The following is a 278,447-nucleotide window of genomic DNA, read 5'->3' on the forward strand; positions in this document are numbered from 1 at the left end:
GTTCAACATCCTCTCCAAGGTTTCCTAGTCTGATGCAGGCTCCAGTCACTCCCTTTTCAAAGCCAGGCATTTTGCTTTCTCAAAAGCCTTCAGGTAGCAAAGTCTCTCTTTGACTCATGTTTAATCCCAGCATAAGTATGAGTGGCAATAAGATGCCAGTAAGGCCCAAGAGGAACCATCTGTTCTGTTACAAACACCCTAAAGAGTGCTTCTTTAATCCACTTATGGCACATCTTCATCAGGTTTATATATTTGTTTTCAAAGCAGGTTGTTTCCTGGCCCTGCAAAAGCCTCACTCAGCCCTGTTAGCCACCTAAACCCAGCTGAGAGAAGTTGTGAAGTTAATTATTACGGCTAATGGCTTCACACACACAACCTGGGTTGGGGCACTGCCTCGGCATATGCTTGACATCCTCACCAATAGGAGCCCCTTTTATCAATGTGTTATTCACATTTGCAACACATACTACAGCATATATGTATTTAATTACCTCACCTCACTAATGTATTCTAACTTGGTAAGTCTCTGATGTGCCCCAGCCTGTATCTTTCCCACATTATAGGGGATCTTTTATGCTACTTTCTTTCAATTCTTTATAGTATGTGCTCCAAATCCTTGCAGGGTTACCAGAAATCAGAGGGTAGGCATGACAGACTATAGTCCCCGCCTATTCTACTTGCCATTTTCCAGTCTAGATAAAACATCAGCAGTTTTCCTACTTTTCTTCTCCCAAGACATCATCCATCCCTCACATTATCTGACCCTGCTTTCTCACTATACCTGCCCCCAAACCCTCCAGCTGACTCTTCCTTAAGAAGTACTTCCATCCTCTCAGCAGCGACACTGTCAGCCCCAAGCCTTGTTTTCCTTCATTATTTAGTTTCTCACCAGTTGCTCCAAGATCCACCCTCTGGCAGCCTCCAGATTTCGCTAAAGAATTGCAACACCTCCTTAATTCCCCTCACAACAGAAACAGTAGGTGCTGTACCATTCCCTTCCCATACTGACATTTCATCTTCTTCCTGTCCTTGTACCCACTGCTGGGGACTTCAGCTTTCAGATTCTGGCCCAAGTCTGTTATCGCTGCATGCTACATTATGACTCCTGTTTACACAGTGATGAGTTAGACTTCAGATGATTAGTTGAGCAGACCTTTCTCTCCTTTGCTCTTAGTGAATACTGAACAGTGCCCAGAGGAGCTAGTGCCTTCCATATGTTCCTATCTTTGGCTGAGTTTCTTAAAGAAATTGTTATTTAAAGTATAAGACTACAACATTTCTTAGCCTCAAAAAGGAAGTCACTGTTCACCATGCAAGGGGAAAGCTCTATTTGAATCATTTTTCACTTCACAAGCAACAAATCACAATGTGTCCATAACATTAATTACAGCATTTAGTGCAGAATTAAATATATGTAAACAAAAGTAACTGTTATAATTATTGCTACTGTGGTGCAGTAGCAGTATATGTGATGTAGCACATATATGCAGTATATGCAGTAGCATATATATGCAGTGCAGTTATATTACTGATTGTGCCCTCTCAAATCATGATCGCCCTGACTTGCATTTCTGGTAACAGTTATGTTCTTAGATACCTTTTTTCCCCCTCCTCAGAGGGAAAAAGAACAAGTTTCTCCCTCACACATGGCATTTCATCACCTACCAACAACCTGACCAAACTATCGTGTTCTGACTTGCTAGTACAGATTTACTAATTTTGTTAGGTTTAGTTCTTCAGGAGACAAATAGAATAGATACAGCTAGAGGAAAAGAAGGATTTGTGGGTCATGGAGTGCCTTCTATTATGTAGTTATGGATTAAATTTCCTACCAATACCAGTATTTTCAAGTTTCTCGTAAACTGCAAACTGGGATGTGGTTTCACTTTGAGCACCCAAAAGGATTAATGTTTCTGAAAGAAGCATATTCCCTGAACCCTCTAGGCTGGGAACTTTGCAGGTATTTCACACCCACATAGGACAAGTAATTTCTAGTCCAATGTGGTTAAAGCTCCAGTTGTTGCTCTACAGCTATATTGGTACCTACACGTTGTCTAAATCACAAGGCAAGTATGCTCTGGAGAGTAAACCTTAGTCCCAGGAATGCCAATTGCCTAAACAAACAGTTACAGATCTACCTTTGCTAGCAAGCCACTTTCCGTCCAGTGGCAATTAGAGCACATGCAGAAGATAAGATGGTGGAAGAAGGATGGTTACTTACCTGGGTCTCATCCCAGTAAGGCACTGAGATGTATCTGAACACCCATCCAGTTATCAGCTGAGTAGTACTCTTAAGTTGCACTGGTGAGATCTGCCTTATAAATAGATTTGACATCTCTGTTGTGTTTTACTCTATGAGCTTTCTCCTCAGCATGGCTAAGTAGACTAGGAAATAGGACTGTAGCTAAGAAGTAAGGCTACAATCCAGCAAGTTATTAAAAAATTTACAAGAACTGATGACTGATAAGGTGTTGTAGAGAGTATGTTGAACCAGTATTACATTATGGTGCTGGAAGTACCAAAGGTTATCGTTTTCCAGATAAGATGCAAAATGCAGGTTCTGCTTGCTGTGACCATTGTTAGCCTTTCAAAAGCTAGGAGCTCTACTCTCAGTGAACAAGCAAAAATTCCTCATGTCATCCTTTTGCACTGTTTTGTAGAACTGTTTCATACTATCTTGTAGCTGCATTCTACACATTCTACTCTGAAAAGAAAAAAAAAAAAAAAAGATGAGTATGCTAAACTGAACTAAAGAGTGAGGATGTTGGTCTATAAGCAGCTTTTATCCCAAATGTGTTAGAATACAGTTATGACAGAACAAGTTTGTAGCACAGTAAGCTCCAGTGCTATATACATTTAAGACAGAAAATCCTGTGCCTGATACTTACTACGCAAATATATACTATCACTTCATAGACATATACTAGCACTATGTCACAAAGAGATATTATCATTTCATGACATAGTACATGTCTCTTATTAGGGTTGACTGCCTTATCAATATGGCTGTCCTTCTTCCTACATACACTATTTATGAACACACACTGTTCTGTTTATCTGAGCTAGTATAGATCTCCCTCAACACAACTCTTCATTGTGCAGCACAGACATTCCTATTCAACATGTCTGGCAAGAAGTTATACACAGTGCAAGTCCAACAGTACCACATTGGTTTCTAAGTTCACAAAACAATCTTGGCAGATGACATCTTCAAAGACATACATTTTCAAGTATGAAATATGGTGAGTATGGTCGTATTTAGAAACCAGCTCTATGCCTCTTGCATACCTAAAGTTCTCCCTAAAGTATAAAAGAAATTTGTTACAAATACTTCAGTGAACAAGGCCCTTTGTTGTTATCAATGAAAGTCATTCATTTGAGCTGCTAAGTGATTTTTCATTATGGCAAGACAAGCAACCATAGATTTAGCTATGACTGGAAGAGCAATAAAAATGCAAAGAGGGAGAAGTAATTTTTATAGGCTAATTTTTTTAAAAACAAAAAAGGGCCAGGGAACATTATATACCTCATCTAATTACCTACCAATTCAGCAGAAGCTGTAGCTTTGATTTCACTAATATACCAATGAGGTGAAAAATTACAAAATCTCTACTGAATGGAGGACAATTTCTCCGTTGGCACAGAGAACCATGCCTTTTAATACAACAACATTAATCACTATAGAATCATTTTTTTGCACTTGGGTCTGCTATTTGTAAAAGGAAATTTCAAACAAATCACACCATAACTTACTTCTAATGAACACTTACCTATTGCAAATCACTACCAACATTTTTACAACCAAAAGGGGATCTGTATTATCTTACTAACAGCTTATTAAAATGGTCACAAGCTTCCTGTAGACTATAAGTATAAAGAAAATTAGAGAGGAAGAGAGACACTAAAAGTTCTGTGATAAACTTTACAAGATGTAATTAATTTCAGTATATGAAAACCTGAGAAATAATTTCAAAATCTTCTCAACATGACACACATGTATGATTCTCTCAAAGATAAAAGAAACATTTTTTAAAAAGTTTTCATTACAATTAAGCCAGCTTAGTGCAATTCACTGCAAGGACAACAAATATACAAATCAGCGCTTGTCTTACAGAAACCACTTGGAAATTATTTACCTTTCCCTAGGCAGTATTTTGTTGTAGTATTTACTGAGAAACAAAAACTCCCATTAGCTTTCACCTGTGAATTGGAAAAGTGGATTTTAGTGTAGTTTCTGTATCCTTTAGGCCAATGACATCAAAGCCATTTGGTATTCTCTAACTAACTAAATATGCTTGACTCGTATCATCTCGTTTCATGTTTCTTCTAATTAGAATGGTTTTCTCACTCTTTAGCAGTAGGGGAATGCCACTTTGCACGTTTTCTTCTCAAGAACCAGCCTACCCAGAGATGACTGCTGCAGTCTCTCCAATTAACTAAGTCTAGATGGATATAAATAAATTTTCTTCTTGTCTTTGACTGGCTATACCACTACTTTTCTACATAATAAAATATCTGGTATAATAACTAAACGCTTTTATTGAACAGGATTACTAGTTATTATTATTTTCTTTTTAATAACTCAGGCATTGCCAAGACCAGCTCCACAAAACATGATTAATTTCAGCAACTTCGTAGGCTCAACTATATACTCTTAGCAAACAAAATCACAATGGGCTCCTCCTCAGCACTTGCTAAGATGGTAAAACAGTAATTTGGAATGGGATATATGTAGCTGCCATCAGGAGATATTGGCTGTGAATTATGAAGTAAAGCCATGATAAAAGACAGATAGCTGAACTGAGGTGATCAGAATTTGGAGTATCTGAGAAGCAGTATGTTTTTGATCTCAGGCAAGAACAATTCATAAATGTTATATTTTTCCATGTACGCAAGGTCTGGATTTTATTGCCAGATAATAGCATCTTATTCACTTTTAAACTAAACCACATTTATGCATATGTTGCTCCTAGTGTCATTAACAACAACTGTACATACTCAAAAGCTACAGAAAATAACAGACAGATTGTAATCAATCATTTTAAAAATAGGGCAATAAAGAATCAAGGAGAGTTTCTGATATTACCTTTTGGGATGTCATCAGTCTTCTCAAATGGTCTAAAGGATAGCTAACAAATATAGACAAAATGTTCATATTCTACTCCTAACTCTGTTTCTTGCCTTCTTCTGGATAGCTATTTCATGCTATTGACTTAATTTCCTTATCTGTAAGCTACACTATTTACACAGACCCCCTTTTAGGGGATCTAGATCTGAAATGATTACATGAGAACTAAACAGTTCAATCTGAAGTCAACACAATAACTTAATATGCACTGGATTTTATAGTCACAATCACAATAGAAATATTTTATATTCAAAACTCATAGAAGAATCCAGTTAAGCACAGGAAGAAGGGCAGTACATCATAGTGAGAGTGGGTTGTTTTTTCAACATTAAGTAAAAATAATGACATTTTTTTCCTAACACAAGCTAAGATTGCAAATTAAAAGACTGAGCAAGATAGCTAGTAATCAGTAGGAAATTAACAACTATCCATGGAGGTAGTCAAGATAAGAAAAACAGTACTGGATTGGAACTAAACAGGGTGAAATAGCTGAAAGGGTTTGCTCATCTGTGTAAGACTTTCAGATACGAAAGTCTTGTTTGTGGTCCAGAGAAAGAAAATAGGAATTAGAGGTTCAGAGTAAATGTTTTCCAAATTCTTTGACCTGGAATTTTTCTTACAAATCAATTCTACTTTATATTCTTTCCTTGCAAATGTCCTGTATAAAGAATTACTTCTTGGAGCATCTTCATCAGCACAGCACTCCTGATGTGGTTTTAGGTACATTCTCTTTATTTTCTGGTAGAAAACAGAGACACCCAAAAAAGCCCCCTCCCAAAATATGCTTACCCCCAAGTTTCCTTAATATCTAGAGGAAAGGGAAAGAGCAGGTCGAATACTGAGCACCATGGAGCCCGCCATGTCACTATTACAGATGCTATTACTCATCTGCATCAATGATTCTCCCTAAGTCTTTTGTTACATACAAACAAAGACTGCAAACGACACAGACACAAGGCAGAATAGCTTTTTGAGTGTGGTACAGACATCCAGGTCTCTCTTTGGATACTGTAGTTGCCTATACTTTGCTTTTTTGATTTAGTCTTCTATCTTGAAGAATGTAACAATCTTTACTTGAAGTTGTTTGTCCTTAGAGTCAGGAACTGTTATCTCTCTAAAGGAAATCAAAATTGGGTCCTATGAATCTTTCATAGTGCTTTCACCCAGAGCAGCAGTTAATAGCTACATTATGGAGAATTACATTATCTCCTAAATTCACGTGTTATCCATAAATTCAAACTACATCTTCCCCACAGTTCACTTCCTATGTCATTCAGTATCTCCTATTTTTACCCCAAACCTTAAATGCTGTAGCATTTAACTTTAAAATGGAAGAAGATGTAGAAATTTTGGAGGGTTTTTTTAAATAAGAAAAGTACTGTAATAAGTAAAAAAACCCACCCAAAACAAAAAAACAATATATTGGATACAAAACAAATGTAGTGGGGATTAAGCCCTAACAATACAATGCAACCTTATCTTTGACAGGTGCATTATATCTACTGCTAGCAGACTTACAGCTTTCTGTCTAGTTTCTATTTTAGCAACCTTTGTCATCTTGTCACACCTGTACATTTTCAATTGAACTGCAATATAGGGAAAGGAGTTTCTTCTCAAATCTTAGAGACATAACTCATGCATCAAGAAGTATTTTAAGAGCTGATAAGGCAGCTACAGCATTCCTGAAAACTTTGGGATATTATAGTAAAATAAAAGTCAAGAGCTACAATATGCATTTGGTGCATATGCATACACGATATGGTTTGCTGGCACCTACCAATCTTTACAGAGTAACTGCCTGCAGAAGGATAATCCAAGTTAGTGCCCTTTTCCATATGTATTTCTGATTTCTGAAATAAAACGTGCATTTCTAGAGACAATTGTTCTCTATCTTCTTTTTCTTTAGTCAAATTTCCATTGAGGAATTCTGAACAATTTGATCCTTTTGGAAATGGCCTCACAGCATCTGTGCTTTCTTGCACCTATCACATAGGCTGGAAGCTCAAATACCTGAAGCTGTTGCAACATACTCAAGGAATCAACTCCAGCTGACTAGCTCCCATAACTGTAGAGAGGAGAGTGGGACTGTGTCTTGTGTTATATGTTGTTGTTCTTACAATCAGATTTCTATCTAAACAGTTTTCACTTAACTTAAACTGTTTATGGAATGATTATTTTTTTAAGTTTCAAGGGATCTGGAAGATTTATTTAATTCTACTGCTTAGCATTATTGTCTAGTTAGAGGAAATGTGTTCAATCCATGTTTTAAATTTAGCAACGTTACACGTTCAGAGAAGTTAAAACTTGGCTCAACTCTGCCTCCATAAATGGCTTCATTAGAATTGCAAGGAGAAGAAAAAGAGTTTTCTCCACCTTCAAATTTACACAGATGAGATGCTACAGTACAAGACAAACCAACTTGCAAATATGCAAATCTGTTCACCTATTTACAGGTAAAACCACTGGTTTCTTAAAAGATAACAGATTGCAATACAGAAAATTAGCACACACAATTGATTCTTTATGCATATCAAATAGGAGATGTGTCCACTGCTATCATTAGCATAACTGAATATAATTTATACATGTTCAAGTCATCTTTAAACTATGTAGACCAGGTTTTGTAGCTTTTCTAACTAAGGCAGTGCAAAGCTTCAGGTAGGCTGCAAAACTTGATGGAGCAGCAAGGCCAATGCTTCAACATATAGAAAACCACAGTGAGTTCCAGACTACTGTTAGAATGGGGTTGATATTTAATTTAGCTGGTTATAGCTGAGACCAAATTTTTAGTTGGGTACTTTAAATCCTTATTCAGTAAAGAATTCATCAAAACATCAAAAGCAATAACCCTAAACTTTAATTGAAAAATTGAACTGGTACTTAATTTTTTCTGAAATCATAGACAGTAATTTTTTTTCACATTTTTAACAGGTTTCATCCTTAAACTATTTCACTTTTCCGCATACCCCTTCTTCAAGGGACCAGAAGAACTCTAGGGTTTATCCTTTGTCCACATTGTTGCTCTTTATATATTTTTGGCTCCAAAATCAATTTTTCTTCCTTCTTTAGTGTCTTTTATAGGCATGGGGGTTTTGTGGTTGTGGGTTTTTCCCCCCACTTCTTGCGAAATTTAACAAAGTGTGTCTTGGGTCCTGAACCACGTCATGAAAAAAAGAGGAAACTTTATGACAGTGATGTACTTACGACAGTAACCTATCTACGACAGTATTGCTAACACAGAATATCTTCCCAAGTGTATGTTAGATAATGTCTAACATTAGATGTCAGATAATTTGCCCTAAGGAAATAGCAAATACAAAAGCATGTAAGAGTCCTCTGAAATCACATTATACACAGAAGTTGAACAACTGCTGAAAAAAAGGCTGAAGAGATGACAGAATATAAGATGACCAGTGTTACAGATGACATTAACATGAAAAAGAATATGAAAATCTTTCCCTCAACTAATTTCCCAACTTTTAGGAAGTAACTTACTGCAGACTTAGCTGTCACAAAACAACAATTTTTGAGTGTTTGCTCATGCTTCTTCCTCCCTGGATGTTTCAGCAAAATCTAGGAAATCACTAGCAGTCCTAGAATTGGAATAGATTTATTTTGTATTACTGGACAAACATAATAGCAAAGATTATACAGACAAATCAGCTCATATAGAAATCAAAAAGCTTTCTTACCTACTAAATATTCCACTAGCAGAAAAAGCAATTTCATTTGTGACTAAAGCACTACCCTGAAAATCAGACTTTGTTCCATCTCTAGTCTGCTCTGTGTTCTAAAAGTAGGTTATTTCAATGACTTGTCTCAGTTTTCCCTCCTTTGGGAGATAACAAAAATCAAGTGTCCCTTGCAAATATTTGGATTTAAAGGTGAAAAGTACCATGCAGGCATATTATTATAATAATTTGATTAACCAGGAATGGTCAAATGATTTTAAAAAGTCAATGAACATTCATAGTATAATACATTCTTGTCAAACACAAGAATAGCATTTACAAACAGCTTATATCAAAGGAATCAATAAAAGAAAAAATTAAAGGAAAGAACATGGAGTGGGTAGACTCTTCGTCACAGAAACTTAGAAGGCATAAAGTGACTAATAATGCTTTTTCCAAATAGCAAATATCATAGACTACTATAATTACATTTTTACATTTATAACATTTATTTTAAAATAAGTATAATTTACAACTCCTGTGCAGTTTGCCTTAAAATTTTTATCAACCAGAAACGTAGAGAAGTTATTTTTTTCTAATGTAATTACAGATAAGATTCAAATACAAGATTAAAATAAATCCTTTACCTGATAGAAAATATATTTTAATAGTGAATTAAAACAGAAAAATTTGTGTCTTCCTACTGCCAGGAAATACATCAAGAAACAGTATCTTCTCTGAAGTTGTAAAACCTGCCTAAAAGTCAATGCAAAAAAGTAACTTACTAGAGAATAACAAAACTTCCTTCAAAGCTTAGTGGTGACTGAAATGGAATATATTTTTTTATTAATTTCCTTGCGCACATCTTAGAACACCAGAGTAGATGAATTTTTATTTCAGAAGAACTCATACATGTAAGCATGATTTTAGAAAGTTCACATGCAACGGATTGTGATAAGAGTTTGTATATTTTAGTATCACTTACTTTCACCCAACTGCACACAAGAAAATCATTCAAATTACAAAAAAGCTTACTGGAATGTTGATTTTAGCAAGTTTTTTCTAAATTCCACTTTGTAAAACTAACAATCAATCTTTAAAAATTTTAACCCCAAATACTGATTTTTAAAAGGGATATTTGTGGAACTTTAATATTAAACATTATTATTTTCATAAAACACAAAATGCTTGAGCATATTTAAAATACTCGATGCTTCTAACATATTATGGAGTTGATAAATTGCGATAAATTTAACACAGACTCCCTCTAATTAAAAAAGTGGTTCTCAAAAGAAATCAACAATTCCCTAGTGCACTTACAAAGAAAAAAAGATCAAAAGCAGTAACTGGTATGTTTCCTTCCAGTGTTAACTAGTAATTAAAAATTTTAGCTTCATTAGTACCTACTCTGAAATAGTTTTTTGGGGTTTTTTTTTTTTTTTTGGTGGGGAAGGGGATGTTACACAGACAAATCCTGCAACAAAAGTAATGAAAATTAACCAGCTTTGAAACTGCTTGCCTTCACCACAGTTAAAAAAGGATATGAGACTCCGTTATTTTCTTTTAAATAAGCATCTTCCTGGAAGACCTCAGCTTTCATTTGGTCTTGAGTTGCATGTAGTTGCATGTATTGTGTAATTCTACTGGCCAAGTAACATCCTTTCTCTATGACAGTTCAGGTAAGTCTGATAATTTTAAGTAGAAATAAAAATATTAGAATTGGTTCTTTGGCATAGTACAAAAGTCAACAGCTCCTACTATTTGGATTGACTGCAAATCCTAAAGAAGTATTTCCTGTATTTGGAACGAGGGGGACGGGATGGGACTTGTCACCATTTCCCAAGTAGATTGAATGAATGTCCCTTTATGGATTTCAAGTGTCTTCCATTTGTAATTTACTTGATGTCTTCAATGCTGATTCCATTTTCACTTGCATTATCACAGTTGAATATTTCCTGCATACAGGGTAATCATCAGTATAGCAGTAAACCCTGTTAGTAAACCCACATTCTGAATAAGGAAGAAGGTGAGATCCATTTTTCTTCCTGTCACTTTCTCTTGCAGCATATCATTCATCTCTGGGAACTGAAAAAAAAAAAAAGGGGGATATTTTTAGGTAAGTATTGCCATCTCGTGGTAGCATGCATAACTGAAGAGATTAAGAACTGAACCATATTGCTACTTTGGACTGAATATTGGAACTAACAGAGGGTGAAGGCAGTCACAGGAACAGGTTACCCTAATTACTCTGAAAAACCACTGCACCACAGATGGTAAAACAAAATGTTTTGTTCCTCCCTACTGTGATTTCACCTGGCTATCTCTCATGCAAATTTCCTCTAAAGACTGTATATTTTAGTGTTAGTTTAGAAACCTTCAGGCTCGGTGACTCAGAAGCTGTATCTTTCTTTGATCTTACAAGGCAAAACCAGCCATTGAAGGTAATGCAATTCTTGAAGAACAGACTAAGGTTAGTGGGAAGTGGCCAAACCTTCCCAGAAATCATTCCAGAGCTCTGTAATCCTCTTGCACAAGAGGCAAGACAACAAACCAGATCAGCTTCATGCCATACAGCAAGGCGCATCTGTGCACACACCTCAGTGTATACATTCTCTCATGCCCACAGCCTTACCACACCGTGATCTTACTTGGCAGGGGTTGGACTATGCCAATACTGGAGGAAGAAAGAACAGCAAAAAGAAAAGAAGGAAGGAATGACATTCTAGTTAATCCTACCTGCTTCTGGACAAGCAAACCAGAAGAGTGTGAAAATCGTAACAGAAACCGGAAAGCCAGTTCTCTGTACAGAGCACTTGAATACCCTATTTCAGACTTTTCAGGGGGAAGAAAAATTCAGATAGGTAACTGATACAATCCAATAACCTATAAAAAGAGAGAGAGATTCAGGGAGAGGGAAGACAGAGGGAGACAGAGAAACAGAGAGAACAGAACAACAGATATGAAGAAAAGAATGTTACCTACTTTGAATTTGAGACACTCTAAATTTATGCCATGAGTTTTACACATCATAGTTGAGTATACTGCTATTCATTATATAAGAGTGAAACTAAATGAGAAGCATTAGCAATTAAGGTACTGCAAACTTGTAAAATAAACTATTCCTATTGCTCATTTAACTCTAACATTATTACTTATTAAATCCTATGTTATTACCTAAACTATAATAGCATTTAATGAAATAGTCACTATATGACAGTTCTTAAATGCATATAGAACCAAACTGGGGTCTCAAATCTTTTCAAATTGAAGCCTCACTCTTCCAGTTCTACACTCAAATGGCTTCTTATGTGGCAGGTGTAAACACCTTTGCAGATACATCTGTTCTTGTAACACTGAATTAAACACAATAAAACTTAAAATTTTTGAAAGATTTCTCCCATTTTGAGATAAAAACATCATCATAAGAGTGAATTATGGAATACTGCTGACTGCCTGTGAATCCAGATTTTATTTCCCGACATCAAAATCTGATCTGGATCTTAGCACAATTTCTTTGGCTTATATCTTCTAGCATGCTTTAAAAAATAAAAGATAGTCTGTTTTGAACAGAATTCAGCAATTTTTTTAGTCTGAATCAAGAAACTGGGGCTGGCACTGTTTAATTCATAACCAGAATAGAATTTAAACTAGATTTTTCAACTAAACAACCCCAAAATTATCACTGTGGTTACACACCTTTCATTCAACTCAAACCTAAATATTTAGTTTAATTTTATTTACATTTTGGGTTGTTTTTTTTTTTTTACTTTTCTTTCAAAATATGGTTTAAATAGACAAATAAACCTTTTAAAAATAATAAGTTGAAATACTTTGCAACTTTAAAATGCTGAAACAAAGTATTTATACACTTTTTACTCTTTGATGAAACCAGCCCAAATTCATGAAAAGTTTGTCTCTCTCTAAAACTCCTTTTCAGCAATAATCTGATCACCCCTATTTGTGAAGTGAAAGGCTTTCATGTTTCATGCATAAGCATAACTATTTGTGCACCTCCATTAAGGGTATAATTGATGATTTAACATCTAATAATAAGTAGATGACACTTGCACAGAGGGACAAAATGCTAAATTCTACTGGAGACACTTAGTGCAGTCTTTTTTTTCTTGCAGAAAAAATAAATAACTGAAAATAAAATTATATCTCACCATATCTGCCAGAGAGATGTACAGGAACATTCCACCAGCTACAGCAAAGATGATGTTAGGAGCAAAGTTGTTGCCTACTAATATACCAAAAGCCATCCCAATGTAACAGGAACATGCAGACAGAAAGTTGAAAAACAGAGCCTGCCGAGTACTCATTCCTGCATTAAGCAGGATGACAAAATCCCCTAAAAGAAAAGGAACAAAACAACAACAACAACAAAATTTTAAAAAACCCACCACACCATCTTCACAAAATTATATTTGGATTATTTTCTGATTTCAAAGGAAGTCCGAAGAAAAGACATGATTTGTATACAAATTATAATCCCCTGCTGGTTTTCTTCATTCAAGTAAATGATGAGGATTTCCCTTCAGTACTAAGGTAACTGAAATATTCTAAAGCAAGTAGGTGATGCACAATTGAGCTAAGAGCACAGAACTACCTATAATGATTAAAAAAAAAATAAAATAATACAACAGTGTGTGCAGCATATATGAACAGGGCAATTAATACCTCTCTAATGTACATTCCCAGCTTCCACCCATCGGCACTTGGGAACTTCCTGTGCTAGATGTGTATTTTGGTGCTTGGGAAGTTTTTGATGAGTATTTTTTCCATTAGTTTGTCTAAACCTTCTTTCAATCTATGCCAACTATTGACCAGCACAACCTCCTACAACAGCGATTTCGAGTAACCAACATGTTGAATGAAGCTCCTTACCCAGTTCATGAGGAAACTCTTCACACAAGATGGCTATGGAGGTACTAAGCCCTTGAAGCAGAGACAAAGTGAAAGAAGCACCAATAGCCAAACCATCTATGAAATTATGTACGGCATCACTCAGTGTTACCATCCAAGCAATGGTGCCAATCTTTGACAGTGGACGCCCTTTAAGACACTTGCATAAGCTGCCTTGGGTGGCTTCTTCCTGGAAAAATAACACAATAACACAATTACATAAAACACTGAATAAAGAAACCAACAAATCATGGTTTGGTCTTTAAATGAATGCCAAGTATAAAATAAAGCACTACTGCACATGGAGACCAAATTGCTTCTTGGTCTAAGAAGCAAAAGGCACAGGTAGCAGCAGGAAATGTTTTCTGTTTCAACAAGTTAACATGCAGGGCCCAATCACCCTTCTGACTACAAAGCTTTATCTGAATGCCCTTCAGCTGAGACAGAAAGCAGTTCAGACCATAGTGGTCTAAATGTTGCTCTGGAGTCTCTGTCAGATTAAGAGAGTGCCAAGGCTTCTCACAGCATCCTCAGCCATCTCTTTCAAGCATGTACAGTCAGAAGGATCTGATCACAGTGACTGAGAGCATCTGTATTTCCTACCTAAAATACATCTGGATCAGTTACATACTGCCAGTTCGTTACGTTCTCAGAGGCACTTCACCACCACAGTAACAACCAGGTACATGTGAATATAAACACACATCCAGATACTCCATAAACTTTATTGCTAATTTTGGGCAATGAGTGTCAAGTCCAGGTATTCAAAGTAGTTTCTACAAAGTGCATGTTTAATAGAAACAGCAGTGAGTAATTCTGACTGTGCGAGTTGAGTTGAAGGCTCAGAGCATGAAAACAGCAGGCTAATATAAAACTGCAATGCACATAAACACCAATGATCTCAATAATTCCTCCCAGAAGTGAAAGTAATTTATACATGCAGTGCCACGAAATAATGAAAAACTTGGGGCAGCTGAAACTAACTGCCATTGTAGTTGGGAGCACAAACTAACCTCCCCTAAAAAATTCCTGATGATCCATTCTGATAAATTTCTGTACACCGATATACTGTAGTTACATAATATTTGCAAGTATTACAGTATTTCCCCCATAAAAAAGGATGTGCATTTAAGAATTCAAGGCATTAACTAGTGCTTACTTACTGGAATACATAAGCAGTAATATATACATCTGCGTGTCCATAGACATTATTTATACACCTCTCCTCTTGTAGGAGAAGGGTGTAGAAGAACATCTCTTCCTCCTTATGAACAGGTCACAGATTATTCCAAGAAATTTTTCTTAGTTATTAAAAAGAACATTGCAAATTGGTTTACTTTTGCCATATCAAATGCAAACACTACCAGGCAACTCAATTTCGAACTTCATGGAATATAACGATTAATAAATTCTTACAAAATCTTTAATGACAGAGGAGTAAGGTCTGTCTCATGATTTGCTCACCAGACTCTTATCTGACATACTACATCCTTGCAGGTAGGAGCTGCCTCGGCACAGGACAAAAGTTCAGGTCAGGGATTTCTAAGTCGGATGCCTAATGCACTACTTGGAACTCATAGCTAATAAAGCCTTGGTTGAGTAGTGCCACAACTGCCATAAAGCACACTTACAGCTCCTATTCAGTGCATAGAAAGTCCTGAAATTATACTTTTATGATGTGAAAATGAGCAATGGTATCCAAAATTTGGGATTTTCCCTGCCAACTCAAACACACAAATTTTAGACATGTACTACAAGTTTGCCTTCAGTTTTTGGAGGTTTTCCTCTCAACATTTCATCTAACACACAAGCAATGCCAATCATATTTTTAGGATGATTAATTTGCACCTGTACTAATTCTGTTTGAGATAGGATCACTTATGAGTAATAGCCCTCTCAATCCACAAAGGCAACTTGAACTTCACTTTAAGAAAGAAATATTACTAAGCAAGCTACATCAAATACATATATTAGGTAACTGGAAGTAAAAAGAAACATGAGTATGAGAAAATCCAAATACAATTAGCAAAGCTCTTCCAGCTATTCATCCAGCTCCCTGAGCTGGAGTTCTGTTCCTCTATGTTTTTTTCTGTTCCCTGGTGATGATCCTTCAAGCTGTCCAAGAACTGATGGAGGCATTGTTTTGTAGATCTTCCTGATTTCTGCCAAAAGCATATCTTTCTTGGGCATAATTCTAGCTTCACTAAGGAAAGGGAGTTTGAGACAATGCATGATTTTGATTTTGAATGATTAATTCATTTTTCTACTAAAAAAGAACACTGTTCTCTTGGAAACCACACACGCACACACACAATCCCAACACCAAGTATTTTCTGATAAAGCAACAATATTAATCTCAGGAGACTGTATTTTGAAAAGGTATATTAGCAACTTCTATTACACATTAGAAAGGTAGTGGTGGGTTTTGTTTTGTAAAAACTTTCTATTACCAAAAAATTCTCATATCAAATGCCAAGCATCTCCATAAATTAAACAGTTTTATAAAGAGTTTATTAAGATGGAAATTCCTAAAAGAGAAATGAAAACATTGATCAAATAATACAAATGTGCAAAAATGTCACTTGTACACACTTGTTTATGTTTGTTACCATCAAAGCACATTTGTTTTTATGTGGGAACCATGTGTGTGCCCACAGTTTTCTGAGGGTTGTAGGGGCATAACTGGCTGAGCCATAGAACTAAGTAAAGGACCCATTTTCTGGCACCAGTTGCACAGCTGAGAATTCCAATGACAGTCCAAAGCCTTGCATACGTAAGACAAACATAAAAATCTGATCTTAAGGGCTTTTTTTCTGAAATAAATACTTTACAAATATACATGCTGAACTTTCTATGCATGTATGAAGAAAAGGAATATTTAGTAAGAAGATGCTATTAAGAATTAGCTGTTGAACTGATGAAGAATGGAACTGACTCTAGAAATGTGCTGAGGTATGAGTTGTTTTATCTACGTACTATTTTTTTTTAAGTAATTGCAATTAATTTAGAAGAACAGTATTGATTTATTTCTAAAACTTTCTTGATCCAGTCTTTCAAAATGCAGAAACAACTGTAGTTTAAAAATTAGGAATCAGTTTCTGAGAGGCTTCTGTAATATATATAAGGCTATCTCCATTTACTGTGTAGCTTTGAAGAATCGTAATTCTTGCCTGTAATCTATTTTAGATAATGTCTTGACTTCTTCTGTAAATTATATAAAGTACAATGGCATTGCTTGCCTGGGTTTACATTCTGAACTTTACTAGATTGTGTGTCCGATAAAAGTAGACGAACAACTAATATATATTCTTAATGTTTAAGATAAGGCAGACTACTGACAAATTTATCCTAGAAATACATAGGATTTCAAGGAAAAACCAAACAATGTCTGTCTCTGCTGGACTGTTCCCACTTTGTCATGGTAGTTTAGCAGACATCACAGAAGAGACACCAGCTAAGGAGCTCTGTAATACCCAGCTGGACTACCAGGTCTGACTTTTATTCATTATTAGTGCAGTTCTGTATTATTTGTATCTCCACAGTTTATGGTAAACCAAAGACATCCTTGGTATTTTTGCTCTTCTGAACACAATTTTTTCTTTAAAAGTAATGGCCTCTCCTTTGTTCCCAAACTTAAGAAATTATACAGTGACTCTCTTATTTTATCCTATGATATCTCATCAGAGTGCAACTGGTATTTCTAATGCATCTCTGACTCCCTCAGACATGAACCAGACATGTCCTTTTGTGTCCTCTGGAAGTGTCTACAGGACCAAGAAGGAATCCTGACACTGCCTCCAGGGCATAAATAAAGGCCACCATAAAGTTTTGTTATACAACTCTAATGTTGTGCACTCAAGGATACAGACATTTCAGCAATTTGTCTCTGAAACAACTTTTCTTCAAAGTTACTGTTGACAAGCCATATAATTTTAATGCATAGTAAATACAAATTTTGGTAATCACAAAAGAGGTTTCCAAGGTTGCAATTACTGCTGCAAGTGAAATGCAAAAGTGACTAATTAAACATTTAGATTTACTCTGGCAGTCAGTCTGTTCTGGCATTAAAAGAAAGAATATGGCTGGATCCCCATGGCTGAAAACAGCTACCACACTTTGGCGCAATTGGACAAACTCCCTCCTTAAAGCCTATGTGACTGTGGTGGGTTGACCTCGGCTGGACACCAGGTGCTCACCAAGCTGCTCTATCACTCCCCTCCTCAGCAGGACAGTGGAGGGGGGAGAAAATAAGATGGAAAAAACCCATAACAGTCAAGATAAAGGCAGTTTAATAAAGCACAAGCAAAAGGCCACGCACGGAAGCAAATTAAAACAAAAGATTTTATTCTCTGCTTCCCATCAGCAGGCAATGTCTGGCCACTTCCCGGGAAGCAGGGCTTCAGTACGTGTAGCGGTTGCTCCAGGAGACAAATGTCACAAATAACGAATGCCTCCCATTTCCTCTCCCTTTCTCTTAGCTTTTATTGCTGAGCAGACATCATAGGGTATGGAATATCCCTTTGGTCAGTTTGGATCAGCTGTCCTGGCTGTGTCCCCTCCCAAGATCTTGCCTACCTCCAGCCTGCTGGTGAGGAGGGGAATGTTGGAGAGACAGCCTCGATGCTGTGCAAGCTCTGCTCAGCAGTAGCCAAAATACTGGTGTGTTATCAACACCCTGCTAGCTACCAATACAAAGCACAGCACTGAGGGCTGCTGTGGGGAAAATTAACTCCATCTCAGCCAGACCTGATACAATGATGATTTCTGGCTACACTGTGTTTGCCCTCTCTAGTAAGCTTTAGATTACAAGGACACATTAAAACTCCATGAGGTATGTTTTGGCTTATGCCAAATGGTTCCTTCATAAATACCAAATGCCTGTAAAGTTGAATGCATACCTACCCTCATGGCACTACCCTAGCTGCCCCAAAACCCCTCAGCCACCTTGGTCCTCCTGTGCCCCCTAATGACTCTGAAGGCTACCTGGCTCCTTTGAACTTGCCTGGAGCAGGAAAAGAGTAACAATGGCTTTTTTGTTGCTACCTCCAATATCAGCAGCAGGTTATCTGCCACTGGGATTTCCTTGCAGCCAGCCTTGGCTCCAGAGTGAATTTGACCCAGTTACTTTCAGGAGGTTTTAATACAACATATTCTCTTCCTGGCTTTGGAGAAATGGAGAGGAAGAAAGAATGGAAAGCATGAATTTTCTTAAAGAACAATAAGTAGAGGAGCAGAACCTTTGTGGAATTTTAAATTCTTAAAGTCAAGGCTGCATGGAAAAGGAGATGTATGAGTATTCCACGAAGGACCTTGGGGTGACCTACAATACTTTATGATCATGAGCACTGCATCTAAACTAATTGCTAGAAATAAATGCTATCTAGTTACATTTTATTATTATAATATATGGTATGATTTTGTTATGTTTATGTTATGTGTAATAATGGCATAGGTCCAGATAAAACTTCTGGTAAACAGGGCAGAAAAAGCAACACCCATATCACTGGAAATTACTGTCTTCTCAGAGAGAGGAGGGTTCTTTTGTTTGTTTTATAAATCTACGAAATACAGTTTAGGGACACTCATAATACCAATTCCCTCTTGGTGCCCATGCAATTTTAATTATTAAGCATGTTTTTCCTACTTTTTAAAATGCCCAGTATCCAGCACATTTCATGACACTTTTACAGTAAGGACAAGTACAATTTCAATAGTTTAAACTGTGTTCATTAAATGCCCTGTGAGCCTGCAGAGTCAATGCAGAACTCTCAGATTCTCTCCCAGCTGTTAGGGCCTGCCTCTGACTTCCTCTCCTGCTTGTCACTGTTCCCCAGAAACACCTTACTGGCTAAAGAATATGAGTGGTAAAACAGTACTATGAAAAAATCTGCCTTAGCCATCAGAGAATTGTTTCTATGTGTTTTTAATTTTTTTAAAATAAGGGACAATACTGCCTCTTCCTGTACAGGGAAAAGATTAAAGAACACCAACCAACTTTCTCTTCCTGCTTCCATTTTCTTCTTAGTCAAAAGGAAGTCTTATTTGTAGTATGAAAACAAACACAGAGAAAGATAAAGAACAAATATGAAAGAGAATCATACTTAAACCAGGAGGAATGGCTTCTGTCTCAACATACAACCTCCGTAATTCCCACAGTATCCAAATATACTGGACTAGCACAAGCAGTGCTCACAATATACTGCATGAAAGTTACTGTATTAGGTTTCCTCATTAATCATTGATTCAGAGGAATCAGATTCTCACACTTTTGGCTTTATGTAGTCAAGAAAACAATATGGATCAGGCAACACTAAAACACACTATCACTCTTTAAGCAAAACAATATCAAAATTAACTGAATTATCTGATTAAATATATATCTGTGTCCTACCCATCCTGACACTGATATCAATTAGCTCTTTTTGTTGGCTACGAATTGAATGCATCATTCAGCTTTTGTAAGCTTGCCCCAAAACCCTGCATTTTTTTCATAGGGCTCAAGCAAGTTATAAGCTATAAGTTTACAAAAACTTGACAAAAGTAATAAAAAATTCATATTAACTCTCTCCTCTGACATGCTTATGTAATTAGCAGGGAAAAAATAAATAAATAGATCCAATTTTCATACCTGTGCTGAGACCACACTGATGCTGTCAAAACCAAGATTTCCATTGCTCTCTATGACTGCTATATTTGCGTAACATGTTCCTCCATTGCTAGATGATAGTGGTTTGGGTGGGTTAGTCTTATCCTGAGAACGATTCTCTTCAGCATTTTCGGAGTCATTATGGCCAGTCTAGGTGACAAATAAATAAGTAGATAGCTAATTAAAACAAAAGCAAGCTAACAAACATAAGAAAAGAGTCCAAAAAAAAAAGGGGGGAGGGGTATCACATTCATGCTGCCTTGCTTTCAAGGCAAGTTTCAAGTAAATGTTTAAATGGGCAGCAGTAAACATTTAAAACATTTAACTGTTTCAATGAACTCCAAACATATCCAATTTCCTAACTGATCTCTTACTTTTAGTTATTCAGAATACATGTGGGGATTTTTCATTTTTGTACCTGTATATAGAACCTCAGAAGCCGAACATCTGACCATAAGTGATCAACATTTGCTAGTTATTCACGGCTGCTTGTCAAATAGAGCTCATTAGCCTTTGTCAACTGTGCCCAAAAATAAAGGGCAACAAATTCATTTTTTCTATTTTTTTATTGGTGCAATTATTACAAACAAGGGACAGTTGGTCTTCATAATGTTCAGTATCAACAACAGTTTTGGACGGAGGACCTTAAATGAGGGAAGAGTAGGAAGACAGGACAGTTTCCTTCGCAAGACATGAGCAGAGAGGACCAAAAATTTTGAGAGGCCCTTCTCTGAGACAAATTCGGCCTCGCTCATCTGAGTACACACAGAACAAGTACTCTGACACACGGGTAGAAAGCAAAGCCCTGTGCAATATGGGTAACTGCAGTGTCACTAAAGCTGGCCTGCATAGGGAAACACAGAGCTGAGGTTACTGAAGGCACGATTCAGGCATTGTTAGCACAGTTACACTTTACATGTGACTGAGAAGGTATGTACATCACATTGATTTCTCCTGCCCAAAGGGGAGCTCCATGGGTAGACTCCATTCTCGGCAGCTCTTACATATTTCCACTTTTTTTCTGATGCGTTTAGCCAGCACAGCAATGACTTGGCCGTTGGGAGCAACTAGAGCATATGCCAGTGACAGCAGACCACAGTCACATCTCGATTCTATTCCCAGCTCTGCTTGTAACTCTCTCAAAAAAGTGAAATTGCTTCCTCTATCCATGTGGATTTTAAACACATATATCAGAACACATGCTAAGGCTGAATCCCTTAGATAAAATGGAAAAAATCCCACCTTTTATTATACTATCAAGTATCTCTTAAAATATAACAGGTACTCTAAGGCAAAGCTCATTCAGTTATTAACACATTTCATTACCTGGTTATAGATCTTCAGTATCACTTTAAGAATCCTTTCCACAAAGAAGAGAATATAGAATCCACCAAATACAGCAACTGCTTTCTCAATATAGTTATCTACTTTGGGGTCAAACCCAAATGCCTAACAGTGAAGAAAAAAGCAATGCAAATTAGTCTGTAATCTTACCACATTTCCAGAAAAACAAACACGCACCTCGCACAGACAGATATTCCTCTAAAATATGGGCTGTCTCTCTACAGACCATGAGTTTGCATGAGGCTGAAATTATGAAAGATCTTGATCTTTTTAGATTTTTTTTAACTTGGATTAAATGTTAACATGTTTTAATTCAGCAGAACTTAACATCTGGAATGTAGTAAAGTGCAAGACGAGGAGGGTCTAACCTGTAGTCCATTAAAATTCACTAGGCTTTTATCCAATGCATTTCTCTTTCTGTCTAGAGGCAGAATAGCCCTTGGTCTTTCCCATGGCACAACTAGACATAGATCTTGATGGCTGTGCTCACCCAGCCAGAAAGATGGTAGCTAATGGCACTGAAGCCCACCCACAACTCTTTGGAGATTGCAACCCACACACAGAATCCCACTGCAGCATGCTTCTAAAATTAATACACTTTAGAAACTAGCACATAAATCAAATAATGATTCCCCTTGCTTACCTCTGGAATAAGCTGGAAAATTGCATTAGAAAAGAGAGTACCAATGGCCAAGCCCACAAAGTAGGTTAAAACCTTGGGGAAATATGACTTCTTTAAGAGGGGAGTTAAAATCAATCCCAGAAGTGATGCCAAGTTAATGATAGTCACAGCCAGGAACCCAAATCCCCAAACTGTGGATAAACAAGCAGAAATACAAAATATTTTAGTATAACACCCACTTCAGGCTGTTTGTGATTTTTCTAATATCTAAATTGGCATGGAATTGGCAAAAAGAGTGGTTCCCTGGTTGAAATTATACTTCACAATTATAAAAATCTTAAAATGCATAGATAGTTAAGATGCACACCTGCAGAAAGGAAATATCTGGAAACATTGTCTGGGGCTACCATATTAAAAATGGAAATTGTGCTAGTATAAGATCTGAGATAGCCTATCTGATGCTAGTATAAATCAGATCTCTCTACAGTCAGTGAAGATTAAAAATTAAGGCTTAGGCCAACAGTCAAAGTAGCTATAGCAGAAACGTAAGACAAAACTTCGTACTAGTCCCAGGGTTAGATCCCATTGTCATTTACTCCTAAGGAACTCCAAAATAGAAAGTCTGCTGTCTCGGCTATACTAGACCCAAAAATCCTTCCTGATAAAGGATGACTGCTTCAAATCATCCTGAGGTGGTAACTTTCTGTTCCTAACACTCCTCTTATTCCTCTAATTCAAAATAGATTTGCTGGCTGAAAACACTGCCCATGACTGCTTATCAAACAGAAGTGGCAGATAGCTGATTGTAGAGACAATTTTAATAGAAAAATGAAAGCATATAAAAAAGAGGTTCTACATTCAAAAAGATAGACATGTGATTTAGATACACAATGGGGAAAACCTTTCCTAAGAAGTGGCAAATGCACCAGGGTTCACCATAACTCAGCTTCCTTGACCATAAGCATAGTCTCAGATTTTTAGAGTTCAGACACTAGGACTTGTACAAAGCCATACCATAATTATTCTGGAGTCTGAATTATCAGAGTTGGGAGTGTGGGAAATTAGAACAAGTTTCAAAAATCACAATCAAAAAAGCCAGTACTAATTACTTTTTACAACAAAAGACAAAGGATAAATTTACAAATTGTCTGTGTAGACAAAAATTATAGGAGAGTGGAGCTTAAAACCAAGCACAAAAAAATAGGTTATTGCTAAATTATGAGAAAAGTTCTTACAGAACTATATGCTTCACTAACGAATGGTCTAACTTCCATGCTGGTATTCTTTGTTCAGAACACCAAAACATACTGGGACACTTAACTTGAAGTACATGTTATAAATGATACAACTGTCACCACTTTGTGTGCTTAATGCAATGGGAGATGTCTCATAACATACTAAAGGACCTCTGCTCACAAGTAGGGACATATTCTAATTCACTGATATGTAGTATCCCCTTTTGTCACAAAAAAAAAAAAAAAAAAAGGAAAAGGAAAAGCCTTTCTTCTTCCTGATTTTTCCAGAGATTAGGGGTGCCAGAAGATAGATGTGGTTTTACTTTTTAAATTCTGTCCCAGATCCGGATGGCTCAAATAACTTGGGATTTTACATATATATATATATATATTGTTTCTGACTTACCCAAAGTGGAAGAATAAGGAAGAATTAAAATATGCTATCAAATAACCTCAGACAATGAAAGAATAAATTAAGCATTATCCATCCTAGGCATGCCGCAGATCCTGCAATGAGCCTCAGTAGTACAGGGACTAGTTTAAACTAACAAAATTTTTAAAGAAATAAAGATCTTTCTTATACATTCTCCTGGGCCTTGTGGCCAGATTTTCTTTGACTTCAGAAAGACCTGAAGAGTAATTAGAAAAAAAAAAAAAAAAAAAAAGAAAAGAATTATCCCATAATTACACAATTATAGGAACTGGTACTTCAAGAAAAATACCACAAATTGGGGCGGGGGGGGGGCGGAAATAAAGTGATGAAAATCCAAGACAACCAATGTTGCCGAAGTTCCTGCATTATGGACTGTATTACACAATATCATGTATGCACTGCTGTCTTAAAATTGGTTTTAATCAATCGGACTCCATCCACACTAAGCTTTTCATGAGTCCATGCATCTCAGAAAGCTGGCTAGTCTGACTTTACATATCAGAGTGGAGCATTCTGCTTAGGACGCACACTCTCCCCTGAGACTGGTGGCGCAGTAAGCTTTTGCCAGCTACCGTTATTCTTTCTGTCTCTAGAACTGTGACCCCAACAAAGAGACAGCCAAGATACCCAAAGCCACAAGAGATCCAAAAAATAAAACAGCAAGAGTGCAAGTAAGATGCCCTTCTTAGAATGCCATTGCTCAGCATGGTTCCTTATGTGAAGTGGGGACGATGTCTCTGGGCCTTCCTGAGACAGGCTCAGGTTCTTCCTTGGCCTCTCATGGGATGAAGAGGAAATAAGGGTACGAATACCTTTTTGAAGAAGCCAAGCAGAGAGCACAGAACCTGCTCTCCTTGTACAGAAGGAATGCCACTGGGCATTTCCAGCTATTTCATGCAGCTCTATACACCTCCCTATTACCTTTCAGAGAAGCAAGAAAGGGAAGGTCATGAATGTTCCCCTAAGGTCAGCAAGGTCAGATATAAGATATATAAACCCCAAAGAAAAATGACATGCTATATGCTGCCTTTTAACTTTTACTCTACTTGGGCAGCACTTTTTTTTATTGCAAGTAGCTGCCCTGTAAAGATTATTGTACTTATTTCTTCTGCATATCTTGTCTGTTCGGATTTTGGAAGACAGAATATTGCTAAGTGCGTAGGAGTCCCTGAGCAGAAAATTCACATAAGCACAGCTGGAAACATACATACAGGATTTTCCTTCATGGGCAGGAACTGAAATCAGCTGGTCTCAATGGTGCCACAATACAGATTCATTTTGTGATGGGGTGGGGATGTGCATAAATCAACACCTGCATTTGGCACTGTGCCTTTCTGTGAATCTCCCTTCAAAACAGGTACCGCTATGTGTCACAGCCTGATACACTTGGGGTTTTAAGATACCCTAACCATGGGCCTTGCAGATTTCTTGCGCTGCAGCCAAGGGAGGGGCAGGAAGAATGCTGCCTTACTTATCTGGCTACTGGACATTGCTTCTGAGCTGGCAGGATAAAGAAAAACAAGAGGGATGGTCTAAATAGCTTCAGAGGTTAACTACGGGTCAAGCTTTCCACCTACAACCTTCTTAAATGGCCCCAAACAAAACAAAACAAAACAAAAACGAACAAACAAACAAAAAGACAGATCCTACCCTCCGGTGCAGATATTATAGACTTCTTGACAATACATGCCCCCATATGGTATAAGCAATCTAGAACAACCATGGTAAATTGATGCCATGGTTTCAGTGATTGATCAAATATAATTCTAATTATTCACTGACACAGTTAAGTTTTATGAAGGATCTATAATACTTAATAAATGTCATCACTTATATTAATCAGAATGTTATGAATAGTAATATTTCAAAAGTTATGAAAAACACTGCTGTATCTCTGCTCATAAATACTGCCATTAGGCACCTACTCATCCAACATCCTAACTTTTAACTTTAATTCAGCTGACTCCCTTAGAACAATAAATTTATTTGGAATACTGAGTCAAATAAATAGGCCATTACATATTTGATCCTTATCAGTGCAACAAGTGACTTCATTAACCAGCGGGATCTTCCCTGTCCTACATTTTTTATTGCACTTACAGTTCTGTGCACAATAAATACAGAAATAATAGTGAGAAAAATAGGAGGAAGGAAGATTAAGGCTGCTCAGCCATGTGGTGATGTTCCACGTGGAGGGAGCAGCACAGAAGATGACATGAAAGCAGGAGTCAGCTTGGAAAGAGTATGAGTATTTTTCCTCAGTAAAACGGTCACTAGCTCCCCCGATGTCAAGACTCCCACCTGCAAATAATTCCATTCGAATGCAGTTCCCTAATAATTTTACCTTGAGTTGCCTTGATACATGCACATCCCACTAAGTCTGATTTCTCACTGCAAATCACCTGCACAGACTTCCCTTCTGTACTCCCATCTTCTCTCCTATTAACCAGCTATTAGCGAAAGTCTTTATGCTTCAGGGCACAAACCATCATCCAAATAAAACAGATCAGAAAGACTGTTCCTTTAATGGGCAAATCATTCCATAACTACCTACTCGTTCTTTCACCTTTATCTAAAACATTTTGTATAGATCACTGTTAAGAGATAGGATATTTGTTTAGATAGTCCGCTGACCTGAAACAGCATTTTAATTTTATGTTCCCACTTTTCAACTACATGCTCCTGAACAAGACACTCCTCTTATGTATAGATAAGTGCTTACTATTCTCCTAAGAAAACCCCACTCCAGCCCCAGTATTAATGCAATTAATATTAACTAACCTTGTAAAGAATGTGGTTTAGATGTATCCACAAAGTTTTCCTGATGATCACATGGGTGAAAAATTAGCTGTTGCAAAACAGCAGGACATATTGAAGAGAAGCTTGAATTTGATACGTGACTGTTGTTCGGTATCCCATGCAAATTAAAAATTTCCTCACCAGTCAAGCACTGGAACAAAAAGAGATTTTGCCAACTTAATATATTAACACAAAGCCAAAAAGTAAGTCATACACTGAGAAACCCAAGAATTACAACTGTAATGCATTTTCAAGGAAGTGTACACAGTGTTTGTACACTGTGCATGAAAACACTGTGATTGCTTAATGCGAAGCACAAATGATTCGAAGTATTTTAAGTAAAATAAATCATAAATCAATGAAACATGTTTTAAATAGACATTTGCAAATCTTATGCTGTACGAAACAGAACAGTTAAACTTTACAATATATTTGGAAAAATAGCTTCAAAGTAATTAAAATTTCATGTAATTACAAAATAATTAAATTTAAGAGCAAACCAGATACAGTTAAAATCTCAGTGACAGAGTATGTCAGAAAATGATTGCCAATTCAGTGACTGCTTATTCATGTAAGTGACCGCTTCTACTTTACAACGTTTCTTATTTGTCTCCCCAAATTAGCTGTTTAAAAATAGTCTAAACATTAGCAGCACTCAACATGTTTCATTCATTTTATAGCAATAATTGTTAACAGCAAACATTGTTTTGTAAAACCATCCTGTAATCCAATGAGGTATGCTCTTACTTGGGATCTTCACTTTGATTTCAGCTCAGGACATAACAGTATCTAATGGCTCAAGGATAAATGTTTAGCAGTGCTAAACCAGGGCAGGGACAGGGCTGGTTGCTCTGTTTGTTATTTCCAACCAAAAGACAAATATCTTAAAATATATATCTGCAGAAAAATTGAGTATTTTTATATTAAATACTTTATATGACTGAAGTCTTCCATCTAACACTTTCCATTTATTTACATTCATTATTTCCTACAATGATCAATAAGGAAAGAGTGTTCTTTTTTGAGTGTAAACAAAAGCGATTTGGCTTATTGCTGTACAACAAACAGATATCGAGGTTAAGTCTCAAGACAAAAAAAAGTCAAATGTTTTCCTTCTATATGAGATACCAAGTTACAGCATGACCCTCCCTGTAGCAAATCTCAGTGTGGCTGCAGAAGTAGAACACTGGAAGCCTTAGCAAAATAAAAACAAATGGTCACTCCCTGCTCTTTTCAATTTTGCTAGCCTTTGATTCCACAGCACTTCTCCAATAATTCAAGATTATTCTTTATAAAGCAATTTCCTTCTAGAGATAAGCCAAAGCAACTGCAAGTCATTTACTTCAGCAGATCTGCTTACGCTTCTAATACTGTCCAAAAAGTGAAAGGCATGCACACATCATTTGAATGTGACTATTTCTGATTTAGTTTGGAGGAAGAGAACATGCAGGCCAATTCAAGTGACTCCAGCTAAATTACATCCAGGATGTTTCTGTCCTTCCTCTTTAACAACCCAGTCTAGCTTGAACCTAAACACAAGTATAAATTGTTTTAAGGCCATGAAACCTTGACAACTCAAATATATGCAAGCAATGTGCATATACTTTCAACTTGTTATGTCAATGCTAATGTCCAAGTGTCACATATAAAAGAAATATAGCTTGATAACAGAATTAATTTTTTTAAGCATGTTGCTCCATTTAATCTCAATGGAAGTAGTACACAGAGAAATTATCACTGAAGACACAGTCTTTAACAGCCCAACACATGAATCTCTGGAGCTTTCTAAACTATGTGCCTAATCATTTTACCGTTAACTCTGCATTACAGAATAATGTAAAATACATAGCTAATGTGTCCAGTGTGAAACAAAGAGAGGATAGTTGTGGTCTATAGGCATAGTTCCTATATGGTGTTTCTTGCATTAGTGGCTCGGAGAGCCATGTCTGCAAGTCTACAGTGAAAAGCCCTTAGAAAAACAAGCCAATAGGAGCTAAGAATTCATAACATAACTATCTCTAAGAGAAATCATCTTTAACTATCTCGTTCCTGGAAATATAATATGCATTAATAGTTATTTTAAAATACTAATATATTAGTATTAATACTAGTTCACAAAAATCCGAATTATGTTGTAGGTAGAAATTATTATGGAGATTATGGAGAGAAAATAAATCAGACACAGCATGAATTCATAAACTCGAGACTTGTAACTTTGGCTACATACAAACAAGTAAGTGAGAAATACCATCAGACAAGAGCTCTTTTATGTGAGGATAAGAAACAGCATTTTATTTAATTACTATTATTATTTTGATCAGGGACGATCCCAGAGGATAATGATTCCTATAAATGATTCATTGTTATAAGTCACCTCATCCTCTCAGTAAACTCCTACATACATCCAAGAGCTAAAAAGCCAGCTTGCGTGAGTTCACTGGCACAATTAAAGGATTAATTAAAAGATTAAATCTATTAGAAGCCTTGGATTGGAGTAACTCATGTTTGCGAAGTGCAAAACTCTGCATTTATCTTTGGAGGATAAATACATTAAGACAGACACGCTGCTGTAAAAATATAAGCTATTTATTTTGTAAGACAGATGGGTGATCTCAGCAGAAAGGAAGTTTAGCCTCATGGAACAGGGGGTTCAGAATGACGTCCTGGTTGACCAAGTCTACAGTCATGTCTGTCCCCTGCTATTCAGTAAGCCTTGTCACAGCAATTAGGTGAGGGGACTGGCTGTAATGTGACTGTCACCCAGTGTTTAATAAACAATTGCAAAAAAGATATGACGTAACCGATCACGTCCCTGAATGGTTAAAAAATAATTTTAAAAATGCTTTCATCAAAATTAGAGAGGACTTAAATCAGTAGAATTTACACAATTTCAAAGCATTCAGACTTCAAAAAAATTAAACCATCAACTGGGTTATTCAAATAGATGTTTACTTTTCTCCTGGTAAGGCTCTCCCAAAAATGATTGACCAATACGGGAATTTTTTTTTTAAGATGGTAAATGAAATAAAGTGATGCCCAACTACCTAGAATCTCTTTACACCAGTACCTTTATAAATGAAAAGCAGATGCCAGCTCACCACATCCTTTGAAGGAAAGGATGGGATAATTACTCAGACAACAATAATGCAGAGAGGACCTCTAACTGGAAAATTAACAAAAATTGCTACAGTACCAACCATCTTGTAAATGCTTCAGTTCCTTTTCTGATCTTCTGTCATGTTCTTATCTTTGCTCTACCTTTGTTTTATCTGTAGCATTCCACATGTGAAGTAGTAAGATACCCAACAGCAACCCGGAGTGCAGTTTCTAGATGTTTCCAGATTAAATACTAGCCTAGTCCACACCAGGGCTAAGCAGTGGGTCACACAGTACCAACAGCAAAGAAAGAATGCAGCGAGTATCTCTCTGACCAGCATTTGTTTTTGTTTTTTTAACTCAGCCTGAGTCTGGATAAGGCAAAAGAGAGACATATGACTATGTCTTCCTCAACTTACTTGTAACAAATTAAAGCCTCTAACACTGATGTGGTGACATTTTTTTGTCACTCAGCACAGGTAAGAACTGGATGCTAGGAGATGACCATGCCTTCAATAAGCAGCACTCCATGAGAAGGAGTCAAACCAGATGAAGCTGCTTGAATGTACTTGTGTGCTTTAGGGATTTCACACACACGCACCCCGACACGTTCGAGGCAGCTATTCATGCCAGGAGCTGTACTGTCCATGAATGCTGAAATTCACTGAAAACATTGTAGAAATAAGACCTTTGGAAGGTCTATTTATCTTCTCACTGGCCAGACATCATCAGATCATGGTTTTGGATCAAGACCATAAGCCACACTCTGTCAGGCCATTCCCCTTTCTTTGAAAAAACACAAGTTGTAACTAGTGAAACACTACCAAAAAAAAAACCACCCCCCCCAAAAAAAAAAAAAAAAAAAACCCAAAAAAACCCAAACAAAAAAAAAAAACCAAAAGCAAAGCAGATACTAGTCTGGTTCTAGTCTATCTGAAACACCAAAGTTACTGGGTTTTGACTCATCTTGAGGTGAAAATTAATTATATCTTCTTGTGAATATTAATAAAGATTTTAACTTTATTTTGTCCAAATGTTTTGTTTAAAAATAAAAATGCATTATATTAAGACACAGTATTCAGGCATAACATATAGACTGGCATAAATACAGATTTAGAAAAGTCAAAGAAGGAAACTGGAGCATGATTTTAGCACCTACTGATTCAAGTCAAAGCACAAACTAAAGGCGATGTTAGCAAGTTTTCTGCCCAATGCCGATTTATCTTCCACGTATTTTTTGACCAAAACTTTTGAGCATGTAATTTAATCCTCCAGCACGTACATGTACGTGCTTATTGTAGCATGATAGCCAATGACAGAAGATCAAGTATAGTTTCATGGTTTTACATCTTGCTAATAATGTAAAATACAGAGTGAGTAAACATGCCATCATCTATTATACTGTAATTGTTAATTTTATCTGTATTAGAAGGACTAAAATGTGTTAGAATTCCATAGTAAAATGTAAAGAAGCAGCAGTGACCAGTATTTGAGTTTGCTCAGTTAATACTTATTTCTCAGACAGGAAGTTTTAGCTTATATATTAAGGAAAGGTGATAACAGAAAAATTGAAGAACAAAGGAAATATAAACACAAAATAAAAAGAATTATAAAAGTGCACAATGAAAGAAAAAAGAGACCAAAAGCATAAGGAAATGGAGACAGTTCAATCAAAAATTCCAACATAGTACTAAAAAAAAGTTTTCTTTTTTGTGTTTTACAAAAAAAAAAAATAGCATTTTCATGGACGTCATAGGACAGAAGTTACCATAAATGCCTACATGAGTATACATTCAACACCATCATCAACAAATTAAATATTTTTTTCTTCTCAATTATCTTTTCAAGTCAACCTGGTATCAAAGGAAGACTGAAATCAAGCATCTATCTACTTCCAGCTTACACATCCAAACTATCTCAATCTTTAGAGAATGGATCAGCTTCTGGTGGATCTTCTCTTATGAGATTAATAGGCTTACCAAAATTGTTATGAACAAAACATTAAAACTAAACACTAATACTGGGATAAAACTAAGAGAAACTGTTCCTTCCTACTAGTTTTTGAAGTGCTGTATCACCTGTGCCTTACAGATCAGCTCTCCACTAAAAATTACTTCAGGCTTGGGTGAGAGACTCTCTGATAGAGCAGGGGTGTGTTATCTTGATTGGAAGAAAGGCCTGGGAGTCATCCTACTAGCTCTGGACACTTAAGTTAAGAACTGGAAGTCTAAGATAAACCTTGTTTCCTCCTATAGCCATGTATTTATGCAGCCTGAATGGATTCCGCCTGCCCAAGAAAGACCTGAATCACTCCCCAGAGGTATTTACTTTCCTCCATAGAAAATCAGTAGAGCTTAAGCCTCTGATGCCTTCCAACACACAAAGTTAGATTAGGCCATTTTATGTCTTCTGTCATAACCAGTAGATTCTCTAAATTATCAACTTGTAAGCACAAAGAGTCACAGTGTTTGAAAATGATCACGTATGATTTACTTGGTATGCATTTGCATACACCACCTGCCCAAAGTCATTGATATACTTAACATCTATTAGGGATCAAAAGCTAGGAGGTAAAATACACTTGCTTAAATGGTACTAGCTGATGGAGCAGCCGTAAGGCCAATTTTAAAAAAGAATACAAGCAACTCAGCAAAAGAGTATACACATTTCAGTATGGTATCCTAGATAGTATTCAAAATGAACACAACTAGAATAGACCTGTAAAAAAATTTGTTTTAGTTAAACCTTAAATGACTTATGAAGAACATGCATTTACAGTAATAAGAAAGAGCATTACTTTTTTTTTTTTCCTCTGTAGCCTGTGCCAAAGCCTGTGTACGAGGGCTACGTGCTTTTGCAGAGGGAAAACCTGGTGGACTGAAGAATCTACTCATTTCTATGTCCTTTTAAATAAAGCTCCTTTTCATAGCCATATTCAACACTGCAAACTTGTATTTAGCCTGTGTGGCTGGGAATGTTTATGTTTTTAACACACTGTGTTGGAACAGTGTTCAATTTGTGAGATTTGAAAGCAGTGACTCTAGCAAACACTGCCATGCTTAGATTGAATACTACATTGATTTTAGCGGCATTAAGTCCCAATTAAACTTTGGTAAGGGGAAATAAATCACGATTGCACTCTTTCTGAAACAAAGGGAGCTTATCCAAGGTTTGTCTCCTTCACAGAACAAGCAAAAGAGCTACTACTCCAAATGTAAAAAAAAAAATTCTCAAGGTCCCTAGAACCATGCCTCTTCTGTTTCTCAAGGAGTTGAGCCAAACCAGAGCAAACAGTCATCCCTGCTTTCTTTTCATTTTTGTGACTGACCTCACGTCCCTGATTCTTGAACATAAGGAAATCTCCACTAGCCTCAAGATTCCCCTTGAAGGAAACAAACTCACTCTAGGACACTAGAGAGATATGAAATTTCACAGACTTTAAAAGTAGCAATGAAGTCTGAATTTTGTATGGAGACACTAAACAGAATAAAATATTTTTGTGGTTCAAAGGTGCACTGGGGGAGGTTTAGACTGGACATGAAGAAGCATTTCCTTACTGAGAGGGTGGTCAGACACTGGAACAGGCTTCCTAGAGAGGAGGTCAGTGCCCCAAGCCTGTCAGTGTTTAAGAGGCATTTGGACAATACCCTTAGCAACATGCTTTAACTTTTGGCCAGCCCTGAATAGGTCAGGCAGTTGGACTAGATGATCTCTGTAGGTCCCTTCCAACTGAAATAGTCTATTCTATAAAAAGTAGTATTCCAATAATATTTAGTCAGTAAATAAAACAATTGTAAACAATTTTTAGTAGATGAATTGATGGGTGTACATTTTTGCACTCAACTTAGATGAAAGATGTGAAAATTTCTGAAGAAGTTTCTTTACACAAGTAGACGTGTCTACAATCAAGTTTGTACTATCACATGACAATTGTATTTTAACAAGTCCCAAAGATTTGCTTATATAACTCTCAGAGGGAAACACCAGCTGATTCTCATACACTTTTTGCTGTTGTCCTAATGCTATTTACCCAGGAAAAGTGCCAGTTTAACAGCTGAGCAATGAAGAGGTAGAGCAGCTCACTGATGGATGGCAGTTTCTCCCCTGCCACAAGCTGGTCTCACCAGCACACCAGTACCTTTTCCCAAAACCCCGGCCCAGCGCCCCAAAAGACCTTTGCTCCCTCCCTCCCCACTTCAACGTGAGGAAACACGACGCCGACGAGATTTAAGAAACTACGGAGCTGCCCACCCCATTCGGCGCCCTTGTTCCTGGACCTGCGTTTCCAGCCCAGCCCTCACCGTCGCCGCGGAGCCAAAGCGGCACCCGGACAAACCCGGCTTCCGCTGCCCCCGCGGTACCTGGTTGTGGTGCAGGTGGGTCAGCGGCAGCACGGCGCTCAGGGCCGGCGCGGCGCCCAGCTGGTGCAGCAGCGCGGAGACCTGTCCAGCCGAGAGGCTGTGGTTGGCCCCGAAGACGCGCAACACATCGTCGGCGAAGGTCACCGCGGTCGGGGCGCCCTGCGCCGCCGCTGCGCGTGTGAGCATCTCCAGCCCCGCGAGAAGCGGCAAGTGTTGCTGAGCGCGCAGCACGGCGCAACCCCTCCGAACTGCCCTCGCGCCGCCACCGCCTCTGCCCACGCGCCCGGGGCTCCGCGGGGCGGGAGCGGTGCCCGCCCAGCTCGGCCCCTCCCCGGGGCGTAATGGAGAGAAGGGGCGGGCGAGCAGCACCGTGGCGATGCCCCCACGCCTCCGCATGCGGCGGGCGCCGCTCCCCCGCGGCCAGCCCCCTGCCGCTGCGGGAGCCCCCCCCGGAAGCGGGGGAGGGCAGTCCCGCTTTTCGGTCCCCGCCGCGGTGTCGGGCTGCTTCCCGAGCGTCAGCCTAACCCCGCAGGGCCTCCCCGTAACCCTCTGTCACGACAGAAGGGTGGCACGGAGCTGTCCGGAGATGGCCCCACACGCGGGCAAAGGAGGAAGCTACAAAATTCCTCGCTGCTGCCAGCCCTGGCCCAGGGGCCACACAACCATCAGACGCGTCCATGGACGCAGTCTTTCCTGAACTGCCCCAAGAGCTGTTCCCACGTGTACGCCTGCTGAGCTCGGCCTGCCCGCCTTCCCCTACCTGCCATGCAGCACGTACCCTCTCCCCACGCCTGGCCCTAGAGGCAGATCCCGCGCCCACCTGCCGTGACCCACGATAGTCGATAGTCGAGGCCAAGGTCCAGGCCCAGGCCAGGTGCACAGGCACGTACGGCCCTGCCGTACACACCTCACCAACAGTATCTCCCCGGTCGAGGCACCTGGACCTTGGAATGACCCGTTCGGTTGGCAACCCGTTAGGCAACTCGCTGCTCTCAGGCCCCCTCCCTCACACAGGTTGAGAGACAGATTTGTGTCTACCTTTTTAGGAAGTTTTAACACACACAAAAAAGCATGTGATTTCACACATCATTTTTAACAAACACAAAATTGTGACTGGTCACAGGTATATTCTTGGGGGCTGTGACTCAGGTGGTTTAGATAAAAATCCCCATGTTCCAGGACAGCAGCCATGTAATAGTGGCTCCAGCTCAGGAGAGATTTGCACTATTAACAAGTTATTCTGTAACTGCCCATTACAAAATTTCTTATATAGCCCTGTAGTAGGCAGAGCTAGCATATTTTTTAAATGATGTAATTTTTAAACAGATTCTCATTTAGACCTCTGTGGAACTGTGCGGAATTACATGAGCTGAGACACTGTCCCCGATTCCAAATTTTCTAAAACCAGAATTTTGCACTGTGTTTGCCAAGTGGCCTGGGTAACAGCACTATGAAGGAGGCTTGGTTAAAGATACTTCACAAGCAGTGAAACTTGTTTGGATAAATTCTTCACAAACAACTTCCATACCACAATTGACAAAGCATCTAGCAGAAAAAAAGTGCCAGCAGCATAACCCGCTATACTGGGGGGCGGGGGGGGGAAGAACAAAACAAAAAAACTGCAGAGCACTACAATCATATAAATTCTACTATGGGAAAACCTAAATGTTACTCTTTCTGAATTAGAGCCTGAATAGCTAAGACACTTTCATGCTTCCCTCATGCTAAAGCAGCCCCAGCACAATTTAGTTGCAGGTTGTTCCAAATGACAGCCTCCATCTGTGCTGGTTATACCACCAGCCATGGCTTGACGATGCTGCACCATACCCACTTCTCCATTTACGTGTGTATTTTGGGTCTCTTCCTGAGAAAGCAACACAAGATTTCCTTTGCTGCTAAGGGAATCACAACATTCTTCTTTAGGCAGCAGCAATGTCAGTCAGTATGGCACCTCCTATACGTTCTTCTTCAGTGTGTTTACTTCTAAACACAGCTCTAGTAACAGTTGATTATTGAAGGTATTGTGAAATTTAAAGAAGTCTATTTTTGACAAGTGCCTTATGTCCAGGAGATAAATTGGAAACAACTGCAAACTGGTTAAAACAGGTAAATCAAAACAAGTTGCTGGTTGCATCAAAAAGATTTGTCAGTGCTCTGTTGTGCAGGGCCAAAGGGTTAATCTTAAAATTAATTATTTTAAGAGTTCCTTTTTAATCAGTAAAAGAAATATAAAGGATTATTTAAATTAGTGTAATTAAACAAACTTACATTTGCATTAGTTTTTAGGCCCATATTTGCATAATGCTAAAAAGTTCAAGGAATTCCTGAATAATTCCATTAAGAATTATTCTCTGTTGCCAATCCTCTGCAGAATGAAAATCCTGCTCTATTTCTGAGACACAGCCAAAATTTATCCTCAAGGAGCGATCATTCATACTGCTCTAGTTTAAAAGGAAAAAAAAAAGTTTTAAAACTGAGCATTACCGAAAGAGACTACAAGAGCTAGAAGGCCATACTAACAGTAGGTCACGTACCTTTCAAACTGTATATACAGCACGAAGTACTACTCCAGATTTTGTGTACATTCTTGTGATGTACAGACCCAATCACAAAGCCTGATCTTTGTTCATGTCAAGTCTGATAAAGCTTAGCCAAATACTAACAGAGCCAAATTCTCTTTCTCAAACTGAAAGAACAATCTGTTTGTACACTGTAAACCAAGTATGTCCCAACAGTACTTCATGGTCCTGATTCACTATTGTGTTGGTATTTTTTCCTGCTTCTCTTACACCCGTGCAATGTTACTGTCACATTTAAACCACCACAAGGTGCCAGCGCACCAGCTGGTGACTGGCAGTGGGCAAGATAACACATATTTAGCTTCTCGGATCTTCTAAAGGGCCAAATCATCTCTGAAGTGGGTTTTCTTAGGAAATTCAGTGAAGCTGTAGCTAATTACATCAAAGCTAGCATGACTTGTAATCATATGTGTTATTTATCTCAAAATCACAACCACCCTCTCTGTTTATTGTCATTCAAACCATTTGAAATAAATATTTGAAAACAGCAGTCAGATTATAATTCTGTCATTTGGCAGGTAAAATAGACACACCCATCCCTTGTATTAACATTTCTACCCTTTTCCTCTCAACTCTTCGTTGGATTAACTATTTAAAATAGGATTAAAAAGTGATATCCTGTAACTAAACGTCCTTGAATGAAATGACATATAGCAATGGGTATTTCTAGGGGAAGTATCTAGGTAGATATGTAAAAATATTGGACCGACACCTTTTTTTAAGTATTTTCCGTAATTCATTCTCTTCACTGTAGTAAGTGAATTCACAGCAGCTCTATTTGTTCATTTTTAACTTGGCCAGGCAGACTCAAACACTCACGGCCACTATATTTTAACTTCCAGAGTCTCATAGTCAAATAAATTACAGATTAGTAGCATGCTAAGATAGATACTCGGTTTTCATATCGCCAGCTCAGGAATCTTGCAGTTCTCCTCAATTCCATGCTCTTGCACATACTGAAAGGGAATTCAGGGATCAGAGCTCTAGGAACGCAGTCAAAGGGTACTGCAAAGACTGAAAACAATAGAAGCCAAATAAAAAAATATTGTTTGGCTTAAAAATCTTAAGATAAAAAAAAACCTCATCCATCTGCAGATCTTGACACATTTTTGAAAGCTTGTGTTCATAGAATGGCACTGGAAACATATCCTTATATATCATAGTAGAAAATTTTCTGAAATTACAGACTTAAAAGGAATCTTTCCTTTAAGGCACATTGGCCAAAATACCTCTTATTGGTACAGTAAAACATTCAAAGGCAAAAGATCTCAAGTTTTACGAAAGAGTTTGACTCTGTGATTTTAATAGTTTAACAGTGAATTACAAGTGCTAGGGGCATGATATGGACCTCAAAATATGAGAGGTATAATGGCATTGCTATAGTAAATCAATCCTAACTTGCTTCTTTTCTGAGGCTTTGCTATAGGAACCATTTTTATATTGTTTACTATCCTGAGAAGCTTGTCTCATGCAAAAGGTTAACATTATGCAATAGATTTCACCCAGCAAGAGGTATTACTTGTTCTACAACTCTCCACTAGCCAGTTCATTAGCTTTCTCTCTGTGAAACTGTAAAATAGCCTGTTTCTGATAAGAAATGTGATCCATTTGCTACTTAGGAGTAAATATTATTTAAGCAAGTATCTTTAAAAACAAAATCTCTAAAATAGAATAATCGGATTAAAATCTTCACTATCTACATTTTGAAGTACTAATATATTGAGATATTTAAGGATCTTCTACCACAAGAATAAGAGTTCTTTTTAATGGAGATAAGCAGATGAAATTATCTTCAGTTTATAGCTGTTCAATAGAAAACTGAGCTTAATAAAATTCCACTGACACTTTAGAAATATTATCTGTCCCCACCTAGTTAGTGAAAGGTCAAGACTACCTAGATCATATTTCTAGCATCAAAGCTTAAATTGTTTTGAATCTAAAGTTTTGGCCTAGAGGTGTCTCTAGTTTTCAGTTGGTAAACAGGCTTCTAATTTACAAATCCAGTAGCTTCTGGGCTACAGTATGAAGTGAGCTAGTGCCTGGAGAGCTGAGCCAGCCTATATAGCAGCTGTGGGTCATGACTCAAAGTACCCAAGACAGGTGTGCATAGAGATAGGAAGTAATAAACTTTCTTAAAAGAGAACAGTATCCACCGTGAAGACAAGTACTGCTCACGTTGTCACATTGCTCAAATAACCTTTACCAGAAGAGTCATCTTCTGGAAAACATACAGGTCTTTTTTTTTTTTTTTTTCTTCCAGAATTGCAAAAGTTTTTTAAAAAAGCAAAGAGACACTACACATTCTTATCAGTAAAGCTTCATTTTGTAAGAGGAGGGAAGTTCAGAAGTTTGGAGTCCTTTGTCAAGGTAGCCTTATTTTGAACTGTAGCATTATAAAAAAAGAATTTTTACATTTACAAATTCAAAGTGAAACATTTCAGCTCTTCTTCCCAAGTCTTGCAAACACACTTTGAAATTTAAATTTTCTATTGTTCAAAAATTACATCAAAACCAACCTTAAAGTCTCAAAATCACTGATGAAACAATTCATGTTTTGTAGGAACATGCCTAGTAGTGACCTCTTACCTGGTGATGACCTTTAAATCCATCAAAGGATCCCAGGGGAGGGTCAGTACTTGACTGAAAACTACAAGCCTGGATTATATTGACATATCTGCACTGAATTGTATGTATCTAAAGAACAAGGGTTACCGCAGAATAAAGGAGCAGCAGTCATATGTCAATATTAGTATGATTAGATAAGCAGAGTAGTGTCAGCAGGATGTCTGAGACACAACGTGCTGGCGTTGTATTTTACAGGCTGGATTCTGCAGGGATCAAAATGACCCCTGTGAGAGCGCAATGCTAAACCTGCTGCAGGAGTCATTTAGGTTTTTTCCTCATAACCCAACAGGGTGAAAAAGTAAGTAGAGTTTCCAGGGCAGACACCAGAAGAGCCTTACCAGCTGCCATTACAGGACCTAGGAAGAAAACAATTATTCTGGACATTTTCTGTATCAGTGGCCTTCAATACATCAGTCCCTCCCTTTGTTTCCTGGAAATACAGCTACTAAACATGCTTGAATAAGCAAATTCTTTCTGAAAACATGAAAACTCATCTCTGGGTTTGCAAATCGTGTCAATATGCTTAGCACACCTCCAAAATAGGTGCTGTACAGGCCCCAGGGATTGGCAAATGTGCATTGAACCCAGCATAATTTTTCAACAGAGGGGAGAAAAGGTGCTATAAGGTAGAAGACATCTTACTTCAGAGGAAAACCACAGTTGCAGCTAATGCTTTCCTAGTTTGGGATGCAGCGGGTTATCATGCAGACTTGGGCCCTTCAGTCACTTCTCTTCTACACGCTTACTTAACACCGAAATTTTAAAAGTTCCAATTAACAGACAGTACTCCTAGCCTGCATGAATTCTTAAGTACTGTTGCCATGTCAAGTTTTAATTCAGGATATACTCAAAACTGTGGTGCTTTATTAAAATAATATCCCCCAAATGACAAAGTTTTTAAATTTGAGACGTGGTTCTTAGTCAAATAGTCATTTGGGGGATATTATTTGAAAACAGAAAGCCTCTCAGTTTTAACTCCATCCTGGGTGCATTTTTGCATCTAACCGCAGTTATCTGTAAGTAACAAAGTGTGTTAACATGATTTCAAAGATATTTTGTATCATTCTGTTGCAAGACCAGCAGTATTATCACAAGGGAGCACCAGAGTTGCATGCAGTTCATGACAGCTTTGAACTCTTTGTGCTTTCATGAACTTGTTACAAATATTTATTGCCTAGGTCAATATTCAAACTCTGCCTGGCATGAAAACAGGTTTTGTTTTGTTGAAAAGTATTAGAAAACAGGTTTCCTAAAACTCTCACAACTCATAATTATGCTGTAGAATACAGTCACAGGATGCCTTTGAGGCTAGAACTAAACAGGATTGAATATTCATATTAATAATCAAAACATTCAGGTACAATGAAAGAGAAAAATGTGTGAACCCTTACACATAGGTATAACGGTTAGGTATGAGGCTGCCTACAGACGACCTTACCAAGTCTGGATTTCATACATGCCAATGTGAAGCTTCTAATACATACACAGAAGGGGCACACCAGATCGACCAAAGGTGGTTCCTATTTCATCTTGAGGTTATTCAAATCTGAAGCATTACATATATGAATTATTACAGACTTAGTTCACACAACAGTGGAATCCATTTCCATACTTATTTCACTAAATATGAGTGTGCATAAACACAAACAAGAGAGGTGTTTAGAATATTCTACTACTAAATAATTTATAGGAAAATCTTTAACATATGCAGCCAGAGGTACAAGGACACCCATAGGCTATTCACAGCACTTGAAAACCTAGTGTCTGAAGTATCTACTAAAGAAAGAAGAAAATAAGATTATTTTCAGTGTTACTGTAAATAGAATTTGCAAATTTTTTAGACGTTATCTTAGGAATCTGAAAGCTAATAGTAACTTACATACTTCAAGTATTTTCAGAATGCTTGTCCCTTAAAGGAAAATACACACAATTCAGTGAAACAGAGAGCTCTTACTGTTTTCGATGATCTGTACGTTTTTACAAAGGGCATAGATGCATCTGACTTCAGGGATATAACTGAGCTGATGCTTGTGTGCTAAAAGTCAGTGGAGTGGAATAAGCCCTGCCAAAGGGTAACGCTGACACTAGGTCTTCCTTCAGCAATTATAGCAGAAGCACCGCATAAATACCTGTTTCAGTTACATGTGTAAATCAATAAATAGATTCAACTTATGTAACAGTGCGTTCTAGAGCTCACTAGAATTTATTGGGGAAAACAGCCCCTCTGTGAGGGTTCCTCACATACAGAAGGAAACAATACTTCCAGTAGCAAGTAACTGTTCATCAATGTTCATTCACCCGTTTCTCCTTTCTCTCCCCAACAAACTTTCTAGTCAAGGAGAATACTTCAGCATCCACTCTTCCCACAGTGCCCTGTTTTCCAGGATATGTCACTCTATTGACAAAGCATGAGAATATATACAAAATTCATATTCCCTTGGCATTCTCACTTATCACTAGAGGAAAGTTGTGTATATGCACAGTGGCATTTCAGTATTATTTGACTAACCCATCTGTAACAGCCTTTGGCAGCATGAAGTGTAAGTTTGAATCTTCTCTCACTAGTACTCAAAGTGCCAAATGGAAAATTTATTTCTGACAAGCAAGTATTTAATGTCCATCTACCTAGATGGCAGTGGTGATTTTCAGATTTGAATGCTTACTGTGTAAGAGCTTCTAATGCCATTTGCAACTTCACTATGGCACACCTGTTTTAAGAGTTTTATTTAATGCTGGAGTTGGATGTTACAGAGTGTGTGTGTGTGTTTGGCGGGTTGTTTGATGGTTTGGGGTTTTTTTGGGGGGGGCGGGGGAAGGGAGAAGGAAAACCATTTGTAAGTGACAGCAGATTCTTTTCATGTTCAATTGGTTTTGCTTTAAAATCTTGTACCCTCATTTAGGCCTAACGCTATTAAGCCTAGCTTACTGAGGCAGGAGTACTGCCAGCTCTGCTGAGTAGTCTTTATACATAATGTGTACAGAAGGTCAAGGTTGAAGTCATGAATGTACCAGAACATTGATTTTAAAGGAGTCAGGAATTTACAGAACCAGAAAGGTTCTACGACTAAAAAGAAATATGCTTTAAAAAAGAGTCTTTGGAAGCTGTATGCTAACTTATTATCAGGTCAGAATACTGGAAAACCTCCACAGAACCATTGCCTGTGTTTATCAGAACTCCAACATGGAAATGAGTGACCCAAACTTTAAAAAGTAAAAAAAAAAAGTGAGGAAAAAAACCCCAAACAAGCAAAAAATACCACAACCTTCCAAAGTATTTACTATCAGATTTGGAATAGAAAGTGTTAAAATAGCTAAAGAATAACACAATACAAACATTTGGCAGAGAATACTTCCTGAACAGGTTACAGGTTAAAAAAAGAGGCTCAGGGATTTGCAGCTGTGGGTCACATGAAAAAATTCACAAAGAAATTAGACAACTAGGTCAATAGCATTAACTTAAAGAAGCTGGCTGCAGAAGTTTTCAATAATTTTATAGCTCAATTCACACATTGGTTTCTTATGATCCTAACCCTAAAATGCTGTAGAGGATTTATAGTCCATGTAGAGCAAGTATAGTCCATTAACACTTTTAAAAGTCTTTGAAGATTAAATACATTATGTTTAAGTCCTTTGAGTCAATTTATGCTCTTCTGATATAAATCAGAGTAGAATCTGTCTGGCAAAGCAGAACAGAGGACGAATTATAATCACAATTTACAAGTCAAAAATTAAGAGAGTCCCACAGTCGCTATTTGCTTGGCCTACAAAAGGTATCCTCTCAAGCAAGACCAGCAGGGACAAAAAACATAAGAGTTCTGGTCAGCTTGTTCTCTGTTTTTGTGAGTTTGTGAGGCAAATGTGTGGACACAGCATGTTTCCAAGCTCTAGGCTGCAGAAGCAGACAATAAAATTGCTATAGATGAGGAAATGGCCTCTCTATATCCACCTCTATAGCTTTCAAAGTATACAAACATGATCAGATTATGAAATTATTAAAAAATAATTAAAATAATTCTTATTTCTAGCACACGAACATGGGAAGAACTGAAAAACTTTGTGAGCAAATGCTAATAACTGTAAGAGAACCAATTAATTAAAACCCAAATGGCCTTAAGCAACTGCCCCAGAAATGGTTAATTTTGGGGGTGGGTATAGACCACCACACGATAGAAGTGCACAGCACAGCCAATGAGAAAGCTTCATAAGTAAACAATTCTCAGTCTACTGCTTGACACCACATAGTTGTTGAGATTCCTAACATAGCTGCTGGCAGTTAATTATGATTCTTTAGGAAAGAAAGATTCACCATCTAATCCCTGTAGGCAAACACAGTTTCAGTCCTCACTAAAGGGCAACTGAAGCAATAGTTAAATAGCAATAGGCACCTCAAATCTGACCTTCATCTGAGAATCTCAAGAACATTGAGTTTAACGAGCTAATCTTTCCAAAACCTGGGGGTGAAGGAAACACTACATTTGTTTTCACAGATTAGGAAATTTACAAATAGTGAAGTTCAATGATTTAAATGTAAACAAGTGCATGGAATCCACTTTTTAAACTCCTACTGCATACCACCCCCTCCTGCTCTATAGAGCAGGTCTTGTAAAAACACTATTTAACAAAGGCAAGGCTGTGTATAGGACTAAATTCCTAAACAAGAGAAGCAGAAGGGGTGAGCTCAAAATTTGAGAGGCATGTTAAGACTTTTTTTTTTTTTAAATAAATTCAAAAATCCTGTTATTTTAGGACATGCTGTAATTTTGTTGCTTGGGAACGAGGAAGCAAAGTTAAACATTGGTTCACAATAACCTGGGAGAAGCACTAGTATCTCCTATTTCTAGTAACACGTTACTTAACTGTGGTAAGAATGGCCCTCCCTAACTGTTCCAAACTTTTAGCTCATCTCTTTCGTAGGGAAAGCATTCATCACTAACACCTGTGAGATAAACAACAGGCAAAGGATTTCACGTGTGGCAAAGTTGCCACATCACTGAAATATCTGCCATCAGGTCAAGTGACAGCTGCCCAGAGGCCAGATGAGTTTTCTTCCACAGACCATCCAAAGCAGAGCATTAAAACATGATCTTTGGATTTCACAGCATAGAAGGAATAGAAAGAGGATCTGGAAAGCATCAAATGACTATCTGGGAGGCAGGGAAGGGGATGTTCAATCTGTAACTACATTGCAAGAGAAATTCAAAATTAAAAAATGGATCTCAAATGTGGTCCTGCATTTTAATTTTTTTCATGTTTTTGTCATTTCCAACATACTTATCACAGTAAGAAACATAATGATACCAAGTCCTGGCTTAACCACTCAGATGGTGTTTGAGAAATCTGAAACAATCTCACACAGACTGGGAACATCAGAAGCTGTCAGAAACGTAAGTGTTTAAGAGAGCAAAACCAGCCAACTTGTTTGTACAGTACCCATTACAGATAGCAGCTCAGGGCTAATAAGCTCAGCATCATGTACTACCTCATTCTGCTCAGTTGTATAGAGAAAATTATTAAGAACAGATTCATTTCTTTGTATTGGTGTATCTTCTAGTACTTTCATGTTCTAAATTTTTAGAGAATTCAAACAGTATTGCTAAAGTATCCCACAGTACATTATTAAAGACCCAAGAACACACACAAGTTTTGTATTGTAAAATTACCAATTTTGTGACATTTTAGGAACTTCCAAGGCCTGAATCCTTAAGGTGCCATACAACATCATACATGCTTCACTCTATAAGAGTATTTTATTAGCATTTTAGCATCCTAGTTTTTTTTCATTAAGTGTTTAAAATTTTTGTTGTGATGAAAAATAATGCTTTAATTATAGATCAGTTATTAAATGTACAACACATTCAAAATGGATTTGCTTATACCTATCCAGATGACTGAAAGTAATATAAATAAAATTCAGATAATTTAGTGATAAATATACATACCTTTGTTTACGGAGAAGAGATTCTGTCACAGCACCAGCTAATAAATATTGTGACTATGTACTTAAATATGTGCATCTTCATATTTCCATCTTCTCAGACACACTATTTTCCTTACCGTTTATAAAGCAAACCTTTCCCCTCTGTCCTTCACTTGACTTGGTAGTAATATGAGAGAGTTTGAAATTCGAACAAAACCTCCTTGTTCTGAGAGTACAAGGGGCGGAGGAAGATGCAGCTAGAGCAATAGGTTGTTCTTAGTGCCTTACACCACCCTCTTTGACAAAAGCCAAAGGACAGGACACTAAAGAGGCCATTCAAGGGCAGCTATTCATGGGTCACATGTCTCCAGCTCCTTCGCCATACTTTGTTATGGAGTTTTCTGGTGAGTGGACTGAAAGTTGAGTTATTTCATTGTTTTACTTTTTTTAAAATAAGATCAGATTTTTCCGAGACATTTTGATGGCTATTACAAATACAGGAAAGAGGTGTTAGCCTTATCATGGAAAAATGCAATGGTTAACACCTGATCTAATACTATTCACATGCAATGGTGACTTTAATGTTGCCAGGCAAAGGTTGTACATATACAGAACTTCTCTTTTGGTCTTTTTAATGAAGCAATAGGATTTGGCTCCTTGATTATGAAATATCTGGCAAGGATATGGTCCATTGGAAGCAGAAAGGGATTGATCATAATGCTAAATTGAAGAAGGAGAAAAATATTCATCTCCTGCTACAAGATTCAAGGAATAAATATTAACTGTGAAGTTATTCCCATATTCCAGTATGTGAAAACAACTGTCAACACTCAAGAAAGATTGTGTTAAACAACTGAAGCACTTCCAAATGATTTATCCAAAATAAACTTCCATCAGAAAACTACCATGCACACTTGCTCATCTTAGCTCTTAAAAATGAGCAATTACTCTGGTTTTAAATCATTTCACATTCTTGAATTGAAAGTTCAGATTTTACATTATTAAAAATAATTATTATTTAATATCACTAACCACTACAGTGTTTAACACAGGATAGACTAATGCTTTGCCTCACTAAAACCAAAGAAAAACTCCTCCCATCTTATGAACAGCCAGGATTTTGTAGCTTATCTTATAGGGAAAGGACTGGACAAGGATGGGGCACTTTCTCTCTCTCTCCTCTTTAATGTGTAAGAAGAAATAACATTGTTTAGAAAACAAAGCAACAGAGCTGCAGCATAAGGCCTGAATCAGTTTCATCATTTCTAGGAGATGCACAGAGACAGCAGACAGGCATGGATATGGCCAACAGAGCAGTTATAGATGGCTGTTAGAAGACAAAGGGACAGAGCGCAAAGTCAGGGACATCAACAAAAGATGTGATAAACAAGTGTGCTGCTGAGCAAGGAACTGGAATCAGCCTGAGAAAGTCAATGTGGTGTTACCTTAAATAGTGTTCTCACTTGCTCCCTAGCAAGTTGTACAAAGTCAAACACATTTCATGCACTAGTGGCTCATGACTATATTGCATTTTTTATTTTAATCTATACGACATTTATTTGCTTTTTTAGGGCATTACCTTTTAGTCCTGTCACAGCAAACCCACGATATCAGAGGATACATTGCACAGTTCCTGCCAAGAGGAGGAGATTCACAGCTGTCCTCTTGGCCTGCCCCCACCCTTGAATCCCAGCACCCTACTGATCAACAGCGAGGGTTGTGCCCATGCAGTTTGTTCTGCTCTGACAGGTGCTGGCATTTGGCAGCATTCCCAGCAAGCAGACAGCTGCAGAGATAGGAAGACTTGGCTGCCAGTCAGAAAGCCAAGCTCATGGAAAGCAAGGAAGGATCCAGAGGATGCAAAAGTGTTAAACTCCTGTGTTTTCACAATCCTGAAACAGCCAAAGGCTGCTCTAAACTATGCTGGCTGCCAGCAGTTGCAGGCACTTTTAAAGCTAGAACACCAACAAGAAAAAAAAAAATTGAAATTAAGCATAGCCAAATATTTACCAGAAAACCTAGAGGATGCCCCTTAGCTCTTTATCATCTTCCAGCTCATGACACACTAAATTGAGCTGCCCAAATTATGCTGTCTAGATTAGTTGCAGTTCCAGATTTGGCTTGAAGCAATACACCTACAGTCTTTCCTCTAAATGAAGTCTAGCCTCTCCATCCTGTAACATCAGACACAAGCCTTCCACTTTCTTCTGGAATTGCAAGGACTGTTTTGTTTCCATTGTTTAACAACTGTGACCCTACAGCTTTAGTGCTACACCAACAAGTAGGACTCCCTTGAAGCTGCTAGCAACACTAAAGACAATCTACTTGCAAGACTGAGCTTTCTTTCAATTCATCATGTTTAAATGCTGAGGATCGCATGTGTAAGCAGCACACAGAGTGGCAGGGAAAGTTATTTCTCCTTTTCCCTCCCTCTCCCTACTCATACATTTCCAGAATATCAGCATAACAACAGTCCTCAATTCGTGAGTTTGGGCTAAACAAGAAAAGATAATTATCAATTTAAATCACTTTGAACCTCAGCTTACTAAACTAATGTTCTTGATTACACATAGGCAGCAATGCTCAAAGTGTGATTACCATAATCAGGGAGAGAGGCCATGAGAAGTTATTTAACGTCTTCTCAGCCAACTTTATCTACTTTTAGCACATCACTGTCCCCTGGACTGACACTAATCCTGCTTATTTATCTTACACTAAACAAAGAGTTATATTATCAGGAGGAGACCTATGCATTCGGCCTACCAAACCATAGACAGATTCATTCTCCATAAAAATTTGTTTAAAATCCCATTTTAAAAAAATCATGCTGTCATCCTACCTAAAGTTGCAGTTTTGTCTGTTTGGGCAAGGCTTTGCCATAGAAAATGGGCATCATAGAAAAGCGGCACATTGCTGTCAGGAAAAGCACCGTATGCTTCTATGGTCAGAACCACACTAGATTATTTGCAGCTACTTGAATATTGCAAGAAGATTCATTAAAGCAGAAAGATTTTGTTCTTCTAAGACATACAGATTAACATGGATACTTTTACTCCAAAATTGTACATGCAGCTTGCACAAATGTAAAAGCTACATGGGGTTTAGGGCAGTCTAAACATTGGACTTGTTGACTACAACAACCTGAGATTCCATATTGTAGTCTAAGTTAGAGTCATAGAACTGCATATGGGACAGAACCGTAAAAGAAATCAGGGTACATATAGACAGATTGGTAGGATTTGTAATATTTGTCCTTAGCTAAGTAAAGTTACAACTTATAACAATCATGTAGGCCTTTTATCAATGCAGATAATTGATATATCTTCAAGTCAGAGTCTATCAAACACCAACAGACTCATTCATAAAATCTACTATTTCTTAGGGAAATAAATGAAGAAAGTCTGTCATTACAGTGAAAAGAGAAAGTACATCCTGGCAAAGCTGTTCTTTTTTGTAGTATAAACACCAAATGCTAGTTAATTTATTTATTTTTTTTAATACACTAAAAACAGTTATTCAACACTTGCTGGACAAAGAGCTGATACATCTCATTTACATTGGGGTTAGACATGGCACAGTTTCTAATCCACAGAAAGCTGTCCTTAATTAGAGAGCAACCATGCTGTAAAGTTAGATTAGAATCCAGGACTTGAAAGCCTCCAAATGTGAGTGGAGCATTGGTTTATTTTTAGCACAGTCTACGGGGCTGATTTTAACAAGTTAATCCCAACCCAGACTCTAAAAGCATGCACACAGCACACAACTAGCTACTCACACCAGTGTGTTAGTAAGAAAATCTGTACTTCTAAAATGCTTTGGGGAGGGACAGGCAGGGTAGACAAGACCTTTGCATTACCATTTTACCCCCATGTTAGACACAGTTAACAACGCACATGAATACTAGCATTAGAGGCACAGAGACAACTACATTTGTTAAGGAACTAAGGACCTAATGAAAGAATTCAGCTATGAACCCTGATCTGAGTTTCTGCCACATCAACTGTGTCTTTCAGTCACTTACTGGGAACACCCAGTACGTCAGCCCTTCACCAAGTACTTATTAAGGAGCCATTAATTACCATGTACCCAAGTGCTAGAGTATTTCAGTTCCCTCTGCTCTGATACTGGTATTGTTGTTCTTGATAAACCAGAATTGTAGCTAATCCTCTGGCTTTATGCCTGACTGTATATTTGGTTTTAGTGATATAATCTGACTGCACTGGATGTTTTATAAGAAACATGCTGTTAAAAGGACATTTTGAAACTTTTTTATTTGTTTGGACAACTGAAAACTTGGCTATCCCTGTTGTGGCCTTCTCTCTGCACAAACACAGCAACTCTGAGGGAGTATAAATTTTGACGCTATAAAGCAGGAATTTCGGGTTTGTTGTGAAGGTTTACTTGAGAAATTAGGCAGTGTTCTGTGCTTCCTCAAGTCCAGTTCCCCAGCACCCTTTTCTTCAGTCTACCTCCTTTCCCCTTCTAACTCCTCTTCCACATCCTTTTCCAACCCAAACGGGTCTTCTACTTCACACCATCACCATCTCCTCTCTTCTGCTGCTGATTCAGTCCTCCATCTCTAACAGTGTGGGCACTGAGACCAAACTGACAATCCAAGCCGACTCAATCTACAGCTTCTTAGGTGTCTTTAAGCTATGCTCCTAGTTCCACAAGCCAGTAAAGGTATGCTAGGACTTGTGCATGTGGGCTCCAAGCCATGACTGCCTCACCCGTGACACAATTATGTCTCAATCATTGGGAAATATTTTACAGCTTGCATAAACATAACAACTTTCAGACACATTTTATGAATGCCTATGTTTAGAAAGCATTCCTCCCAGGTTAAAGTAAATGAACCTGACATTTTGTTTCTGGATTTTCAAGTGGAGATACCTACTGTGATACACAGCTTTGCTTGCTTAAGAATTCAGCAGTTCATACTTATGTTCTCATCAGCAATTCTGTCACTGCAACTGCACTCAAACTGAACCCTGGTGAAAGTTCAGCTTCAGAGTGGTAGCATTCTGAGGTGGTAGAGTTTTCAGGGTTTTTTTTTAAATAATGCTAGATTTACACGCTATATACACTATCTTCAGGAAACAGTACTTTTCTGTATGTTATTTTGTTGGCAAAGCAGACAACTAACTACAAAACACAAAAAGCAGAAAAAACAGAAAGCAGACAGCAGGGACCAAATGAGTAAGTAGGGTTTCAGATCTTTCTTCTCTATATTGACAACAAGAGAGAGAAATACATACACTTCATACCTCAGCACTGTCTTCCTAGGTCAGGCTGTGCTCCTATTTTTATACCACGGGGTCACAATGGACTTGTCTGTAAACACAATAAAACTTTAGGTGCCCCCCTTGCCTATATAGATGTTGCAAACAATATTGTCCTTAACTACAGAATGGCTACTTAAAAATAAAAGTTATCAGATCAACTGCTAGATATCAGTAAAGACTTAAGGGGACGGACAGAAGGAACCAGTTCATTTGTGCAGTCAACAGAATGGCTGCAATTACTGGTAAGAGGCTTTCCAAACAATATCAATGCTTTACTTAAGAGTCTCCGTTACCAGAGAGCTTAGACACCCGGCTTCTCTTTATTACCACCTTTCTCCCTGCGTTCAAGGATTGAGCCTTAAATCATACTGCTAAAGCCATTGCCCTAGATTTAGAATACTGTATCCCAGTTTCTGATTTTCCTCTAGTCCTGCTATAAATGACCAGCTTTCCAATTTTATATTGCTTTTATATTTCCTGGGGAAGGAGAGAGATGCACATGCTTAAACTTAGAAAGCAGCATCACTGAAGTAGCAGCAAAAGGGAGAGAGGTCTTGACCTGTTTATCTCCTGTTCTGCTATCACCAATACTCTCCCTGAAGCCTTTTACTTCTTTACATTTCAGACACCTCTAACCTGATCTAGTTTTGGAAATGAGCAGCAAATTCAGTGATGAAGCCACCTAATGTCCTGTGAGGCACACAGCTGACTCCTCTTAACAGTTTGAACGCTAAACAACAAAGTCTTTCCTCGAGGAAATGGACTAACCCTTTTTATGTTCCCAGGTGGGAAATACAATCAAATAGTAATCAGATAGGGATGTTCAGATTGAGAATCTGTAAGTACTTAGAGTTTGTTGACTGACATACAAACACAAAAAATGTTTTCAGGACACAACCCTCAAGAACAGTGAACCCTCATAACCCAATCAATTGGCAGAGACAAGAACACATGAAGTCATGGGGAAGATTTTGTGTTGCTATATCATACTATTTTTACCTAGACATGTATTTGAATGACCAGTGTCTCTTCATTCCCTTTTACTTCCTGACTACTCTGAAAGGTACAAGTAGCACTAATTTATGCATGCTTGTGAGACTAATGGTTTGCCAAGGCAGATGTGAGAAAAACAGCTTCCTCCACTAGAACTCTTTGACCTGTTCACATATGATCTGTTCAACAATTAAAGTAGTTGCCTTGTCCAATAGTGGCCTTCAACAGGACATATGATCAAAGGTTTTCTGATGTGTGAATGGAGGCGACACTTACTGGCAAGAAAAGGTCTCTGTTGTTCACTGAGTTGTGTGACTACTTTGAACTTAAATAAAGATCATAAGTGGTTGCACAACATAAGTAACAAAAAAATGCAATCAGTTAATTTATAAGATTATTTTGATGTGCTTGTCATTTCAGCATAACAAAACATGCATTTTATAAGAACCCCTGAAAACTGGACTAGAAGAGCTTTGCACTTAACAGGCACAAGCAAACTTCTATTTAGCAATTTCTGAAGTTTCATCAATGTTTACAAACAGAAGTTGGAGCAAATCCAAGTCTATGCAATATATTTTGAAAATACCTTTGCTATCAGCAATGCTATTTCTGTTATTGGTTACTCATCACACCCTTTTCACCCCTCTGGGAATTTTTGCAATAATTCCAAGAGACAACATATCTTTACATTTTTTTACTATTTTTTTTTAATAGTGCCAGTGTTAATTTCTGCTTCTTAGGAAGCACTGTATAATTGAATCTAATGAATCATGGATATTTAATTTCTTCTTCTTTCTGTAAGTGAAATAGTTCAGTTTCCGTTCACAACATAGTTTTGAAGAAACTATTGTATCTAAAAGCATGGAAGGTCTTCAGCTACAAGCCAGTCTCCATGTTACCAAATTTTAAAAATTCTTCAAGCTTCCTATCTTTATAAACCAATTAAGCAGATGTATCTGCAGAGCACGTATATTTCAGTTCTTTAATTCAGTCATGTTACCAAAATAAAACCCACCAACCTTTGATGGTCATTACTGCAGTTCAGAATTTATTTGTTTGAGATTCTTGAATAGATATTGCAGAGAAAGTATTATCCAAGTAACTAAGTCATGCTGAAAATTCAGTATCAAGAGTGTTGATTGTCCTTAAAATTAGATCCAATGTTTTAAAAACAATGTTCAAGATTAATGTTTTAATTTTGGTAACATGATATGTTCCGAGATGCATTAGGTGTTAAACAGACCACTCAAAAGTATGCTTACCGCTACCTTATGTCAACCCTGTTCTTCAGGACACCTAGCATATATCCTCAAGTGCTTTTACTGAGTTGGGGATCTTAGGAAACTTCAAGAGAAAGAAAATTCCAGATACTTTCCGGAAGTAAGGAAAATACTTTAGATAATTATCTTTTCTGCTGAGGGAGTGCTTAGCTTATCTTTGTTTTACCACTGTTTCACTGGTTTAAAGTGCTGTACCTTCCTACATATCATAGTAGCATGCATCACACTTTTTTCCTTTTACCAACTATAAGAAATTAAATAATTCTGAAAGGTACTGTGCAACTGCAAAGGATGGTACAAACATAGCACATGCACTTCAGCACTGCCAACTGTGCTTGCTCTTTCTAATCAGCTTTCCATATGTAATAACCAATACAGTTATTAATCCACATCTTGCAGTGCTGTATGTGGCAAAATAGTTATATAACACAGTGGTACAAATAATTTGCAGCACACATAATGCTCTGAAAATATTTTTTGTAGAGCTAGGAGGCAGAAGTAGTACCTGTTGCCTTTTCTAACTGGCCTCTGCTGGCACCACCTCTGACTTCCTTTGACACTTGCCAGAGACTCTAACCATCTTTGCACTCTCTATGGGGGCCTACAGTTTTATTACTTTGTCATCAAATTTCATTCCAATTAGGGCTCAATTATAGTGCTTGAATGGTAGTTTTATATCAGGAAGCCTTCTAACTCAAGCAGCAGTAACAGTTTCTCCACATCACTCCAGAAGTTAGAGCTGCTAAAGAGCTGAGGCCATCATCCTTGGCCAAGGACTTGCTAAGGCATGTGAGATGTCCCACAGAGCAATTAGAGCTGCATTAAAACAATAGCAAGCATTTCCCTGACACAAACTTCCTATAAACTTTCATGTCAGCATGGAAGAAGTTTACTAAAATAATTAGGTTAGCTAAAGATAGCAAGGTAGTGTTTCTTACAGTCCTGTTGCTCTTAACGTGTTGGGTTTTTTCCACAGTTTTATGTTCAACACGGGTCTGGCTGCACCAGGCTTGAAATAAAAGAATAATTGAAGTCACAGTCTCACTGCAGTGGTATTAAATGTACAGTATATAAACAAGATAGGGAGCACTGATCAGCATATGGCTGCATCACAACGGTTCAGCTAGTCACTTCACCCCTAAAAATGCCCCATTTTCAACATCACTAATGATGCGTATTCTATTTTTTACTTTGTGACTGGATTTGTCTTACTTCAGAATATTGCTGTACGAGATTGTTCTCTGATAGTAATATGTAAAGCCCAGACAAGGATCCCATTTTACTAGAAGATGGGCAGAGCAAGGCAAATTCCTACCCCCAAAATCACATTTGAGTCATGGATAGTAGCTGCATCGCAATATAAAAATGGGACAAACACACAGAAATCCACTAAGATCAGCACACACTTGCTTAAGTCATCCCATACAGACTCCAGATTCTGGTCTTCTCAGTGTTTAGAAGGACTGGCAGCAGTCATGAGCCAGCACAGAGGGCTCTGACTGATAGGACAGCATGATGAAATAACTGCAGCAGTACCCTGCCCCAGCTCTTTATCTTGGCCCCAAACAGCCTACTGCTATGCAGAGTGGCAAGCTGCTCATAAAGTAGCAGCATGAGCTACTACAGTTTACAGATAGCCTGTGAAAATAAATTGGCACCAGTTCTGGTTTACTTTGTGTCAAACTCTAAATTCCAACAAGTCCTGTATTAGTCTATGATACCACAGGAACTGTTGCAATGCCATTTTTGAGTGTCAGAGACACAATCCTAAGAAATATGAGCACTTGCAACCATTCAGTTAGGATGCATTCAGATGACTTAAGATCAGAGAGAACCCCTATTCCCAAGCATTGTGCTAACAGTCTTTCGTCAAGAGATAACACCAGCAACAACTTAGTACCACTACTTCACTGTCCAGTATTCAGCTTGGAATTGTAACATTACTGAAGTGTTTTCAGATAACACATATGACACTGAAAACTTTGCAGAGAGTGAGTGAATGCCCCAAGTGTTTGGCTTTACCCCTACCCAGGAACTAAAATGAGATATAAGCTGATGTCCTGGTGTGATTGTCTACTTTCGGCATATGTTTGACTTGCTTAAATCACCCTCCCCAGATGAAAAGATTTAGTTTACCTGTCATATGTTTTCTGAACATACAAGAAAAATTCTCAGAAAGAAAAGCCTGTGGACTACCATGAGTGTCCTAAATGAAAGCAAGGTCCATTATGGAAGATCCCTATATCCAGTAAAATTTGGTCCAAAATTTCTAGAGTTTCTTAAAAAGTACAAAGGTCCTGTTCTATCAAACTTATAGTAATTATATTCTGCCATTTATCTCCTAAAACTGAACATGAAGAAAATCCAAGAACACCCCCAAGGTAAGCCTGCAGCCCTGCAATCGTTTAAGTATTCTAGCCATTTTTTTTTCATGAATTATTCATCAAGGATCATGCATTAGCCTGCTTGTCAGCATAAAACTTTGCCATAGAGAGAAGACTCTTGACCATTTCCCCAGTTGATCTAAGCCAATAGGACTAATCATGGTGAAGCTATAACAAGTTACACTGCTGTAGAATAAATTCAGGTTTTGAAGCACACCTGAAGAGGGGAAGTGTCTCATACTTTCTTTCCTAAGTAGTTCACCTGGGCTGAAGGAGTAAAATTGCATCCTCTTTATGATGTAGGTCTGGAGAGGGGATTAATGTATACTCTTCTGTTCTGTAAAAGGTTACTAGCCTGTAATATATTACAATACAGTAAAATTAGACACAATGGAGTCTAAGCATAAGAAGTTTGCTGTGTCAGTAACAGGGAAGCTGTCATAGGTGCGTTTCCAGGTACTTTATAGTACTACCTGAAACACATACCCCTCCCTTCCTTCCTTCCTAAGGGGTTCAGAGGAGGAGCAGCATGCCACATTCCGAAAGAGGAGCTCCAGCAGGCCAGGTTCAGAACTCGGCTCAGCAAAGCTCACTATGCACTTACTCTTGCTCACGGGTTTATGGCAAGGCTAAATTCTGAATCCAAGCAAAAATAGGCAGCTGATTTTCTTAAACTGCTTTCAATACCCTTTAGAGAAACAGCTAAGATCACAGTATCATTAAGATGAGCAGTTGTGTTGGGTTTGCGTGGCAGGGTTTTGGTAGCGGGGGGGCTACAGGGGTGGCTTCTGTGAGAAGCTGCTAGAAGCTCCCCCTGTGTCTGATAGAGCCAATGCCAGCCGGCTCTAAGACGGGCCCGCCGCTGGCCAAGGCCAAGCCAATCAGCGCCTCTGTGATAACATATTTAAGAAGTAGAAAAACACTTAGAGAGAGAGTTTTTGCAGCCGGAGAGAGGAGTGAGAAGATGTAAGAAACTCTGCAGACACCAAGGTCAGTGCAGATGGAGGGGGAGGAGGAGCTCCAGGCGCCGGAGCAGAGATCCCCCTGCAACCTGTGGTGAAGACCACGGTGAAGCAGGCTGTCCCCCTGCAGCCCATGGAGGAAGGATGAGGGGGTGTAGCGATTCCACCTGCAGCCCGTGGAGGACCCCATGCCGGAGCAGGTGGAGGCACCTGAAGGAGGCTGCAGCCCGTGGGAAGCCCACGCTGGAGCAAGTTCCTGGCCGGACCGGTGGACCTGTGAAGAGGGGAGCCCACGCCAGGGCAGGTTTGCTGGCAGGACTTGTGACCCCGTGGGGGACCCCACGCTGGAGCAGTTTGCTCCTGAAGGTCTGCACCCCGTGGGAGAGACTCACATTGGAGCAGTTCGTGAAGGTCTGCACCCCGTGAGAGGGACTCCATGCTGGAGCAGGGGAACGATTAAGAGGAGTCCTCCCCCTGAGGATGAAGAAGCGGCAGAAACACCGTGTGATGAACTGACCGTAACCCCCACTCCCCGTCCCCCTGTGCCGCTGAGGGGGGGAAGGTTGAAGCCGGGAGTGAAGTTGAGCCCAGGAAGATGGGAGGGGTGGGGGGAGGTGTTTTAAGAGTTGACCTTATTTCTCATTCCTCTACTCTGTTTTGCCTAGTAATAAATTAGATGAATTCCCTCTCTAAGTTCAGTCTGTTTTGCTCGTGACGATAATTAGTGAGTGATCTCTCCCTGTCCTTATCTCGACCCACAAGCATTTCGTTATGCCTTTTCTCCCCTGTTTGGTGAATGAGGGGAGTGAGAGAGCAGCTCTGGTGGGCACCTGGCCTTTAGCCAGGGTCAACCCACCACAGCAGTACATACTAGGATGCTTGTCCCCTTAAACCATGTAATCTGTGTAGACCAAACATTGGAATGACTCAATGATTTCCACTCAGTTGCTGAAAAACTAGAAGGCTCAGAGCATGTTTTCTTCTTACACATTTGAGGAAAAATAGCCTCCACAAGCTGGTACAATAGGCTGCTACTGCCTCACACATGCTAATTGGTGATTATTGAAAGGTTCCATTTCCAGCTGAGTCTCTGAAGCCTTTGTTTTCAAAAATAAAACAGTTCCTGAAGTAAAGAAACCACTAAATTGCTACAGAGTAATTACATGAGAGACCAAAGGAAGATACCTCTTACGATGAATTTCTCCAATCAGGTAAAAAAAAAATTAATACTAAAAATAATAAATTTAATACTGGTCAAAACTCTGGCTTGGTTACCTAATTACCAAAACTAACTGCTGAAGAATGCTATGGTGGATGTAAGCAGTTTCACATTAAATTAATCATGCGTTTCCCTAAGTCCTCAGTACATGCTTACTGAAATATTTAAGAAGTTTCAGAAAGTGGATTTAAGTAATGTACTTGGCTTCACTCACTCTCTAGTTAAGTAGATATTATATTTGAAACGTTTGCTAACATTTTGGATGTATGTTTTCTAGCTTTGTTTCTTTCCTTCCTGGACACCACATCAGAATGCTGAGCTTTTTTCCCTTTAGTGCATCTTTCTGATATCATACAAAGGACAGAAAGAACATGCCTTAAATTCACAAATGCATCTCATATGAAAGCAGAACTCAACCAGTAGAACAAATGTTTTTTAAGTTTGCATCCATTTACAGTTACAGTGTATGCCTAATGAAAAATATAAAATGCAGTGATATTAAAAGTCTATTTGACTCTTCTTCTGGAATGTTAAAATATGAAGCCATTAAATTTTATTTATTTGTCTATTTTTGCAGGAACTACTGCCACTCAAAGGACACCCCAATGATCTAAAGAGGAATATAATGTGGCATTGTCAGATACAGGTCTCAGTGATGCAGGGTCTATGTCATCGCTATACGCACCAGTCATACTCTCTGCCTTGCCACTATTCTCAGAAGCTTTCCATCACTGAAGATAACATAAAAAAGAGCAGTGTTTAAATGAATGTTTTTCCAACAAAATGATACTTAACTGAGATTTAAGCTTTCTGCAGGACCTGTTCTCTTCAACTTTTCACTCAGCAAAAAATAAAGTGTTACAATAAGGGCAAGACATCCCATCATGATTTTTTAGATAGAACTGTTGTAGTAAAATGACCTGACTTATTTACAATATGAAACACCAAAATCCAAACTCCTGAAATTATTTTCCTTTCATGCAGAGTCATAAGAATTCAAAAAGCATTCCCAATTTCATTGTCTTCCACAAATCATTTACCATTTGATAGAGACATGGGAGAACTCAAACACTTTAGACACCATCAAAAGATAAAACAGGTTTGCAGCAGGAACCCCTAGCTTTCTGGGAAAAGCATGTCAGTCTAGTTTCCACTCCTTGTCAGTGAAATAAATATGTTTCAAGCACAGAACAGAAAGCTCTTAACTCTTCTGTGGCTGGGTGTGGTTATTATCACTACTCCTCCAGATTGCTGTGAATTATCTTACTGTCCATTGAGAGTAGGACACTACCAGTCTCTTCACATATTGGTGAAAAACAGTCCTTAATGAAGAGCTTACACAAATAAAAGAGGCAAAACTGCAGCATGGGACAGAAACAGAATAGACTAGAACATTTCAGTTGGCAAGGATCTACAACGATCATCTAGTCCAACTGCCAGACCAATTCACGGCTGACCAAGTTAAAGCATGTTATTAAGGGCGTTATTGCCCAAATGCCTCTCAAACACTGACAGGCTTGGGGCATCGACCACCTCTCCAGGAAGCCTTTTCCAGTGTTTGACCACCCTCTCAATAAATACCATCCTTATTTCAGATTAAATAATTGGACACAAACAGCTTAAGGGACAAATCTCCAATGAAATTCAAGTGTCTAATACTCATTAAACTCTGACAGAAGCTATGTGTCTAAGCCCTCTTATTGGCCTTGCCTTGCATACTCCAGGTCACATAGACTGTTGCAGTGTTAGGAGCTGAGCTCACACAGTCCAAATCCTTCTGCAGCACATTAACCATACAGAATCATCCTTGTGTTTGTATATATAACCTTAACAATTATTTCATTACCATAAAAGAAGGATATAGGACATAGGTTGAATCCATTCCTGAAGCATCCCAAATTCCCAACTAATACTACATTTTCTAGTATAACTTCCTATCAAACCCAGAGCCATAAGATACCTCAGTGCCATAGATGCCCCACCTATCAATTGCTCATGACTAGAATTTGTTCCATCTACAGTCAGTCACAAACCTGCAGCATGTGTTCCTAGATGATGGCAACAGCAGCTGCTGCCAGGAGAGCGTATGCATTGTCCTGTCGGCTTATCGTTGATTTCCAGTTTGTATGGTCTGATGATGTGTAAAGCCTTCATTCTGCAAAGAACGCAGGTATACAAATAACCATTGTCCAAACCCAGTGACAAATTCAAACCTAAATGACTAATTAGGACCGTGTGAGTTGGATTTGATTGATTACTATTTTTAAATCCCCAAAAAGAAGGCTATAGTCTGTCAATAAACTTTTAAAACAGCTGAAGCTAGAGCTCCTACAATAAATAGAGCAATAGACCATACTTTCTATATATCGCCATCAAGTGGCATTAAACATACTATTACTGTAGCCTAAAGTCTGAAAAAAAACCCCCCATGCTGTTAAACACATGTTTAATAAAAAGGCTTTAGAAGAAGTTAAGTTTGGTGTCAAAGTACCAGTGAAACACAGGTCCAAGTGTCTGTGTTACTTCCAGAACGGAATGATACAAACACCCACTGAACACATCTTCACCACATTGGCCGGTTAAAGAGGATGGTGAGGGGGGAGAATAGGTCATGCAGCTGGTTTTCAGTATCTTCTTCTCCCTAAAAGTGAGTGACATTTTCTCAAAAGACCTGCTATTTCCTGACTTTTTGAGACCAAATCCTTTGAAAACTGTCTGACATCCACTAGAAAATAATGAGGCAGAGGGAGAAGAAAAAAACAAAACAAAACTCTTCTTTACTGGCAACAACAAGGCACTTGGGAATATAAAGATATATTCTCTGTCACTCTTTGCAGTTTTTATTTGCGTGATCTGTTAGAACTCTACTTCTGGTTCATCTCTTGTTTCAACTTTTGCTTCCCCAGTGTCAGGAAGACCAGACACAGCTACTGTAGAACTGACCACAACCCTTTTGCAAGCATTTTGGAACCCTCCCACTTTTTGGGATACAACTCACCTCTGCTCAGCTGGTGCAACAGCATTCATCTCTGTGGTATAAGCAGCAACTCTTTCCTCTTTAAATTTGGTGCCTATTAAAGTGGTTCGCTGCATAATGTGGTGAAAATAAAGTGAGGATTTTTTAGGGTGTCAATCTTTAGTATTTGCAAAAAAAATCAACTATCGCATAATGAAGGCTAGGCAAAAAGGAGGTGACTGAGCTCTCCTTCAGAAAGGCATTTCAGGATCCTTAGGTGAATCCTAAATGTACTTTAAATCATTTGCATTATATTCTAGTTTTCTCTGGGTGTATATTTAAGATCCACTTATTACTCTACTCCCGTATTTTTCCTGAAGCTGGCATTTTTGCAGCAAAACTGTAGGTGGCAGTAGCTCTACAGTTATTTTTCCTGGTTCCCTGTTGCAAACACTTTTAGCTGTTAAAAAAACAGGCAAAAAAAAATCTTTCTATTTTGTGAAGTGGTGGAAGGACAGTCAGAATCAAGAGAAAAAAAGAGGCATTTCCTCTCTGGTTGTTAGAATTCTCGGATGTAAAATTTTCTCATTTCCAAAGATTTTATTCCCACTCCCCAGGAATTACATCAGGCTCTAGGTGTAAGAGAGTAGAGTTAAGGCTCTTCAGGGCATACTGCTATATTCATCTTTCTCAGGGGAGGGAGATGTGTTGTAATTACTTCAGAACATAATTTATGGTTGGATTTTTAGTAGTTACATGGTCTTATTTTGATGTCTAGAAGCAATACTCTACAGTTTTCCTTTAAAAGTGTATCATTCTACTTTGGGCTTGTTTGGTTTTTTTTTAAATATTGGAGAAGTAGCAAGAGCTAAAATAGGCATTTAATAAAAAAAAATCACTTAAAACCATAAAGTTTAGTTTTATGGATTGTGATGCAATATTCAGGGTGAAGACAGAGAAACCCAGATTAGTGGTAAAACCTGGGTAGTATGTACTGGTGAGCACACTAGAAATAGCAGGGTTGATACTCTGCTGAGTTGACCAAGGTTTGACCTGGCTGCTACAGTGTTGGAGCTAGTAAGACCAAACTAAACTCAAATGAAATCCTAAGTTACTTAATTAGCTCAATACAGTTAAGGTGCAACCCAAATATCACAGGTGATTAAGAAGTAATATATTTTTGTACAAAGAACATTATGGTTGTGATATCAGAGACTCGGCAACAAGAATGTCAGGCTGTATCTCCTCATTTTATGTACCAACACCTGCACCTTATCCAAATACATCATGACTGCCTTTATCTACATGATACCATCTTTTATTCCTCCCCCCTCCACGTCACAGTTCACCAAATGAGCAGTGATAGCTTATTCTATTTTCCTTGCTCTACTTGCGTTCCCATACCTTGTCCAGTGAAATCTATTAGAATTCGGGCTGGAGGCAGTGTTCGTTTGCCCATGGCTCTTTTTCCCTACAACAAATAAAACCCCCAAATATTAACATTATTAGATATAACCTCACAATCACCTTTTGAGCTGGTCCTCCCCTGCCAAGCAGAGGATACGGTCAAGGCACAGCAAGGTTGAAAGTTGCAGCCTAGCTATATGTAGCTCTAATACTACAGCAGCAACCACTTCCCTCTCTCCCACACGTACAAACTATAGCCTTGACTAAATATTTGCTGTTGCTTTTTAAGTATCAGTTACGCTTAGTATCGATGTCTTTTATGAAGACATCATTGATTTATTATGCTAAGAATTGGAACTAATCTTGAGAGCAGGGTTTTAGGGACAGTTTTGCTGTTAAAACTAGTTTTACTTTAAAACACAAGGAAAAACAATGCAGCAAACAAAATAAACTGACCTTACCACAAATAAAACAACAGTTGCCAATGCTAGACACTTGTACGTGAAATGGTTTGCATCAAATTGTAATGAACCCACTGCTGCATTTCAGCACTGAAGTTAGCTCTCATACCTGTAAACAAGACTGCAGCATATGCCCTAAAGAAAGGAATCTCTGATTCTCTTTACCCTTAGAACCGATTTTATCTGTATGGATTGTTGCCTACTGTACACTGTGTTATACAGTGAATTATACAATGAATCCAGCTGGTGGATTGCAGATCTCAAACCTATTGTATTTCATGTTTTGTAAGTAATAACCAATATTACAGAGTAATTTTAGGTCTCTTAACAGTATTATGTTTGTTTGATAATAAATATCCATTTCATTTCAATGAAAAGAGGTGAACTTACTTGGAAGAGCTATAAAGGAACAACTCTGTGGCCTTCATCTTAAAGTAAGAGTCTCTCTGTATAAGCTTATGAAGGAAACACAATGGCACAACTCTGACTACACCCAATTTGTGGATGGTGGATCACCTCCTATTATAGCGTCCTGACCCAGAGCAAAGGAAAGATCAAAATCTGTTAGTTTCTGGCATATTGGTTTCTGTGGTGAGGAAGACTTGGGACAGGTCCTCAGTTGTAGCAATGGGAGAATCAGGATCCTTCGGCATGGTGTGGCATGTACTTGCTATAACCTCTCACACTTTACATGGCCACTTCCTGATGACTTTCAAACTTTCCTTCTGATGCAATTTTCTCAGCTGGATATTGAAGCTAGTTCTGCAAATCTGACTGGCACTGCATGCAGTATTAAGCACATTTCAGAAAATGATGTATGGAAGTTCTGCTTTCTGGTTTTCTGCATCACAGCCTAAATTTGACTGCAGAACCTCTGTGTGTCACTGCTACCCATTTTACCACAACAGTCAGTTCCTCTCTAGTGTTTCTCAAAAGCCTATCCATATAGCTGGAAAAAAGACGCCTTGCCTTTGCACCCTACAGATAACTCATAATATAGTCTTTTCCAGACTCTCAAAGTGAGTTATGTGTTTGTCCTGACAAGCAGACTATCACATGGTCTGCACCACATTGCTCCTGCTATCACCAAATATCCCATAGACTTGCTTAGTCTAATTGCTTTACTCATTTTCTAGGCTGAGGCTTTCACTGGACTTAAGCTTGCAGTACTATTTGTCAGTGCTTTACTTCTGGTGAATCCTGTTAGACACAGCCCAAAAAACACAGAGTACAATCTCTTCTAGGAGCCAAGCTCACAATTTAACATCCCCTCCACAGAACCTAGCCCTCAGAAGCTTAAATACACTCCTTTCCACAGAATCACAAAGTACATGAGCTCTTCAGAAACAGAAAGGCTTTGCAAAAGATTTCTCATCACACCACACTTTTTATCTGAAAAAAAGGCATTTACAGCTTTCAAGGGAAAAAGAAAAAAAAAAAGGAGCATAGCCACTAAAAACAAGCACCTTTACTCAGACTCACCCTGCTGTTAAGTCTCTGAAATTTCATATGTAGTGAAAAAAACCCAAGGTATTTTCTGTTACTACTGTCTTCCTGATAAACCATACACTGTAGCAGCTAGAGAACTAAATTTTCACCTCCTGTTAGGGCTCTTCAGGCTCTCTGTCATGTGACTCAAGTAGCCTCCTATCAGGTGATGAGATCTTCATCAGGTGACTTGAGTACCAATATGCCTTTACTGGTATCCCCAAGCATACTGTTTCTTCTCTGTGGTAATCTATTAAATGTTTAGAAACCTGTTCTTTTAAGAGTAATTTCCTTAGTTCTGTGACCTTCTGTTTGTACTACAATTCTTTGGCATTTAGTTTTGCTGTGGAAAACCTTCATGCAGTGGCAAGCAGAGTACTGTACCCAGTTGTCTGTGTAGGTTAGTATTTAATGCGATGGATTAGATGGAAATCCACTAAGGCTTTTTTTGTTTGTTCTGTGTCAAGTTTGTCTCCTTTATTGTGCTGCCAAGACAGACACTGATAAATATTGACTCCATTTACTCAGAATTTCCTCTGTATTTTTTTTCCTCCAGTCTTCATTAGACAAGTTTAGATTGATATAGGAAGTCTGACATACTGCCTAGGGTTCTTTTAGATCTATTTCAGCAAGTCTGGAGATTTCAAAGCTGCTGTTCACAGCTCAGGAGAAGTACTTGCCTAACAAATGTCTGACCTGTGAATATTACCAAACCTGGAAATTTTGGAGATTGTTCAAATTGTCAAGTGCCTTTTAAGCTGGATGTTTGAAAAGAGTATACATCTATTTCCTCTATGGACTTCAGGGCAGTACTAAGTTTTGGGTGGTCTCCATTATTTAGATGTGACTTTCCTGTATGCACCACTCATTTTATTTCCATTGTTTCTGTTCTTTAACGCATCTGTCAAACACTTCCATGCAAGCCAAAGTGGAAAAGATTTAGAACTCAAAATCAATGGGAACTTTCCTTTCTAGAAATGACCAGTGAGAATTTGGCAAAGTATTCTGTTGATTGCAGATTCTAGCTCAGGCCCTTACAGCAGTCTTGGCACAAAAGCACATGCAGGAGTTAAAAGGAGTTAGAACTTTTTTTTCATGATGATATGGCTTTGATATATGCATGGAAAAAGAGGCACTTTGCATAGCTATTAAGAGAACTTAATAACAAACATAATAAATCTAAATAGCTGTTTTTTCTGTTAAGGGGTAAGGTGACGAAACAGAAACACTTGTGGTTGGTTTTGGCCTCTGGATAAAGAGCTGTAACAGGTTTGGGCATGCACTGCATGTGATCAGGCTTCTCTACTGAAATCTTTGACCTGTTCTGTTAAAGACATGAATCACAGTCTGAGAAACACTGCTGGAATCCTCAGAAAACCACGAGGCCCCTGACAGTTTGAGATGACAGCATCCTCATTTGCAGTGCTACTTGATTATTTTCTGACAAGGAGTCACATGTATAATTCTCATTGGGGGGAAGAGAACATCAATGACTTCAGAAATATTTTTCTTCTAAAAGGGGTGAGGATGAGAAAATTTCTTCAATTTCAGTAACATCAAATAACTAATAAGTGCCTGACAGTTTCAGGTCACATTGGATGAAAGTTAGTGGGGGTGGACTTCTTATGTAGGTCACTGTGATAAAAGGCATCAAAAGTTTTATAGCTCAGTAGTCTGGTTTTTAGGTTTACCTTCCTGCTCAGCATTTCTGTCTCAACATGAGCTGTTCATAAGCAGAGCATCTTCTAGAGAATCACTAGCTCCATTTTCACTGAGCCAGTATTTTTCAGCTAGATATGCTGCTTATGTAACTTTGTCATGCAAAATATTCATATAATGGTTTAGGCTGGAAGGGACCTCAAAGATCATCTAGTTCCAACCCCCCTGCCATGGGCAGGGACACCCTCCACTAGACCAGGTTGCCCAAAGCCCCATCCAACCTGGCCTTCAACACTTCCACAACTTCTCTGGGCAACCTGTTCCAGTGCCTCACCACCCTCACAGTCAAGAATTTCTTCCTAATATCTAATCTAAATCTACCCTCATTCAGCTTAAAGCCATTGCCACATGTCCTATCACTCCATGCCATTGTAAACAGTCCCTCTCCAGCTTTCCTGTAGGCCTCCTTCAGGTACTGGAAGGCCATGATAAGGTGTCCCCAGAGCCTTCTCTTCTCCAGGCTGAACAACCCCAACTCTCTCAGCCTGTCTTCACAGGAGAGGTGATCCAGCCCTCTGATCATTTTCAAGGCCCTCTGCTGGACCTGCTCCAACAGGTTCATGTCTGTCTTACATTGGGAACCCCAGAGCTGAACACAGTACTCCAGGTGGGGTCTCACAAGAGCAGAGTACAGGGGAAGAATCACTTCCCTCAACCTGCTGGTCACACTTGTTCTGATGCGGCCCAGGACACAGTTGGGCCTCTGGGGTACAAGCACACATTGCCAGCTCATGTTGAGCTGCTCGTCCACCAACACACCCAAGTCCTTCTCCTCAGGGCTGCTCTCAATCAGTTCTCCACCCAGCCTGTATTTGTGCTTGGGATTGCACCAAGCCATGAGCAGGACCTTGCACTTGGCCTTGTTGAACTTCATGAGGTTTGCATGGGCCCACTTCTCAAGCCTGTCAAGGTCCTACTGGATGGCATCCCTTCTCTTCAGCACACTGCCTGCACCACATAACTTGGTGTCATTGGCAAACTTGCCAAGGGTGCACTCAATCCCCTGACCATGTTGCTGACAAAGATGTTAAACAGCGCTGGTCCTAATACTGACCTGAGGAACACCACTTGCCACTGGTCTCCACTTGGACATTGAGCCGTTGACCGTAACTCTGAATGCAACCATGCAGCCAATTCCTTATCCACCAAGTGGTCCATCCATCAAATCCATATCTCTCCAATTTAAAGACGAGGATGTACAGAACAGTGTCAAATGCTTTGCACGAGTCCAGGTATATGATATCAGTTGCTCGTCCCTTATCCACCAATGCTGTAACCCCATCACAGAAGGCCACTAAATTTGTCAGGCATGATTTGCCCTTAGTGAAGCCATGTTGGTTGTCATCAATCACCTCCTTACTTTCCATGTGCCTTAGCATTGTTTCCAGGAGGGTCTGCTCCATGGTCTTGCCAGGTGGCACAGAGGTGAGACTGACCGGCCTGTAGTTCCCCAGGTCTTCCTTTTTCCCTTTTCAAAAACAGGAGTTATGTTTTGCCTTTTCCAGTCAGTGGGAACTTCACTGGACTGCCACAACTTCTCAAATATGATGGATAGTGGATTAGCAACTTCATCCACCAGTTCTCTCAGGACCTGATGATCAGGTCCCATGGACTTGTGCACTTTCAGGTTCTTTAGATGGTCTCGAACCTACCCTACTCGAGTCATCCCACCACATCTCCATGATGCCAATAAGATCATGCGCATACCTGCAGGGCTATGTCTCTTAACTCCTCTTATTACCCATGCTACGTGCATTTGCATAGAGGCATTTAAGTTGGGCCCCCAACGAAGCTGACTTACTGGCTAGAGTAGCTGGTATTCCTTTGTGCTGCACTTCAGGTGCTCTCCTGTTGACCTGTGATCCTTCTCCAGGCTCTGGGCATCTATTGCTAGCACTGACATCAAACTGGTAGGACTGAGGTTCCTCTCCCCCTGCAGCTTTCATTTAAAACCCTCTTCACCAGCTTGGCAAGCCTATGACAAAAGATGCTCTTCCCCTTCTCTGACCAATGGAACCCATCAGCCCTCAGTAGACTAGGTTTCTCAAAGCAAGTCCCATGGACTAAGTAGCTAATCCCCTGGCTGTGGCACCAGTCCTGTAACCATTTGTTGATTTGCCAGATTCAACTGACCCTTTCAAACTCCTTCCCTTTGATTGGGAGCATTGAAAAAAAAAAAATACCTGTGCTGTGCACTTGATAAAGAGTGGAAGATGAGTCATACATACTTTGATTAAATCTGGCCCTGTCTCTTCCAGTTTCAAGTTTATTCAAGACTCTTTCAAGGTTTTAAAGCTGCTCTTCTAAAAGGCACAGCTTAATTAAACTATTGGCAGATCAAGAGACTGACTTGTGGCAGCTATTCAGTTTTAATGCTTCAGACCACAGGTGCTTTATACAACCAGGAAAATCACATTAGTGCATGTCAGTGAAAGACCAAAATAAGAATAAGTGGTTTGCTATCCAAGTCAGCAAACCCAGGATTTGGAGATTTGTTTCCTTGACATGCTGCTCATTTGTTTGCAAACTGGAAAATAATTTAAGGGTTACATACAATACTGAACAAGAGCTGGCCACCTTTGGTTACCTTTATTTTAGCTCTTCTCACTCTTTCTCCAGCCTTTAACATAAATGGTCACAGTTTCTCTTCTCTGAAGTTACACTGGAAGTCTACAAAGAGAACCCAGATTCTGAAACTTTTGCTCTAACCACAAGATTGTCTTTATATTATGAATGGGGATGATTATATTACTAGTACTAATAATCTATTGATGAGAACTTATTAAAAGATTATTTTCAGTTTATAACTTTAGCAAGATTTACTTGCCTTGTATGAAAGTTGCCACTTCAGGGCACCTGTATCAAGCTGAGTTGTTAGGATGGGCTGCTCTAGAGAAAAACTGCATGTCAAAGAGGGCTGCTCTAGAGAGAACTGCGTGCTTTCCACAGGGCCTCCATGAATTTCCTGAGAAAAGCTGGGAGGCTTGTAACAAACAAGCAGGTAACTGCTGGAAGAGATGGGATTATATCCTTAATCCTGACCAGGTGAGCCATAATGTCTCCTCTTCTGTGCTGGAGTCCTGTTTGATGCTAGTCACATCACAAACTCATTTTCTAGGTGCTTGACTTCGACACTGAAGTCTGATTGCAGAAGTACTAAAAACACATTGGCAACTGAAGTCAATGGGGGCAAATGTTTTGACAACAGCAAGTACTATACCATTGTGTCCAACTTTTCTAGTCGGGCAGGTCCTGTAGTATCATCCAATGACAGATGAGTTTCTTCTAATGGCACAACCACCTCCTCCAAGTATTTGCATGGGATGGAGCAAGACACAGTGGGCACCAGGGCCATATGAATCATCCAAGTGTGGCAGATACAGATCTTAAGTGATACCGTGGGCATATTCATCTATCTAGTGATAAGAACTGTTGGGGAAAATAAGATTCTCAGTGTTTCAGATTCATCTTAACAGTCATATTCTCAATCTTCATTTCTTTGGGCTTTCGTTCTGTATCCTTAGAATAGCATTTTTGTGACAAGAACATCATTCTAACCTATCTAGGCCACTGTCAGAATTCCAGCAGACTTATCTGGACCTATTCAGAAGCATTCATAAAGTCACCATGACACTCACCATTTTGCAGAGCAATATATAGCTTGCAAAGCAACATCTTACTTCAAGAAAATACTTGAACAGTTTTGCAGATGCTGCCCAGCCTTACTATTTACAACCATGAGCCCATTGTCAGAACACTTTCCAAGTCTGCAGGGAAGGCAGAGATCCTCCCTCAGCCGCCAGCCCTACACCCAGGTAGGTCAACAGGAGTTCGCTGTTGATCTAAATACAGGCAGAACTGAGTTCTCACCATGCTATCTAAGGGAGTGTCTTTGGGTGCAGCCAATTGTTGGCAGTACAATGCTTAAAGCTGGGAAGAGCTGTTGTAAATACACCCAAGGGCTTAAACAGTAGTCTCATTCTTATTTGGACAACAAGGTAAACAGCAACATTTGAAGACTTTGCAATTCCATTTCCCTACCCTCAGGTGAGAAAAGTCACATGCACTTTGAGGTCAGGTCTCAGCACTGCAGAGACCCTGAGCCCCTAGAAGTACATGTAACTGAAGTGTTACAGCACTGTGTGGGGATCCTTAGCCTTGAAAGCAAGGCAGGCCACATAAGCATGACAGTGTCCAAGACAATGACCTTGGGAACAGCAACAGAATTGCACAGTCATACTAGTTCTGGCTTTGGTGTGGGGATGTTTATTTATAGCTTAAAAGCCTCTGCACCACGCTCTTACACAGGGTAGAGAAAGAATAAAAGACTGTCCCATTACCACCCAGGCTTCAACTTCCAATCAGTAAATCAAGAGGGGAACTGAGAAAGAAACTAGAATAAGGAGAACACTGCTTCCTCCACTACTATCACTCATTGCTTTTCTTGTGTAGAGTAGAAAACAGACTGAGGTACCTCTTTTCCTGAAACTTTGCTCTGTCACAGGGCTCTTTTTCTTGTTATGGGATACTCCCTTGCCTGTTGCATCTCATCACAATCTTAGATACTACCTGTACTGTTTCCAATGTTGCAGTGTTAAGTACAGAATATGTTCCTACAAAAATGCTTCTCACAGCTCTGGAGCAAAGGTAGAGAACATGAGCTTTTATGAAACCAAATCCATAAGACAAACTGCCTTTCCTACACTGCCCTCCAAATATTCTTTTATAATCTTGTATTTTTAGAAGGTCTGATCCATTACACTAGTGATTTGTCTTAGCTGCCATCATTACAAAATTTTAAATAAAGTCCCATAAACCCACAGAATTTGCCTAAAGAGTATCACATCAATTTCAAAGATACCTTCTGGATGTTGATACTTTTAGGTTTTAAAGCATAAGTTGAAGTTTTTCATCAAAACCTGAGAAAAAACTAGCCATATATCCAGAAATTCTAGGACTGGAATTTTAAGGAGAATATCACAAATTATGGTAAAGGCTTAAAAATTGCAACAGAAACAGTTCAGGAAAACAGTACTTCTACCAGCAGTTGAGCAGAAGACTTAAATGACTCACTGTACGAGCTCAAACAGCAATAAGAGTGCCACTTTGTGCTTCCATAATGTTTTCCATTATATATTTAGATGTTGAAAGTTCTGTGGCAGAGGAAGTCTCTTCCCTATATATTTGTACAGTGCTCAGCTGTCTGGAACTTCTTTCCTCTACTGGGGCCTTAAAGAGCTGCTGCAGCATAAAATAACGGTAATACAAAGTCAAGTTAGCTAAATTCTGCTTTCTCTACAGAGTTAACATTGGTCCTATTCAGTACACCTGACCCAAAATGACCACATAAATTGAACTGAGCATATATTTAATGAAAATGACTATTAACAAAACAAAGTGACAAAGACAACAAGAATCAAGCAGCTGTTCTTGTTTACATTAGCTAACTGGGTGAAACATTGCTGAGGCTCTAAAGTTGCAGTCATGTAATGGGAAGAACTTATGTCTCTTGGGAAAACAATAGGGCCTCTGAACCAGGTTCTGATGGGTGAAATCAGATAAAAGTTAGAAGCACATATCATTTAGATATGCAAAAGACTATGAAGAGAAACAGAAACACTCATGTAAAAAATACTGAACATAGTGCAGTATTAATCATAACACAAGGGAGGGCAGGTGAAAAGAGAAGGGAGTGAATGCAGTGAACTGGTAAGAACTTGCTGTCACTGAACTCAAATGGCAAAACCCCATCCCTCTGCCTTCAGTGGCTGACCAAGGTGTTAGATAGCTGAGCGACAGAAGAGTGAATGACGCAATCTGTACTAGGTCCAGATTCTGAAAAACTGAGTAGAGATTATTAGATTTATTAAGAATTGTGCTTTCTGATAACTGTGACTATTTGCTGTAGCAATTTGCTTCTGGCTTTAAGGTGCATGTCTGTCACATTGGTTACACTGCTACATACCACTAATGGTCCTGTAAATAGTTTCTATAAACATAACCATTTATATTCTGAGAATACACATACATACTATTATACACTATTACACAGCTCAACCTCTGAACCTGGACTGGTAAGTAGGACCAGCCTAGGCAACACTTTCAGAGCAGCCTGTATCTTTTTCACAACCAGGAGAGCTAGTCAGCTAACAACTCAGAGTGCTCTGGGTAGCTCTCCATTGCTAGCAGCTACCTTGCAGCAAGTTCACACAGAATACGTAAACCACCATTTTCAGCATAACTGAGAGGTTTGCTGTGAAATGTTCCTTGGTATCTGCCAGTGTAAAAGAAAGGAAGGAGGTCTGGCATTACATAGTCGAACTGAGGGGAGGCTAGGCTAATTGTTCCAAATATTATACACATGAAATTGCCTTCTCTGCTTGATTCTTTCCATGTCTTCAAGTGATACCCTATCATAACTATAAGAGTGTTGAGCAGTCATACATGAAAACAAAGCAGATGATGTCAGAGCTAAAGTCATTATCATAACACCTAATATGAGTGTTTATGCCTAGATTTATTTTCCAAATTTATTGGCAGGCTTATTTTGTGGAAGAAGAGATAAGAGTAGACTCATAACTGTATCTATTAGCTATTAATGCAAGAAAACTATCAAGACTCTGGAAGAAAAAATATAGAAAAGGCGATCTGATAAACTCCCTTCCACCCATTCAGATCTTCTCCCCACTTGTAGCATAAGACCAAACTAACCAGTTAAATAATTTTACTACTATCTGTATCTCATGCACAACTCAGTTATCACACAGAAATACAGGCTCACCTGTACTCCTGTTCAGATTATCCTTAGTAATATCCTATTCAAGGTTTCATGATCACTTCTGTATTTTTTTTTATAATTCTTTAATCTTCCTTTTCTTGTTCCTCCTTCTAGCTCTCTCCAAAGGTGTATAATTAATAGAGAAAGGGGAACATCAGCCACATCTACAGCCTCACGGTTTAAGTCCACTAACTTTTTTTTTTCCCCCCAATAGCTATTCACTGCTGAAATCTTCTCCTGTTTCAGCTTTGGCACTTTTACCCAATCCACTAGAAATTTAGTCTTTTAGTGTAGTTACAGGTCTGAATCACTTGAGAGGCAATGTGAGATCGCATATCTGATTTGCGGTTCTGTAGGAAGCAAGTGAAAGGTATGTTTGGGAGGCAACCTGTGGGAAGACACCACACTTCTGAGTTTTGCAGGGTGTTCCTGCGTCCATCTAAGTGCTGATGAAATACATGATGAATTGAGGCCAGGCCATCATCCACCAGAAAAAGGTCATGACAAAGTATGTCTCATGGATGCTGCAATGTGGGGATTCAGCAGCATCACTGAACTTTAAACTGCTCTAGCTGCAGTTTACATTGCTTGGCTTTGCATACATACTACAGCTATTTAAAGATTTTTTTTATATACAGTTTCTATTGTCTGCTTCATTAGAGCTCAGTATATATTCTTTCTCAGAATAATGGCACCATCTTAGAAAATGAATTTTTTTTAAGCATATTGTCTTCTTACATTCCTGGTGCATTCAGGTTACAGGAGATAATGGCAACACCAACAGCAAGTGCTGGCTAAACAGCGATAGACCTCTACGAGGACTGGAGTGTAAGAAAATCACTGGCTACTATCCAAGGCAAATCAGTTTAAGTTAGAACTTTGAGATGATCAAGAAATAATGGATTAACCAGCAAGAGATCTGGATAGTATGGCTTAGCAGGCCAATGAAGACAGACAACTGAAAGCTTTAAAAGGAAATACCTCTCAGTAGCTATTTTAGACTTTCCTTCATCTCTTCCTGTTTTAGTATCAAAGCTACTAGGTCAAAGAGAATGAAAAGATCCTGTCCCGATTCCAATAAATACCTCAAAACCAAGGAAAAAATAAAGTAGGAAACTTTAGTGATTTTTTTCCAATTCAGGTATACCAATTAAAGAGTGATTATTTTTAAAATTACTGTCAGTCCTACATGTTTATCTGTTTTCAGACATCCCTAGAGAAACAAAGCTTAATTCTCAGAAATAACACTTTGCTCCTGCAGAGAAACAGTATTAATTACAGGATTAAAAAACACTAAAGCCAAAGATTTCTGACCCTGGAAAGGGACCTGTACTCCTAGAGCAAACCTAGCAGAGAACAGACACAGCTCCCAGACTGCATTTACATATCAGGAAACTTAAACATACACAACCTTACTAAGGTGAGACAGCCTAGGTAAGTGTACAGCTAGAAAGCCTTACCTCTAACACACCTTCCCAGCTATCAGAGACTGTAATACAACTAGAACCATCTTACAATGTCTCCCTCAGCCCAACTACATAAGCTTTTGCTCCTTTGCGTTCAGTTTTAATCACCTGCTCTTCATTTGTGAGCTGATATTGCCCAGGTACTGAAGTATCTTGATGGTAATAATGCAAATATGTGTTATCCAGGAAAGAGGCACCACTTTATCACTGCAAACCACTCACACCTGAGTCTATATTATCTACCTAATTTCCCTACTGGTTGGAAACAGGATTAGAGAAATAATGGCTCATTTGGCTTTTCAGGTGAGAATTCTGTGCCTTAAAGCAGTTCATTTACTCAGAGTGTCCTCTGAAGATAATTTTACCAAAGTGTGGGCTTACAGTCTTACACTACTGTGGGTTTCAATAGAAATAACATTTTTGTTATGGTGTTAAGTTATAAGAAAGACAAATTTATGTTTTATAATACAATTGAGAAGAGGATTTTATTTTTAAACCTAGATGTTTGTAGAAGCTGATTAGGATTTCACAGAGAAAACTAAGCCCAAATACTTGATAATGTGTCCTTTTAAAGTAAATCTACCAGGTAAGTCTCCTTAAGTTTTGGAAATTTTCCACCTTGTCTGATTTCCTGGTACTTGTTCATACAGGTTTTGCCCTACGAGCACACCTTTGACTAGCTGTGACATTGTACCTTTCCTTTCAAACAAATCTTATTTTGAAGCACTTCTTGTATTTTAAATCCATGTAAACTTCCTTCTTAAAGGCCTTTGAGGCCCCATTCTCTCCTCACTTGCTCTGCTTACATCAGTGTGCTTGCTTCCATGGAAAAGGTTACTCTTGGGTTGTGAATGTATAGAAAGTATCCCCATTTAATAATGAAAAACATGTTTTACTCAGAAATGCTGAGTCATTCTCAGGTCCCAATTTGGATTGGGAAGAGGATGGGGGAATGCAATTTTAGAACTGCATCACAGAGCATGAGTAGCAATCCAAATAAAGGAAATGACTGTCTCTTCATACATATGTATGTGTAACCTGTATGAGATTTCAGTTCTCTTATCAAGAGACAGAGAAAATCCTTTGCATTTCTAAACTCTCTTTTGCAGTTTCAGCACTAATTTTAAATGAGTACATCTCTGTTCCAACCCAGAGATGAGACATAAAGCATAACATCTGTATCTACTCCCTTTCCAGGAATGAACTCAGCTACCATCTGGATATACCGGAAGTGTTTGGCAACATAGTCTTCCTCTATGACATGACTGGTCTATCTACACAGTGTTAAATATAAGGTTGTAATACTTCTCTGGTAAAAATAGCCCTTTCTTCTTGTCCCAGTCAATAGGTGGCTTATGATTTGACCCTATTTCTTTTGAATCAATTTTTGCTTTAGATTACAGTTCTTTGCTTCAATTCAAGAAGCAATAGTTGCATAATTTCATTCACTTATAGGGTTTTTTAATCCTTCTTATAAATTATGATTTTTGTTAGTCTGATTCAACTCTGAGATAAATAAGTGAAGTTCCACCTCATAGGGCCTTAGCATAACAAAATCCCCCACAGATGCTTTTCAGGTGTCCTGCTGTCTTTCTGGGCTAATGCACATCAGGTGAGCCATGCTGGCTGCTGATTTGAGATGTCTTTCACCCTTAGCAAACCAGACATTTATGACTAGGCATAAAGATGTTTAAACTTAAATGTTTCTTGTAATATTTGTGCCCATTAAATGGGGCACTAGCTGACTTTTTTCAGCCTTGGTTAGACGTGTCTGGGAGACTTCATTACTGTACTACAAACTTGGATTTCAGTATTAAGACCACCAGTGTATTATTGATGGTTGGCACTATCTAACAGAAGTTAACCAACCTGGGAGTCTGCTCTGCCAGAAGCTGTATAAATCCACATAAAAATGGTGCTGTGTAGCCTGCACTTTCTGCTCAGTGCTGTTTTCAGACATCAGATGGTAGTCAATCAGTAAACCTCCTTTTACAAAGTGTCCATGAAAGGCAGCCAACAGCCAGGTGCTATGTAAGTGGGTTTAAATTCACTCTATGCATAGTCTCTCTTCCCTTCAAAACTTTTCAGGTGCCAACCAACAAGAAAACGTTGGCAGCCATCAGGTCGGCCCTGACCCCTCAGAAGTGTTAAGAACGTCGCTGTGGGCCGACCAACATGGACAACGACAGGATTATTCCTGTGGCGGTGGTAATTCCCCGGGGGTGAAAAGACTCGCGTATTCACGCGGCTTCCTTTGGGCGGGAGGGCCTGTCCCAGAGAAAGGGATGTCGTCGCCAGCGGGTGGGTGGCAGGCGCTTCCTTGGCTCCGCTTCTGTACTGCTTTCTTCGCCGCTGTTCTTTCCTCTCCCGCCCGGGCTGGGCTTCTCCGTGAGGGTTCAGCCGTGAGGTGGCGGGCGGCCGTTACCGCGCGCGGCGCTGAGGGGGGCCAACAGCTGGTGGTGCTCGGAGCTCTACAGGCGCCCCCCTCCCACCCCACAACGGCTGCTCGCGCCCAACGGCCGCCCGCTCCCTCTCTGCCCCACAACGGCTGCCCACTCCCGCCCCTCCCCTCCCCTCCCGCCCGGCCGTTTGCGCTGCGGGAGCGTCAGCGGGAATTTCCAGCCAGGAAGTGCGGCGGGCCGGGGGGCAGGGGCGGGCGGGGGCGGAGGCTACGCAGGCAGCGGCCGCGCAGGCCGGTGCCGCTCGGCTGCCCTCGCCAGCGGGCCCGCGGTGGGGCGGGCGAACGGAAGAGGGAAAGTCCGCGCGGAGCCAGGGCGCGGGCGGCGCCGGCGGCGTCACGCCGGGTACATGGCGCGGCGCTGAGGGACGCGCGACCGGGACCTGGCAGCGGCAGACGACAACGACGACGAGGAGGCGCCGCGAGCCCTGCCCAGCACCGGGTGAGCCCCAGGCGGCCCCTGAGCCGCCCTTCGCTGTCTTCTTTCTCCGCTGCCTTACCTCGGTGCCTGTTTGCTGCTGAAGGCGCTTACTCCGTCCTCCGCTGCTGCGGCCTGATCCGGGGCGGGAGCGGGCAGCTGCGCCCTGCTAGGGCTGGGCTGAGCGAGGGGCAAGCGCTGTGGAGTGTAGCGGCCCCCCCGGGGGGTGGGGGAGGTTTGTTGACGGAGAGAGTGGCCCACGCGTGGCGCCGGGCAGTCGCTCGCCTGTGACCTCGGCCCGGGCATGGACCTCCTGCTGAAGCGCTGGGAGCGGTTGCTGCGGGTTTTGCCAGCGCTCGCCGGGGCGGCTGCAGCGAGCGAGAAGGGAAGGCGGGCAACGGGCGACAGCGGCCGGCGCCGTGTGGCGGGACTCGGGGGGCTGCGGGTCGTGTCGGTGCCGGCCCTACCGGCGAGGGTAACGTGTGGAGGGCCGGGGAGGCGGCCAGCCCCTTCTTCCCGGTGCGGAGTTTCTGGAAACGGCGATTGCCACCTTGCTTTCATTTCTGTTGCGCGTTTGAGAAATTGCGCTTAGTGCACGCTGCCTCTGTGATTTGGTTTTTTTTTTTTTTTTTTTTTAAGCACGTAGTAGGCTTTTCCGTTTATGTATTACAGGGATCTTCCTAGTTAGGAAGGAGTGTCTGTAAAGGACTGTCAAAGTGGGGAAGAAAAATTGAAAGCCCAACTTCTGCTGAGCGTATAGTGGGTGCTTGTAGGCGGAGGAGGTGCTGCTTTTCACGCTTTTGGTTTCGAAGGTGACATACGTGCTTAACCTGAGACACAGGTTGGAGCGTCTGCTGTTGTGTAGTCGCCGGCTGACCTTGAAAAAACAGACGGTTACCGTGCTCACATAGGTTTGCTACTGGCAACTTGGTGTCCTGGTCTTGGGAAGGGCTTGCTAAGTGTCATGCACAGTATAAATAAAGGCTACTTTCAAAGTGAGGATTTTAAAGGCAATTTAGTAGTAAGTGAAGAAACTGAAAAGTTCTTCCTATGACAAGGAATATTATCAGACTACTTGTTCTGTTACATTTAACCTTAAAACCAAATATATTCAACTTTTCATCATCGCAGTTTTGTGGGTTTTTTTTTACCTATTGACGCTTTCTGCTTTGATGGTAACTTTGATAAAGAAGCACTGTTGACTTACGTGAATATAAAATGGAGTATTATTTCTGAAATGTGATACAGATGAGCTATGTGTTGTTTGGCCATTACCATAATGCAGTGTACTGCTCTGTAATTTCATTCAAATAAGTAAATACGAGTGCCTGTAAGCATTTGCAGAATAAGGCTTTGTAGGCAAGGGGTTGTAACAACTTCAACTTCCTGTTTTAAAATGCTCAAAATCTTTGCTAAAGAATAACATTTTAAAATAAATACAGATTATTTTTAATGGTTTTAAAGTGCCAATCATGTTTGACATTTTGTGCTTCAGAAGTCCTCTTTTCATTTATTCTGTTCACAGAGAAAATTAATACTAACTGGATGAATTCTCTCTCTCAACAGAGTTGAATATACAGCTCTTTGTGTTTATTGACATCCAGAGTCAATGTGCTGTGAAGTATCAGCTTTTGAAATAGTATTTCAATTAAAGCATTTTTGCTCTTTCAAAAGGGAATGTAGCTGCCCATTCTAGGAAAGCATTAACCAAGACGTCATTCTAAGATGTAATCCTGTCTGCAGTGTTTTGTAATCTACAGGGATGACTGCAGTTTAATTGAGAAAACGAAAGAGGAAAAAGCAGCCTGTAACTATCCAGAGGCAGATCCTCTGTTCCGTAAACTTCCTTGGCTCAAGAGTTTAACTGACATTTATGCTGAAATATTGTTGTAAGGATCTACCACAGAGTGTGGAGATTTCAAGGAAACTCAGTGCTAAAATATGTGCAAGATCAATTAAATAATTTAATCTGAAATATTAAACAGAAGGGCAAAAGCCTTTTTCCATCCTTTGTCCCTTTTTTAAAGAAAGAAGTGTCAATCAGTGGTAGAGTCATCAAAAAAATGAAATTATTTTTTCATGCAAGTCAATACACTTTGAGTAGAGTTAAGGTTGTAAACCTGAGAACAGCTTTGTATCACTTTGTGTCATGTTGTGTATTTTTTAAAAAGAATGTAGCAGATAAACTTCATACCTGTAGATGCTTAGTTCAGTCAGCACCTTGGTAATGTTTTTGTAGTACATATTTTGAAATCAGAAAAGTTTATTGGGGAAAAAAAAGTGTGCTGGGAGAGAGAACAAGGAAATCTTGGTAGAGGGTGACAAGGTGGAAAGCAGAGGGTGCTACTTCATTTATATGCACATTCTAAAATTTCCTACTTCATTTATTGAAAAAGGCAATTTAATTGTTTCTCTGTCACTATATATTTGACTTTTAAAATAATTTTTAATGAAAAAAATAAATTTACTTTTTTCATTGGGATGCCTTTATATGAATTCAGTAGTGGATACCTACGAATAAATATCCCTGATGCAAATGTGCTAACTAATAAATTTTTGAATTTTCAATACTCCTCCTTTTCATCATTGCTTTTTCCCAAAATCTTACCATACCACTGTCTCATGAATACATGCAAACTCCAGAAGTAAGTGCAGTTAGGAATTCATGTTACCATGCTTGGCTTTGAGTCTGGAAGGACAGGAACCAAGTTTGAACGCCTGTGAGTTTTACTATCAAAGATGCTCGATGCTGACTACAAAGTTCAAGTCTCCATCAATAGTTATATGCATACAAAGTAAATGTTGTTTTGAAGTTGCAAAGATACGGTGACAGACTATATATTTTTTTTTACTGACTTACAGTTGGCTTTCTGATGTAGCTAGTGATGAGAAAATTCTGCAATCTTCAGAGATTCTGGTTAATTACTCTGTTTTCATAGATTGCTTCAACATGTACTTGCCAAAGTCTTCTCACCTTTCGGTGGTATAAATGTTTGCCAACTCTAAATTCAGAAGTATTATTCTGAAAGAAAATTGTTACTCCTTTCCCTAAGCAAATAATGAAAACTCTAAAGTGTAATTTTTTTTTTCTGACATGTTGATAGCTTTTCTTTGGTTCTCAGACAAAAAATAACACAGTTATTTTAAAACAAAGAGGACAGACTGTTTTAGGCAAATAATGAAAATGAAATTCCTGATCTTGGTCACTTTTAGCTCTGACATAGGTATTTTAGAAGTGGAAGTTGTAATTTGATGTCCTTTAAAGAAGCTGTGAACCTTTTATGAAGTTCTACATTGATAAGATCATAATTACAGTTGTCATTAACTGTGCCCTTAGGTCAGTCAGGCACTAAGTTAGCATCTAATTGTAAGCATAGAAATATTTCAGTGAGTCTTAGTCAGTGATTTTATTTAAACATACATGTTTTGCTGAAGCACTGTTGACAGGTTCAGAGGCAAGGCCTTAGAGGATGTTTGAAATTATTCTAGTCTCAAGGTAGAATCCTTTGTTTAGGATTTAGGTGGAGTTGACAGACTTCTATTGCTACTACTAGCATTTTTTTTACCCCTTTCAACTTTTACGTTCTTTTGAAAAGTAATGCCACATATATCTTTTCCTTTGTTTAAAATGCAGAATTAGCTGAACTAAAATACCTCTGTATTTCATTGCATCCTCCAAGCAAACTCTATTGGTATCAACAGATCAAGAGCTAAGTAGGTCTGAGTTGTGTGGTGTTGCTTTTTTTTGTTTGGTTGGTTTTTGTTTCTCTTAAAGATCATATTTCTGTCTGACTACTTGTGGACAGATTTTAACATACAAATGAAGTAAAACCAAAGTGAGCAGATGTTTTTTTGGGTCTCATTAGTTTAGTGTAAGTGGTTTTTGTGATATCATAGGTTACTGTAGAACTTTGAGGCTGCAGGAGTTTTACCATTTCTTTGTAAAAAAAGCAAAAAAAAAGAAGCCTTAGTAACTACTTTGCACCTGTAGATTTGAAACCTAGGTATAACTGTAACAGTCCTGACTTGCTTCTACCTGTTTGGTTCCACCTATTGGTGTTACTTAACTGACCGTTTCTGTCGTGTTACATTTTCAGTGGCTGTTCGAAACCAAAAGGACACTGAGAATCCCTTAGCTCACTTTTGTGATTGCAGTGGTAACAGCCCTTCCTATTTTCTGAGCCCTCTTCTGCCGACTTTGTTCATGAAATGAGGGACGGTGTCTTCAGTAAGACCCCAGAACTTGTGTGAAAGTACCTGGTGATACAGCAAATCTTATGTGAGCTGGACTTCTGAAATCTTGGGTTTGCTTGTTACTTGGCTTCTCAGAAACTCTGTTCTTTCCCCCCAAAAAAGGAAAAGGTTTGCTGTTTAATATTGATGATGATTCATTACACTGAAAGCTTACGAAATGGGTATGTGTGGCTTTTTAAGTTAAAATTTGACTTTGATGAACAACTTTGTATGAACTAGAACTATTTCTAAAGAACATTCAGTGATTCTTTTTAATCTGTAGGGAAAAGTAACAGCATTTTAACATGATATTCAGGCTAGTTCAAGTAACATTATCACCCCACGTAGCTAAAATACAATGTAGTTATTAGAGTTGTTTTGCTGTGTTGAGCCTCATTATTTTTACATTATACGTAGCATTACACATATACCAGAGTATGTTTGCCATATATTTGGATATTGTTTATTCCTTTGATTTAAGTTGCTTTGAATGTGTTTTAACAAAAACATTCTAATTTTATTCTAGCAATATCCTGGAAAAACAGTTTATATATTTATGGCATCGTAGCATTTCCTCTTGTCGTAGTAGTTCACTATTTTGACACTTGGGAAAGGAATAAAACACGTACACAAAAATTCTGTTTGTAAAGATACTTAATAAAGCAGCCATTCAGGTGGTACAGTTACTATTTGCCAAGTGAATTTCCTCATGCTGTGAATTTTTCTTCAAATTTAGTAGTTATCTGGTGTAATAAATTCGAGTCTAGATTTCCTACAATAATTCTGCACCCAACAATTCTGATTCAGAGCATCACACTTCTGAAATATCTTTAATACTTGCAATTGATTTAATTTCCTAAATGTTTTGTAGTTTTTATACTGTTATCCAATAATGTATCTGCTCATGACTGAAAATACATGAAAATTTGAACTTAGTTTTTTAATCTTAAAAATACACAGCCAGAACTCACAGGTCCCACCCAACAGGAAATAATAAGCAGACTTAATTAATAACAAGAGGAGGCAATTAGTGGTGTTATATTAGAAAATCAAACAGTGTCATTTAGGGTTATGTAGTGTTACTGCAGTCTACAGATGAGAAAAAGTCTGCAGACAAAAGTAGTATCTTTGATAAAAATGCCTCTGCACAAGCCTTTTCTCACTTGTATACTGAGAAATTATACTCAAATCTTTATTCAGAGATTACACGTCTTAGTAGCAGCTGAAGGAAAGTAAAAAAAAAAAATATAACTTCCGTATGCCGCTTTTGCAGAAATTGAGCATTGCTGAGTTTTATACTGAGCATACAGTTTCCTTAAAACAGTCCCCTATGTCCCCAGGTATTGAAGTCATAGATGGGAGAAGAAATATTAGTAAATTTTTAACATTTAAAGGCAAACTTCAAATTTCAAGTCTGTTTGATTACTGAGTTAAAATCCCTTCAAAAAAACATAGTTGATGGGGCTCCTTATTGACTCGAGCGAGTTAGCAATCACTTCTCATGTTTTTTAGAATGCTTTTTCTTTCCTGTTTGTGCTCAAGAGGTCTATGCCAGTAATGTGAGTGCAAGTATGCATGATGTTCCCTTAATATTTTGGTTCTATTTACTTTGTATATTTCAGAATACTGTAGCTGTTTATCACCTCTTATTTTGAATAATCCAGCGATTTGCTGCCTCTAGCAGATCTTTTTCTTTTCCTTTTATTTTAAGAAGTGTGTGTGTGTAGGTTGCGTTTTCCCATTTTTCCAGAGTGTGCATCAGGATAGCTTTCATCTAAAGATAAATATTTGGTCTAGTCTTAACCTTTGCCTGGAGACTTCAGAAACAGTATAATTTATTAAAATGAATGCAATCAAAATGAGTAGTTGAGAACCATGTAAATAACCATTGGTAAAACCTTTTCTGTGTTAAGATTTTGCTTGATTAGTATTTGGGAGGGGAATGTCTCTTTCCCCTCTCCCTACTCTCCCTCTCCAGAAAATTTTCTTCTGCAGCAGCTTAATTAATGGCAACAGTTATAGAAGTACAAGGTGCTGGTAGCTAACAGCTGTTAGAGTTTAGTTGTGTAGACCTGCTTTAAGCAGGTTTGGACAGTATGTGTTCAAAATGCTAGCAACTGTTTGAAATCTTGCCTCTACAATATCCCCACTGTTGTTACATTACTTTTAACAAAAAGAGGATTTATTTTTCTTAAGCATCTTTTATTCAGCCTTAAACAATTAAAGTGGTTAGAAGGACATGCACAGCTTAAACTAAGGGTTGTCCATGTAACTGTTGTATGTTCCTGACCCAGCTTGTGTGTCCTCTGAAGCTTCAGAAGACTTATGCCTGTGTATATGTATGGCCTGCTATTTTGTGCAGAGGTAGAAAATAGCAGTTCTCAAACTTCCTTTTTTTCCCCTCCCTGTGCTTCTTTAAGAATATATTCTGCACCACAGTTGTTTTGCTCCGGAGTTGTGCTCCCAGTATTCTGGGAAAAATCCTGGGTTACAAGGGAAATGGAATGCTGGATGCAGTTGAGAGGAGGTGACCAGAGCTAAGGTGAAAAGGCCAGGCATTGAAAGGGATGGGTGGCATCCTGACTGTGAAGGCACTGCAGTGATGAAGGCTTGAGACTAAACGTCTTGGATCAGTATCTTTGTTGAGTCAGACCAACCTGCTCTGTCCTCCAGCCAAAATCATCTCAGCAGCTCTTGTCCTGCTTCCAGCCCTGACCCAGCAACTCACAGCGTCCGTTGCACAACACATTTCCCAGCATCTCCATTTGGGAAATGCTGACCTCTAAAACAATTGTCTCTATACAGATTATATTTTGCAAAAAAGGATGGAAAAGTGAGGCTCAAGGATGGATAGTTACCATAAAAACAAATGTTTATATTCAAAGAACATAGATTAAAAGTAGAGACCTGCTTACCTGTCTCTCTTTGAAGGTCTGGGAAAGGAAACCTATGTCATGTTTTGTTGTTGGTTTTTTTTCTGGTCCTATGTGAAATGTTAGCTTCATCACTGGTGCGCTTTAAAACATGAATAGATAGATTTGAGGTACTAGAGCTACTAAAATTTCTTTTTTTTTGGGAGGTAGTGTTCAACTATTTAGGGTAACGTTCAAATGATTGTATTTCCTGCTTGGAGGAGTAAGAAGTCTTCCTAATTTGTTAGTATATATACTGTTCAGGTTTTTAGCCAGGCTAGTATGGGAACAAAGCTAGGAAAAAAAAAAAAGAATGAAGTTTCAAGTCTTAGTTTTTTAAAAGGCATGTAGCTACTGGATGAGATGTCTGTAAATGTTTTCAGAAAAAAACTGGACTGTTAGAATCTGAATCAAGCATTAAAGCTTGATTCCTCATAGATGATGAAATTTGTATTGGGTTCGGCTTGTCAATAGAAAGGCAATAGGAAGAAGTCCCATTCCCTGTTTGTAGGTATTGGATTGGATATTGGTATCAAAGAGGAAAATGGTTTACCTCATTTTTAAAATTCAAGCCTGAAAGTTGAAGAGGAACAGTAGGGGGGAGGATCTGGACTCTAAAAAATCAGAGGGCTAAAAAAAGTTGACTAGAGAAACCCGTCTGTTTTTAAAAGGGAGTTAGATACAGTGGATGTTGGAGAATAGCAGTAAAGAGATCTGACATCAAATGATTGAGATAAACAGAAATGAGAATTCTTGTTGCTGGGTGACAGCATTCCTACATTAATTATGTTGTTTCCATTTTAAATGCCTGATCCTTTTGCAGCTTTAAAACAAATATTCAGAATACAATAAATGAACTTGTGTTCTTCCAGCTGTGCCAGTATGACCTGGTATTAGTTGGTTGTTAAGGAGGAGTAGTGATGCAAAGTGTAACTGCCTTTATGTTTAGTTGGTTGATGCAACTCATAATCTTCTGTATACGTGTATGTATATGCATCTTCCTAGGTTTTGGGGTTTTTCTTTTTGTCTTATTTTTTTTCCACCTTTTTCACAAGGGCAACCGACCCTCTGTGCATAGAAAGGAATACTGCACACATACACCTATGCACATAGATACACACAGTCCTTCAGTAGGCACAGCTGTGTGGTTTTGGACAAGTTTAGCTGGATTTGACATTTTCCCATTACATTAGGAGCTAAATGACGTTCCTTCACCCACCTTTGAATTTTCACACTAAAAAATACTGTGAGTTAATGTTTAGTTTCCTGTGCCCCATTATCTGACAGACTTCAGATGATCTCCAGGGTGGAGGCTCTCGTGGTTGATTGTGGTCTGCAGGTGTAGGGGTATTTTTTTAATTGTAGATGCAAGTTTGCAGTACAGTTTGTGGGAATTGGAGATTATGTGGGAAGCAGGTGTGTATGGTAACACAAACTTCCACAACACAATTTTAATCCCAGTCATCTTCAAATGAGACAGGTGGGTTTGACTTGACTCCTCTAAGATGCACATAGCAGCAAATACAGTTTGGATAAAAACAATCTCTGCCCCAAAATACAGCTCATATAAGGAGAGAATGAACAAAGCTACTCGTGGTAGATGTTTATCTTACCACTTAATGCATGTAGGAAAGGTACTTAGAAACTCAAGCAATAAGGAAAGAGGCCAATTAAAAGCCATACAATTAATGCTAGGGTCTGTTTTTCTGCATGTGTCTTTTTTTTTTTAATCATGCTATTGACTCCCTGGATTTGCCCTGATTTTCTTGTAAGAAGAGGAAGCTTAGGGATTTGTTAACTAAATAAATCCTAAGCAAACAAATTCTATTTTGGAGGTAGAGATTGTGCAACATTTTTGGGTTTTGTTTGGTATTGAAAGAGGGCAAAACATACAGTGAAACTGAGAGTGTTTTCAGTCATTTAGAGGGGTCATTTTAAACTACCGGGTTAATTTTTTTCTAGGCCCTGAAAAGGCAATCGAGTGTCAGTTTACATACACAAAGGCATATGTTTGCACACCTAAATCATCGTGTGTTTATAATAAACTGGCTTAGCGTTTGAGCCAGAGAGAATGTCTTCAACCTCTCCCCCAAACACTGCAGCTGACTGAACACGACACAAAAGATCTCAAGTAAGAGACACGTGTGCTTTTGGTGTGAGAGAGATTGTTTTTAATATCTGGTTAGAAATTCATTAGTACATACTTACAGCAATTGGGTAGTATGTGGGTAGTTACGTTGCTGTTTCTGAGTGTAACCTTCATCTTTAATAACTGCTGGTTTGCTCTCATGATGTTCTTGTTAACTGCATCAGCCAAAAAGCCAGAAATGACCGTTTTGATCAGGTGACATTGAAAGACTGATTCAGATAGCTGTAGGTTTTATTTCTGTATGGATTCTAATTTTTGTATCAAAGTACTTTAAATGAAAAGTTTTCAGAAATACTGCCTCTGTGGTATTTTTCTACTTTGTTGAAGTCATGTATTGTAGAACTGTAAATGTGACCAGGAAGCATAGCAGGGGTGAGAGCTGCCCTGCTCCCTCAGAGTTCTGCTGCAGTGAGAGTGATACAGTCTGAGAAACCAGAATAGGGCAAAGACGATAGAACCTGCTGGTAAATTTATCCTATTGGGTTTACAGAAAAAGCTGTGAGATGCTTTGTTTGAAAGTTTTACAAAGAAATAAACATATAGCAAACAGGCAAGTAGGCAGATGCTATTGATATTAGCTCCTCAGAAGCTTTTTTTTCCGAACAAGCATATTTACCATGTTATCTGGGTACTTCAGGTATTTTGGAACAGAATTTTGCATATATGACTCATGAAGTAGTAAGTGATTAAAATATGAGAGATCACAAAACAGGCCTTTTAGGACCAGTTTTTATTCTGTTTATGCAGAAGAAATCTGGCATTGGCACTCAGTTACCTAATCAGTGTGCATCATCAGGGTGGGTATTGTCTCACGCTTCGTAAAAAATGTTGGCTGTTGAGGTCTTCGGTAATGTCTACACCTTTAACTGGGAAGTGTTTGCCCAAAAACTAAATTACAGTTATCAAAATAACTTGTCAACTGATGATGAGGGTTATATTCTCTCTGTGGAACAGAATGTCAAATAAAACATCTTAGTAAAGTTTGTTGTATGCTGAAGGTTTTGTTACATCTTGTATGTTGACTTTTTTCCATAATGATTGATAATAACAATAGCAAATTATTGATGAAAATAATGCTTTGCAGAATGTACCTGTGAGAGAATGTTGATTGACTTGTATTTTTTCTGTTGCTGAAATCCTGATTTATTAAGTAATGAAGTGGGTGGCTGTGGCTGCAGCTGCTTGTTATATCTCTAATTCATTTTTGCCTGAAAGCTTAGGGCCAGTTACTTGATATTTGTTCATATACTACAAATAAAAATTACCCAATAAATATTTATCTCTAAAATTGAATTACAGACAGGCAAATACTTTTATTTTCCAGGTTAAAAAATAATTTTATCCTCATGGACCTCTTTTACCTGGAAGTCATCTGGCTATTTAGTGTCTCCTATTTTTCAATTTTAAATTTTCTTTCATTTTTTACTTGTGTGAGATGGGTGGCTATATGATGTCTTTGGAGCTGTTAACAAGCTGAGTTGAGCCTCTGTCAAAGTGAAGTACCAGAGTATTCCAGTTTTCTTTTTGCTTTTTGCCTGTCTGGTTCCTGTAGGAAGGTACATGGTGACTCAGTTTTTCTTTACTGGTTTACTGATCACTTCCACTCTCTTTCATAGGGCAGTAGGTTTTTACCGTTGACTTTGCTTTGCTGGAAAACATGGTTCATGTTCATTGTGGTGAAGTATCAGGGCCAGTGACATGTTTCTATCTTCTATTAGTTATTAACCTTATTTAGAGTGTCTGCTTGCACGTAGACATGAGTCTCTTGAAATAGTCACTATGGTTATTTTTAGATATTTCCTTGGAGAGCTTTTTTTAGTAAGATCAACATGAGTGAAATTGTAATTCTTTCAGTTAACATCTACATGAAAAGAAATAACACTAATCTTTTATAATAGACCTAATAAATTCCTAAGAAAATTTCCAGGCTCAGCTACCAGCTTGCTACTGGCCCCAGGAAAACTAAGCCAGGCTAAACTTTCCCAGTGCCCAGCATTTACATACAGACCTGTGAGAGAGGGTTAGATATGTTGTACATCCATAATTGGCGTTGTCAGCACTGAGCTGTTGTGGGTGCCAAGCACTTGTGGACCTCTGGAAATAAAGGTGATCCAAAAGTAGTGAATGTTTGACTCCTGGTTTTATTTAAAGAAAAAATATTGGATGTTCTTTCTTGGGTGTCTTTATCTCTATTTAGTAGTACTTCACAAGAAAACCATCAGGCATTCATAAACGCTCAGAAGTCTTTTTATTATATAAAAATGCAGAGTCCTGCTTTTGCTAAACTGTGATAAGGATTTTGCCTAAAAGCTAATGGCAGAATAGTCAGAGCAAAGGCAGAAACAAATTAATTCCTGATTTTAATAAATTTTCATTTAAGGACTTTGACTAATTTTTACTTGCTTGGGAGCAGGCAATGGACAATCCTAGCTGTAGCCTACTCTGTCCTTAGCCTGTACCTTGCAAATACTGAGGAATTTTCATTAACATTATGAGTAAAACAAGAAGGTCAGAGATGGAGCTTTTAACTCAAACATTTTTCCGTTTTCTGTATTGTTGTACATTGGAAAAAAATGAGAGTTCTGATAATGTTTTTGTGTTTCAGGACTTAAAATGGCAGGAGAAGATTCCTATATTATGGGAGTGTCTGATCCCCAAGTAAGTGGATTTGTATATTTTCAATATTCCTGTATTCTCTCCTAGCTCTCCGTTTTGGCTTGCTCTCATATTGTCCTGTCATTTCCTAGACTTGACAACATGGAGATATAAAAGCATTCCAGCTATTGGCAGAAATCAGGTTTGAGGAAATCTAGAGAGTTGTGGGGTTTTTTTCCTCGAAAGTGTTTTTTATGGGACCTGTAAAGTGTCTTGCCACTGGTGAAATGACTGAAATGAAAAAGAAAGCTAGGTCTGCTGAAAGAAGCAATTGAAAAAATACTCATTTTTATGCCTTGTCAGCTTGTGACACTTGCCTCAAATTTTTTTCTGTGGTGGGCATTGGACTTTACCTGCAAATAAAGCTCCTTACGCCCTAAAAGGCCCCTTCGCATTATTTTTTGTGAAATTTGCATCAACATTGATGACTGAAATGTTCCTTCACTCACACAGATCAGTAGGCCTAGCTCTTCAGAAGCTCTTCCTGATCTCATTAGGTCATTTTATGATTCGAGTTGCGAGAATAGTGCTTGAGTGAAAAGTTTGAGTGAAGAACAGATCGTTTCTACATTTCTACTCACCTTAATTTCCAAAAAGAAACTATTTAATCCTTTATGCTTGCTCCACTTTGGAAGAAGATAGATTTATACCTGACAACAATTACAGTGAGGTTAAGACTTTTCATTGTTCAAAAAAAAAAAAATTTAACCTGGGTATACTGTTTTCTTGCATTAGAACTTGTAAATATGTTTACATAAGGAATGTGGTCTGGTGGGGTTTAATCACAGAAGTGGAAATGAAAACTCACAGGTTCTCAGCAAGGCCTTGGGCAAGATATCTAGGGTCAGATTTTCAGCCTAAGCTCTTTTGAATATATAGCTGTTAGGGCATGGAAGCAAAATGAGTGCTTAGAAACTGTGCTGAGCTCAGTGCAGTGTCATGATACTAGCGAAACTTGGTCAGTACTATCAGCTTTGCTTGCACTGCTGTTGCCAGCAAAAAATAAAATAGATATAAAATATTTATGTACTGCACCAAGGTGTTTGCAGTCTCAGTATTTGCCGAGAACTTTGAAATTCTTTGCTGATAGATTCTTTATGAAATTATCTATACATGTAGTAATGAAGAATATATTTTCTTTCAATTTAGATGTTTCCAATGGATCAGTTCATGGGAATGAACGCATTATTTAATAATACAAATTACATCACTTCGGACTTACCACTACGAACAGGTAGGAAGCATTGCTATTTGATTGTGCTATTGTCCTGCTGTTTCTTCCAGTTTGGGTTTTTTTCGTGAAGTTCTTTTCGGAGGCTGTTTTGTTTACACTCTTGTATTTCATAGTACTAGATCCTAAAGTTGTCAACTAGAGTTTTTATTACACTCTTATACTTCTCTTTCTTACCCTCATGAAACTTTTAAGAGTGAGGCAAATCTGATTTTCTTTTGGCTTGTACAGAAACTGAAAGTTTCAGTTAGTTAAATGGTTTGAGTGACCAAAGCGCTTTGAGTGACCTGGTTTTATAAATTATTTTGTATTTTTTTCTAAATTTGCATCTTCAGTGATTTACATGTTTGTATTGCCAGTTTGCAGAGTGCAATGTGTACTTTTTTTTTCCTTTCGAATGGTGTTTCATTTGTTGTCATGATTCTTAAGGTGCTTGTTTTTCACTAATAAAATGTAGAGTATATTCAACTTCCTGTATCATTCGAATCTGTTTTTCCTTCTCGGTGACTTCTCTGTTTCCTGTAAAGTGGCAGTCTGGTATTAAAAGTACCTGACAATTTCCTGTATAATAACACTAATTTGAAAGTTCAGAGTCAAATTTTGCAGCAAACTGCTGAAGATAAGCAAATAGTATTCTGCAAAGGTCCGATACGGAGTTCTTCCAGTATGATTCCGAAACAGGAGTATCAAATAGAAGTGTGTTATATCTCAGCCAATATTAGCTGCTTGATGAACCTTGGTCTGGTTTTGCATATTAAATTTCTTTATAAGTATTACTTCTTGCTTGAATTTGGAAAGCTCTGTTTCTCCTGCTTAGTTTATTAGAATAGCTGATCTGAAAGGAGGAAGGAAGTAAAAAATATTTAAGCATATAAGGTTTTTCTTAATATTTATCTCCAATAAAGTAGCTCCAATATAGTTGTTAATGTCTTTTAACATGACAACTTTCAGTTGGTGATCCGTTTGACTACGTTGTATCAGGATGTAGCTGGTATCTTCTGTATTGCAGATTGCTTTCTTGTATTGAAAATGCAAATTGCTTTTGTTTGCAATGTTTGATACACTTGCCAGCAGTGAAGGTGTGAAGGGTGAAATGAAATAAGCAATTAGCTTTTTACTTCATAGGTAAAATTCCACCCTACAGTAACAATAAATGCTGATTTAAAAACAAAAATTAAAGCATGCTTACTGTTTCAGTGTTTCCTGGTTTAAACCATGCTTCTGTTTTCTTGACTGAATAGTAGCAAGGAAGGATCAAGAAGCACATATGGTACAGATAATTTTGTTTCAAGATAAATGTTCTTATGAGCAAAGCTCTTGACAAATATGGACAAGCATGCAACAAATTAATGTTGCAATCATTTATTTGCAGTGTTTTTATTAAGGCAGATAAAATTGTTCAGTAAGATTCATCTGTGTAGGATTAAAGGGCTTGTGCATTGTATACCAAGGGTTTTTTTCACTGTTCTCACAAGCTTTCTGTGGAACAAATAATGTTATTGGAATTTTGATTTCCACATAATGATCTCTCTTACATGAACCTTTTAAGCTTACTCTGTACTCTTCATGCCAGACTCATTCCATACAAATTATTCAGATATAAAAAACTGATTTTCAGATATCTGTCCTGTCTAAACTAGAAGACAGCTGTTTTTAAAGCCATATGGGGGAGTCAAGAGTACACCGAGTTCTAGAGTCACAGAAAACTCTTACTGGGCTCTATCCTTAATTTGCAAAATTGCTTAGAAAAGGTGGGGGGTTTTAATGGCACTGCTCTTGTCTACTGCTGCACTGTAGGTGTCAAGTTCCCTGTGTACAAAATAGGATTTAATAAAGGATCATGGATTTCAGGTTATCACAAACAAAAAGATAATCATAAGTTTTAGAAAAAGTTGATCATTTCAAAGCCATCTGATAATGCCATAGTGATTTTGTTTCTTGAGTAGTATCACTATAATGCTTACTTCCTCTCCTCCTTGAAACTATGATGTCTCGTTACTGTGGACTAGTTCTTCAGTTATAAGGTAATATAATAGTTTATATATTATGCTTTAGTTGTTTCCAAGCAGGAACTAATGATTTCTTTGTATACAGCAAGGCCAGTTAAAAACTCATATGGGATTTTCCAAAAGTTCTTCCAGCTGAGATATTGAGACGGTGAAATAAGTATTCTAAAAAAGATTTTTCTCTAGGGCAATTGGATGATTTAAACAGAACCAACGACACTAATACACATGATTTGGTGTGGTGCCTACATCTTTCAGTCTGTGCATTCATAGTCGCACAATGTCAAACTTATGGCAGGCTGGTTTAATATATAACTGTGGATTGCCGTATCATGCCAGTGAAGCTGAATCAACAAATAGCTGGGGAATTTGGGGACTTTCTGATGATAGATGTTCTGCTGTTATGTTAATATTTACAGTAATAGTAGAAAACCTTTGAGATGTTGGGATAAGGATTTTCTTGACGAGGTTGTCAGTGCTCAAGTGTCTTCACTCCTTTTTCTACCTCAAGTATGTCAGTTTTAAGTAAAAATTAGGCTTGGTTATTATGGCTCTAAAGCTGTAGGTAGTTGGTAGCTGTAGCAGGTAGTTATGTAGTTCAAATTCTACATTTACATCTAAATCTGGAAAGAGAAGTAGTCTCTATGTGCCTTTAGTGACAAAAGGATGTATCTATAAGAAGTGCCGTAACAGTGCAAACTGCAGGACTGAGTTGTGTGTTTAAAACACCACCAGCAGCAAGGGCAGTATGTCACGAAGCCAACCTGTTCTTTGCCTCGTTGGGAAGTATCCTGCCTTTGAGAGCTAGGTACTAATGCTCAGTGGTGTCGGGGATGGAGGAAACGTTATCCACGGCACATATTTAGGCCATATAAAAGCAGATACGCCTTAATGTGATGTCCACTGTGTAGTGGAGGGACAAAGCAATGCCTTAAATTGAAGAGGAAATGGGTAGAGCTCTGAGCAAAGCATTTTATAATTTTTAGTGTTTCTTACTTCCTCATGATTATACAATGCCATCTACAACCATGTAACATAGCAATCAGTGTGCTGGTTAGAGATGGTTTTGGGAACTGGTTAATTGTTTTGGTTTTTAGGGGCTCTGGTCTAACTAGCCGATGGCATTGAAGTATTGTGGTTTGGGTTTGGTTTTTTATTGTAAGCAGACTGAGCCTGTGAATTCGAAGCAGGGCCATCAGCAGCTGAACAGTATTGCCTGGAGGCAGCTAAAATTACAGGTTTTTGGTATTTTTTTTTAACCTCCTCTGCCCAACCCTCTGTGATGCTTGAGAAATGAGAAGATCATAGAGGGGAAAAAGAAGGAACTTTGGAAAAATATGAAACACTTTTTTTTTTGTGGGAGAGATAACATTAGGAAAGATTCAAGGAAGCCTGACCGTGACCAAAAATTAGATGAATATTCTTTTTCCCCTTCCCATAGCAGTGGCCCTAATCCTCAGAAGCATGAGCAGACTTGCATACTGCTTCTGGTGTTTTTTCTAGATCTTCTGTGCTTGTATTTTGAAGAGCGAACTGAGGGAAGAGAGAAGTTAAGCAAAGCCCGTGTGCTGCTTGCTTTAAACATCATGCTTTGAACACTGTGAAGCTGAGATGCAAGAGAGTGTTCCTGTGCGGGTGAATCCCTGAGGGGGAGGACGTACAAATGCTATGATAGGCCTTCAGGAAGGATAAGACACTAGATCTAGAGTCTGAGCTTTTAGCAGTGAGGTGCCACCGCCAGGATGGACACAAGAGGGTTGGTGTTGGATTTAATAATCAAAACCTAGAGGCTGTGAGTGTTTTCATCCATGTCCACACAGCAGAAAGGCACGCCATCATCAGGGTGAGATGCCTGTTCTGGGCCACCCACTAAGAGAGAGTTGGTGAGAGGGGAACTTGACCATAGCTGATTGTAGGTTAAATTGAATGGCTTCAGGTACTAGGTAAGCTGTAAAAGGACCTCACTAGTCCTAGAGTGCTGCCAGTCTTGCAGGGATATCCCACCAACCTCACAGACCCTTTTTTTCTTGACTTTGCTGTGATGGGAAGCAGGAACCAAGAGGGAGCCTAAGATGGGTGCTCCTTTGGGAAGTGTGTGTGCAGGGTGAGGCCTGTCAAGAGGAAGAAAGAATGCAAGTGGTGGGAGTGTCAAGATGCAGGAGGGCCTCTGACTCAGGCAGGAAGGAAAATGAAGAAATGTAGCAGTTGAAGACGACGTAGGGAAGTGGGACTGTGACTCAGGCTGGAGGGGAGGCAGTGGGATGCGAGTCAGTCTGTGGCAACTGAGGCGAGAAGACAGAAAAGGAAGCACTGAAGCATAGCCAGGATGTGGCAGTCTGCACCAAACCCCCTCCAGGCTGGAGGACTGCATGTTTTAGTTGCAGTTCTTAGCCCTCCTGAACTGCAGCAGTGTCAGGCAAATCATAAGGAGTACTCATGTCAAAACTTGGCTCTTGGCAACCATGAGAGTCATCCCTGTGTAGAAGCCAGCTCTGTGACTGTATGCTACTTCAGCCTCTCTGTAGGGCAAAAGTAGAACTTAAGCGATGCATTAAGTAGCATTCCTTCTTGTGGTTGTTTAACACGTAAAAAAAGGTTGCTCATTAAACAAGAACTTGAAGCAAGCAACTTTCCAGCCTAGAACAGAGATGCAAAAGATCATCAGAAATATCATCATTATTGATTCCTCTTACAAGGTGTACATCTTAAGGTTCCTGCTGTCTACTTAGACCAGATATGCCTACTAATAGAGACGATATAATAAAAACTTCCCTGTGCAAAACACCAAACATCTTTTCCCATGGAGAGAAAGAAGGAGCCACATATAGCCGATGTTAGGCTGTCTGTCTAATGTACTTCTGGAAAGTATTCAGAATTTAGTGAAAACAGCTGTATGAGACCTTTCACTAAGTAAAATCCTTTTTATAGTCAAAATAACATGCCATTTATGCTTGGAAGTTACCTTGAAAATTGCTGCTTTATTTTTAAATAGCATTGCAGATGTAATTAAGTGCCTTGCATTAGAGTGCCTTCTCTGTAATGTTACTTGGATCTGGTTCAGATGCTATACCAGAGAATTACTGAGTCATTGTAAAAAAGAAAATGTTTAAACACAAAACCTAAAGGTTAAAGTAAAACCTCATTAAACTTTGTTTTATATATATTGGTATGTGATTTATATAATCTGGATTAATGATAACAAGCATCTAATTTGCCTTTGTACATTTGCACTGCACCTTTTTTGCACTCCCCTAGTATTAGTATGTAAGATGCTTTGATTTTTTTGTATCAGTATATTTGTATGCTTTTTATAAGCTTTTTTTGAAGGGGACATAAGAACCATAGTCCTAAGTTTTCCATTTTCCTGAGTTTTCACAAGTGCCGTGCAAGGTGAAGCCATTTCAACAGTACAAAGAATTCCCCTTGAGCTTTCCAATATACCAATATAGTTTATATCCCTCTCTTCGGAGTTTGAATTTCCTCATGCTGACAAAAAATTGGAACCTGGGGGACTGCTGCAGCCACTTAGTGATTGGATAAGAGTGCTTCCTTTTCTGGCTAATGTTTGAGAGAAAGCAGTAGTATTTTGTGCCGATACTAACCCAATGTATATGCCAATTACTTGGCAGATCCTACCCTGGAGGCTTGGTTGAAAGTTGAACTACACAGTTGTATTTTAGGTGCATTATTTCTGCCAGTACCCAGGCTTCCGGTTAAAGTATACTGTTAAAGTATAACATTTTTAGATGAGGAGGATGAAAGTTCTGTGAACTGAGGTCTTATATTTAAATGCTGATATAATGCCTAAACCCAACTCAACTCATTTTGACTCCATGTTACAGACAAAAAGTGAAACGTAAAACCACACCAAAGGTAAATATTACTCTGTGTCTTTAAAAGTTTCTGAAGTCCAAACTGTTTGTCATGCTTTCTAACGCAAGATGATGTGTATGTGGTCTTGAGGCAATTGTTTTGCATGACTTCAAGATTTTAATTGTAGCGCTGTTTACTTTTTCACAGGAAGAGCGTTGGCTTGGGAAAGAAATTATCTTTATATGTGAAATTGTTGTGACTGACATTTGCAGTATAACTATGGCATGAAGCTAATTCAATTGCTGAGTCAGCTAACTTCAACAGCAAAATATTAATTCCATCTCTTAGCATATTTATCACAACTTTCATTTTGAGAGAAGCCCGTTCAGTTAAGACCTGTGCTGACTAAAGACATGAAGGTCTATTTTATTAAAGTGAAGTTACATTGAGGAGCTGAGAAGGATGCATGTAGTCATACTACAAACTATAAATTAATGAATCCTCTGCCATTTTTAATTATCAGTGAACAGTAGACCTATTGGCAAATTAAAGATGATGCAAGTATGTATTGCTGTGCTGAAGCCAAGTACTACCTAGTTGAGGTAGCTGGATGGTGTGGTTCTTGCACATGGTGCAGTTGTTCGGTGTCAGATCACGCCTGGATGTTGGCAGGGAATGGTATGCTTTATACGTTTGCAGGCTCTGCTGCATAGCTGTGGCTTGTCTGCTTTGGAGGTTTCACATGTCCCAGTGAGCTTGCTTGATTTCTTAGCATTAATACCTTTAATAGAGTCTAAGTGATGATACATAATTCCAACAGGAATATAGCTGGCAAAATATCGTGTAAGTATTCACAGTGAAACTGTCATTTGGGATCTGCTTTGATAACAATTGAATTCTTAGCATTGAAATCCAAATCATCTTCTCTGCTTAGCAAGAGGCAGGGAAGAAATCATACCTCTCTCAACTGTCGTTTTCAGACTCGAGGTTGGCTTGCATTTTAAGAGGTATTTCACAGCCATCCACCTAGAGAACTTTCCTTCTCAACGTAAATAATCTAAACAATCAGAGTTGGAGCTAAGCTTTGATCAAGTGATGAATTCTTAACTGTGGTGGCACCAAGCTCTCATTGGATTTAGGGCCTGCTCAGAGGCTATTTAAACTGGTGAATTTTGAATGAGGTTTATGGTATGAAGTTAGCCACTGTTCAGGGAGTGGTGCAAGACTGAAAGCTATTCAAGAAAGCCTTCTTTGAAAGACATAAATAGAATTCTAGTAGAACATAATCCTATATATTGGCATCGTGCTCAAAGATGAATCTCCTTGTAGAGTCTGCATCTGTAGTTAAATGGAGTGTGTTCAGTGTTTTGAGAGGCACAGTAGTATATTTAAAAGTGTATCTGAAATTATTAAAAGAATGTAAATTGTTTACTCTCCTCAATGCCTTTTTTTTTTTTTTTAAAGTGGTTCTGACTGCTAGGGCATGTTGAGACAGCTTAAATTCCTCCTATATTCCCATACCTCAGAGCTTCCCATTGGCTGTCTCTAGACTTTCAAAAGCACCTATTCGGTAGGAAGCCCTAGGGTCAAAAGCTTGTGAGTATAGTCTTTAGAGCCCAAGGGGTTTAAATACAAAAGTTAACCTTAGCTCGGGAAGGCCAGGCTGCTTGGCAGTGGCAAGGGGAGGATCCTGTTCTTACCTTAGTCTTAACTGAGTGATCAGAGTTGCTCATTTAGGCCCTCTGAGCTAAAATTAACTTTTTTGAGTTAATCCTTCCCTTCTTACTCCACTGGTTTTAGGGAATGTTGGAAACAAGAGATTGCCAAGTGATTATTTATTAAAACTTAAGTTCTGAAGATGCTTACGTGCTTTCAAAAATTTTATCTCGAGATTTAAGGACATCAGTTTTACCCCTGCAGCTTATATGTCATAGTAATAGAAAAATAATTTCTATTATGACTTTTCTTTCTTTTATGTTAGCAGATGGACCCTATCTTCAAATCATAGAACAGCCAAAACAGGTAAGAACACCACTACATTTTGAAAATCTTTAAGGTAGCTGTCACTATATTCAGCTCTGAACAAAATTATGACTTAAGATGGGGGAAAAAAAGAGTATGGAAGAGGTTGAACTCTTATAACAGATGTGGCACTTAACCATGAGCAGTTTTTCCTCTCACTTTTGAGTTAAATCGTTTCCTGTTTTGTTCTGTTTTCATCTTTGTGTCTCTCTGGAAGTGTCATAAGACAAAAAAAAAAAACCCAACCCTGAGGGTTTTAAAAAAATGTCTTGCTAAGTATAGACTCTTCATCTTAGAAGTGACTCTTATAGTATCCCAGTATTTTGAAACTTAAAGGAATAGACCAAACACCAAGATTTTTAGAATGTTTCATGTTTCTTTAAAAACATGAAAGAAAAAATAAAAACATTTCATTCTGTTCCCAAGTTACAGGAACCTTTGGCTCCTGCTTTGCCATGGTAAAGAAATTCTGTTGTCCTTTGCAATTCCTTTTGTCATAGTTGACTGTTTTGAATAACCCAAGAAAAATGAAGATAAATGATTGAATGTTACTTTTTTTTGTGACTGTGTAGCAAACACTTCCTTTATGCTCCTCTGACAGTATGAATGTCATTCCAATGCACCGGTTAGTTTTCATGCAACTGATGTACAAAGTAATTGCTGGGTGAAGATTGCCCTGAAGTATGCCAAGGTATTGTTTACCCTTCAGCTGGTGTCATCAGCAATTACAAGTATTCCTCCTGAAGCTGTTACAGTATATGGAGACCCCTTTCCTGCCTCTCCCAATCAGTTGATAGTTTCCTACCTTATGGAGCTGTTAAGTAGACAGGAGAAGAGGGTGACTAAAAACTATCCCATCCTCTGCTTGATCTAATGCAGAAGCATACTGCATTCCAGTCTTCCTGGTAGGATGCACATTTGTTTCAGCTACACACAAGACATTTCTGTGCTTGAGCATTCCTCCAGGAATAGGGACACTTCATGGTCATAGGTGAAACAGCTGTGTACTGTGAACTCTTGGAAGAATACACTGCCCCTTCCTTCTTGTTTTAGTTCATTCCACATCATGCTGTGTCTTTGCATGGTGGAGCCTACAGTGTGCAGTGTCTAAGGAGAAACCATTGTTTCCATGCATGATTTCTTAGCAAGCAGCTCCTGTAGTGGAGTACACTGGGCAATGGTTTATAATAGGGTGATCCATCAGCAAGGTGCTATGCCGTGATCATTTTTGGAGCAAAGAGACAGCTGGGGGGAGTAAGACTGTAATTGTGTAAAAATGTAGCTAGGATAGCAAGCACAATAGATGGAGGAAGGCCACACAGATGACTGCCTGATCTGTTGGATCGAAGGCATAGAGGCAAAGAGACTGGGTTGTCTCATGCGTCATGACTGCGGAGGTTGCTTTGCCTTTTGGACAACCTGAGTTCAAGGTCATCATAGCTGGGTGCTTCACTTGCAGTACACTCGGTCACTCAGTTCACTATAGGAAGGGAAATACGTGCTTAAGGATGAATAACATTCTCTGGTGAGTATCTGAAAAAAAGTCAGATCTTTACATTTGCCTGGGAAACAAATTTTTAAACTGAAAAGGTTTAGTGAGATAGATATTGAAACTACTGATTACAGAGTAATTTTTAAACTGTGGTGTTCACTGTCAGCTAATACAGACTTTGAATTCAGAGTTGTCTATTGTTGGAAAGAAGCTGAATGGTTCTTGACGAAGCATACAACACTAACTGATGCTGTTTGGACACTGGGAGTCCTGTATAAGATGGGGATTTTTCTATAAATTGCAGGACTGGGGAGTAGATCTGGAAGTATGCAAAGTTGCGGGCCACATGAAATAATATAGCAGAGTAGAACTACAGTTAACAAATACATTTGCTCAAGAGTTGCATCTTTAGTGCCTTATAGATTACCCTGTAAAGTAAAGGGGATGTTATTTCCTATAAATAAAAATGGAATAAATGGACAGCTGTACTTTAGAGTGGTTGCTAATATCCTGCAGTTCCCTGAAGTACATTCAGACATCTATTTATGTAGCTGAGATGAAAACCCAGCCATTCAAAATCCCCTGAAGCTTTTGTGCTGTTTCTGGACTCTGCTCAGAGATATACCTTTCACATGCTCTTCTCTGAAGGAAGAAGCATTTCTGTTTCATCCCTGTTCTTTCCTTTATGATGCTTTGGACTTCCTTGATTGTTATTGGCTTCAATTCTCTTTACCTGGCAGCAGTCACGGGAGAGAGTATCTGCTCTTGCATTCTCTATCTTTTATTTTTTATCTTGTTTTGAGAGTATAAATAGATCTCTGCTTGAAAATATTTTCGCTTATTGAAAGAAAAATTTTGGGTTGCTGCTGTAAGTGTGAGAATAGAACAGTTTCTCCAGGGCTACAGTTCAGTGGTGCTTTTTGTTAACCAACACTCAGACAGCATTTCAGGGATGAACAGTTGTAACTTTTCTGTTTGTGGGCTATCTGGGCAAGTCTTGTTTGTGTGTGTGCATGCGTGCTCCCATGTGTATATGCTATTTTTTTGTTTTGTTTCTAAACAGCTTTCTTTTCCTTCATTTCCACAGAGGGGGTTTCGTTTCCGATATGTATGCGAAGGGCCTTCACATGGTGGACTTCCTGGTGCTTCTAGTGAAAAGAACAAAAAATCATACCCTCAGGTCAAAGTAAGTACATAAATCATTAATTTTGCAAACTGAATGCAAGTGTCATATACTTATGTGTATAGGACATTACTGCTTATCAACATAAATTTGTATGAAATTACTCAAGACTGACTGCATTGCAATCCCAGCTTTCGAAATGTAATTGATTTTGAAGAAGTAGTTGTCTTCAGATTTGTGCAGTTAGTTTGGCACCGTATTTATCTGCCAACAACTGAGCAGTAAGTGTTCTTGCACCTACCACCTTGCTGCCCTCTGCCAGACTAATGGAGCTCTTCCTTAAGATGCAGTTTTAGCATAAAGCAAGACCTGAGCTGCTCAATTAATCCACTTACAGCATACTGCAAAGCATAAGTCTGGTCAGTTATTCCACTTCACTCTAACATACTGTTTACCAAGTTTTCCTTCTTTTTCTGTTTATGTTCCTCCTTATTCAATATCAAGGATATTCAGTTCTTAAGGACTTAATTCCTTTAAAGTCAACAGAAAACTTTTTGTTTTAATGGGAGCAGCATTATGTTCAGGGGTTTGCTGAATGTTTTTGGGGGCTTTTTTCCCCCGGAAAAAAATCAAGGATGTTAATCAAAGAAACATTCTGCGCTAGCACAATATAAAGATTATGACAGTGGTGATTAATCATTCTAGGATTAGAGAACTGTCTTTGCCTATGGTTCTTGCAGCAGATTCTTTTTCCATGGAAGTGAGGAAAAGAGAACACCGTTTCTTTTCAGTATTTTTTTAACTTAATAAAAGTCTCTCAGTATTGCATTACCTCTTTGAACTATTGCACTAGAGATTGTCTCATGAGGAGCAGGGTTAAAGTATTTTAATTCTGGTGTTCTCTCTTACTCTCTCCTTTATGGGGAGAGAAAGGGAGGGAAGAGTGGCAAGAATTCAGCCTCTGTCTTGGTGCCACTCCTCAGCTTTCTCCGCAGTATGCATGTAGTTCTTCTGCAGTTCTTGAGAAAGGCTGGAGTTTGGAACAGTTGCATCTCCATAATGAATCAGTATGAGCATGACTCAATTGGCTGAGATAGCCTAGGGTGTTAATCTTGTGAATTGAGAAGAGGTCAGGAAAGCTGATTTCATACACCCTTGCAAAACTGCTATGAAAAAACTGCTAGCCCAGGCAAAGGATCTGCTTGCTTTTCCCTTTCCTGTTGTGATGGTAATGATGAACCAGTGAGTGAAATTTCACTGGTATGTTCAGATATAAAATAATTTACCTCAATTGAGCCAGATCTTTGGATTTCAATCCAATCTGGATTGATAATAATACAAATGATTATAAAGGCATGATGGGTTGCACAATAGCATGACAAGGAGATTTGCAATGAGGAGTTATACAGGAAATGGAATTTCTCCGTGAGTAAACTAGAAGGCAAAGTGTTCTTTGGCTTTCCATCAAACCTTCTCTTTTCATTGATCATCAGATTTTAATTTCATCTAAAGCTTCCCCGCACACACACGTGTGTCCCTTCCCCTCCTTCCCTCTCGTCCTACTGTGTGCATCTGGGCTTTTCTAGTACGAATCTCCACATGGCAACACCTGCTGGGGGAGGCTGGCAAGGGAACACAACAAGTAAATTCCTCAAGGCCATTGCTTGTTAGTGCCTGTTCTTGATTCAAGTGGTGCCAGTAAAGGCAGAAGTGTTTCACACCTTTTCCTGTAAGTCTTTTCTGTTTTGTCAGAGGGTGCTCACCTTGTCGTAACTGAGGTAAGCATAACTGAAGATTGCTGGGGTTTTTTGCATTGGTTTTTTTTTGTTTTGGTTTGGGTTTTTTGGTTGTTTTGTTATTGGGGTTTTTTTCTCTTGTGCCAAGGCTTTCACCATAAAACCTCCATGAGTTGATCACAGTGCTGTGAAAGGACATTAGCGTGAGTTTTGGCTGTACTGTAAAAAGGAGGCTTTGTGACAGGTTTTTAAACCTTGGCCGTGGTGTGGTCCATGCAGCTCACATTGGGATCTCTCTTCTGCTTGGCTAACTCTGCAGAGAAAGCTGATAGAATTTACCAATAGCTACGATGGGATGTCCTGAAAATAAGACAGCTTCAGTGCACACAAAAAAACATTGCAGTTTCCTTGCTCCCTTTTCATAGGATTATGGATTGAAGGCCAAAAAAACCCGCATTTATCTTATCTGACCTCTTGCATAATGTAGACTGTTCGACTTTGCCTTTTTTTTTCTTTCTTTTTCTTTCTCCCCCCCCCCCAACTTGTAGCTGAACTGGAACACATTGAGATGTATCTTTCATTTAAAGGCTGGTGTGCTGAAAGTTTTACTGTGTCTCTAAGCAAGATGTTTTGGTAGTTAATTACATATTTAACCACCTCCTGTATAGTATATTAGGAGATGATGTAGGTCAGGGGTTAGCGTAGCAGTTCTGCAACTCCAGTCTTCACACTTCAGACAAATCTGCACTGGCCAGCAAGGTGAAATTGATTTAAAACCTTTTGTTTTAACAGCACAGTCATGATAGAGTCTAGATAACAGTAGTGTTTTTCTATAATATCAAAAATGGGCCTAATCTTTATAGCACATGGAATTATATTCCTTTGTTTAACCCTGTCTTTGCTAACAGCAATCCTAATATCATGTACAAAACATCTTACATTTTCAGAGGATTTTATTTAACTTTGTAGGTAGTTATGGAGAGCAGAGAAGCTTTAGATACTGAACATGTGATAATGAACATACATTTCATGAGAAGTTTCATGATTACAGTAAAAAGCTACCTGAAATTCTTCATTAAAAATTCATTTTCATCTACTTAGTGTAAGTAACACAACGCTGGAAAATTTTACTATCTAGAACAGTTGAAATCAAAGCTCCTGAGCTGCTTATTCATTGCTAGCTCTTTGACCAGGGGGAAAAAACAATAATATAAGAAGGAAGAATAAAACTGGATTGTCTAATATTATCACCAGCTTAAATATCTAAATTTTTTATTCATAATTTGCTTGGTTTTATGTATTTGAAAAACTGTGAGAAAACTTGTGCACAAAATTTCCACTGACCTTCTTACATGTTGCCCATGTGTGTCCTGATCTTGCATACTAATGTTAGTGTAGGCATATTCCTGTTTTACACCGAAGTACTAGATCCATTTTTGGATGTGAAAAGAATTTGCTGAAAATAGTGGTGTGAAGGAAATGTCCTGAATTTCCATCTTCTTGGGGGCAAATCTACGTGGGTGGCTGCAAACTCAAGTTGCCTATTCTCTGTGAGCTGGATGTAAATCACCTCCAGCCCAGAGGCTGAGTAATCAATTGCTCAGAGGTGTGTCGAGCTAATGAGCAGCATCTCCTTGCCGATGAGTTTGGACATTGTGCAGTTCAGCTTGCGAATCAAAGCTGCATACCAGTTAGGCAGCCCTGAACCCAGGCACCCGAACAGGAGAACTGCCCATCCAGTTATGTCCTGGGGCTACCCTAAATTATACCTCAATTTGGAGATAAGCGTTCTTATTGAAATTGGGGATTTCAGCACATACTTCAAGTTCAAGAGGGGAATTTATGGAAAATTAGTCAAGCTGCTTTGTTGATGAATCTTCTTGGTGAAGAAAGGACCAGCATATTTGGTTCCCCCACCCCCTCCCAGGAATTAAATTGTAGAGTGATAGATTGCTAATTACAAGTTAAGATTTGTGCTTTTTACTTTTATGGTTAATTTGACTGAATACGGGGCACTGAATCCCTTTAGTTGGGCTTCTAAAGCAGAGCACCTAACTCCTTATTTTTGGCATGAGGGTGACTTCACATTCAGAGGTCTTCAGCTCCTATTGGTTTAAGTTACTTTACATTGGTTATTCTTAGACCTTTAAGTATTCGGTTGCCTAAATGATTTGTACCATATCTGAAATATTTTGTCTTTAATTAGCAAGGGGAAAAAAAAATGATGCTGCTCTGTGAAAACATACCATTTGTAAAGACTGAGTGATGCCTCATCTGTGGAACACTTTGTATGCGCATATTGAGGACAGCGCTAGTCACACTGAAGGTTAGGCAGGATTGGGGCTATAGTTGCTACAACAAAGTGATTAGAAAGAGAAATAGGTATTTTTGTAGTTGCTGGCTTTGTAGGTTTGACATGGTCTTTTTCATCATTTGCTTTCTGTTGTTGACCAGTGGGTTTCACTTCTTGCTTGTAAGAGTAACTGGAAAAAACATCTTTGAAGTACGAAAACATTTTTATAAAGGTTTTGTAAAGATCCAGAAACTATAAAAAAATGGTCTGGATCGCAGGAGAATGAAATAACCGAACAAAATTTCAACTGTTGTTTTGAAATTGACTCAATTTCAAGTTCACAGGGTCCTTTTAATCTCTCAGACAAATCTCTCTCAAACAGAAACAGCAGATAAATGTGAGCCTGCAGCATTTTAACTTTATCAGTTTAGATCAATTGAATGCTGCTTCAGTACAGGATGTAATCAAGTATTACAGCTATGCTCTTCCCAGGAACTCCTTATTTTCTTTTTTTTCCCCTATCTTTAATTTGAAGTTCAGTAGCTTTTTTTTTTTTTCAGATCGCAGCTCTGATGTTGATGTACAGCACCCACATCCTATCTCCCTTGTGTTTTGAGTATGTTTTTGTGTTAACACTGTAATCCTTAGGTTTCTGTAGATATTCAGCATTGTAATATACCATCCACCTTATAACACCTTTGGCAGTGTTTTTTAAGTTCTTACTTAAAAGGTGATAGTTATTTGTATGTCTTAGTACCACAATAATATACATATATATTATAATATTCTGAAATTGTGGTGTCAGTGATTCAAGGACACTGAAAAATTATTTCAGAGTTAATTTGTGGTACGTAAGGATATTTAACCACTGAAGCTGTTTTGCTGGGCACCGAGATAACCTGGATGTCTCAAGGTCAAGCAGGAAGGTCTGTCTGTAAGAAATATGGTTAGGAAACAGTTCAGGGACATTCTGTAGGCTTTGCAGGATAGGACATCAGACTGGATGATGACAATAGTCCTTTCTTGCCTTATGACCTACATAAGGTATTACGTTTTAAGAACTCTTTTGTTTTTCCCCTGAGAGAGACTACAAAGATCATGCTGAGCTGAGTAACAGGGGGAGATTGCAATCTGGTTACCGCTGCAGTTATATGTTCTCCTTTCAGTGGCTGGAAAGTCCTTGACGTGCAGCAGTCCTACCTACAGTTTCACTGTGGTTTCTACAGCTGATGAGGGATTGTCTTGAACTTTTCTGATGTGATACTAGAACATGCATGTTACTCATAATGAATATAACGCTATAGATGTGCTAGGAACTTCACAGCAGGGAAAGGCTTGTTTAGTGAGGGATAAAATGAAAATAACTTTTTAAAAACCTCCCTCTTGAAAAATTAATTGTAGTAGTGGCGGTGACATGTAGCATCCAACACAATCATTTTTATTTTCAAATTACTTTGTGAAAGTTACATAGGAATCCCTGCATTTTCGCACTGCTGGTAAATGGTGAAAATGGTGAAGCAGTGATTATTCTGCATCTCTGTATTGTTTCAATCCGGGAGGGATTACAATTTGGAAACTGGAGGAAGCATGAGTGACCCATGTTTTGTATTTTAGAAACTGCCGCTTGTAAAATGCAGATTCATACGGTATTATACGGTTAACTAGCAGGCAGTGAGTAATGAGAGGACTTTTGCACACCTGTTCCTCCTGGAACAGCTTTTTCATAGTTGGGATTTTTTTTTGCTTTTAGCAGTGAATAGGAAGACAGGGAGGGCATGCGTTGTGCATATGCAGTGTTTCAGATGTGATGGAATGGATTCAAGAGAGGGGTTAACTGGAGTGAAGGAAGCTAGCAGGACTTATTAATGTGGTGAAATTGTGGCAATCCCTGGTTATCAGCATTTTATCAACAATATAACCTTAAGTATTCAGTTCATCACTGATTCATCACTTTAATATTTATCGTGATCCTTTAATACCTTGGTTGATTAGATCTATAAGCTGCTGTTATACAAAGAACTTTGCCCAAGGCAAATTAGAAGAAAAATTAGTGGAGGAGGGAAAAAAACCCAACATTGATAAAAGGGTTAATTAAGTGAATTGGAAGGGAAGGTAATGTTTGCTTTTCTGAAAGGGGGTAATTTTATATTCAGCATAATTTGAAAGTGGTATGTAACGGATAACTGACTTAAAGTATTACCTCTGAGGAAAGAAAACAAAGTTCTAAATAATATATGTAATGCAAATAAATTAACAATATGGTAAGTTATTAGTAATTTTAGGTTTGTTTTTGAGGTATTACTTGACATCACAGTTTTAAAAGCTATTAAAAGTGTGTGGTGATTAGAAACTATAACAGGGAAAAAAAGGCTTGTAGTCCTCTGGAGTTGGCTTTACTAAGACACACAGTTTATCATAGTTCAGTCCTCCAAAATCTTAGGTGGGGATTTAGCATATATCCTCATGTATGCTGAAGGGAAATATTTACTGGACTGAGTAATATGTGTTGATTTAGCATATTGAACTAAGAAAATACCTATAAATATAAACTTAATTCACTTTAAAATCTCTGTCTGAAAAGTCATTGTAATGAGGCCATTTGTATTTCATGAGGAAATGCATATACATTTCTCCTATGTAAGTTTGATTGTACTTAGCTGGCGGAAAATACTCAACTGGAATCATTAATTATTCCATTAAAAAACCCCAAACAACCCACCTCACATTTTTTTATATTTATTTACAGATCTGCAATTATGTTGGACCTGCAAAAGTAATCGTCCAGTTAGTTACTAATGGGAAATATGTCCACTTACATGCTCACAGCTTAGTGGGTAAATTTTGTGAAGATGGAGTGTGCACAGTTAATGCAGGACCTAAAGATATGGTTGTGGGGTAAGTCTGTCAACTCATTTGTAAAGCTGGGCTAAGTGAGAGAGAATCAAGTATAAACACTGTAAGAAACAATACAAAAAGACTGCTAAGAGGCAGCTAAGTGGAGCACTAGTCTTGACACTCTGATCTGTGTTTTGTTTGTGTCTTAAATAGAAAAAGAAATGGGATTTCTGTTTACCTTTGTAGAATTTGCCCTAAGCAGGCTAAATAGGTCTAAGCAAATAATTTTTACTTAGAATTTGTAAAGTTTCAATCTGTTGGTGTGCAGTCCAAATTTGTATTTTAAGCTCGTTTTTTAAAATGTAAGTAGTTTTGATCAAAGTGAAGGGACTGTAGAATTACTGAAGGAAAGCTTTTGATTGGTATTTTACTTTTGCTGAAGTCTGCCAATAGGAATATAACGAAGAGAAAAGCATTAAAAAATAGGGTTAGTAAATTTGAAATTAATGCAAGACACGTATAAACATGAAAATACTAAATGAGGCAAACTTTTTAAGTTTAAAGCAGTAAGATTATAGTGAAATTGTAGTCGGTCTGTTCTTGTTTAATTTAAAAGAATAATTGTTTATATCAGTAAATGGAGCTGAGGCTCCTGTCTACGTTTTCAGGCTTAGATCAGGTTTCATGCTGGCTGTGAGTTTTAGTTCTGTGATCTCAAGAATGTCTTTGTTGGTGAAGAAGATGAAGTTTAAAAAGCTGAGAAGGTTGCGAGAGAGAGATTCTTTTAAACTGTTAACTTTTGATGTCCGAGCCCAGTGCACTAACTTTACCAAGCACAACAATTTAAATAGCTTTATTTTAAATGCTCCTTTTCATCTTGAAAAGTTTGGCTCATTTCCTAACCTGTCTTGTTTTTTCATCAGATGTTTAGAAACAGCCTTCCTATCCTCAATTGACCCACATGAAAATTGAGTGATTGTCTTGTTTTTATACTTCCAGATCTAATTGATTTTTAAATGTGCCAGGAGATTTGTACAAAAGCAGATCTTGTACTATGGAAGTTCTCATTCAAATAGATACCTGAAGTGTCTTGCTGAATGTCCAGAGCCTTGCTTAAAATGTTTCCTTTGGAAAATGTTGCACTGTTTTTAGCTTCTCAGTTTGCTGTCCAAATCATTTTGAATGGATGGAGCTTATTCTGAGTAGTTGCTCTGCATAACAGCCATATAGAATGACATATTCATGTCATTGCCAAGACAGAGCAAACAAAGTGTGAGAACCGGATTTTCAAATGTTTTGTAAGGTGCTTCCACAGTGTAAGTGGGAAAATCCCACTACTTATGCCATGGGGAAAATCCCGTGCACCCATACAGTCATTGCCATGTAATGGCACACATTTAACGTGTTTTGTAAGCTTGGCTGAATTTTTCTTGCTGGAAAATTTGCCCTCAAGAATTAATAGTGCCTAAGTAAGCCTATAGAGTCCTTCCATTGACTGTGGTTGTGTAACTGCCTCTGGTAAGAGAGACTGCCTGCAGCAGGTTTGGCATAAAGCATTAAGAAAATATTTCCCTCGATGAAAATTCAACAGGTTTGCAAATCTTGGAATACTTCATGTCACAAAGAAGAAAGTGTTTGAAACTCTGGAAACACGCATGATAGATGCTTGCAAAAAAGGGTACAACCCAGGACTCTTGGTGCATCCTGAACTTGGCTATCTGCAGGCAGAAGGATGTGGAGACAGACAGCTAACTGGTATGTGAAAATGATGGCCTGGTTTTAATAGGCCTTTTACTAAAAGGAGAGTTAGCTTCTGCTAACAGATTGTTAGCCAGAAAAAGGCCTTGGGTAGGTAAACAGCCTATGGCTTTGTGCTTTAAGAGGTGATGTGTTGTTGCTGTGTTTTAGTGAATCTGAAAGAAAGCGTTTTTGCTGTCAACATGCAAATGAGAATGGAGCAACTTCCTTCCATAGCTGCCTGTACCCACCTCTGCACCTGTATTTTATTGCTCTTACCCTCTATAATAAGCTGATAAATAGAGTCATTTTGCATTATTGCTCCAAGACATGATATCTTTAAGTAGATTGGGGTCCTTTTGAGAATACCTGTTTTATTCGGCTGCATTTCACCCATATCCTTGTAAAACCTGTGGTCTATGTTGCTTTCAGGCACTGTATAGAGGGGTTGTCCTTAGTGGTGACCTTTGTCCTTTTCACAACCTTTATAAATTGAGAGCAGAAAATAGTAATTTTCTGCCTGTCTCTTAATTATATACCTTATCTTAAATAACATCTGATGCACAAACTGCAAGACGAATGCAGTATATTGTGAATAGCTGCTCCTCTGCTTAAAAAGAGAGAAGCTGATGGATACTAAACAAAAAGGAAAACTTTTCCTCGCTGTTGGTGCCTTTTGATAGTAACGTTTGGAAATGCTTTCTCTGTTTCATTATGGATCCCCTACCCGTTGTGCTAATTCATCTGTCTACTTATTGGTTCCAGAACGAGAAAGAGAAATTATTCGCCAGGCAGCAGTACAGCAGACTAAAGAAATGGATCTCAGTGTGGTGCGTCTTATGTTTACAGCCTTTCTCCCTGACAGTAATGGTAGTTTCACACGGAAACTTGATCCTGTTATATCAGATGCAATCTATGACAGCAGTAAGTATATTTGGCTTTAATTATTTTTTAATAAGGGGCGAGCTTTTGTACATACAAAAATGGTATGTAGATATCGCTAAACGTAGACTCACCTCATCCTGCTGCTTGCCTGTTATTTGATCAATAACAAGTAAGTAGCCTGTGGATAATTGGCCCCATGTCTATCCAAGTACACATGGTATCATTCTGGTTTTTAATAGATGGTGATGTAAGGAAGATTTTATTTTGCTCCTAGCATGTTTAATCCTGCCACTTTTATTATGAGGATTTTGTAAATTCTTGTTAGGTTCATAAGAAGTACTTGAATTTTGCAGTTTTCAGTTGCCTTCTGTGACAAAGCCTTGTCCCACAAGATGTGAGGGAAAAATTACTTTGCTTCAATCCTATTGAGAATTTGACACCTTTCAGTTTTGCTGGCTGCCTGCTCGTTCTTGTTTTCTAAGACTAACACAACCAGAGTTCTCAATCCATTTCCTTTAGACCTGTCAGTATTTTTTATACTTGTTACATCTCTCTATTTGCCTTTTTTCTAAGTGTGTCTTTTCACTTCATGTTTTCTGTTGTACTTTTCAATTATACTTACTCATCTTACCTGAACCCTTTCTGCTGCCTGACTTTTCCTCCCTGTAGCTGTGGATTACCATGTTCCTGATAGTTATGCTGTAATGACTCAGAAAAAGTACCATTTTTTCCTTTGCGCAACAGTCATGTCCATATCATCGCCTTTTAAGAACAAAGTCTAGATGAAAAGGTATTAAATGCAATTGTTTTAGTATCGTCTGTTGCTTGCTTTTAATTGGGAAACGTAGTGATGTAGCACAGCCATTTTGCATATATTCACTGAGTGAAAAAGTGATGTCTGCTGTTCTTATGGCACACGTGATCTGCGCTTTCTGGATGAGAAAACACAATCTTTTCATCTGGAGGCTGAGGTGATTTACCAAGCAGTGTCTTTAAGGAATCCTGATTTTCATTAGAAACAATTACAGATTCCATTTGTTTTCATTACTCTCTCTCACACCTGCATAATGATAGAGATTACTTGTAAAGCAAAGAGGAGGACAAAGCATCAACAGAGGTAGAGCATGTATCAAGCCATACATATAAAAACAATTGAAGTGAGTCTGACCATCAAAATTTTGACTCCAACTAGGGAGATGAATAGAGTGGAAATTTTGTATGCATGTTTCTGCTGTTTTAAGTTGCTACATAGAGGTCAGTTACTAGTTTTTGAGCTCCCAAGGTGAATTCTTGGTTGTTAGTTCCAAAATATTTTTCTTGGTTTTTGTTTTTTTCTAACACTCTTCATCAGCACCATTCAAGCCTCCTCCACAGAGGCAAGACAGCTTGTGGTAGCATAACTGTCTGTCACTGCAGCTTTTACTTATCAGATGATAGTTCTGTCTTGAGGACCAATAGGTATCCATTGATGCCTCTACTAAGATCCGTGGAGATGGGCTTTTTGATCACAGTCCAGTATGTTGGCCAAGGACTGACAATGCTTTCAAGTAAGCCAGAGTGTAAAGCAAAGCATTGCATATTGCATTCAAAGAGTGAGATACAGGGAACAGCTCTCAAGAGTGTCATGCTGTCAAGAAAGCAGGGAAGAAAAAATTATGTTCTATTGCAATGCACTCGTCATAAAGTTAGTACTAGTGCGGAGTGCTGGATGCAATTCACTGCTCTGCTACTCAGTAATTGTGCTGGAATGGCCAGTGCCTTATTTTATAGTTCACAGTTCAGTCAAAGCTTAAAGAATACAAGGTTATGCCTTTCAGATGAAAAACTGTTGATTTATTCATGTTTAAAAAAACATAGGAAAATTTAGGTAAGTTATATTGGAGGTTTGTCTTTCAATTGCATTTCTGTGTTGTGCTTGGTTGTGTTCGTTTTTTTTTAAATCTAAAACTGTTACAAAGGTAAGCATGGGGTTTTTTTATTTTTCCTTTCAATAGAAGCTCCCAATGCCTCCAACTTAAAAATCGTAAGAATGGACAGGACAGCAGGGTGCGTAACAGGAGGGGAAGAGATTTACCTTCTCTGTGACAAGGTTCAGAAAGGTAAGTCCTGAGTATTGTAAGGCACGCCAGGATGTTCATCTGGGTACACGTGAAGCCTGCTGTGCTGCTTTAGCATTCTCCTGCTCTGATAGCACAGCACTTGGCCTTTCCAGAAGTCAGGCCAGCCGTCCAGAAAATGAATAAATCAAAATAGTCGGTTGCAAAGCAAATTCAGCTTGTTGCCTCCACAGAGACCATATGATCATCTTTGTTGTTCTCAAATTTCTGCCCTTGCCCGTGTTCTGGGGTTTTTGTGGGTGGTGGGTCCTGGGTGGTTTGACTCCATTAACTAACACCTGCTCTGAATTATTCTAAAGTTTCTGATTTATTATTAAGTTCCTGATTATAAAGAGTAAGTATGAGCATTCTCATATTAACCGCCGATGCGAACTGAATATATTCAGCACTGGTGCTAGTAACTTCATTTTTATGTATATGCTAATAGTAGAGATTACTCGGTCTAAACAGATACTTCTCACAGTCTTATTTCGATAATCTCTGCTCATGGCTATGAATGTGTCAGGATTGGGCAGTGTGAATTTGGATGCTTTGATTTTGGCTAGGAAGATAATGGTTAATATGGTTGGTTGTAGTTCTGGGGCTAAACTAAAAAGAAAAAAATGGGAGTGAGGGAAATCCTTTGAATTTTTCAGCTGTAGGTAATACCTGGGAGTGCATGGTGTAGATTGCATGGTGGAGCGGGTGCCGTGTTCTCACTTGTTTGGAATCAGTCCCTGCGCATGCTGATAAAATCTCGTTGATGTTTTCTGTTAATACAGGCTGTCCTTTTCCACCTCTCTTTCTTGAAAATGTTCTTCTACCACTCATGAAAGAGACAGGGCTTTTGAGCCCTTGAAAAAACTATTTTCCTTTAGTAGTGTATATACCCTCTGCTGTCAGGATTGACATGAAACATAACTCATGTGCACAAAATAAATAAATAAATGTCTGACTCAGTGGAAGCCCTGAGGTGGGGTTTCCCCTCAGCCGGATTGGGGTTTCCCCTGACCTCATTGCTCTCAGAAACCTCCTGCCTGAAGGAACCTGAGCATGCAGGACAGCAGGACTGGAAGTGGTGGTTCAGTCTTGAGACTAGCAGGTGGTGGATCAGAGGAAGCAGTCTGTCTGCTCCAAAAGCCTGTCCTACATCAGTCACCCTAAGAGAGAATAGGCTTTTTCTAGGGGTTTTTTTTTTCTCTCACCAGGAGTGCCGGGGAAGGAATATACTAGTGTGGTATTTCCTGGCTTCTCCTAAAAATATAAATAAATACAAAGAGAATGAAAGAAAATTTGTTTAGAGGAGCATGTTTCTGGCCCGTGCTGTGTTTGAGGGGTGAGGGACATGCTGCTCGCTCACACCGTTGCCATCTCTCTGAGCTGCAGCTCCAAAGTGGCACTCTGCCAGCAGCAAGCGGAACTTGAACTGTGGCACTTCAGGTTTTGCTACTGTTTTTTTGAACTGAAACCGTTGGAGGAGAGAGGGTGGTTTCTACGTTTCACGCTTCAAGTTCTCCCCTCCTTACATGTTTGTTCCAAATAAAGCTCCTCTGGAATGTTTTATAGCCCTAGAATAGGAAGAGGTAGTGAACGTAGTTCTCCTTTTACTGAGAGCAACTTCAGTGAAGTCATTAGAATTAGACTGGTCTAAAACTGATGTAAAATATGGGTTATTTATGATGTTTTCATAAAATGGATAAAGGTAATTCAGGTATTATTCATGTAATATTACCGTCTAGCCAAAATGTAACTGTTTTGTTTTTTATCTGAAATAAACTTAGCCAAAGGTTAAACAAATGCAGAAACACCCCCAAGAGTGTCTCTTTCACTCTTTGCAGATGATATTCAGATACGTTTCTATGAAGAGGATGAGAATGGTAGTGTATGGGAAGGCTTTGGAGACTTTTCTCCTACAGATGTACATAGACAGGTAAGTAACAGAGCATTTGTCATTTGTTAATGATTTTCTCATCTCTGTAAACTAGGATTATATTATAATTAGTAAATTAGGTGGAAGTATATGTATCCCATACTAACCTCTTCTTTTGTTGGTTACTTCCTAATAATAATATGACCTTAACCGCTCTTGAAAGGCATACATTAGGTAACTAGGCAGGTTAGGAATACGGTGCGAGGAAATTGGGAGATGGACCCATTGCTTTAACATGCACCAGTGTAAATTGGGATAGGATATATAAAAAGCTCTCAGAGCTCCTGTGAAGACACTGAGAAAGCTACAGAACAGATGGTCAATGATGAAGGGCACACAATGTGCACACAAACATAGGTGATGTCACGATACTTTGTGTGTCAGTTCTGTCTTTCCCGAAAGGCTTTAGGACTCTGACTGAAAAGTGCAACTGAAAACTAAAATCAAGTTTATTATTGTAGCAGCTTTTTGCAAAGAATTTTTGCCTCCTAAGCCATGAATCAACTCCTACAAAATAACACAAAGGTAAAAGCAAAGTTGTCAAAACCCATGATGTGCTTATTGTTTCCTTTGCAGTTTGCTATTGTGTTCAAAACACCCAAGTATCGAGATGTCAATATCACAAAGCCAGCATCTGTATTTGTACAGCTGCGTCGGAAATCTGATCTAGAAACAAGCGAACCAAAGCCTTTTCTCTACTATCCAGAAATCAAAGGTAATTAATTAAACCTGTTTTATATGTTGGAAACAGAAACTGCAGGGTCTCTAGGAATGCTTTTAATAAGATAGGACTTGTTTTTGTAGTTGCTGTTTTTAGAAAATAGAGTATTTGCCTCCTTGGTTTGTGCAGAGCTAATATGAAAAGTGGTAGCTCTGTAATGGGTTTGTAGGCTTTTTGTTGGACTGGTAGGCAGTAAATCCATGAATATTTTCCTAGTAAGGCTTACTCCCTGCAAGTTCCCTATATGGACACTTGCCTGTCCACACAGCAGATGGCACTCTCTTCCTCTGAGTTTCTGCAAAATAATATCTGAGGACATTTTACTATCAGTGCTTTCATCTGAAACCTTAAACCAAAGACTGGTTGGTGTCTGGCGGAAAAAGTACGTATTTTGCAGTTCTCTCCTTTTACCATCACGACTCTCAATTTCACTGGTGTTTTTGAATTTTCCAATTGCCTGTACTAGTTAAGTAAGCCCAAGACACTTCTTGAGAGCGTGTAAAGTGGTGTTTCAATCTCTCGTGTTAAAATGTTAGTTGCTTAGCAGAAGTAGAATAGATGGCATCAGACCTGCTTCCTAAGTTGTTAGTGAAAAGAAGTTTAACTAGCAGATCTGTGCCCTTTAAAGACTACATTTGAAATGTTTGATGTGAATGGCAGCAGCAATCATGATTTTAAAGATCAGTAATGTTAACGATACAAAAATGCCTTGAGGCCCAAGTCAGAATCGGTGTTTCATTGTACTAAGACAATAATCTTTCTGTTTAACAGTTTACTTGCCTGCAGGTTACACTATTAAGTTCTAATCGTGCGCATTTTCAGTGCCTAACTTAGAGCTGTGTTGAAATCAATACCCTGTCAAACTCTCTAAAATATGTGTGCATCAGTGGTAATGGAGTAAGGACAGCTGAGGAGAGAGAGGTGGTGGTTGATGTCCAAGTGAATCTACTTTATACCTATTATAATAAAATAGCAGAAAGCATGCAATCACAAAAACTTGCAGTTTATGCTTATCACAGTTTATGCAATCACAAAAACTTGCAGTTTATGCTTATCAGTAATAATTTCAGGAATCTCCTGCACAGGTTTCATGGAAAGCGAAGTGTACAACTGCAGAGCAAAGTTGCCAGATTTGAAGCAAACCTCTTTTATGTGCCTCTTAATGGAGTAAAATTAATTCCATATTGCTATGTGCATTTTTGGATCCCTTACACAATCTAATCATGAAATTACCATTTAGGGACTGTTTTTTCCCCCTTGTTGCAAGTGTTCACACAAACTTAGATGTGTGTATGTGGATTTTTGTTTGTTTCTCTGACTAGATTGCTCTCTAGAGTTTTCTCTCCTCGTCAGTGTGAGTATGCCTGGTGCATGCATGCATACATACTTACAGATCATGTATGCCTGGAAATAATGCACTTGTACTTTTCACTATACTGTTTCATATTTCATATATTTCATCTCATTTGTTGTGCTGACTGATGTGCCTGTGCATGAAATTTTTTTGTCATATGGCTGTTGAAAACTACTAGATTGTTTAATGAAGGAAGGATATTTTGTTCTTCCCTCAAAAGTTCTGCTGGATTTTTAACCCCTGTAATGTTTGTATCCCTATTTTTGTAGTTCTTGTCATGACATTTTCACTTTCCCCAGTCCCTGGGATACTTCTTTTAAATCTTTGTGTTTTGCTTTCCAGGGGGGCTAAGTATTACTTACACCATAAAATATTTAGGCTTTTTTTCTACTGCTGCTCAGCATGGTTTGACAGTATTATGTCCTGCCTGAAAATAAGCTATCTTTATTCTGGTGACTTTTCTGATATTTTAAGTAAATTTCAAGCAAACTTGTTTTCACCATTTCTTCCCATCCTTACCCTTAAACAAAAGTTCAGTGGGCACTGCAGGTACTCTGCACTACTGGAAATCAAAGCGCCTTGTGATGTGCTGACCCTTTGATAAGGGTTCATTTCTGAAGTAGATTTGCTTAGTAGAAGAGGCTGCACTTATATTCCCCAAAGGCAAATTTTCTTGAACAAGTTTGTGGTTTGGTGCACTTGTGCTAGGTTTGTGACTTGGTTTAGACATAGAGGAATTTTGGGACCACTGATTTCCAGGGCTCTAAGTACATGAGACACTTTTGAAGAAAACAGAGTCCCCTAAGACATCTCTGCACATTTCCCTCCCGGTCTGAGCACAAGGCGCCTGACGTAACTGAAGAGACCGTGAGGGCCCGAGCGATGCTGTTGGTCTGGCAGGGGTCTTGACACCAGCTTGTTTCTCAGAGGGATTCTAACTGCTTCATTACATACAAAGTTGTTCTGTTACTTGGAGCTAGAAGAGAGTTGACTCTTTTACAGCACTCTGCATTTTCCTTTATAAACTAGTAAAATTCAGTAATGCTTTCTGTATGCACATCCTATTCTGTGTGTGGCAACCAGTAAGGGTGACTCCTTACCCCATCTGTTCCTTCTAACCCAGATAAAGAAGAAGTGCAAAGGAAACGACAGAAGCTCATGCCAAACTTCTCTGATGGCTATGGTGGAGGCAGTGGTGCAGGAGGCGGTGGCATGTATGGAGGGGGAGGTGGCGGTGCTGGCTCTGGTAAGGCAGCAGTTTGGGGCGAAGAGGGGAAGGGGTCCTACTCTGAGAGCAGGACAGGTGTTTATTCTGATTTTTAAAATGGGATGAGGATTTCATCTCCTAGGTAGATAAGACCTGACTCTCCTGTCTTTATACCAGTGTTGCTCATTTCAGTCAAGTACCTCTTTGTTTTCTAAAGTTTTCGCCAGCTCCTTTGCCTTCCTACTTGGATATAAGGCTCATGGTGACTTTTTTTTTTCTTCCTTATAGCTTTAAGTCACAGATAACACCTGTCTAGTTGAGGGAGTCCAAGTCAGGAATCTATTATACCTTAGCTTTGTTGCTTCCTAGGGCCTCAAGGGCACTGAAATTCGTGAGACAGCTCAGCTAAGTACCGTCTTGGGTGCTTAAAATTAAACAGGTTCTTAATTATTTCTGAGACCAGGAGTGGAATTTGGCAAATTAACGTGTTAGTGCAAAGAACTATTAAGAAGAAATTTGCTATGCTATTTAGTCAGTTTTCTACTGTGCTCTATCTGTTGAGGCCAGAGTGTATCTGAGATGCAGGATCCTAAGACCATTGCTTTGCTTCTTGCGGCAGAGCATTAAAAACCTGTAGATCAGCAAATGTCATCTGAACTACAATATCTTTGCAACTCTTTTTTTCTAGAGCAAGGGACAGAGCAGCAGTTTTCAAATCGTTGCATGCATTGCTAGCAGCATGTCTATAATGTAACACTAGAATATAAATCTGTTGTAATCACAGAAGTGCAAAAGCATAGATGTAGCTTGTGAAGCCTTGGTTGAGTTTTAGATGAAGCATACTAGTGCTAATACATTTGTGTGGCCTTACAGATGTTGGGATAGAGAGTGTCACTAGCCAGCCATCTTGAATTTCTTTGGATTTTTGAAGGGATGAGGGAGAGTTCACCTTCAGTCTGGAAAATTTATTTTAATTGGATGGAATAAAGCAGAAGGTATTTAGAAAACAAAATTCCAGTTCTTTAGGCTCAGTGTTCTTGCAGGTGGCGTTTCCGTTCCTTTAAGGCATAATTCTATTAATTCTTAATATTTTTTCCTTTCTTTAGGGTTCAGTTATCCTTCATATGGATACACTGCTTTTGGAGGGATGCATTTCCACCCTGGCACAACAAAGTCCAATGCTGGAATGAAACATGGTAACAGTAAAAATGTTGTTCTTGCAACAGTTGAATTGAGTTTGACCATCTTTATATTCTTCTACAGTAGGAGCTGAAGTGTCATGCAGGTCTAGCTAAGTGTCCTGGGGCAGGCTATTCCCCCCACCGCCGAATCAGTTTCTTTTCTAGAACTCTCTGGCAGCAGAAGGGTTTGTGCAGATTATACTGCTCAGCTTTGATTTAATTCTCTCCAGGCCTACCTTAAAAAGCTGTGTGCATGTTCCTTTTTACTGCTAAGCAGCAGAGCAGTAGCAGCAGACTGAGAAGCAGTCACTAAAACCCCTCCACGTGCTTCTCTGTTCAGTGTATGCTTTGAGCAACAGCCCTTTCTCTTGTTTGAACACGCTGATTACAGGTGACCCAAGGACTAGACCAGCGAAAAGGTATCTTCCTTTGTTGCCACAGTCTGGTACTACACAGTAGCCCAGAGAAATAACATGAAAGTCAATGGAAAACACTAAGTTAATAAGGGCATTCTTGGCTTCCTAATATAGGGAAGTAATTTCAAATCTACATGTTGAATACTCTGTAGTTATTTTCAAAGTCTCAGGGATGAATTTGCTGTCAGAAAACCAAAAGTGAATCTGAGTAATTCTGCTAGATTTCCTGGGAATACTTCAGACTTGAGTTCTTGTACCATAGAGAGAGAGAGAGGTATATCTGTTGTTACATGTAAGAATTTATTTTTAAAACAGAAGCTGTCAAAAACATAACATCACTTTAGAGCAAGTTGTATACATTGCTATGTCTGTCCCTGTGTGTTCACATCTGAAGTATTATGATTCATGAGTGTTTACTGGTAACACCTATGTCAAAGTAAATTTTTGTATTGAGTTCTTTAGGATTTGGTTACGGCTAGTTGAGCTTATCACTTGCATAAAAAAACAACAGTGTTGGATACTAACAATACTAATTTTTGTTTGAAGGACTATCAAATAGCACAGCTGAACAAGATGGGAAGAGCTCTGATAAAGAAAGTGACAAGTGGGACACAAAACATGATGTGAAAGTAGAAACTATGGAGAAGAATGAGTGCAGAACCTCTGGTGATAATGAGGAGAAGGAGGATGCTTCTTCCCGTAAAACAGACGTAAATGAAGCAGATTGCAGGTGGCAGGGTAAGTGAAAAAGAAAATCTGTTTAGGGTAGATCAAACTGTAGTATGGGCAAAGCTGGTGTTAAAGGCCTGGAAACTCCATAAACCTCTGCTTGCTGTTTTAAAAATATGATAACGCCTCCTGGAGGGAACAGGAGGAATTCCATTCCCCCAAATCTAAGGTCCCTCCCCATAGTTTGGTAGATAATCTTCCACCTTTATACTGCCACTGGGCAACTGAACTTCTGCTTGTCATGCAAGGAGAAGAGATAGCTTAGCCTGCTGGGCACATTTAACACTCCTTTATAATAAACCCATATGAGGAACACTGAAAGCAATGAAGGTACATGAAATACAATTCAGCAGTTGACTTGGCTTTTGATATTTGATAGGCTTTAATGGATGAGTAAATAGATTGTTGCAGTAGTTCTTCCCTGCAATTCTGCTGTTAAATTGCATGCAAAGTAGTGTTAAAAGGTTTGAATTTAAAATGTAAATTCCCATGTGACAAATACATGGTAAAAGAACACTGTTGGGTAGCAAAGTCTTATACATCAAACTGGTGAATGAAAGGGGAGGAAGGCAAAAGTAGTCAGTAGAAGTGATTTAGCAGTAAAGTTGTAAAATATATGAAGGCTACAAATCACCCTTTTCCCAGACATTAAGACTTCCTTTTCCTGGATTGTTTTTTAAAAGAGTCGATGGTCACTTTTTTAAAGGATTTGAGTAATCCTGTTTCTCATAAAATTAAAAAAACAACAGTTTGACTAGAGAGACATGGTAGGGTTACAAATTGAGCAGGAAGGAATTTTTTGTTCTTGGCTTTTACCAAGTGCAATGTGATCCAGACCACTTTTGTTGTTCCCTCCTTGGTCAGGGAGAGGGCACGTTATCTTGTATCAGCCCTATGTGACACTTGCTATTAACAGCACTACAAACTGTGCCTTGGGAAACCAAAGTCATGTAGTAGATCAGTTGTAGTTGTAAAAACCTCCAAGGTGTAGCTTCTTGTGATCTGAGAAACAGACGATACTCCTGAGAAAAGCTGAAGAATTTGCTGTTTGCATTTCTGGTTGTGATAAATCCCGTGACTGATTCAGAGAGAAAAATCTTTTGCTAATATGTGAAGAAATAATAATGTCCATTTAGCAGTTACCAAGGAGGGGCCTGAATTGTTGACCTGGTTTCCGAGTAATGAACATCGTAGGCAGGAAGTTGACTGTTTCTTTTCTTTATCATAATGGCATGAAAAGAGGCAATTTCAAGCTCCAGGTTATATGAAGAATAGAAGCAGAAGAACAGGCTCCATGAAATTGCTATTGCAGGTTAGAACATTTGGGTATTAGACTAAAAGATGCTATCTTGCAGAATTTTGAAGGATATCTTTTCTGTGTGCTTGATATGGGAAACCAGGGAGGTTCGGCATCTAGTTTTTTGGACTTTGGAAATGTCTGTATAATGAGAAAAGACTGAACTGCTTAACACAGTTTACCTGGGAAATATATATATATCTCCTAAACATAACATCCATTTAATGCTATTATTTAATGTTAAGAGGTAAATAGTAAATATAAATATATCAGCCTAGGCATATAGTATAGGAACCACAGTGCTGTATTGGCTAGAACAATAAGCTTCATGGGTAGCTGAGTAAGTCTTGGACTTACAAAAATGATGTATTCACGTTCATCAGGGATACGCTTCTGATCCAGTCTAAATGCCTGGTTTTGTGTAGCCTGAAATCCTGGGTGTGCTCTCCCCTTGTGTGCTTTAAATGACAAAGTCTGTTTTACTTGTTTGCTGTTAGTAATTTCTAAACTTGCAAAGCTTTATAGAAACATGAAACTGTTCAAAGTACAGGTTGGTTTCAGATGATACTGCTTCCCAGAATGATGACTGTGGTTTGAAAGTTCATCTGTTTCATTTTCGTTAGTTTCTTGCTGATATGGAACCACAAAGGTATTAACAGAGCAGCCAGAGTGATTTTTTTTCCACAAATGAGTTTGTTTCCTCCCCTTTCTCCCTTTTGCCTCCCCACCATGACAAATTCTGCTTTTTGAAATCTCAGTGGTTACACATTTTATGAATCTAAAATCAGGATACTACAAATACTAAGCATTGTAAACACTGGAATGTTTTAAACAGGTGAACAGACTCTCTGTGGCCCTGCTGTAAAGCAGGAGAGACTGCACGGTTCGAGTTGGAGAGGGGGCACAAAGCCCTGCATTTATTCCATAGCTTTTACGTGAGTTTCTGTGCAATATTTGACAGGTCACTTAGGCCTCTTGTGCCTCAGTTTCCTCAAGTTAAACTATTCAGAACTGCACAGGAGGTTCTTTTAAGTGCTCTGTGGACAAGAGTCCTTAGATGTCATTTGTATCTAAGCAAATCCAAGTTCCTGCTCCTTTTGTCTCGTTACACCCAAGTGCACATCAATGCAATTAATTCAGTGCCACTCAAACTAAAGGTAGCTTCCAGAGTTTGACTGTTCTCGGGATTTCTCCTGCCTGAATGCTCAGCATGCACCTAGTTTTTCTTCCAAGGGACTCATTCCCTCTATCCTTACCTCTCAGGAGTAATTAGCAACGTGTCTCAGTGAGTCAGTAAACAATGCTTGGTGGTCTGCACTTCATATTTCTTTGACAGCACAATTGCCTGTCAAAAGAAGGTGGTGTTGCGAGGACGACAACTGAACTGATGAAGAAAAAACTTTGTGTTGCAGATGGTCTGTTCCTCGAGAAGGCCATGCAGCTTGCCAAGCGTCACTGCAATGCTCTCTTTGATTATGCTGTAACTGGAGACGTGAAGATGCTGTTGGCTGTTCAGCGCCATCTCACTGTTGTCCAGGATGACAATGGAGACAAGTAAGTTGGCCTGTACTTAGTGGGTTGAAAGTTATGTTTTTAATGGCAGAATGGTGTAGTCAATTTGTTCTGTCCCCTGCGGGTGCCGATCACGGATTACAGCACTGCTCTAGTCAAATAAATAATGTTCTCCTTTGTGCTGTTTGGGAGAGGTACAGCTGCCATTTAGAGATTTTTATTGCATTTGCAGAAAAGTTCATTGATCCAGTACCTGTCAGAAAGTAATCTGGTCATTGAGGGCGTGTTGAGCATGTTGTGGTTGCCCTTTGTTTTTTTACTTATAATCTCGATGGAGCATGAAGTGCTATGCTTGCATTGTGATACACAGTTGATGGGGATCCTCAGCTTTGTGCTGAAGGAAAGTGCCCTGCTTTTTATTCCATGCAAGTCCTTAAGTCTTCATAGGAAGCTTGAAGTTACAGATGCACTGGGAGATGTAGAAACAGTAGCTGGAGGGTCCGTGCTGCTTTTGTCCCACCAACACCAAGTTCTTCCCAGAGGGTGGATGGTATTTTGCTCTTGCTTACGTCTCTGCTGTTCCATTGCCTTCCAAGAGATTGCACAGATGTTTGTGGAGACGTGGGTGCTAATACTTGCTTATCAGTCCTTCACTAATGTGAGCTGGAGTAGAAATCCATTTTGTTCCTTTAAAGCTATGCAGAGTCTATAGGACTCAGAGAATGAAACACAGAGAGTAACTAATGATTAGTAATTACTTAAATTCAGTGCAAGTTGCTCTGAACACATGCGGAGATAATCTCTTGAATAAGCAAGTGACGTTATCACATCCTCGCTTTTTAGCTGGCAGGCTTTGGGCAGGCCCTCTGCAATCACTTAATGTTTCCTTAAATTGCAGTATTTTGGACAGTAGAAGCCATATAAGCCTTAAGGTGTCCAGCTAGAAAATTACAAGTGACTGAGACATGCTATCCCACCCATGCAATCCAATCCCAGAGTTGGATTACTCTGTGAGACGCTACTACTTTCACTCCACTTTCGGTGAAAATAGGTCTCCAATTACTGATAAAGGACTGCAAAATCCAAGATAGCTACTTGCTTTGCTTTCCGATTGGCAACCTAATGTCTGCTGTGAGGAAAGGAGGAATATGAACGAGGCAGGAGCTAGCGACATAATCTGCTAGTGCTTTGAACAATACAGTGAGGAGTACTGAGCAAGTAGGACCTGCATTTAAATATCAGTAATGTGCCCCTCAGATTTCAACTTGCAGGGCATTTCAACAAAGTCAAAGTATTTTTCAGAATGATGGTAAATAGTTGTTTTCTTCCTGAATCCAGAAGTACCTAGAAGTATGTGAGGCTCAAGCTTATGTTGCCTTTCTCCTCCTGGGATGGATTTTAGTCTGTGAGCATGTAATACATCTAAATTACTCTGCAGCTTTTTAACAAAGCAAAATTTTGGTGACTGTCTTCCAGTGCTCCCACAGAAGCTGTTTAAAAAAAAAAAAAGTCAAAATTCATAAATTAATTTCCCGATTTTTCACTTTAGTTGTTAAAATTATATGGCAAAAATCAGAAAATTTTTGCTTAAGCCTTTAAAGAAATGTTGCTGTCAACAATTCTGCTCATCTTTCATCAAAATAGCATGTAGGGAATGAGAATACCTTTAATGGGACCCTGTGTTGTGTTTGGCTTTGAGACAAAATTCGTTAATCTGTGATTAGCATATGTTTACAGTGGGCGTTCAGTAAGACCTGCTGTTACTGCATTTATCCCAGTGCTACTGCTCTCCAGGAGCCTGACAGTATTACGGCACTCTGCCTCCACAGCGGTGCTGAAACGCATTTTTTGATGTAGGATTGTTTAAGAAAGGGAATTGACTGCCCTTTCATGGTCCAGTCAGCATGTCTTTACAGCATCACGTGTACTGGCAGGGTAAAATTAAAATACTTGCTACTGGAAAGAGAACTAAAGGCAGTAAAAGAGCAAATTTATTTCCAAAGGGAGATTTTGAAATAAAATGTCAGCATGATAGAGCATAATAAGCATCACCTACCTGAGAGCAGAGGAAGAATTCTCTTACTGTAGTGGTGGGACTGTTTGAACAGCACAGGAGAGTTGAAGGAAGGAAAGTGCCATGGTACTACCTATGGCAACGTCCAGAACCAATAGAACTGGCCCTTCAAGGATGAGTTTTGTTTAGAAATCGTATTTTTTTCCCCTTATTTTTAAAAATATCTTCTGGTTTTGAGTGTTCTCGGTCTCTGTTTCAAGATGACTCTACGCCCCGAATAGCAAGGAACTTTTTTTGGTTTTCTGATGAAAGTGTAGATCGAATATATTCAGGTATTTCTGGAGCAGCATCACAAACACACTGCATGTCCTATGTTAATATGCCAGCAGCAATGTGCTAAAAAGATGAGCCTAGAAGTTGCCCAGCATCTGTTATGGGAGGGCTTGGCAAGACACGTTTCAAAACGAAGGGCGTGACTTTCAAATGAAGTCTCAAGGGAACAAGACAAATGGAGCTCTGTTGGAGAGGGGTGATGGGATTCACAACCCACTTTTTTCCTGGTGGTGTTTTGCAAGTACAGCTGCTCTGGCTGGTGGTGAAGGACCTGGGTCTGGAGAAGAGCATGGAAAGGCCGTTGAAGTGTCTTGCTGTGCAGAGTCACTCGTGTCCCAAAACAGGTTTTTCCTTTGGCATGACGTCTCTGGTCACTGCTGCAAATCCTGTGGCTGTTAGTCACAGGGCGCAAGTCCTTAGTCATTTTTGTGTTTGAAAACGAAGAAAAGAAAAACCCACAGATCTGGGGAAACCCCCAAGGGAAAATCTGCTTTGGTGGCAGAGAGGCCTGTGGAAATTCTGAAGGAAGGTTTTGACAGTAAGAGGTGCTCCTGTGCTGCATAAATCAAAACATGAAAAAAACAAAACAGCAAAGGATCTGGGGATTTTTAACAAGTTCTGAAACAATTCTTTGGTGCTACAAAGTTTGTGTTTATTAGACTGATAGTTAAGTTATGCTCAATACCAGCAAAAGCCATCCTGAGTCTGCTTTTGTGATTGAAGGGTCAAACACAGTTACCTTCTGACTAGTTTCTTAATGTTGGGATTTGTTTTAGGTGCTGATATTTAGTGCTGAAATCATGGCCTCTAATAGTCAAGTGTTTCTATCAGTTAGAATTCAATCAGATCTACAGCAAAACCTTAACATTTTTATACTAAATTTGAAAATAGTGTGAATTTTTTCATCTGGTTTTTGTTTGTTTCAGTGTCCTTCATTTAGCAATTATCCACCTTCATACTGAGCTGGTGAAAAACCTCTTGGAAGTGATGCCTGACTTGAATTACAATGACATCATTAACATGAGAAACGACCTTTATCAGGTACGCAGTTGTGGTGTATGTGTTGTTGATTGTTCAGCTAGTAAAAGAGAAATCGGCGCAACTTACCCTCTGTCTTATTTTAATGAGTCCAGATCAGACTGTAATGCAAACAAGTTTAGAAACACAATGCTGTACTGTCAGGTGGTGGAGGAGCAAGAGCACATTTTCTCTGGTTTAGTTCATAACTCCCCTTGATGTTAACAGAAACATCTCCGTGGGTTAATAGTAGAACAGGCTGAAAATACGAAATTCTTCAGTTCATTTCTTTATTTGGCTTCTCTGTTACTAAACTGACGGTATGGGTTACAGTGTGCCAATTCTGGGCTCTTTTGACCTGTCTAACATAGGGTAACTCAGGATCGTGAGTCAGTTGCTGCGTCATCAGTTATCTGTAGGCATGTGGAAGCTGTAACAAACGATGCCCTTCCTGTAGCCCTGATGGCATTTGTGCCACATGAGCAGCAAGATTTCATTTCTAGATTCCCATTATAGCAGCAAGATTTCCCTTTCATTTCTAGATTCCCATTACAGCAAAACAAAAAAACCAACCCATCCCCATGTCTTTTACCTAGCAGGAAAAGAGCTCAACTGCCAGGCACAATTCTGTCTCCTCAGCTTCACCTGTGACAGAGTCTGAGCCTTTTGTATTGTAACTCAGGCCTTAAAAAGAGCTGCGGAAACCTGCCTGGAAAGGGATCTCTTTTCCACTGTGCACACCATTCGGTTGTCCCAAAGGCAACCAGCTGGACTTTGTGCAGCAGCACTCTGACATCTGTGTCTTGTCTTTTGCTGCGAACAGCAAAGGCAGATTTTTATTCTACACAGATAGTCCCAGGGAGTTTATTGTGACTTTTTTTGTTCTTTTTTGCATTTTGTTTTTATGTTTGTATAAAGCGAGTTTAGAGTGCGGAGGCCAATGAAAGCAAGGAGAAGATTCTGAATTGAATTCTGACAGAAACAGGAAGCAAAGCTGTGCTCCACACAAGAAATAAATCTTTAACTACCAGGACCTCTACAGCTATTCCTGCCTTCTGCCTAAACCTTAAGCCAGCGGTGGGAGGGAATGTAGGCTTGGGCTAGAACTTCCCTTCTGTACAGATACTCTGAAAGCTGAATCATACGTGTACCTTATGGATTCAGCAATTAATTGCAAATATGTTGACAAATCTATTGTATAGAGCTGGCATTAGTCTTTTTTTTATAGTCCTCTGTTAATATAAGGCTAATGATATGGAGATGGAATCTTGTGCAATTTTTACATTATTTTAGTGTTGGAAATATGATTTCCCCAACCTTACTGGAATGCTTACTGTTTAAATACATACATTTCTGAGTATGTTCTGCACAATGCTGTTGACTGGCAAGACTGTCAAGAATGCAGTATACAATCAAGCTTTGGAAATACTTGAAATCTTCTGGTGCTGCAGGTGTCTTCGCACAAAAACAGAGAGCATGCAAATAGAATCAACAAGCTAGCCACGCACTGTGTAAATGCACAGTAGTTCTGCACTTTGACAATGCACAGAACAGCAGGATTTTCTTCTTTTCTGTGTAGGCATTTGGAGGAATAAGGAAATCCTAAGTCCGTGACTGCAAACCTCCAGTTCAGGAGCAAAATGAGAGTGTAGTTCAGTGCCAAAGGTGGATTTGAGCAGGCCCTGGAAAGTGCATGTGCTCCCTATGTGGCATGACCTTTGCTAGGGGGCAGCTGGAAGCAGGGTTACAGTGTCTGGGGGACACATGCATTATCTCATTTCCCAAGTCCCTTCCACCGCAACACGCAAAAAGCCAGGTCAGTGCCCTGGTTTATAGAGCAGGGAACATCTTCGTTCTTCCCAAAGTCCAACTACTGACACTGGCAAGGCAGCTTTTATTTCCAGTAAGTAGGAACTCTATTTGTAGTATGCAGTAGGAAGAAAGTGTACATGTATGCAAACTTTTCATTTCTGTTAGCTTTGAAGTGGAGTAACGGTTCACACTAGGAGCTTTTATGGGTGATGTAGCTGTTGCTTATCTTCTCGTGGTTTGCTTCTGTCACTTCCAGACCCCCTTGCACCTGGCAGTAATCACAAAGCAGGCAGAGGTGGTAGAAGACTTGCTGAAGGCTGGAGCAGATGTCAGCCTTCTGGATCGCCATGGTAATTCTGTCTTACACTTAGCTGCTACTGAAGGAGATGAGAAGATTTTGAGTCTACTCCTCAAGCACGAGAAGGTATCTTCAATGGTCGACCTTTCCAATGGTGAAGGTATGGAAAAATAACAGCTGTATTTTACACTTAACTGCATGAGTGCACTTCAATTCCTGCCAACACAGTGTTTCTACGCAGGCAGGTACAGACCTCGGAAATAGCATCTTTCCCCACATCGCGTGTAGCATCCTTGACTTTTGTACACCTGCAGTCACAGATGAGAGAAGAGAGACATGTAGGTTTTCTGGTTGTACAGAACATAACTTAAAGATTGGATGGCCATGTGACACAGCATGGATTTGCATTTTTGTTACTGTATATTATCTTTAATCTCACAAAACTTCAAGCACTGTGTTCCTCCTGAGATACCTTATGCAACCACTTTTTTTTCTTTTTTTTTTTTAACACCACCCCCCCCCCCCCCACCACCCCCCACCCCCACCCCACCCCCACCCCACCCACCGAAGAAAATGTTTCCTCTTCCTCTCTAGTGAACGAGATCCCCTCAAAAATAATTTCTGGACCTGGTGTCGAGTTTCATATCTAGTAGCTTGTGACCATACAGGATTAGAGCCTACAAAATAAGCACAAGGACACAATTTCCCATTTTTCAGTGGCACAGGTCATTTGAATTTAGTACTCCTGCTCCAGTAGACTGTAAAATGTCTGACCTAAAAATATCATTATTGGATTCAAAAAACTGTGTTAAAAGTTCCTCAAAGAGGGGTTTTTGTTTGGGGTTGGGTTTTGTTTGTTTGCTTTTTAAATACAAGGCTTTATTATTCTCTTTCTGAGTTGGTGCAGGTAATGTTGAGGTGATAGGGCAGTGTGACCTTACAGGAGGATGATACTAAACTATACCAATTATTCCCCAGCCTGTTTCTAGAAGAGATGCTCAGTAGCAGATGAGGCCAGTGCAGGGTACCTACTTGTTTAGTACTGAGATGCAGATTTTCTTTTTAAGATTACTCTCCTCTGGGGCAAAGAGATGCTCTAGGTGAGCTCTTTAGTTCCTGCCTTCTGTTCCACCTTGTCACCTGCTGATTCATCTTTTTTTTTTTTTTTTTTCATTCATGGCTTTGACTCGCTATCAATAACACAACTGGTTCCAATTTATGCACAAAGAACATTTTTATTAACGCGGTCTTATAGTGTATAAACAGGCAAAATAAGTCACTTCTACTCAGGTAACTACAGTAACTCTAATTCATTTTACAATTCTCATAGACGCGGCCACTTCAAACTCATTACTCTGACAATTCTGTATTTTTCAAATATTAATGCACTTGATGGATGGGGTTTGTTTTACGTAGGCCTCGGTGCAATTCACATGGTGGTGATGGCAAATAGCATGTCCTGCCTCAAATGGCTGATTGCTGCTGGAGTTAATGTCAATGCTCAGGAACAAAAATCCGGCCGAACTGCATTGCATTTAGCTGTTGAACAAGACAACATCCCACTGGCAGGCTGCCTTTTGCTTGAGGTAAGGGCAGAATTTCTTTCTCCCAGGTCTTTTCAATTACATGTTTTTAAAAACTCTTGAAAATCTTAAGTGCTTCAGAGAAACAGAAGTAAGGGTTTTCTTCCTGTTTATTGACTTGATTACTTTAATTGGTATAGTGGCAAAACTATTGCTAATGTTATTCATTGTTACTTGTTCAGCGCCGCTGGTGAACCTTTTGCCCAAGTTAAGCATTTACAGTTTGTGACCCTGACCACATACGCCATGTTTAATTTGCACTTGGTGATCCCGGCAGCCTGTGAAACTACTCATGAACAAGTTAATCACTTCATCCATGTGAACCAGCATGTGCAATACAGATGTGCACAGATAAATAGTTGTGTATATCTATAAACACTTGGCTCATCTCTCTAACACCTTGATCCTAGCGTGCTTAATTCTACCACAGTAGCTTTCCTCGGTATCCGTGTACAAATGTGCCACAGCCTGCCTGCTCTCCTGAAGAGCAGGAGGAAGGCAGATTTCTGTGCGCACCAGTTCAGACTCCAAAGGCTGCAGGTACTCAGATGGCAGAACTATTGCATGGGATGCAAAGTGGCTTTTATCTACCTGACCTGTTTGGGTTCAGATGCTGTGCCTCCTGCAGTAACACTGGAGCACACAACCACCCTCTGTTCCTGCAGGCAGGCAGTTGTAGTTACTTTCCAATTCCTTCTTTTCAGACAAGATTAGAGGTTTTATGCAAACAGGTGTGGAATGGTGCTTATTTGCACAGTAGCAATATTTATGCAGGCATGAGTCTCTGCAGGTGTATTGTATAGAGGAGTAGCACTTTTCTTTTTGTCATTCAATAAAAATTTAGGGTGATGCAGATGTGGACAGCACTACGTATGATGGGACAACTCCTCTTCACATAGCAGCTGGAAGGGGCTCTACAAAGTTGGCAGCAGTTCTTAAAGCAGCAGGTATGAAAATAGGTATTTGCTGGAGAGTTTTCTTTCACAGGGACAATTCAGGTGAGAAGGCTGCAGGCAGAAAAGAATGTGCCGGTGAACTTGTTTAATGAGCAGAAGAAATCAGATGTTAAAAATGTGAAGGTTTGTGTTTCTGCAGGAACGTCCTACTTCCAGGTGCTGTACTACTCTTTAGCACCATCTAATGGCTAAAAAAGCAAATTATGTTTGTCAAGGAAAAAAAATCTCTTAAGCACTCTTGGAAGTTTTTTTGAGTATTTCATTTGTAGTTTTTTATAGCTGAAGAAGCAGAGAAGAGACCTCATTGCATAGTTGGGATAAATGTTGCACTGCTTTAAAAAAAAAAAGTCGTTGAAACATGAGCTTGTTAGTGTTTCCTATTTCCTATCACTGGGGAAGAGTTAGTTTTGAATATTTATTGGAACATTTTTTTTTTTCAATTGTATGTAGACCTGATTTTTCTCCTTTGAAACAGAAATCCACGCCTCCCATTGCTCTGGCTTGTGTGCTTGGTCTTTTAATAATAACCGCACTTTGACACTATAAAAAGCAGCAGCACGCCATCACTCATCACATACATGCTGCGCTCTGTGTGAGCCAAGAATGGGGCTGGAAGTCAGCTGGTACAATCACAGTCTTTCTGTAAGGCCGTAACCCTCTGCTTGTCATTTTTCCCCTCTTTATAACGGACAGTTGCATTATACAGAGATGTGACAGCATTTAACTTTAGTTGATTAGAGAAGTCATTGGCTGACTTAATATAAAATGTAATTTAGCTTGAGTTGCCATTCAGAACTTAAATACATATTTTAAATATTATCGAAGAGCAACTTGAAGCCTTTTCTTAGGAATTTTTTTGCACACCTGTTGTTCCAGGTGCAAATCCTCACGCTGAGAACTTTGAGCCACTGTTTGATCTAGACGATGTGAAAGATGATGAAGATGATGATGAAGGGATTGTGCCTGGAACGACACCACTGGATATGGCAGCCAGCTGTGAGGTATGTGGACTGGTTGGGTTTTTTCTTAATAATAAATGATAGCCCAGATCTCTCAGCCAGCTCCTTCCACTGCATCCACAGTTATTTCAGTGGTGACAAGCTACTCATCTGCCATCAAAAATTAAACTAATTCAGCCACAAAACCCCCCATGAAATAGCACTGGAAGAAAGCTCTGCTTAACAGACTACTTCTACTGAACAGACACTTCCTGAAATAGTTGCACTGCAGTCTTCACTATGGAAAAATATTGAGCTGGTTGGGCAGCTTGTGTTTGAAGGCTCATATTCCCAGATGCACTCTAGTGGGTTTCTTTGCCGCACATTCTTCAGAACTGTGGACATTTTCTTGAGGGAACATACGCTCTTGTGTCCTGCCCAAACAGCGATTAGGCTGCATAGTCTATGCTTTAGTAGCTGATTATGTGCAGTTGGTTTGGTGTGAGTGTAACGTACAAGCAGTAGCATCTCTAATCACTTGGAGCTGGGGAGCAGTATTAGCCTTAAGTGAAAATCTAACCCAGGCTTTGTTTTAAATTACTAGTCACAGACAGGCATTAACTCCTCACTTAGCCACTGCTACATGTTTACTGCAAAGACTTCCTCTGTATCTTGAAAACAGCTGCCAGATGACAGAGCTTAAGGGCCAGGGAGAGTAACTTCTCAAGATTTCTCCCTCAAGTTTTGCACAGGTCTTCTATAGTCATACTGGTCCTGGGACAGAAAAAATTGCCCATTTACAGACAGAATTAGGGCTTTATAGAATACTACTGAGACTTGTCAAGATAATAGACACTAGCCAGCTTTCTAACTACTGACTTTAATGTATTCTCTTAGGTGTATGACATATTAAATGGCAAACCTTATGAATCAGCAGTGGTTTCGGAGGACTTACTGACACAAGGTAACATCTATAAAGATGACTTTACAATATCCCTCTAGTAATCGAGTACTGAAAACATACTCGCAGAAAACACTGCCCTGCAATAGCTTGTAACTGAACTGGGGAGGGAGGAGAGGTACCCTCCCACCCACTCCTTAACAGAATCATGCTTGTTCTTGTGAAGAGGACACAAAGGAGTATGTTTTCAGTATTACAGCAATACATTAGTAAATGCTAAAATACTCTTTAATTTGGCTTTGTTTCTGCTTAGAAATGAACTGGTGCATGATTTGTATAAATTACAAACTAACATATTTCTCTGTTCCCCAGGACACTTGAGAGAGCTGAATGAAAGTTCCAAGATGCAGCTTTACAAACTATTGGAATTGCCCGATCCAAACAAAAACTGGTCCACTCTAGCACAAAAACTGGGTCTTGGCATACTTAATAATGCCTTCAGGTTGAGCCCTTCCCCATCAAAAACTCTGCTAGATAACTATGAGGTAATGTGGCTGCAGCAAGTTATGAAGAACACTGAGACATGTAGAGAAAATTGTCCTCCTGCACAGGGAGACAGTGCATGAGCTTCTGTTGTCTCCTCTCTTAGGTTTCTGGTGGTACAGTTCAAGAGTTGATTGCTGCTTTGAGACAGATGGATCACACAGAAGCCATTGAAATCATTCAGAAAGCACTATCCATCTCACAAAGTCCATCTCACCTGGAGGACGATAATGCAAAAGCTCTTCCATCATCATCACCACCCACCTTTGCAAATGGAGAGACAGGTAAAACTGACAGCAAAATATCAAGAGCTTTAAGACATTTTTCTAATTGTCCCCCCTACCCTGCATTGGACTGCTGATAGATTGCATGGTTTCTTACATGCAGTGCCTGAGCTGCTTACCTGTTTCAGAAGTATTTTACTGCAGCACAACTTTCTCATCATAGACATTTTGTAGGGCTAGAAGAAAGGGGAAAACCAAACCAATTGAACGGTAGCCCTGCATTACAGTATTGATTATACTGCCTCCCTTTTCTAAAACCAGATGTCTGCCATTTACTGGTGGTAATTGGTTGGATGTACTGGGGATAAGTTTCAAAACTAGGCAATGATATCCCAGGCCTGTACAAGTGCCATTACCTTATGACTTCCCCCCCACCTCATATCTGGATAAACAAAAACATTTCGGGTTCATAAACTTCTCAGTAGGACTTGAGTATTACCCTTCTCTTTTCGCACTCTAAAATGGCCCAGTGATCTCTAAGCAGAGAAACTGGGGATGGTTCAGCTTACAAGGGACCTCCAGCAGTCATGGTAGTCCAACTACCTCCTCAGAGCAGCACCAGTATAACATTATATGCGTTTGCCAATGTCATATCCAGTTGAGTTTTGAGCATCTTCAGTGATGGAGGTCCTATGGTGATTTTGGGCAGGGGAACTCTGCTAACAAAAACAGAGGCTGGGAGAAGGCAGTAAGTCATCAGTGATGGTCAGTCACAGTGCCTGGCCCTGTTAAGTAACAAAACGCTTTAGTTTTTCCTGATGCCCTGTTCAAACACCAGTAGTGCTGCCAGCACCCTAATGTGGAAAAACTTACACCCTATGTGAAAATACTGTCAGTATTTCTGGACAGAAAAAAGAATCACCACAATCACTCCATCCTAGTCTAACATTGCCAGTTTACTGTCTATAGAGAACTGTTCAGTCATGGACTGAACTTTCACACCTATCCAAAAATGTGCTTATACACAGATTGCCTCTTTAGATTGATCTTGAAGGGTAAGAGGGGTTCTGCTGCTTTGCAGCATGAATGGACTGTGCCACATCATTTATTTTAAGATGGTTGTTTAAAAAAACCAATTCTGAACTCTGATACGCTGACCACTGTCCTAGTCACACGGAGCCCACGTCATACCTTTAACTGGGATACTGTTCTGCTGCAGTCAGGCACTCCTCCTTTTGTGGATCTTGCACAGATGACAGCTGCAGCTGAGTTCGTATTTCAGGCTTACTCACTAGATGAAAATTGTTCAAGTGTTTTTCTCAAAAATAAATCTGTAAGTGAAATAACATGAGAAAGTTTTAGCAGCCTCATCCTGGAGCTGTATACTCACACAGAGTCTAGGAATCAGAGCCAGAGAACCTTCTGCCCTGCTTACTGCCACACTCAGGTAGATTCCTGGCTAGTGCGGTGACAGCATGAGTGGCAGCAGAGCACTAGGCTTCTCATCCCATCCAAGCTCCAACTACAGGCGACTTCTGCCAGCAGTGCATCAGATCACGTGCTTTACTCAACTGAAAACATTCAGCACAGCTTTTCCTATTATAGTATCTAAAGTTGGAGTTATTTTCCCGGTAGAAGAGCTTTTAACTTACTGGTTTGTATTCCATAGGTTTTTCTGAAAGCAACATTACTGAAGCAACACAAACCATAATATATTTCCCTTTTATCTCTCCATCAGGCGAGCTTTACAACAGCAAATTTCAAGACAACGAAAGCATGTGTGACAGTGGAGTGGAGACCTCCTTCCGCAAACTGAGCTTTACTTACTCAGACTCTCTGAACAGCAAGTCATCAGTAACACTCAGCAAAATGACCCTGGGCTGTGGACATGAAAGTTCAGTGCAAAGCAATTATATAGCCAACTAGTAATGCTCAAATAGCAATATGCAGTTACAGGAACAAACGTGACATTTAAAATTACATTGGTGTCATCCTGGCCAGAGGGAGGTGAATTCACAACCAAAAGCATGTTGGAGGAACCACACGTGAACCTGAACCGACAGCGACTTCAGCATGCAACTCCTAGCAATGGCTTCCTTCCTCAAGTACACTTAATTCTATTCATTTACAAGCCAATAACCAGGGCTCTACTGCCACATTAATACATAGGACTGGGCACTGAATGACTGAGCTTTTCTGGTTTGTGAGGATTTTCTTTTATAGATGAAAGTCACTCCTTGTTAATGCACAATACCAACTCACTTCATAAAGAGAGGTAAGGCACACAGAGCAATCAAAGGATACAGTGTCTAGCTGCTCTCTTCATAAATTTTGCAGTACAGTTGCATGAAAAATGCTCATAAAATAGCTGGTAAAGAAAAATCATGACTTTAATCACAATGACAACTCAGAGAAAAGAGAATCCTAAAAAAAAAAAAATTCTTGTATATTTCAAATAATGTATTTAAACTTAACTTTGGTGCCTCATTCAAAAAAAATTTCAAGTTTGGCATTTTCCTATTTGTAAATAGGTTTTTTTTATATCTGTTCCTTTTAAAAAAGTGCTTTTTAAATGCTTATTTTTATTTTACTTTTATAATAAAAACACAAAATGAAATCTCTTGTCTACAGTTGGTATAATTATTACATATCGTTCAAGCAGAGTTATTGAAGATCTAGGTGTTGATACAAAATTATGCTGGTGTCCAAGTACTAAAATAAAGGGTTGCAAGCCGCCTGTCTTTAAGCGTAAGTATCTTTTACAGTGGGTGACCAGGAGCATCAGCTACAGCTGAGCAGCTGTGCTTGGAACTAAAGCCTCCCATTCATGGTCTGTTTTAGTTCTCTTCTCATAATTATGGTAGCAGAGAATCGTTTACACTGAAAGCAACTATTTAGCATCTCAGCAAAAGTGATGAGTCAAGTTGTCTTTGGGCTATCTAGAAATTCCTCTAATAAACTGTGTTCCTGAGCAGTATTTCTTGCTGCATGTTAATTCTGAAATGGTGAGTGTAACTGTCACAGATGTTGGCCCTACTACAGGTACCAAATTTCATGACGAAAAAGCAATGAGCAGCATCATACCATTGTTACTCACTTGTAGCCAGTGTTCCTGGCACAAAGACGGAGATTGACAGTGGTGTTCTTGGCTCAGCTCAGTTTTCAGTAACCTGGGTGTTACTCCTGAGAAAAATAAGATAAACCTTGAGAATTGTTACATTTAGAGCAGTATTTGCTATAATGAATTAAACCATGAGTAATGAAAAAACACTTGTGAAATTTTATATCCAGTTAATTACTTGCAGAGAAACAAGATGCATAATAGTAATAATGCCATTCTTTCTGTTATTGTACATATAACCTACATAGGCAGTGTCGAAGATGTATGGAGTTTTTGTTCACTTAATGAATTTGTCCTGTGTTCTTTCTGCATTCCAGCTGTAAGAGAAAGAGACAAAGGTTCTCATATTCTGGGGGTGGAGGAGCTTTTTGAGCCCTGGCAGAGCTGTTGTCTGAGTCAAACAGAGTTTCCGCTGCCACAGGATTTCCAGCACAGCTCAGGGGGCCGGCAGAGACTTACTGAGGTTTCTACAATCCTGGAGGTCACCAGGGCATCCTGGCTGTTCAGTCACACCTTTTAGCCTTATTTCTGACCAGCTATGCTTTTAAACCACCAGAAGACACATGGGTCTGTATTTCCTTAAGCACTTCATGACCAAATGCTGCATAATAGCTATTCATCAGGTTAGTGATCATGCAATGAACAGCAGGACACCTCCCCTAGGCCCTGTGTCTTCAAGTGCTTTAAATGGCAGTCTTTTCTTGCAGCATCTCTGTTTCAGTCTATTTAACAAAAGAGGCTTTGGTCCTTCGCCCCCCCCCCCCCCTTTACTATTTTTCTGTTTCAAAAAAAAAAAAAAAATTCAAAAGTATTCCCACTGATTCAAACAGTAATACTAAATTTTTTACAGTTGAGTCACATAATAGGACAACTTTTCAAATCTGCATTAACCCTTAGCATCTTAAGTATGTGTTGCAGGCGTGCCACGCAGTTTGTCAGAACCAGGTGAGAGTAGAACACACCAGCTAGTGTAAGACATGCTACAGAAAGTACCACAACATCTAGGTGGAGACATTTATGTCTTCTTGTGTAGTTCTCATTTGGCAGAGCAAACCTACTGGAGAGCCAAGCATTTACCTCAAGCAGCTCAAAAGAAAATGCTAAAAATGCACAGCTTTACCCTCTGCTTTACCTTTTTTCTCATTAGTAGGTGGTCATCCTGTACAGGGCATGCTGATTCTTGTTCCAGTGGCACCTGGGAGGAAGTCAGGCTCCATGCAGGTAAGAGGATGAAGGCAGCACACCAAGGAACCAGGCTCCACAAGAGAAAGCATAAGCAATTCAGACAAGTCTTAACAGAAGCATTTAAAACTGATGCATTCTTCCTAACAGGTAACTGTCAAGATATATTTACGTGCCTCATTGTCATATCTGCTCACCTCAGACACAGATTTATCCTTGCACCTTCTTGCCCAGAAAAAGAAGTGCCATTCCTATTTCACAACTGTGATGGGATAAATGAAAAAGTAGTCCTGCCAGGAACCCAGGAATTCACTGCCTGAGAGCTCCTGTCTACACCTGGCTTATAGAGAGAAACCTCTCCCACTTAACTGCTAAAAAGAGGGTAGTTATGGCATAATTCAGTCTTATGTTTTCATTCAGCACAGCAAGTTAGCATGCAGACCTTATTACACCTTGTAGCACAGGGTGTTGTCCCCATTCTATTCCATATTACCTCAGAGGAAACAAAACTGAGAAGGGTATTATTCACTAAGCTCTAAGAAGTCAGGAGTAAGTTAGGGTGTTTTAAGATATATGCATGAACAGCAAGAACAGAGTTTCTGGAGTTAGTTTTTTTTCCATGAGAAGTTTTAGGAAAACTTCCCCAGCAAGCTGTCAAGCTCTCACTCAGAGCAGGGCACCTCTGCACTGTGGCTGGATGAACAGAAGTACTGACAAGGCCCTGTGCCAGGTGGGCTCTTCTAATGCACTGCAGGAAGCCTGATGCATATTTCCATTAGCAATTAAAGCTCTGAGGCTGGAGGTGCGGTCAAAAAGCATCAACCAACAACCTCAACCTGACCCTTAAAAGCTGATTTCATGAGTTTGTCCTTCTGGTGCTAGTCACACTTCCTGGCGCTTTGGTAGGGACTGCACAGATTTAGCTGGAAACGCAGTATTCGCATGGATCAATATTAAAACCAGAAAGGTTATTTAATTAAGCTTTTTTTTTTTTCCTGGAACGTAGAGAGATGTAACCTTTCGGTATCCTCAGTAAAGTTTAGTATTAAATTTTAAATTAATTACAGTGAAGATCAAAATCTGAAATAATTCTGAACTTAATCTGCACTTGCAGTAATTGGAACTTGCTATGTTGTTTTGCTACTGTACTGCAGTAATAGATGCCAGAAACTTGTGGAATGCAGCAAAAGTAAGTTGTGATAATAGAACACCACAGATTTTCTCTACAGTTGACATGGAAAGGATTATTCAGAAAGTTAAACTGCCCTTGATTTTAGATTGTCTGCCACAGCTGTAAGTTTCTGGTGTCACCTTGGGATGTATTTACAAATTTAGAAACTTGATGTGACAGTGGGAAGTTCTAGGCAGCATTCAGAACTTTTATGGACTGCAGGGAGGATAAGAATTCTATCTGCACATGGTGGGGCATGAAGTCTTTTCTCCCTTTTCTGGGCAAGGGAAACATTGTTTTCCTACGCTTAAGGAAAAAGAGCAACTCTCCTCCCTTCCTCCAAGGGGCAAGAATGGTGGTGCCTGTTCATTAGCTCAGAGTGCAATGGACAATACTCACCTACCATCTACAGCTTTCAGCTCTTCTGGAACACACAACCTTCTCTTACAGTAGAGTGGTTCTGGAGTAACTGCCAAATGTGTGGTCTGAACTTTTGATGGCTTCAAAAGATCCCTGCAGCTACAAGCAAAAGACAGCACAAGTTAATTACTTAGGAGTTGCTTTTCTCCATCAGGGTTATGAAGTGGTCTGATGCCCCACTTAGCACTAGGCTGTAGTCTGTACACTATTCAAAGCCTGTAGAGGTTTCCCCATGGACTCATTTAAAAGCAACTGCTACAGAAATTTTTCAACCAGCCATTTACCCTTGCTATTTTCATAATACAGAAGAGCACTAGCACATCAGTGGGCTTCATTACACACTGCAAGGGAAAACACTTGTGAGTGACTTAACATCAGTTAACCTGTGGCACTTGCCAGCATTCCAGCTGCGTCAGCACACACGTGCGCTCACGTGCACATGGACACAGTAGTATTGTGCCCCCCTGGGCTAGCTAATGCAGTGATGTTTGCCAGAAAGACAGGAGCATGACTAGCACCCCCCTTCTCTTTCAGATGTGCAATCACCTCAGTATCTCCTTGTCTTCAGCATCCCAGACAAGAAACTACATTTGGCTGTGGTACAAACCAAAAGCTGTGGATGGGTAGCAGATGGCTACAAACCATGTTGCTGTCTTAAATACTGGGCCTGCTTCTTCATGGAAGCTCCCCTGCTATCCTCAGCTCCTCACCAGTGATGAGGCTGGGCAACCCAGCTACAGCTTCCTACCAGTGCCACAGAACAACTCTTATAACAAGAGATCAAGCTTCCCATTATTTCTTTCACAGGAAACCAGCTGAGGGCTGGCTCACACCATTGCTCCTTTACAGTTGTTGGGGAAGTGAGCTGAAGCCTGCTGTGCTGAATGCTTAAATCCTGGTGTATCCCATGCTAGTTGGTAAAGACAGAATCACAGGGCCAGCATGTCAGACTATTACTATCTAGCTTATTTACAACAGGCAAAGGAGAATTACTACAAGAGAAGAGAGATAAGCTGCAATGCTGGCAAAAGTCTGACAATCACAATGGCTGCAAACAGGTATCAAAGGCCAGCATTTGAGGTTTTGATTTTTCACCACCATGAAAAAGGACTGAAACTTTTGGCTCCTGCATCTGACAATGGCATGCTTCCCCAACCAGGCCACCAGCTTGACAGACTGCACTCATTCTTATTTAGAGCTACTGTTCTGGATTACCCATCTGCCCTGGGCCGCAGAGCCTGACTTGATCCACAGGCCAGTGGTTCTAATACGCAAGGGTAACGTCCCTTCTACCACAGCCATTTCCCTAAACAGTGTCAACCAGGTCCCCAGCCAGCAAGTAAAAAACCCATGCAAAGAAAGAGCAATACTGAATCACTTTGCACTCACAGAGCCCATCAGGAAAGCTCAAGATCAACTTCCAAAAGCAGACACACACACCCCACCCCACCCCCACCCCCCCCCCCCGCCAAGAACAGGTCGTGGCAAGTGACCAGACTCACCACCCTCCTCCCGACTAGACCTTGGTTTGTTGTTTCCCTTCATGCTGCAGCATGTTTCCTTTGCTGTGGTTGCTTAGACCAAGGACACCTCTATTTTAGCTGTGATGCACACTAATAATAAAAAGCAACATTTACAGGTCTTTACTAACTCTAGTTCCTACAGTAAGATGGCCTTTCATTAATGTTGGCAGGGACAAAACCAAGTCATTTTAAGGTTCTGTAATTTTCACTTAAGTTTTGTTTTTTCCACCCTAATTAAACTAAATTGGGGGCTTCTAGTTCACTGCCTTGTAACATCTGACTGGAAAGCAGAGTTATGTAAACTGGATTCCTTGACTGGAACATGTCCTCAAATATTCAAACTGAAAGTTTCTGAGATGACAACTTATCGCTCAGAGGGCAAGAAAGAAAACTGTGATTCTGAGAATGTAAAGGCTGCCTCATAAGCTACAAAACTGAACTGTCCTTTACGGAGAACAAGTCCCTGGCCTGTTCCTCTGCACCTGACACTGTACAGGTCACTGAAGCGATCTCTGCAACACATCTCCAAAAACAAAAGGGGGACTAATAAAAGTACTGAAGACAGATGTGCCTCTAAAGCAGAAAAATTCTTCAGGCCCCAAGGTATGCAAACAGCAGGTAACAACAAAGAGCTATGAACACTTATTAAGAGAGAGGGACTTTAGATACATTCACATGCTTCTTTCCTGGAAAAGATGTAGAAGAACTTTGAAAGGGTTCCAAGGAAGTGCTCCAGTAAACTGGAGCAAAATAAGTCTTCCTTGTGTAGCAGAAAGTACTAACGAAGACATGCCTTCTAAAGCTCAAATGGTCTCTGCAGGTCCTGAATGGCTTCAGAGCTAAATCTCTGCCAGTTTTAGGACAACTTAGCCAATGCCATACAGCTGTCTTCCAAAACCTGCTCTCAAGTTCTGTTCTGGAAGGGCATTTGTAATGGCTCCTGCTGAGGGGAACTGTGAATGCTCCATTTGCCATCTGTGGAGAACAGCCCAGAGGGAGCCCAGAAGCAAACAAAGCCATCAGCAGAAGCAAACCCAGTAACCCTTGAACAAAACATGGCAAGGCTGCACCCTGAAAGAATACTGATGAGGCCATTCCCTTCTACTGTTACCACCAATAGTTTAATGATACTGGGGAGAAGCACCAGACACTTACCAAATGCTTTTCCTAACGCTCCTGCTGCTGATCCCCAGCCCATCGGATAGAACTGGCAACACAGGTACCACGGAGTACTGCAACAGCTACAGATGAATGTTTAGATACCAACAATGGATACTCTGAAGAGCTCTTCACTGTTGCATTCCTATCTTTGCCCTAATCGGAGACAAAGGCAGAACAATGTAATCAAGTATAGTACAGTACATAACACCAAAAGTACCATGGGGAAATGATTCACCAAGGTACACATTACAGCCACTGCTGCACGGGGGAGAGAAGAAAATAGGATCTATAAATACATACCAACTACAACACCAGGAAACCAAAAGAACATATTAAGGATATTAAGACAATAATGGCAGTGAACCTCCCCCATTAAATTCTGTTTCAAGCTCAAGCACTTGGCTTAACCAGTTGCTAATCTTTCATAACAGCACCTAGTGCTGAATTAAAGTGTTCCAGTGAGAAAGAATGGACCCACTCTTTAAGGAGCTTCTGACCTTCAAAAATAACAATAGTTAAAAAATTGCCTGAACCTTTTTATGTCAATCTGGTAACTGCAGAAAGCAACAGCAAAAACCCCAACATTTTATAGAAGAATGCTCTTCTGCCTAACAGTGCTGATAGGCATTAGGTGCATAGCCACTTTAATTATTGATCACATACCACATAATTTCTTTCATGATTTTGCCTAAAACTCTTGACAGGCTGAACAAGGTCATAGTTATCCAAATTCATGTTTTATGGCTTCTAGAGATCCAAAAGCTCTTTTCTACATCTCAGGCTTCACTCATATTCTGAAATGCACCAAGAACAAGTATCATCAATCTTCAGATAGTCCTCTTGATTTTCTTTGAAACAAGTACTTCTGTCAGAGTTCTATTTATTTAACACTATTAATTGTCATTTTAAATTCTATCTACACATTGCCGAAATAGACATTTCTACATCAATGTAAGATAAAGACATCAACCAACCCACCCTTTCCCTAAAACACTGAAGCAATATTTATTCCATGTTTTCTTCACATTTTTCCATCCTTACCTTATATTGACTCTATTGCTGCTTTGATTCCAGGACATGGAAAAAACTGAAGGTTTTTTTTCTTGTATTGTTGGCCCACAATGCCTCTCAGATGATAACTTTTAAATTCCTCTATCAATTGCATGCATTTTCTGTTACTCGTTACTGTCATTTTCCCTGTTAATTTTATATAACCTATATATATTGGCACAGACACATTCATATTTTGATTACTTTCATGTTTTCTTTCAATTAGGACAAGTTCTGAGTCAGAAAAGCCCTCCTATGCAACTGCAGTTAGTTGTTTTGGTGACATAATAACACATTTGCAAGCAGCTTCCATTTATCATTTCCCTTTCATCTATAAGTTTTTCCTCCTGCTCACGAGTATGTCAGTTTTGGTAAACGCTCAATTCAAAAAGGACTGGAGATGGCCAAGCATCAGTCAATGTATTCATCTCTTTGCCCATTAAAACTGTGATTGCTGCAGGAAACAACTCCCAGTTCCAAGTTCTCTAACTGACCAACGGAGCGCACAAGTCACTCTCCTCACGTGCACTCCTGACCCCCAGCAAGCATCACCCATGTGGTGCTTTTACTACAAAGGCGGACATCAACAGTAGAGCTTGTTCTAACACCTCCTTCTATGAAGCGCTGCTTCTGCTAGGTCCTTTGCAAGACAATTAGTACTTGCTTGGACCGTGAGAGGATCCTTGTGGAACCCCAGCAAGATCCCAGCTGTGTTTCAAACCATATCTGACAGACAAGCCCAATGTTCAGCAATTGGCCCAGGGCTGAGTGGCCTGGATTTCCTGACAGCCAAACCCTCAGGCTTTCAGCTCCACAGCCCCCCCATGCTGAAGCAAGCTCATTTTCTTTGTATCAAATGCCAAAGTGAGACATTTCGATGGGAAACCTAAACATTTAAAAAAAAAAACCAAACCAAACAAAAAAACCCCACCACATACTCAGAATAGAAGGTGAAGCACCATTACTCTGTATGGACTAAGTTGTTCAACATGCCACCAGATCTAATCACGAGTCAACAGTGTCTTCTATGGGGAACCCACACACAAAGAAGCAAAATTAAGATGTTGAGGTTTTCCTTTGTTGATGTCCATATTTTAAAGGTAGCATACACACACAAAAGACAAAAAAACCCACCCAACACAGAATTATGACACAATTTGCTTGAAAACACAGCTAAGCCAACTCCTCCTCTAGAAGGAGATGATCAGTGTGGAGCACTGGGCTACTCACGAGGAATGCCAGGAAGTAGAAGAATGGCTGTACAGCAATGTCTAAGAACAGCAGCCCCTGCACCATGCTTCTACTAGAGAAAAAGCAGTCACTTTTAACTCTGTCGTCCTCTCGCATGACCATTTCTTCCCTGTACTGCCTCCTTTCTCTTTGCACCTTTGGTCAACTCTTCTCCTCGTTCCTTTTCCCACAGCCAGGTATATCTCGTACTATGCCACATTACAGAGGATCTCATGCAGCAGCAAAAGGTTTGTGACTGCACCTCTTTTGGAAGAGACAATGCTAGATGCAGAGCTCTCAAGATTATTGCTCACGTTGCATGAAAAGAGAGAAGAAAACAAGTCTCGTACTCGATTCCTCTTTCAGAAGGGGGATCAGATCTGCCTGATGCTTGACTAGACAGCTCAGGTTTCATGTCTATTTGGAAGCCTACCTTGCAGGAGGCAGGCAGGACACCTGACAGAGTGACAGCCATAGATCTGAAAGGGTAGAACTAGTGCCCTCCTGATTTGGCTGCAGATAGATCAAACCACTCCAAGTGGGGGAACACCTGTGGAGGTGGCCCCAGCTTCAGTCCCTGCCCTTCTCCCTAGCCCCCAGCATACCTTGCTGTTATCCTAAGATGAATTTCCACTTATGGCATAGTGAAACCAGAAAAAATATGGATTTTTACAACCATAGTCTGGAGGTACATATTTCTGTCACCTCTTAGTTAGGATGAATTCACAATCCACGTTAACTGGAGAGCTCAGACTAGCTCTCTTGCACTGACTCACTCCTCCCATTTTATACATGGGATATATTTTTTCCATTACCTGAGAAAGCCTTACTTTCAATGCACCACATATATTATATGCAAGCTTTGCTGTGGATATCTTTACATTGAACCAGAAGTTAAAATTCACACACGACAGGAAAAGACAGTATGTTCTTCAGTCCAAATTGTACATCACTTCAACTTCAGTTAAATTCTTCTAGTTTTTTTCCTCTTGCTTCTAGATAAGGAGTGAAACAGGAAATGAAGTTTCCTCAGAGAACATCCACCAGAGAGGTCAACGTTAGCGACTTTTCTAATTCTTCAGTGCTGGTAGGTTCCCAAGGATAAAACACAACCACTTTCTTCTTTTCAGTCATGATGAAACCATTATCACTAAATCTGCCTTTTATACTCCCTACATCCAGAGAAACAAAAGGAGCAATTGCAGTGGTCTGAAGAACAAATATATAAATGTCATCTTGTTGGGATACAGAGGCCTGGAAGAGAAATAAATAAGTAAATTAAAACACACATGTTAAAGAACCACCCAGTTACACCCAAACTGGGCAAGACCTGCATATCAGTAAACAGACTGAGCAACCATATTTGATCAAAGTTACTATTCTCTTACGGAAATCTCTTCTGGAACAAAAGGTTAAATCAAGACAATTAATATGTAAAAATCATGCAAAAAACTGCAAGTGTTATTATAGCCTTCCTACAGAATACTACAGATTGTGGAAAAATGCCTTCAAGTGTTATCACTCTACCATCATCTTATGAAAATAACCAAAGAAATAGTAATCTGACTTGTACCTAGTACTGGTATCCTACACTCACTGCAGTGAAAGAGATTTCACCAACACACTTAACTTATAAATTCACAGCTACTAAACTAGAAATACACAGAAGCAAAAGATGGCAAAAACCACAGTAACACAGGAGGTCACCTCATCTTAATGGAACATGGCCGTGAAGTCCTTACATTACATTTAGGAGGCAGCTATATTGTGAAATCTAAGTTCTATCATTAGTTAATCTCAGAGAGGCTTAAAAGCACAACCAGGATGCATTTTGATGCAGCACTCCTCATTCATCATTACAAAATATGCTACATCTTTTTAAAATACCAATTAACTACACTTAAAAAGCAGACAAATTATGTTAAGTGCAGAAATCACATCCCGCTTACAAGAAAAACAACACTATTCATTTTTAAGAAAAAGCACACATCATTTACATTTTATGTTTTCTGAAGAAACACTAAAGTCTTCATGGTTTTTAACAGCAATTCTATGAAGAGTAGTGCTTGGATTAGCAAAGTATTTGAAAGTCTAGTTAGTTTATTAGTAACTATGTATAGAAGCACCAGCTTCTCATAAAGCAGAATATTTTTTTAAATCACAGCTGCATACTTTCTTAAAATAACCACTTTGCATTTATCCTTGCTAGCTATCCTTATTAGTTAGTATTGCAGAGACAACGAAGCCATGGGAAAAAGGAGTGAAATTTCCCAACGATGCTCCAGTTACAGAGCTTTTATTATTGATGATGTCATCCACAAAAAACACCCAGCATGACTCAGACTCCAGATTGTGCCACCAGCTAAAAAAAAAAAAAAAAAAAAAAACACAAAACACAAAACCAGGCTGATTTCTTCCCTTTGTATACTCAGGAGGCAGGCCATGCTGCCATGAAAGAGATAAGAGGAGAAAATCTGGCCTTTTTTTTTTTTTTTTGTAAAGCAATTATGCTGGTCCAGATTCAAAGAGATTAAAGACCTCTATTGCCCCCTTGTTTAGTTTAGTTCTAAAGAGCAAAGCTGCAGTTTGGAAGCCAAATGTGAGAACACACAGGTCCCCATCCTGCCAATCTGCTGATTAAGAATTTTGCAATAAGATTTACGTGCTAAGAAGTGAGGCTTAACAAAATGTGTGCGCACGCACACAAGCATACAGAGCATGCTTGCTCTCTATATATAGAGCACGCTTGCTAGGAGTGGAAGAGATCTAGGGAAAGCAGCAAATTGACTAAATGACAGTGTTATACAACACTGATGCTTTTTGTGCCTGTTCAGAAGACTGACATACTTGCCAGATATTAAGAAATAATCACTATTATGCAAATCAGAACCCTTAGCTGCAAATCCTTGCCCTCCAGGAGGGGGAAAGGAGCATGCAATATTGCATGTTAGCAACAGTACACTGATCTGAGAGTCTGAGCACTTGAAGAGGAAATACTGCTGACAATAACACATTCCACACTCAACATAACTAGCATCACCTAGTACTGACATACAGTACTGCCTTACAAGCCAAAACACTTGCCGTGATGCCATTTGCTACCTAGAGACAAAAAGAATGAAAGGAACAATGATACAGCAGTCAAGGTCAAAGACAGTCAAAACAAGTTAAATGGAGACTTCATTATTTAAAACAAAAAACCCCCACCAAAAACCCACTAGCGTTATTTAGATATGCATACTGTGACACAGGAAAAAAAAATTATTTTGAACTCAACATGGAAGCTAGAATTGCAACAGCTAAGGAGAAAGAACATTACGTGGAATCAGACACTGCATAGCAGGCAAACAACTCAAACCAGTAAGATTAGCAAAACCAAATACAGTAATTTAGCATGAGTGATGCTTACACTAAGCCAGGTCTTTTCTAATCCTACAGCATCCTTTAGTGATGAAAGGAAGTGATGGTTCGTAGGACTCTGGAGCCCATCTTCTCCTACAAGATGGAAAGTAATAACGCAGGTCTTCCTGGTACAATTTCTGCATCTTTCCAGCAAGTCGTTTATGGACTCCTTGTAGATGGGGACAGCACTTTGTGCTTTAACAGTCACACCGTCTTTGGCAAGGGTGCATACTGGCTCCAGAGAACTCCAGGCATGCACAACAACCTATCAAGCATGTTGAGAGAGCACAAAGCTTAGAAGAAAAGTCACATCTGTGAGAACAAGCCAACATCCTACGTTTCAGATCGCTCATTGCAAGACATGTTCTCCTGGCAGTACCAGCTGTTTTCCACCTAGCAAGAAACTTCACAAAGATTTCAACAATCAATATGGCATAATAATTAGATTATATAAACCTAACAGAAAGTCTGTTTCAAACAGTCTGGATCTGTTGCTGTTCTTGATCTGCAAGGCTTTTTGGTTTTTGCAGGCTCCTTGAGAGGAGGGGGTTGCCAATTCCTGCCAAGGGAATGCCGGGAAATGGAATTAGTGAGTGACTAGTTTGTTGACTCTTTCTTCCCCTCCTGATTAAAAAAGTCAAATAAAGGATTTTCTTGAGATTGCTCAGTGTTATCTGATGTAACCCAACTGGGTAATCTAGAGCTTCTGCACAATCACTGTTAAACAGAAGCAAGCTGCATCATCTTAAAAGGGATTATGGAAGTTATATTAATACAGTAAAATACATTCCTAGAGATCACGCATGCATTATGAATGCATCCTTATGTTAAATAAAAAGGAAAAAGCATAATTTGGCAGATAGAATGCTGTAATTCTCATTAAGTGCCTATCTCTTCATACAATTTTGGTTATTTTTGACCTTAACAGGGGTCTGTAGTCAGGAACAGATCTTAACTCCTTTCAAAACTTTTAAGTTCCAAATTTGCTTGAAGTGAGAAATAGAGTATTTGTCAGAACAACCCTACTGCCAATGCTTCTCTGATGTTATCAGAGAATCTGAATTTAAGTCTGTTACAGTAACTCAGACCAGAAATAAACAATTTCATTACGTGCAGTCCTACTCTAAGAACTGGCATCCAGAAATTGCAACCATTTTCTACACTATATATAAGTAACCTTATAAATCTGAAAATTCATGGCAGCCCACCAGACACAGCAGTGAACTAGGAATTGACACACTCATACCACTAGTTCCAAAACGGCTAGCGAGTCATTCCAGGTCTCTACGTCTATTTTTCCACCCTTCCCAGCCTTTTCACATGGGACGCCCTTTACATCAGGAATAGTATGCAAAATGGCCCCTAAACTCATTTGGGATCTGGTTGCCATATTATCAACAGCAACAACATGTAACAAATTGAAAAGCAAGACTGTGTTCTATAGGACAACTCAGCAGCCCAAATACTGTCTAAGAAATCCTAACAGTTTCTACAACATTATCAGAAAACAGTTAAGGCATCAGTTAAGGCATCAGTTGTAAAATGGTGACATTGCAATTAAAGTACACCTAGATGTTCTGTTGATATTTCAGAAAATAATCTAGTTCTTTTCCCCAAAGCAGTATAGTTCGAGTACTGGCAAGCAATGGTACAATTTTCCTCCTACGCACACTTATTCAGTTAATCTAGTTCTAACACCCAGGGAACAGTTTTGTTAAGCAGTGAGGTACCATTTTTCACACTTTCTTCTATTTAACCATCAATCCCTTTAAGATTTCAACAGAATAGTTAATTTCAGACCCATACCTACAGGCTATAAGCAAGGCAATTAGTTCCTTGTTCTGTGAAGCAGTACACACTACTATAATAAAGGGTAACATCGCCCCTCAGGAGATTAAAAACAAGAATTGCACCTCATTGTGTTTGAGCATGGACTTACTGAAGCTTGTCTATACAAAGATGTACTCATTTCAGCTTCTCACATTTTTGCAGGATGGACACAAGAGTAGCAAGAGAGGCGTCACTTACCCTCAAAGTCAGCTTGTGGTCCACATGAAGATCTGACACACCATAAATGTACAACACACCTTTGTCTTCGTAGGCCACAGGCAGCAGTGGTGCAAAGAAGTTCTGGGCAAAATAATGGAGCAGTTTCCACTTGCCACCATACTCTGAAAAGGGTTAAAAGGGAGAAAGATTCAGACTGAATCCAAGATTGCCATAATCCCTTCCTGTGCTCTCTGGTCTTGCAATGGCAATATAATATTCCCCTCCACCCTTTTTCATCTCTATCAGGTGCAGAGAATGACTAAAGTTACTCTTGTTTTCTTCCAGTCAAGACTCTGCTCTAGAAGGGTTCTGATGCTCTTTCAAGCTTTTTCCACACACGCCCCCCGCAAAAAGGTCACATTTTTTAAGTGTTGGTCCCATCATTGCTATGCTGTTATTCAATTTTAAAAAAGCTTTAAGCACAAGTGACATTAACAAAACTGACACAGCATCCTACACACTAAGCAAGCAGCTGGAGCATCTATGTTGTTGAGAATCCTGACAAACACATGGGCATTGGTGGCATTGCCACAAACTACCACCACTGTAAAAAGACAATGAAGTCTGACTTTTGGTGCTTAGACAAAGTGTTCTCTTTCCCTTTTTCTAGTCCTCCTCTTTCAGTTCTCCCTTCAAGAAGCATCAATAGCAATGAAGACAAAAAGCCAACTTCTCAAACCAAAGACAGCTCTGAGTTAGGCAAAATGAATTTGCCAAGATTTAGAGACAATGCTTACTGTATGGGATTTAGTAGACACATGATGTAGACATATGCCAAATAGTTCGCTTTGCCTATTTGATGGAAAGCTGTATGTCATTACTTTGAATACTTGGATAGTCTGCCATTAACAAACTGGAAAAGCCATCAAACATTGTGTCCTCTCAAAAAAAAATGCAATTTTGCCAGATGCAACACCACTACACAACCATTTTGAAAGAAAACCTGCTTCCATTTCTTCCTCTATTAATTTTCCATTTAGCACCCACTGTCAGCATTTTAACTCTGTCTTTGCTCAACCATTATCTAGTCATTGAAATGGCACTAAAAAGAAGTAGCAAGTCAGCTGCATTGTCTCATAAGGAAAGAGAAGTTAGATACCAGTTACATTCTTGTTTCTAGCTCTTTGTTTTATACAGCAGGTTTAAAGTTCAGAGATGCTGAAAAATATTTCCAGTAATATGTTTTTGTTGTAACTAATTACCTGTGGTTTTGGTGCTTGTACAAAGCTCTTAGCCCTTTCAAATATTTCATAGTTAAAGATTTCATCCAGTGATGTAGTCTTTAAAGGGTGCATTTGGGGCTTTCACAGGCAGACCTGCACATGCTCTGCCTGCGCTCCAAAGATATGAATGAACTTTATTGAGAGCAAAATGCATTAGCTCCAGCTTCACGCTTTGCACATCACCTTGTTTTCAGCAAGCTCACAGCCAGCTAGCTTGGAGAACAGGCAAGAAAAGCTTGTATCTGCCTGGAAAACCCACACAAGATTCAACTGTGCTATGAGATCAGATTTGCCAACAAAACACCACTGGCATTCAAGTTAATAGCACTGAAGCAAACAGAAGAGATGAAGTCTGAAAGAAAAGAGAGGAGAGGCTGCTGAGTTTCTTCAAAACAGACTGTTGATAAACGGATGAACACACTCAGCATATTGGTGCTGTTCAGTATATGAGCAAAGCCACATTCTTGCATTCCAAGGACAATTCCTGGCAGAAAATGTTGGTGGTCTAAAGGACAATTCTGCCAAAAACAGGGAGTGCTAACAAATTACTTTTCAGGGCCATGAAACTTGAGAAGATAAGACATTTGGATTGGGAATGGATTATCTGAAACAGAGTAAACTATGGGGCAGCATCTGATCTAAAAAAATAAAAGCAGTGGGTCTTGTACGAGAAATGGGCATTGTGCCTAACCTCAGGCTTTGGGAGGGGCTGAACTCTCTGAAGCCCTCAGGATTGCCACAAGATTCTCAGGAATTTCAATTGTCAGTGCAATAGATGCTGCTCACTGCAGGCCTCAGAGCCCACCACGAGCTCAGACAAGTTACCCAGCATGGGCTGAGGTTTCAGTGCCTCTTGACTTGAATTTTTTCCTCAGCTTCATTTACATGATGAAAATCTAGACTTCAACTGTCTTAAATATGAAAATGAACAATGCAATTGAAGTAGAGCAGTTTCTGTTACTTAGTGTAATACAAAATCTCATTTCTTCTCGAATGGGCCCTACCCTCAATTTCTGCTGTGCTAGCAGGGTTACATAACTACATTACAGTGGTTACGGGAGGAAAGAGAGAAGGTTTGCTACCTAGGCAGCAGATACAGAGATCCTCAAGAAACCCATGGAGTGGAGAAAACAACTCAGACTAAGCTTGGCATTACACTTCTGCAGGGAAAAACAAACAAACAAACAAACAAACAACCCAACCAACAAGCAAAAGCAAACAAACCACACACTTAAAAGTTTGTACCATCTCAAAACTCGTTCTAAGGTTCAAATACTACAGCTATTGGTTTGGGATGTTTGTAAACATCACTAGTCTGCTTATCTCAGATCAGCTTTTTAAGGTTGATATTTCCCATCCCAAAAGGTCTAGAGCCATTCTGAAGAACAAAGTTCAACTGCTGGAGCAGTTTCACACAGGTCTTTCAGCAACAGGATCTTGGTAATACAATTGTCGAAGTAACTTCAGACAACATGGAGAACTGAAGCTCACTGATTAAAATAAAAGCCACATTCTTCAGCTTATCTGTTGTCTTGATTTCCTTAAGACCAGAGTCATCTTTCTTGATTTAAAAATAGACAAGTTGCACATAAAATACTCCCTCTGCCCCAAAAATGGATGCAAGAAATCTGGAGATCAGGTAGCTACCGTGAGAAATCTCTGGGCTTAAACTTTCCTGTTACAGACATGCATGCTCAAAGGTAACACTCAAGCTATTTAAAACAGCCCTGGGGTGGTTTTCTCCGCCTCCCCCCACATTTAAATGAATGCTTAAAGAAATCCAAGTTCCCTACATTTTTCCTGATAGTAACATGGGGTCTGCACTCTCTGCAGTACCAAACTTCAGAACAGGAACCTAAAATTAGGTTTGGAATGAGACCCCAGTACTCTTTTTTCCTGACTGTTTTCTCAAGCCTTCTACACTGATAGCAGGAGTGAGAACAAACAGTTCTCCCTGGAACAGATTTTAAATTAATCACTTCACGCCATTAAATGCAACCTGAGAAACATGCTGCTAGTTCTTTCCTCACCTCAGTCTCATGAATTCAGACCTATTACTCTCCATAATAGCCTGTGGTTTCAGCTCACCGGGGACTCTAAATATTGAGCCTGCAACAAAAGCCAGTTATCTGTTCAAGGGAATCTCACAACAACTGAGCTGGGTACCTCAAGGTGACACCTGTGTGGGAGTGAAGTAAATTGCCATGCTTTTCACCAAAACACACTGCATAGATGCTAAAGCATTCAACATGGAACAACGGGCTCCACGACTAGGTGCTAACAACCAAAAGCCAGTTACGGTAAAAGTGTTCAGTTCTGAACTGAAGACAGAAGTACTATGCAGGAGTTCTGTGCTGTGTTTTCATTCAATCCCTAGCAAACATCTTAAAAGTAAATTAAAAGAAGAAACATTTGCTACCTTCTTCCCTCTCCATTTCATGAGGAAACACTTCTGCTTTGTACAGGAAATTATGTAAGTCCCTCCATGGCTCTCTGCGAAATAAGGTTTAAATAAGAAGCACTCATTGGTGATACTACTGTGCCATCTAACAACATGCACAAATGTGTTTTTGAAGTGCAAATAAAACTAATTTATCTGAAGTTTTGCATAATTTCAGCCATTAGCATTTCAAAAATCCCTCTACTATGCTACCTAATTAAATGAATATTAAACCTTTCCTCATTCCACTGAGGGAATAGAACAAAACAAAGGGACAGCTGTATCTCTGCTGAGCTTCTTTTCTGTAAACCAACTTCAACAACATATGAATAATTCAAGTATTTGATATATTTTCTACAATGACATCAGCTCTGTACTTAAAAAGACATTTCTGGTCTCCACAATCACTTCATCTGTCAATACACCTGTCTTTACAAAGAGACATTTTTCCAAACATCTTTTTCTCTTGAGGCACTTAAACTTTAAGAGCATCAACCATTGCTAGAATCATAAAAATTAACGTTGGGATATTCCATTTCCTAATAAAAGTCTAGAAAGTGCAGAAAGATAAGCATTATAGTTGGACCACTGCCTTAACATTTAAATAAAATAGTCCATTTCTTCTGCTGGTTTGGTTTCCTTTGTTGGTTGCAGCTACTTTGCTTGGATGAATGGGGGTGGGGGAGAGAGAAAAAAAGACAAAAAGAAAAAGGGAGTGGGACAAACATCTCCCAGAGAAAGAAGGGGAGGATGGGGTGGGCTAATTTTTTTTTAAAGCAAGGCCAAAGGGCATTTTGTTCTCAGGACAGCTCAAGAACGTCACAGTAACTCCTAGCTTTTTCTAGTTCACTCACATTTCTTCACACAAAAAATTCTTAAATAAAGATTTTCTAAAACAGAATATGAGAGAAATAACTAAAATTGAAAGAGAATCTACTCAAGTCCTATACAGCTGCCATAGAACAGCTTCTGCATTTCAAAATGACTTCTAGTCAAAATGTTTGGGAACATGAAACATGGCCACCTCATACCACACATTCCTCCCCTATTTCTTACTGCTTAGGTGACTTATCTCTGTATGTCCAATTACTCCATTTTTGTGTTTAAAAGGAAAAAAAATGTATAAGGAGATATCATGTGCATATTAGCAGAATAATTTAGTCACAAAGAGTGATTCACCTCACCTGACACTGAGTTAGACACCAAATCTCAGCTAGTCATCTCCTATAAAGAGCTTCTTGGAAGCTACACTGGGTGAGAGGTGTCATATGAAGTTCTATGAAAATCAAATTCAGCAGGGAGAAGATACTTCATCCCACTTAGTAGACTGCTAAGGACACAATGACTCACACTCTGGAGATAACCATCTTTCCCCCAATTGACTACAGAAGAAATCTAGATGCCTAGCCTTTACATACTAAATCCCATCCTGCTCAGAACAGGATCACAGTTCTAAAGCTTTTGGGCAGTGCACTACTGGCTACTGAAGAGAGAGGTTTTGATCATTTTACCATGAGGACCACGGGGAACAAAATCAACTAAATTTGTTGGGATTATGGAAAGCATAATTATACATGGGTGCTCCTTCTTACCCTCCTGTCCCACTAGCTCCCTTTGTCCACTCTCACCCAGGGTGGCTGGGTACACATACGCATCTGTACAGCTGAGCCAATAAATATAATCGAGGATTTTTAGGACCGGGCCCTTTTAGAAAGAAAATTTCTTGGAAGTCTCCAATTTTAAAAGAAATGATCTTTCTAATTTTAAGAGAACTAAACTTGCAAAAAGTGCACAATTTCTCTGGAAAAACCTGGATGATATTTCACACACAATTTCAGGAAGATCCAGCTCTACATAAGAAAAGCAAGAGTAGTTGAAGGTTTAGCTCACAAGGGGGTTGTGTCCTCTATCTTAACCATCACTGCTTCCTAACAGGCAGCTTTGTCTGGCTTTAATGATATTTCCTTGGGAGAAATTACAATAGTGCTTAAATGAAAAAAATATATTTTTAAGAAATTGGGAGTTACATACAATTTTAACTTCCATAAACTAAACCTTGCTAAAATAAGGGTAAGAGTTGGAGCTGCTAAGTCTGTACTTAAACAGCAAAACTTCCATAGGAAAAAAATTGCTTTGTTCTTTACCCACTTCCACAGACTATTAGGGTGACCCTGAAAAACACTTCTCTGGAAAGCATTTCTAAAGGATAGACATGTTCAAGGTTTACAAAGTTGCCCAAGAGAGACAGCAGAGCCATACTTTTTATTCTGATACTTCCAGATGAGGAAAACAAAACAAGACTGATAGTTGGTGCTTTTTACCAGACCGTCACAAAACTTACCCAAGGAAGCCCATGAAGGTGCCTGCCAAATGTCATTGAGTTGCCAGTACAAGGCTCCCATTGTGTGTCCTTCTCCATTGATTATTTCACTTTGACTAAAACGATAGAATTCAGTTTCTGTCTTTATACACTGAGCCTGCATCACCTTGGTCAAACACATAAAAAAAAAAAAAAGGAAAATTTTGGTGTATTGTATTTTACTTTACTTTCAAAGCACGTGTGTGTGTTAACACATAACACAAACTTCACAGCAATGGCACGTATCTTTATACTCCTGAAGACTCAAGTTCAAAACACCTGCAGTGCAGTGGGCCTCTGCTTGAAGGAGATCTATTCCTAGCAGCTCCCAGCAGCTTTACAAGCAGTATCTTTACAGAAACTCCAAAGGGGCCAGAGTTCCATCCAGCGAATATCACTGGGCAACAGGGTCTTTGAAAGGCAAATGGAAGGGAAAAAATTAATTTTTTTTTTAATTAATGTAAATAAAAGCCCCAAGACTTTCAAAATGATGTTATGCTGCACTACCTCCAGTATACATTACCATGATGTCCACATCCCTATACACTGAACACAACACAAATTCCCAGTATATACTCAAAATTGCGCACCAAAAGAGCAACCTTTTTTCATCTGCACTCCCACTTCTTCTCTCCTTTTCCACCTTGTCTTTAAAAAAAAGACTTTTCAGAAGTTTTCATTGGCCAAATTCTCAACAGAAACCAAACAGCCTGTTATTTTCTTCACAAAGCATGTTACTAGGCTGGGGAGGTATTAAAAGTCAGTCTCAAAATAAAGGAAAAAAGTTATTCTTTAAGACAAATGAAAAAGTAAAGGTAACACTTCTAGTTAACCGCTAGAGCCAAGTTTACTCTCCTTATCCTTTTTGCTATCCTTATTTTGCAGAAATTCTCATAGCTTTTTGAATCAGGACCTCACTGTGCGAGTTTTACCCGTTTTCAATTTCACAGCATCATCTATCCTTGTTCTTTTGTCATCAGTGTCTAAAGCTCTCCAGCTGTTTTGTTTTTATATAAAAACTTGCTGACAGCAGTTCTAGTGAATGTGCAGTTATTCCCACCAAGACTGTTTCTGAAATTCTTGGAACACAACAGAAAGTAACAGCACTTTAAGCTTGCCTAAAAGCATTAAAAAGTTACTTAACATCATTTAAAAGTCACATAGAAATCAGGAAGAAAGAAACAAGCATGAGGTAAACTACTATGGATGAAGAGCAAAATATAACCTATTGATTTGGAGAAAAAACCCACAAACACAAAACCACCAACAAACATAAACCAAAAAACCCCTCCAGATTTTCTAAAATATCAGCATCTGAGTCCGTAACAAAAAGAAAAGCTACTATTAGTCTCACTCCCCAAGAACTGCATTCTCTAGAAACAATCTTGTTTCAAAAGCTCATGTATTCCTTGTGGCAAAATTCAAAGCAGTAAGCCCACAGGAGCCACGTCAGGAGCAAAACATACTCCCTGTTCCAGGGTTGGGTAACAGAGTAGCACTAGGAACAATCCTGTACCAAGGCAGGCCAGCACATCCCTGCATCCCCAGCCAGCTTCAGCAGTGGGCCCACCTGGGGACAGGGACCAAGGTAGCACACGCAGCCAGACTTTCTCCCAGTTGAGCAAGTTTCTGGGAAATTTCCCAAGAAGTATTCCAGCACTTATATGATGAAAACTGGAGTCTCTTTCCAATAGTGAGACACAAACTAGTTCCAAATTAAACTGCACTCTCCAATGCTTAGTGCTGAAACTTTCTGTATGATTGAATATTACCTAGCAGAATAGGCCCAGTTTTAACGGCTGACAGTATCTAATGGAACAAGTATTGACAACTACTTATATTGAAGACAACATTGTTACCTGAGTGAGGTAAATCATATCTTTGAACTTCTTTATGGGATCTGTACTCTGGGGAAGCTTGAAATGATGCCCAATCTGTTGAAGCATCTGATCATTGCCTTTTTCATGGTGTTGTCGATGGAGAGAAAAATTGCTAGTGTAGGACCAGTCCTCAGTGGAGGAAACCTTTAAAAAACCCACAAAAGTAAGAAATCAGAATGAAAAGGCAAAATGTGCATTTAATGACCAACAGGATATTCAGGAAAGGATATCCATTACAGCCTGCTGACATCATCCAAAACCTTTAAAATTGGTAGTATATTTCTATAGGGCCTCATGCAGTCATGCAAGGATTTTGAATCAAACACGCCTTGCTTATACTACTTGCACAAATAGATGAAAACAGACATTGCTGTTGAACCCAGAACAACAACTTTTGGCTCAACAGCATTTAAGTTATTTGTCCTAAGGTTCAGTTTGGCCAAGGGACCTCAGAGGTTTGCTTGCATTCCTAGCGTATCAGAAACACCCTAAATTAAGATGGAAGAATGTACTCTAGTCAAAAACATTTAGGCATAAAAGTTACAGGAGCTAGTAAGGCTATAAATTTTAATAATGTGTATATTTTCAAAACCTGCCTCTGAAAACAAACAAATCGGGAAACAAGGTTTTTTTTCAACTAAGGACAACAATGCAGCATAGCTCATACAGTTATCATTATTGTCAAGTTTTCTTTGTAATTACAGTCTCTATAAAATCTTTTTATTTAAATTTGTTCCTTTTTAGGCTGGATTTAATGATTTTCATTGTTATTAATATGGATGAATGTACTGATTATGTCTCAGATAATACACTTTGCCCAGCAAAATGAAAGGAACATTCTGAACTCCTTTTATTGCATGCATGAATATCAACACAATATTCGTGTCTCTGAACAAATGGACAAACAGCACAGTATGTCTCTGCTCCAACTGGATAAATAAGATACACAATATCTAAATTTAACAGGAGACAAAGCCAAATCCTCTTATATGCAATACATAAAAACCAAATTATTTAAGTAAAAGAAATTGGTAAAAATTATAAAAATCAATACATTTTAGAATTCAGCATTTGTCATGTTTCTTCTGTTTCTAAATGTACACACATCCCTACACACAGCAAAAGGAAACAGAAGTTAGGCAATCATTACTAAGCCATACATTAAATAGAATTACTATTAAAATTAATAGTCTCGTAATAGCTTTTCATCTAAACTCGGTTGCTCTTGCAACATCAAGGTAAATACATTGAACGCTGAAGAGGGAAAAGACCAGTTTCGTCCCATCGCTCTACACCAGCACATGCCTCTATCCCACCTGTGCCATATCACATGTAACAATGTATTATCCCAGCTACAGTTCAGATGCTGTAGTTGGTTGGGAAAAAACTCATTGCCCTCACTAAATGACAGCACAGGGGACAGTAAGGTGTGGAAGCCCAGCCTTACCTTTTCAATTGTACTGAAGGAAGGCCAGGATTGAAATCCATATTCTGAAGCAAAACGAGTTTTAGGATACACTGTCCAGTTCCAGCAGTCATTACTGTAGTCATAAAAGTGAGTGTCACCATAATGGGTATCATAAGGATTCTGGGAGAGCCAACCTTCTTTAACTGACTCCAAGCCATTGGTGGGACTGGATGCAACAAAAGGACGACTCTTATCTTCCTGGGATTTACAAAAAAAACCACAAAAACAAAACAAAAAAATCAACCCCCTCAAAAAGTGATTGGCTTTTATCATCTGAATACATAGACCACATTCTGAAAAGGGGGGTGGGGGTGGGGGGGAGGGGGGGTGGAGAGAACATGCTTTTTTCAAATTTCTGAGTCACCACCTAGGAAACATTTCCCTTTGCATCCTGACATTCATCATCTTTACTTGCTTAATTAGCTTCTTATTTATGTTCTTGGAGGACAGCTGGGCATGATATTGCTTGCTCTGCTGTTCTAAGGGATTCTCTCCTCACATCAAGAGATTTTCTATCTTTATATGCTTCTAAATTCTTAATGAAAGCTATTTAAAGTGTGCCTTGTGAAAAATAAACTCAAGGAACATTAATATTTGATTACTGCGACTTCTTTATGGAAAATCATTACTTTTTCAGTGTTTTTGCAGGAACAAGGCCTTGATTTTCCCCTTTCTTATTACGTAGTCACCTAAATTTAATCCTAACGAAGCCAAGGTATTCTGCCACTAATGCTTGCATGGTAGCATTGCAGGTTATTGTCACTTTGGCTGGCTCTGAGTGTTAAGATAGATGAAACTATAAGAAGGGTTACATTTCAAGTTGTTCAGAGCTGCATTTATTTATAGCCTCAGTAGATTTAATATACTAAATCTTTTAGCAGTACCCTACAAAGTACTGAAGGAATCCTTTTGCAGGTATAATTCATTTAGCACCCTACTTGTAGTAATATAGAGACCTGATTTAGTTACCAGTCACAAGTTACAGCAATTGGCTCCAATACAGCTAAGCACTTAGACATGTGCTCCATTTTAAGAAATAGTCCTGTTCCCCATCTTTTTTTTTTTTTTTTTTTTTTAACATGAGTAATTAATAATTAACTGAAACAATTTACTACATGAGACCCTGGATTCCCTGAAGTCTTTAGCTCAAACTTAGAAGTCTTTTTAAGTTATAAAATCCAGTACTGCTAGTAGTTACAGGTTTCCTCAGCTGACTTGTATTACACAGGACCTGAAATTATTTCACTGCATGGTTCCTTCTGATGCTCAACATAGGTATTTTATGGGTTTCAAATAAAAGAAGGTCCATCCTGGACAGCAACACTGCACAAGTGAACTGTAACTAGAAAAATAGTACCAAGCTAGACCTCCTCACTTTGCTGCATATCCAACTCATGTAGGTAATCACAGAAACACCACAGCATACCTTTACAAACAACTCAGTTAAAAAAAAAAAAAGCCACAACAAAAAAAACCCAAAACCAACCAACCAAAAACCCCAAACACCTAACTGAAATATAGAAATCTAGAATCAAGATGTTAAGCAGGAATAGAAGACACCACTACCATTTAGAATGCATAACTGCCCTCAAGAATGGGATCCTTTGCAGCAGGTTCTTTCAAACCGAGCTTCATTTTTGTTTCCTCATATCTCAACTTTTCCAGTAGAAAGGTATTCTAAATTCTCAGAGTACAGCTACTGTGACAATGCCAGTAACCTCCAATAACAAGCAATAATATTTCTGTCACCTACATGCTGAGTGCCTGTCTTAGCAAAGAGAAACTTTGGGTCATGAGCCTCATAACATGAAACGTACCTCATCCTGAAAAGGACAGAAATTAGACTAAAATTATCATACCCTGAAGTCAGTAAGATCATACTATACAAGGGATAACTGGGTAGGAAAAGGCCACTAGCATTTTTATCTTAACAAAAACTCATACCCTTGTTGAAGAAGAAAGTTCTAACTGGACAAAACTCTTGCTCTATTTTGTCTCTTAGCTAACAGGGGACTTCAGAATAATCACCTGTGGTTCAAGCATTATTTGTTAATCCCTATGCAGTTATGTGACATCAATTTGGGACTTTTAAATCAATTTTACTCCACATAAGCACATAAAAGTTAGTTAAAAGCAGATTCCATTAAATAACTGCAATACTTCTAGGGAGAGAAATAAAACTACAAAAGCTGTGCAAAATGGGTAGTGACAAATCACCATAGTCTTCATGAGGGATTCCAGGTGCTTCTGGTCTGCATGCTCACAGTTTAAGTCTTATTTCAAAATATTTTATTTTGCCTTCATCTACTGTAAAATGCCATTAGTCTGTTTTTCAAAAACACACAATACAATGACTACACACAGCATGAGGACAATGTTTAGCATAGCTTTTGTTTAATCTGCTTAAGCCAAAAAAACTTAAGTCAAATACTGGAAGAACACACTGAAGAAATAACATCTTTATAAATTTCTTCAACTGCTATTAAAAGGCCTGAGGGTTGTTAAATTCTTCTTACAGTACCCTTCAACAAAATCAGGATAAGGGAAATCTGATCATCTAGATTAATTAATAGGTAAGTTGATTTTTGTCTACCAGAAGTGAAGGCATTTGTGGAGGTATTAAAAATAGGAAGGAAAAAAGAAGCAAGATCTATTACATTCTCAGGTCTTCCTTTACATATCACAAAGCATTAGAGATATAAGTAATTTGCTGGTCTGTTTTACTTTGAGGATAACCCTTGAGTTTAGAGAGTTGTTTACAAGAGCTTGGAAAGTACAATTCCTCAATAATGTGCTGTTTTTCATTTTCCAAAAGGATTTAAAAAAAAAAAAAAAGCTCAAGTTGAAAACATTAAACACTTTTGCCAAGCCATATCCTCCTACAGTTTCTTGAGATCACTTACAGTAAGAACTATTTCTCGGATGTTCTTCACATAAAGCATCACGTAGTCCTTAATATAGACTTCTCTGTCAGCATAAGGTATGGAGAACCAGTTGCCGGCAATTGCTGCTTCATTTTCATTGTTACCACTCCACAGAATAATTGATGGATGGGATTTTAAGCGCCTTACCTGAAACACAACTTACAGTTTCAGAAGTCAAGCAAGATTACTTCTCTTAAAAAAAATATCACTTTATTACTACTTGAATTACAAGTCTACATGTATATGACATATGCTGAACCTACAATTCCTTGTTTTATCCACACTGTTCACTATTCCCTCAGCTCTCCACCAGGCTCAAACTTTTGTAATATACACTTACAGAGGGGCAAACTTAATATGCCGACCTCTATCCACCATATGCACGTGTGCCTCCATCCTCATTTACTCCACCACATGTGAAGGGTAAATTCTGTACTAAGGCGTGCTGCAATCATTAGATCTCACTCTCACTGAATGCTCTTAAATATCCTCGAGAAGAAGGCAGTTTGGACATGAGGAAGGCCTATACCTCTGCTCGACTGACTACTCCTACAAGTAGTTAAAGAGGATTTAGCAAGGTTACATTTTGTGTCTGCTACATAAAGGTACAGTAACAAACACTTCCACATAAACATTTTTGGAAAGCTAACTTATGCAGTCAGTCAATCAAAAATAGGTAAAGGAAATAGAGTTTCGACACACAGACAAAATACCTGATGAGAAACTTCTGCTCTTACAGATTCTAAATAGTTCTGGTCAGTTGGATATAGCGCACAAGCAAACATGAAATCCTGCCAAATCTACAGGGAAAAGGAAAGAAAATATAAAAGAAAAAAAATCTGTTAGCAAATCATTTTACATACTTGAAAAATATATGGTTATTTGGATGCACAATCCTTTGATCAGATAGAAGTTATTTAATTCAAAAAGAATTAAACTGAAATGTTCTATTTGTTAGTCTTGTGAAGTACCACCAAAACAATCACATTCTCCATGGGGCTCAATATGTATATATTCCACTGTGGTTTTCCTCAGTATCAGAGTTACAAAGTATTTACCCTTAGGAATCAGATCCTGATAGCCTTCACTGATGAGTGGAATATTGCTCAGTAGATGGAGTTCAATAAGTTTCAGGGGAATAATTAGAACTCATGCACTCCTCAAATGTGAGCGTAGGGCAATCTCCAGCTGAACAGAACAACTTTCTATTTACTACCTTGCAGGTATAACACCAAATCCCCATTACTTATTAGAAAGAGACAGTAATTCTTCTGATGTGGTATTGAGCCCACTTAAGTGTACTTGTTAACAAAATACTTCCATACTAAATGCACAAACTGATCTTAAAAAGAGCAAATCTTACCAAGTTAGAGAGGCAAAAAGAGACTAGATCCTCTAACAACACAGTGATCTTTCTTTGAAGAGAAAGATCAAGTAGATACCGCTAGAGAACAACAAGCCTTTCAATTCAACAATGAATTCCATTCATACCTCGAAGTAGAAGAATTACAAAAAAAGGGGAAAGGAAGAAGCCCAATGAGATCAGCAAGATTTCTTGTTTCACCTGTCCTGGTTTTTAAATTGCTGTAACTTTGAGACTCCTGGTAGACTATCTCAAATGCTACTGGAAAGATCTCTTGAAGGAGCACATTAACCCAAAGGACTCTGTAGGAGAGGATGCTTTTCTGAACACCATATTACATAAACAATAGAGAGCACCAGATCAGCTCCGCATACAATTGCATTTTCCTTGCAGTAAGAACATGCTTTTCCACGACTCTTTTCAGTGTACGTTCCCTAAGAAAACTGAAGGTAGACAACAGGACAGTGGGAGGTAATGGATCCATTAATAGTTGTTACACTTCTAGCACCGTACAAAAAAAGCAAAGCTTTTGCTGAAGAATCACTTAGAATCCTTCAGTGACTGTGTAGAGTCAAAACTCTATAGAAAGAAACTTTCTCTTGCTGTTTCCCTCAGTGAGCTATCACTGTTTTTCCTTAAGCACAGTTTGACTCTAATGCACTTTTAAGCCTTTGCCAGACCATCAGAAGAAACAAAACCAAAAGCCTCTAGCACCACCCCCTCCAGAATAAGGGTCTGATTTTCTGCATCTACTTGCTATTTTGGCTGCTAAATAAGATCTAACTCTTGCATTGAGCACTGTACAGGCACAGATCTAAGTGGCCTACTTAGGTGCTTAGTGTCAAAAATGAAAGAACTGTAAGTGCTCAGAAGCCCTGAAAATCAGGACACTCATTCAGATGACTAAAATAGATGGAACTTTTTTCTTTTTTTTTTTAAGCACACGCAGCAGAAGGCAGCAAGGTATCAATTCTGTTTCCCTTTTTATGGTGTAGAGTAAGACCAAACACACTTCTTGGGATTTTAACAGCAGATGCAACTTGACCTTCACTCATCTAGTCACTATTTCATCAAAACTTATTAATATGTGCCTCCAAGCTCATGTAATCAAAGGTACTCATCTAGGATTATCAGTGTTTGCAGCAGGTGTTCCCCTTACAGCTACATTTATACTTAATTACAGCTTGTTCGAAATGGCCCTTTGGATAAGGCCTTCCACACTTGGCTTCAGGCCAAGTGAAATATTTTTGTTTGAAAAGTTTGAACCAAAAAAAAAAAAACCCAAAACCTTTCGGCTATTGCTATAAAGGAGAAAATACTTTTAAAAGAAATGAAATCAATTTCCAGAGAAAAGCATGACTACCTACTTTGGTGTTTTGATAACTCAGAGGTAGCGGAAAGCACAAAACTCTAATACAGCAGGCCTTAAATCCTCATTGAGGTCAGATTGCAAGGCCTTTGCTCTCAGTCTGGGGCATATACTCCAGCACTCAGATTCTTCAGCAGGGCTATTCTCACATGAGAAAGTCCTAAACACAGCTACAGGGCCCCACAGTCTGGCTGCTGTGGAAAAAAAATATTATTTGATCTTGTAAATAAACTCCCTCCCATGCACTACTTGTTTCACAACTATTTGACTGAGTCCCTGTTGATGCCTACAGTCCACAACAGTTCTTCTATCATGCTCATCAGTACAGTGGAAACATCTTTAGTGACATTAAGTGACATCACTAGTACCAGTCCCTCAGCCATTCATTTCTTCCCTCATTCTTTCACAAGAGAGTAGGAAATGTAGAACTAGGAGAGAGGTACAATATATAAAGATGACAGTTTTGGTCTGAAAAGAGCTACAAAACAGCAAATTAAAGCTACAGTCCTGTTGCTCTGATTTTGGGAAATGTAAGAGAGAGCAGGGGCGGGGAGGAAGACAGTGGGGAAAAAAGGAAAGGGAGATTCTGGGTGGGGAAGGGGAGATGGATGAGGAACAGAGTTGTAGCCTTAGTTAAAAGAGAAAATACAAACTGGGGTTCTAATATAAATTCTCCAAAATATCACTTCCAGTTTCAACAGACAGTCACAGTAATCAGGAAGCATTCAAATTAAAAAGAAATTTAAACGAAATAAAAATTAAAAAAAAAAAAAATCAGGTTGATCTGACTTCTCACGTTGGTACTCTACCATGTCCTTTGGAAAAATAGCTAGAACTTATGTATTAATTTTCTTATTTCGTTCATTTAGAGTGGATTTTTATTTACAAGTTCTTGGCAGTTTTCAAGTATTCTGTGTTTACTGTTTTTACCATTATTCCTATTTCATCGCAAATATCGTAAAATTCATCTTGCTCATATACTCCTCCTCCCCAAACCCGAAGTGCATTCATGTTAGCATCTGCTGCAGACTTCAAGAGTAGCCATAATCTGTCAAATACAAAAAGAAGATTTATACAAGTTTTGTGAAACTGTATCACTTAGGAGTGCAGTCTAAGACTTATAACTCCAATAGAAACTAGACCATTTTGATACCTTCTAAGCCTGCATGTCTGGACATGCAAAAAGCAATTTTTTGTGCAGAAAAAGTTACTTGGACCTGTTAACACTTAAGAAATAGATGGAGTGATACATGCAAATAAGTGCTTTTACAGAAGTACTGGCAGGACCAGATTTAGAAATACTGTATTTTATTAATCAGGTTTTTCTTTTCTCTGTAGAAATTACTTGCTTTAAATATCAGTCACTTGAGTTCAAATCCTCTTTTAAACACATTCTGAAATCTATATTCTCTTCCCAAGTTCCACAATGCACAGTGAGAAGGAGGAATGAGAGAGGGAGGAGAAAGACTGAGACTCTGAATCTCATTTTAAGGGATTTAAGCTCCGTTAGTTTTTTCCTTCATCATACTGGCAGTCTCTAAATTGCATGTGAATGCACACTGCAGCATGCCCTATTGTCCTGGTTCCCCAAGTACCCAGAGCAAAGCTTTGTCAAAGTACAGCATGGCCCCCATCCTACCCACATCTCTGGGGTGCTGTGTCATTGAAATCCAAGAAGCCTGGACCAGGGGGGAGAAGGGGAGGGAGGCTACTATGCACTCATGTCTCCTTGCATGAGATGAGTTGAGACATGGCAAAAGCACACTTCCTCTGAGTACCAATGAACGTGTCCCAGGCAATAGGATCAGGCAGCCTGAGAATCATCGCCGAAAATACCTGAAAGATCAGTAACCTATGGACAGCAAACAACCGTCTTCCCATCAGTTACTGCACTTACATGCCTTGAACATCACTCACATCTATTAATGTTAATTAAGCCCTAATTCTGAGGCCTCCAACCCACAACAATTAGTGTCCTACCTTGAAAAAAGTTCCACTCGCTGATTCCACCATTTGATAGAGGGCAGATAGAGAATCAGGAGAAGGAAAACATGATCCTTTTACCTTAGAGAACATCAAATGTGGCTTACGTGTCATAGGTCACTCTGTCCTGGAAAGAATCTGCTGGAATCCAGTTAGAACCCTTAAGGAAAATGGGTCGGCCGTTGATTCTGAAGTAGAAACTCAGACCGGGTGAGCCAGGAATAGGCTCCTGAACAAGTTCTACTGTCCGAAAATAAGCCTGTGAAGACATGAAACTTAGATTTAAAGCAGATAAAAATAAATTAAAACAAAATAAACTATTACAAAAGGAATTCAACTGAACACTAACAGCTTAGAATTTGTCAATGAGTCAAAAGACACAGTCTCTTCTCTAAATTCCTACTTGATTAAAACACACTGTAACAGGGCTAAAAAGAATCCTCCTAATAAACCTGTTCACTTTTTAAAGTTACTATCATATTGAGAGAGAAAGCATGCAAAAATGAGTGTGCACGTGCATGTGTGTATATATGTAAGAGACAGGTGCATGTTTGCTTGCTGTAGAATTCAGTCAGAAATCCAGTGAGAATACAGTGGTTGCATCAGATCAGACACACCATTTAAGCTGCAATTTTCTCCTTACTACAGGAGGAGACAGCAGCAGCTCAGCTGCTTGTCCCTGAATGCCTACTTCCAAGTTCATCCAGTAAAAGCAAAATGTTCTTCTTTTGCTGCCTTGAAATGATACCTTTTTAATAGGTGTAGCAATTTCAGAGAAGAAAAGGTATGCATGCAAACACAAATGACAGTTTGGCAGTGAAGGACCCTCTGGCCATCACAGCTGTGTTTGAACAGTACAATCAGCAGTAAGGTTTCAGAGAGACCAGTTCAGCTAAATAACCACTAACTCTGTGTAAGGTACTAAAAGTCATTCCAGCTAAAAGCACATCTCAAGCAGAAGCCAAACTTTTACAGCTGCTCCTTCTGCCTAATATCTGGTATTGTGTACTGCAGATGCTGAAACAAGAAAACATTCCTCCTTCCTGCTGCAGGTGGAGGAAAAGTTCTCAAGAAATCTTTCTGGACATTTTTCAGGGACTTACACTTCAGTCAAAGCAAAACGCTGCTCTGAGGGGTATCCTGATTGTGCTGACATAAACACAGTCAATTCCACAGTCATGAGAGAGCAGTTAGTTGACTGCAATAATACTTTGCACTGATCCCTTATTTGTAGGGGTGTCTTCCCCACCTGCCATGGAGCAGATGTGGAGCAGCTGCCATGTTAGCCTCCTGCACAGCTGCAAAGCGTTACAGAAAACATCTATTTCAGGGATGTTTTACACTTCTTTTTCTCCTGCATACTTCTTCCACTTCAACTTATCTAGGCCAGAAAGAAAACTCTTTTTCTTACTGGTACCTGTTGCTCATTGCCATAGGGAGATAACTGGGAAATCAAATAAAGTGAAGGAAAGCTAATAGTAAATTTCAGCCAACTGACAACAAGCAACAAGTTTGGATCAGGAGGGCAGGAACCTCATTTTTGCTAGACTACCCTTAAGACAGCAACCACTCCTCTCTCAGATGACTATTTGCTATACCTTTTCAAAAGGTCAGCTTGTACAGTACAGCCTGTTCTCTCTCTGCCACAAGCTACAGTTGAGACAAGTATCTGTCAGTATATCAGGCTAAAATTAACCTAGTTAAGTGCAAGTGATATACCTAAGACAAAACGTATTCTTTATTTCACACACCAGACAAGGCTGAAGTTAAATGGGAAAATACTAATCCCACTGTGGAACTATGTTTTTTAAACCTTCTGCTTATCAAAAATCATACAGATAGACAGAAAATTATTTCTAGTGGTAGAGAAGACAAAGAAAATCACTGCTTTTTTCCTTCCTCTTTGGTGCTTCTTAGTCCAACTGGACAATTATTAAACACCTGGACAGAGACAATGCACATGGCTAACTAGATGCATGAGTAGAGGCCACTGATCACTGACCTCAAACTAAACCACTCTGCATCATGGCAATGACTAAAACATAGAAACTGAATGAATAAAAATGGGACTTGCCCCAAGCCCTGCAGTGTTTTACAGTGTTGCCCCAGGGGCAACAGTGGACTAGTTGCAAGCGGAGCTCAGCATCCGTACCACTAAAGAAATTCCCAGCTAGAGAAAAACTACAAAGTCAGACCACTGAGAGGCCACTTCAGACTCCCCATCCAATATCCCTGTGCACATACATATGCTGTGGACAGCGTGCCCTGCCTTTTTTCTACTGTGATCCCATTGCACACAGGGTTGGTTGAATATAGACCAGCATGACAAACTTAGCTTTAGGACAAGAGTCTTACACCCATTCCTAGAATTTTGCAGGTTTATTTTAACATGAGAACATGAATTAAAAAAATAACCAATATTTCATAAAACTTTCACAGTTGCCCTAACTACTGAAGGCTGCAAAAGAAAAACTACGTTATGAGTACTACGCTAGTGAAAAAGTTCTGACCTTTCTCCAGTGAACTCAACTAGCTGGAGAAAAACTCCTCAGTCTCCAGTGTAGCTCTTTTTTGTGGCACAAATGGAATGGAATTTATAGTTGGGGCTCCGAAAGTATTTGGGAGGTCTCTTAATGGGTGTCATCAGGCAGGCTGGGACTGCCTCTGAGTGCACTTGTAACAGAGTATTTATATGACTAACAGAAGTAACGTGATATTGCTTTATTCATGCTCAAGTGGAACTCATGCAACTGGCCAAATCCGAGGCAATCCGAGAGGCTGAAACACCCAGTCAGGACCACCCATACAGCAGGAGCAAGAGGAAAAGCTCCTCAGCCTTATCTCACATTCCCAGGCCTTCAAGGTTCAGTGCCTTTGTGTTCCCACTCCACTGCTCCCCAGGGGCCCACCTGGCAATACAGCACCTGTTCATACAGTAGCTTCCTTCTGCCTTGTGGGGTAAAAGAAGGGCAAGGGGAGACAACTGGCATCTGGCATGCTTGGTTACATGCCTTTCTGGCTACCAGGACCTTGGCCACCTTGAAATCTGTCTGATAGACCTTGCTGCCTGAGGACTGGACATTTCTTCCAGTCTTGGAGCACACAGGCTCTCTAGCCACCACAGACCAATCAGCTGGTTCTGTGCACAATTAAGAAACAAATACCTGTCTTAAAAAAGACACATACAAAGGCTTTGTGCCCAGTTAGCGACCTGTGGATCACATTTGGCATTCCCAGATTTAGCAGTAGAAAGAGTAATAGGGATGAAGATGCCTAGAGCTGAAATAAGATCACAGAACACCCCAGTGACCTAACAAATTAGAACACAGCATGAAAATGATGTGAAAACTACAAAGCCTAAAAGGAAAGACTTCTGGAAGTCATGCTAAAAGGCCTGGGGGGAAAGAGGGAAAGACAGCTAGAGGTTAAGATCTTCCAAGTACTAAAATAGCTTCATGAAATTAAAAAACCCTCTAATTAGCGTTGAAGAAATAAGCATGCAGAAAGATGGGGAAACAGAATTGAAAAGCTAACTAATGTCTCATGAGGCAATGAAAGAAGTAATAAATTCCTTGATGTAGGCATAGCAAGAAGAACAGCAACTTATCAATAGCAAACAGGACTGGATAGACCCTCCCTCAAGAACACCAGTTTCATTCTGAGATAATTTCTGGCTATGACTTTGTTTCACACTATCCTGAGAAACAAACGCTAAACCAAAGTATTCAAATTGAAAAACAAAACCCAAACCAGCCCTGTCCTTTATGTTGGCTTTATTCTGTTTTGGGTTTCTGCTACTCTCAACAGGAGTGAGTAGGTACTTCCCTCAGCCAAAGAGGCTCCCAGTACAGCTGGCTAGAGCTCTATAGAGCTCCCGCCAGTACATACTGGGAGGCTACCCAGAAATTTTACCAGAGGATTAGTTAGTGTTTCAGAGACTAACGTGTCAGAAAACAGAGAAGTTCAAGCTAAGGGTAGCCGAATCTGACATAAGACCAAGCTGTGTTTTCTCATGTATACAGTACTCGGCCATTAGTTTTCACCTGTCCAAAGTTATGTAGGTACTCCTATTGAGACAAACCACTTGTGAAATGTCTCACCCCTAATTTTTTTTCTTTTTTAAAAACAGAACTGGGGGTGGGAAATGTATTCCACCTGAATACAGTACTAGGTGGACAACAGAACAATAGCTTTCAGGAACATTTATCCCCAATTGTATCTCCTGAACTACTCAAAGTTCTTATTAAGCCATACGAATGTTGCTATTCAGTCCTGCAGACATGAGAACAAATTGTGCTAAACATGAAAAAAAAAATGCATATGGAGCCTTTTTCCACTCACACAGCTTGGGACAGGGAGTAGTAGTAGTGGTGGTGTGTGTGTCTGTCAGAATCCAAGATAGAGCTTCACAGAACACATGAAGGAAGACTAGACTATACACTATGTATCTGTAAAGGCTTCATACGCTGATTAATTTATAATGCCCACTATGTGGTGCATTTGCTCTGTTTCCCCTCTTTCCCTGTAAGGGGAAAAAAAAGAAGAGCCTTCTGAATATCTTCTGTAGATCATGAAGTCCCTATGATCATATGCCACAGGGCTCTATGAAATATCCTGATGCAACCACCCAAGTGGAATCAATTAGTTTTCCTATCATTGTGTAGTATGCACATGGTAGCAACAAGAATTCTCCTTTTTACAGGCTTTATAACCATATTTCCTACAACCAGTTTTTCCAAGCATAATATGCCATGTTTGTTTGGTGTGGGTTTTTAATTATTTCAAAATTAAATTGCTAATAATAGCAGAGAATTATTATTATGACTTCATAATCAAACTAAGGGCTAGCCCTATAAAGACTAGGATTCCAGAAGCTACTGCTTTTCATAGAATTTTTCACGTGAACAAATGTTACAGCAAATAGCAGTTTTAAATGCCTGGTGACCAGACTAGTTTTTAGTGAAACAATACACATCAGAACCACCTAATAAACATGTAAATTTATTTGGTTGTCTCCACATGTTGATGGCCTAAGGAGCCCAGTCTAATTTGTATGATTTTTCCCCCCCCCCAAAGGACAATTGTAAATTACCTCTTCAAGGCTTCTTAGTAAAAACAAACAGGTATTTATACAGCCACTGTGTTACAGGAACCCTTATGCAAATATTCCTGGAATATTACTTTCATGGTCATATTTAAGATGTTACCTCTTCTTAAACTTGAAGCACATCTGTCACATTCTAATAAGTGAATGTATGTTAGCTTTTTAGGACTGTGTCTATCCCACAAGTTTTTTAAAAATTGAATTAACAAGAAAAATCTCAGTAATAAACCTTCACATAATCTATAGAAATCTAAAAGGGTTTTTTAGCGCATGATACAAAAACAACAGCATGATACATCAAGTTTAAAAGTGCTTTTTTTCATAAGATATAAAACTTAAGAAGTAAATGTCTTTTTTAATTTCTGAGCTTTCCAACTAATGGTAAGCCATCTTCCAGTCTGAATGCAAGTAAAGGTGTCCATACAAGCTAAGGCTACCAGAAAACAGGTAAACATACATTGTGACATTAAAAAACCTTCTTGTTTCTCATTAGCATTTTCACATGCATATTACAATCCAGGAAAATATTTAAAAACTCTAGATACCTGCTACACAGAGTAGACATCCTAACAGTAGCAGGGCAATGCCAGCTGTAATCAAGCTGAAGCACTCACCTTTGAAAATTTTTCAATCTGGTATCCTCCCTCCATGATGAAAGTTGTTGTCATGTTGTATCCAGTTTGCTTTCCATGTCCATTTGGCCACCAAGCCTCCACTGTAGAACTCTTGAACATACAAGAGGAAAAGTCAGAGCAACGTGTATATAAAGACACATAACATAGGCCTAATGGCCCAGATATCTTTCAGTGAATTACCACAAGTCTAATGAGTTTATGTGCCTCAGCTGAGCCATGGTAACTCGGATCTCTCCAGCTACAGCTCTGAGGTGAAAATTACTTAAAGAGAGAAGCATGATTTCTTCTACTGAAGTCCAGGCTATCGCTTCATCTTGTGTCCACAAAAGGCCATGAGCATGCATACACATGCATGTACACACCTAGCTGCTACCTCTCAGCTGAGATACCCTGCCAGGATATTCCTCTAAAACTCAATTATCTGTGTCAGGAGCAGACATTGTTCACTAGCCTCTATATCATATCCCTCCTCTCATCGACCTTTTTACCGATCACATATAACATTCAATACACAGAGATGACACTTTTCAATTGTGGCTTTGGTAATATGTGACCATACTGACTGCTTCACTTATGTCAAGCTTTTAAGTCAAATTATAAGTTTAATTCTTTTAAGTATTTTCTGCTTTTTCTCTATGCTTCCTAATCACATCATTAGTACTCCATAATTTTTACAAACAAAAAAAACCCTACCTCTAGAATGACAGAATTTCATTTTTTCATTTTTCTAGTCACAGAGTAATATTTATATTCTCATTCCAGCAGCCTACTTCTGCTGCTCGATCCTATTGCTAACATTTGCCAGTTGAGTGCACAACACAAAAATTGTGGAAAGCAAGCAATAATGCATGCAACCAAACAATGGAGGGATCAGCACTGAATAGAGTCATGTAAGGAGTGCCTCAATCTTTTCAAGTAAAATGAGGCCAGAGGGTAGCCCAACAATATGTTTTGCTGTAGCCATACTTGGACATAATCATGAATGTATCGACCAACATTTCAGCTTCCCTCATACCGAAATATCGTAACTGCTTGTGCAGAAGTACTAATCTCTGTGTTGCACGGACACAAATGGAAGCACAAAATCAGCGTGTGCCTCAACAACAAGGGAGTGTTTGCAGCCGCCTGGCACGGCTGGAGTGTCTCATTGGCCACTAATGATGTCATCCGCATGCTCGCCATTAGCTGATAAGCGAACTGCTGTCATGTTAGCAACACAGCACTTTGTGCGGCAATTGCAGGAAGACTGCTACACATCTCGGGTGATATGCACCACTCAAACACCTACTGACTTTGCAACATAATCTGCAATAAGCTCTCAACTAGAAATAAATTTGTGGTGAAGTCTCACTATTTAACATGCACCACACAAGTCTGCTGTACAGAGTAAGGGCTCCGTTAGGCTCATCAACACATGAGAACACATTGCAAGGCTTCTCGTAAAAACAGCTGATGTGAATTTATGCAGTAAAGCCTTTTGTGTACAAAGAATAATAGAATACTGTTGTATCTGCTCTGAAGGAAGTGCTTCCTCACAAACTTGCAGTCATACTCCACTAACAGATTTCTTCTGAAGTTGGGGCAATTAAAAATTCATTTTTGAAGTTTCACATTGCAGTGCCTGCTTAATGTAATCCCTGAAAAGGCTAAGCAGAGGCTAATGATTGTTTTAAATGAAACTGGATATCTGTAATTGCTCATGCAACTTGCATGTCAAATGACAACAGTAACAAAAATCATATGTTTGTATACTTTTATGCTTTCCTGTCAAAATAAAACAAAGCACATAAGGATGCAAGTCACTAAGTGTGCATACTAGAACATAAATACCCTGCTTGCCTTTAACACGTGCTTTTTCTCCACTCAAACAACTGACAAGAGAACTTGAGAATACAGGCATAATGCATTCAAACTGGGGAAACAAACACAGAGTTACACAGCAACAGAGAAAATCAGTAGAGCCAGTAAAATATACAAAGGTTTGAGGGCAGACCCTCAGACATTATTAACTGCCAGAATTGTCAGAAGCCCCAAATTCCTGCTCACAGCACATCGCTCACCCACAAATCTAACTGTGCCCTGTGGCAGTGAAGCAGAAGGCAGCTCCTGTTATGCTGTTGGCTGCAGTGGAGAACATCACCAGCTGTGGCTGCCACTGCACCTGCCAGGGCTCTCTCCCTGCCCACTGGCCTGGGCCTGCCATTGTCAGGTTCAGTTCTGCACAGTCAGCTCTACTAGGGCCCTGCTCTCTGAGCAAGAAGCCAAAACAAAGTTCATGCTTCCTTTTGCCACACTGGGCTCACTGCCTAATTCAAGACACCTACCTATTTGTCAACTAGAACAGACACGGTGATTTTCTTCATCTCTCAAGCCTATATATCTTTTCTTAATTACACTTGTGTGATAAAACTCAAGTTTCTAAAAAAAAAAAACAACTCCAACCCTACAAACAAAATAAATTCTATAGAAGTTAAATAATGTTGGTGAAGATAGTTTCCCAACACCCTCTGAATGTAAGCAGACCAATTCTTTCCTCTTCCAGCACTGGAGTGTATACCAAATTCATCATTTTACAATTGAGTTCTCTCCTTATTAGAGCATCCTTTACCTCTATAAAATCCCTCCTGAGTTTTGTCTACCTAAGGGACTACAAGCCAACATAAAGAAGTACTACTCCACAAAATTTCCACCAACCTTACTGTCAGACAAGTTCTTTATAGAGCTCTTTTGCTTTTAGTTACCTGAAAGAGTATCAGAGGCATGAGGAATATTTCCTCTCTCTCCTGGGAGAACCATGCATATTGTAGTATTTCTAGACCCAATCAGTACAGTAAACAATAGCATGGGAGACAAGATACCTACTGCTAGTTAGGTGAAATGACACAGAGTATCCAAAGGTTATCTACCTGAATAGCTCATATTACAGTGACTGGTGATGGTGTGATCTTTTTGTTTTGCAGTAAGGGAAAGGCTTCATCATCTTTTTGACACTGAGCCACGTAGCCACACAGACAACAGTTTTTAGAGAGGAAAAAACCTGTTCTCCTATCCTGTAAGGGGTACAGAACTGTTGTTAAAGTCAGGAACACAGTAAGGAAGGGGAGGGAGACCTAAAAATGGCATGGAGGCAGAAAGACACATTGGAAACCAGAGGAAACATTTTGCAGTTGGCTAGGGTTCCACACACACCTCCTTACCTTGTTGATGTTTACAAGCAGCACAATGCTGCCTTCTCCAGGTTGAAGCGTCACACTGAATGTTTGCTGCGTTTGCAGTTTGGGAATGTTCACAGTCACAAGACCTGCAATTGGCTTGGAGCTGACTACATCAAAAATAGACTCGATTTCAAGACTCCACTGCTGAGTACTCTTTACTAAGTGAAGGGGGAGAAAAAAAATGGGCATTTAGGAATTGTGTTTATATACCTATTAGTTAACATGATCTCTCATCAAAGAAACAATTCAAAAACCTCAGATTAAATTTAACAATTTTCAGTCTGTGTTTGAACCAGACCTACAAGGTTAATCTTCTTAGTGCATTTGATATCTCTGTTTACATTTGCTGACTCAGAAGAGAACTATGCAATATGGTTTATGTTTTATAACTCTTTTTTTCATTCAGAAGCCATCCAGGGTTTTTTCAGAGTTCTGTACAAAAGTCAGAGACCATGATACCAGCCACTTCATTAGGAAAGATTTTTTCCAACCAACTCCCATAGACATTATATTTGCTTTTAGTCAGCACTCATATGAACATGGTACTCTTTGGGAAAGATCGTAATCACAAGGCAGTACAATCACTTTTGTCGATGAAACAAAACCAGTATTAACAGAAAACGAGCTGAATTCATCCCAGAGTCAGTAGACAAAATGAATGGAGTTATGCTGGGGATGAATTGGGCCCATTGTGTCTAGACTTGACAGGCTGTATCTTTATGTCCTTTCTGTCACCAAAGTGTGGTGGAGGAAACAAGTTAATGACTTCCCTGAGATCTCTCTACAGTTACCTCAGACGGTCCTCTTCTTTTCAGAACTTACTGAATAAAGCAAGCCAGGGTCAAGAGTACTCAAGATTAATGTGTAAATTTCCCATTGACTTCAGCAATTAAATTACCTAGCTACAAACATAGCCTGGCTAATCCTCTACTTCAAATATGACAGATGAACATTTTAAGAAAAGGAGATAAAACAGAAGCCAAGGAAAACTAGAACTAAGACACATTTTGTATACACAAACTACTAATCACTTACTTTCTCTTTTCATGTATATATTCTAGCTCTCCTTCCTCCAGGAGAGAAAAAGAGCTCCCTCCAAAAGCAAAGAACTGCATTCAGCCCTGGTGTGATTTTCACTGTCTTGTAGAATAAAGAGCAATGAATGTGTTCCCAACTTTATATTACACCCAGCACTACCCTGGGAAGACCAATTTTCAGAAATGTTGAAGGGGTTAAAAAACCACCCACCCCACAAGGGTCAGCCATTACAGTGTGTTTTCCCTCCCCTCCAAGGGCATATAGAAATTCCAGCCCACTTAACTGCATGAACTGTGGGGTCTAGGCACACAAATCAAGAACAATGAATCTTTTACAGACTCAGTGGTCAAAAGGCTATGACACCAAATCTGATGAGCAATATAACTGCATTGGCAGCTTAAATTCAAGTTGTTCATTTACTCTTTATTTTTCAAATGTTATTATGTTTGAATACTAATAAACTCTGGCTCTGGTTCCAAACCACTCTCTGCTGAATGAGAGAGGTTTTCTCTTTCCACTTATCCAGAGAATAAGACTTTACTTACCAGAAGGTGGAGTTGTGGGAATGTGGGAGGGACCAGGAAAGATTTTTACTGTAACTAAGTTTTAGAGAGCACAAGCAGACAGAGTCTGTGCTGGGGCTTTCCATGGAAATTCCAGTCACGTTAATTCTAGCTAAGACCTGCAGCTATTTCAGGAAGCTTTAAAAGCAGCCAGGGAGTGACGTCTTCCTCTTTTATTCATACACAACAACTCTATTCCCAAGGGCTGAAATTCAACCCAGTGTAGAGGACTCACGTGCTAGCCTTTACTCCACTGAAGACTGGGCTCAACAGGCAGTGAAAGCAAGCATGCGGGTGGTCTACAATAGGGCATATTACCGTTTACAGAAAGTTTCAACAGAAAATTAACTACTTTTGCTCAGCTGCAATGATCTTCAGGACAAAGAGGAAAATCAAAGACCATGTCAAGGGAGGAAACCGGTTTGGTAAGTTAGGTAGCAGGAACGCAGGAGGCTATCCTCTCAAATTGCAGCCTTAACAAATTATCCTTGCATAGCACGACTGCTTTTCTCTCTCAGACTTCACATTGTGTCCTGAAAACTCAGTGCTCTTGAAACTCTGTTCACTGTGCATTTGTCTTCCCAACACAAAACTAAATTCCCATAGCAGCGTTGCCTTTGTTTTAAATGGAGGTGAGACAAAAGTGATACATATTTATTTGGAGTCTTGGTGAAAATGCATGCCAATAAAAAAAGACATTTTAACCACAGCTATGCTACATATATTTCTGCAGTTATTTGGAGATCTTCAAGAGAAAAAAATATTCTGAACTGTAACATTTTTAATCACTATCGTTTGTACTGAAGTACTGTTTCAAGACCTAAAAGGGTATGCTGCGGTAAGAACTACACACAAAGTCATAATAAAACAACAGAACCTTTCCTAAACAGACAGTTAATTGAGCTTAACAATAAAATAGTTTGTATTCCAAAGGTGAAACAGCAATAAAAAGTAGTAACACAACTTACCAAAGAAAGAAGTCAGAGAAAAGTAAATCAGGTGATAATGGTTATAGGCCTCAATCCTAACATCTTTCCAGATTCCTTGAGTGGGAAAAGAAGGGCCCCAGTCCCAACTAAATGAACACTGCTCCTGGAATACAGAATGATTATGTTACAATTGCCTTTTTTTTCACACAGACATTGATGCTGTGCCAGAAATAAAAATTATTTGCTATCTAGAAATAAAATATTACCATGCACTGAAAGAATTTTTCCAATTTCCCTAAACCCAGAAGGGCCTACAGTATTTTTTCTCTTATTTCTCGACCAGAACTCTGCTGCTACTACCTATATTACATAAAAAATGTATTAAACATCCATGTATAGAAAAATTTTATATTACTGAGAGAGCAAAAGACGACCTAGCCCATCGCTTAAAAAACCAAACAGTAAAAATCAAAAAACCAAGCCAGCAGGTTACTCTCAATTCAGCTCTAAATTATCTCAGTTGGTAATGTCAGTATTTAATTGTATACCTAAAAGACAAAGTAAGCAGAAAACTGATGGTTATAAATCTTAAAGTATTCTAAAAGAACAAATTAAAAATAGTGGGTATATCTGAAATACTTTACCCCCTATTTTTTGTTGTAACACCACAGAGTAGTACAAGGAAAGAGATGTGTATGTCTGGTGCATTTGTGTAGTTCAGTCATGTTCACCATTTCTCCCCTTTTTATGGTTCTCACACAAAAACAAAGGGAACAAAAACATGGTTGAGAAATAGCTTAGTTCTGGTTCTAACATCAGAATAACTGTCAGAATTATAAAATGCTGGTCATGCAGAGAAGTACCTACGCTGCTTTCCATTTAGCTGTTTTCAAACCTGGTCAGACCTCTAGTTAACAAATCCCCTGAAGACATCTATTCAGCTGTCCTCCAAGCTTCACACAGCCCCAGCCCCCAAAGCAAATACAATAGATCTCCTTAAAGTCTTGTACAGTGACCTACAGTTCTAAATTTAGAGACTAATAACTTACAGCCAAGGCATACTAATTTTGGCAAACCACATTGCACAAGTCTGGCCTATCCCTTGCATCGTTGGAGTCAGCCTGCCTGCCTATCAAGTTGCAAAAGAGCCTTCCAGGAAGGAAGCATTGTACCTATTTCAAGTGTAAAAACAGGGACAACACATTCTTAGAAAACAAGTCAGACTGAAAGTAATTTTCCCTTTATAAAAAATAAACAAATGAATCACTGACAGATTGTCAGGTTTCACTAATAATATTGCGGAGACAGCTATCAGAAATAGTATGTAACAAGAACAACACGCTTCTATCACTGAAGCACATTACCAGTGAAAGGCTTGTGTTTTGCCACAAATTCCTATTAAGATTTAGATACGCTTACTGCACTTAATACTGAACCTCAAACGTGTAAACAGCTCTCCATTACTTTAAGATGGTAAGCAGCCAGCTTACTTTAGCAATGTCCTACTATGTTTGTTTACTTTTAAATGTGACATCGCTGCTGTTGTTACCATATACTTGGAACTAAAAATGTTTCTGGAAATGTCTGGAGCAGCTTCCAAGTACAAACAACTCCTTTGAGGAAAAGCAGTAAGGTACTTTCTTACAAATTTAAAGGTATCGTTCAGTAAAGCATAAAATAATTCCTGGCCATTTTTGCTCTATAAATAAGACTACAGCTGTTTAAGTGCCTTCCAAACTCCTCCCTGCACTGATTTCTAAGAAACACAGTGAACCCAGAATTAAACAACTTTCTAAAATGTAATGAAAATAAAAATAGCAGCAAGTAGTAATAAAGACAACATCTTAATCATGAAGGATCTTTCCAGGACAACATGGAGTCCATCTTTCCATTAAGAAATTTTAATGGAAATCTCATCCAGGTTTAGATTAACAGCATTCTAGTCATTTTTTTGACGAGGCTCTAAAAGGACTTTATTAAAAAGATTAAAAATAATTAACAAGAAAGGCAATAAAGTGGAGACAAACATAGAAAAACACCCAGAAAAGAGAAATTCCAAATTAAGATCACCTAGCCGTTGTCTCTAGCTGCTGCAAAGCTACCAGAAATACATGAGATGCTACTCAAATGATAGTTTGCCTTGAGTAAGTTTTAACAGCAATGAAGCCATGTCTTAAATCAGAGTTGCTAAGCTTCATTCGTTGTATATTACATTGTTGTTTTCACTGAATAAGTACTTACAAGTCACACTTCACAACACCATAATAAGATGAGAACAGGTCCTCTGTTAGATAACAATTCTCGGGACATGCCAAAGCTGCCCAGTATAAATAGCACAGCACATGAGCAATAGCAAACACTCACAAAGCTGCTTGGCTGAGATTTTTACAGCCTTGGCAATATACACTGGTATTTGCAACAGTGACTGCTATTGTCAGCATACAACCCACCCAGTGGATCAAAATGTAATGATTACACATTTCCCAATGCTATCCTGCTCTCTTAGCAGCAAGTCTCCTTGCTCACTCCCTGATGAAAACAGCCTTTTAAACAGTCTTCTCACCTAGATATGAAGCCTGGCCTTCTTAGGCCTCTTATATTATCGACATGCTAGATTACAGGTTTCTAGCAGAGACAGGAGAAGGAAGCTGCAATGAAAAATATGCCCTACTTATAAAATGACAATGCAGGTTCAGAATACATCTGTAAGGACAGCACGTGGTGCATTCCTCTTTGCAAGCCTGAAGTCAGAGACAGACAATTCTGCCCCTACCTTTCTGATGAAATTAGCATGGCACTCTCCTTTCTGCACAGGTGGAGGGCACGCTGGGGGGATCCTGTATACTTTGTGACATCTGCTCTGCTCTGCTGCATATGAAATGGCTGATAAGAAATGGACTTGGACAAAATTGACCTCCTTGATCACACTGGTAATATCAAAGCTCTAGGTCAAGAAAACAGAACAAAATCATTACCACACTGACATTTATTTATGAGATTTATAATCACTGTTACATTGAGATTTTAATACCATACATGTATTATTCAAAGGCATTTGAACTACAGTCTCAACAGGCTCTGGTTTTGAAGGAAAAGAGAAACTACTTCTTCAGCTGAAAAAAGAAATTACACAGTAACATTCTAGACACAAGGAGATGTTTCAGGACAAATCACTTTCCCCATTCTGAGCCCCAGTTGCAGGCTGCAGCACTCTGCTTGCACACAAAAGCACTTGAAGGATAAGGATGGCAAGAGAATCTTCACCCTCCTTCCTCACTCAGAGCTCATCTGCATCTTTAGCAAGACACCTTGTTTTAACTCAGAAAGCTGGTCTATACAGGAGTCCTTCCAACTCACGCTGTGCTGCCAGCTCATCTACCACAAAGCACCGAGCTGCCTTTTGCACAAACGTTGCAAAGCTGTATTTGATGCCACCTGCACTCTCATCCCCAAAACGTACAGATACACATTCTATGCCAGCACCAAAGAAAGTATTTGGGGGCTTCCTCGCTGGGTCACAAAATCCCCTTCAGTGCGTCTGGGTAGAAGGATAAATGTTTGGTTTCAGAATTATCCTGTGCTATCAAGATAATATGGTTCCAATGGCTAACACCAATTTCTTCTTCACAGTGTTCATTTGTGACAAGCCAAGTATTGGCAATTTTTTCCAACTTGTGAGCAGCCCAGCTAACATCACTTACGTGTGTAGCATACAGCAGAAAATTACAAAGCAAACAGGGTCCCCCATACAGAGCCTTCACAGAGTCCCTCCTGCAGATGTAGTTGTTATGTGGAACAAGTGAACAAAGCAGAAGTCTGGGTCACAGTAATCCTAGACTCAATCTAATACAGTTCACTCTGGTTTTACAGTGAAGGCCATTTCATGAACTGTTACAATCTGAGACAGAATGAAGTTGCAGAAATAAGGGCAAAATAATATCACTTCCCAGTTCTACCGAGCCTGCTACTGGCAATTCTTTAGATACTCTCCAAATAGTAAATAATTACAATTTCATAAAAGCTGTACAAAATTTCTTATTTCACAGATGGTGAAACTAAGTCACAGAGAAACTAAGTGATTTGTCCCAGGTCACACAGACCCAGGTGGCAGAATGTCTCAGGCCCGTATCTTTGTAATTAAACCTGCCAGAACGGTAAACACCAAGATATGAAGGCACCAGATTTCCTTTGTAATTCAGTTATTCCACTAAGATTCTTCCTTTAACTTTTCCTTTTTTGATTCTTTTAAGAGAAAAGCAAGAATTGTCCCTTATGCTAGTACCCAGAATAATGTTATATTTTAAAGCTATAAAATTAGTTTGAATGTTTTTGCCACTCACAAGATCATTCCATGAGAAGTACTCTCACACTGACATAGGCTAAGCCCAAAAGTGCAAGACAATGTTATTAAAAGCCCAATATTAAAAATCAAAACCCCTGTATTAAAAAAAAAGCATGGAAACACTTACAAAGGCTTTGCAACATATACATTTTCATTTCAGTGTTCACATGTAAACCATTCTAATACCAATTAGTAAGCAGATTTAAAGCTACTATAACAGATTTAAGCTTACGTTTTCTTGGAGCTGTGACAGATCCCAAGAAGCAAGACTTCTATTATTAGCTGAACTGATCCTCTTGCATGGGTCCACTCATTTAGAACAAGACATATTCACCTCTAGATCTGACCCTGTTGCTACTGAAAAGGTAAGTATGCTTCTCTTTCTAACAGTTATCTGATTACACATGCAGTCCTCAGGTCCACACTTTCTGCATCCAAGCACCTATTTTTATGTGCACTTGAATGCACTGAAAGTGCTCAGCACATAAGGGCTTTGAAGAAAAAACAGAAGCACCTTCAGAAATAAACACATTACTTACATATCTGTTGAACATGTTGTCTGTTCTCCCAACAGTGATATTGTTGATCAGGATCTGTGCTACTGTATCTACTCCCTCAAAAATCAAATTCACTTTCTGCCACTTTCTACAGAACATAACATACACATGAAAAACTGTTAGAAAACCAGAGTTAACAATGCACAGGAGATAGACAATATAAAAATTTATATCACCATCATCTTTACCAGCAGTTGCCTCAACTACCTCCAAAAATGCTTGACTTACTTAGTGTGGCTACATTATATTTTACATAGTCAAATGAAGATGACAGCTGAAGTGGCTCAAGTCTGCAACACAGCACATTCACATACGCACCAGATATCAGATCGGCTAGCTTCCAATTAGCCTAAGTATTACCCTTCCTCAGCTGGCAATTCATAAGTAATTTTTACCAATTAAAGAAAATACGAAAAAGCAACTACTGAAGTGTTCTTTAGCAACAGCTTTGCAGCTGCACACTATTGGATAATTTGTTTTATTAGATACAAAAGTATTAAGTGGATTTTGAACTGATGGATTAACTCACATTTCTGCATGAAAGATGGCACAGAACTATGTTAGACATGTCTTTACTGCATACCTGACATCAAAAGGAGTTTTGAATGTCCTGCTATAAGTCCAGTTATCCAGTGCGATCCATCTGTACATCACGTCATTAAATCTATAGTACGGATCCTAATAACAGACCAACAAAAAGAAAATTACAAGACTTATTTAGTCATAGTGTTACTACATGAAATGCATCATAATATTCATTAGATGAGCACTTCTTATTTCAGAGAGTCTGCAAAATCCACTTTAGTTAGTCTTGATATTCCTTTTCACCTTTGAAATAATATGTGAAAGCAAAGCTTTGGTAATATTTAACTTTACTTATATAGGTCAAAACCTGTTTGCTATAATCATTCATACTCAAACTAGAGGGAGAAGGATTTGTTTTTACATAAGAAATGACTGGGCTGGAAATTAAAAAAAAAATCAAGACAGCTTGTGACTTAATGAGAGGAACAGAAACATGATCACCCTCATAATAATGGAGAAAGTAAGACTAATAGGATTTTAAAAGGCAAAGAAACAGCATTTTAGGCCTCTAGGGACAGCAGTGAACAAATCTCTACAGTTTAAAATAATTGCAAATACTCCAGTTGTTTCTTGCCAACTAGTCTTGATGTGTGGTAAGGCTGAATGAAATTGTTATATTTGGAGGGAGGGAGAAAGAGAAGAAGGAGAAGCAACACACTTTAGTTTGTTGCATAAAATTAAATGACTGCTTTTGAGAATAATGCTGCATTTATACTGAATGTATTCTTTTCCCTTTAGTCACACTAGCCAGGAAGAATAAAAGGCACAGTTGGTCTCAGCTATGTCCTCAACCTTTTTGGCTGCATGCTGTATTTATTACCTTATGGTGGGTCATTATGTTCCTCACCTAGGCTGAAGGAATCAGTTACATGAACCTGACAGTGTGCCGCCTTGCACCTCATACAAAGGCAGCAGAAAGGTACAGTGCTACATCCCCACGTCAGACAGTTCAGAGTGCAGGTATCTGGGTCAGTGACTGACAGCTCAGTTCAATCCTCTTCAGCAGCTGCACAGCTGAACTGCTTTCCCAAAACAAAGACGAATTTCTTCTGGACTACATGACTCAAACCCAGCTAAGAGAGAGCACGGCTGCATTAAGGTTCCCTTTGATACGACTGTTCTACAGTACCAGCACAGCTCACTATCTGCCCCGAATATCCAGATTCACACTGAGGAAAATCTGCCCAGCTTTTATTTTTTTCTTTCTTGCTGAACCTCATTTTTTCTCCCCATTTCAGGAGTCAGTATAGATACTACTGACATTTCTGGATTTGAAATCTTCTGAAAAACATTGTTTCATATCTCATATTTGCTTTACAACTAAGAAGGTCGGCCTCTGTAATATAAGCACAAACCAATTTACACAGCAGAGCAAAATCATAACATCTAAGTGACTGTCCTCAGCAGCATGATCTCATCTGGAGTCCCACAACAATATAAACACCATTCCTTGAGCCCACACAGATGGAAAGTTATTGCTTTGTCTCTATATGCTATGCTCTATACATGAAATTTCCTACTACAAGTGAGTGACAGTCAAGAAGGAAAGGTCTTGTCACCTCAGTAAAACTATGACCACTGCATGGGTAATACAGTGTATTCTCTAAAAGTTAAGTCATCATGAGCTTACCAGAACAATTACTGAATTTTAAGATAACCATACCATTACTGTTATGTGCAAAATATTTTAGGAATATATCTCAGACTTTTATTAAGATGAAAAATTTAAGGTTAATAAATGCATATTAAAATGCAAAATTTGGGCTCATAAAAGAAATTTCATTAAGATTACTGTATTTAGACAATGAAAGGCAAGCGTCAAATGTCAGAGACCATGAAAACGCACTGTATGTCCTTAAAAAGCATTTGTAACAACTGTCGTGCTTTAACATTATATACTATTTTGGTTTTAGGTTATGCTTTGGAAAATGTGCATGTTTAATTTCAATCATTGCCACTTGTGTGTGTGAAATATTTAACAAAAGGCAGAAGCAGCAAGTTGTAAATGCACTATTAAGAGCAGACTGTAAAGCCAAAACCAATTTGGTTAGTGGTCAAACAATCAACTTGAGACCCTGCATAAAAGAAACCTGCACTGTTTTTCCCACAAAAGCATGGATACTGAGATGTTAATAAAGAAAGACCTGACGTCTGTAGAACACAAAATTGGTTGTCTAGCAGCAGAGAGAAGTGCAGGAATGTTTCATCAGAGGCAGAAATTACATCATCAGATGGGTTCTTACAGCAGTTTATGAACAGAGCTGCTTGTTTGAATCTCCTCAGAGCTACTGCAGATCCTTTTTCCTGAAAGGGCTTTCTTCCTCTGTATTAGTCTAAAGCCTTAGAACTTCAAGAAATGCATTGACTGCTAAAATATGTCATAGGAGGTGCTCATTAGCCCCTTCTGACTGGTACTAATACTGTTTCTTCCTCACAGGCATCCACATTTTAGATGGGAAGCTCCTAGTTCTGTGTACCTTCATATAAACTTAACCGCTTACTGATACCATTGCTACATAACTAGTAAAACAGCTTATATATCACACAGAAAAGCTGTTAAATGCTAATATTGGTTAGTCATTTTAAGCATTACAAATGTTGCTTGTTGTAAAATCAGTCATGTGGAAATGTTCACGCAATACTTTTAAGGCAGTTCTCAAGGTTGAGGAAAAAATGCATGACCACAACAAAGTCCTGTAAGAAAGGGAAATGACTTCTCCAATACACTTGTGAGATTATCGACTTTTTCATTATTAAATGCAACTGTTTTGAGTGCTGGAAGATGTACCCATAGAAGTAAAATTGTTTGGATTTGTCTGAAACAGAATTTCAACCCACATTAAATCAGCTCACATTAAAATTAAAGGCTTATTTCCGAAAACTGGATGAAAAATATTTAAAACTCTTAAGGGCACTGGGAGAATTTGAAAGATGGTAGGAAATAGACTGCACATGTATTAAATATACTTCACATTCATTAGCTCAACATGTTCCTGGAAGCAAGACATAGAAAGGTGGAGTCAACTACAGCTATTTATAAATCCCACCAAAGACGACAGCCTTGCATTTTCCTGCTTCCTGCAATTTGGGGAAAAATTCTGAACCACTCAAGATGCCTGCCTGTTTGTTCTCTGCTTCCAACTTCAATGCTGTAAGCAAGCAGCAAATCACCTCCTAAGATGAGGTAAAAAGCCCTGCTACAGAGCATCAAAAGAAAGCAATTTCCAGTTCGGTAACAGGACATCAGCAGGACTTCAAAACCACTAGCCGCACTAAAATGAAGGCATTGCCAAGCTAGATGGAAACTCCTCCTTGCAATGATTTTAAGGGGATACTGAAAAGCTACAGTCATATAAGCTAAGAGCTTCCCGTGGTAAGCAGGAAATAGATGAGACGTGAACACATTGGAAGCGAGGCTCAAAGCTCAAGTGAGCAAGTTGTGCCAGGCACACCCCAGCCCCATGAAGGGCCAGCTTCAGACCACCGCGCAACCGGGAGTCTAAGGGAGCATGGCGCAAACACCTGAATGACACCAGACAGTCAGCCGGATCTAGGCGGAAGATCAGTGTGTAATAAAATGAAATGTACTAAAGGGAACAAAACCCAGATTCCTTTGCCTTATCCTACTTTTGTTATGATCTAATTTGAAACTGCCTTGCATGCTCTTCTCTCATAAATCAACTCTGCTGGTATTTTATAATGTACACCGTAAGAAAATCCTGCTGATGTAACCAATTACGCAAATAAAACTTGCAAGTGATATTTCATGGTTTACAGTTTAATGATTTTGCTGTTCCCAACTTCAGACTGGAAGCTAAATAGTTAAGATACCTATATCCACACACTCCCTGATATCTGAAGCGATAGCAGTCAGGACATTTACACAATTTTCAGCAAGCCCAGTTTCACATATTTACAGTTTGAAGTCAAGCTGAACTAACAGTAGTGATGAATGGATGGTATTCTTGGAACATGAGTTTTGGAAGTTCATCCTACAGTGATTCATTTTCAGTAGTTACTCTAACAAAGCAGTAAACTGAATGTAACCTTCTGCTCAAGATGTGTTACAGCTGAACACTGAGCCGGATACTACTAAAGAGTTAATTAACAAGATATTAGTACCCACTGCTTAATATTCTTTGGATACTCTGCTGTATTTAAAAGGCTACTATAACTTTTAACTATTTTAACTTTACAAGCATTCAAAAGATAAACTTGAGTGCCTTTAATATTCATCCTAAGTTTCACTAAGGCTTTTGAATGCTTCCACATATGTTCACACAACTCAACAGAGCATATATGTTTTAATGGAAAATAATATATTTGTATTAATCAACTACTTCATCAATCAATGTCATTTAACCTGTTAGAACCACACAATACCCAATGCAATTGTTTCCTGGCTTGCTCTGAAAAATCTAAGTTACAATGAAGTGTCAGAAAACACACAACAGTATATTTTATATAAATGCAGAAAAAGCTACAAAAATTCACACTACATTACAGAACTGCAGAAATATCACTTGAGATACATAAGGTTCTGTCTCTTCTAATATATTCTAACACCAAGCATGACCAAGACCGCCGTAACCTTCTGTGTCAAGTGCATGCCCTTGTTGTATAACGGGGCAGAAACTGCAGTGTTATCCAGCCCCTATATTAGCATCACAGTTGCAGACACCCCCCCCCAATAGTTCTTTACAAATCAAAGCTGTCATTTGTGACAGCTAATAAGACAAAACAGCCTTTCTGTATGAATGCAAACGGCTGCCAGATGAGAAAATCCAGCTACAATAGCCATATTCATCAGAACTGAAATTTTATAGGAGTCACCTGCCAGCAGAAATGGCATCATGCAGTACTTGGATAGTACATGCTTGAGGAGGACTATTTCTAGCACAAAGATTTAACACACAAGTTACCTGCTGATACGTCTTACTTATCAGAACTGTGCCTGAAAGAAAATACTACGCTGACAGTAGTTAAAATCTTCAGACAAAATGGTTTCTGCAAATCTTCTTTTTCCAGAGACGTAGGGTTAGCAATAGATTTGCTGCAAGTTTGCAAAATGTCTGCACTTATACTCAAGCTTTGCACTAACTTTATTCAAGTGACTATTTACCCTTGTTTATGTGCATTTCTCATGTCTTTTTTAAATTTTACATGGAAATAGTTGTAAGACCTACAGAGTCCTAATGAAATGTTAGTAAAACAACACAGCTGAACACATACTCTGATGCTATCTTCTGCCCTTAGAGCTTTTATCATTGTTAATCCAGCATTTGAACTACATTGGTTGAACACAGAAGAAAATAATACTTCAGTAGAAAACTCAAAAGTATCTTCCCCAAGAGCATTTTCTAAGATATGTGCATTTGGTGCACTCAGAAATATGTGTTCAACCAGTGTTTATTTTATAAACCAAAGAGTAAAGACATCTCTAGAACGAATGCTAAGAGGATCCAGAGAGATGAGTAACAAATGCTCAGTGTCAGAGAGATGTCAAATGTATGGCCTGCACAGCAGATTAAAGTGAGGCTACAAACATGCAATCAGCTAGAGCATCCCTGCGCAAAACCAGTTTGTGCATCAACCTAAATTTGAAATGAACCACACACTGATAAATAAGTTGCTTGCAGTCTACTCTTGCAATCTAAGCCACATTTTGCAGACTTAATATCCGGCAACTTATTCTTGCTGTCCTCTTTCCCCTTATTTGTAAGATGCCCACTAAGCTATATTGTTGGAGCAGGCCCTCCCAAATTTTGTTTTAAATTTCAGGTTTGGGTGCTAATCCATGAAAAATTCCCAAGGATACAGAAGCAGAGGATGCAGTGCTATTTGCCGTTTGCAAATCACATGGAAAAACAACGCACAGATTTCACCAGGTCGCTGAACATATGGGTCTTGCTATCCAGAATAATTTAGTTCCCACTGGCTCTGTTCTCCTACTTCCTGGTACAGCTTTTCAGATCAATCTTCGCTTTTGATTACAAGCAGTAAGCTTTTGGATTGCTGGTCTAGTGACATTTTCAGTGGGATGAATAAAAATCCTACACTCCACGGCAAAGAGCAAGAGGATCAAACGAAAAAAAATACTCAAGACCAAAGCTTTTGTATTTAGGCAACTATAATAAAACTCCTAATTGTACATGTGAGACACCACCAAAAAGGGCTGATTTCCAGAGATAATGAGCACTGAAGAAGTGGAGCCACTAGTGCTCTATGCCTCTAAAATTCAAGCTGCATGCATACTTTTGTATAAATAGGAATATAGAAATATGATTTTAGGCAGCTGCATTTGAAAACATTTGGTCATAAGCATTTTCACCACAATGAAGAAACCTCAGCACAAACAGCTGAGCCACACTTTGCAGCATGAAGCCACACGTTGCAATAACAAATTATGTCACTCCCTCCAAACAACCTAGGTTTGCTGCTTTGCAGAATGCTACAACTACGATGGCAGGGATTGATCACATTTAACATTATCTGTGATAGATCTGAAATCTGCTAAGGCTGCTCCTGTATTTCGGTATGCTCTCCATTCTATCTTTTAAACAAAAATGTGATTTTAAAACAATTTCATTATCCGGATGCAAATACACTTCTTTCTGTAAACTGGGCTTTGCTAAGCTGAGTAAGAATGGGCCTAAATTGATCTTAAGTTACCTGTACTCAGATACACAGAGAAACAAGTTAGCTCATTCTGAGCTTGGAACTAGCCAGACAACACTGGGTCCAGTCCAGAGGTGTGGACTGGACTACTAGTCTACTAGTGAAGTATTGTGGTTAACTCAGCTCCTCAGCAGAGTGTACTAATCCTAACACCGCCAATTTAGCAACAGTTTCCAGACTACAGCGGGTTCATACCCGGCCATACCAGCATGTGCTTGGAGCAAGTTCATACTTGTATTCACGTAAACATGTTCTAAGTGTCCACAACCAACCATCATCGATTTAATTAGCCAAGCACCCATCTACCTACTAGCAAGACCCATGCTGCTGGCCAGCAGGCTGACTAAGCTTTCGCGCTTCTGCACGCTTGGGATTCTGCCCAGACACATGAGAGTTCATGATCGCAGCCTCGTTTCCAAATACCATACTGCTGTTTAAAATTACTAAAATTACAAGTCAGTTTACAGCAATGCAGCTAAATTAGCAATCCTATTCTCTCACTTCATAAGAGTACTTAATGTGAGTAGTTAAATGTGAGTCTTTCATTACGTCATTATCTTGTGCGCGTGAGTCAGTGCACTGGTCACAGTTTCTCCTGAATGATTATTCACACTTCTTATAGCAACACCTCCCAGCACAGGTGAAGATCTGAGACATTCAGCTTATCTTATGCACTTTCGCATGGGAGAAACTGGCACAGTTCTCTTCACTGATCCTCCATCCAGTCTACCTGCCCACTGCACTTTTTAAAACTTTGGAAAAGCCACTTAAAAACCTTAATTGCATATGTTCAAAATGTCATGTCACTTAACACACAGATGTCAAAACAACAGCTCATCATGGCTCAACTTATCCCTCCTTAGTGTATTTACTTTTCTAATGTTGACTATTTCTTTTATCTGGCAATGACACTCTTTGGAATCTATTATTAGTACCAGGATTCCCAACCTATGCCAACACAGAATAATGCTAAAATTATCCTGCCCAATGTGAAGTCACTTTCTCCTTATACCTAACTTGAGTCAGAGCACAGCAGGATGATAATCTGAAGAATAAAAATTAAATAATAGAAAATATAAAATGCATGCACCTAGAATGTATTTTTCAAATAAAAGCTGTACGAGAAATGCAACACTGAGCCCACAATAAATACAATATATAGATACGTCTGATATGCTCAGACAATGTATGACAGTACTTCAGTGCAGCAGTATATTTATCAGTTTTATAAATGATTTTGTTAACTTCACTACATTTTATTTCTTTTCCTTGTTCCAGGTACACATTTCACTTTCCACATATTTTCTATTAAAAAGGCATCTTATTTTAACAATGACCCAGTTGGTGCCATGTTTCTTGTCGGGTCTTAGTGACAAGCAGCTTATGCTGGTATTTGGGTAAACTTTGCTATCAATCTACAACTGCAGTTTTGATCATTTGTCCCAGAAAGAGGTCATTATATTTTCATAAATCTAAAAACGGTAATAGTAAACAGAAGCAGCAAAGCTTCTTAAAAGTGTTAAGACAGGAACTAGTCTTTTAAATGTAACAGTTACTGGTTTGAGAATCTACTTTCCTTAGGCAGCATGGGAGTATACAATCTCAACTGTTCTGATGTGCTCTGCAAGTGTTAAAACGGATTTTTAATGGACTGAAATCCCTAGATTTCTTGCCACAAGCCAAACTTCAACAAGGTAGGTTTAGCTTTTCATTCTTTTGAGGTAATATTGTAGGTAAACATGACTTACACACTGTGATGATATAGTAGGTATCTGACGTCAGCACCTTGGTTCCATGTCAAAACCACAGAACCTCACACAGCACAGAGCACGGGCTGGTTTGTATTTGTATCCCTGGCCAAATTTGTGACTGCTCTGCCATGGACAACCTCCAGTTATCCATCTGAGGATACTGCAGCCACCAAACCTTTTGCCACTCGAGGGGCTAAGGAAACGAAGTCTGACTGCTGCACCAGCAATGCTAGCAAAACCTGCTGTGGTTGAGGCAGCTCCCGAGACAGAGCGGTGTTTTGAGGGGTGAGGGGGTTGCCTCTAACCATGCTTCTGGAGATCTCACACGGGGAGCTAGGGAGCTCGGTTTTTTCCTCTATGGCAGGCTGCGCACTTTGGAGCGACAAGGCAGGTGCGAGGCCTCTCCTCGGGCGCCACCGCACCACACCGCCCTGCCTGAGTCTCCCCGCCGCGCCCCACGCACAGCCGAACACGGCCCCACCGTCGGGGCACCGCCAAGGGCGAGGGGGAGCCGGGCCAGGTGTGCCGGCGCGGCGGCCTACCGTACCTGGATGAGGCCCCGGCGGTGCAGGGCGGTGTGCACGCAGCCCGGCACCTCCCCTCGGAGCACCACCGAGCCGTTCCCGTTGCCCAGCCGCCAGCTCCCCCGCAGGCTGTGCACCTCCGGGCCGTCCACGGCCGAGGCGCCGGCCCGACCCGCAGCCGCCGCCAACAGCGACAGCAGCAGCGCAGCTCGGCCCATAGCGGTGGCCGCCCCCCCTCCGGACAGCCGGCATGGCCGCCGGGAGGAGCGAGCGGCCGGCTCGAATGCAGCAGCGGCCACGCGCCACGGCCGCCTCATCGCCATAGCCCACGGAGACGCTGCTGCGGGCCGACGGACGGACAGACAGCCGGGGCGGGGGGGGTGGAACCGGTCCTTGCGACCGCCGTCGACTCGGCCACGTCCTCAGAGGGCTGGGGCGGCGCTTCGGACCGTTAGCGGCCGTTGGGGGTGGGGGCGGGACAAGCGGGTGCGCACCTCCTCCCGCCGCCCGTTAACGGCTCCTCCGGGCGGGAAGCGGCTCTGCGGTCCCGCTGGGGCGGGGGGGGGGGGGGAAGGAACGATGGCGCTGCTAAGGATGAGCCAGCGCGGCCCCTCGGAAGATTTCCAGTCAGCTGGGGAGCGGCTCTGCCCCGCCTTTGAGCGCAGCCCGCGTTAGACGTCCCTGTGAGCAAGCAAGGGTCCCACCACCGCTTTCCCGCCCCCTCCCCGGGCACTTGCAGGAACCCGCCGTCCAAATGACTATTCAGGCAAGTCCTAAGGACAGAAAGGCTTACTGAGCAGGGCACACACAGTAACGGCAGAAGAAAGAAAGAAAAAAAAAAAAAAAAGTGGGTTTTTTGCTCCAGGAAGAGGCACAGTGGAACATTGATAATAGGTGCAGTATAAATTTACAAATCTTTCAGATGTAGCGAATTTATGTAGAGCTCTAGAAAGCTGCAGTGAAATGGGAGGAATGAGGAAGAGCCGTGACAACACTGCAACAGGTACTTCCAATATTGGAGATTTTATATGGCCTCAGACTTCCACCTCCTTTTTCCCATAAAATTACAGAGGCATATAAAACTGGAATAAATGTCATGGACATCTCATTAAAAAAAAAAGTACTGTGGTTTCTCATGAAGCAGTGCTAGCACTGTTGCTGTGGATTTTGTTTATAAAAATTGAGTATGTTCATCTGCAAAGGAGCAGAAAGGTCAGCTCCAAAGAAACAACCTGAGGTATGGTTTTCAAACCAAGCTTTCCTGTGTGCCCTCGCTAGCTTAATCCCTTCATTCACAGCCCAAAACCAGGAATTAAAGCAACAAGTTCTTAAATGGTTCCGTGGAAGGAGCAAAAGGCAATCAGTGGCCTGAGCTACTCTTTTAGGGGTAGCCAGCCACCTTACTTCATGCTCTGTTTCCACTGAACCCTGGCCTAGATCACCTCCCTGAATTGGAAATGTTTCACACCATGGCATGGTTGCATTTGGTCTAGCTGTTCCTCCAGCTGAAGCTGTACAGCAGGTGGAAAACAGCTGTGCAATCCACTGAATCTCATTTCACAATATAGAAAAGTGCTCAGACTTTGAAGACTCTCACAGTCACAAGAGTGACTAGCAACTAGCCCACATACGTGCCAAAAGTTGTGACAGCACAAAACAGAAGAATATCCAAGAACTTTGAAGACCAGACTCCCTGTATGCCTGTTCAGCTGTAAGCAGGTTAGAAAGCAGTTGGTTTGCTTTTCTTCCGATACAAATGGCTTTATTCCTTTGCACAACTCATCCTGAAGTTGAAAATGCTCACTTCAGCAGCCACTCCATGACCTTAGCATATGGTTTATAGCATTTTGGGGTGGGTTGTGGGTTTGGAGGTTTCTTTATTGGTGGTTGGGGGGGGGGGTTGTTGTTTATTCTTAAAGCATGGTTGATTAAATGAATGTTCCATTTGGATTTGTGTAATTTTTACTTCATTTATGAACCAGGTCAGGATTTTGGTCAGGTAGGTAATTTGCTGTCTCAGAATACACTTAAGTGAGAAGGTGAAATACGCTTTAAAAACAGAAAATCTTGCAAATTACTGGTAGCATTACTTCTTTAAAGGAGTGTCACTTATCTTCCTGTTACTATTTTTTTTTTCCTTTTAACAGAAGAGTCAGGTGACTGTGCATACAAAGAAAGCAAACTACTAACTGCGTGTAGGTGCATACACGTGATTCTGCATAGAAATGCAGCCAACCAACAGCATTCAAAGAAACTCCAATTAACTGCAGGACTTTATTCCATTTCTGTCCTTACGTTTTCTTATTGTCTATAATTATAGACTGTAAAATCAGAGGAGGAAAGAATACATAAAGCACCTTGGGATGCTAAAGAGTTAATTACTTTAACAACATATATACAATTCATACACCAAATCACTTAAGAATAAAGTGTGACTGACACAAAAACATGCTGTTGCTCCTGGTATGCAGCATAGAATGCAAGAGAGAACTGCAGACAAGAACAGAAATACCAGAAAGCTCCTGGCTTTCACAAACCTAATTCAGCACACCATAAGAATCCACCCTAGATATGTCTTTAAAACATTACTGAACACGGTCAACATGCCTTTATATTTTTGATACAAATCCTTTTGAGCTGACAACCCTTTATTTCAACACAATATAAAAATGCCAGTCCTTCCATTCATCTATCATACAAAAAAAAAGTACACTATCTAACCACAGGTGATTTTTTTCACCTGTGAGAGCACAGGGGGGCACAGCTCTGAGAAATTCTGGTCCACGGAGAGAAACAGGAGCCGATCATCTTTTTGTTACTCTGAAGAAATCTCTGCTACCAACTTCAAAAAGGGATGGCTGGGACCCATACTGTTTGGCAGCAGCAGCCTGTGCAGAAATTTAGCTGTTGGAACAGTTACTGCATGTGTATTTTTAAGACTGAGTAACCCACATTCGATATATTGACTGAAATGGAGGTCCCATTTCAGTTCAACTCCCAGTCATCTTTTTGTGAGATTGGCGAAAACCCACTATCATTGTAGAAGACTGAGTTACTCCAACTGGCTTTGCATGTTGTAGAATTCAGTCAAAATTAGTATCTTCTCACCTTTAAAAGTTCAGACTATAAAATCATTATACATAAATAATAGAAAGCCTTGTTCTCTTTCTGCCCTCATCTGTCAATAAGTAATGCTTTCAGGATGACCAATTCAGCCTATTTTCCTTAAATTCACTCATACAACACTAAAAGCATTTAAACACTGTAGTGCTGCTTGAGAGATCTTGTAGGATATTATTTCTCAAGAAGCAGATTTACAGAGAATTAAGTTTTAATGCTACCAAAGAACAACTGCAAGCTGGCTTTTTTTTTTTTAATAAATCTTTTTCAGCAAGTCATGTGGTAACTTCCCAGTAAGAAGGAAACTGCATTTCAAGATGTTTACTGTACTTCCGTGTTTTCTTTGCCTTTTATTCTTTCTGCTGAAGACCGACTGGAGCAACACACATACACAAAACTCAACCTAAAAACAATGCTGTAATTAAGTATTCTGAGAACATGCTGTTTCCTTGTTCAAGGCTTATAATTAAGTTAAATCATGTCTCATTTTCATGTCCCAGTTTTAAGGTTTGGGTTTTGTTTGTTTGAGGGTATTTTTAAATGAATGACATTTTTACGGTTTAAAGATACTAGAGTCTCAAAGGCTGAGGTGTTATCTTTTAAAATATTAAGATACAAAGCAAGATCTTTTGTGTGGCTTTCTTTTACTGTGTACCACGTGCAATTTCTTTCTGAAATGCCACAAATTTAGGAGGTTACTACAATTCTTACTTTACGATACTGCAAGCAGATATTCTTTATCAACTAAGACAAAAAGCTGAAGGCAAAACCATGTCTTCGGCTCTATTAGAATAAATTCAGAGTAGTTCCGTTGAAACTGCCCAAATTCTGCCATGTTAATCCAGAAGTCTTATGTTTCTAATTGCTATGCAATCTCTATCATCACAACAGGCTGCTGCTGTTTTCTCTTTCAAATTCATGTCCAATGAGTTCACGCAAAGGTTTTACACAAACAGGTTCTCACAGATTTGGCTGCAGTACTTTAAGATATTACTGCCCCCACCTGTCCACCCTGTACCATTCTTCTGCTGAAGGTTACCACCTCTGAAACAAAACAGGACTTGTGTTCGCACTAGTCCATACTAGGGCTTGCTATCTCTTTTGGTAACTGTACAGCACTGCAGATACCACCACCACCAACCATTTGTCAAAGATGCAAAACAACTAAAGGATCATCTACTTTTGGGATTTTTGCATAGATGCAGCAATATTGATAGAGATATGTTGGATAAATACTGGTGTAAACCTGGATTGGTGTTTGCATGACTGCAAATACCTTCAGACAGTACAGCACATCTGCTTAAAAGCCCTACAGCTCCTCAACATAATGCCTGTCCTGTTTCATGACTGCCTCTGCAAAACATAGGACTGCAGTGCAAAATAGTTACCTCTCTAGGCTGGCATAAAAGGCAACACGGTGCAGGGAGCCCTCCAGCTATGGATTTGTAAAGGACAGACAGAAAGAACACATTTCAGTCATTATTCTGCATTTTTCTTGAATTCCATCCAAAAAGGATGTTAAAAATAAAATGAGGAAATAAATTAACATTGCTTTTAGATGAAGACACTATTAATACATTACTAGAAGACAACATTGTACTGGGTTATCATGAGCAAAATACAAAATTACAATCTAAGTGGTATGCCTAAATTTTCTTTCATAATTATTGCAAAGTCTGTAGGTCATTGCAAGGGGATTTCCTTAGCAAACAAAATTACTCAACACTAACAATCACAAGTAATTAAAAATAAGTGTGTGGAAGGGAAGCTACTGCTCCAGGCAAATGCTATATGGAGGGGGGAAAAAAGGCAAAAAATAGGTAATAATTTTAAAATTGCATAAGCAGAAAGGCAGGTGATACCTTGAGTACACCCTTAAACTTCATCAGGTATGCTGGTGCAAAAGCCTGTATTTATACCTCTACCTAACATCTTGTTTTGAGATGGGCTCGAACCACAGGATTTAGGCTTCAGGTCACCACCTTCCGTAGCACAGACACAAAAAACATGAGGATCTTAAAAGCCAGCATGACCAGATTTCTAAGGACAAGTTCTTTAGAAGGTAGAATTCCCATAGCTTTTATTCTCTTCAATTTATAAAACAATTTTGAAACAATCCTAATCTGTTCAGAAGATTATGTAACTGACCATTGTCATTTACCCTTTGTCTCATGAGCAGCAAGGTTACTGTCTTAATACTAGGTATGGTGCTGTCCAAGCTCCCTGTGACCTCATTAAAACTTAATGAAAATATATCTAGAATCAAAATTTATTCTCTGGTACTTACAGAAAATCAGTAGTACATATGGGGACATTATGGAACAGTTTGCTAAGCCTTTTTTAAAGGTCTAAATCTAGACAGTCATCTGTGACCACAATACAATGTATGACTCATCCCTAAACGCCTACAGTTCAATCCCTTAAAACACGGGTATCACAGGTAACAAACTGTTTCTCCCATGACGGAAGTTTGAGAGGTTTCACCAAGTCTTAGTAACGCTGTATACTGCTCTTGGCATTTTGTCAGCTAAGTGCAGGACATACCAAACAGATTACACTAAATATGAAACATCTATCCAGCCTACTATTGTAATGAACGTTTTCCATGCAGGTGAGTATTATGAGAATGTCAACAAAAAAACTGTAGCTGATAAATTGGGTAAATAATCTTAAATGGATTTGGAGTTGCCAAAACAGCTAGGAGCTGCAATTTTTTTTCCAGCTCAGTCCACTGGGGCAGGTAAGGACCTCCGTTTCTCAAACCTTTAGTGAGGGTAACGCACCTGGCTTCAGCACTAGGACAAACTCTGTCCAATCATTTCTGCAAAAGTGACCCTAATGCAAGCACCAGGGAATATTGAAAATAACTTTACTGAAAGCTGTGGGTACTCAAGAGACACTTTTTTCTCCCTCTTGAAAGATTAATGACTATTTCAAGCACCTACAAGAATTGCCAGAATTCTTAATCAACGAAGCTCCCACTGAATCGACTCAAGCCCCACTTATGCAACAGCATAACCCAAGAGCCTGCCAACATACGGAAAAAATCTTCACTTGTCTAAACGATTCCCGTGCAAACCCCTTACATAACAGAGCTACATCTTCATGCAGTCCAGGATGTTACATTCTGCATCACTCACTGCACTGGTACAAACACCTCAGGAGTAAGAGTTACAGAAATGGACTCATGCACGTTCATCAAGCAGACATACTTTAATACGGGCTATATTTTTTTTCCTCCAAATTACTTAGTACATAAACAGCACTAAAAATACTACTTTATACATATCCATCTGTAAAAAAAAAGCATTACATATTCATTTCTCATCATAACAAAAAGGAAAGACTACTGCAGCAAAGAAAGAGAATAAGGAGTACTAGAAGCATCCCACAACATCTCAAGTTGGAAAGGACCCATAGGGATCAAGTCCAACACCCTGCTCCTCACAGGACTAACTGAAACTAAACCGTATGACTCAGACCATCATCCAGCTGCACCTTGAACTGACAGGCTTGATGCTATGACCACTTCCCAGGGAGCGTGTTCCAGTGACCCTCCCAATGAAAGACCTTTTCCTAATGTCCAGTCTGAACTTCCCCTGACGCAGCTCCATTCCACTCCCTCATGTCCGGTTGTACTCTCATACTGACTACACATTTCTTGGTTTGGTACTAGTCAAATTTTTAGTATTTTGATACTTGCAGTGGAAGCAGGGAAGGCAGGCAGTAGTTTTATGGCTAGGAACATAGTAAAGAGCCTTAGGAATTTGAAAAGAACCTTGTCTCTTCAGCTCAGTCCTTAGTGAAAGAAAGGCCCTAACCTCTTCAGGGAGTGGCTATGTTAAGATACTACTCACACAATTCGTTTACAGCTAAATTCACAGCCCAGTGGATCTAAATAATCTGGTGCTCAAATTACTGCCTCTACCTTTGATAGCTACAAGTGTCACAGTTCCATGGAAGAGCTCTGTTTTTTCTCACCACTAGGACTGCAGATAGGCACAAAGGCAATGGAAGCCTGTACAAAAGGATCTAAAAAACACAGAGTGAACAGCCACCTAATTTTTTGGAACTTTTATATTCCAGCAAAATAAACAGCATTCAGCAAACAATCATTTCCAAAGGTATGGCTCTCAGTTAAAAGGGCTTCTTCACCACAGGAAGCTGTCATGACTCCAAAAGGTTATTAAGCACTCACAAAGTTTAAGATGCAAAATCATCTTGAAAACCTATCTGTCAATAAAGTGTCTATTATGTTGATCCCTCAGCATTTTTTGAATACAGTTTATCAGCAGCAGTCATATTGACAAATACAGTTTTAAAGGCCTGGAACAACACCCTGAGGAATTTCAACCACACCAAAAAGATACTTAAAACCATCTAAAAAAAAATTAGGGAATTTCATGTAATGAAGTAGTTCAATATGCCTAGCAAGTTGACAAAAAACAATGTTTCCTCAATATTCACTTTGGAGTCCATACCTGGTCACAGCCATGAAGGTTTACTTGGAGGACAGAAGGGTACAACTAAGCTTCCTTCTGCCATCTCCTGCTTTGGCAGTTAACAGTGGACAGCTTAAAGCTGACACGAGAAAGCCACTGCATGACCGGAAAGAGTCACTCATTGTTTAGTGAACATCTCAGTGGCAATTTGAACTTGGAGATTTTTCAAGACCTCTTCTGTTTTGTTGTGTTCTCTTAATACCAAGGATGCTGATCCACTGTTTATCCTTCCAGCTTCCTGGCAATGACTCGTAATCTTGTAACCACAAACTATGATTACTGCTACTTCCTCCTCGCAGAACTTTTCTAGAGGAGCTTATCAGTTAGCTGCAGCTGGCTCAGAAGGTACAGCTGGCTGCCCTCTCCACTGTCCACACCCTAAATTATTCATGATGTACGTGTCAGCATATGCTACATGGTAACTTCTCTTTAAACATTCAGTGAGACTGACAACATTGAGCTCTTCCCCGTCACTCTTTGTCCCCGCACACCTGCACTCTAGATTCCTAGTCCTAGAAATCACCTATACTCATCCAACCTAAAAACTTAAGTTTCTTAACCTATTTTTTTCAGTATTTTTACAAGCTCTCCTCCCAACTAGAACCACTGCAGCAATTCATAAAAGATTCTAAGTTACCCCTTCCCCCTTTCTTCATGCTTTGCACCTCAAACAACATCACCTGCCCTAGCAATTGCATAAAATACTGGCTTATAATTTAGAAGCACATGGAGCTCCCAGGCACTACCTAGCTAAACTACCTGAAAGATTCCCCATCAGACCAGGGAAGGCAGCAAAAAGCAGCCCTATGTAGCAGGGTAGGTGTGTGTACAAGAAACGGGCAAAAAGAAGTTCAGATCTCCAAAGGGTGGAGACAAACATTGCCAGGTGGCTGTGGGAAAGAAAACAAGGTTACAAGGGCTCATTGGTCATGTGAACCAGAGATGTTCTGGCTTCAGTTAAGAAGCAAGTGGCAACTTCTCTTTTAATCTTTTTTTTTTTTTCTTTTTCTGTAAAGCACAGCATAATATGTGTGGCCAGTAAAATGCCACATCAGCCATGTTAAAAAAAAAAAAGAAAAAAAGAAAAAAGAAAAAGCAGCTGTTTTAAGGAAATAGCTTTACATCCAAAAGTTTCAAGGTAACTGATCAATGGCTTTCTGCAAGCCTGCCCTTTCATGTTTTTGTTCCGAAAAATTGGAATATTTTTCTACATCAGTCATATCAGCATCAGAAAGAATATTATGTGCAAAAATATGCTTCAGGGTTACCTGCATTTTCTTAAAAGCTTGAGTTTTCTCATATCATTTATGGTTAATCCAAACAGAATGCATTTTTACTTCTTTCCCAATTTAGAAATAAAAAGTTAAGGCTATGAAAATTCACATCCTTTGCACCGAAATAGTAATTCTGAGTGTGAAGTGCAGCACATATGAAGTAGGAGTGGAAAAAAGCATAGCTAAATTAAGTAACAGCCACCTACCTACCTCTGCTCTAATTCAACTCCCTGGGATTGTGTGATGATACCTTAAAGTGCAGCTTCCAATGAATTTGGAATGGATTCTCAGGAAACATAAATCATTATGTAAACAAGACTTACAGATATTCTCATGAAATACAACCCAAACTGTAAAAACATTAAGAGCAGTTAGTGCAGTCAACAATAGAAACGGGGTCATGATTCATTTACACAAGTTCTACCTCTTACGCTGGTTAGACTCACTATCTGCACTTGTCCCATGGCAGCTCGTTACTGAGCGCAGAACTCATTCCCAAGCAAACCACGAACTCCCAAACCAAAGGATTTGTATACTACAAAAATTGGGGTCACAGGAGGCATACACTAGTCTACATTGTATGTGCTTAACTACACGCTTTGGCTTACACACTTCAGTTAACTCCTCTTTGTAGGCAAACCATGAGAAACTCTGTTCTGCTTTTTATAGCGCTACTATTTACTGATGTAAAACTTCCATTTTCTGAGTGCATGAAAAACCCTCCATTATTTATGCAAAGTGAACTGTATTAAGCACCCCAACTATATAAAAATGATTGTATCCCAAAGATTTTATAGTGTTACTACTACATTAAAAAAATATACCATAATAGTTTGCAAAATAAGCTTCTGCAAAGCCACATTCTCTTTTTTTGGGGGGGGCTTGTATTTATTTCTACTACATATAACAGGAAACTTGCAGAATCACACAGTGGCTTAACAGACACTAATGGCACGCTGCCTTTATAGGCTTATATGGTAAGATTTTCTACTCATTATAGCATCACTGAAGCAAGAAAGCCTTCTCCAAACATCATGCCTCTGACTTGCACCTATTGTAATTGAACTGGCTAATGTATTTCTATATTGCTTATCTTCTGGCCTTTCAAAAAAAAAAAAAAAAAAAATCCCAAACCTCTCAGAGGTCAGCACTGTGGGTTCTAAAAGAAATCTCCTGAAACTTTAACGAATGAAATCCTCACTGGGCTTGACAGTAAGGAGAAAAACTGAAGAAAGGAGGGAGTGGAAGAACACAGGTATGCAAAAGCTAAGCAAAACACACAAACAAACAAACAAAAACCCGGTAAAATTTGTACTTCTAAGTTTGCCAAGGCACATACATCAGTGAGACCAGACAGATATGCCTAAGAGGTGCAAGACTTTAAGGGACCTCTCAGACACAGAGACTGAACAACACTCTGTCCTAAAGACTAAATTCAACTCTCCAGCCAGTGCTAATCCAATCTACAAAAGGATATACCAGTGCCACATTCCAGAAGTTGTCTTGTTCTCCACTAAGTTTGTACCTGAGAACTCCTACAGTTGCTAACAGTGATACTTGCCTCAATGCTCTTCCGAGTACAGACACAAAATCTAGTGATCTGGGTCTCTTACTCCACTAAGAGCATTCCAAGCCTTGCAATAGGAAAAAGAATAAAATAATGGTTATATTGAATAGATCCTTCAGTTTCTAAGATATTTGTGAATTAATCAAGTTTTCTGCTTTCACTGTCAGAGTAGGATTAATAACATGGCAAAGAATCTGTAAACCTTGTTTTAGCAAGAGTATCATTCCCCAAAGAATTAATAGCTTCATACTGAACAGTGGTCTTTGCCAAAGCTGACATACCTTCACTATTTACCTTCACAAATTTGTCAGGGGAAGGGGTTATAGACTCACACTAAGCTCTGTACATAAGGTTGCAAACTGCAGTTCCTCACTTAGATACCAAGAGGATCTGAGTTGCATGTTCAGTAAAAAATTGTGTTCCAGAAAATTCCCTTAAAAAAAAAAAAAAAAGACTCATAACTACATGAACACAGTTTCTTTTTAGACTTGCATCAAACACTGTGAGGTAAGAAATGCTGAGGCTTACCTGGCCAGAGGCGGGGGGGGGGGGGAAAGCAGGCTTGATTTAGAAACAAGCATAGGTGTTTCTCTTTTCCTCAGCATAGATTGAACTATCATATTCAATGTCTGTTTTCTAAGAACATCACCAGTTAGGAAGCTCTTCAAGAACACAGGAAACAGCTTAATTTGCTCATTCCCTCTAATGAATCATGACATCACATCAGAGAGACTAAACTTGAGTCAAAATTCCCATCCCAGATAAAGGTAAAGGCATTTCCAAATTCTGTCTCCACAACCCCAGTATACCAAAGCAGCTGGAGCAACACCAGCCACCAAGCTCTCCAGCTAGCAATCCTCCCACTGGGACAAAGTACCATCACCATCTTCTAAGCAACTGATCATCATACTCTGTCCATGTTAAGTCTGTGATAGGACAATGTACAGTTAATAGGAAGATGAATGAAGTTGAGGCAAAAGCCAGAATTACCTGGACTGTTTGCAAAGCCTAGGATTAAGTACAGAACTTGAGTATTTCTGCTTGCAGCTCCTGAAGGGCACCAATCTCAACAGCAGCCATTTAAAGAGAACAGCCTACTCTCCCAGAGTCAATCCGGTACAACCCCAGATCAAAGATCAGTTAAAAGCTGTTGAAAAACAACATGTTCTGATCAACATTGTATGTCTCCCGATGAAGCTTTCTCCCCTCACAAACTAAAAGCCTTCACTGTTTGAAGATGATACTGAATTCTCACCAACATTTCCAATAGATGGGGGGAAAAAAAAAAAAAAGCTGTTTGGGGCAAACATGGGTGTTTACCAGACATCCTTAAAAAAATTTCTCAAGGATTACTTTACACAGAGCTCTCTGATCAAATTCACTGTTTCATTTCTGGCACCTCTCAGTGTACAGATTAGGCTTGTCACCACTTCTAACCTAACCGAGACAGACAGCTGCTCTAGAAACAGTTCCAGCAGTTACTGCTGCTCACCTGGAAGCTACTCCTCTTTCCCCCACAAATGATTCACATTAAACAAACCACGTCACCCACTGCAGTACAAAAAAACCCCTGACAACTTCGAACCACCCCTGCAGAAGACCGAGTGCTTGCTTCTGAATGACGTAGGAGACCAAAGTTACTGCAGCATTAACTAAGAACGGCAAGTCACAATTTATGGGCACAACCACAACCATCAACCTGCAAACTGTTCTACACACACCTGCAAAAGCTCATCTGTCTACACTCTGAACTGCTCTTCCTAAGGCTACGTCTGAACCGTTATTCTTTGACAGGCTAACCTGGACACCTAACAGAATTTATCAGCTATCTTCTTCCAGATTATTTTGAAGCCAGCTGGTTTTACACTAGACTGCATGAATTGCCAGCAACACATTTTTCACTTCACAATAATGTGGGCACCTGGTCTTTACCTTTTGTACCTTCTCTTTACATCATACATTTACCCAGTTTTGTTCCCTGCGTTACCATGCTTTTTCTGCATTGGCCCTGCACTGTTGCCAATATAGAAGTTCTCAGCCCTATACTGAAAATATTCTAGCCATAATTCCAACTACCTTTTAAATACGCAACAATTGCCTATCAAGATCTGAATCCAACAGCTCTCCAATTTATGCCCATTTTAGATTTATGTTGAAGGCATTGGGGTAAAATAGCATCCATTCAATGACACCAAGAACCAAACAGCATAAAGCAAATTATTCCTAACAGTACCAAGGTTGGTTTTTTTTCAGGCTTCTAGCGAAACCTTTATACTTTAAGATCCTTTATTGACCATGGATTATTTATCTCATTCTGTTGTTCTAGTGCTAATTTGTTTCATTTAACTCCCTTAACAGACCTTATTGTTGTGGTCTGCTTAAAGCCAGACTTTTCAGAAAGAGTTAACATCTATAACCTTTATATAAGAGCTATGTACAGCGCAACTGAGTAGAATGTGTTTACGCACATGTAAAAATGTGTTTATACTCATTTTTTCAATCAATACAGAAGATGCTGTGTGCATCAGCAGACAGGGAAAGGAAAAAAAATATCCCTAACCAATGCTACAGATCAAGTTTTTCCTGCATCCTGAAGAGACTCAAAAATGTGCTTAAAACCACTGGAAGTTTTTCAAGTGAAATTTGAGTAAGCTGACTGGAATCGTGTTGTCAAATTCAAGCCTCATTTAAATGTAGAAAGAAATCTTATAAATATATATTCCAGAAACAACACTGAAGTGTAAGTTTCTTTCCTTGTTATATGTTTGTTAAATCTAAGTGCCTTGGCTTGACACTTTGTTCTCTATAAATACTCTCAAATAAAAGCCATTAAAAAAAAAGATATTTTGTTCAATTCAAGACTTTTAGGATGGAGCTGGCCCTGTATTCTGAAGCTATTATTGTTCTTATCATCCTGAAGTAAGTCTTTTAACAGAGCTGGACAGGACAACTCACTCCAGTGTTTTCCAAAACCTTCTTTACTCACATGAAGTTCAAATTGAAACTCTTTGTTTCCTTCCATACATTTCATAGTAATAAAAATTTACTACGTACTTTTTAGCCTATTTGTGGGTTTGGTAGATAGATTACTCCTTGAGGTAATCACTAATTAAGCTTTTTGTTTTGGTAGAAGTTCTTAAATTCTTTCATCATCTTGTTATTAGCTCCTGTTAACCAGCTCCTCCCATTGCCCCCCCCCCAGAAGCCTGTGCGAGACACCAAATGAGACTGCTTCAAGGACAAAACACCTGCCGTTTCCCACTTCACAAAGATAAAATTTTAAGTCTCAGCACGACCTCTGGCATGCATATATAACATCTACAATTCACCCACCATTCTTTCATCAAAACACATACTTTCTAATTACAGAAAATTACCACAGAAGGACCATTACGAATATGCAACAGAAATATACAGTGGTCCAAACAAGATTTCCATCTTCTGTGTAATAGTCTACTATGTTCTCCTTCCCTGACCCTCCTTCATCCACACCTCCTGGAGTTTTATAAAACCTGGTGCCTTACACCTCACACATCTTTTTAGTTGATCCCCTAAGTGATTTCGGTGGCTACGTCTCCAAGACAAAGTAATAAGCATCGAATTAACACAATTACCAAAAAAGTGAGAGTAACACGTACGTAAGCTTAGAAAAATAAACTTTTACCTCAGTTGTAATGCTACTGGCAGCTGTATTTTAAGTATATCCAATTTTCCAGCAAAATGGTGTAAGCAAAAAATCTTTGGTTAGCAAAGCAGAATTACCGCATGACCTGCAACTTCATCAACAAATTTCAGAACGTCATTTCCGTGAGGCATGCGCTGTTAAAGAGCCCAGGTTTCTAAATTTCAAGCCAACTAGACTTTAAAATAAGTTCACTTTCATAGTTTAGAACCAGAACAAACCATGTCCAAACTACATATTCAAATTTTTATAAAAATTAAGGTTTAACATTTATTTTACATCTAGCTTTCCACATCCACGTGGGGACAAGGAATCAGAATGTACATAACTATAAGCAGTGCAAAAGTGGTGCCAATGCGAAGTCACAGATGCACAATAAAGTGATAGTACAAGACTAGAGAAAAATGAAGCTATGATGTTAAGAATGGAGACCAAAAAAAAAAAAATCAAACAAGGAAAAATATGAAGGAAGAGGGCAGGAAAGAGGAGAGCTGGATGTTTAATAATGCCCTTGTTGCTGCAAAGATAAACTAATGGCACAAGACAATGTTTCTTGTAGAACAAAAGTCCAATAGCAACGAGTCTTTATTCACGTTTAGTCACCTGACATGAGGAAAGTGTCTGTTGCATTAAAATAGTCATCAATGTAAATGGCAGCATGGCTGAACAAGTCCTTTTCAATGGTAACGAACATCCCACATAGTAAAGTCACTTCAACACAGCCTCATGACAATTCCCACATCAAAACAGTACTTTATTTTATATTTTTTTTTGCCTCATCATTACTCCCACATTAAGATCTTTCAGCTGTCAAGTGTACAAGGTGAAGAAAAAGGTTCTCAGTCAGCAAACACAGGTGCATCAGGAAGTGTCTCCACAATACACCACTTCAGATCTGCTGGGTCCCAAGTCCATCCTTGAACGCTGGGCTCCCAGCACCACGTGTAGCACACTACTAAGGCTACACTACTATGTTAGCTTATTAATTCTGCATACATCAGGCCGAACAATGTGTCAACCTGCAACAGACTGAGCATTATAACTGAAAATGGCAAAAGATTCACTCTATTGAACTTTACATCATCATTTGATGTTCAACAATGAGGCAAATCCCAACAGTATATACAAAAACCAGCTTTGCTTTTACAAAAGATTTTGTTTCCCATATTGATTAATCCAGGCAGCTAACTCATTGGTTTATGCAACTTTATTGAAGAAAATAAATCAATTACTAGTAGAGCTATTAGTTGATCACTCATCCATTGACAACTTGCATCATTTATTCAGTGCTATATTAAACAGTGTTTTGGAAGACAGATTAACTAATAGCTCCAAGCCTCCTAACAAAATTTAAATGAATTACAAAAATGTTCTTAGACCCTATTTTGGAATACAAGGGATGTTTGACTTCCAATTTCCATTCTCTGTAAAACAAGAACTGGTCATTCCTTTATTGACATGCATAAGATACATCACATTTTCTGTTCTGCTGATGCTATAGATTCAGTACCAATTCTCCAGACACATCAGTTATGAGCAAATGTATATAATAAAACCTCAGTTCTCTAACACTGGAAGGTTTGGAACAAGATGGATGTTGCTACGGCAATGTTACTTCTTTGATGGGAGAAAATTGAACATCCATCTCCCCTCCCCCCTTCAGGTGATATCTTCAGTATCTGTTAGAGCAGTGAGGAATGTTTGTTTGTTTTTAATCTCATAACCAAGTTAGAATGAAGACATTGGCCACATAATACACATGCTCCATTAAAAAAAATTCTGAATCTTGGGCAATTGTTCTTGTGTAACTACTTTACAGATTCTAAAAGCAGTTATTGTCCAAAGCTGGAAGAACTAAAGTCTTCTCAGATGAGCATGTGCATGAATGGAAGGAGGTAAACAAAAAAAATAAAAAAAGATGAGGTCTGATAGGGGAGCAGCCGGATAAGAAAATCAAAAAAGGAACAGTAATTTAAAGTTTATTCCAGCTATAATGCAGGTTATTCTGACTTTAAGGTAGCATCACATGGCATACTTCTGAGTCCATTCCCGAGATATTCTGTTGTACCTGCAAACAAAGACAGGAATTGAATTTGTGTCCGCATGAACATGACAATTTCCTAAACAGTTAATGATTAAGTAGCACTTTATCCCCATCTCCCTATTCTCTTCACACTAAGAGAAGTCTCTTTCTATAGTAAGATATACTTGAATTGAAAAAGTTGAACAAATTCCTCCCTAGACAAAGATGTTCTCTAATTTATCTGAAACACTCTGAATTCAAGACAAGCAGATTTGCCAGAAGTCTGTTGTGAAAAACTGCTGAAGAGGGAAGGAATAGAAACTACCTGGGGTGGGAGAGGCAAGGGGAGTGTTTTGTTTAAATATTGTCCTTAGGTAAAGATTACAGAGTATCACATGCCATAAGTAAAGATTACTTGGTTAATAATATCATTTGATACAGAATGTCAAATTTCCCATTTTGGAATAAAACACCACTAAGCATTTCTTCACACTTAATATTCTCTTTCCACATGAATATACTGCTCAAACAACTTTTAAAAGGACATTAAAAGACTATTTAAGTACATTACTTCCACAGGAATTGAGCTGACAATTAGTTTATACTTAACTCCATGCTTGTCAGTAAGAAGTTAATTTTCAACTATACAAGCAGAATATAATTGCTGTATGTTTTCCTAGTTTATCTGCAGAAGACAGACACTGCTGAATAATAAAAATTTGAAATTTGGATTGTCTAAATTCACTATGCACAAGGTCTTGCTACAGGGCATCACTTTTAACAAAATTCTGACAAAATCTGGGTAAATACTTACCAGAACAAGTTGACAAGTTGGCTCAAAACCCGGTAATTATTTCATACTATCTTTTTGTTTGTTTGTTTTTGGCCATGCAAGAGCAGTATCTGTGAGAAATAGTGACTAGCCAATACATTTCACACTAACCACAGATCAAGCTGTTAAATATCCAAGTTCAGTAACTGGTGCATCCATTATCTGTTAGTTAATCCAGTGCCTTAGAGCATGCAGCACCCAAGTGCTGACAAGTTTCCATTTTGTTAAATGCACCATAATGTGCAGATATTCTTACCCTACAGCATAGCGTATTTCTCTGTCCACTCTCTTGCTAACCTATTGTACCTAATTGGACAAGTATATTTAGCATTAAAATATATATATATAAAAACCAAAGTCTACTTCATATAATTCTATCTGTGCAAAATGTTAAACACACATAAGGAAAAATAAGAAGTTTCAACACAGATAGGAAAAAAGTTATGTAGCTTATTTTCAAGGGGGCACCAAAATTACAGGCCAAGCTGCTACCAAAAGAAAGCACCAAAATAACAAAGCTATCTTTTCCTCAATATGAAGATCTAACTATATTCTATTTAAGCATGGTAAGCAAAAAACTGGGCAATACATACTTTAAAATAACTGCCACACACGTGAGAAAAAGAGTCTCCTTCACCCACAACTTTGAAGACACTAAGCCCCTTTGGTTTTAAATTATGCACTACCAAGAACAGATACTTCTTTGACAAACAAGTTCTCTCCATCCCAGATTTTCACAAAAGGCTCACTCAACACAATTGCTGTCTGACAATGCACTCTTACAAAGTTTGTTAAAACATTAGTCTTACACAACTCTGTACTTACTTGTCTCTGTCTGTTTTATAGATACGTGCAATCTCTGGCACTAGTGGGTCATCTGGATTTGGATCACATAACAGTGAACAAATGGATAAGAGAACTGTAAAAAAAGAAAAGAATTCTCAATACCAAAACAGGAGCAACAATCTCAGACACAATGGAGCACGGATCTTTGCATCAGTACAATGTCAGCTCAGGAGAGAACCTAAAAAGCCTTTTCCTCATACACAACCAAAATAAATTTGTAACCCTCTCTAAATAAGAAGCCCAGAATGATTTACAAGTTCATAAGAACTACTTGTTTCTTATTTCCCAATACTTACAGCTGTCAGTAAGCACACACGAGAACAGCACTGTTGTCCCCTGCACTATGACACAACACAGCAGCCAACAAAAGCATGTTATTATGTATTCTGATGACCCGCATGTTCCATGGTTTTAATCATGAAAAACAGAATTTCTACAATTTTTTTTTTTTTTAATCAGACTGAATTCTGTCTCTGTTTTAAGGTAGCAATACACTGGTCTGCACTGATAAAACCACACGTATGTTGTAAAATAAAGGTGTAACACTGTTGTAGGCAGCTATATGGACTTCATCCTTTACTCTCACAGCAGCTTTGAAAGAAAAACAATAGTGACAGCATTAAAATGTAAGGAATCCACATTCAAATCACAAACCTACTCCTTGGACAGACAGGAATTACACATTGTATAGACAAAGGAACACTTTGATGGATCTTTTGAAGACACAGTGACCACTGGCTTTGAGGCAAAACAAAATTTGATCATCATGAAAATATTTAAGAATTAACTGTTATTTCCTATAGCGAACTGAGGAAAGCTACAAAGCTTCTATTGCAGCACAACATCAATTTATCCTGAAGTAGAATCAGTAAGCTCAGTTCATGAAGTAATGTAATACAATGCCAGTGCACAGTAGTAGAAAGCAACGTGTATCAATAACAGTTTTCTTTTATTCATCTACCACAGAGATACACCAATATAACTCTGCATGTAATTCTAGACAGACTCAGTCAAAAGAACTATGCAGATTTTGTTATTAAAAACTGACTTTAAATTAATATTCAAGTGTGTATCTACACGGACAGCTGCAAACAAGGAGTTTCTCAGCCTTAGCTCAAATACAGCACCACAGGCCTGTTTCAATCCAAGTGCTGGCAGATTCCTCTGGGACCAAGTTAGTAAGCTCTGCTAAGAATACTGAAGCAAGCAAGTGGCCAGACAAGCCCTTAAACAGCCAAGTAGCACAAGGTGTTAGAAAAAACAACTATCCATTAAAAATACAGTGAGATACCATTATCAAATTGGCAAAACACAGGCTAGAATGAGTAAGGGAAATCAAGAGACAGGTAAGAACTCAAGACAATCAAAGCTAAAAGCACAGTATTCAACACAAGATGGAAATATTCCTCCTTCATGAAAAGTTACCTTTAGAAATAGTTAAAGCAGGAGACCACTGTGATCTTAGAATATCAAGACAAATGCTGCCATTACTGTTAATATTTGGATGATAGATTCTTGTTGTAAATGCAACCTGCAACAAAAAAAAATATGAAGACTGTGTTTTGGTCTATGACAACAATGACGTCACCCTTTCTTCTCAGTCAACTCAATTTAAAAGAAAAGGATTAAGCAGTTAAACTGCATCAAATTTATGGAAATGCACCCAAGCTGCAACCTCTTCATTTCCAATTACCAGGCACTGTATTTCAAACAGAAAGAGGGCAAGTATGAAGCTGTGTTTTAATCACAGGTGCCTGCATCACGATCAAGACACTCAACAGAAGTGCCTGAACCACGGTAACACTGCTATCACTAGATCTAAAGAACGTCAAACATTGTGGTCACTCCAAATGTGCACTTTCATATTGACAGAAAATTGGAAGACAATGCTAGTGGCTGATAAAGCTACAAAAAAAGCGTATTTCACAATTACTGCCAAATTCTAACAGAAACCATCTTCACTGATTTTAGGCACTCAGCAAGTTAATCCCTATCCATAGTGTCACACTCCTATAGACCAACCCAAACAGCTACACTGTAATACTTGACAGTCCTCCAGCAAGAATTCTATTACAGTAGCACAAAGCTAATGAGTTTTCCTATCAATTAAGAAAAGCAGAACTAAAATCAAACATCATTCCAAGTGTCCTGGTTCTCAGCTGGGATAGAGTTAATTTTCACAAGAAGCTGGGAGGGGACACAGCCAGGACAGCTGACCCAAACTAGCCAAAGGGGTATTCCGTACTGTATAACAACATGCTGAGTATGTAAACTCGGGGAGGAAGCTGGCTGGGGAGGAGGGATCCAGCAAATAGGCTTGGTATCAGGTTCCGGACAGTGAGCAAATTGCATTGTGTATCACCCACTTTGTATATTCCTTTATTTGTATTGCTGTTGTTATTTTCCTCTTCCTTTGCTGTCCTAGTACACTGTCCTTACCCCAACCCACAAGTTTTACCTTTTTCTTCCAATTCTCCTCCCCACCCCACCAGAGGGGGAGGAGCAAACGAGTAGCCATGTGGTGCTTAGTTGCCAGCTGGGGCTAAATCACAACACTGAGACATTCAGAATTCACATATATGAATATGTGCTAAAATATATGCTTACGCATCCATTCTTGTGGTAGTCAGAGATGGACCTAGCCATCTAATATACTCTAAGAATGCATGAAAAGAAATGAGAACTTGACAGTATTACAACACAGATGCCAACAATTTCTGTCCTGTACTCAGTTCTTTAAAGAGCACTAATTTCACAAATGAGAAAGCAACACTTACCTTAGGTGGTTTGAAAGGGTAGTCTGTAGGAAAGTGAATTGTCAAGAAGAATACACCACCCTGATATGGACTGTCATTCTGTCAAAGCAAACAAATAATTCTCCTATTATTATCTTTAGAACAAAACATCACTGAAGATATTGTTTCTAAATAAAGGAGACAAAATTTGTTTAAACAACTGAACTGTTTAATTCACAATACAAGAGAGATGCAATTAAAATTCAATTACTACTTCCTAAGGTAAGTGATAGAGAACACATACAGGTCACTTTCTGTATGGACGTTTCCAAGCTAATGCTTCACAGAAAACAGCCTGACAATCCACTCAGGACAACTTGGCAAAAGCATCCAAACGTCTCCAAGACAGCTCCAAGAAGTAATGTTAACAGAGCGGGAGTCCTGTCAGGCTCAAAACCCCCCAGGTTTTGTGTTTGCAGCTTATTCGTTACAACCACACAAGTCTACAGTGGTCATGGACAGCTCTAAGGGCCTCCTACTCCCTCCTAAATTCTGTCCTTGGCTTAGGTGTTGCTCGGCCCTGCAGAAAACCTACAAATATACAGCTAACTCCTTGGTTCCTTGGAAGGAAAGAAAACAACACTCAACCAAAAAACCCAACAAAGCACCAAACCAAACAAACCCCACTCTACCAGCACTAAGAAACAAATGTAAAAAACCCCAAAAAACACATCATGGTTAAATTGAATTCTTCCTCCCTTTCTGTATTTGAAATTCACTGTAATCTAGCATGGAAGAGTATTTTACATTTCCCTGCTCCAAGGAAACAATTATGGGGATAATTCATTCAGGCGTTAGCTATTAACAGTAAAGCAACATGTGGAAGTAAAAAAGCTGATAGTAAGCAGAGAATAAATGGAGTGACTAAATAGGGATTGTGTAAGTTACTAGTTACAAGAAGAAAGATGTAAGAAGCTTTTACTTGAAACTACAACTAAATTTCTGAAATAGAGGTAACAATTTCATTATTTAACCTGAAGACTACAGTGCTTTTAATTCCAGATTTGGGGCTAGCGAAAATGAATTTGAGACACACAGCATACACTTCTGAATTATTTGTAAATTGAATTTTCATATTAATTGCAAGAACATTTCACCAACGTAAGGAAATAACTACATCTTTCTTAGTTAAATACCAGAAAATTAAATTCTGCAACACAAGACAAGGGACTCAAACCTAAAAACATGTAGGTTATACCCTATCCAATCTCTGCTGAAAACCTAGCAATCAAGATATAATCTCTTGTATTTGGCAATAGATACTATGTGAAGCCCTGAGGAGCTAGAAAGCAACCCTTTTACTGCACATATTCTGGGGATATATTTTTAGCAATTACAGAAACCCCTTTTAGAATGTGTTAAACCAATGCAAGCTTTCTTACATCTGTCTAAGAAAATCACAGCCTACTACAGAGATGGAAGGCCAGGTGATTAGTTCTATAGCCCTCATCTGTTACTAAGGGCACTAAGCAACACCACAGGAGCACTGAAACTACTAACACCACACTTCTGTTAGGATACTGCCCAATCTTGAAACAGGAATGCAGGCCTTTTAAGACCACAAAAACTGTATGGGAGGGGAAAAAAAAAAAAAGGAGCTGTACATTATTAAACCAGAAGGGGAAGCTAAAAATTATAATCCCAATTTAAATTCAACTGATGTTTAATACCTTATTACCATGCAGGCACCAGCCACGTAAAAATCATACTCCATATAGTACAGAACATTCCTTGCCACTTAAACATGAATATAGCTATTAAACAATTTTATCTTTTTGAGGCAGCTAGTTACAATCAATGAGGACCAGCGATTTTGGAATGGAGAGCCATTTTTCCAGTCAGGTGAACCCCTAATAAGCACATTTTCCATAGCAATCTCCTAAAACCACGCTTGTGTATATATATAACATCAGGGCAATTCAGCATCACTGTTATTTAATTCCTACTCTGTAGCCTCACCAGAAGCATCACACAGTGGCTGCAGGTCTACTGGCATACAATATTTGTCTTCTCAAGTTACAAAAGGTTGTTTTCTAAATATATATAACCAGCCCCCAGAACTCCAGATGTCAAGTGTTTGCAGGTTAAGTTTTCAGGGAAGGGAAACATTTGCCTTTTTTAACAAGGAAAAAGTCACACTCAGGCTTCAGATGCTTATTGAACATTTAACACAGACTTTTTTTTCTCCAGTCATAACTGGAACCTCACATTTCAGTGACTTTTTCCCTTCTATTCCTGAAAGTATTCCAGATCTCAGCACATGACACTAGATCAAATAAGGATTCCCTGTTCTAAGATTCACACAAAAGCATCCCAACTAATTCCTGACACTGGGATCAGCTCCTAGTACAAAGTTCATGGTAGATTCAAACTTTAGAAGAAGTTAAATGCAAACAAAATTTCTAGATAAGAAGTGATGTCTAGCATTGCTGTAGAGATCATCTCAGCTGAATTATATATCCTCATAAAACATTCCAGCAATAAAATAATCATTAGACTTTTTTTCCCCTCCTTCATTTTCTGTTACTGTAAGGAGTACCTCTAGAACTAAAGCGTGATAAAGGGAGTTAAAAAAAGGTAAAACAAACCCACCCCCAGTTTCCTCCTGAATAAGAACTACTAATTTAATATTATGTCACAAGAATTAGTATACTTACAGGTCCCATAATTGTGGCTTGCCAATGAAACACTACAAAAGAAAAACTCCGCATTATTATCTATGCACGATATGCTTTGAGTTAGCAGAGCAAATCATAAAACTTAAGGTTACTTACTGTCATCTCCAACGGGACCTGCCGAACACTGTGCTGGAGGATCACGGGCTAAGTCACTAAGTTCCTTTAGGGAAAAAAGAACAAACAAAAAAATCTGTTCAGAGAAGGAACATTAATGAACTCAGTCATTTTCACTTCCTGTCCAGCAAAAATCTTGAACAGTTTTTCCATACACAAACACAGAAGAATGTGCAATAACAGCTATTAGAACCACTAGATCAGTATCAAAAATCTGTCTTATAAAAGAAAAGGACCATCAAAACCAGCTATGAAGGTAAACAGCTACAATGACTATGCTTTTCCAAATCATTACTGTAAAGACTGCTGAAGAACAGAAAGGAGAGCAGGACACAGAGCCTGAAGTGGGCAAAGTGTAACCACTTTCTGATCAAGATTTTTAAGGATTCAGTCTTAGCTAGAGAAGCCTGAAATGGGAAGAGAGAAAGCTATTGCTGAGTCTTCATGAAACAGAAAGCACTATGTATGTAGCATCTGATATTAAAACTCAGAACAGAAAGAAAACCAATATAGAAACTCAGTTTCATTTTCCCCACTACCTCCAGCAGCAATGTATCTTGTATAGATTAAAGTAGATATAAAAATTAAAGAGGCTGACAAGTATCAGAATCAGGCAAAATATTTGTATTTTTTATTTTAAACTTCACATTTAAGACAATTATTCCTTTAAAATTCTGAATAACTGAGGTGCAGAAACCCCCCTCCCTCCTCCATTACAGAGGGAATGAAACCAGAAACTTCAGATGGAGGATTCCTTGTGTAGTGTCAAGATTGCTGTGATGCATCAAAGCAGCACAGCATTTATTTGTTTAAATGCTCCACAAGTTACTTGTTTGGACAGTGTCTTTTAAAATTAAATTTATACTTTCAGTTAAAATATGTAACAGATACCTTCCCTCTTCCCTGCTTTCTTTTGAATCTAAAAATGGCTTCAGGAGCTCCTAGATGCCTTGACAAGTGCAGATTTATAGAAGTCATGAGAAAAGGAAAAAACCTTCAGTCCCTCTCCCATATATTAACAGTTGCACACAAGTTATTTTGCTACAAGTCTATACAAGCCATTAAAACAAGAACTTTCCACTACTTTGTCAGAAGAAACCCAGGCATACCTATTACGCTGGAAACACATGCATATTTGGACCAGACAGCCAACTATTTTGCCTGGGAAGATCCTAATGTACATCCTTTAAGTTTCACAAATTCTGCACTTGATAAAAATTTAACAAGTGTAAGCCAACACAAAATGAGGGGAAAAAAATTACTTTCCCTGTAACCTAAACGCATTGTTCTTTGGTAAGATGATAGCTCCTGCAAACACAGAGAGAATAACACTACTTCAATATGTAGAAGCCCATACAATAAAAAAAAAAAAACCCCAACCAAAACCCGCACTGAAAAAAACAACCCCCAAAACACCAAGAAAATTTAGTCCCACATTTCCCCTCCCCTTCACATGCTAATTTTTATGAACCTTCCAATTAACCAGATTTCAGTTTTGCACTGGAATCAGACTGTTGTAAAACAGAATTGTATTAGTTTTGATAAGCAAGGGCACAATGAAGTTAGTATTACAGTTCATTTCACTGCCACTGTTATTTAGAAGCATGGGCAACAGCTCTTTCCAGATCATCACAGTAAATCCATTTGGAGTGCATTTCTCTACATTCTCCAGTTTTTGTTGGGGGTCCCTGTGATACTTATTTCTGCCGTGAAATATCACTTATTAGGTCCATATGTCATTCAGCACCCTCCAGAACGATTTGCTAAGTTAAACTTATATTACCCATGTAAAGACAAACAAGTAATGTAGAAGAACCTTCAGGCAGAAAGCTCTTTTTAATTTTCAGGGTGGGTGGAGTTTTTTTCCCATTTAACAAATACAGCAGGTTTTGTTAATCAGGCTTATTTATCATCTAAATATATTTTCCACTCCTAAGAATGATCAATCATTTCCAAAATCTGAGGGGGGAAAAAAAAAAAAAGAAGATATTTTGTCCCTTAAAATAAGTCGTAGCAATAGAAAAAGCAGAAAGACATAAACGTTACTATTTTAATATAGTGGTGTAGTTATTACTGGGTTGATTTAATTGGGGAAGAAGATCAGATCCTATTTTTTTTTTTAGATCACAGGGACTTAGAACTCTGAAAAGGCTCTTCATGCAGTTTATGAAAATTATAAAAGTGAGTAGCATAAAGACAAGGTCACGAAAAGATCAGCATAAAGAGGACTGTCAGAGGTATGTGCATGAGACTAGAAAGCTCTTCTGAAGATATTGCTATCTTCAGAGAAACAAGAAATCAGTACTCAACATAAAAATAAGGTATTTTAACACAGCAGTACAGTTAGAGTATATCAATAATTCAACTAGGAAAAGCAAATACAAGTAGGATTGCAAATATAAGACAAGTAATAAATTTAGTAAGTTCCGGTGAAAAATTTGTGCAAAAAAACCTTCAGTCATATTAAAAATAATTTACAAGCTGAAACACATGAGTTTTAATATTACAGTCTCCAGTCATTTCAAAATACATGTCCGTACAGAGTAACCCCTTAACTACTTGAACTGTTCTAGAGAACAAACAAGCAGTGATTTTCATAAGTTAAAGGACTAAAGTTCTGTCTGGCCCAAAATGCTTCAGTAAAAAAAAAAAAAAAAAAAAAATCTCATTTTGCTAAACAAAGCAGTTCAAAATACAGATAAGGTTAGTAACACATGATACACCACTTAGCATTTCAACTACAGAGCAAGCAATTTACCTGCTAAATTCAGAAAGAAAAAAAGCTGAGGTGGCATGCATTCTAGTATTTGCTTCTCTTCAGTACTATGGTCAGAAGAGTAAAGTTTTAGTAAGGCTGTTTGCTTCAGCAGAGCATGAAGTGTTGTGGAAGAACTCGGACAAATACGAGACACACTGGCAAGCTTTGCCTGCTTACAGTAACACCAGACCTATTTTACCTCCTCCCTGGTAAGTGTGGCGCTTCACATCTATCTACACAAAAAGAGGAAGGCATTTTGCAACAAGGGAGCGGAAAGTCATTTCTGTGTAACTTTAAAAAGTGCCTCCTGAAAGGTACAACTCTGCTGAATCCAACAGGCAAACTGGAATAACTGGAACTAAACATGCAGAGGCACACGGGCTGTGATATTTGGAGCACAGTTGAAGCATTTCATTCAAGGAAAGGGAGGAGCTTGCTTTTTTTTTTTTTTAAAGCTTCCCACTCGGCAGCAGAAACACAAACTGACCTTCCTTCTCAGCTTAGCAATCAAAAGCAACTATTCTATAACAGGAAAATATTTAATCTGAAAAACATTTCTGACATCAAAACTAAGCTTCATCATTTCCATAAGGCAATTAAAAAAATAATTTTAAAAAAATCAGCTCACAATTGTTCCCCTGCTTTCACTGTTTTCTCACCAAGAAGGTGAAGACCACATTAAGTTTCATTTTACAAAGCAGAGTTTAACTAGTATTTTAGAATTTAACTAGTATTTTAAAAAGTTAAAATCATTCCAAGCATTGTTCTGCAAAATTTCTATGTATAAGGGCTTTATCTTTCTAATATTTCTTCTGCTGCTCTACTTACTGTCTCCAACTTTCAGTAGTGCTTTCCTTTGTCAAGGGGTACTAAGCTAAATCCCAAACTTTCTTTAAAAACCCTCAAAGTAGAACCCACATTTTCTTGGAGTCACCTGCTGTAGTTTCTCACTTTACAGGTGGCTTAAGAAAAAAATTCCCAAGAAGCAAATTCCAAAGACTTTACATAGAAACAATAAGCCAAATTTGGTTCAGAGTGATGCGTTATATGCCTATCGGAAAGGATTAGTCTTGAATTACAACCGTGACTAGTAGTCTCTGGCACTGCCAGAGGTTTCCGGTGTAGCTCCAGCATATCACCATTTCTGCGTCCCAGTTTCCAAATATAAAGTTGTGATCGTTCCTGGCTCTCCACAAGGATGATTAGTCACTTAGCATTTTACAGATTTAAACACTGTTTAAGGAGTACGCACCAATGTTACTGTTAGAGGACAATGGCAATGTGGCATATATGAGAAGCAATATGTCTACAATTTTGCAGCAGAGTTTTGAAAAACAGAGATAAGTGGAAATACAGCAGCAGTACCCATTGCTGCAGACAGACAGACCTGCCTTAACACCCATTCAGCACCCTGGTACTCTGGCAGTTTCATATTAAGTCTGTAGCAAGATGTAGTGTCATTGGTGAAACAGCCCCATTCTTATTCTTCTCTCTTCTCTTTCTCTATAAATTCATCAAAAAGCTAACCAAAAAGAAACCATTATTTTCAAGAAAAAAATGCTTAGAAAAGTTAACTAATCTGCTTGTTTTGCACAAATATAATCATAACATTGAAAAAAGGGCTTATGCTTCATGTGATGATCCAAAACAGTGACATGTGAGTGTGAATGCAGGACTATGACCCCATTACAAACCACAAAAGTGTTGTCTTTTTTTTTTAAAAACAGAAAAGCTACTGAAAAACTCCCTCAAATAACTCCTCTCTACCAGTCATTTAAAGGATGAAGAAAATGTAAAGAATGACATGAAGGATACTTCATCCAAATATGCATGAGCAAGACAGTGAAGGAAAATATTTAAGGGAACTATTTGCTTTTCTCACAGAAGTTTTTGGGTCTCAGCAAATTCAGTAAGAAATGACAGCTTGGTGACTACCCAGCTGCCTTCTTGCAAGGTACCAAGTAGAGCAGCATCAGTGTCGGCTCCTTTTCTTCTCCATTTGTCAGAATTCATACTCCCTGTGGCACAACTGCTACATTTTTCTAGTTTAAGCTGGAAATAGCCAGGGCTTATTTTTAATGATAGTAGCAGCTGACTTAAATACAGAGCAGCAGAAGATCACTCCCACCAGCGTGACAGAAGATCACTCATTTTCCTCCACAGGCATAAACTTACAGTTAGATTTAATAGTGGTTTGTAAAGATTCCATATTGGTTTGTAACACAATTATTTGTCAAAATAATATTTTGCAGCTTTCTGGTTTGTAATCAAGAAAGCACAATGGAAAAAAATGGGGTTAATTTCCTTTAAGTTTCCAAATAGTAACTCACTCTTCCTTGGAGGGCATGAAAGGTGATATGCAGCTAAATCAGAAGTTTAAATTTAAAAAAAAAAAAAAAAAGAAAAAAGGGAAAAAGAACACATCAGCCAAAGAAAAATCAGCATTTATTAATTTGAGTGCTTGTCTAATGTTGTCTGTGTCAAACAGGATATTTCAAACTCTAAGCATCCAAAAATCCATCACTGCATTAGTCTCACTCATTAGCTCACATCTGAAAACAGCTTTAAAAAAAGAAGGAAGGATTGGAAGCAGCTATAAAGGGAGGGGAAGAACATTTAAGCCTGTTTGAAGATTAAGAAGTGTCAACCAGCAAAGAACTACTGCCTCATCCCACACACCTGCATTTGCAACATTCGTTTCAGCATGAAAATTAATTACCCCTGGAAGCAGAAAATAACAGTTTGAAAGAACACTGAATGTGGGTTTCTAAGCTGAATAAGAAAGCAATGGCATAATACACATCACCAAACAAGTGTAACCAGCAGAAAATTATCAGTTTCAAACAAGCTGGCCTTTTGGCTAACACTTAATAAATGGATAAAAACAATGTATAATGATAGTGCATAATACAGAAAGATGTAGGTTCTTGTTGTTTTGTGTGGTTTTTTTTTTTTTTAAAAGACATTACAGCAAATATGCAGAGAAAACACATGAAGAACAGTCACAGAAAACAGTGAGGGCCAAAGAGCACAAAACAGTTTTTAAGAAACCCAAAGCATGACAAGGAATGTAACAGTTCCTATTGTCCCTATCTTGATTATTATGCTTGTTCTATTTTTCATGGTTCTCCTTTCTCAAGCCATTAGAACTAAATTTTTCAGGCTACACACTGCACATTGTTTGTACAATGTCTACCAACAGTATCATACTAGTATATTAAAAGACAATCATAGAAATACTCATGTTTTAAGCCTTGCACTCAAGGAAGGAAATGCCAGACTGCTGTGCAACTGTAATTAAGTCACTTTGTGTGCTTGGACTGTGATACAAACTACTCAGATGACTACACACTACCTTTTCAAAGAACCTACCGTTCAGTACACAAGCCCTTTGTGAATGAAACTATTGTCTACAGCTCTTCTCATCTGTTCTGAAATTTGGAAGGTGTACAACATAGGTAATGCTTTTCACCAAATTTCAGAGTTACTGCAGCTAAAATGGCTCTCTATTGTATTCCAGCCTTTCACAGAGTTCACCTTTAGTTGGACAGACCCAATTGGAAAAGGAGCTCAGTTACCAACTTTGCTTTCCTGGTCACTCACTAAAGGCACTCAGAACAAACTTAGAAAAAAGGCGGCAACTACACACCTATAACTGCGCTTTAAACTCAAAGGTATGGCTTGTTTCCCCCAAAGCAGTCAAAACCCACAGCAGCTTACTCAAGATGAAAAAAATCTGACTGCTTCACACAGATCAAGTTCTGAGGTATAACAACTACCATTCCCTGAAAATTAAAACACACGCTCAGTGTAGGATGAGGGCTGCGTACATTGACTAAAGTAAGTTGAAGGGAAAAATGTGAAGTACTGGTTAACTCCCTATCCATTCAATGACAACCACGTATTTTAATTCTGGCGTTTCCTAGCTTTTCAGTATTGGACCCTGAATCTTAGCATACTTTTCACTTGGAGGTTTTTCCTGCAAAAACCACACTGATCTCTGGTTCCATAACCCAGGACTACAATGCAGACCTTAGAGAAGAAGGTAACTAGCATAAATAGGCCACAAGAAAAGCGGCAAGATGTATCTAACTCAATTAAAAAAAAAAAAAAAAAGAAAGGACAGGGAAAGGAAGACACAGATTAAATTCAGTCTAGACAAATATGATGTGATGCACTTGGAAAGAAGTTTATATTCAAAGTAAGGCACTCTGGCCTGATGACTACCACTCAGGAATGAGATTTTAGCACTGTGATAGACAATTTCACACAAATGCTAGCTTAACACTCATTACACACTGGGGTTTGCAGGGTTACACGAGAACCTTCCAACACGCTGCCCTGCAGCTTGTCAAGAAGACAGTAACATAGAGCAGAACCTCAGCCAACACCTCAACGAGAAGCACCATCTGTACGCGCACTGCCCTGGACTCTGTGACAGAGGCTGCCTGCAGTTTGCCAAGCCAACGCAAAAATCTTTGGGGACTGGTAGCGTACGGCACAAGTTTTTGCAGAAATCACAAGCAGCCTTAATTGGGCACTTAACCTCAATAAGTCTGCACTTTCTGAATAAAAGTACAAGAATTCTCCACATTCTCAAGGAAATGTATGGAAAGCAGGATCCTGTAACAAAGTTATCAAATTAATATTCTAACAAATAACACCACATCTGTAATCAGTGTGGTGAATTCATTGTTTAGATGTAGTCTGATATATTATTCTGAAATTTAATTATTTAACCTAATGAACTCTGAAAATCAGCTCTCCTTTTAAAAAGCTGTCTTGACTTTTACCAGTTGGTGTTTTGTATGAATCCAAAGACACATGTGAAAGCTATTGCAATACACCATAGGGGAATATTCTATGTACGCAACTACATGGGGATGATTACACTAGCTTATCTACAGCTGTAGAATTACCCTATCATACCACACTATTGTGTATAACTACACTTGGTGATGGTTCTGTGTTTTGAACAGCTAGCGGTACAGATGCAAACTAAGGATCTGTCTGTAAGATTAGATACAGTTATACATAAAAATCAGCTCACATTGAGCCAACAGAGTGTAAAGAGCTCACAGAAGCAATGAGTACCTGGCCAACCTAACTCCAGGTTACAGAGAAAGCTCACTGTAGAGTTAACTGAGCACGTAACAAAATCCTCATGCCCTCCATCACGAAGACCTAAAGCACTTTAGCATCTGCACTCAGTTCAGCTTGCAACTCTGGTGTCCAGATGCTAGTGGAACAGATTAAACATTTGTCTCCTCGTTTTTTTACTGGGCCCTAACATTTGCAAAGCAGTCTGCAATCCTCCCATCTTGCTTTCTTAAAACCAGAATAAAAAACCATCACAATTACAGGGGAAAAAACTGCAGGAGATCTTGAAGATGTGTAGCATATCACATCTCAAAGGGATTAAGTTCAGAACAAAGGCTTCCTTTACACAAAATTTTAATACCGGAGTTCACTGTTGGTAAGAAGGCTCTGAACAATGTTTAAGCAAAATTTTAAAAATCCCCTCTACCTATTTAGTCCTGAATCCTGCAATGCTCTATTTGGCTCATTTTTCAGTATTAAATCTTGCCTACATCCAAATGTTTTTCGAAGAGTTGCCAAAGGCATAAACGCCAATTTAAACTTGTGAATGTAATTTTAACTTTTTTTTTTTGCAAAGTTTCCCCATCACAAGCTACCACATTTAATGTATTAGATCAGTGCCCCATAAAAAGCCTGCTGAAGAGAAAGTTTTTATAAATGGAAAGTACATGAGCTTTTTTTAAAGTTTGAGGCGTTACATTTAGATTCAAGAAGTTTACAAAACTGTCCAGCATGTGCAACTCAACACAGTTTAAGAGTCTCTTCTGATAAAGCCAACTTGACAAAAAGTAACTGCATATAAAAATGCACTACTGACTGCAATCATATATACATTCTCACTGCTCCTTTCATTTCTTACCCTAATTTATTTCTTTCTGTGTATTATACCAGCAGGTTACTACATCACGTCAGTTGCAGGAGAAAATGCATGCCTGTAACTTAGCCTTTTTTTCAATGTAAGCTACAGCATCTTAGCCTAAACTATCAACAGAAGTCAGCTTATACTGAGTTAGCAGATGTAATGCTCAAGTGCAGACCACACATTCCCATCTGCCAGCTCTGATGCACAGGGGAGGGACCTATACAAGAACACAGGGCAGACAGTTAAAGTGGCAAAACCTTAACATTTGCAACAGAAAGATTTATCAGAGATCACGTATCAATGCTCTAATCTGAATGACACAAAAACTCTACCCTTTTCCACTCCTCCTTACCAGCTGTCACCTGACATCCCAGACAAGTTAAGAACCTCCATCCTCTCTCCCCTTTAACAGTTCAACCCAGTGGATGCAGAGAAAACATCCTTGGGTAGGGGATGATGCCAGGCTAGAGGTGGCCTCCACAAGGAACAGAGATGCCTTTGGCAAGAGACAGTTTACTGCTCTGTATTCAACAGCTGCTACTTACAGCTGTTTACATCCTTCCCCGCTCCTTTGCCCATTAATGTGTGAGTGCAAAGAAAAGCATTAGTGCTTCAGAGCTGGTTACGGACTGGGGAGGAGGTTGAAGGGAGCTCATTCAGCTTGGAGTTCTTCACCAGCTCTTCTGTAGAAGAAACTCATACCGAGAATAGTAGCAAAAGCATTGGCTTACTTTCAAAAACAGATCCTTAAAAGCTGGCATGATTGTAAAGAAAACGTTGGCTGGACAACCTTTTTACCCTGTACATTATCCCACCCAAATCCTTAACATACTGGAGAAACTCTGTTTTTAAGGTACACAAGAAGTACCCATCTAATGGAATACTGATCTCTGAAGTTTTGTAAATTACTTAAGTGAGATGACGATCCCCTTCTCCCCCAATTCCAATGCACACACTTAAAGACCTATGCTGACTGGAAACTTGTTTCACCAGCACAGTGCCTGGTTAACAGGAGAAATCTTTAAGTTACTGCAGTCCACACTTTCTAGTTAAGGAAGCATCAATTTTCCTCTCTGATAAAAAAAATGACCAGTTCTTAAAACACGTCCAAGACTTTAACAGTAAATGCTGGACTTGAATATGGGTATCAAACCCACCCAATTAAGAAGCAGTATTTCCATTTTAATGATATTCATTTCATAGTGCAAATGTCACTTCTGACTATTCGGATAAGCTAAATCTTAAACAGAATTTAGATGATGACAGCTTTCATCTGATGTTGAGGAATTTTAATCTGACTTTTAAAAAACACTGAAGTTCTTCGTTACTAGCGCTTCCCAAACTCCATTACTGAAATCTCATTATTTAAAATCAACCGTGGCTTTCTGGCTCAACATGACCCTTCTAGTGCCTAGTTGCACTGCATTATCTACTTGAGGTAAGCCTTAGTCTACCCCTGGATACTCAAAATAGTTAAGGTGAATTAACTATAGTAAAAAAGGTAATTCAATATGTATAGAGAGAGCATTCACAAAGGTTTAAAGCATTTTAACTAAGCTTACATCAACTGCATTTCATTAGCTAGTTAATCTTAACCTTCTGAGCCCCTAAACAGACAAATCCAGACTTATTTCTAGACATTCATTCAAAGCATAAGATCAATCACGTCACTTCAGGTTATTTAACTATTCTAAGTCCAGCAAACTAAACCCAAGACTGCCTGCAAAAATAAAGCATTGCAGGTTTCATCCAGAGAAGGAAAGTGAATTCCAAATGGCTTTTTCTAGTTAAGCTAATTTTTAAAAATTTCACGCTAAGTTCAAAAGAAGAGAGTAGCAGTTTAAAACAGAAGTAATAAGCAGGCTTTATAACTCTTAACTGAATTGCCTCTATAAAAGCTACATCTTTGGTTAAACTAGTGCAGATTTCCATGCTACCTTCATTGCTGCAGATTACATCCAATCTCTGAAAAATATTACAGTTATCTCCAGGGTTAGTAGCATTTCTTACTCTGAGTGTCTGGAGGATGGGGGTTAAAGTTGCAATTAATTATACATCTAGGAATAGCACTGGAGGCTATAGCCTTGAGGAAAATACTTGTTTAGTCTCCACTCCACCACTGCCAATGGAAGCCTTCTATCTGCACTTAAGCAGTGATAAATGGTTTTGCCACCTTCAGCCTTTAGCTTCCAGGATGCCAACTTCACTTAAGATTTTCTAATAAAATACCTCAACAGAATGATGCTGGCTTATGCTATGCTTAACCAAATGGACATAAAACACAGCTGGCACAAGTTTTCTTAAGGATTGCACAGACAAGACATTTTGTGCATATATCTCCTGCATTAATTCTATTTTTAGCCTATCAAGATCACTGCTTAGGCCTTCTATACTACCTCGCTTTAATGGATGCACATAGCAGTGATGTACATCAATGATGTAATGTTCCCAAGTTTTCTCAATTTTACACATTCCCAATTCCCTACTCCTACATAAATGTTTCCCTACTACCAGATCATCACCACTCAAACCGGAAGTGCCAACATGCTGCAACAGTTACAGGATGTGCCTTCAGCAGGTACCACTCAATGTGCCACAAGCATGTATCAAGCGTTTAGATATAAGCTCATAAATCAATGTGAATTTGTCAAAAATTGGGAAAAATAAAATTGAGAAAAATTTCATCCTCAGGAAAGGAAATAGTTAAAATTAAGATGTAGGTTCACATTATTCCATAGTACTTGCTTGTCACTTTGTCTTGTGCAAAGCAAGCCACATCAATAAAAGCAGAGTTTTGCCAATCAAATGCAGGCTACCCTCAGGGCAGATGGCACAGATGCGATGATGAGCTCCAGCATAACATAATCTTTCTGGGACTGGCTACGTACCTGACAACTACTTCAGTTTGGAGAGCGCTTTATAAAAGGTGTTCCAGAAGTAGATAACCCAACGCATAACACATGAATACTCACATGCTTTCATTTCCAAGCCAGAAGTAGAATTTGCTAGTTATGTTTTAGGTAGGGGTTCTTGTATTCTGAATGTGTAATATACTTCAGATTAAATTTACACACACTAAACCAGTCTGAAAGTCTGGTTTACCCCATATAATAAAGAATTTTATTTTGCTTCATATGTCAAGTCCACAAAGAGGGATTTGGCCAAACAGACTGAAAATACCTTCGCTGGTACATTTGGGATGTCATCTGCTGCAGGAGAGAATGAATTCTAGTCCTGACAGGTAATACCACAAGTCAGGCTAAATCAGCTATGTGTGATCACAACACTCTGAGGTCCTGGTCTCTCTTTAGCCTGTTCTGATCTAGTGCCAACAACGTACTACAAGGAAGCAGAGAGTTTCAAGGTCTGATCTGTGACCTTACAATTGGAAGACAGAGATCCCAGCTCACCGGTGACCGAGTGCCATTCTCTGGCTTTACCAGTTGGCAAGATTGAAATCTAAATTCACAGCCATCTTGTTACAAAATTGGCCCTGCTATTATTGGATTTCAGCCTCAATCCCAGTAAACATTTGTATTGGAAACCATGCTTGGGAAGAAAGCAACTCGCAAGCACTGGTTTCAGTTTAGCAAAACATCACTTTTCAGGTTGGCAAATACAAAATCAAAACTGTAAACCCTATGCGAATTTGGAAGTGTATCTGGTAGCACGGTGTGATTAAATTGATTAAAAATAGCACCTTCAAAAAAAAAAAAACATCAAAAACCAAACCAACCGACCAAAAAAACCCCAACTCTAACCCAACCATTTCACCAATCCTAAACTCTAGCACTGGGTAAAGGAAGAAGCTGGCTACTGCACAGTGCTGTAGAGCACAAGGACCAATACAGGACAAGACACTGCACACGACAGGCCAAAACCCTGAAGTCAAAGAGATGACTTATTGATTCAAGAGCCATGCTGAATCGTTTTAAGGTTCTGACCACCAGATTACTACGTAAGTGGAGGTTTGCCCTGGTTTATATTTGACAATAAATTCTTACCTGCAGTGCCTGAATGTTTCATAAGCATGAGTTGATGACAAAGCATACCAGGGAGTATCCTAGCTGTGTTTCAACTCAAGTGATATCATCCACTAATACAGGGGAACAAGTTCTGATGGCAGATTCGAAAAGAATTGTTTTGAAATTCTTGTGAAAGCATAGCCATAATTAATTTAGGTAGCACTAATCCAGAACAGATTTAAAATTTTCAGGGATAACAGAACCATCCTTTCACTAATAAATTATAAATAACCTCATTTTGACCAAAATATGCCAACAAGCACTGCCGAAGAGATGTGAAATTACAGTAAGACTAATAGGTGGCAAACTCTATACACCATCTATAAAACGTGTTTTGGGCACCGAAGTTCAGTTCACCGATTTCAGGACACACTGACTTTCTGCCATCTTGGCAGGCTACGAGATGACCAAGAAACTCCTCTCAGCTCTCGAAATACGTAAACGCTCCACGTAGCTCGCGTAGGAGCACAGATCAACAGCGACTTCCCGGTAACGCCACTGCGCTCCCATCGCGTTTGCTATTACATCCCAGCAATTCCCAAACCCGAAGCGCTGCCATCGAGAAACCGTAAAGCTGCCCAAACGCAACCTCACGTTGGGATCCTTCTGCCTTCGGAGAGGTTTTTAAAAAACAAAACAAAAAAAAAAAACCCCAAAACTTTCATCACCTCGGCATTTTTTCCGAGTTAGCCGCGAAGTTACTCCACCCGGCTCCGATTGTGCAACGGGGAGGCGGCGGCGCGGTGCGCGCTCCCGCCCGGCGCGGGGGGCGAGGCGAGGCGGCAGGCGATCCCCGGGCGGCGGGAGGGCCAAGCCGGCCCCGGGGTAGAGGGAGGGGGAACGCGGGGAGAGTATGGCACCGCGGCAGCTGCTCCGGAGTCGACGGGAGCGCGGACGTGCGTATGTGTGTGTCATGTTATTGCAGAAAGCGAGAGATCCCGGAAAGAGCCCGAACTAGGCGAACCCGCCGCCATCTTACAATGCGGGAAAGAAGTTGCACGCCAGAGGGGAGAGACCGGCCCGAGAGGCCGGCTACCTGCCCCGGGGAGGGCCGCGATCGGACCGAAAGCCCCTCCGGCACACGCGTACCGGCACCATCCGGGCCGGCCGGCGGCAGAGGAGCGGCGGCGACGCCACCGCCGCGCCGGGGTGGCTCCGGGTTGCGCTGACATTTGAGCGTCCCCAGGAGCTGCCGCTCCCCGCCCGCGGGAGCGGCGCCGCCCGCGCCCCGGTCCCAACCGAGCCCCCCCCTCCACCCTCCAGGGCTCTGGCCGACCTCCGAGGTCCCGGGCCTAGGCCCGGGGAGAGCGGCCTCAGCGGCCCGGTCGCGGCCTCGCCGGAAGGAGCCGGCCGCTGCCCGGCCTCGCTCCGCCAGCCTCCCGCCTCCCCCTTCCCTCCCCCGCCAAGCCGGGCCGGCGCACCCCCGGAGCCGTGCCCCTCTCCTCCCGGGGCGGGGGTGAGAGGGGAAGGAAAAAACCCAAAAATAAAATTAAAAAAAAAGAAAGACCAACGTGGGGAAGGGGCGGGGGGGAAGCGGGGGTCAGGCGGAGGAGGAGTCGCGGCGCTCACCTTGTTGATGCGTTTCAGCGCCATTGTGTGCGAGTGCCGCCGCCGCCGGGCCCGTCTGTGCGCCGCGGTGACTCCGCGCTCCGCTCGCGCCGAGGGGGGGCCGGGAGGGAGGGAGCAAGCGAGGAGGAGGAGGGGGAGGAAGGCGGAGAGGGGGGAGGGGGCAGCTGCGCTTCTCCTTCCTTCGGAAACAGCCGAGGGGGGCGCCCGACCGGAGCGCGGCGGCCGCCCAGAGTCCTGTCTGCCTGCGGGCAGCGAGGCCGTGCGCCGGGGAGGCTGCCGGGGGAAGCGCTCCGCCCGCCGCGCCGCTTCGCCGCCTCCCGTCACCGCCGGGAGGAGGAAGGGGGTGTGGGTTTGGGGGGAAAGCCGAGAGGCGCCGCCCGCCCGAGAGACAGAGGGCTAGAGAGCCCAGCACAGCCACCGCTGCTGGCCAGGCCCAGACGCGGCGGGAGGGCGGGAGGCGGAGCCAGCAGGGAGGGGCGGGGCGAGACACGGCGCCGCCGCCAGCGCCCCCCCCCCGCGAGCGAGGGGGGAAAGGGGCGGGACCAGCGCCGCAGGGCAGGCCGGGCGCATGCGCCGCCCCGTGCGTGTTCTCACCCAACCCCGCTGAAGCAGAATGATCTCGCGAGCGGTAGGCGCGAGTGGCGCGCCGGCGCGCAGGGAGGGGGCAGGGGAAGGAAGGTTCTGGGGCCGCCCGGGGGCGCTTCGGCGGGGGCAGCTCCCCGTGGTGCCGTTGTACTGCTGCTTGCCACCGCCCGAGCAGGGCTGCCTGGGGGTTCCGCTGCGCCGCGTCGGGCCTGCGGCAGCGCCATGGGCGCGGCGGCGCGCAGCGCTGACGATAAGCCCCCGCCCCGCCGCCGCCGCCGCCCTCCCACGAAATGGCGGCGGAGGCCGGATCTACATATCTGCGCTGACGCGGCGGCGTGGTATCCTTCCGCGCGTTAACCGGCTTCGTCAGCTGTCAGCGCCTGAGGGTGTCACCGGAAGGGGGGTGGGGGGGGAGCTGGCTCGCTTGTGGCCTGTTCACCGTCGGGCTGCGCTGGTGCCCGGGCACTGACTGCCCCTATGTTGGGCGGCCGAGCCGCTTTCCGCCCCCCTTCTTTCGCCCGTCCGGGTGTCCCCATGGCTGCGCGGCGGGCGGCTGGGAAGGGGCTTGTTCGAGCGGCGATGCGGTGGAACGCGGGTCAGGCGTTCTTCCGCCTCGAAGAAATAACGCCAACGCTTTCCCACCCTCGGCGGGACGCGGAGCCCGGGAAGCGGACAAAGGAGGGCGCTTCGGCTGGAGAGCAGGGGCCCTGAAGCAAAGGGGTTTGCACCTCTCGCTGTGGTGCCGGTGATAGAGCTAAAGGTCTGCTCTTGCCCAGGAGAGAAGTAGCGTCAACCAGAAGAGCAGGCCTGGTGCGAGAGCAATGGCCTGGAAACTTTGGTTTAGTAGTGTATCCACACGCACAACTAAACCAAACCCGAGTTTCTTGGTATTGGGGAAAAATCACCACCGAAGGGAAGATACAGTAACATGGACTGTCAGCACAAGGGCAGAGTCATCAAATAATTTTTTAATTTGCAGATACTGCGATGCTTCCAGCTCCTTGGAGGCTTTGTATGTTGTGCAGCACTGGCAATCACTCTGAGCTAGGCTCTTTTTTGTCACAGTAATAAATTGTGTGGATTTATGCGCAGTTGTCTACATGGGGAAGGACTCCTACTCCACTTCTGTGAAGCAACAAGCAGAGGGAGATTGCCAGACTGCCTTTCTGCTGTAATGAGGGGATATATCGTATTAATAAACATGGCATTTGCTGTCCCGGGAGTATGGATACGTAATTAGCTGAAGACATTCCACTGAACCAAGTTTGCATCCATTATAGTGCCTTTATTGCACTACTGTTAGTTTTCTTACTATCTAGGATGCTAATTATAGCTTGTCTGGAGAAGGCAGCATATTCAGAAAACCTGATTGTGTAACAAAGTTTTCAGTATGAAGCTTGAGAATGGCCTGCAGTGAATTAGGGGAGCAATGCTCTTTTTTTTTTTTATTTAAAAAGTAGTACTGTAGTAGGACTGCCATAGTTTTTTAGCATTCACATCATGTACAGGCTAGAGAGAAAACAATGCCTTGTACTTGTAAAGTCCATTTATCTTTCTGTGATCACCTAAACCATACCTACCAACTTCCTTGTGCAGTCTTCCTTTTCTTATTATTTTAATTGTACCGAACAGTGTATTCAGCAAGTGTAGTCCCAAATGATTTCATTCATTTTCTTATCATCTTAATCAAGAATATTGCTGAAAAACACCTTGCTGGTTTTTTTCCTGTTTTGGATTACAGATGCTATTAAAGCTGCTCCAAATCACCACCAGCATGTCTATCTTTCTGTCCCAGACATCTTCCTCTGTTTGTAAACTGCTTACAAACTTCCTGAACTTTTTCATTATTGTTTGTCATCTCAGGAGATTTAGGTACTTAACACTACTCCAGTTCTACATTTTTAATTATTATTTGAGATTAATGACCTCTAATACGGCTCTATATTAAGAGGTTTGATCTGGCTTGTGATTCGCATTTTACTGTATAATGAAAAGAATGAAGAACGGCACAAACATTCTGTTGACTGTGTAATTTTCCCTGCTAATTTAAGGCAACAGGAATTGCTAATCTGGTAAATCAAGTTTTGTTTGTGTGCCTTTCAACAGTTACATGTTAAAATCAATATCTCTATTAGCATTTGACCCCAAACAGAATTTTAAATGTATTGGATAGCTCTTGTTTGTAGCCACTGCTCAGAAACAGGTTTGCATGTTTTGTTTTAGTGTACCTGTTTAGACAAACACTTTATTACACTCACTGCTCATTTTTTTAAAAAACAAATACATCAATTTAAATACCTTTAAATACACTTGCGAAAAAGAATAAAAAATAATGACTTGTGTAGGAAAGAAAAACAAGATGCATACTCGCAGTTGTGTGGCCATTTCTGTAAGTCATAGCACACAGTCCTGCTTGGAAAACATTATACTTCTCACCCTCATGTCTTTTTCCTTAAATTGTGACGTAAAAATCATGTATTTTCTCCTCAGTGTTTGGAAATAAATAAAGCCAAATAGATTTTTTTTTTTTACTTCAGTAGGAATACTGATGCAAGTAAGGCCTCGTAACCTTAATAATTGATGTGCCATATGCAAAGAGTTTCTCACCTTTACCATATGCAGCAGGTGTACTATAATGCTACTTGCACGGATACCTCATGCAGTGATATAAAATGCAAGAGGTACAGATGATGGTTACTGAATATGGGCATTGCAACTTATTGTGGAACTACCAAGTCTATTTGGGTTTGCTTCATTTTAATTTGATTTTTGAAGCTAATCCTCAGAAGTGGCTGAAGAGAGGTATTACCATGTCTAATCTTAATACATTAGTGGAGTTGGGTTAGATTTATGCAAAATAGCGCAGTAGATGTGGCATGGTAATAAACACTTTGCACAAAAGTACTGAGAACAGACCAGATCACTTAAACTCCATCTTTGAATTTTGTTTGCTTTTTCAGGTAGGGCATTACAGAGCCCCATGCAGTCAGTTACTTCCAAAGGCTGAATTTGCCGGTCCATTTCAGCTGCTTTGTGCTGGTCCAGCAGAGCAAGCTGAATGGAGCTAGCCTTGATACATTGTCATAGCACCTCCCCTCAGCAGAGAGGGGACTTGAAGGAAAAGCAGCCCAGCCGTAGTGTAAAGGCTGGCATAGCTCGCTTGCACATCAATGTAAGTTTTTCACTTCCACTTGCCTGAGACCAGTCATTTTTAAATTCTGAGCATGCTATTCTACCTGCCTCCAAAACAGGTGAAGCAACCAAGCACCCTGGACACCAAGCAGCATTCCATACAGGATGTTTCATGTATCTGAGACGAAAGGGGGAAACAAGATGCAAAATGTTTCCAAAAAGATCTTCCTTTTTAGGAAAGAAAAAAAAATTACTTCAACAAGAGCAAGACATCCTTCTTCGTCCGTCTGGTAGATCATTCTTAGTTCCTGTTTACAGGAGACAAAACACAACAGCTTCTGCTGCTGGAAAACAAAGCACTAAGAAGATCAACAACAACAACAGCTTCTCCCTGTTTGCATGTATTACCAGGCCTCAATTTTCTCTTCAGCATCCTGTCCAACTTGTTTTTCCTTTAATTATCATAAATCAAGCTTGCAGTCAAATCCCTTTTTAACCTGAGCAAAATTCATCTTATTGGGGACCCTTTTGATTCAGTGGAGACCACAAAAAGTAAGATCACAGAGGAAAGCTGACAAGTAAGATTGTTCCATTGGCTTTTCTTAACACAACAAATAAAAAGGCTGAATTTGCCAACCCAAGTGCCACTACATGCCAGTGAAAGAAAAACAGGTTTGGGGATGTCATAGGGTTCCACCTGATCTGTGTTTTCAATACCAAAGACCAGCAGCCCTTCCTGTGTAGCTGGGGGCTTCTCCCCTTCAAGAAGGATGGCAAGGTCATAGTTACAGCATTTGTACTGTGTGCTCAGTTCCCTGGCTTTTAGATCTGGGACCATTACTTCTCCTTCTGAAAGGAAGAAGAGGTAGCAAAACTCTTTCACATCTGGTGTCCAGCCCAAGGTCAATGTGTTAGGCAGCAGTTGGCTTTCTAAGGAATATTAGATAAAAGGTAACTTTTTGTCTTATATTCCAATCTGGCAATTCTTCACCTCCCATTGTTTCTTCAACAGATTCTCTGACATTCTCACTGAAACAATTTCCAAGCTATTCTGCATGTTTCCTTTGTATAGTAGTGCTTTTCGTCTCGCTGTTAGGTCATGGGGCAAAACACTGAGTCCCTACATTAATCCATTTTAAGTTGTTGCTGCTCTATGTAGGGAGTTGTAAGATCTAACATTTAAGTCCACGTACGAGTCCCAGTGAAAAGCTTGAGTGCTTTGTTGAATAATGGCATGCTAAGGTTTCATGGCTTGCACAAGGTCATGTGGGATTCACAAGAATATAAAACACTTCAGTAACCTACACTGAGATCAACAGACCAAAGTTCCCCACAAAATCTTCCAGTCTTCAGGATTTTGTTTAGCACTTCATTGTTTAGCACCTTCTTAGCCTCATAGTGACAGCATAGTTTTCTTTCAGTTTCTCTTTTGAAATGCTTACAGAAAATAACAGCTGTTTTACAAGAAGAAAGTTTTGACAACATAAAATTCATTATGTTATTTTCACAGATCTAAACAACGAAATCTCTGAAAATTGCTACAGGATATTTATTAGTATTCATACAGAGTATTCATTTTTTCCCAGCAAAACTACCATTTGATCTAAATGAAAAAGATATTCCTTTCAAGTCAGCAGCAGTTTGTGTCACCAGGAATGTTCATTTTCTGTGAGGATTCAGCCATATGGATATTGAAGCATGAAACTCAGATGAGCACATGCATGGTGTAATTATGATGCCAATTTTGAAAAACGAAAAGTTTTGTTGTCATGCAGTTACTAGCTAACCTTTGTTTTCTTCTTTTGTATGAATTCTTTACATTCCTGAATAAACATGGATAATATATACATACATGTCAAAACAGCATCTTAAAGTAGGGGTGCGAAAGGCTGAGCAATTAGTCACAGTTGCTAACATAAGGTAATGCAGGCTGAATTCAGCAGGTGAAACCCCTCTCTGGAGCAAATCAGAGTTTTATCAATTTCAGTAGGCGAGGGTACATCAGTTGGAGATCTCTTCAAAAAGGTGTTTAATGGTGACCTACTTTACCCCATCCCTTTGGAGATGGTTGCTTTTCCTTGTTATACCTGTTTTTTGACCCCTCAGGCTGACTTGAAACTGCATGCTAAGGCAGTAGGAGTTACACTGTTACCGAAAATGACCAACCTCTTAGAGCAGTTTTCAGCAGTACTTAATTTGGCCTATTGTGTTTACTAAAGGAGACATCAAAGGACTCTCTGAAGCGCTTTCAAGATATGTCTTTTTTTTATTACTTTGACGTAATTGATTACTAGTCAGATTTGGACCATCCTAATTTGATTGATCCTCCAATCTTTGTTCCAGGATGCAAATGTACTAAGCAAACCACAACCTTTGAGGAGTGTTTGGGTTAAACAAATTATTTGACCAGTGTACCTAACACACTATAAAAGTTGCTAATCCAGATAAAATATTAAGGATTAAAGTTAATTATTCAAACAGGCTAGCTAAAATATTTCACCGGCTCCCTAGTATAGGCAAGGCTGTTCAGACTTCACAACATGCTGTGTTGATTGAAGTGTGGGCTTCCACTCCACCTGGCTTGCTCCATGCCAAGTACAATTGTCATTGTTTGATTAGAGTTACAGGGAATTAGTTAGCTTGAGCTAATCATGACACTGATGGTGTACTTCATCCTGAAGCATAAACTGCCTTTTATCTTAGGAGGTTTCCCCACAAATGTCAGCCAGTGTTTCCAGAAGCCCTGGGGCAGGGACCTTCTCTGAGTTAGGAGCTCTAGTACCACTGACTTCCCAAATGGCCCCGCAGCATTTCTTGACCATTCTCCCCATCTTCTGAGGCAGTGCTGCTAGTGAATGGTTCACATAGTTGTAGCTAAATAAACATTACACTTCAGCAGAGGTAGCAAGTTGACTTTCTGTCACTCTTCATTTAGAGGCTTTTTTCCCTTGTAGAACGTTCTCTTTTTTTTTTTTTAAATCCTCATTCTGTTTTATATAACATAATGCTATGTTTCCCTGAGGGAATTATTACATAGTCTTGTAGATTGCAGTGTTTTAATTGTTTGATGCTGTATTGACTTAATTTAAAATAATGACTTAAGTAAATAAGAAAGTCCACGGAAATACTTCAGGGTTTTTTTTTGTTTTGTTTGTCTTTGAACTGACAGGAGTATATGCTGTGTATTTAGACAATGGATTTAACTAGCCAACTATCATGTGTTACTAGGATTCATTTCACTTTTCTTCTTGTCCTTTTGAGCAACCTCATCTTTAAAGATTTGGCTGATCTTTTCAGTTTTTGGTATGTCCCAGTTAACCACAAGATGCCCAAGAGCTTGCTTAGACCTCAAATATCCAGGTAATTACAGCCAAATATATCTCTTAGAAGGAAGGAATATTATTCTTGTTTGCTGTCATATTGTAATTCAGGAAATATTGTTGATGACTCTAAATCACCAATACTGAAATTAGCCAGTTATTATGCTGCTCATCATTATGGTTAGGGGGATGGATCAGGGCAGTATTTCTGAGAGGGTGGGTTATGACACACACAGTAGTCATGAAACATGGTCAGGTGTTGGCAAGTTGTTGAACATTTTGCAAATTATAAAGCAAAGGCAACCCAGCTTCTGCACTGCTGGCAACTTTTATTCTTCAAGGTCAAGCATGCTTTCAAGAAATATTACATAGATTTGTCACTCTTACAAGCAATAGATGTTAATTAATTTTTCTAAAGACAATGAGGGCTGCAATTATTTATTTATTTTTTTGCTTTGGATAATGGGATGTCATCTTAAAAAAAAAAACACTGAAAAATACTGGCTTAAGGAGTTGGTAGTGGGATCCAAGATACTCATTTGCTCAGTCATAGGGATTTAAATTCAAGTTAATAGGGGAAAAGACAATTTCTTAGTCCTTCCTGAGTATTTGGTGGCCTATGTTAAATGATTTTATGATCTCTGTTTAGCTCCCATATTAGAAAAACAAACAGTGCTGCAATTGGGCATGGAGGACTCAGGTACTTGGAGACTAAATGATACGCTTACTCTTACATCGTTCAGGATATTTGACAGTATCAAATCATATTGGACAGGCAATTTGAGGGACTATGTGCAGCATCCATTTCTACCATATCCATTTTCTGAATATTTTTAACATTTCTGTCCCTAAAGCTGTCAAAATAACTCACAGAAAAGCATAAAAAACCCCAGAATAAAAATAATTTAATTCCTCTTGGGGAAGCAGTTTAAAACGTTCTCAAGCACCTTAATACATTAACTATAGACCCCTATGACAGACTAATTTTCAATGAAAGACTTTCTGCTCCAAAAAAAAGGGGCACTAGGATCTTTTCCTAGTTTCCAAAAGCACTCTCCTAGCATGTTGTTCAAGATGAATGCCTGTTAATTACCATGTATTTATCTTTCATTTATTTTTTACCTTTCACAGTCATTAGGCTTACATTTCCTGTAAAGTACATTTTGTAAACTTTGAGGTGTTTTATATCCTACTTTTTGTGCTGGTTGCTTTCTCTGCTGATTCAAAGGAAAAAAAAAATTTAAATTCCTTTAATTTTTAATTTTAAAATTTTTTAAAAAATGTATTTACAGACCTTACAGTTGCCTGTACTGGGGTGAAGTACAGAATTTATATAAAATTCTGGCAACATCTTGAAAAGTAAGTGAGGAAGTAACTTACAAATCTTCTAGGGAATAGCCAACTACCTAGATCTGGAAGTGCACTATAGCTGACCTGCAGTCCAGAGGACCTGGAGTGCCTGGAAAAAATAGAAAAGAAAAAGCATTACTAAGATAGACATAAAAGAGGCTATATTCATCTTATTTACCTGCGGAAGTACTATTCCATGTCATTGTCTTGGAATCAAGATAGCCACTTTTTCCCTGCTTTCATCTCCATCCCTTATACGTATATTGGCTGCCTGAAATTGAAGAGGCATGGTGTTTTAGGGTTGGTTTGTTTTTTGTTTTGTTGGTTTTTTTCCTCCTCTTTATTCTTGTGAGATGACAGAGAAGGAGTATGGGTTATTGTCAATGCCAGACCTGGCTAACCTTGTAAAGGGGAGATGGGCTCAGAAATCTCCACAGCACTGTTATTACGCAGCAGCCTGAAAAGGAATGATAAACTGCTGTTTTACTGCACTGTCAGTGGGCATCGTGACACAGGAAGAACTTAAGAGCAGAGTGCAGTCATATTGCAGAGATCATGTACTCTGTCCTCGGCAGGGGAAGCTGGTACATTTTCTGTGCTATAATTAGCCTCTGCCAACGAATGCACATTGCGTCACAGGAATTAGTCTTGTGGCATTCTCACCTTTGCCTTCCAAAATGAAGGAAATATCTTTCAGTGACGGCTTGTACACTGAAGGAGTAAAGTACTAAGGGAACAAATATACCCTTAGTTGCCTGATCAAGGATATACAGTCTTCACTGATAGCAAAGATCAATGCAGTTTAAAAGGGAATGGTGAGTGGTCCCCTGCTGAGAATATATTGACATATATATAGCTTCTTTTCCCTGGAATTCCCATCATAAAAAAGCAGCCTGTAGTGTTTTGATAGTGGTTTTACTTCACGTCTGTTCATTTAGCATCCTGTACTTTGCAGATTACATTGGCTTTGTCCTCTGTAGGTCCTTTAACATAGGGGAGGATGTATCTGTTTTCCATCACTGTGGCTTCCTCCCAGGGGACAATCTGGGGATTTTGCAGCCTGGTTTATTGCAACAAACCAGGCAGAACCTGCCACAAATCAGTAATGTATCTGGTCTTTTATGAGCGTATTAGTGAATCCTAAGGATCCTTGTTCTGATTTGAGTAAAACCTTTGTGAATTAGCAACTCCCTGAAAGCCAATCAAATTCCAAATCTGTTCAAGTCTGTATGCGAGCAGTGATCAGATCAGTCTGGATGCTCATGAGCAGCATGTATCAGATCAGCTACCTGATGTAGGTGGAAAGACTAGATGATTCATGGAATGGGTCAAAATTTAAAACTCATTGCAATATTGTATTTACTGTGTACTTTCTTGTGCGTCATTAGTGTTACTGGACTGATATTACAATAGTTTCACGTCATACAACTTGTTACTTCCTATGCTTTAAATAAAAGTTGAAACCAGTAACTTAGTGTAACTGAGTGGATATTCATAGTTTCATCTCCTGCTATTTCTGCAAATATTATAGTAGCTGCAAAATCCACTACTGTGGACCAGTGCTAACCATTGCATAAAAAGACAGTTCCAGCTTGGAAAAAACATACAATATAAGTAGAAAGTAACTGAACTTTGTCTGGGCATATCTAGGAAATTAGCACTGGATACACCTATTCTTTATTGAGATGGGGTTTTCTTCAACTTTCTTTCATATGCCCAACCCATAACTCATGGGTAACACTTCCCACTCCCCAGCAGTAGAAGTCAGAAGAAGAAATTAAAATGTTAAACCTGTGGCTGAGAGATCAAAGCATGGTATTTTTCTTGAATAAATAAAACCAGGGTCTACTGCTCTGTTCTCTCATGCACAAAGTTGCCATGCTGAACTTGATCCAATTCTTAGAAATCTTGCCATTTTTCTTTACATTCCTGTTTTCATTCTTTTCACAAATTAATAATGCTACAATCTGTGATAATAAATAGCATTCTAAGCCACAGGGAATTTTAAAGTTCAACAATAATACATGATATTAGTAAAACACTGCAGTTACTTAGGCAATTACAATAGCACCTGCTTTCAAAAAATAATAGTTACATTCTAAAGTTCTTGGACATTAATTAGATTATAAAGTAATATCATGCTAATTTAGTAGTAATTTTATAATATGAAAATTATGCTATTACAAAATTACCCTATTGATTCTATTATAAATGTGATTTGTTTCCTTAACTCATTTTTCTCTTGAACACTTTGCCTACCACAGAGTAGTAGATATTTTCCATAAACAGCAGCAGAAGCCACTTAAGGTGCCAGGTCTCAGAGTCAAGTGAAAACATGACAATCTCAGCTTTCTTCTAAAGGCAATTAAGCTTCTGGATATAAAAATAAGAAATGAAAACCTAACCTGTGTGCAACACAATTGCAACTTGCTTGCACTGTTCATAAGCGTAAAATAGAGAAAAGTAACCATATATATATGGTCTTATGGTTTATGTTTTTAAGCCAGTCTCCTTATTTTTTTAGAGGTTCGATTATTTAATAGTTGGGTATGACAGTACTGCATAACTAACTGATGGAGACATCGCATGAAATTAATCACACTTCCTACAGCCTTTCTGGGGTGTAATGATTTTGCTTGCTTTTGGGGAAGTGGAAGGGAGAGAGATCTTTGCATGTAGCTGTAACAGCAGCTAATCAAATCCCATTGTGAAATGATTCAAATACAAAGGGAGAGATCTAGCTTCCTCCTAGACAGAGGCTTGTGTTTGCTGATCACAGAAGCCAGCCCTTTGGTGACAGGATAGTTTTTAGTTGACAACAGTACTTTTGCCTGCTGCAGAGATTATTCCAGGCGCTCAGTATGGAAAATGGCAATGCCAATTCCAAGAAAATGCTTTTAACAACACGAGACATCCTGTTGATAGAAAAGCTCATTACCATGAAAGAGTGGTGAGCAAATTACCGTGCTACTTAGGCTTGTTTTAGAGATGGAAGGACTGTGTGTCTGCTACCTCAGAACCTTTCATCTTTTATCCTTACTGGTGTGTACTTGGTAAAATAAAATAAAGAAATATAATTTATAAATGTTCTTTTCCTTTGCAAATCTTAGTGTAAGTATTATCTCATTTTACAGCTGAATTAAAGGCACAGGGAAATTAAGCAATTTTTGAAAAATAACAAGAGGAGGAACACAACCAGCTTCTTTTCACCTATGCTCAGTATGTTGGACCAGGACCAGCTTGTGGATGCTGAAGGCAGTTCTTATTTCTACTGTGAGTTGCACCAATGCAGCTATGTTGTAGTGACATTATGCTTGGCAGAATAAATTCTGCCAGACGTGATCTGCACCTGCACCATGAACTTTTCTACCACTCTCATCAAAGCATGCATAGTAGAAAGTGAATTGGGCTGGTTCTCTTTTGGGCTGTGTTTTGGGAATTCCATGTAAAAGACCTGAGCTAGCCCTAACTATGTGCCCACTCTCTTCATGTGGGCTCCATGCTCCATCTTATCTGTAATATTCTTGCTAAATGAAAAATACCCATTGATAGAGGATACCTACTGCTGAAAGCAGCAATCATATTTCAGTATCAGCAACCTAGGTTCTGTTCAAGTATCTATGCTTGGGCTTTCTGTACTGTTATTTTTATTCTCTGCTGTTATTTTATATCCTAACCAATACCAGAGTTTCAATGGTCAAATTCAGTATGAAACATGTAAGTGGAGGCAATCTCTGCCTTTTAACAGTTCACAAACTGAAGCTAATTATGCAAGAATGAATTGTTGCATATTACTCTCCCCAAAAAGCTAGAAAATTTTCCAGATACCCAGAAGTATAGAGATTTGAGGCAAAGTTGAAAATGATGCTGATAAAATCCTGAAGAAGCAATCTACCTGTGCAATAAGAACATCCACATACGGTGTTAAACATATATAACAGAAGAGAGATGTCATATCTGCGTGGTAAACCTCCTGATGTTGACTAATCTTAAGTTCTGACCCCGTAATGTGGTCCCTGAAGATGGACTACTGCATAAAACCCTGTTCTTTTCTGTAGGACTGAACAAGCCTGCAGCTTACATTTTCCCCCTTAAGTCAAACAGGAAGTCTGTGGCCAAGTTGGAGAATGAACACACAGCTCCCGAGCCCCAGTTCAAACTGGATTTCTAAAGACCATCTTTTGCCCCCTCTTCAGTTAAGAATCTCATTCGGGCTTCAATTTCTTTGTAGTTTTTCCGTAATCTATGACTTCAGCCTTTCATATACCAAAAGCGTTCATGAGTCGTGTCAACTGATACCTATGCAGACTGGCGAAGCGCAGTGAGAACAGTTCTTCTCTGCAACATGTGCAGATTGTCTAGCAGTATGCTGAGTGGAGCGCTGATCAAAGGCAGCACAGTAAGGCTCAGGAGCTTCAGTGAAATGTCAGCTGTGCTCCCAGTATCACGGCTAGCATCCAGAGAAGGCTGGAAGAGCAGAAGAGATGGAGGAGGAGGGAAGGACACAGGCTCTCAACTTCAGTGTGAAGTTGTTTGATTCAGAGCTGGAGGATTTGCCTTATGTATCTTCAGCCTTATGTATTCTTCCCTCAGAAAGTTTCACAAACAAGGTTACATCATGACACCTGATTTGTAATCTTTGCAGAATAATCAAGCATTTTGCTCTTTCATTATCTTGTCTAATAGCAGGCATTTGCCTGCACAAGAAGGAATCATCTTAGGACATCAGACATAGTCATTACAAGGATAAACTTAGGTGAGGCAGGGAACTAAGATACTCTGAGATCACAGGAATATTCTCAGTAGCTAAAGAAGATGATTCATCAGGAAATGTTAATGTAGGGTCACAGGTAGAAAAGTAATATTCAGGCCAGAAGCACAAACAAGCTGATTTTGGGGTTTTTTTTTTTTTGGCGTTAGTTCTTTATGGTGATTTTAACTTTTGGTTAAGATTTCCTGAATCAGTTATTAAACTAGTGAAAGAGATCTAGCACTAGGTTTATATATTCTAGTCAATACAAGGCAAACATGACTACCAAGTAGATTCAACCAAAGACAGACCAGTGGGTTCCTCTGACTCAAGAAATACCTATAATTATGCTTTCATGGCTTTGCTGAACTCTATTAACTTACCCAAAACTTCTTAATTACCGATTCTAGGCTGGCAGGAAAAGTGCACAGTTGATACGGGCAGATATGCTGTGGTTTCTGTACACTAAGGGAGAGAACTTTGCTCCAGTCAAGATCACGTAAGGAAGGAGATACATCTTCTAGAGGGATTGCGCCGCTTCAGCTTTCCTGAAGATGCTCGTGGTCTGTGCTATATGCTATTAGCACTTGATGGATTCACTGACAGTAGCAAAGCATCTTGAACCAAATGGAGTTAGACTCATGACCAAGGGACTAACACAAGAGTTTTCAGGTCTGGCTGGATTGTCTAACTTGACCTAGAATGGCTACATACTTCCCATTTTTTCACCTGGCTATACAGGAGCAATTTTCTGTGCCAAAATAACCAGTCTCCTTGACATAAAATGAATTAATTAATTAACGTGCTCAGAGATACAGATTGTTCTGTGCAAACTATAGCCAAACATGAGGTGGATGGGCCTCTCCCTGTAATATTAAACCTCTCAGCACTCATGTTATCCCACCTCAGAACGGTTATAATACCATATGAAAAACATCATGCATATGAAGAAAAATTTTCTTTTACTTCAATATTTTTAAGACCCTCGACATGAAACGCAACTTTAAAACAACAGGATGACGACAGGTAATATATAGGCTATAAATCATAAGCCACATGTTATTAAAGTCGCACTCCCTCACCTCCCTACCTGTACCTTCAAGTGAGGCCTGCGCAGGCTAAGCAAGGCCCGAGTGACCAGCCATCACCGGGCACTGCCCCCCATCGCCTCAGGAGAACAGCTGACTCAAGAGGCGCCGTGCTGGCTGCCAACGGCCGCGGTACCGGTACTGGCCCCGCTCTGCGCTCGCCGCCCCCCCCGGCCCCGCCCCGGCCCCGCCCCGGCCCCGCCCCGGCCCCGCCCCGGCCCCGCCCCGGCCCCGCTGCCCACCGGGCTCCGCTCGCGTCGCCGCTCCCTCCTGGCTGTAACGGCCGGCGCCGCCCGCGCGCCGCCTCGCGGCGGTAGCGCTCCCGGCTCCCACGCGGCAGCGCCCCCCCATGGAGCCCGCAGGAAGCGCGGCCCGGAGGGGAACCGGCTGTATCTCTGAGCGCATGCGCACGCGGGGACGCCACGGGCGCCCCTGCGTCCCGCGGCGCATGCGCGGTAGCAGTAGCAGTAGCCTGAGGAAGCGCGCGGGCCGCTGTGGCGGGGGTAGTTGTTGGCTGCGGAGTGTTCCCCTCGCTCCCTCGCGGCCGCCGCCATGGTGCTGGAGAGCCTGGCCCGCATCGTCAAGGTCCAGCTGCCCGCGTACCTCAAGCGCCTGCCGCTGCCTGAGAGTGTCGGCGGCTTCATCCGCCTCACAGGTAGGTTGGGGGAGCAGGGGGGCCCGGCGGCCCTGACCCCTTTCTGCCCCGCCGCTCCTCCGGCGCCAGGCCGGGCGGCACGCTTCTGCCTGGACACTGGCGCCCACCTGGACTCCGGCACATCCAGCGGGCCTGCCCCATGTCGGGCTGCGACTTCTACTTCTCGCTCCAGGCATCGCTCGCTTTTTCCCGGCCCTGCTAAACAAATTATCTGTTACAGAAGGGGGAAACCCCAGACGTTAAATCGTTGTTAAACTGTTTCAGTAGGAGAAACATCCGACAAGGTGGTTATGATGCCCTGTGAGGTAGATGATAATTGAGTAAAATGCAGCGATAGAGTAAAACGTACCAGGCTCCTCGGCCCTAGCTCATTTGCATGGTACTTAAAATTCCTCTCTATACAAGTACCAGCAAGTCAGAAGCTGTGCACATAAAAAGGGATTTTAGCTGAAGGCCTAAAACACTGCCTCTTCATTTGCCTAAAAGGTTAAAGAGAGCGTCTATAATGTTTTAAAAAAAAATCTAGGAGCATGCTACATACACAAAGTTAGGGTGGTTTATTTAATCATTTTTATAAATATTTTCTGGGTGAAGAAGTGAAAATACCTATTCATTAATTGTACCCATATCACAGAATAAACAAGAAAGAAAACTAAATACTAGCAAATTCTTTAGGTGTTTAGTGTATTTCAGTGCTTTGCAAACTGGATCCATCTGAGCCCAGGCTCAGCTGTGATAATACAGGCAGAACCTCAAGTAGTGTCAAATGACAAGTCTAGTTTGGCGATAATAAATAAGAGGAATGCTCTAACAGAAACTCTCTGGAAAGAGGAGAAGTCTTCAAAGTGTAGAATCAATCTTATATGTTTATCTTGCAGCACTAAGCTATCTGAGTTTAATAGTGCTGGAAAATGATTTAATTTAGAACAGGCACAATTTATTTAAAATCATGTTTATGCTGCTTGTAAACTTGAAGTCCTGTTATCTTTCCCATGACAAGGAGACCTCTTTTAAATGAACCATTCTTCTTTTGCTGCAGCTACTCTCTCATCTGAAAATGTTATTAATTATATTTCCCTGCTTACTTCAGAGGGATGGACTACATGACCTGTAAACGTCCCTTCCAACCCAAACTGTTCTGTGATTCTGTATTTACTGAATAGAGAAATTCAGTTGCTACAAAGCTGGGAGGAAGGGGATATAATAAGCTACAGAACAGTGCAGCTTCTCATATTCTTAGCGTTTGGCAGTTTCCTACTTAAGTCATTGCCCTTTTAACCACAAGTTGTAGTTAAAATTTGTTAAGTTTAGTAATGCTTGAGTTTAATTTCTTCTTGCTTGAGTTTAATTTCTTCTTGCTTCACTTGTCCAAACATATATTTCTGTAACAGGATTATTTGTGCAGTCTCTGTATTTATTCACACTACATAGTAGTAATATAATTTATTCTGAAAACCTTTGGTAAGAACTTTTTTTTTTAATAGAATGATCAGTGGGGGAGAACTGGTTTGCTGTCATGTTATTTACCCCGTAGACAGGTACTTGAATTTGGAGAGACAGCAAGAAGCAAACAACAAATGGAGACCAAACATGTGAAATGTCAGTCCCAAAAATATTAAACAAAGGCAAAAAAAGGAACTGAGTCAGAAATTGCTTTGAGACCTGGTAGGATTTAATGAGTGTACCTGAAAAAAAAAATCCACTGCCTCTAGTTCTTAGTGCTTTCTTTGACTGGTCTTGTGCTAAACACTCTAAAAAGGGTAAACAGGTATAATTAAAAATACATAGCTATAGAAACATTTTGACACTTTTTTCTTTTTTTTTTTTCCAACAGTCAGCTAGACTAGATTAATATCTGCTGTTATACTTGTCTATCTTCTTCTTAAGGTGGATATGAATGAAAATTGAGGAAAAAACAGCAAAAACTTTACAAGGTGCTTAAAGTTATGGCATAGGATAAATGCAACATGGTGAGGCTTTTCAAAAGGAGATTGCAAGACACCACATCCTAGGCACCTAAATTAAAAAAATAATCCTGTCTTAGTGCTTAAAAGTTATTGAAAGTCATTGAAACCTCATTGCTTATTAAAGACTCTTGTACTTACCTGCACTCAGAGCTGCTGTCAGTCTAAAGTTTCATCTGAGAAAACTGGATTGCTTCAGCAAGTGCTGCCTCTTCTGTATAGTTGTTGTGGTCTTAGTCTGTCCTGTGCTAAAGTCATAAGCCTCTAAGAGCAGGGGATTTTCAATTCTGGGAGTTATTTTGCAGCAGCAACTTAAAGGAGCATATCTATTGAATTACTGTTAGTTAGACTATTAAGCAATAGAGAAGATTATATTCTCTTTTGTATTTACTATTACTACAAATTATGGAGGAGCATATTCTTTAGCAAATAACATATCAAACATGTCAAGCATTTTTCTTTGCTTCTTTTTTGAAGGTGAGAAATAATACTGATCTTAAAACATTTATAGTGCATTACTATTTGCCCTTCGGTGGCATCTACTGAACTTAGTCAGGGACCAGCACTATGAAACACTTGCTAGCATAGACCTTGTTTGCAAAGGCAGGCCAGAACCCAAATCTGGAACAGCACAGTCCTTTGCTTGTTAGCTCTTTTATTGCTTCTGTAAACCTTCATTAACTTCCAGGCAGATCCAACTTCAGTTCCTCTAGTACATCAGTTGTAGAAACAACAAACTAAAAGTATAGGGAGGATCCTTTTGTGTAGGATATTGTATAGTGTGCTGATTAAAAATCTTGAGATGCTTCTTGTCTGTCATGAACTCACCAAATCACAATGGAAAACTGCTTGCTTGGAGACAGGAAGACTGTTAACATCCAGAGCAAAACTCCTGAAGGTAAAAGCAATGAGGGAGGAAGGAAAGAATGTTTGACCTTGGATTTGAAAGTGGATATCTAAATTGTCGTGCTGTTGCTGCTCCTCAGAAGCCTCTTTCAGTCTCTTGCCATAGCTGCTTTACCCTTCCCTTCTCAAGTTCACTGAAATGAACAGTGTTGTCTCATGCTGACATTGCTTTTTATCCTGGTACATATCATTAACATGGCATAGACGTTCACCTCAAAATAGCATGTGGTAAGAGTGAGAAAAGAGAATTTCAAGGTTTATGTAAGAATCTACGTGCTAGTCTCCTTTCCATAAACATGACAGTCCTGTCTCACACCTGGCCTATCTGTTAAGAGGGGCTTTAATATAACAAGCTGCCAGGCAGGAAGACGACAGTTTTGTGGATCATCTTTTACAGTACTGAGGGACAGAAGATACCATGATAACACAGTCTTCAGAACCTGTTTGAACAATGAATTTGTCATTTGCAGAGTGGCTTGCTAAGCTACCTATAGTTTTGGCCTTTAATTTATTTAAAGTGTGCTATGCTGCTAAAAGGACTGTCACCTCTCTACCTTCGTAGCTGCTGATATTAAAGTGGTGTGTGGAGTCCTTTGCATTCAGTTTGTATAGCAATGAGAACACCCTGAAGAGACCCAAGCAAATAACAGAAAACAGTTAGGATAGAACTCCTTATTAGTTCTGAAGAGAATGTAATTGAGAAACTAATTTGAATTTGAATGAAGAAGTTCATCAGCTTAGGGAATATACAATCACAGTTCCAATCTTCATTTTGACTGGCAGCTAATACTTGTTAAAATTTTTGCTTGCAGCTGAGCTGTTACTGTGAGAAGCTGCTTTTGGGTCTGCATAGGGTCATTTCCACAGAAATTAGTTAAAACATAAACCAAAGTGAAAGATCTTAAAGGAGTAGTTGGTGAAGGATAAGCAGGGACCACTTGATTTGACTCTCAGTAGCTGGCCTGTCCCTTTCTGTTCATAGTATGTTTCTTTTTTTTTTGGTCTTGTTACTGTTGGACTAAAAGTTAAGACAGCCTCTCCCCAAAAATGTAACTGCGGCCTATGGTCCATGGCCTCAGCTACTTGGAATTCTCTGGGCATTCCTGTTTCAGTGATGTTCATGATACTTTCCAGGACTTATCTTTGGGATTGGTCTCTGTCAAACACAAGTCAAGTTTGAAGACTAACCTCTTCGATACTCTACTCTCCATTTCTGGCTCCAAAGACTGCCTCTTCCCATGCAGCAGAACTGATAAAGAATCTCCAGAATCAATGTAATTGCTGAATTCTGAGTTACCAGCTGTGAAAATAAAGTCTTGTGAATTGCCTTACATCTGCTTCAGAAAGGTATGAATGGCTTCAAAAACACAGAGCAGCTTACAGTTGTAGGAAGATATCATTGCATTAGTTTGCATGAAGCTTTTCTCCCATCCCCACCCACACGGTCCAAAGACCTGGGACTTTTTTGCTTTGTGACTGTATTGTGTCTCTCATGTCCTAGAAGCATGGTCATGTTGATTTTTCAATGTAAAAGTATGAGCTTCTGGCAGTCTTTTGGTGATAACAAGTCAGTTTATGATTAGTGTACCTACTGGTATAACTGGGGGCTTTCCAGAGACTCCCGGATTAGAAATATACATATTTTACAAAGAAATCATTGGCTAGTGAGGACAAAACTCTTTATCAGCAGTTAGCATGATACAAATATTAAATAATAACAATGATAAATAATATCCTTGTACTTCCTATTCCTGTTTCTAATTTCCTTTCTGAGAGGTTACAGCTATCATGTTCCTGTTTCATTTGGATGAACCCAACTGGTTATGAGTCTCCCATAGACATGACTACTGTTCCAATTTTGATATATCAGGGAGTTTCAAGCTGTATTGAGATGCCACTTGCTGTTTAGTTGCTAGTCTCTTAATGACCTTTAATTCTGATGTGAGACATTTCCTTTTTGTGTCTTAGCCCAGTGTATTCATCACACACTTGATAGGTGCCCTGCTTCTGATATGGTGCACTTGTTGGAATGTCTGTTCTGTTTTGGAGTTCAGAGCAGCTTTGTAGAGATCCACCTCTTTGCCAACAGTCAGGTTAGATACTCAATTTGGTAATTTTTTCCAGTGACCAAATATTTTTCCTCTCTTCTAAAGTACGTTCCAAGTTGGTCCTTCACATAAGGTCGGAAAGTGCATTTGGATTCCTATTGATGGGGTGTTCTGGAACAGTGCATCTCAATTGACATTACTCACGTGATGCCATTTTTGCCATATGAGTGACAAGGCTGGAATGTAGTTTAGTTTGTACTGCATGTCTGTAGTTAATATAATTTACTTTTTAGGTTCAAGGTCTTAGCACCAAAGTTACCACTGTCTCATGAAAATTTCTGTGATGTTGATTAGTCCTTTCTGATACTGCTAATTCAAAGAGTTAGGTAAAGCTATGCCAGCTGATTCTAAAATGGTGGTTGCATTGGTTTGGTCATGTGAGGTCAGAGGGGTGGCTGATTAGCTATCTTTTTCTTTGAGACAGTCTGACAGACATTTACCATAATGGCTGCTGTCAGATTATTGTGTTCTCTGTTCTTCCAGGCCGTGGTGAGGGAAAGGTATTTGTGAGAACTGACTGTTTAGCATCTGGTGGGAGTAAGCTCTATGTTGTAGTCCAGTACTGAATGTTTCTCTCTACTGGAATATTCAGGCAATTTTGTTTTTTAATTAGTATTTTCACCAAGCTTGTCTGGGCAGATAAAATTGCTTAAATTTTTGTCTTGCTGTTACTGAACAGTAATGATAGAAAAGACAAACAGGCACTGCTGTCCAGGAAACTCAGTATTTTGGGTTACTGAAAGCATTTAAGTATCTCATTGTTAATGATTTAGGGCTTACAGCTTGTTGGGGGAACTGAGAAAAGAGCAACAGAGATTAGTGTATCACAGTGACTCCTAGCAAATTTTATCAATTGCTATGCATAGGGACCTCTGCAAGTGCAGGTGTGGAAAGACTACTGAAAATTCTTGCAGTGCCTTTAGCATTTATACAGTTGTGCGTTCCCAGATAAATGCAGTAAGTGTGGTTTTCACTTCAAAGGCTCTAGAAGGCTCAAAGAACATAAAACTAGTCCCACAAAGTATTTTCATTACATGGTGTACTTCTAGAAAATTCAAATTATTAAGAAAAAGCCACTGTGTTCTAACTGGAAAAGTATTAGCATGAACATGTGCTCCATTATTACAAATAAACTCAGGCTATACAGAATAATGTCATTTCTGAGAGCTACAACCTACATAGCATCTTTAGCCTGCTCTACTGCATTTCCTTTCTTGTACATCTTAATCTTGAAAAACAAACTGTAGAACAAAATTGTGCTATGTTCTGATTCTAAATCATTTAAGAGGAACTTGATTACAGTGTCTTGTCTTAAGTGCTTGTGCAGCTATTTGTGCTGTAGCTTGTTACACTTTGTTTCTCATTTAAAAATATTTTAAAACTCTCTTCTGTTTCTGTGTGAGTGTTTAGATTTAATGTATTCTCCAGAAATACAGAAAAATGTTCTTTCCTTTATTGCACCATGGTACTTAAATTTCCCTGGAGTATTATCACAGCATGTTTTGCTGGAAAAGTGGATCCACTTTTAATATATATAGATCTTATGCTGATGAATTTCTTAAAAAGTACAATAAGTCTTTCTCTCACCAGTATGTTTAGAAGATTTATATTGATGTAACAACACAGCTAAGTCTGCAGAGGATACTTGAATCTCTTACCTGTACTTAGAAGAATTTCCTCAGCTGGGTAAAAAGCAATTTTCTGTGGCTTGAGTTTCCTGATCTCAGGACTCTTTCTTTCCCTGTGTATTGTAGAAACTGCAGGGTTGCAGATCCCCGAGCAAACAGAGCTCTGAATAGTAAAACCAAAAAGATTGATGAAGGTTTTCTAGTGCTTATCTAATAACCTGTATCATTTCTACCAAAAAAACCTTGGAACAAATAAAATGAGGAAAACTTCAAGAAGTTAAAAATCTGAAATAAACAATTAAAAATTGAATTATAAAAGGTACCAAATAGTTATTCAAATACAGAATGTTAAGATACCAGCACTGAACATACTTACTGCATGTAATTATGCCCGCTTTGCTAGTACACAGTGCTGGTTTACTTCGGGTGAGCAGAACCCCTGTAATTTTAGGATTCCTCATTTCAGTACATCTTTTATTTGTTTTGGATTTATTCTCCTTCATTGAGTCATTTTCTAGAGTGTCAAAATTAAACTTCTGATAAAATTCTAGGAATCACATTTTCACCTTGGCTACAGTAAAACACAGCAGTAAAACCCAGGTTTTAATCCGGGTCTACCTTTCTTCTTAAGAGTTAACCGCAGAGTCTTGTTTGCCCTCAGAGCCTTGCTGACTGAGCAACCCCATTCCCTACCCTAAGCCTAAGTTACCTGAGAGTAGCTGATGCTGCACTGTACTGAAGTGGTGTCGACCCAATCTAAATTCCACCTGTCTTTAGTTTCAGAATGGCTGCGGTTATTGCCTTTCCTGGGAGTGCTGGCCTTGCTTGGTTACCTCGCTGTTCGTCCATTCCTCCCCAAGAAGAAACAGCAAAAGGATAGCTTGATTAACCTCAAGATCCAGAAGGAAAATCCAAAAGTAGTGAATGAAATAAACATTGAAGATCTGTGCCTCACTAAAGCTTACTGCAGGTGTTGGCGTTCTAAGACGGTAAGATGCTTTGCTACTTTAGGATTAGAGATTGAAACTTGCATATTATTATCAGTATTTTGGTGGTGAATTGCTACATGCTGACCTGTTGCTTTTCTTGGGAGGTGGAACATGTTCCTGGTTTTGGAGAATGGCACAGTTCTTATTTTTCTCCACTGTAAACCTATCTACATGCAGAAAGAAACGTAGAAGCTTGTAAGAAACACAGTAGAGTTTTTCTAGAAACACTTACAGAGTGACCACCTGTGAGTAGCTTAAAACCAAGCAAGACTTGTTTAATATTTGAAAATACATTGCAACTAATTAGAAGATAACTACTCTATTTTGCAAAAACAATGCTTAGAAAATTGTTCATATTAGAATGAAAGTAAGGCTGGACTCGTGTTGGTGAAGGAGAGCATATCCCTATCTGGTCTAGAGCAGCCAGTAGATGCATGTTTTGGATAGTCCTTGTCCCCCAAATCAACTAGATGTACCTGAGCATTTTTCACCTACCTTTCATTTCTTTTGAATGTCTTGACTGCACACTGGTTTTGTCCTCTCTGGACTGAATGCTTTCCTGTTTTAACAAAAAAATCTGCCCTGGACCTAAGAAAAACCTCTCAGCTGTTCTCCCTTCAGACTAATCACTTCAGCAAAGTATTTCAGCTTTCCTTAAAACAGTACTTTCTGGTTGCAAATAATGATTAAATCTTTTAAGAGCACTTTTACTAGTTCCACAATAAACCTTAAACCATTTGTGGCTGTGATGGCTGCTTTGCTTGTTATTCTTTCATGGACAAGGCTTTGTCCCTAACTTTGTGTCTAAGAATAGCTATTTTAGGACCTCACAAACTTAGTTACTTGCTAGCAATGGGTTTTTTTTTTTCCCTTAGTAACGTGTCCTGTGTCAGATAGGAGACAGGGCGTTTGATGTTGAAACGGAGCATAGTAGGAGGAACTAGCAACATTATCAAAGTGCTTTTGACATAGGAAGAAGTATAAAAATCACCATGCAATTGCTGTACAGAGTTATACTAATTCCTCATGTATGTTTTCTTTCAGTTCCCTGTCTGTGATGGCTCCCACAACAAGCACAATGAATTAACAGGAGATAATGTAGGTCCACTAATACTTAAGAAGAAAGAAGTATAGCAGATGTTTAATCCACTAGATCACGGATGATAAAAAGTCTTTTTTATACTGTTGTAGTTGCAAGGGACAGCATTTTATTATGTGATTGGTATGATTTAGTCTGATTGCTGTAGATTTCTTTTTGGAATAAACTGCATTTAGACAGTGCTAAATCTGTCACTGTTTTGATACTTTATTCTGAGAAGAATTGCCTGCTTTGTAAAACTGTAAAGTAACTATCTGTAAATAAGTCGTTTATTTCAACAATAAAATGACTTCTTACAATTAAGCCTGTTTTGTATGAACATGCAATTATAAAACTGGCTATTTCTGAGTGATAGAAGTGCACCTGTCTGTTGATTTTGTTCTGCTGAGAAGCCATGTTCATTCTGCTTTTCAGGAACAAATTTAAGTGCACTTAAGTGGGGGAAAAAAGATACTAAATTCATTTTTTGTGAATATATCGAAGGGTGCCACTGAGGGCAGGCAGCATAGTGATGTTAAGTTACACTAGGTGAAGGCCTGGCCTGTGTGGTGCTTAAATGGGCAGTTTGTTAGTCTCATGCAAAGCAGCCTGGCTGAGACAAACTCCACACAGCTGGAAAGTCTCATATGGCATCCTAGGTGGAGTGCTGCAGTTCCAGACCATATAAACTAAATTATTGAGCAGGTCAGCCACTAACATTATCCCTTTATTTTGGGGGCCCTGTGTTGATCATTGATGAGCTCTTGTAAGGAAACAGAAATTTGCTTCTTGCAAGTTCACATGCACTGGACCTGCTACTTTTTGTAGCAGGGACTTTCATGGAAGGAATTGGTTAAATGACAGATCCAAGAAAGCAGAGCTGAGCTGTATTCTTGGCTTGTTACCCATTCAGAATGATTACTTGGGCAAGTCAGAACTTCGCTGTGGTATGGCTTAATTTCAGATGCAGGTAAATAATTGCTACTTATCTAACTGCTAGACTTCTAATTAATTCTTCTGAAGTGCTTTATTTTCCAATGAAATACTGTATCCATCAGTTTAAAAATAAATATTTGATCCGTGCTACAATTTTAGACAATTGTACTAAGGCAACTGTTCCTTAACAGCATTTCATTTGACCCATTGTTAGGTAGGTGGGAAGCCCCAGAGCAATGTGCCATTGCCAAAGCTGATCACCACCGTGCTGAAACAGAAAGCAAGTCAGAAAGCAGCTCTCACATAATGGCTCTCGCAGCAGCAGTAGAACTAAGGTAGATCATTCCTCCTGCATTCGTAACAGTTGTAGTTCTAAGTACCTAAACCTCTTGCTTTGCAGCAAAAGATGGCTGGTTAGGAAGTGATTGTATGTTAAATTCCCACTTTTACAAAGTGTGTAATAGAACAATGGTACAATGTTTAAATGCTTCATGGTGGTCTTCCCTTAATGGATGAGCAAACCATAAACATTATATTAGGATATAACTTTTATAACTTTTATAACAGTAATATGGATTTTCCTCTAAGTGTCTTATATTCAGTCTTCACTTATAGATGCAGTATATTGAACACCAATCCCCAATTCTTGGGTTTGGTGAAGAAATTACTATTGGAAATGTAAAAGCCTGGCTTTAGATTTTTTTTTTCCCAGGCTTTAAAATCCATAGCCTGTTGTAGCAGGCTGTTATTATATACAAATCTGTATGCACTTCCAGCTTTTATCAGGATACTTTTGCATTCAAATAGTTTGATTTCCTCTGAAGTCTGAGAACTAAACTATGTATGTCAATCCTGTTCTCAGTTCTGTTGCTCTACTCAAACAAATCCTGTTAGAGTAACACAGCAAAATTGGTTTTGTTTCTCCCACAAAGCTCCTTTAAAAGGAGAGCAACAGTGTAAGGCTTAACCTCTTGTCTCCATCTCTAGCATGGCTTGATTATGTGATTGATTTTTTTATCCCTGCTTGCTGTTAGATGAGATTGCTGCTAAACTATCTACAACTGTGGCTATGCAACAAACAAGGGTGTGTGTGTTTACTTTTGCTTATGTCTATAGGGGAATGGAACACAGTTGTAGTATTGGCCTGCAGCAGCAGCACTCAGTCAGAGTTCCTTTGTAGAAAGGACATTTTAGTAATTTCCACAAGATAATAAAATTAAGATCACAAGTAAGATAAGTGACCGCTTTCTTGCATTTCAAAATCTGTCGAGGTAATACTGTTTCTCATGGCCACAGAATTTTCTATAAAAAATTTCAAAGAATTTACTAATTGGTTCAAATTATCTACCTAGAGTCTACAAGGATAGATAGCTAAGGACTGAAGCATCTGCAGAGCCTTGTATCTCACCAGCGACAGAGTTGAACCAGTTAACTGCTAGGATGTGCTTGGTAATGCCTTGCTACTGGATGACTTTTCTAACCTAATTTGGAAGTTGCACACAAAGGGATAAATTTGCCCCTAATGCTAATAAAGACCAGGACTGAGGCAGTAGACCAGGTCTTCACAGTCTTGATGCAAAATCAGGAGAAGCTGAACTTGGCGTGTCATGACATGCCTTTTTACTCTACAAGAACAGTAATGTTCACCTTTCTTTTGATTATGAATTTGAACAATACTTATAATAGACTACAAATAAACATGTAACAGAAGTACATTTAGAGAAAGGTGTCTGACTTGTGGCAACTGCTAGACAAAGTAAATGTAATTTAAGTGCAGCTGGCACAAAATTTGATCTCTTGCACTCTGTTTATTTAAAAAGCAAAATGCAAAAACTGTATTATTCATTGTTTTGTGGCTGTATTACACCATAAGTGTTTCACTGTTAATTTTAGACTTCAGTCTAAATTGCCTAAAATGCTCAGTTTGGCTGAAAAAGAGAGAGAAAGTGGTGATTATAAATACATTATCACTGCATGCCCTGGCCTGTACGACTCCCTGCTTCCAGATGGCCAATTTCTGTCTTTTCCCATATGCTGCCTGCTGTAACACTGCCCGCTGCTTGCTGCCAGGAACACGCTGTGCCATCAGACCCTTCTGCTGCAGAGGTTCTTGTGAACCTTCTGGAAATGCACACATGCACTGTGCTCAGTACGCTCCCACATTATTCCTGTGATTATGTCTGCATGACAGCAGGACTCGTCTGGTTATAGTTTACTGCACATTATGCTCTAATTTTATTTCCTGCAAATAAGAGACTAGCATGGCATAAAGATTTTATTGGCTTGAATTTATGCATTATTTATGAATGATTTCATGGTATTTTGTTAAAAGGGAGATGGTCTTAAGTGTCATTACTTCACCCACACAAATTGATAAAAAGTGAAATCTTATCTCTCAAAGTTAACTGCTATTTAAAATCAGCTGAAATTGTCATGGTATTTATTAAAAAAAACCAGTCTTTTAGGTTCCTAGCCCTGACATAACATTTCTTTTCATGACAAGATGCAAGTGTTTTGTTCCTTTCTGGAAGGCAAGGCAAGGAGTGTTATAAAGCATTAATGCTTTTCATTTTAGATCTGCAGGTCTGTATAATAGCTTTCCCGAGTCTTTTTGAAGATTTAATAAAAGCTGGGGGAAAGGGGTCTTGTGAGAAACATCCACATATGGTGGCGAGGAAAGGAAAATTGATTCCATTTCATTTAGATTAGCAAACAAGATGATCATTTTCATTGGTATAGCTATTCAAGCACTCAGAATGGTGGGAGTGATCTAATGAATAAATTGGGAGTGCACTGAGGTTAAGGGAACATGATAAATCCAATCTAGGAGATGCTGTTATGATGGTGAGCAAGTATGAGAGGCTATCACGAACATGGGCTGATGTTTGTCAGATGTTTGCTTGCATACTTATGGTTGTGTTCAAAGGGCTATAATCCTTACACATCACACTTTTGTTATTGAACAGACTAAATTTGGCACAGTGAACACTCCCTGCAGGAGGATTCTAGTTTTTATAAAACTTTATGAAAAAGCAAACCATATAAAGCTTCTACTCCTGTAAGTTTTACTCAAGTAGAAGTATTTTATAGACAGTCACTGATGAACTGAATACCCTTATCGATTAGGTTTACAGGTGTTACAAATTCCAAACACAATAACCTCTTATTAAAACTACTCCTACTTAAGTAACAGAGTGCCTCCATTAGCCATGCAAAGTAGGCAGAACGGGCTCAGAAGTCAATGGCTGACACAATAAGCATCAAGCACACACAGCACCCTAACCATTCAGCAGTGCGCAGTTTGAAAGCATCTTCCTTTCTGGTTAGGAGACAAATATGATCTGAACTAAAGATTGCACATTCCCCAAGGAAGCGGAAAGAACAGTAGTGTGTATAGTAAGAAAAATGTCAATGTACTTGACAGCTGTTAGGGGAAAACTTACCGAAGAATTTCCTGGTATTTTTAATCACTGGAATTGCTGGCTATGAACCTAAGTGTTTCTCAGGAAGCTTTCTTTTTGGCTTGGAGAGGAAGGCATATACAAAGGCATACATACTGAGTTGTAATTAATCTGTATACGGAGGCATACATGGACACTCTGCAAATCATACTGTTTCAGTTTTCTTTTAAAAGTATTTTTATACATTTTTGTGTTGCATATTAAAAGTGTAAAAGCTAAAATAGAATTGACTAATTCTTGCTTACTAATGCCAAAATATCTAGACATCAAATATATTCTATACAGTATCCTATAAAATGAGTTCGGTGAACTGTAGTGTAGAAATCTGCAGGAAGGCATTGTCCATCTCAGTTACAGGCACAATCTAACATCCTTACTAAAAAATAAAAAAATAAAACTTCTGGTTTCTGAGGGATGCTGTACTGACTCCACACCTCAGAATGGAGCTGGGAATGACCTGCTTGGAGCTAGTTGTAAAAAACATAGCAGAGTGAGAATGATTTGCTGATATCTGTTAATACTAAACCCTAACTGACAGCAAAGCTAAAGGTAAGAGCAGGATTTTGATCAACAGAGGAGGTTTACTCCTGACTTTAGGACAGTCAAGGAAAAGAGAAAGGAAACTCTTCTGGGAATGGGAAAATCAAATGTGAACTATATTGCAACTGACTGTGCAGTAGGCATCTATATTGAATAAAATGAAGAAAACCACATTTGAGCTTTTTGCTCCCCCTGGTGAAATGTTTTGGCAAGATATTCAACAGGACCACTGCCAATCATTATATCGTGATCCACAGCTGCACACAACTTGTGTTTCTGGAAAGACCCATGGGATCTGTGGGTACACGCTGAGGGTGCTAGCGCTGTGTCCTAAACACTGCTTCCTCGTGACACCTGCCTTCACAGCAGCCTTTCTGAAGGTAGGTGAGAATGAGGCTTCTTTCACTTTGTACCATCCCTCTCGGCACTGCATTTTCAAGGCTGTTCATTTGAAGTATGTTAAGTTTTCTGCATCAGTCAGAGGTCAAAAATGCCGTGGCAAATCCGAGAGGCCTCTCCAGTCAATCCAGCCAGCCACTTGGAAAAATGAGAACTAACTGGCTATATTTTTAGCAAATACCTGGTTTTCTTTGATGCAGTTACCCAAATGCAGATGTGAGAAGGACCTGATCATGACATTTTCCAGCCAGATAAGTATTAACTTAGGACAAAGCAACAGATCCCATCTGACCCATGAATCTTGATTTGAGAAGAGGTCTGCTGCCAAGTTCCCCAAAAGGAGCTGAGGAAGAAACAGACAACTCATTGCCACCTTGGCCTTGCCCTGTCAGCAAACCCACCTGATAAGCGCTCTCCCCTCTGTCCTGCAGTGGCCAGCACCAGAACATAGCCACTCTCAGTGGCTGAAGAGTTGGCTTTCCCTCCCTTGACATCATGTTGTGCAAAGGCTGAGGTACACAGCTGAAGCAGCAGCCATCCCAATCCCATACAACCCTCTCCCAGTTCTTACAGCCTCCACACAACTCTCATCCCACTTTCAAGCTCAGTCTTTTTTCCCACCAGCACCATGTGTATTACCACAGTCTGTGATGGACCCAACTGTCTCTTTCAGCACATAAGTACCACTTGCTGTTTCTTGCTACGACAAGAGCCGACAGTCCCTTGAAGGCACAAAGGTGTGTGAGAGCTGTGAGGAAGAACAGCCATAGGAAAAGGCAAGTTTTGGAACCCAAATAAGGAAGGAGAGGGAATCGCCAACCTGTGGCGGGACTTGTTCACTGTGTGTCAGCAGTCTCTTACTCAGAAGTTGCATTCTTTGAGCTGTTGAACTTGTCATCTCATGGCCCAGTTTCAACCATCAAGAAGTTATTCACATTAGTCTCCATTTTCTTCTGTTTATATTCCACCTCATGACTCCACTCCATGGCTGAACAATTCTGATCCTCTCCCTGGCCTCACACCCACACATTCCAACTAACTGTTGACTGCTAACTTCTCAGTGACTCACTGCCTGACCAGCATATTCACTGTATGTTCAGCTATTTCATCTCTTAAGGCACCATCAACACATAAAAACATTTTATAAAACTCCAGCAGGGCTGCTTTTCAAATAGCAGACATAACTGATACTTGTTTTGGTTTCCTCCAGAAACATTACAGACATGCTGTGTTTACTCAACAGAAGTGTAAGGGCTGAAGGACCATATTCCTGTAGATGTCTGTCTTATGAAGGTTCACAGGCCTCTGCCTCTTCTCTGACCTCAGCACTTTCCTCATCCTCCTTGGTATTTGTCTGAGCCTTCTGCAGAAGTCTGGGCCCTGCCAAGCCAATAACCAGGGCTCCAACTGGAGCAGTGATCAAGATAGCCAAGAAGGCTACTGTCAGTACATCCATTCCATACTTTTTCAGTTGCTCATCCTGATGACTTCTTGCTGTATCCAGGGCAAGGGAACCTATTGCAGCCTGCAGGAAAGAAAACATTGCTGAGATGGAGCAAGTAACCTTTAGCACTGAAAGAGGAAAAAGGGGACTAATCATCAGTCAAAACGTAACATAAATTTGATGGTTTTAGTGCGTTCAACCCATTTGTTTCTAGGCAGTACATAGAAAAGTAAACGTTATATTACACCGATGAGGACAATTTTCACTTGGCTATACTTTGAATTTCCTAAGCTAATGAGTTTGTCTGGATGGTTCCCTCCTGTGAAGAACATCACTTAGCTGCCATGTTATCCACATTTCCGGAGGATGTGTGATTCATGAAATGAGCCGGTATATTGTGTGTTGCAGCTGCTAAAATGCCACAGTTTGAGAATGCGTCCTGACAGCAGTCAACTAGTGGCAACCTCTGAAAATTTAGTTCACAAATTTTGCAATAATCCTTGCCTATTCTGATTATTAACTTTTGTTTGCAAGTAATCATGCTATTGAGGTGAAGTCTAAATGACTTAACGATCACTGAAATAAAGGAGCAGGAATGCAGCCAGCCTGAGGTTTTTTTTAGCAATATGGCTGTCAGGCTACCCCTTACCAAGATGACCACAAACTGAAAACTCATTCCAAGCCTCTGGTGTGACTGTCCCTGCAGACACTTCATGTGTAAGAGGGAAATGCTTTTACCTTTGTTTTGAGAGTTCTCAGAATGTAAAGGCACAATACTCTGAATAACTGAGAAAGAGTTAAACTTCCCATGATATATGTACAATTTGCTGTCATTAAGAGTACAACCCAGGATGCAAGCAAAACACCTTCACATAGAAGGCTCTCCATGCACTTTTCCAGCAGAGTTAGGACAGTTCAGAATATGAACTGTCCATATATTACACTCTGCTGTTATTGAGCCAGAACCTCTCCCCATTTACTGCTGTGCTAGTTACGAGGAGCTTTGCTAAGGACAGTAGATTTAGCCTGGAATGAAAGTGATTTTGGACTGCTTACCTGGACAGTGGCTTTGGGAATCCATGCCAATGAGACAAATACTTTCTCCTTGAAATTAAACCCAGCAAAACACACCATCAGGAACGTTGCTATGATTCGCACAACCAGGGCAATGCCTAATGTAGCAACGCAGAGCCCTGCAACAAAGACAAACACGTCTCAGTACTTTTGTGCATAGGTGACCGAGGTGAATAAGCCTCCTAAAACTGTAGCTTTACAGTGGGGTTAGTTTGGGGGGGGAGGGGGGGTTGGGTCAGCCGTAGTCTACTTTGCTTTAGATTTATTTACAGAGATTCTTTGGAAGCCAGTAATGAAAGCTGGATAATTAGTGAATGATCTTACCAACAGTTTCAGGCCTGAGAGACGTAACAGATACTTCTGCTCCAATTAAACCAAAAAGAAAAGGTTGAAAGATATTCCATGCAACTGCGACAATTTTTTCTACTTCCCTCTGCAATGAAAACAAAAACAGTGTGTAAATTCACAAAAATATGGCCAAGTAGACACAACATTTAATTAATCAAAGGATAACAGGAAAATGCATCATAAAGATTGTCCAGAATTGCTCCTCCTTCTCTGACCTAATACTAAAAGCTTAAGTCAGTTGCACCCATTTCTAAGGTCAGTGTGTCTAGCTCTGCTAGTAAATAAAGGCTTGCTGTCTCAAGAAGAGCAATAAAAATCACTGATGTTTGAACAGTAACAGAGCAGTTTGCAGACAAGAGGAAGAAAATAAAGCATAGTTGATTTTCAGTACTTAGGAAGACATAATTTGAACAGCATTGCCATTAAGTTTGTGAGCCTTTGAGAACTGCATGCTTAAATGTCTTCTTCCATTTGTATCTGAGCAGAGTCAGACCCTCAAAAGTTTCAGTCATGACCTAACTCTGCTTGCACTGCACTCAGTCAGAGACCTATCTCCATGTGAGCAGGAGCAAAGTTAGACTAAGTCTGAAATGCCATACTAGTAAAAAGTGTTGACCTTTCCAGTGTGATGTACTGTATAAGGGCAAAGCCAGCTTTTCTCTTTGTGTTTGAACTTTACACCTAACAATTTTCTTAAAACAACTGCTGCCAGGATAAACAGGAATCTTCCTCTTATGCTATGTGTACCTTTTCACGTATCTAATAGCAAGTCTTTTTTAATTAAGTGGGTTCTACAATAGCAAGTGAGCCTTCAGGCTGCAGTGTGTGAAAAATATAAGTGCAGTGCGCTATCACTTAATAATCAATCTAGGGCTTAGACATGTCCTGTCCTCGGTGTTCTCTCTGGGACAACTCTTGGAATTAAATGGTAGATGACTGTAATACAAAAACTTCTGTAACCTTGGAGAGAACGAGATGGAAATATACAGACTTCTAAAAATTTTTGTTATTGGTCTCATTTCTCCTTGTTATCTCACCCTTTTCTTTTTTGGAAAAAAATAAAATAATCCTCTTTACAGATGTTAGCATTATTTCAGTCCATTTACTGCCCATTTACTGTATACAGTATGCAGTCATCTCTGACTGTATCTGATAAAAAAGAGCTAAGGTGTTTGAAAACAACCCTGTTAAGGCCAAGAAGCATCATTTACTGATCAAAAGAATTTAAACTAAGCATTTCTACTCTTTTAAAGTCCTTCCTTCTGAAATGGTTTAAAAGCTTTTCAACAGAGAGCTTTATCAGTTGTAATGTCCTTAAGTAGATAAGTCCCAAGATAAGTTTTCCTTCTTTTAGAATTGGACAACAATGTAATACGTTAAATAGAAACCATGGCTTCTTTTTCATTGTTTTAACAAACCTTGAGGTCTTACTGAAGTCAGGGTCTAGATGGGGATAATAATATGGACTCTGCTATATCTGATCCCCTTTCCTTTCTCTTCTTTCCCCCTTCTCCTACTGCATGTCGCAAGGCTACAGCTGTGGAGAGAAAGATGCCCTCAAAATACTAAGTGCAGAAGGTATCAAACACATGAGGCAGTGAGACATTCCGAGGTACAGAAACGCAGCAGGGCAGCAACAGTAAGAGGAAGCAGGCTTAGTAGCTAAGAGAAAGTGACTAAAAATCAGTCTTTTGTGCAGTTTTTCTATGGTCTTATATCACCATGTATTGTGGGCACCCTGCTTTCTAATTTTTCCAGAATACACTGACTGGGATTTGGGAAAGATGAGAGGATGGTTAATTACTGTTTTCCATTTCATCCCCCAAAGCCACAGGGAACAAAACCTCACGGTATTCAGGCCATATGCACAACTGTATTTTGGACACCTATTTGTAAATCTTACCATAAAGTGACTGTGTAAGGTTACAGACACTCACAGAGCTGGGACATAGAGCTTTGGATTCCTAGTCAAGTACCTTGATAACTAAATCTCTTTTACATGGCTTAAGATGTCTAAGAAAAGCTTGTGAGCATTTCTCTGTCAGTATGTTAGGCTCTGTATTGCTATACATTCACATACATGGGAACTTTCTGTCATGCTAAATGTTAAAGTCATCCAAAATAAACATAGACTTTATTTTTTTTTTAATCCATACACGCGCTAAAGCTTCATAAACGCACCATTACCACTCCTAACATAAATTTAAACTCCTGTCAGGCTGTACATTCAGAGGAGTTTTGGTATGGTATGCTTCTTTATGTAAACATTCACCTTTTCGTCAGACCATCCCACACCTGCAACAAAAGCTAAGACTAATGTGCAGAGCCCTCCTGATCCAGGGAAGCCGAAGTAGATGCTGCCAAAAACAGCAAACATGGACAGCCCAAGTACAAAATATGATCTCTTCCATGCCAGAGATGCCTGCAGCCAAGGAGAAAGACAAACCAAAAAGTTAATTTATTTTAGAAATGGAGGAAAAAGGTTGCTTCTGTTAATTTTGAAAATAACAGTTTGAAAATAACCATTGCAAAAGAATCAAAGCTTTCAAGTGAGACTTGAACTACTCATTTGAGTTTGAGGGGTTTTTTTGGACATTAATTCCTAAAAATACTTAATTTTGGAAATTTAATATTTTCTTTCCTCGGCCCATCCAAAATCTTATTGCCAATAGGCTTTTTGTATCACAAGGAACATGATGCTCTATTCTAACAGTCCTGCTTCAACTCTTTGGTAACAGGATTTTCTACCTGTGCAGTCAAGTACTAGAACAGTTAATCCAAGGAGAGGTGAAATCCTTGCCACTAGATGTTTTTAAGGACAAGTCAAACAAATGTTTGCCAGGGACAGTCTAGTTTTATCTGATCCAGTCTCACAGCAGACAGTTACATCTCTGCCATTGCTCCCCATTTCTGTTTTTCTGTTTAGCTCCTGTATCACACTTCTTATGTTACTTAAGAAGAAAATTTGGTCCCACTGAGGGCAATACATGCTTTGCAAATTGACTTCAGTAGTCCAGAACACATCTACTTTCTTCCACAATTTTCTGTTCACTTAATCGCCCCTTGATAGTAAATTAATCTACCACTTTATGTAAGAATTTGTATTGAAAGTAACACATTCTGTTTAGCACTAATGATATGCCCAATCATGTAAAGCCTACAATCTGTCCACTTGTTTTTAATCTTAAGCCTACTGGAAACATCTTATAGAAGTAAACGTGTCGTACATCAATCTAACTGATGATTATTTTACTGTCTGAAATGGGTATCAGACCCCTTCTCCTTTACACGTGGACACTTCCACCACCTTCAATGAGAGCAGGATGGTGAGCTGGGTTCCAAACTCTGCATCAGGAAGGACTGTGAGATCATACATTGTTATCGTTGCAGAAAACAAGTAATCACCCAGGAAACACATCTTCACTTGATAGGCTTTGCAACCTGGAAGCTGTTAGCACTGTACGCAGCTTACCCCAAAAAAAGCTTCATGTGAAGCTTGGAAATGAATAACTTAACATCATCCCTTAGCAAAGAATCTCTGTTTTTATTATAAAAAGTTTTACTGGGTTTTTACCTGATCGTGGCTTGGGAAATATCGAACAAACATTCCCAGAATCCCCCCAGCTGCTATGCCAACAGCAACCTCCAGCACTCCACGGAGCACATTGTACAGAGTAGAGCCTATTTGGCAAAAGAGAAATGGGTTCAGTATGCCATACACAGACCATTCACAGACAAACCTCACTGTAGACCTATGAAGGTGATTCCAGGACAGCGTCTGCTTTAAATTACTTTGGGGCAAAGGGGTTCAGAAGGGAACCCATGGGCCTGAAAGAACTGGATAGCGCAACTTCCTCTCTCTGAAAGCTCATGCCAAGAAAGTGTGCCAGAGAAGCCTGAGAAAGAGCCACTGCGAGAACATTGCCATCCCCAGGGAAATTTGAAAGCACTTTATGTTGGGCATGCAGGGACCAGACTTGGCAGCTAAGCAAGCAGACAGGGAAAAAATATTCACTGAAAGTTGTTGTGATCCACAACTCAGAGCAGACAATGTTACACCAAGACTTGATCATGGGTAATTTACCTCTCAATATTCAAGTCCACACGTGAACTTTATAAGGAGATGTCATTAAGTTACAAACCAGTCAGTCATAACAGAGCACACATTCTTCAAAATATCACTGTTCATTCTGGATTTCACCACATAGAGATTAACCAGCATACCAGAAGAGAAAGCCATCCCAAGGCAAGTGTTGAAGCCTGTGATAGCCAGAATGTCATCAATGCTGCCAGCTGCCATTAGCAAAGTTGGGACACCTTTCTCCACCCCATATCCTCCAGCTTGTAAAATCAGCATTGAGGGAACCACCACAGCAGGAGAGACTGCACCTAGAACAAAACTGAAAACACATAGGTTCAGCTTCTCATAAAAAGATAGCACTGAACTAGAGAACTTTGAAATGTTCTGACTCCAATTCTTTTAAAGTGTAAACAAACAGACCTTTACATAAGGTATTTTCCTTACCTTTCCCTGCTAATTACAAGCAGGGATATTTCTATGCAGATTTGCAGCCATGTCTTGCTTCCCGCCCAACTCAATAGTATGAAAAAGTAAAGGGGTCCACAGACTGAGTCTACACTGCAGGCCAGTTATGTTCCCTGATATATGACTTGTATTGTCCCATTTAGGAACCCGGTCTAGGCAGGCTTATGACTCAGTAGCCCAGTACCTTCTCATAAAAATCAGTGTGTGGCAGAGAAGTTCATCTATCTTGCTCCACTTGCTTGGTCTGGACCAAGTCCACCGGTTTGGATAGAACTAGATGGAAAAGGTTTCTTCTTCAAGGATATTACTCCAGAATATAACATGCCATATCCTTATCCTTGACTTGTGACAGGAAGTCTGTCCTACCTGCATCTCTCCATGAGGTAATTCTGAATTCCAGCATGAAGATTCCCCAAATTGTGGTATCATTTTCTGTCCCTAAAAGCCCCCTGTGTCGTTTTTAAAGACTCAGGGATCGCACCACCCTTCTTCAAGTGCTCAGATCACAAACCCAGAAGAGTAATGATGCAAGTACTCCTCCACAGCCTGAAAACGTGACCTTTAAATTAGCCAGACATGAATGGTAAGTAAACAACCACAGGGGCTAAGCACAACTTCCTAACTGGCATTAAACTGAGGTCTCTGCTTGGCGCAGAGAACTAACTGCTCTTGGATCATTTAACTGTAGCATGAAAACAGGCACCTTTGTCATACAGGAGCAAAGACAGTATGTTACCCTAATATAAATCCCCATTGCCAGGGCAAATGCATGAATAAGTAGGCAAGAACAGCAGCCGTGCATGTTTCTGAGATGCACGGTCCAAAAGAAAGCCGCAAACAGACTGCTTTGAGCTTCTTAAGAGCCTGCAATATACAAACACATTCAGACATTAGTATCAGTACCCTTGGCTTTATAGAGAGAAAATACATTTACGATCTGATATGGTTTATTAAAAGGATGCCCTCTGAGCTGCAGTACAGGACAGCTTTACGTGGCCTAAGTCAGAGATAGGCTCAAGCACAACTGGATTTGGATATAAAATTCGAAGCGTGGCAGTGAAACCCACTGAATCTAGGTTCAACAACGTTCCTGCGTGTCACAGGAAGCAGCAGCAAAAAATTCCATTTGGCTTCTTGTGCAAAGCAAACCAAATGTGAGAGGCTGGACTAGCTGGGATCCATTTGAAAAGTGCACCATCAACACAGCTGACTTACCCACAGTTACTTGAGGTCATTTGCTCCATCCACAAATAATTTTCTATAATCCCACAAGTTGCACGAGCACTCCCCAAAAAATATCCGAAAATCCATGAACAAATAAGGAGAAGTTGTAAAACTACATCAACTTGGCACAGGGAGCCAAGCATCTCTTTCAGCTGTCTCTCATTTGATATCCAGAGCAGATTAAGTTCCATTTCCCCCAGCAACTTCCATTCAAAAATTTCACTAAAACAGAGTATTTACTTGTAACAGCTGCCTTTAATAGTCACAAACATGACTCTGCTAGGACAGGTCCCTAATTTTGACATGGGGGGTTGGAAATCAATGACTTGCACTTTTTACCAGCACAGTTTATCCCAGCATAATTAGGGTTGAGAATCACCAAAGCAACTGACATCTTTGTCTTCGCAGCTGCAATGACATGAGGAACAATTGTAACTGCATCAAAGCATTGCTACATAGAGCCCAAATGACAAATTCGATTGCCACATGGGAGAAAAATGAGTCAAACGTGAGGTTCCTTTGGCAAAAATAGTTGTCGTGGAATAGAAAGAAAAGCACTCTCACAGAACTGGGCATCCAAGCCGTGTGTAACAACACGTAGTCCATGTTCATGCAAGCTTCGATGTCTTGGAAAAAAGGATGATAGTAATCTAAGAAACCAGGCATTTTTCAAGAATGACAGAACCCTATTTTCCTAAATATCTGAAGCGTTGGCAACTCCCTAATTTTCATCTTGGTTAAGAAGAATCAGTTTAGTTGTTCTGAACTAGCTCTACTTGAACTAAGTTTTATATAAACTTTAAGCAGTCCCTTAAACTTAAATAGATAGGGGCCAATATGGTACAGCTTTAGTTCAAACAGCTGATTTTGATCGAGTCGCACCTTGCCTTCATTAATTTATGGAACATCACATTTCATAGCGTGCAGAGGAAGACTATTTTTTTGTTCACAGGAGAGTTATGTGAAGCATTGCTTCTGTAGTGCAGCAGGGCTCATCTTTGCAATTAATATATTTGCATTAAAATGGCAATGATTAAAAAAAAGAAGAAAAAAGAAGAGACATGCAAGTTTGGATTTTTTGGTTGGTTGTGGTTTTTTGATTGGTGTCACACAAGCAACATTCTCTTTCAAGGAGTGGGGATGCCTTCCATTACTTGTTTTAGTTTGTCAGTGTAAATAGACAGAGAGTTTGTCAGGGAGTGTAAACTCCTCCTGACAGACCATAATGGAGCACATGTCCTCAAGATGTTCTGCTCACAAAATTCAGGGTATTTCTTTAAGGCAAAGGGGAAAATAGTTCATAACATCAGTTTTCTTCAGGTATTTTCTGGATTGCTTGCCTACTCTACAAATCCAACTGCCAATATTAACATATGACTATACAACAGAAACTATGCTTTCTGTAACGCTCTAATTTGCAGATTCTCTAAGACTGAACAGTTAAATATTTTTAACAGAACCAATTATTCATTGTTTTTGTGGACCATTGTATAGTTTGCCTCACACAAATGGTTGGTGCCATACCTTTGGATCCAGGCCGAGTCCTGCTCGGGTCAAGATAATTGAAAGAGCAATATTCCTCAGTGCTGCAGACCAGTGTAGGTTTATCTGGACGATGTCACTAATGAATGGGGTATTTCGGATTAGGAAACCAGCAAGTAGCATCCCTTAAATGAAAGCAAATAAGCTCTTGTCAAATTATTTGCTTTTATTGCACTAAAAGCTTGCATAGAATTCTTAAAATAGACACCATTCTATGTATTTATGAGAGACAAAGAAACAATTCATGTTCTGAATTATTAGCCATGTTTTAATGATAGGGACTGAGGCATGGAAAGACAGAGACATGTTTAAAGCAATGAAAGTGGCCTAAGAACACACCAGGTCACCAGTGAATAAATCTGCAGGATGCTGACACGTAGTTTTAGTGTGAGTCAACAGAATTCAGCTTTGTTCAGCAGGTGCAGGTCATACTTACCATAAGCAGACACCTCTGTATCCTTAAAGATATTTTGCTCATTAGCTTGTTTCAACATGAAAAGAGGAAGATTGTCTAATATTGCGTATTTACCTCAGAGGTTGGAAATTGTTAAAAATCCTCTCAGGTGTAAGAAATGCAGATATCACAGGAACCGTAATGCTGAGTTCATTGGGAAATATCTAAAACAGCTAATCGTGGACTTAGACATTTTAAAATACTCTGGCAATATGACTCTTCTGCAAAGAGGGGAAAAAAGGAGGGAAAAAAAATCAGGAACTTGCTCTTATCCTCTATTTGAGCTACTTGCAAGATTGAACCTTGTGCAAAGATTAGCAAAATTGTCTAATCAGAGACTTCCTGCAAAGCTCGTGGAACTGTAGTTCTGAGAGGATACAGAAAAGTACTGGAAAGGGTGACTTTAAATACAGATCTGCAGAGATTCATTGTAGGTCCTGATACTCAAAGATGTATTTTTGTGGCATAATTTTGTATTAGCCATATTAAGAAATAGGAAAACAAAAGAGATAAAAAGAAAGCAAAGACTCTGCTTAGATTGGTCCCAGCTTGGTGTGAGCCTTGGCTGTGGACTTGATGTGTTCTGGGACATGCTAAACTTTCGGTCATTGTTCTTCCCACCACCTCCCAGAAAAAAACAGTGGCATAATTCATCTGTGGTACGTCATGACAGTTATATCAGGGTAGTGTAATGATCACATGCTCTTTGCAATGTGTGCTTCAGGTTCTAGTCATTAGAGCTACCCTGATCTAGAAATCTGCTTAAAGCAAAAAAAAAATCACCTCAAAGGATACCTCCACTGTTCTGCTCCATGTTGCCTGCTGCAGAAACCTCTCTACAACGTATACCTAAAATATACTATATGACTGTTTCCATAGCAATTTCACTCCTTTTTTCCTCAGAGACTCACTATAAGGTGCATAAGTGCTCACCCAGCCACATTATATTCAAAGACATTGTCTATCTCTTCTTCTGACTCAGATTTCTCCAGTTTTGCTCAAAGGCTGGGGATCTGAACAATTAACTCTGTCCTAAGCACCTCAAGACATGTGCTGTCATGTTTAAGTTTCTGTTGTTCAGTATTACCTGTCTGACAAACAGTTTCATGCTCAATTCATAACTTTTAGATACAGATGTAATTAAAAAAAAAAAAGGCAGAATCCAAACGGTCAGAAACTTTTTTTTTTAATGGAGTGTGTTTACTCAGAAAGGGCAGACTCCCTGTGTGTTACATTCTCTGTTCCTATTAGTGTAGGCATGCATGCTATATGCAAAACACCCCTCCCTCTCATTTGAATTTCTTCTCGCTCGTGAAGCTAAGCGGTGCAAGAACACGCATGCTGTACGTGAAACTATCTAGCCCTTCTGTAAGTAGTGCTACTGTGTGAGGCACACCACCAGCTGTACAGGTTACAAAATCACATCTGTGCACTACAGGCAGGTATTTGAGCCCACTCTGCCACAAAGTTTTACTGTCTGTCAAGGGCTTTACTCATTTATGCACTAAGCATAGTAAGGGAGCAGTATACAGCCACTGAGCAGAACCATGAGCTTCATTTTTAAGCGTCATCGACATCACAATATTGTACTGATCTAACCAAAACCTCCTCTAGGAAAGAAGTCTAAAAAGGTTCTGATGATGTAAAAATTAATGGCATTTTCATCTCCCATTTTATTTTACATTAAAATGCAAAACAGAAACAAGATGTTGATATGAAAAACAATGTTGTGATTGATTCAAAATAACTCTCTTCAGAAGAATTATTCCTTGTGGTGAATTTATTTTCTCACATTTCAGGTATCTTGAGATAAAGGAAGGAAAAGAAAGAAATTTTGATTACCACTAGTAGGGAATTCTTGTAGCGTTCTCTTTGGAAAATATTTTCATTGTGCGAGATGTGCATGAAACAGCTCAGCAATAATTTCCTTATGAATTAGTTATTCTACAGTAACAGGAAGTCTGGATTAAGACTCCTGTTTAGTGATATTAAACCCAAATTTTAAGTAACTGTGACAGAGGAGACTGAAGGACAATAACCTTTGAATCTGTAGATATACAGTTCTCTGGCCCCCAAAGAATTAAGAGCCTCAGGAGCATACAGGCTATTTCACTTGAACCAGTTTGAGGAATTTTGTACCTTCTTGGAAAGGACCAGGTAAAAGTCACTTGGGAAAGCTACAGATTTTGAGTGTGATGCAGTTTGTTCCCAGTCCAAACATATCTAGCATGCAGATATTACTTGACAGTGTAAACATCACAGCTATGCAAGAAAAAAAGAAGGAAGGATATCTTACCCAGAAGAGCAGGGAGAGGGGGTAGCGTTCGTATTTTAATGAATCCAAAAATTTTACCTCCGATGACAGCAAAAAAATAAAGAAACAGAATTCCAAACAGGTTTCCACCTGGGAGACACTCAGTCCCAGTGATGGACCAAACCACAGCCCAAACCAGGGCCACGATTGCAACTGGAACAAAATAAGAAATATTCATATTTAATCATCTCTCAGGGACAACTTTGTTTACTATTAAATCGCATTTGGTTTTCTACTAAGAAAAAAAAGTACCACAACTTTCAAAAATAAAATCACTTACCTTAGAAATTAGTTTAATCATAACAATGTGTTTGTGTCATGGTTTAACCCATTTGGCAGTGAAAACGACAACACAGCCGTTTGCTCACTCTGCCCCCCCCCCAATGGGATAGGGAAGAGAATCCCAAAGAAAAAAAAAAGGTAGAACTTGTAGGTTGAGATAAAGACAGTTTAATAGGACAGAAAATGAAGATGATGATAATAATAATTATGATGATGATAAAGGAATATACAAAACAAGTGATGCACAGCACAATTGCTCACCACCTGAAGCCAATGCTCAGCTAGTTCCTGAGCCACATCGCCTCCCAGCCAACCCCCCAGTTATATGTTGAGCATGATGTCATATGGTATGGAACATCCCTTTCGCCAATTTGGGTCAACTGTCCTGGCTGCGTCCTCTCCCAACTTCTTGGGCACCTCCCACATTCTCGTTGGCAGGCCAGTATGAGAAGCTGAAAAGCCCTTGACTGCTTGGCAACAACTAAAATATTAGTGTTATCAACATACTCTCATCCTGAATCTGAAACACAGCATTATACCAGCTGCTAGGAAGAAAATTAACTCTTATCTCGCCTGAAATCAGGACAGTTTAATCTTTGATGCTCCCTAATAGGATGTTCTGATATTATAGATGCTAAGATACTTTAAAAAATGGTAACAGGCACATCATTAGGGACCAAAAGGTACTGAGTGAGCCTTGGGCCACTGCGGAAAGCACTTGACAGGCCCCACACTTAAAGCAAAGACTTTCACTGCCTTATCTTGCGTTTGCTTATCTTCGTTCAGCTACTTCAGAACTGCAATAAGAAGCTGCTGCTGTACAACCTGGTATATCTTTGAGCTAATGACTGCAGCTCCAGTCTAATTCTTAAAAGAATTTCAGTATCATTTTTTGGCTGGATATGCTTGTGCAATTCTTTGCTATCCCTAGGGGGAAGTGGAAACAAAAGAAAATTAAAAAAAATCAGAGAAGGTCATGTCTCTGGACAGCCTGAAGTAATACAGATACTTCCCTTGATACAGCAAAGAGGGATAATAGACAGGAAAAAAAAATCCTGAAAAATATTATGAGAACATGAAGGGAAAATATTGTAAAATATGTGAAAATATTGTACTCTTTCCACGTTCCCAAATCTGTCCCTACAGTTATCCAACAAGAACAGACATACATAGATATAAAAGCAGAAGGCTGAAGGAGAGGAAAAAATGTGTTGAATAAATCCCCTTCTCATCATCATAAGAACATGCATTGCATTTTCAGACTGGATTTTTGTTAGTCTTATTTAAGGGTGATGGGTAGCAAAGGGAAGACCAGTAGATACATAAAAGCCTAAGAATCCCAAGTGAGAGAGAATGGGGGCTGTGGAAGCATCTTTTGTTCGGAAAAGACTGAAATAACTGGTTAGCCAGGCATTCTCTTCTGCGAGCCTTCAGTGCAGGGCAAATCTTAAACAGAACAGGTCGGTTCGCCTTATAGTGAGGATTCTCAGCTTTTGTTAAAAAACAAAAAAAAGGATCACTGCAAAGTCTCACTATTTGTTGCCTTAATTCAACGAAAAGCCATCCAGCATGCCAAAAATGCCACTCTCTCACACCAAAACGAGCTATCAAGACAAGAATCAGGAGGTCTTTCTTCTGATGAAAACAATTTGCGATGCAAAAACGTACCTGCCACGTTAAACACAGAAGAGAGGGTGCGGGCACAAAAACTATACATTGAAATCTTTGTTTCACGTAATTGTTTTTTTCTGCTAAAACATTGAAACAAAAGTGTGATGTGTCAAACATAGCTACTTCCCTTCATTATTTTCAAGGACAATGGATAGATATCACCACACCCACAGAAACAAAGTTACTTCATTTAACATTTCTCAGTTTAATTAAACTCAATCTTTTTTACATACCATTTGTCACTGTTCGGGCCAGTAAACCCTGAGGAGGACAAGTAAATGTTTGCCTCCATGTTCTTGCAGGTATTGAAGACCCTGCTGTTGGTTCCGGAGGTTGCTGAGCACAGTGATTCAAGAGAGCAGTTTCTTCTGTTTGTATATTCCCATCAGTACCTTTGGCATCTACCGGTGGTCCCTCCTGAATGAAGACAGTAAGACTCTCTCAGAAGTGGCAGTGGATACATTCGAAGTAGCATACGAGACCTGAAATCAGCTGTGATGCACTAGATCCACCCTGTCTACAGACAACTACATTAACTACACAATCACCATAGGAATGGTCCAGCTTTGTACTATGTTTGGGATTTTTAGTTATGCGTTTGTTTTTGCATGGCACAGAGAACTGTATACTGGAAAATGCAGGACATTTGCCTTTTTATCTGCAACTGACAGGACTCCTGTCCCAATATAAATAGCACCTGTTCAGCAACAATATCTGCATATTTGATGAAGAGCCAACATTAACAGGCCAGGTTCAGCTTATCTTGTATACGAGCTAAATACTTATCGATATTTTCTACAGTTTGCTAGGGTTCTGCTTCCAGATTGGATTCCACAATACAGTTAATGATTAGCGTCATTCCAGTGAGACAGTGTCTTTAACACCTAAAAAACTTCTGTTGCAAAACCAAAACAACAAAACCCACTTGTGATTATACAAAGATGAAAGAAACAGATCAGCTGGCCAATGCAAGCATTACTCACGTGATCCATTGCTGGAAGGCTCAAGCTGGTAAATCAAGACAGAGATGGAGGAATACTACTCTGGGAGTTATTTCCTTGAAGAATGGTTCCTTGAAGCTGTTCTCTTATACTGATTCATCTACTTATCCATATTCATAGCCAAAGCAATTTTTTACCATTTTTGGCTATGTGTCTCACTTCATTTTAGGGTCCTTATTTTTGAGAAGTTAATCATCTACCTCCCCTTATGATTATTCACCTTCACGTCAGCTCATTGTCACAGCATGGACATGGAATTCTTGCCTATACTGTGGTTTGGCTGTCCTCCAGTAATAGCTCCACATTTCCCATTATTTTTCTGTCTCATATCTCTCTCTCTATATATATATATAGAGAGATATAAATATATATATCTCTTTTACTCAGAGTCACAGTTGGAACACAAATCTCATGAGCTTTCAGCATGGAGTTGCTTGGTTATCTACCCTGTGATTCTGTGATCACCAGCTGCCCGTGCATATAAAGATATGCCATACAGTACTTATCTTTACAGTCGATATTATATGTTTACTCTAAAGTGCATTTTATATTAAAAATTTTATTCTTACTTGCATTAACTGCAAGTCTTTTTTAAGGCCATGGAAGTCAACATTAGAAATACGCACAGGGAAGTTTAAAGTTGTGGGGTTATTTATTTTTGTCAAATAAAAAAAGGGAAGAGATGCATGAATAACTTTCAGCAAGTGGACAGATAGGCACAATTTGAAAGCAAAGAAGCAATCTTAAGTCCACTTGATTCTTTTCCATAGCTAATCATTATGCTGATACATTTTCCACTTCAAGCTGAAATTGCAACCACTGATTTCCAGCAATCCAACATACCACAGACTTTTAAAAACTGAACAGTTATTAATTGTAAGAAGTTCCCACTAAGGAGATTTCTCTTTGTATTCCCTTCAGATGTAGGGATTTTAATGGATGTAGGAAGAAAAAGGAAAGGAAAAGGAGGGTTCCCCTCACTAAAACTACATTGAGATCCTAATTTATTACCTCACTTTTCTCATGCATGGGAATCATGCCATTTCTCTCACATACTGATGGCTCAGAATCTCCATTGTCATTTACAATATCCTCCTTTACCATTGATGCAAACCTAAAGAAAGTAATAAAGGTAGAAAAGTTAGAGAGGAGCAAATAATGTTACTTTCCTGATGCAAGACTTCTCAGTGATGTTGTTTTCTCCCCCACAGATCAGATGAAAACTCTCCCAGTTTGGAAGTAAATGGTTTTGCATGCCCATGTATGCTGTATGAAAGACACAGTCTAACAGAAGAACAGTATTAAGCTTACAAAGTCAAGCACTAAAAGTACAAAACAAAACAAAAAATATATAAGTTTTAGAAACATGGTGATCTCTGCTAGCCTGTTATCTCCTCCTTAAAAATACTGCTGTAATATATACATACATATATATTTGTTCCTCCTATTGGCACAAGATAAAGGTTATTTGCTGTCAACACCACTTACCAGGACCATTAGTTCTGAAAGTGTCACAGGGCCTGTGTGCATGGCAGTGCAAGTGACCATTTCATAAAGCTAAGAACAACACCCATAGTTTCTAAAGCATATACATGAGGGGATGCTTTTTCTCTAACTTAAACCTGACTGGATCCAGCTTGATTTTCAGAGGAATTTTCCAGAACACAGTTCTGTTAGACATCCTTATTCACACATTGACTGAATATCTAAGAAACAGAAGATGCCTGTTTGAATAAAGATCAGGAGTATGCACAACTTGTGCTCTATATTCAGGTGAGCCTGACAAAACATGGCTCTTCTTTACTACTCATAGCCCACAGAGATAATTCTCAGAGTGGGAAATAAGGTCCAAGTTGCTTGTGGGTAATTGTCACTGTATTTACTCCATGTAACTGGTCCACTTGTTCCATAGATGCTAAGGCTTGCCAGTGTTGTTCTCTGTTACAGCAAAAGCGTGCATATATTCTCCACCAACTATATTTTAGTGCTAACAGCATTTTCTTGAAGCCTTTTACATTGCTCTGGCCATATAAAACACCACTCAAGCTGAGCCAAAACTTCTGAGCCAAGGAACTCCTTCCTTGCTAGATTGCTGGAAGCAAGTCAGAGCTGATTCTCACAATTATCAAGCCTTCAGTTTATAAAGATACGTTTGATATTTGGGAGTGATTGATGCCATAAGCAAAGACAGGGGCTATTGTAACACCTGGGTGGTTTTGTTTGATCTATTCTGATATGAAACTGGCTTAAGACATGGCCAAGGCATAGAGAAAAAATACAGAACCATAGGCAAACATTTTAATGCGTTCTAAGGTAATAGTTTTGCTTTCTTTTTAAATGTAAAATGTTGATTTACTCAAATTCCAGTACTTTTCTATATCTTTAATTACTACTCATGGAACCAAATAGTTGTGGTCTCAAAGTTGGGTTTTTTTTAAATGAAATAAGTGATTGGATGTTCTGCTTAGCAGGAATGGTTTCAAGGTGTGAAGAGAGAGTCTGATAGTGGACACACTGTCCTTACCTGTTTTGTGACAGGTCTTCATACTGTCGAGTTCTTGAGATAACACTACTTTCAAGCAACAACCAGCTGGCTTAATGAGACCAAAGTGAGTAGTTAGTTTACTCACATCAGGGTGGGATTTTTTTGGATTCATGGGGTTGGTTTGTTTTGTGGTTGGGGTTTTTTTTTTTTTCCTTTTTTTTTTTTTTTAAAACTTTACCTCCTCCACAAACAAAATCAGCAATTGAGAAATCATGGAGCAGAATTCATACCACAGGGTTAGGGCCTGTACCATGGAAACCAGCCAGTAACAGACTTATTTCAGTACCTCCCTGCAAAATCTACTTTCCTATTTTGAAACAAGAAAGGGGTTTTTTTTTATAGCTTTTTATTAGATCCTCTCATTTGACTTGATTTTAATTGGTAGGGAGGAGGAAAGAGAGGGAGAGCTGAACCGGAGATGAGTGACAGGGGCAGCGTACCCATGCCTGTATTATTAGCTGTATTGCCCCGGTGACTGTCAACGTTCTGTTTTGCGCAGACACAGGACAGAAAGGAGTATAAATAAAATACTACAACCACCGCCGCAGCAACGAACATTCAGAATAAAACAAAACAAAAAACCAACAACCCAAAGCACGCATCACCAGACGTAAATAAACCCTGATGCAACCTCCTTCCCCGCCTCCCCCAGCAGCTTCCTGCCGGCAAATGCCGCTAAGAGCCCTCCGCCTTAGCTCTCCTGCCGCCTCCAGCCTCAGGGGAGGGAGATTCCAACAAGGCAGGGGGGCAGAAAACTTACCTGGGGAATGGCAGGGATCAGAGACAAGGAACCGCTACCTGCGCAGCCTCTCCCGCCCGGCCAGTCCCTCAGCAGGGAGAAGGGGAGGCGATAATCCACTCCCGGCAAGCAGCAACAGCTCTCTGCCAGCCCTGGCTGCTCCTCCCCCGGTGTTGGCGCTGGTGCCACACAGAGTCCCTCCTCGAAAGTCACAGCTTCTCTAGACCAGCAGCGAAAGCCTCAGTCTGGAGCTCGGGAAGACCGAGAGGGATTCCCGGATACCTTCCCACCTCTTGGCGCGGTGAATGGGTCACTGCCGGGCAGAGGCGGCAGACAAGGGGTGATTATATCGGAGCTGTCAAACAGGCGTCACGCTGGTTTGAGCAACGGACCACCCCTGAGCCCACGGCACCCAGGAGGGTGACGATTTGTGTCTCTCACACCCAGCCCTCCACTTCCCATGTCATTTCATTGTAACGGGTACACATTAAAAAAGTTGCTTTCTACACCTCCTTTCCCGTGGCTGTGGGAAGGGACATGGGGAAGCTACACGATCCTCTCCCAGACCG

At 39.5% G+C, this 278,447-nt stretch overlaps 6 protein-coding genes and 1 long non-coding RNA gene across 22 annotated transcripts; 2 read left to right on the plus strand and 5 right to left on the minus strand.

Annotated features, from left to right (window-relative positions):
• Window positions 1-9,287: 9,287 nt before the first annotated feature.
• Window positions 9,288-76,281, minus strand: SLC39A8 (solute carrier family 39 member 8). 4 transcript variants are annotated; one of them, XR_008577159.1, is made up of 9 exons: window positions 34,241-34,569; window positions 26,766-26,934; window positions 22,338-22,507; window positions 21,677-21,799; window positions 20,333-20,500; window positions 13,687-13,894; window positions 12,966-13,150; window positions 11,536-11,682; window positions 10,788-10,884 (listed from the first exon to the last, which is right to left on the minus strand). XR_008577159.1 is itself a non-coding variant. In XM_054825660.1 (8 exons), exons 1-8 carry the CDS (start codon window positions 75,665-75,667, stop codon window positions 10,738-10,740), a joined length of 1,209 nt encoding a protein of 402 aa, XP_054681635.1. In that variant the 5' UTR covers window positions 75,668-76,281; the 3' UTR covers window positions 9,288-10,737. The 4 variants fall into 4 exon arrangements, 3 of the variants coding, with proteins under 3 accessions (XP_054681635.1, XP_054681636.1, XP_054681634.1); XM_054825660.1 differs by lacking the exons at window positions 11,536-11,682; window positions 34,241-34,569 and adding an exon at window positions 75,629-76,281 and having other exon boundaries at window positions 9,288-10,884; XM_054825661.1 differs by lacking the exons at window positions 11,536-11,682; window positions 34,241-34,569 and adding an exon at window positions 59,518-59,622 and having other exon boundaries at window positions 9,288-10,884.
• Window positions 76,282-76,406: 125 nt separating this feature from the next.
• NFKB1 (nuclear factor kappa B subunit 1) lies at window positions 76,407-135,436 on the plus strand. Of its 3 annotated transcripts, none has more exons than XM_054825651.1 (24): window positions 76,407-76,659; window positions 88,535-88,587; window positions 89,734-89,818; window positions 97,616-97,656; window positions 100,236-100,334; window positions 107,047-107,195; window positions 108,727-108,890; window positions 109,638-109,796; window positions 111,752-111,856; window positions 113,692-113,783; window positions 114,360-114,498; window positions 116,982-117,104; window positions 118,172-118,261; window positions 119,209-119,400; window positions 122,101-122,242; window positions 125,474-125,588; window positions 127,633-127,834; window positions 129,091-129,260; window positions 130,102-130,204; window positions 131,090-131,214; window positions 132,049-132,115; window positions 132,425-132,597; window positions 132,702-132,879; window positions 134,558-135,436. In XM_054825651.1, the coding sequence occupies exons 2-24, from the start codon at window positions 88,543-88,545 to the stop codon at window positions 134,743-134,745; spliced, it is 2,946 nt and encodes a 981-aa protein (XP_054681626.1). In that variant the 5' UTR covers window positions 76,407-76,659; window positions 88,535-88,542; the 3' UTR covers window positions 134,746-135,436. The 3 variants fall into 3 exon arrangements, with proteins under 3 accessions (XP_054681626.1, XP_054681624.1, XP_054681625.1); XM_054825649.1 differs by having other exon boundaries at window positions 76,410-76,659; window positions 97,619-97,656; XM_054825650.1 differs by lacking the exon at window positions 116,982-117,104 and having other exon boundaries at window positions 76,527-76,659.
• Window positions 132,722-134,560, minus strand: LOC129206479 (uncharacterized). The gene is made up of 3 exons (XR_008577160.1): window positions 134,011-134,560; window positions 132,999-133,604; window positions 132,722-132,859 (listed from the first exon to the last, which is right to left on the minus strand). It is a non-coding gene; the product is annotated as an uncharacterized LOC129206479 (long non-coding RNA).
• A 9,237-nt stretch (window positions 135,437-144,673) lies between the features above and the next one.
• On the minus strand, window positions 144,674-204,648 carry MANBA (mannosidase beta). 8 transcript variants are annotated; one of them, XM_054825653.1, is made up of 19 exons: window positions 203,512-204,648; window positions 203,050-203,157; window positions 202,516-202,954; window positions 183,104-183,198; window positions 182,503-182,608; window positions 180,395-180,565; window positions 177,661-177,784; window positions 175,074-175,249; window positions 171,856-171,966; window positions 166,245-166,396; window positions 165,085-165,202; window positions 162,136-162,222; window positions 161,402-161,569; window positions 158,478-158,696; window positions 157,010-157,174; window positions 155,133-155,277; window positions 149,108-149,250; window positions 147,087-147,344; window positions 144,674-144,931 (listed from the first exon to the last, which is right to left on the minus strand). In XM_054825653.1, exons 4-19 carry the CDS (start codon window positions 183,169-183,171, stop codon window positions 144,707-144,709), a joined length of 2,436 nt encoding a protein of 811 aa, XP_054681628.1. In that variant the 5' UTR covers window positions 183,172-183,198; window positions 202,516-202,954; window positions 203,050-203,157; window positions 203,512-204,648; the 3' UTR covers window positions 144,674-144,706. The 8 variants fall into 8 exon arrangements, 6 of the variants coding, with proteins under 6 accessions (XP_054681628.1, XP_054681630.1, XP_054681632.1 ...); XM_054825655.1 differs by lacking the exon at window positions 203,512-204,648 and having other exon boundaries at window positions 202,516-202,588; window positions 202,854-202,954; window positions 203,050-203,505; XM_054825657.1 differs by lacking the exons at window positions 202,516-202,954; window positions 203,050-203,157.
• A 2,104-nt stretch (window positions 204,649-206,752) lies between these two features.
• Window positions 206,753-230,328, minus strand: UBE2D3 (ubiquitin conjugating enzyme E2 D3). 3 transcript variants are annotated; one of them, XM_054825665.1, is made up of 8 exons: window positions 229,806-230,231; window positions 215,474-215,537; window positions 215,357-215,388; window positions 212,682-212,759; window positions 211,330-211,435; window positions 209,884-209,977; window positions 209,041-209,129; window positions 206,753-208,271 (listed from the first exon to the last, which is right to left on the minus strand). In XM_054825665.1, the coding sequence occupies exons 1-7, from the start codon at window positions 229,827-229,829 to the stop codon at window positions 209,087-209,089; spliced, it is 441 nt and encodes a 146-aa protein (XP_054681640.1). In that variant the 5' UTR covers window positions 229,830-230,231; the 3' UTR covers window positions 206,753-208,271; window positions 209,041-209,086. The 3 variants fall into 3 exon arrangements, with proteins under 3 accessions (XP_054681640.1, XP_054681637.1, XP_054681639.1); XM_054825662.1 differs by lacking the exon at window positions 209,041-209,129 and adding an exon at window positions 209,315-209,364 and having other exon boundaries at window positions 229,806-230,230; XM_054825664.1 differs by lacking the exon at window positions 209,041-209,129 and having other exon boundaries at window positions 229,806-230,328.
• A 14,136-nt stretch (window positions 230,329-244,464) lies between these two features.
• CISD2 (CDGSH iron sulfur domain 2) lies at window positions 244,465-255,523 on the plus strand. Its single transcript, XM_054825673.1, has 3 exons — window positions 244,465-244,685; window positions 252,069-252,280; window positions 253,325-255,523. The coding sequence occupies exons 1-3, from the start codon at window positions 244,583-244,585 to the stop codon at window positions 253,412-253,414; spliced, it is 405 nt and encodes a 134-aa protein (XP_054681648.1). The 5' UTR covers window positions 244,465-244,582; the 3' UTR covers window positions 253,415-255,523.
• A 2,325-nt stretch (window positions 255,524-257,848) lies between these two features.
• On the minus strand, window positions 257,849-278,056 carry SLC9B2 (solute carrier family 9 member B2). Of its 2 annotated transcripts, XM_054825667.1 has the most exons (12): window positions 277,900-278,056; window positions 275,606-275,708; window positions 273,827-274,010; window positions 271,623-271,793; window positions 268,855-268,997; window positions 266,843-266,970; window positions 265,785-265,960; window positions 265,135-265,241; window positions 263,833-263,982; window positions 261,537-261,645; window positions 261,195-261,331; window positions 257,849-260,219 (listed from the first exon to the last, which is right to left on the minus strand). In XM_054825667.1, the coding sequence occupies exons 2-12, from the start codon at window positions 275,696-275,698 to the stop codon at window positions 259,980-259,982; spliced, it is 1,638 nt and encodes a 545-aa protein (XP_054681642.1). In that variant the 5' UTR covers window positions 275,699-275,708; window positions 277,900-278,056; the 3' UTR covers window positions 257,849-259,979. The 2 variants fall into 2 exon arrangements, with proteins under 2 accessions (XP_054681642.1, XP_054681643.1); XM_054825668.1 differs by lacking the exons at window positions 275,606-275,708; window positions 277,900-278,056 and adding an exon at window positions 274,577-274,679.
• Window positions 278,057-278,447: the final 391 nt, after the last annotated feature.

This window comes from Grus americana, chromosome 4, assembly GCF_028858705.1.
Source record: "Grus americana isolate bGruAme1 chromosome 4, bGruAme1.mat, whole genome shotgun sequence".
NCBI lineage: Eukaryota > Metazoa > Chordata > Aves > Gruiformes > Gruidae > Grus > Grus americana.

Bases quoted from the DNA above. Each gene is read 5' to 3' on its own strand.
- SLC39A8 (XM_054825659.1), bottom strand. From the start codon at position 34,426: ATGCTCACACGCGCAGCGGCGGCGCAGGGCGCCCCGACCGCGGTGACC. The intron at 13,895-20,332 runs GTATGAAAATTG...TTATTTTTCCAG, and splicing joins TCAGTGTGGTCTCAGCACAG to GAAGAAGCCACCCAAGGCAG. The intron at 10,885-12,965 runs GTGAGATATAAT...TTTTTTTTTCAG, and splicing joins ACATCTCTCTGGCAGATATG to TTCCCAGAGATGAATGATAT.
- MANBA (XM_054825652.1), bottom strand. From the start codon at position 192,381: ATGGCGATGAGGCGGCCGTGGCGCGTGGCCGCTGCTGCATTCGAGCCG. The intron at 180,566-182,502 runs GTAAGTAATGTG...TTCTTGACCTAG, and splicing joins ACAACATGTTCAACAGATAT to AGCTTTGATATTACCAGTGT. The intron at 144,932-147,086 runs GTAAGCATCACT...TTTCTCTTCCAG, and splicing joins TAGAAAAGACCTGGCTTAGT to GCCTCTGTATCCCAACAAGA.
- UBE2D3 (XM_054825662.1), bottom strand. From the start codon at position 229,829: ATGGCGCTGAAACGCATCAACAAG. The intron at 212,760-215,356 runs GTAAGTATACTA...TTGCTTTGACAG, and splicing joins AAGCCACAATTATGGGACCT to AATGACAGTCCATATCAGGG. The intron at 209,365-209,883 runs GTAAGTACAGAG...TTGTCCAATTAG, and splicing joins TATAAAACAGACAGAGACAA to GTACAATAGGTTAGCAAGAG.
- SLC9B2 (XM_054825667.1), bottom strand. From the start codon at position 275,698: ATGGTAAAGGAGGATATTGTAAATGACAATGGAGATTCTGAGCCATCA. The intron at 271,794-273,826 runs GTATGTAAAAAA...ATTTTGTTCCAG, and splicing joins GGCCCGAACAGTGACAAATG to TTGCAATCGTGGCCCTGGTT. The intron at 261,332-261,536 runs GTAAGATCATTC...TCTTTGTTGCAG, and splicing joins TCTCAGGCCTGAAACTGTTG to GGCTCTGCGTTGCTACATTA.
- NFKB1 (XM_054825651.1), top strand. From the start codon at position 88,543: ATGGCAGGAGAAGATTCCTATATTATGGGAGTGTCTGATCCCCAA. The intron at 111,857-113,691 runs GTAAGTCCTGAG...CACTCTTTGCAG, and splicing joins CTGTGACAAGGTTCAGAAAG to ATGATATTCAGATACGTTTC. The intron at 129,261-130,101 runs GTAAGGGCAGAA...ATAAAAATTTAG, and splicing joins CAGGCTGCCTTTTGCTTGAG to GGTGATGCAGATGTGGACAG.
- CISD2 (XM_054825673.1), top strand. From the start codon at position 244,583: ATGGTGCTGGAGAGCCTGGCCCGCATCGTCAAGGTCCAGCTGCCCGCG. The intron at 244,686-252,068 runs GTAGGTTGGGGG...ACCTGTCTTTAG, and splicing joins CGGCTTCATCCGCCTCACAG to TTTCAGAATGGCTGCGGTTA. The intron at 252,281-253,324 runs GTAAGATGCTTT...GTTTTCTTTCAG, and splicing joins GGTGTTGGCGTTCTAAGACG to TTCCCTGTCTGTGATGGCTC.